The sequence below is a fragment of the Podarcis muralis genome, chromosome 6 (assembly GCF_964188315.1).
Source record: "Podarcis muralis chromosome 6, rPodMur119.hap1.1, whole genome shotgun sequence".
Classification (NCBI taxonomy): domain Eukaryota; kingdom Metazoa; phylum Chordata; class Lepidosauria; order Squamata; family Lacertidae; genus Podarcis; species Podarcis muralis.
Genome location: NC_135660.1, coordinates 64,395,183 through 64,683,540, shown reverse-complemented (window position 1 = coordinate 64,683,540; position 288,358 = coordinate 64,395,183). Strand labels below are relative to the sequence as shown.

General features: G+C 44.1%; 9 protein-coding genes and 3 pseudogenes across 12 annotated transcripts; 2 read left to right on the top strand and 10 right to left on the bottom strand.

Annotated features, from left to right (window-relative positions):
• Positions 1-33,594: 33,594 nt before the first annotated feature.
• On the bottom strand, positions 33,595-35,069 carry CH25H (cholesterol 25-hydroxylase). Its single transcript, XM_028728458.2, has one exon. It carries the CDS (start codon positions 35,052-35,054, stop codon positions 34,101-34,103), a length of 954 nt encoding a protein of 317 aa, XP_028584291.2. The 5' UTR covers positions 35,055-35,069; the 3' UTR covers positions 33,595-34,100.
• Positions 35,070-53,152: 18,083 nt separating this feature from the next.
• LOC114599960 (putative lysosomal acid lipase/cholesteryl ester hydrolase) lies at positions 53,153-66,221 on the bottom strand. Its single transcript, XM_077930476.1, has 3 exons — positions 62,908-66,221; positions 61,007-61,078; positions 53,153-57,409 (listed from the first exon to the last, which is right to left on the bottom strand). The coding sequence occupies exons 1-3, from the start codon at positions 62,923-62,925 to the stop codon at positions 57,176-57,178; spliced, it is 324 nt and encodes a 107-aa protein (XP_077786602.1). The 5' UTR covers positions 62,926-66,221; the 3' UTR covers positions 53,153-57,175.
• A 3,582-nt stretch (positions 66,222-69,803) lies between these two features.
• Positions 69,804-74,460, bottom strand: LOC144328028 (putative lysosomal acid lipase/cholesteryl ester hydrolase). Its single transcript, XM_077930475.1, has 3 exons — positions 74,359-74,460; positions 73,302-73,419; positions 69,804-70,006 (listed from the first exon to the last, which is right to left on the bottom strand). The coding sequence occupies exons 1-3, from the start codon at positions 74,458-74,460 to the stop codon at positions 69,804-69,806; spliced, it is 423 nt and encodes a 140-aa protein (XP_077786601.1).
• A 14,377-nt stretch (positions 74,461-88,837) lies between these two features.
• On the bottom strand, positions 88,838-107,101 carry LOC114596711 (putative lysosomal acid lipase/cholesteryl ester hydrolase). The gene is made up of 9 exons (XM_028728459.2): positions 106,973-107,101; positions 106,354-106,471; positions 103,842-104,040; positions 102,945-103,054; positions 100,777-100,916; positions 97,971-98,117; positions 95,448-95,519; positions 93,356-93,427; positions 88,838-89,194 (listed from the first exon to the last, which is right to left on the bottom strand). The coding sequence occupies exons 1-9, from the start codon at positions 107,099-107,101 to the stop codon at positions 88,961-88,963; spliced, it is 1,221 nt and encodes a 406-aa protein (XP_028584292.2). The 3' UTR covers positions 88,838-88,960.
• Positions 107,102-108,564: 1,463 nt separating this feature from the next.
• LOC114598240 (5S ribosomal RNA) lies at positions 108,565-108,683 on the top strand (annotated as a pseudogene).
• A 16,102-nt stretch (positions 108,684-124,785) lies between these two features.
• Positions 124,786-157,104, bottom strand: LOC114596807 (putative lysosomal acid lipase/cholesteryl ester hydrolase). Its single transcript, XM_077930474.1, has 9 exons — positions 156,976-157,104; positions 156,332-156,449; positions 141,431-141,629; positions 140,534-140,643; positions 139,717-139,856; positions 136,603-136,749; positions 133,652-133,723; positions 130,914-130,985; positions 124,786-125,903 (listed from the first exon to the last, which is right to left on the bottom strand). Exons 1-9 carry the CDS (start codon positions 157,102-157,104, stop codon positions 125,670-125,672), a joined length of 1,221 nt encoding a protein of 406 aa, XP_077786600.1. The 3' UTR covers positions 124,786-125,669.
• Positions 157,105-161,873: 4,769 nt separating this feature from the next.
• On the top strand, positions 161,874-170,164 carry LOC144328099 (uncharacterized; annotated as a pseudogene).
• Positions 170,165-176,057: 5,893 nt separating this feature from the next.
• Positions 176,058-204,450, bottom strand: LOC114597297 (putative lysosomal acid lipase/cholesteryl ester hydrolase). 2 transcript variants are annotated; one of them, XM_077930472.1, is made up of 9 exons: positions 204,322-204,450; positions 203,337-203,454; positions 197,770-197,968; positions 196,078-196,187; positions 194,812-194,951; positions 193,079-193,225; positions 191,486-191,557; positions 189,892-189,963; positions 176,058-176,364 (listed from the first exon to the last, which is right to left on the bottom strand). In XM_077930472.1, the coding sequence occupies exons 1-9, from the start codon at positions 204,448-204,450 to the stop codon at positions 176,131-176,133; spliced, it is 1,221 nt and encodes a 406-aa protein (XP_077786598.1). In that variant the 3' UTR covers positions 176,058-176,130. The 2 variants fall into 2 exon arrangements, with proteins under 2 accessions (XP_077786598.1, XP_077786599.1); XM_077930473.1 differs by having other exon boundaries at positions 203,331-203,454; positions 204,322-204,348.
• Positions 204,451-217,994: 13,544 nt separating this feature from the next.
• On the bottom strand, positions 217,995-242,243 carry LOC114597299 (putative lysosomal acid lipase/cholesteryl ester hydrolase). Its single transcript, XM_028729714.2, has 9 exons — positions 242,092-242,243; positions 241,346-241,463; positions 236,388-236,586; positions 234,877-234,986; positions 233,112-233,251; positions 230,623-230,769; positions 228,089-228,160; positions 221,871-221,942; positions 217,995-218,300 (listed from the first exon to the last, which is right to left on the bottom strand). The coding sequence occupies exons 1-9, from the start codon at positions 242,218-242,220 to the stop codon at positions 218,067-218,069; spliced, it is 1,221 nt and encodes a 406-aa protein (XP_028585547.2). The 5' UTR covers positions 242,221-242,243; the 3' UTR covers positions 217,995-218,066.
• LOC144327996 (uncharacterized) lies at positions 218,915-220,134 on the bottom strand (annotated as a pseudogene).
• Positions 242,244-249,029: 6,786 nt separating the features above from the next.
• Positions 249,030-265,006, bottom strand: LOC114597301 (putative lysosomal acid lipase/cholesteryl ester hydrolase). Of its 2 annotated transcripts, none has more exons than XM_077930471.1 (4): positions 264,678-265,006; positions 263,149-263,257; positions 251,599-251,670; positions 249,030-250,248 (listed from the first exon to the last, which is right to left on the bottom strand). In XM_077930471.1, exons 1-4 carry the CDS (start codon positions 264,698-264,700, stop codon positions 250,015-250,017), a joined length of 438 nt encoding a protein of 145 aa, XP_077786597.1. In that variant the 5' UTR covers positions 264,701-265,006; the 3' UTR covers positions 249,030-250,014. The 2 variants fall into 2 exon arrangements, with proteins under 2 accessions (XP_077786597.1, XP_077786596.1); XM_077930470.1 differs by having other exon boundaries at positions 264,660-264,995.
• A 2,387-nt stretch (positions 265,007-267,393) lies between these two features.
• LOC114597298 (putative lysosomal acid lipase/cholesteryl ester hydrolase) lies at positions 267,394-286,627 on the bottom strand. 2 transcript variants are annotated; one of them, XM_028729713.2, is made up of 10 exons: positions 286,351-286,627; positions 280,554-280,662; positions 279,489-279,606; positions 276,754-276,952; positions 275,116-275,225; positions 273,882-274,018; positions 272,875-273,021; positions 271,107-271,178; positions 270,915-270,986; positions 267,394-270,158 (listed from the first exon to the last, which is right to left on the bottom strand). In XM_028729713.2, the coding sequence occupies exons 2-10, from the start codon at positions 280,653-280,655 to the stop codon at positions 269,925-269,927; spliced, it is 1,191 nt and encodes a 396-aa protein (XP_028585546.2). In that variant the 5' UTR covers positions 280,656-280,662; positions 286,351-286,627; the 3' UTR covers positions 267,394-269,924. The 2 variants fall into 2 exon arrangements, with proteins under 2 accessions (XP_028585546.2, XP_077786595.1); XM_077930469.1 differs by lacking the exon at positions 286,351-286,627 and having other exon boundaries at positions 280,554-280,697.
• Positions 286,628-288,358: the final 1,731 nt, after the last annotated feature.

The following is a 288,358-nucleotide window of genomic DNA, read 5'->3' as shown; positions in this document are numbered from 1 at the left end:
TGGTATTGACAAGGCATCTGACCCACACCTGAATCTCATGGCTCATAGCCTGACGAGTTCTTTGGTCTGCAGCCGCAATGTGGAAATAAAGGATGAGATTGCCCACCAGATACCAGGCACTCTACTATTCAAATTAGGCCCCAGTGTTTTTGTTACAATCCCCTTCTCAATTAAGTAATCATTTTTAATCTAGAATTTAAATTCTCAAAACTTTCTTATTTGTTAATTCAAGCAAGTAAACTACTGCTCTCACTTCATTACAAACAGTATTTCTACCTGCAGATTTATTGTTTCCATTTGCAACTGCGGCTGCCTCTGATGAGTTATCATTTAACTCTTTTCGGGGGGGGGGGGAATTAGCATCAGACGCCATGTGCATGGAAGTTGCCAAATCATTTAACCAACTAGAAGAGTTACTGTTAATAGCACCAGTTTTCCTATAACCTGATATTGCTGGATAGTTCTGATGAACTGCAAAAGCATTTTTAGTTTGCTTTCTGTTGCCACCCTGGAACTTTTCTTTATTAGTGCCACTTTGTTTTGTATGATTCCTTGCAAATGAAGGAAAACAATTTTTCTGCTTGTATATGTTGATAATATAATTTTGGTTACTGAGAACAGACAAGATTGTACCAAAACAAGATTGGGTGCTGGCCTGGCCAGGACATAGGCATGACACAATGTGACAAAGGTGACCTGTGTGCTTGCTTGCTTGCTTGCTTGCTTAACAGCTGTTGGGAACTTCAAGGTCCCTGCTCTCCCTTCTTATGGTCTTTATATTGGACCTGGAGACTCCAATAGAGAGCTTTCCATGTCAAGAAGGAGGGCAAGTGGGCTCTCTGTCAAATGACAGGGCAGGAGCTACACGTAGCAGGGCCTTTTCACTGGTGGTGCCCATTGTATGGCTCGCTCTTCCCAGATCTGCTCTCTCTTGGCCTTTATTTTGGAGCATTATATTTAGGAAGAACTGGTTGACAAGTCTTTGGAAGAACTGGTGGACAAGTCTTATCAGTCGCTGACGTACGAGCGGATTTTATTTGCTGCTATTCTGGGCTCCTGGTGCACCAAGGTTTACACCAGCGTAATAGAGTTGGCCAGGATGCCAGAAGGGATACAATTTACAAGCTTTCTCCATTATCTGCAGAGCAGGGGGTGTTCAGTCAACAGTGCAAAGGAGCGTTTCCTGCTGGTTACCTGCTTTCAGCAATAGGGGTCGCTGTTTGGCAGTACCCGATTGGTTAGCTGTCAGATTCTAGAGCTCCCTATTGGTGGCTCTTAGGTAGTTCCAAAAAATACAGAGTCCATTAATAAAACACAGTGTTCATTCATAAAGCAGTAACACAAATCTCCATTGCTACATATTGGGTGTGTATTTCAGCGGTTGAACGTACAGGTTTATGGCCATGCTGTAGTGTAGTGCTTATACAACTGTGAATAAAAGGTGGCTGGGCTCATCGTCCTGTGGTTGGGTGGGGAGAGAGGTGACAAAACTGTTTTCCAATAAGTGCCCCCCTTTTATTTCCATAGCAAGTCCTCGAGTCTGTACTCTGAATGGTGACACCAGGGACCTACAAGGTGCAGGGCTTGTCAGTCCAACCCCTGCACAGTCTCATCAGGGCTGACCTTAAGGCAATTAGAGCAATTTGGCCAAATTGGGCCCCATGGGCTGCTCCCAAGGGGCCCCCCACACCAGGGAAATCTAGATGGATTTTATTTATATCCATAAGATTTTGCAGACTTTGGCTGTGAACTGGGGCCCAACCCCCCAAAAAATAATTAAAAAATCAAGTTGTGCCCCACTGCTTCAAGTTGGGCTCCACTGGCTAGCCCTGAGTCTCATAGCTGCTGGGCCTGAGTTGCCCTGCCCTTGCATGAAGTCTTGGTTTGCACTTTTGGGAGAAGGGAGACTGTGGCACTGGGGGGAGGACAGGCTGGCGAGGCCCCCTAGATTTAGAGGCCCAAGTTGCCCTGCCCTCGCATGAAGTCTTGGGTTTGCAATTTTGGGAGAGGGGAGGTTGCCTGCTGGGGAGCGGGCAGGCTGGCAAGGCCCTGTAGATTTAGAGGGCCTAGGCTTCAGCCTACTTAGCCTATACATAAATCCAGCACTGATAACAGGTCTTCTTCATCTGCAGTGACTACACTGGAATGTACTCCCCAAAGAGGGTTAGCCTCCCAGCTTGTAAACTTGAAAATAGCTAAAACTTGGCTCCTAAAAATAACATTTTTCCAGCATGATTAAATGGGCTGTTGCCAACTAGCTATTGTCCCTAACCTGGCCCTCACCGCCCATCCTTACATTTGTTTTATTTCTGTTTCAAATAGATTGCAGTGAGTTTGTAACTGAGTTCCCTTTTTAAAAAAAAAAAGCTGAAAGACTGTGTATACAATAGAACTGTAACAAATGCCTAGCCATTCACTTTTTCACCATAAAAAGGTGCCAACTTGGGGTGATGAAACAGGCGCCCAAAATGCAGAGCCATGTTTCTCTGGTACGCAAACATGCCACAGCATTTCAGTGGAACACATCACTTTACTTTCAGTGTTGTTTCCATCCCTGCTCCTGCTGCTGGATGTTCTACTTACAGAGTTTGGTGAAGTGGTTTGAATACTGGGTTAGAAGTAGTGAGATCCAAGTACCAAACTCCACTTGGCTATAGAGCTCACCGGCTGACCTTGGACCAATCTCAGCTTAACCTACCTCTCAGGGCTGTTGTGAGGGTAAAATCACATATGTTGCCTTCAGCTCCTCAGAGAAAGGGTGGGTTATAAATAATGATGAAGTTTGAGTTCATGACAATATTGACGGACTGCATGAAAGTCCTTAATTTCCAGTTGAACCTCAAGTATCTAAATGGAATGACTTTTATTTGATAATGCGGTGTATTGCTTTTTGCACAGGCTGTAACCAGCCCTATATTTTCCTGTTCACTGTGAAGAATGGAGCTAGCTTAGATGAGAAGAGGTGTCTTTAGGGGCAAGACAGCCCCGTTTTTCAGTTCCCTCTGAGTCTTCAGCTTGAGCTTGTGTTCCTCTTTAATGCTCATTCCCATAGTGAAGGTGAGAAACTAAGTGAGAAAGGGGAGCTTTCTACAGCTTTCTATACTTACCAGTTATAACATAAATCCAAATTCAGCAATAATTTTCTTGCACACGCACATGCACACACACATATGAGTGAGTGTGTGTGTGTGTGTGTGTGTGTGTGTGTGTGTGATATATTACAAAATTAAAATACATATAAAAATACATCCATATATGGGGGATGGAATCATACAATAAATCATGAAAAATAATTTGCTAAGAAGACAAATCCCCAAATAATATTTTACAGTCATCAAAATTTTTTTCCTCAAAATCTAGATTTAACCCAAATAAATCACATTGATTTGCATGCATTAAATTAAATCTATTGGGATGTTCTGTGCAGCTGAAAGGAGAGGCGTTCAAGACAGACATAATAAGAATAACATAAAAATAAAATGGTTTCTATAATCTTTCCATATGCTTGATAATCACACTAGTGGGATTTTATACTCTCAGAATCTATGTGAAGAAGAGCAGCCCTAAATTCAAAAACTGCAGGCAACATTCCCAGGAAATTGCAATATTGTGCACTTAGCACAGGGTGTTATAGAAGGGGAAGTTTGGGAAACCAGTAAGTCCTTGTGGGGGAGTTCCAGCCTTTAACCAATGGAAAAGGATTTCCTTGTGGACAAGTGGGCACCATGTTGTTGACCAGAGTGTGTAAATAGAGAAAAGCAGCCAACATATGCAAATATTGTTGCATGCCACCCCAATCTCCAAGCGGTGCAAGATTCCAGGAGTTCAGGACGCTTAGCCAGGATTCATGTTCCCTTCTGAATGAAGGATAGCAGAGACTGCAGTGTCTTTAGGGTATATGGTTTATTTACACATCTATACAACTTGAGCCTATAATGGAGGGGTTGACCGCATCAACACCGCAAGAGGGTCTTGCTTCTCCCATAGCCAAACTTCCTTTGTTTCCTTAATGGCCTATACTTCAAGAAACTTGTCTGGCTATTTCAACAATTTGAATCCTTGATTAGATTTTAACACTTGCTCTATTCAGGAATTAGAAGGGTCTCAGCATATAGCCCACCCCACTCCCCAAACTCATAACAATATACTTATACATGAACAGAAGCAGTTGTCAGGAGGGAATAGAGCAAAATTCACCCCTCTCTCCCAAAGAGCTGCTCACTGTCCCTCTAGTTAGGACATATTTGTAAACAGGATTCCTGAGTCCAGGTTTTTAGCAGAGAGGCTGTCTGCATAACAAACACTGTAAAATGGGGCACAGATTAAATCAGCCTTGGTTTAACCAGAGGAAAGAGTGAGTCTTACAACAAACCCTGGGTTTTTCTTCGCACGTAGTTTAAACCATTACATCTTAAGTCGTTGTTGCCGTGTCTATTTTGAGATATTAAAACCTCAGCAGCCGAAAAAGTTATTTCTGAGCAAACCGCCTCATTTTCAACTATAATAGCCCAGCCACTGCAGCAGTACTGCAAGTTTGTGGTTTTATACAAGGAGTGGAATTTGCTATAGGTACATATTTAATTTTGCTTGAAGGGGCAAAAGGTTTCGTATGGGGTCTGGTGGATGACTCCACCACATTTATAAATATAATAGTATTCTAAATTCCCTCACAAGTGCACATGCAGACACATATAAAAAATGAATTGGCTTTTAAAATAGACAGTGAAGCTACTTGCAGGGCTCTTTGGGCAATATTAATGTATTCACTGCAACTAAAATACTTTAAAAAGAAGCTCATTGTTTTAAGTAGTCTGTGTGACGGAGTACTAAATGTATAGTCTTTCAAGAACAGGCAGTCATATCTGACAGTATAACACAGGTATTGTTTATGGTATCCTAAGGAACTGGGCAATATTTCAGCTCAGCTAAAAGCTCAGCTAAAGGCATGTCTGTTTTCTTTCAAAATGCATTTTTTACCTTACAGGATAAAAATGAATGTGGCTAATTTGGGTCTGATGAACTAAATCCACCTGTAATATATTTGAAAGGGTGAGGGGAATGAGCAAATTTAAAGATACTTGCACACACACAAAATATGAAAGTACACAATGGCACTTAGGTTCCTGGAACTTACAGTGGGTGAGTAATTGTTAACTCAAAGGAACAGGACAACACCATCTAGCACAATTAAATTCTACCAAGCACCACCCACTCATGTTGTTGTGCCCAGTGAACTGCGCTGATGATTTAGAGGTGTGCTTCATCCTTCAAGACGTCAGTAGCTGTCTCTATCTCCATTCAAGAGTAACAAAATCAGCAACCATGAGAATCCAGAATAAAAGAGACTGGCTGCCTGAATAAAAACAGGCATTGACTAAATAGCACCAATTAGCCTTGGCTTTATGAAAAACCCTCGATGTTCTTTCCTCTTTTAAAAGGAAATGGAAGTGGGCTATGTAATTTGCTTCTAACAACATGAGGCAGTTGGGCTGGAGAAGAGGAACAATCCAATGTCATGTGTGTTATAACATGCACAAGTAATTTCCTGTTTGTTTTTTATCCAGGACATTCTGTTTATATGAACTGAAAGGCACTGGGATGCAGCTGTTCATCCAAGAGAACTGAATATATGAACCTGATCGCCCCTTCTGTGCATGCAGTTGGGTCATGTGCCCTGCTTTAGAGAGGACTGTCTCAGCAGTGAAATTATAGTAATCATTTCTAAATTTGCAACTCTACAAAAAAATCAGTATGTGGAAATGTAATGCAAACCAGTGCCCCCCCCCCCCCCGGTGTGTGATACATTTCCTCTTTCTGCCTAATGCAGAAGTGGTTGTCCTATTCCAAGTATAAGTGACCAGCAGAAGTTTGGATGGTAGTTGGAAGGTTCCTTCACAGCCACTATTGCCTGGCTGGCTGACAGAGTGCACATTTGCTGGCCAAGGGCTTGAGGGTAAGAGGTTCCAATGATCCCCTTTTACGAATGAGGAGGAGGTGCTCTGTCATACACTCGAGTAGGACCCTGGCAGAGACACATGCCCGACTGGCATGTTCTCTCCCTCCTGGTCGATTGTTCAGGAGCTTCATAAGCTTTCTTCAGCCCAAACATCACAGCGACCGATGCCAATCGACACCGGCACACTTAGGGATCTGCACAGTTTGCACATCATGCGTAACAGACCTCAGCAACTCAGCATTTTGGCTAATCTACTTTATTTACATATAAACACACATGGAGCACTGCAACATGGCTCCCTCTCTCTCTAGCATGAGACAGCAAAGAGAAAAAAGAACAAAGGACAATAGTCCCACGTCACGGAACACAGTAACACAAACAACCTGTCTCCGTCACTTCCCACTCTGTGAAGTCAAAACATACACCGTCATGTAACAGACAACAATCCCATGACTGAAATCATGGAGCAGGAATTCTAACATGCTCTGCATCTAGTTCATTCTACTCTACCGTGGGCCGTCTTTATATCATAACTTTGGACCAGTTTATGCCTGTAGTTTTTGCCTGCACAATCAAGAGGAGAGCTGTTAGATGCATTCATTTCTTGCTCTAAAAGTGAAACTTATTTGCACGAATGGTCAGTGTTATCTCCATGTTCTCTCTCAGCACTGCAGTCATGTACAGACACACTACACATGGAGGTGATTTCAGGAGGTCAGTTATGTAACTCACATGTGTAACTGACATTCAGACCCATGAAAACAAAAGTGCTCAGACTGGACTGGATCATTCCCACTGTGATATAGTAATGATGCCTACATTTTACTACTTCTTAATAACTAAATAAACAAACACGTAATTTTTCTTACTTCCAAATTTAAATATTTTTTAATTTAAAAAAATTAAAAATTGGACTTTTTATCACTACATTGTCCCTGACAAAGAGCTTTGGCTCAAAATACATTTTTGGGAAACTTCTATATGAAAACTTCGTAGCTAATATATTTCCAATCAGTTATACCACTTTAGGATATTGCCTTCTCTAGAAGGTTAAAAAAAAGATTTTCAAGCCAAATCTTACACTCTGATCTCAGAAGTGCTCCTCTCAACATCCTGTTTATTGAGCATTCATCCTGATTTGTTACACAGATTATTATGAAAAGATTAGATTGTATTTGCTCTTTACTGAGCCTTCATTCTGATTTGTTTGCAGGGGTGACTATATAACAATAAGCATATATCCTGCATTCATCCTGATTTGTTTCTGGGGTCTTTATGCACCTACCCATTAATTATTCATTCATCTCACACAGTGCATTTTCCTGTCACTTTTCTAACTGCAAGCAGTTCAAGGTTTCTTGAGTAAATTTGCTGCACCTAGGCCTTGGGAAGGGCACCTGTCACTCACCTTATGCTTGACAATTTATCGTTAAGAGTCCTACTACTTCTGAAGGGCCTCAGGTTCCCCCTCTTTGACTTGGGGTGACCTGATACAGGAAAGGATGGAACTCCTGTACCTTTCAAAAGTTGTGTTGAAGGGAGAACCTTTGCTGCAGAATGGCTGAAGAAAACATGGCAGGTGGCCCTGCTGATAAAGCTAATATATAATGGGAATGTCTTGTATCCTAATTACCAAATTATTGAATGATGGACCCTGTGTATTCACAATGTTACTATTCCTTTTTGTTCCATCCCCTCTTTTCCTTATTACTCTTAACCCCTTATTATTGTATTATAGCAATAGATGTATATTTATATTTATATATAAATATAAATATAAATTTAAAAAAGAAGGTGGCTGGGAGTACCAAACAACAACAACAAAACACACACAGACCCTCCAAGTGCCCTTATTTTCCATGGACAGTCCCGTATTTACAGAGGCCATCCTGGTTTCTTAGTTGATCCCAGAATGTCCCACTTTTCCTTAGAATGTCCCTATTTCAAATGTTGGAGGGTATGGAGTTATGCAGCCCCCAAACCAAGAAGATAAGTAACTTTACAACCTTTAGAAGACATCTGAAGGCAGCCATGTACAGGGAAGTTTCATAATGTTTTATTATATTTTTAATATAAGATGATGATGATTGAATAGAATGTCCCTATTTTCACTGGCTAAATATTGGAGGGTATGCAATCACCCACACCATAATGGGTACATAATGGGGAGATGCAACCGGGGGGGGGGGGGAGTCCAATAAGGGCTGAGCATGGAAAAAAGAATATGATAAGTGAGAGTTGTTTGTTTCTTGGTATCTGTCCATTTATGGAGAAAACAAAGTTCACTGGGAATCAGCCAGTTTTCAGCTGTTTTCCCACAGGGACTGCCAATCTGTTTCTTCCAGTAAGTCTCTGTTGAGCCTACCACTCATTTCCCGCTGGAATTCTGCTTGTACATTCTCTCTCTTTTGCCCTTTAAATTTCTTTTGGCTAATATCTCGCTGCCTCCAAAGAGTATTATTCAGGCTGCTTCACAAGAATGGAGCCAAATGGTTTTAACAAGCTGGCACAACCACAAATAGGTTTAAAGTTTGGATCTAATCAAAGAAAGACAATATAGACAGTGACCGTGTTGAGGGCTTATGATAACTGTGAGTCATTTCAGAAGCAGAAAAACTCCAGGACAAACAAAGGGACAATAGTAATCCACAATAAATCACCATAACTGTCTAAGCTGTAATAATTGACTTTTTAAATTCTGAGAGGTGCTTGAAAGCTTTTAACCAACAATAGCATGCAATTAATTAAAGCCTGTTGTTCCCAATGTGTGAGGTAGGCTGAGGATGCAGGGGAAGTTTCTAGTTGAGGAAAGAGCTGAGTTTTGCAATATAACATACTTCTGTGCATGCTCACACTAGCTGGGTGAAGAAATGGAGAAGTCATCAGCTTGCTACCACCAAACTTTGGGACAAGGCCATCAAAATCAGTTCAATAATGTCCTGCTCAGCAGTGGGGGAGATAGTACCCTCCTGACAATGCTGTTGCTCTCTCCTTTTTCTGGGGAGATATGGGGGGAATGTGACCTGTTGGCTCTTTTTGATCAGCTCAGAAGTTCTGGAACTAGAGACACCATATCACAGTGGTTCAATTCCTATTTGCAGGACAGATGCCAGACAGTTGCACTGGACACTTCTGTTCATCTGCTTAGCATTTATACTGGTTTAATGATATAAGGGCCTGGGCAGGGAACAGAAAAGTGAGTGGTGGCTTGTTTCCTCCCAATTCTTCTTCTTCTTCTTCTTCTTCTTCTTCTTCTTCTTCTTCTTCTTCTTCTTCTTCTTTTGACACCCAACTCTATATCTGCTTTCCACCAAAATCAGGAGAGGCTGCTCTGCTGTCTGGAAGCAGCAATGGGTGAGAGCCAATAACCTGAATCTTAATTAGACAGAGTCACTGATAGTGGGCCATTTCCAGGTCCAGGAGGTCAGTAGATGGCCTGCTCTGGATGGAGTTGCATTCCTCCTGAAGGAAAATGTTCATAGCTTTCTAGGGACATCATTGTCATCTGAGATTCAGGTAACCCCACTGGCAAGGAGCTTGCCAGGCGTGGCCCTCTCTAACCTAGCTACAGTAGTGCATGTCGTGGTAGCTACATCTAGACTACCGCAATGCACTCTATCTGGGGCTGACCTTGAAAACTGTTTGGAAGCTGCAGCTGGAGCAGAATGTGACTGCCAGGTTACTGATCGGTGCTGCAAGTTGGGATTGTATGTCAGCAATCCTTAAGAAGCTGCTATTGGCAATACCAGATCTGGTGTTAGGTGCTCACTTTATAAAGTACTAAACATCTTAGGGGCCAAGTATTTGAAGGGGCACCTCTCCCATTATCTGCTCATCTCAGTTTCAACTTGCAAAATCCAACAATCGAGTACCAGCAGCAGTGGTGGTACCCGGTGCAGAAAATTTATTGTAACCCCCCCCCCCCACACACACACACATTGAAATCTAGTTGGACTCCCAAGAGACTGCGAACTACTCACAGACTGGCTGTGATCCAACCATTGTCATTGCCAGGAGCTGTTCAGCTTTTTAAAGGGAACGATTGACCAAAGTTATTGAGCTTTTGGGGGGTTACAGGGTTTGGGTCCTGAGTTGAGGAAGCTTCTGTTTCTCTCCTTCACTCCACCCTCCGCTTGTTTGTTTGCTCGCCTGCCTCCTTCCCATCCTCTCCCTGCCTGCCTGCCTGCCTGCCTGCCTGCCTGCCTGCCTGCCTCCTCCAGCAGCCTGGGAATGTGGGGCTGTCAAAATGAAGGCAGAAGGGGGGAAAGCCGCCGGCAAAGCACTGCAGCTCCCACCCTTCCCAAGATGACTTGGGGTAGGTGGGAGTCACAGGCAGGCGGCGAGCCAAATGTCACCCCCCTCAGTGATGACACCCAGGGCGATCCGCCCCCACCTTGCTCCACCCCTGACCAGCAGACTGCCAGATGGCATTTCCAATGCTAGAAAAATGCAACCTGTGCTGCTGATAGAAATGGTACGACTCATGCAACACATTGGTGACTAATATACATACAATAATTACCAAAATAATTATACATTCTTTATCAATCTTTTGAGAAAAATACAAAACCTTGTGTAAAGCCACGGAGACTTAGGAACAACCCAACTTAAGATGAACTTATAATGTCTGGTTTTGATGGATTTTTCAAATGCTTAACTCAGTCTCTTGTTTTCTTTATATTTTTAGGTAAGTTCATAAAGATACTAACAAAGGGTAAGTTTGATGTTGTTCACAATACTGAGAGATGCTAGTGAAGTTGTAGATGGATGTTAATGAAGTTGTAGACAGGGTGCTGGCGTTTTGCACCTGTTTCACCCTGGCAGTCCAAGTAAGGCTGCTGTTCACCCCTGATGGGGCCCTTCTACTGGGGCTTGCAGGTAGCACACTCCCAAGGTAGTTTTCCGGGCTTCTTCAGTGGTCTAATCTCAAAGCCTTGACATGTGTATTGATATTCAATTTCATAACGAATATTCTTTCTTGGCTTAAGCTTAAGGGATTGATTTGCTTAGCCTTTCTAAAGCTGACAAGCTCCACAGAGCTCACCAGCATGGGGTTTGCCATAGCATCTTCCAGCCAAAATATCCTGCTTTCTTCATTCAACCCATGAATTACGGTAGTTCAGAAGACCAAGGATACGAAAGTCTTTTTAGTGACTTAAGGCCACTTATAGAACAGGGGTTGGAAACCTCAGGTCTGGAGGCCAAACACATCCCTCTATGCCCCTGTCTAGCCCTTGGGATTTGCCCCAGGTTACACCTCCTCTTCAGTCACCCTTCTCCTTCCTAGGCCACATCACTCACCAGCCCTCCTTTGTTCCTTCATTGAGTCTTTTTGTCCTTGAACTCTGACCATGACCCTTGCCTGGATTAAGGATAGAGGGTGGTAAAACTAGCCTACTGTAGAAAGGTCAAGTTGACATTTGTTATTCTTCCCACTTATACCCATGTGTCCCCTGGAAGCTTGCCCAGAAGGAAACATGGCCCTCTGATAAAGGTTCCCCACCCATGTTATAAAAGAAAAGGTTGCTTGGATCATGATGGTCACATGCTCCACATGAATGCTCACCTCTTTATAGTCCTCCCTTTTTTATTCAGCTACTTTGAATTATTCCACATCATAAATTCTTCCCCTTTCCGCCATTATTTCATGTATGCAACATCAGTAGGGTTTGTCCTAACATGTAAACTTCCTCAATAAACCACTTATCTGCAATAAAAGTCATCATGTCATTGGGCTGTTTGTGCATAAACCCTGTTCTTGTCTGATCTGGCCACAGCCATGAGTGGGAACCTGGACACCACCCAGCTTGCAATCAGTAAGCTGTGGCAAATTTTTTAAAAATACATTGTTCCGAATGTCCTTGAAGCACTAAAATACTGGATTTGCTGTCAGAAAAATCACTATAAAAATGACTTTGTGTTTTGGCCCTGGGACTTGTTTACTGAACAATAGAAATAAAATACACATGAGAAAAGCATTGGCTTGGAGAAGCATTGGCACTGCTCTACTTCTCACATCGGCAAAGTTATCTTCCCAGGAGACTTTAGTGCCAGTTTAGGTAGGACTTTGTGCAAATGTCCTCTCGAAATCCTGCAGCTGTGGCAGCAGCCAGTCATTCCTCCTGAAGCCACTGCCCAAAGCTCTTTTCTTCAGGTAGAGTACAACACTATGTGTGCCTTGCAGACTGCCCCGAGCCCTGTAAGCTATGCTGCTGTCCTCTGATCTGTTCAACTACCTGATCTGTCCAACCTGATCTGTTCAACCACCCGTGTTGGAGTCAAGCTCAAATATCAGTCCAGACAACCTTTGTATGTGTAATGAGGGTGGGGTGCCATTTTGTCCTGGCAAAATGTCTTGGACCAGCCCTGCTTTTAGCTTCTGGCAGAGGGTAGGATATTGGGGAGCAAAAGAATACCACACATAGCAGTTAAATATTGTATAAGCAGTACTTTATCTTTTTGGTGAAAAAATGAGGTGCCGGTACTCTTGATAAAAATGCTGTGTGTGTCAGCAAAAAAATGGGAGGTGTCAGTACTTTGTGCCATCACACAAAAAATAGCACTGTGCAGAAAGGAATGGAGGCTTTAGTTAGAAATGGGGGCAATACAAGTGTGTCCCTATTTTTATGAAACACTGGAGGATACAGTAGTGTATGGTTTCACATGAAAAACTCTGCAATTGGGGAAAAAATGGGGGGGAAATCTCCAAACTTCCAGTTTGGGGAAGTGGGATTTTAATGAGGGGCTTTAGTGACAAGACACCTGTTTTGCAAGCAGAAGGTCACAGGCTGAATGCCAGGAATCTCCAGGTAGGACAGGGAGAGACCCCATCAGAAAAACCTGGAGAGAAACTGTAAAGTTTCATCAAGTCAGGGTAGACTATGCTGAGCTAGACGTTCTGGTTTGGTCTAAAACAGCTTCTTGGGATGTGTTCTTAAAACCAGAGTTAACAGCCCAAAGGTTGTTTGTGTGACGGTCATCAACCACATAATGATATCACGTAATGACTTATTTTAGGCCTACTACACTTCACATGCAAAGAATGTGTGTAAATTTCCAAGGAAGATGGCAACAGCTTGCTTCCCGAGAAGAGCATCAATTTCTTGGTAGCAATTGCAATGCTTCCCATCTGCTGTCTACTCCTCCACAGGCTGAGTAAGCAGAGGCCAATGGCTCCAAGGGCACTCGAAAGTTGGCAGACGTCAACCCCAACCATATGGTTCAACACACCACTTTCCAATTTATTGCTATTCTTTCACATTAATGCCCTAGGTCCTTTAGAGAGTTTCTTTGCCAAGATTTAGGGGCTGCCATAAATATCCAAAGGAGTGTACACATTAAAAACTGTTCTTAAAAAAACACACACGAATAAAATGGTGACAAAATAATCCTAATGATCAAAACAAATGAGAAACAACCCAAAGGGATTACCTCCCCAAAATGCAGCAGGTTTTATCTTTCCTCCAGAATGTCACAAGGGAAGAGGATAAACAACAAAACCTCTGCCGCCATGACTAAAAGACCCAGCTTCTTCCATGCAGATTGGAAGAGGAAACCCAGCTTTCTTCATAAACCTTTATTTTGGAGGAGGTTCATATGGAAGTTATTCCTGGCTTCCACCAGGCCACTGTTTGTTTGTTTGTATGGAATATTTATACCAGGACTGCTAACCAGAAGTGGCTCCACTGCCGAGGACAGCAGCACGCAAGAGCAGCTCACTGAACAGCACATACAAGCATGTGTTTGGGTCTGTAGGGGTTAACTGATCCACAGTTATCTTCCACCCATCCCTTTCTAGGCACAGGTCACGCTTTCAACCTCTATTGTCCGAAAGCTTCTGGTTTCTTAACAAAAGTTATTTTAAGCATTCCCCCCCCCCCCAGTAGCTTCTTACTAGGAATTACAGGTACCAATATTCCAAAGGAGCACAAAAGACTCTTTATGTATGGAACAACAGCTGCTCGGATGCTATTAGCCCAGAGCTGGAAAGAAGACAAAATCCCCACCAGAGAAGAATGGCAAATCAAGCTGGTGGTCTATGCTGAGATGGCAAAGCTGACTGGAAAAGGGAAAAGAGGAGAGAAAAAATATAAAACAATGGGAAAAAAATAAAAGTTACCCAGGAGACCACTGCAAGCAGATGGAAACAAGAGCAGAATTTTGACTCACTTGTGGTGGAAAAAATACTATGGACAATATGGTTTAATATAAAAATTGGAATATGGATGAATATGCAGCTGTAGAAGCTTAAAATAAGACTCCAAGGAAGGAATGGGGGGGGGGGAGTCTCAAGATTCAGGGAAGCTTTTAATGTTTGATGTATCACAGTATTTTAATGTTCTTTTGGAAGCTGCCCAGAGTGGCTGGGGAAGCCCAGCCAGATGGGTGGGGTATAAATAATAAATTATTATTATTATTATTATTATTATTATTATTATTATTATTATTATTATTATTATCATCATCATCATCATTATAGATATGTTTTTTACTAGTTTGTGTTTATTTGTATTTTGTATTTGTAAAACCAATACAAATTATTTTTAAAATAAAATAAAACAAACCTCTATTGTCTGAGCACTTTTTAATTTTTTTGCCCTCTTACTTTCACCAGCTTCAGTGATAAACAGCAGGTTTTTGTGTTGGGGCAAGAAAAAAATCCTCACACACATATTTTTTAAAATGCTGACCTGTGCCTAGAAACATGGCACCAAAGGAAGTATGGAAGAGCCCTTAGTGAGGCCAATACAGCTTCTCATTGCAGTTATGCTCCATACCCATAGCTATGGGAGTCAATGGGACACCAGCCCCTCTCGGAATATACATCTCTCCTGCCATTATTATATTTTTAATGTTGAGATTAGCCCCTTCACTAAGGTAAATTATTCAAGCAGTATTCCGTCCATTTGTCCTGCAAAGGAAGTGGAAGGCAATTGCCAAGATGGTTCTGGTATAAATATTCCATACAAACAAACAAACAAACAAACAGTGGCCTGGTGGAAGTCAGGGTTGTGACAAGGTCATTCAATGTACTGACAGCAATTGGAATCCTGGTATGTTTTCATCTCAGCATGGAATAGCTAAGCATTTTTAAACCCATATATGTACAAAACACCGTTATCAAGTCACTCAGGGCTCATCCACAGTTATCAGGGAAAAAGGACTCAAAGACATTTGATCACAAGTGGCCACCGTAAGGCAAGATGCTGTTGCTAGGAAGGAGGGAGGAGGAGCCCAGTTTGGAGCAACGCCATGCTAAGGCTTGTTGTGTTCTTTTGTCTCTCACTATTAGAATTGAATAAAACTCATTAAAAAGGACTCTCCTTGTTTTCTCTGCTCTTGCTGCAACCAGGGAGGAGTAGCTTTCCTGAAGCCTTGGCAGAGCCTTGACACCCTGTGATTTAAGGTAAATCAATTAAAGGCAAATCCCCCTGCCAAAGAATCCTGGTGACCAAAGTTTACCCTGATGGAGCTATAAATCCCAGCATTCATATTCAGTTCAAGTGTCCTGCAGATGTTTTGGGCTACAACCCCCATAATCCCCTGGGGCTGAAGGGCACAAGATTGTTGAAGGCTGCTTCAGACACTGTTCCAATTCCCACTGTTCTGTTCCTGTTCTAGAACAGGAAATTCTGTCACCTGCTATGTCCATGCATCTAAGACATTTTGGACCAATACATTTAAAATATCTGTTTGAGCAGGTCTTTTCATTGTATGATCCCATGCGCTCAAATACAGTAGACACCAGCTCTTGCTGACGAAGGTGTTTTATTCCACAGGTATCACACGACAATGATTCATAAAGGAAGGCTCAAATGGTGAGAGTAGGAAACAAAATTCAGTGTTGTGCCATTGTCAGGACCGGAGGTGTGGGATGTTGAGAGACAAAAGTAAACCACTGGAAATGATTAACTTGATTTGGCTTAGCAGCTTAGAAGTGAAGAGCTTATTTTATGAATATAATGGAAAACATTCGTAATGAGCTGAACCGAGAAAGAGAGAGCCAACTAGATTCGTAATCTGACATCAGCTGAAATGTTGCTTGCTATACCAAGAAAATGCCGCAAAGAAATGAGTTCTGACTTCAAGGTTTTGTTTATGCAATACTTTCAGCCTAAATAATTACTTTTTATCATTATCAGAAGTAATGAGTACACAGGAAACCAAAAGATGGGGCAAATAGTCATCTGAGAGCAAAACTGACCAAACTGCATAAGCCGCCCAACCAGTTGCTTTGGGAAAACTTTTATAGGAACCAAAGATGAGGTGGGCACTCTAGGAGTAATGTCAGAGAAGATACTGGAACCAGATCCCTTGTGATGTCAGTGAGCAGGGACAGAGAACCTGTGGTTCTGCAGATGTTGTTGGACTTCAACGTCCATCATTCCTGACCACTGACCATGCTGGCTGGGAGTTCAAAATAATTTCTGGAGAGCCCCAGTTTCCCCATTCCTATCAGAGAGAATGCTGGAACAAGGCTCAGTGCGACAAATATCATGAGCCGAGGACAGGCTGAGAAACAAACAAAATATATTTCTACTCCTGTGTCATGAATTGCCAGGCATTTTGGTTCTGCCAATTGATTCACTTCAAAGCACCTTCCCTGCTGAACATCCGGCATTTGCTTCAAATGTATTCTTATTATTATTATTCCAACAGGCTTTCAGCTGAATTCTGATTTTATTGTCTTAACTCATTTCGAGTTTCATTGTGTCGAGTCTCATGTGCAACACTTAGAGATGACTGTGATTAAGAAGTATACAAATCACTAAAATAAAAACAAATGAATTTAAAAGTGAAATACACATTGACTAAGTTCAGTCATAAAGGAAACATAGGAAGCTATTTTACAGTGTGGTGTAGTGGTTAAGAGCGGTAGACTCGTAATCTGGTGAACCGGGTTTGCGTCTCTGCTCCTCCACATGCAGCTGCTGGGTGACCTTGGGCTAGTCACACTCCTCTGAAGTCTCTCAGCCCCACTCACCTCACAGAGTGTTTGTTGTGGGAGAGGAAGGGAAAGGAGAATGTTAGCCGCTTTGAAACTCCTTCGGATAGTGATAAAGCGGCATATCAAATCCAAACTCCACTTTTCTTCTTCTACACTGAATCAGATCCTTGGTCCATCTAGTTCAATATTGTCTACACTGACTCGCAAAGGCACTCCAGGGTAGAGGGAATCTTTCCTAGCCCTACCAGGAGATGCCAGGAATTGAACTTGAAACCATCTGCATGCAAAACAGGTGATCTACCACTGAGCTATGGCCCTTCCCCAAAGAACAACCAAGCTTCTCACTCGGTCACCACACTGGCTTGGGACATGTACATCAATACACACCTGCAAAGTACTTCTTCAGGTTCAGCCCTTATAGAACACAACTGGCTGGGGGCAATTTAGCTTAAATGTGCTAGGAGAATTATTTCCCACTGTAACTCTATTCCCTTCCTCCTTTGTGCATGGGGAGAGGAAATTCAGAACGAGTAGCCTCAAACCATGGTTTCATATCCTGGTTTTGGTAGCCCAACAAACCAAAGTTGTAAACAAAAACTGCTGTTTTCTCCAAGCTGGAAAAGGAAAAGGAGCATGTGAACCCTAGGCTCACCCTGGGACACTCTCATAATGGGAAGCCACATAGTCATTCAACTAAAGAAGGCTTGCCTGAAATATTAGACCCAAATAATCAAGATTTTTAAAAGCACAACATGAAAATAGAGAAAAAATGCCAAAAATTGTTTGGACAAGTGACATGGGGCCAAGAAGTGAAGGCTTTCCAGTTGGCTCCACTCACAAAACCACATCAAATTGTGCAACATACATCGCAATGCTGTCAACCCATTAAAGACCATTTTCTTGTACGGATCATGGCTAGCAATCAAAGTTTTGCAATGCTGTGGGTAAATAAGCCGTGATGACAGCCAACCACAAAGATGATAAATGGATGCAGACATTTCAGATCTAGACTTGTTGCTATATTTTAAGCTATACAGTAGAGGGAACTATTGTAAGGTTAGCAAACAGGATATATAGAAGGAAATAGTGTGATGATCACAACTCTCTGGGGGTGCGTTGAGTTGTTTTAGTTGTGGTTCAATGAAATTCCGCAGTAGATTTTATAAAAAATTGTAAGCTGTCTTGAGGGTCTTTGGTGATGGAAAAAATTAAGAAAAATGAAAGGGAGAAGTTAGACAACACTGCAGTTTTCTTTCACAATCAATGGAACATTTATGTCACCCTCTCTAGTTTTCCTAGCATTAATGTATTCTACACAGATATAAGTACATAATAATATAGGAACAGTCCTACTGCATCATGCCAATGGCCCATATAGTCCAGCATGCTATTCTCACAGTGACAAACCAGATGTGTATGGCAACCCTGCAAGCAGGTCCTAAGAACAACAGCACAATCCTCTCCTGCCATTTCCAGCAGCAACTGGTATTCAGAAGCACGTGGCTTCCTGTTCAGATATTGTCTGGTTTCCAGGGCCATATTTTAGGACAGGGATGGGGATTCTGTGGCTTTCCAGCTGTTGCTCAGCTACAGCTCCCATCATCCTTAGCAATTGTTCATACTGGCTGAAGCTGCTGGGAGCTGGAGTTCCGTAACCTCTGGAGGGCCACTCAGTCTCCATCCCCATTTTAGGATCATTAGTTGTCACCCATTTTCAGTTCTACCTGGATACACTGCACAAAGATGCAGGCTCAAGGAGAAGCAAGCAGCATGGGCAACCTTGTAAGTGCAACAACACATTCTAGCATCTCAAATACTGCTAGCATTTTTATTTTTATTTTAAAGGTAGACTATTGCAATCCTATAGTCGTCCATCTCCTAAAAACCTTGAGATGGCAGTATCGATGGTAGGATACTAAGAAATTACTGTTGTTGCTCTTTCTTGACAGTTAGGTAGCAGTCTACTGCATGTCTTTCTTCTATATATGGTTAGGTATGGAACCCAATTTCTAAAATGAACTGCAGCAACAATCCCAAAAGGTTATTTTATAACCAATAATACATAGAAAACATAACTTTTGAACACAACACAATTGCTCCTGTTCTGGATTTTATCATGCAATTTTACTGGTTTTGTGTTTGAATGCTATTTTGAGATTTTTTTAAAAATACTAAATGGTTTAGAAATGCCTTTAATTAATTAACAAACAAATAACCAGGTCTACATAATTGTGGTGCTTGCTGTACAAAGATTATTTGTTAACTGAGTGTATTCTTGGTTTACTGCTGCTGGGACCCTGATTCTGTCCCATATTTGGGAAAGAGCTGGTGGGAAGATGTCACAAAAAATCTTTATTGTTAACAAAGGCAAAATACCTGTCGAGCAAACCATTCTTCAAAATCATTCCCTTCTCTTCACTTGGCAGATGTGCTTCAAAAGAGATCTCTGAGTGAGAATCCGGTGGCATCCCATTCATAGTGTGACAAAAGACTTCAGCCCTTCTCCCAAGACAGCTTTAGAGCTGATGAATAAAGTGGAGCTAAGCATAGATCTGTTTATAATATTGCTGAAAGAAAGAAAGAAAAGGACCTGGGCTAGCGCTGTGCAAATCTGTCCATTTTGGTTTCTCTACTTTCCCCACTCTTATGTTCAGTTCTCCACTTTGACACATCTGTTTGCGATTATTTTTTACAAATAAAAAAGTCTTTAAGTAGCTTCGTTAGCATTTCAGTGTGAATTTTTCCTCATATACACATGCTTGTATGCAGTTTTCGCAAATGTGCTCATTTTTTACAAAGGAGTTTTCACTAAAATAAGCATTTTTATGCATACATTTCCCCTGACCTATGCATTTATACACACATTACTTGGCTGCATAAGTGCACTGCAAAATTCTTAGAATTTCAAATTTTGTCCATTTGTTGTTTTGCAAAGGGGCAATTTATCAGGTTCAGTTGTAAATGCAAACTGATTTTACATAATTTCTCCCAGAACCCTAGTATGGCCCCTCTTTCTTCCAGTCATCCACAACATTTTTCACCCATTAATATAAACTAACAATATAGTTTCATCCAGTATTAACTGAGCTGACCCCCCACAAAATGAATTTTCTGGGAAATATCTTAATCTACCTCACCACATACAAACACAGATTACTTGTTTGAACAAAACAATGCTGTATTGTTTTTAACACTCAATTTGGAGCCACCCAGAGTGGCTGGGGAAACTCAGCCAGATGGGCGGGGTATAAATAATAAATTAGTATTAGTATTAGTATTAGTATTAGTATTAGTATTAGTATTATACTTTAAAAAATCCTACACAGCTGAGGAATATTTAATGAAATGCCCTGCATCAATTCTGACACCTCCCCAAATAGGATGGAGAATTTGCAGAAGCCGTTTCTGCCCGGCTCAAATGTCTCCTTTTTCTATACTTTATCAAGCTGTGAACTACTTCTAGCATCTGCCTTCCAGACTAACCTTCTGCAAGTAAGGGATGCTGGAATATGATGAAGTGTTTTATCAGGGAAGAATGAATCCTGTTCAGTTTGAATTGCTGCTAAGTAATTGTGGTAGAAAATTACCCCAGTAACTTCATTGCTGTTATTTCTATGGGAAGTACTGTGACCTTTCACAATCAACCTACATACTGAAACCCACATTTCTCTGGAAACATTCAGCTGCCAGGGGTAACAGGACCGAGCAAGCAAAGTGTTAGTCAAAAGCAATGAAAAATTCATTAGTTACATCCATTGTTTCTTCCAGAATTAATGCTGGAAAAACTTTTATACATATTCCAATGGAAACACAATTCACTTATCATATATGTTCCAATGAAAACATGATTCACTTATAAGTAGAGACATTCTGAGGCACAAATATTTAAGTATACTTTGAAAGTTCCCAAGGCCATAGAACACCCCAAAATCAAATGAAGTATATTACAAGGAAACATTGCTAAAGTAAACCAGGGTCAGACAATTACATGACTCTCTGTTCAGCTGCATCATTGCCTGGAATCTTTATTTGGTTTTATAAAGTGCCCCAAAATAATGTGCTTATAATTTCCTGGGAAATTCCTGGGTTTTAAAAGAATATTGCACATAACAAGGGATAGGGGAGAAATTAAATTCTTCTCTTATTTAAAGGAAAACCTACCAAATTTGCACTTCCCAAAAATAATACACAAACCAAAGTACAGCCATCCTTCAAAATCTGCACATGGGAATTTTGCAATGCAACCAAGTAACATGTACAAAGATATAGATAGATGATATAGATAGATGATAGATAGATAGATAGATAGATAGATAGATGATAGATAGATAGATGATAGATAGATAGATAATGATGATGATAGATGATAGATAGATGATAGATAGATAGATAGATAGATGATAGATAGATAGATAGATGATAGATAGATAGATAATGATGATGATAGATAGATGATAGATAGATAGATAGATAGATAGATAGATGATAGATAGATAGATAGATGATAGATAGATAGATGATAGATAGATAGATATAGATAGATGATAGATAGATAGATATAGATATAGATAGATAGATGATAGATGATAGATGATAGATAGATAGATAGATGATAGATAGATAGATAGATAGATAGATAGATAGATAGATAGATAGATATAGATAGATAGATAGATAGATAGATAGATAGATAGATATAGACACACAAACACACACACACACACACACACACACGGGTTGTGAGTGCATGAAAGTGCACATATAAGTGAAAAACAGCATATAAACATGCATTATATTAGGGAAAATTATTATTGCTATTTTATTTTTATTAAAATTATTTTGCACAAATGTGTATATTGGGCAAAACAGCATTTAAGAAGTACGTATTAGAAATTTGAACTAAAGTGCTGATAAACCTTCAGAATGACTTTTTAAACAACAACAACAACAACGTAAATTGATGTGGAGACCTGAACTTAAGATTGGAAAACTGAGAAACAGAAAGAACAAAAATTGACAGTTTCACCCATTCCTAGACAAAACAGCAAAATTGCTTTGTTGAATATCAATGTACAGTGGTACCTCGGGTTAAGAACTTAATTCATTCTGGAAGTCCATTCTTAACCTGAAGCACCACTTTAGCTAATGGGGCCTCCCGCTTGCTGCTGCGCCACTGCCATGCGATTTCTGTTCTCATCCCGAAGCAAAGTTCTTAACCCGAGGTACTATTTCTGGGTTAGCGGAGTCTGTAACCTGAAGCGCCTGTAACCTGAAGTGTCTGTAACCTGAGGTACCACTGTAGTTTGTGTCGCAGAAATAACTTAAGATTAATGTCAGCAGTGGTCTGGTTTTAAGGTGATAAGGCACCACAGAAGCCCTGCTCAGGTATTGTCAGCTGGTGAGTTGAAAGGAGCAGAGCGGTGCTCTCCCTGACATTACGCCCTCACACACAAACTCTTTACTCACATAGTTCTATGCACTCAAAAGTTTCTCCAGAATCTGGAATACTGATTGTTCAGGCCTCTGGATTTTGGGGTTGCCTTGGTGCATTCAGCTATACTAACAAAGGCCCCCTCCTCCTTCTGAATTGTTTGCTATGGGAGCAGTGGATTCTGGAATAAGAATGTAAGATTAACCCTGCTGGATCAGGCCAGTGACCCATCTAGTCTGGCACTGGGCCGTCATAGTGGCCAACGAGATGTCTATGTGAAGCCTGCAAGCAGGACCTTAGAGCAACAGTGCTCTGTCTTCATATGGTTTTCCAGTAACTAGATTTCAGAAGCTTAGTGGCTCCAGCTAGAGAGGTAGAACATAGCCATCAAGGTGAACTGCCAAGTGGTTGTAAAAGGGCCAGACTTTCTGCAGCACTAGGCACTTAAACATTTCCCTCTGCCCTTATAGCAACTGTAACAATATGGGCAAACCAAAGGGCAGGGCTGAACCAGGTAACTTTTGGCAAGGGAGAGTTGTGGTATGGAAGAATTTGGTGAGTCAAATGGTGGATTGAAGCCAGTAGGTCAGTGTGTGTGGTTAAATGTGGAAACAGTTTACTGAACTCACCCCGATTAAAAGTATTCAGCAAAATTATTGATGCTAAAGGCAAAGCTAAGCATGAAGATTGTGCGCTGTCTCCTCACATTTTAAACTTTTGTTTCAATGCAGCTGCAGCAAGGCTTTGAATCTGATCTGAGCAGATCCAAGGGGAAGGGTTTTTAAGGCTTTCCCAAGATAGTTTTCTGATTAGAACTGCTCCCGCCCAGCTCTTTTTGTCCTCACTGGAGAAAATGTAGACGGACCCCAGTATTTTTCTCCTTATAAGCAGGAAAACAAGGACAGTGAGCAAATGTTGATCAGAAAAATGATCTACAGAGAAAGGATTAAGCACCTCTTCCACACCCATGCTTCAGTCAAATCCACACACACGCACGCACGCACACACACTGTATTAAAGTACAAAGCCAAACTGTCTAGAGATACTGCACATTTCTCCCTCACTACAAGTAGGTAAAATGAGCAGGAAATATGCCTGGTTGCTGGCTAACTAAGAAGCTAGTTATCTGTAGTTCCCAAACATTAAGCTGGTGTCAGTGTTGAACTTCTTCTCTTTGCTGTATTGTTAAGCAGAATAAACCACAAAAATCTTGCTCACCAAGTTTCCCAATGCTCACCAGCAGCTACAAATTATGAGGAGCCAAGACAGGGGAATTAGTTACGTAATAAGTTCCGTGCTCAGTGTAGCAATACTGTACTCCTATAGAATTTCTCTCAACTTTGAAGAGAATAAAGCAGCTGCCTATGGCCAGACAGAGCCCTAAGTTGAAGCCCCCTCAGAGCTTTTTATTGAGTCCAGATGCCTTGCAGAGGAAGAAGATGCCAGAAAATTTTGGGTGGGAAACCCCCAGCTCCTTGTAGCTTGGCTTTTGCCATCAGCCACACATGTGGTTCATTCATTGCATTAGTCAGTATACAAAATAAACAGCCTATTTGACACAGCCTCAGAAAGGACTGAGGTTTGGGATGTCAGCCACAAACATGGTGAATAAGTAAATATGCCATAGGCAAACTGAGGAAAGCGCAGCAGATAAAAAAATAAGCGTGCAAATTCAGTCACAGTGGTTGTCCACCTAACTAAGACTCATTCCTAAGAAATGCAAGAAACTCAGCAATGGGTAAAGAGCCATCATCATTAAAACCGTATAACAACCTGCTCTGAAGAACATATCTTATAAACGTGAATTCCTCAGCTAAAATGCCTCTACTGTTTCAACCCAAGAGGAAAGCATTTTTTCTCATGATGGCATTATGTTCAGATCTGGTCTTGTACTTTGGTCCTGCTAAATGCAAAGCTCTACAGCTCATCAAACCCTTTTCCTCTTAGGTTGTGGCTGTTTCAGCTCCATGTCCCCAGGATGCTTGCACATCCTGTTGCTTCGTGTGCTTATGCAATCGCCAAGAGTGATCCATGTCCCACTATGATATGAACAGCCTAGGGCGATGACCTGAATGCTCTCATGCCCAAGGGTCCACATAGCTTCAGAGGTGGGAGTGAGGCTGAGCCACCCAGAGTTACATCACTCCTTGTTTGGAAGGTTCAGTCAATTACTTCACAGCCACTCCTATTTCCTGCTGCATCCAAATGTCCTAAATGAAAGCAACACCCATCTCTGTCAACACCTTGGCTTCAAGTTTGAGCCCTCGGGTTTGCTGAACACATTTCTTTGAGCACATTTTATGGCACCCGGATCCGCTGCACTTCATAACTTCACTCTTTGCTCTTGTACAAACAATGAGTGACATTGTTATATCAGGACAAATTGAGGAAGAGTTAAGATACAAAGACACTTGTCTTGAGAAATGATCACAAATTGCCTATAGGCTCATCCAGACTTCCTATTGCACTGTGTCCCCCAGGCACAGGACTGAGGTTTAAAGCTCTGTGTCTTGAGTTGTGTGTGTGTGTGTGTGTGTGTGTGTGTGTTGGGCATAGCACTTTTCCAGGGGAAACCCATGTTTTACCACTGAATTGGAGCAAATGGCAATCAGCAGAAAACCCAGCTGCTGTTTGCTCTGATATAGCAATTAAATGTGGGTACTCCTGGAGAAAGTGCCAGGACAATCAATCAATCAATCAATCAATCAATCAAGGCTCAGACATGAAGCTTTAAATCCCAGCCCTGTGCCTAGAAAGGTGGCACAAAAAGAAGTCTAGATGAGCCCTGTGTGTTTCAGCAGTCATCCAGGAACAGAATGAACTGTGTGAGAATACCTCCTCAATAGACCATTTACTTTTCAGGATTTTATATATTTATGTATTTCCAGAGTGGTGCATATTCTAGTTATCTCCCACTTGGACTACTGCAATGCACTCTACGTGGGGCTGTCTTTGAAGGTGACCCGGAAACTACAATTAATCCAGATTTGTGACTGGGAGTGGCCACTGAGACCATATGACACAGGTCCTGAAAGAGCAACATTGGCTCCCAGTACGTTTTCGAGCTGAGCACAATGTTTGATCTTTTATCGTGTTTTTAATATTCTGTTGGGAGCTACCCAGAGTGGCTGGGGAAACACAGCCAGATGGGCAGTGTATAAATTCTTCTTCTTCTTCTTCTTCTTCTTCTTCTTCTTCTTCTTCTTCTTCTTCTTCTTCTTCTTCTTCATCTTCTGGTTCAATGTTCAACTAAGAAATCATCATTGGCCACTCTCTCATTTAAGATATGTCTTAAAGACTCCTTTATGTAAATTCAGGCCACATCTGCACTATACATTTAACACAGTTTCTGAGCACTTTGAACAATCATGACTTCCCCCGAAGAATCATGGGAAGTGTAGTTTGTTAAGAGTGCTAAGAGATGCTAGGAGAGCTCTATTCCCCTCACACATCTACAATTAGCAGAATGGTTTGGCAATCAGTGTCAACAAACTTCAGTTCCCAGGGTTCTTTGGGGGAAGGCATGCCTGTTTAAAGTAGTATGATTATGTTTTAAAATGTATTACCTTGATGGAGGCTCATTCCCTTTCCTCCAAGGACTTCAAGGTGCCACACTTGGTTCTCCCTGCTCTCCATTTTATCCTCACAACAACCGTCTTTGGTTGGTTAGGCTGTGAGATAGAGAGTGGCTCAAGGTCACCCAGTGAGCTTCATGGTAGAGTGGGAAATTGAACTCCCAAGTCCTAGTTTGATACAACTAGGTGTTCAGTATTTCTTCTTCTTCCTTCCTGAGTCTTTGAAAGGTCATATGAAAGGGTGCCAATTTTCTCAAAGATGAATGCTGGCACAGGAAGTTTTCTTTTGTTGCTGGTTGGTTCTGTAGAAACTCCCACATTTTTGCTTAGAGAGACTTGTCTCCCCTCCAGCCGCACCTTTCCGCCTCAGGATCACATTACAATATTCCTGCAGCCCTTATATGGCATGAGGAAGTGAACGCAAGCAGCAGGCACTATTAGAAGAAACCTTTAGGGTGCAGAGATCAAGCGATAACTGGAGTTCATAATTAAAGGCTTCAGAAAATTTTGAGAGTCGTAGATCACAAGAGCATTTCTTTTGCACTTTATTCAACCTTCCTATAAGATTTAGGGCTCATCCAGACTTCATTTTTTGCCATGTTTCTAGGCACAGGTCTGGGCTTTAAAACTCCACTTCTGGGCAGTGATTGTTGTTGTTATTGTTTGTCCCAGAGCTTTCCCCGATAAACCCTATGCTTTGCTGCTGAATTGGAGCAAATGGCAATTGGATTTTCTGTGAGTGCCAGGAAAGAAACACTCAGACAGGTGCAGCACAAAAGGAAATCTGGATGAGCCCTTAGAGGTATCCAGGGATGGGAGTTAAGGCTCATTCACAGTTCTGCTTGTGCCTTTAGACAGATGCATTTAGATATTCTGAACTAGTGGCTGATGCCCATTGTGACTGGTAGGGCAGAAAACAGGAGATAGAACCAGAGCCAATAGCAAGCAGAGACAACTAATTCTAGTTTTGCCGCCATCCTCCTCCTCACTGCTGAATTCTACATGGGCAACACTGAGACTAAGGACGAAGGGGAAGTTGACAGGTGTTGTCAAGTCCTGGGCTGTCTGTATGCAGGCAGGCAGGCAGGCAGGGCTGACTGAGGTTGGTGAGGCAGTGCCCTCATGTACCCAAATGGACCAGCCTCCACTGCTCTAAACTGAGACCCCCCTGTACACTCAGGCATGCTCCTATAATGGACCTACAAAATCAGACACTTGTGACCGATGCACACACAAAAGCTAGCATCTCATCTTCTTTGTCTTGTTGCATTTCCTCCTTTGTGGACATCCATACTATTAAAAGAATCCTACAGAGAAAAGCAGCAGCTGAAATATTTCCCCCTTCCCTGCTGAGTTCCCTCAAGTCGAATGTAATCACCATTGTTACCTGGAGGAAGTGTTGTCACTCACCATCTGTGCCTGATGTCACTGCTCACTGCGCCCCTTCCCTCATATATTTTCCCCCAACAGGATTTTAACTGCTTTTCTCTCTGTCTGCCTCTCTCTCTTTCTCTGATGTGGCTCAGATGTTGTTCAGCAGCGCATCCTGATTGCTTAGACAAACACAACACAAGCTCCAGTAGTGATGATCCATATAATCAGATTCTGACTTCCTGGTGCCCTTTACAATGGGTGGCATTTAGGCAAAAGACACCCATTGAGATCATGGGCAGATCAGGAGTGATTTGTTCTAAAATTACATAGAAAATTACTTCTTGCAATACGTTTCATGTGCAGGTTTTGTATGTGCCCATGTGGTTAGCTTTCTGCATTACTAATTTAGTGCACAACTGCTGAGTTAGCATCATGACTGCCTACTACCTGGACACAGCCTAACTTGTAGCCCTGCAGATGTTATTGGACTACAGTTTCCATGTTCTATGACTATCAGCTGTGCTAGCTGGAGACTGCAGTCTCCACAGTGTCTTCAATTCTCCAACGAAGCACAAACCCCGGGCGAGTGCCTGGGGGCTCTTGCCACCACTTGGCAGAAAGTGTGTGTAGGGGGGTGGAACTCAACTTTTGTAGCACTATGATAACGCTAGAATTATCACAAGTACAGTGTTTGAATGCACAGCAGTATTGTATTTTTCACTGTGAAAAACAACCATTTTTAAAATGTCATTGAAATCCTGGTAACGCAGGTCAGTTCTAAAAGTAAATATGAACTTTTTGGCCAGGTCAGCTGAGCCTGGGTCTCAGTCCCTAAATCTAATCCTGCTCAAAGCCCTGTGAAAAGTACTAGCTGCATGAAATATTCTAACAATTTTCCATTACCAGGCAAAGCATTTTCAAGGCTCCAGGTCTCGAAACTGTTGAAAAGAAGAAAGCAGAGCAAGATCAAACATGTTGCCTTTAACGTTATATAGGTGGTGTGAACTCTCTAGGAGTTTTTATTTCTGATACTTAACTGGATTTGTTAAAAGTAGGGATATATTGGCAACAACAGCATGAGCAATCAAAACTCAAAACCATCGGCACACCGACCAGCTTTGCGGAAAGTGTTCACATTTGGTGAATGACTAGTTACTGTACAAAGAGAAATAGAATAAACTATTACTAAATCTCTGACAGCTTCTGGTTTAAGCATGTCAAACAGGAAGTACCATGCCTATGTGGTTTGACCTATTTTCATAATGTAAATCATTTCCCCCTTGATCTGAAGCTTGGGGATAGGGGAAGACCCATTGGTCAGCTTTCCATCAAAGCTGTGCCTCCTTCACTTACTCTGTGCCAGGGCGGAGGAACCCTCCAGATGTTTTAGGACTCTAACTCCCACCAACCTCATTCAGCATGGCAAATGATCAGGGATGGTGGATGTTGTAGTCCAGCAGCATCAGGAGTGCCACAGGTTCCCCAGCTCTGCTCCATGTTGAACTAGAAGACACTGCTTTGAGGGAGACTTCAACCTTCTACATGGCAAGCTGTTCCTCCCATGGCTGTGGTATGTATGTGTGTGAAGCCCAAACCTATGATGCAGTGGAAGAAGATCTAACTTGCTTTTACAGTAGTACCTCGGGTTACATACGCTTCAGGTTACATATGCTTCAGGTTACAGACTCCGCTAACCCAGAAATATTACCTCGGGTTAAGAACTTTGTTTCAGGATGAGAACAGAAATCGCATGGTGGCAGCGCAGCAGCAGCGGGAGGCCCCATTAGCTAAAGTGGTGCTTCAGGTTAAGAACAGTTTCAGGTTAAGAACGGACCTCCGGAATGAATTAAGTACGTAACCAGAGGTACCACTGTACATAGATCCAGGAAGTCTTCCATAGATCCAGGAAGTCACCAACTGAGCAGCTATGAAGATCAGTAGATAGCTATCTTAATTACTTCCACAGTCCATTTGTACTCATAAGTGTTGGGTGTATAAGTGTATGTCCGACCTTTCAGTTGTACACCATCAATTAAAACAATATGCATTCCATAAAACAAAAAAGACCAAACCAAAAGAGATTTTAAAAACCAAAAAACAGTACCCATACATTGAAGAGGAAGAGGAATGTAAACCAAGTCAAAGTTGTGGCAGAACAAAAAGATGTTGGCAGCACACCAAAAGAGGGACCAACTGCATTTCCCGGCCTAGGCCCTGTCCTTCACTCCAACCAATCCGACCTCTGATGATGGGCCTCTGCTGATGAGTGCAAGGGAGGGGCAGACTTGTGAGACAACGCAGTCTGTGTAAGAAGCCAGTAGATCAAAACAGTGGTGTACATTGCTCTGTTCCCCCTAAGCCACACTTTATTTCTACCACAAAATTCATCTGCAACTATGAAAACTGTTTTTATTTGCCCCTCTTAGCCTTCCACCTTTACTCAAATACAAAAAAGTGCAACTAGCCGTTCAGTGCTTTGTATCCAGTCATCACTCTTCATGCCTGGGGCAAAAGGAGCTTGCAAGGCCTACTAAGTTTGTTATTGGTATGAGCTTTTGTGTGCATGCATACTTCTTCAGATACAAAGAAGTGTGCATGCACATGAAAGCTCATACCAATAACAAACTTAGTTGGTTTCTAAGGTGCTACTGGAAGGATTTTTAAAAAAAAAATTTTTTTTTTACTATGGCAGACCAACACGGCTACCTACCTGTTGCAAGGCCTGGGCAGAGAAAGCTGGGTGGGAATATGAAAGCTGTGTGTGCAGGTCTCCTGTGCCTCGTACAACTCTGAATGTGGTCTCTGATGCAGGTTTGGAAAACAGGGCTCTGGTGAGACCTTTCACATGGGTGCTGCACCCATGTTGCAAATGACTCAGGTCCCATCTATTTTATTTAAATGCTGCTTCCACCCAGGCAATTTTACAGGCCAGTTATACTTTACAGCCACCACTTAAACTTTGCAGCACCTTTTAGAGCTGTCCATGCAGAAGATATAATCACACATGGTGTGCTTTGGCTACTCACGAAGGTAACACCAACCCAGACTTAAGGAAGGCATTTGGAGTGACATGGAGAAAATTGTGCCATCCGTGTCAGGGGTGAGCCACAACACTAAAACAGTTAAAAACCACCCAATAGCTGCAATATAGCGCCAGTCCTGAAACTTGCTGTACTAAAACATGAGAGTGTGTCTAAAGGTCTCATCATCTGATTTATGGCTCGGTGGCAGGGCATATGCTTTGAGATCAAAGGTCCCAGATCCAATCCCAATAATCTCCAGTATAGATGCACTGAGTCCAGTAAGGATATGTTCAGTCCCAGGCATCTCAAGGTAAGACAGAGAAAGACCCTTGTCTGATACCCAGGAGAACAACAGCTGCACAATTTAGATACAGCATGGAGCAAGATGGGCCTGTGGTCAGACTCAGTATAAGGCAGCTTCCAATGTTCCTAGATTTGGGGATTTCAAAACATAAAGGCTTGTTTTCTTGAAGAGGAACGGATGCATTAAACACTTTCCCATGCATGAGTCAGTGTAGTAACATAACCAGCAACTGGCCTGATAAAATCGGGGCATCCGGTTTTGGGGCACTGTGGGTCTCCAAAAATGTATGATCTTGGAGCCCAAAAATGAATGTGTGGGAGAGAATATGCCTGATCATGACCTTGTGTGAGATCACAGAGCCCCAAAACATGTGTTTTTGGGATCCGTGATATGGCGTGAGGCTGTGATCCCATGCATTTTGCGTGGGTCACATGACTCACACAGGAACAGAGCCATGTCCCAGATATTGGAGGGTTAAAATGTTGGTGGGTATGTAGTAAGTGGTTTCAGTGCTGGATTCTGATCATTGCTTCCAGTGGTCAAATCCCCACAGAGCTAGCCATGAACTCATATGAAAACAGCAAACCCATGTCTCCCTGGCTAATGTTTCATAATAAAAACTGCTGGATGAAGGGTGGTATACAAATTTTAACAACAACAACAACCGCAAAGAGGGGCATACAAACATATCCACCCATAAGTATGTAGATATACTGCCCACCACCCACAAATATCTCATTAGAAATAGAAATTGAAGGGCTGGGTTAATTACAATATTTGTTAATCATTTCTATAGGATGCCTTTCCCCAAACCTTCTACTGCAGGGGCTCTCAGACTTTCTACCCCCAGAGCTCACTTGGAAAGGTTGACAAAGACTGAGAGCCCAACAGTCACAGAATTCTGGAGGCAGAGATTGCCATACTACAGCTGGCGGTTACTGACATTTTCTACTGATATCTGATTTGTCTTTGGAAATTATTAAATCCTTCCATTTCCACCCCACCCCCAAACTTCGCTGTCTCTCAGCCATCTTTACCAGCATGCAAACACTTGCTGGTCCACCCGAAAGACATGGCTAGTGGGGATGGTGCAGGTAAATGAGGAAGCAATTTGTAGGCTGTGGCACTGAGACTCAACTGAAAGCGGCCCAAGTCCCATGTGTGGGTCTCAGCCCAATGTCTGAGAAATTCTGCTGCACTGGAAGTTTCCATTAATTTTTCTTCTGTGTTCTGTTATGTTCTGCTATTGCCGGTCCTTTCCTTTTCTCCTTTTCTTTTACTGTTTTGAATTATTTCAGATAGATGATAGAGATAGATAGATGATAGATAGATGATAGATAGATAGATAGATAGATAGATAGATAGATGATAGATAGATGGTAGATGATAGAGAGAGAGAGAGAGATGATTATGATAGATAGATAGAAGATAGATAGATGATAGATGATGATAGATAGATAGATGATAGATAGATAGATAGATAGATAGATGATAGATAGATATAGATAGACAGATAGATAATATGATGATAGATAGGTAGATGATAGAGATAGATGATAGATAGATAGATGATAGATAGATAGATAGATAGATAGATAGATAGATGATAGATAGATAGATAGATAGATAGATAGATAGATGATAGATAGATAGATAGATAGATAGATATAGATAGATGATAGATGATAGATGATAGATGATAGATGATAGATAGATAGATAGATAGATAGATGATAGATGATAGATAGATGATAGATGATAGATGATAGATAGATAGATAGATAGATGATAGATAGATAGATAGATAGATGATAGATAGATGATAGATAGATAGATATAGATAGATGATAGATAGATATAGATAGATAGATGATAGATGATAGATGATAGATGATAGATGATAGATGATAGATGATAGATGATAGATGATAGATGATAGATAGATATCAGAGGGGGGATACTGGAAGTTAAAAAGGAACTGTCCCTCTAGAAAAATGCTGATTTGGCTGCACCACAATGCTTAGGACAGGTTATAAGCAGCTATATAAGCATCACTGCAACAGCGGTACACCAGCATCGTATGCAAATAGGCCAGCACAAATGTTTAGGAAGGAGGATATTTAGGAAGTAGCTTTTACTGGTTTTTCCCCCTTCCTAAAAATAATAATTTCCAGATTCTGCCACTGATGTAGACTATATCCCTATGAATGAACTTTAAATGCAGTGTGATTAGCTGGAGGGGATGGCAGAAATCACAGTTTAGGAAACTGAGGATGCTTTTCTTCATGCACTGATCCAAGAGGATCCCATTGAAAATTCATGGGAGCTTACTTCTGAGTAAACATGCATAGGATTACATTGTGAGGCTTGATCTTCACATGTAGCAGAATGACACAATAAGGTTTCAAAGGGGTAGTTGGGCTCTTCAAATTCAGACTACCGATGGAGGGTGGATATCACATGATTTAATGCCCTCCTGAAGCTGCAGGTAGAAGATCAACACGGCAAGAAGTGGGCTGGTTATAATAGGCTGTGTTTTTGTTTTAATTTTAGGAAGCTTTTTCACATGTGGAACCCATGCAGTCTAAAGTGGTGTGGTCCACCTTGCCACTTGAGAATTGTATCACCTCTTTCTGCTGTGTATGCAGACTATACATTTAATATGACGTATTTCAAAGAATTCTGGGACCTGTAGTTTGTTAAGAGTGCTAGATATGGTAATTCTGTGAGGCAGAAACTACAGTTCCCTGGATTCTTTGGAGGAAGCCATGTGCTTTAAATGTGTGTTGAATATCCTTTAAATGTATCATGTGGATCTACAACTGAAATCCTAGACACACGTATTTGGGAGTAAGTCAAATGGAAATAAATAAAGGTCACTTTTGGGTTGGCATGCATAAGACTGGGTTGTCAAATTGGTCACCTAGAAAAATCTATTCCATTGCTTTTGAAAAATAGTGTGGAAAATAAACACAAAAGGGGGAAATGGAACAATATAAATATTTATTTTTCCAGTATAAAATAATAAAACATAAATAATTCTGACTGAACAAATTATAACAAATCGCATATCCATTAGATCTATTGACAGTCATCAGAAATGTTATCAGGTTAGATGCTTCTTCTTCTTCATTTTTCTTTGTGTGTCCATATTTTATTTCCAATATGAAGCCAAGATATATTCCATAGGAATCATAATAAGCATTAATTTGACTCTCACAACTCATCTTCTCATTTCAGCAAGCAGAAACTCTCTTACATACACATTGAGCATACACATTAGCCTTATAAAAGCTTGGATAGCCAAAAGAAAATGGACTCACAGTGATAGCCTCTCTCCGATGGCTTCATTAAAATTGCTTGTTCCAAACAACCATAGGGCTATGCATACTTCACAAAAACTGTTCCATAAATACATTAATATAAATAAATGCAGTGCAATGGTGTGGGTTTGTTTCCAGATGGTTAATCTGGAGAGGATGGCTGAACTCAGCTTCTGGCCAGCTTCTCTGACATGTCATTTTCCCCGACAGCATGGCTAAGCGTTCCAAAGAGACGGTCCCAGTGGGTAAAGTATGGGGCATAGTTGAATTTGAACTTCAAGTGATGGAGATCGTGGTGCGGTGCTCCTCCATACAGACCAAATGGGACCAGTCTGTGGGTCGACCACGGCAAGTCATAGCCAGAATGATCCTCCACCGCAAACCAGATGTTGGCAATGAAGAATGTCATCTCCGTCAAAGGATGACACTTCAGCAGCATTGGGCTGATCCCCGCAAAAAAACCCAGCCAAAGCAGTTCCCACATGCTGGCGTACTGGGTGGTGAGAGCAAACGTAGAGATGTGCTTGTGGTGGACCTTGTGGAAGGTCTTGTAGAGCCATGGCACCCGGTGATGGAGCAGATGCCACAGGAAATACAGGAAGTCAAAGAGCAGCAGGCAGAGCGTTATGTCCAGCAAGAGCCTCGGCAAGGCAGGAGCTTTCACTGGCAAACTCACTGGTCTCCAGTACCAATGAGCGACAGTCACTGGGAAAATGCAGACCAGGTGGTGGTAGACGTTTTGAGTCATGCAAAGTGCCATCATACTCAGAGTGGGAGAACTCTGGGGCTGGATTTTGTACTTTCTCAAGGCTGGGACTCGAGTGCTGAAGAAGTCCAGAGTGATGAACGGCAGGCAGAAAGCTGTGTATAGCGTAAAGTTGAACAGCACTGGGAAGAAGGGTGACTTGAGCAAAGCCTCCTGCGTTACGATGACGTCCCAGACCGGCTGCAAAGTCAGCATGCCTTCCCTGTCCTCCAGCCCATCACAGCTGAGCAGCTCTCTGTTCTGAACACTGGAGTTCATGTTGCCTTGTGCTGCTGCCGCCGCTGCTTGTCTGTCTGTCTGCTGCTGCTGCAACCGGACTCCTTTTAACCAGCCTTCTTTCATCCACTCCTTCATATGACATCACAAAAGAAGGGGGAGGAAATTCCTTTAACTAACCCGTGCAGTTTCCTTTCTTTCTCAAAGTTAAAGAAAGCAAAACGTGTCAAAGGAATTTCCCCGTTGCTTATTTCACCCGTTTCCCATTGGCTGAGCTGCCCTTGGCCACGCCCCCTCTTCTGCACATTCCATTGGATTTTTCCATTGGATGCAAGCCTGTATAGCCTGTTGCTTATCCAAGCTAGTTTGTGAAAGAAATGACATTCTGCAGGATGCAAAGGCATAGGGAAATAAAAGAGGAACGCGTGCACAACCTCCAGGCAAATGAAATCAGTACAGTCTGACTAGGGTGTTTCAAAAACTGGGAAAGAAATGAATCACATTCTCAGATTTGTGAGACGTATTGAAAGCACGAGAGTCTAAAAACAAAACCTGGAAACTTAACTTCTGGCTTCTCAACTGTTGGCATGTACTAGAGCAGGGGTAGCCAATGAGGTGCCCTCCAGCTATTGCTGAACTTCAATTCCTATCAGCTAATAATAATAATAATAATAATAATAATAATAATAATTTATTTATACCCCACCCATCTGGAATAGGGATCAGCACATAACTAGAGCTGCTAGGCAATCGTGTCCATTTTTGTTTCTTTCCCCCATTTTTCCAGTCTTAAGTTTGGCACACTTCATTTCCACATCTGTTTGTGATTTTTTAACAAAATAGTCCTCATGAAAACTCACTGACATTTTAGTGTGAATTTCTCCTAATTGTATGCAACTTTGCCTAATACAGTCATACCTCATGTTGCATTAGGTTCATGCTTGCGAATGCGGCAAAAATACACATGCGCTTCACCGCGTGTGCTTGCACAGAAGCATTCTGCATGCTTCACACATGCACAGAAGTGCTCTATCGTGCTCTGCGCTTGTGCAGAAGCGCCGCTCTAGTTGCAGACTTTTCAGGGTGCGAACGGCACCCCGGAATGGATTGTGTCTGCAACTAGGGGTACCACTGTATATGCATTCTGCAAAGCCATTTCCCCTGCTACAGTGTAATTTTGCATGTTTTCATTCATGTATGCATTTGTATCAACATTTTACTTTTTGGGGGGTACGCATTAGGCGGGTAGAGAACTGCATTGCAAAATTTGGAGAAGTGTGAATTCTGAAGGATGACTGTGTTTCAGTTCATGTATTGTTTTGGAAAGTGCAAATTAGGTTGATTCACCTTTAAAGAGGAACTGAACTGGATTTCTCCCCCATTTATGCATGCAACCCATGCAAGTCATTCATATATAACACTCAAGCGGCAATCCCATACACACTTAATTGGGAGTAAATTCCAGTGAACATAATAGGAATTACTTCTTAGCTGCCATGGATTTTAAAGGGTAATTTAAAGGGTAATTTAGTCAGTGTGGTGTAGTGGTTAGACTGTTGGTTGAGGACCTGGGAGACCACAGTTCGAATCCTGACTCAGCCTGGGTAACTTTGGGTAACCTTGGGGCAGTCACAATCCCGCTGCCTAATCAACCTCATGGAGTTGTTGTGAGAATATGGTGGGGAGAACCATGAACACCACCTTGAGCCCCTTGGAGGGAAGGTGGGCTATAAATGTTAACAGCGACAAAATAAAATAAATTATAATAATAGTACTAGCAGCTGTAGTGCTCTACTGTACTAAGCACTGGTTTACAGTCAAGTTCATGCCACCCCTTTGAGAACCAATGTCCTCTGACAGTTCAAGTCTTCCAGAACTATCCCCACTTCTTATGGTTAAAGACCATAAATGAGGGGAAATTGTGAAGAGCCTTGTATCTCTCCGTCCTCTACACTTGAGGTTATTGGCACAACTGAATCTAGGGGTATATTGCGTCATCCATGACATGACTGTTGGAAGAAATTACCGGAACGAGGCACCACAAATGGTTCAAAACTTTAACTTCTGAAGGGACTGTGGAAATTAAGTGTCACTGCCATCTACTGGACACAATTAAATATGCAGGGCACTTCTTACTACTGCACGCAGTGCTAATCCTGAGGGATTAGAAACTATTAATGAATTAAAATGATTCCCCCAAAGGGAATAAACTCTACCTTGTGTGTTGTAAGTGCTGTTTCTCACTTCCCTTGGGGCTATAGGAAATTAAGGATGTGTCAAGGATTAAGCACTTCTAATCTTAAAAATCCTCCAAGACACATAACACCTCTGTCATTTCAGGGATTCATTTTATTGGCCCACATCCAACTCATCACTACCTCCAAGAACTGGTATAACACCTCAATTGCCTGTTCTTATTCAGATGAGACAGAGAGCTAGAGCTGGGTGTCATTTGTATATTGATGACACTTCATGCCAAATCACAGAGGCTTCCTAAAGTTGTTAAATAGCATGAGGGACAATATCGTACGCTGTGGTACCACAGGACAACTCCCATAGTGCTGAACTGGAACCTTCCATGAATACATTCTGGAAGCAGCCCTAGAGGTAAGAGCTAAATGACTGATTTATAGGGACTCCAGCTCCCACCTCTCTGAGATACTTGAGAAGGACACTGTGGTCCACAGTATTGAAAGCTATGGAGAGACGAAGGAGGACAAGCAGGGTCACACTATCCATAATTCTCACCTGATAGATGTCATCAACAAGGGTGCCCAAGGCAGTTTTAGTGCCATGACCTGGTCAGAAGCCAGACTGGAATGGATCCAAGATGTTTTACAAAGATTCAACAATTTAATAAAATTGCTAGTTCTATTAACTACATTCGTGTTCAGATGGTGTGTCCCTAAATCCTGGATCAGATATGGGGAACCTGTGGGCCCCCTAGATTAGGGTTACCAGACATCCCCAGATTTGCAAATTTGGCCCTGGAAAACATGGCAGTGGCAGTGGCAGCCTCAGCAGCCCGGATCCAACCTGGTAGCGCAGTTGGCTCTGGCTGGCTTCAGGAGCTGCTCACTGCTCGCTGCCGCCGCCACTGCTGAAGGGGAACCAGATCTCCTGCCCCCTTCCCCCTTTGTTTTGACAGATCAGGGGAGGCTCGGGAGTCACAGGTGGGCAGGCATTGCCCAGGAGGGGTGCAAGGCATGTGGTTTCTCTGCCAGGCAAGGTGCAAAGCCCTTCTTTTGCACCCTGTGAAACATAAATGCGCAGAGATTTTTTTAAAAAAAACTGGGCAACAGTCACCCACTGTGACTCCCAAGCCTGCCCCAATCAGTCAAAACAAAGGAGGAAGGGGGCAGGAGATCGGGGGAGGCTCAAGAGTCACGGGTGTGTGGCGTGCTGTTGCCCAGTTTTTAAAAAACCTGCGCATTTATGTTTCACAGGGTGCGAAAGAAGGGCTTTGCACCTTTATACAATATGCATGCGTGCTTGGGCCCAGGGTCTTTTGCCTCACCATCCCCACTACTGACGCCCTGTTGCTACTCAGCTTCAAAAAACAAAACAAAACAAAAAGTGTCCCAGGATTCATTGAAAAAAATCTGGTAACCATACCCCCTAGATGCTGTTGGACTCCTTGTCCCATCACCCCTCATCATTGGCCATGTTGACTGACGGGAGTTGGAGTCCAAAAACTCCTGGAAGGCCACTGGTTCCACCCTGCTGTCCAATTCGAAAGACGTGATGGGGGAAACGATTTCGGTGAGCCATTAGACAATACTTTGTGGAAGAGAACCTGGGTAAAAACTGCCTTTAAAGCTGTTTCACTAAGAATCCAGGAAAATGAACTTGGGTATATATACTGGGTATATATACTGATTGTGTATATACCTGTCAGGGGTTCAGGAGCAGAGGCAAGGGCAAGGGAGGAAACAGAGAGCGAAGGGGAGGAGGCAGAAGAAAAGATGAGCGATGACGACGACCCGAGATCTCCGAGCCTTTCCAGTGAATCGGAGGATTCACAGAAAGGAGCACCAGTGGCCAGGGCAAGGGGGGAGTTTAGGGGGGCACCCCAGGAAGATAGAGCCAGAGGGGACTCAGAGGAGAGCAGTTGGAGATCGGGACCAGCGTCACCGACAGAGAACAGGGAAGAGGAAGGGAGCCAGGGGGCAAGCGCTGGCAGCTCACAACAGGAGGGAGGGCACGAGTCAGGAGTGGCCACACCTCCATCTGGGAGCGAAGAGACGGTTAGACGGAAGGTGGAAGGTTGGGCGCGCGCGCCAAGTTCAAATGCACAGGAAGGCGGCGCAGTAGGCAGCCCGGAAAGGGAGCCGGGTCCTAAAGCCCGGCGCAAGGAGACAGGAGGGTCCGGGGGGTCAGCGTCAGAAGAATCCCGGAAGGAAGAGACCCAGGGGGGCAGAGGGACCCAGAGAAGAACAGTCAGGCGGAAAAGGTGGAGCAGGGCTAGGATATTAAGTTGGTGTACGAGGGGCGGAGATTCAGACGGAGCTTCGCCGGTCTAGCTACTAGACGTAGAGTTGCACGCAGCAGCTTGAGAATGGAAACTGTAACTCAATAAAGACTTTTACTTAATGACCGTTGGCTAGCGTGATCCTCTGTGAGCTGGGATCTGGAAGCAACCCTGACAGTAAGCTCCGTCTCCAGAATTGTGGGCATCTACAGCCTCGAGGAGAGGAGAGAAGCAGGTGCCTACTAGCGAGCTCACGAACGGCAGCCGACATGACGGCTGAACAGCAGATAGCGGAACTCAGAGAAGCAGTGTCACAGCTGAATGCCGAGGCTCTCGCATCCAGGAAGAGAGAGGAGGACGCAGCTGCCGCCTACAGGGATCTCCAGGTCAGGTTGGAAGTGCTTACGAAGCAAGGGCAACAGACACCCAAACCAGAGGGGATTGGGTTGGGGAGACGCACAGGCGGTCTGGTCTCTCACTTCGATGGGAACCTGCAACAGTATCCCAATTTTAAAGCAGACGTACTGTGTGCACTGCAACTGCTGAGTAAAGATTTTAGAGATGAGCAAGAGAAAGTGGGATTCATCATGTCTTATTTGCATGGGGATGCCAGAGCATGGCTGCGCAATTTGTGGAGGGATAACGATCCGGCGCTCCAAAATGCGAATGCCTTTATTAAAGCGATGGATGCGTGTTTTTTATCAAGCATTGACGTGGATCTTGCTAGGCAACAGATTCATGGACTGAAACAGGGAAGGGCCAGCGTACGGCAGTACCATGCCCGCTTTTTCGCCTTGGCCAGTGCCCTAGAATGGGACAGAGATTCGACTCCTGTAAGAGACCTGTTCTGGGAGGGATTACACAGCTCTGTGAAAGATGAAATTGCGAGGGGGGAGAGACCCCGAACCACCCAGGAGGTCGTGCAGAGGGCGCTGGCAGTGGGGGTGCGGCTGGAAGGACGCCCGTGGAGCAGGGACGAAGGGCGTGGAGGGCGCGAAACAGCCAGGGGCTCCTCCTTCTTTCCCAGAGAAGCAGCGCGTACGCAATCCACGCCTCCGCCAGGAGGAGGAGCTGAACCTATGGAGGTTGGAGGTGCCAGGGCTCAGTCAGCAACCAGAGCCCTAGCACCAGCAGCAGTGAAAGCGAAGCCTCCTAGAGGGAACAGGAAGTGTTACGTCTGTGAGGAGCCAGGGCATATGGCGAAAGAGTGTCCCCAGAGGCTCAACAAGCTCACTGCAGCCTCAGCAATGGTGACTGCAGCAACGCAGCAAGGAGGACCACAGCAGGGAAACGACGCAGTCTGGCTGGAGGAAGAGGCACTGGGGCCCAGCCAGACGTGTTAATGATGCAGTCCCCAGAGATTTTACAGCCCGTGAACCCCCTCCCGCCCAAACCAGTGGTGAGGCTCACCGCATCGCTCCAGCTGCCCAATGGCATCACCATGGACGTGCCAATCACCATTGACTCAGGCAGCAATGCGGACTTTATAGGGCAGGACTTTGTCAACAAGCATGCTATACAGTTGCTGCCGGCCACACTGCCCCTGCAGGTTGTCACGGTGGACGGCAGGGAGCTGCTAGGGGGGCAAGTGGTGCAGCAAACGCCACCAATGGTGATGCGACTTGGGAATCACAAAGAAGTCATAAGCTTCAACGTCACTCAATTATCGGACACGCCCATTGTGTTGGGCATGAGTTGGCTGGACAAGCACAGCCCAACGCTGGCTTGGTACCAGAGGCAGCTGACCTTCGGCTCTTCTTTTTGTGCTGAACACTGCATCGTGCCCAGGCAGGAAGGAGAGGAAGAGGAGTCACAGCTGCTGCTAGGCACGCTGCAAGCGATTCCCCACAAGTACGCAGAATTTTTGGAAGTTTTCTGCGAGAAGGAGGCAGACCGGCTACCACCTCACAGGCCATATGACTGCAAGATTGACCTGCTGCCAGGAGCGGCGCTGCCTAAGGGGAGACTGTATTCCATGTCAGAGGACGAACTGCAAGAACTCAAGGAGTTCATAGATCATAATTTGGAGCGCGGTTTCATCCGGGAGTCCAAGGCAGCGGGAGGCAGTCCGGTGTTCTTCGTTAAGAAGCGGGATACGCCCCAAAAGAGACTTGTAGTGGATTACAGGATCTTGAACAGTGTGACTAAGCCATCGGACTTCCCCATGCCCCGAATTGACGACCTCCTCGCAAAGGTGCGGAAGGGCAGAGTGTTCACCAAGTTGGACCTGCGAGGGGCGTACAACCTCATTCGCATGCGGGAGGGAGATGAGTGGAAAACAGCCATGTTCACGCCACTGGGGACCTACGAATATAGAGTTATGCCGTTTGGATTGCAAAATGGCGCCCACGTTTTTCAAGCATTCATGCATCACGTGTTGGCGGGACTTCTCTACAAGACGTGCGTCTGTTTCTTAGATGACATCCTGATCTTTTCGGAGTCGCAACAGGAGCATGACAAACACGTCAAGGAAGTGCTGAACAGGCTAAAGCAACATAGGCTCTACGCCAAGCTGGAGAAGTGCCAATTTGACGTGACGGAGGTGGATTTTCTGGGCTACAAGCTGTCTGACAAGGGGCTCGCCATGGACAGCGCCAAGGTTCGAGCGGTGTTGGATTGGAAGAGCCCACGCAACCGGAAGGAGGTCCAACGGTTTGTCGGCTTTGCGAACTTCTATCGCAAGTTTATCAAGGGCTTCGCTATGCAGACGGCGGCCATCACTGACACGCTTAGCTCCAAGAAAAAGAAGTTCATTTGGACAGAGCAGGCGGAACAGTCCTTTCAGGCACTCAAGCGTCTCTTCGCGTCGGAAGAGCAGCTGCTTCACGTCAACCCCAGCAAGCCGATGAGGGTGGAGACAGACGCCTCGGACAGAGCCGTGGGGGCGGTCCTGCTGCAGAAAGACCCGCAAGGGGTGTGGCGACCGGGAGCGTTTTACTCCAGGAAGCTCAGCAAGTCCGAGCAGAACTACACCATATGGGACAGGGAGTTGCTGGCCATTCATGCAGCGTTCAAGGCGTGGAGGCACTTTCTGATCGGCGCCAAGCACACGGTGCAGGTTTGCACGGACCACAAGAACCTAGAGCACTGGCGCACGGCACAGTTCCTGAACCAGAGGCAGATACGTTGGGCTGAGTTCTTTGCGAACTTCGACTTCCGAATAGAGTATGTCCCGGGGGACACCAACATCATGGCGGACGCTCTCTCTCGTAAGCCACAGTATCTGGAGGACGCAACGCCAGCGGCCGCCATGCACATCTTCGCACCAACAGTGTGGGCGTGCGCCGCGGCAACCGTGGACCTGGAGGCGGTGCGACGAGCGTTGCAGGGGGACTCCTTCGCACAAGCAAAGATGGCAGAGGTGCAAAGGGGCAAGGCAGCGGCCGACGGTTTCCAGCTAAGAGATGGATTGCTCATCCGTAAAGGGGCCATCTACGTGCCGGGAGACGAACTTCGCGCCAAGGTGCTGCAGCAGCTGCACGACGCGCCCACGGCTGGGCACTTCGGCAAGGAGAAGACGGTGGAATTAGTCGCCAGGGATTTCTGGTGGCCTGGAATGAGAGGGGAGGTCGCGGACTACGTGGCGAGGTGTGACACCTGCCAGAGGGCGAAGCCAGTGCATAGACCGCCGGCCGGACTGTTGGAACCGCTGCAAACTCCGGTCGAACCTTGGGAGAGAGTGGCCCTGGACTTTGTCACGGATCTGCCCAGCTCGAGGGGCAAGACGGCAGTGCTGGTGGTGGTGGACCTGTTTTCCAAGATGGCACATTTCATTCCGTGTGCGAAGGTGACCACGGCGGAGCAAACCGCCAAACTGTTCATAGACCACGTGTTCAAGGTTCACGGTCTGCCACGGTCTATTCTGTCCGACCGGGGGCGGCAGTTCATCTCGAATTTCTGGCAGAAGCTAATGGGCTTCCTGAACGTCAAGATCAACCTGGCGTCGGCGAGACACCCGCAGACCAACGGGCAAGCCGAGCGGGTCAATGCCATCATGCAGCAGTACTTGAGGTGTTATGCAAATCAACAGCCTGCGACGTGGGTGGATTACCTGCCGCTCGCCGAGTTCGCCTACAACAACACGAAGCACGTGTCCACGGGGATCACGCCGTTCTTCGCCAACAACGGGAGGCACCCCAGAACTTTTCCGGGACTGGAAAGGCTGGGGGAGGGGGAGCCGCAGACGGCAGATGCGTTCGCGTCGGAGCTGCAGGAAGTCCACGATCAGCTGAGGCGCCACCTGGAGCTGGCCAAGCACGCATACAAGGTACAAGCGGACAAAAGTAGAAGGGTTGGCGAAGAGCTCCACGTGGGAGACTGGGTCTGGTTAGCAGCCCACGCAGTGCCGGCCAGGTCGTTGGCCAAGAAGAAACTAGGGCATAAGCAACTGGGGCCCTATCAAGTCGAAGAGCAGATCAACCCGGTGGCCTTCAGGCTGGCGCTTCCGGAGGGTTCCAGAATGCATCCGGTGTTCCACAGATCGGTGCTCACTCCCTACAAGGCACCGCACAGGTTTCAGGAACCCGGAACGGCGCCGAGTCCGGTCAGAGACAGAACAGGGCGCGCAGGAGGGGCACAGAAGGAGCGCATCAACGAAGTCACAGAGATTTTGGATTCCAGATGGGGGGAAGAAGGGGTAGAATACTTTCTCGCCAAGGAGGGCACCCCGGCCAGTGCGAACAGCTGGGTGCCGGGCTACGCCTTGGACGAACCTCTGCTCAAAGACGAGTTTCATGCCCTCTTCCCACATAGACCAATGCCAGCAGACTTTTTCGACGACTGGCTTTTCACGCCCACGCTTTCGGCCAGCACGTTCCGGGGGTTCGACTCGGACGAGGACCCGACACGAGACGTCCGTTCCCCGGAGGGGTCACCCTCGGGATCTGCCTCAGAACCCTCGTATTGGTGGGACGACAGACCAGAGGAGCAGTGGCGCAGGAAGTGGCAAGAAGGTCCAGGACGAGCAACGCCGCCAGGAGGAAGTGAGGGAGAGACGGACATGGACGTTTTCGGGGACGACCCTGGTTTCGAGCACGGCGGCACAGAGATGGAAGCAGAGGTGACCGTCGTCGACGAGAGCAGGGAGGAAGAACCGGAAGACTTCGGAAGGAGGCCCGCTACGGGAAGCGAACGGTACCCGACATTCGTCCCCTTGACACAGCAGCACCCAACTCCAGCACCGGAAGGAGGGGAAGGGGGAGTGGGGGGCTTCGAGGGGGGGATGGATGTCAGGGGTTCAGGAGCAGAGGCAAGGGCAAGGGAGGAAACAGAGAGCGAAGGGGAGGAGGCAGAAGAAAAGATGAGCGATGACGACGACCCGAGATCTCCGAGCCTTTCCAGTGAATCGGAGGATTCACAGAAAGGAGCACCAGTGGCCAGGGCAAGGGGGGAGTTTAGGGGGGCACCCCAGGAAGATAGAGCCAGAGGGGACTCAGAGGAGAGCAGTTGGAGATCGGGACCAGCGTCACCGACAGAGAACAGGGAAGAGGAAGGGAGCCAGGGGGCAAGCGCTGGCAGCTCACAACAGGAGGGAGGGCACGAGTCAGGAGTGGCCACACCTCCATCTGGGAGCGAAGAGACGGTTAGACGGAAGGTGGAAGGTTGGGCGCGCGCGCCAAGTTCAAATGCACAGGAAGGCGGCGCAGTAGGCAGCCCGGAAAGGGAGCCGGGTCCTAAAGCCCGGCGCAAGGAGACAGGAGGGTCCGGGGGGTCAGCGTCAGAAGAATCCCGGAAGGAAGAGACCCAGGGGGGCAGAGGGACCCAGAGAAGAACAGTCAGGCGGAAAAGGTGGAGCAGGGCTAGGATATTAAGTTGGTGTACGAGGGGCGGAGATTCAGACGGAGCTTCGCCGGTCTAGCTACTAGACGTAGAGTTGCACGCAGCAGCTTGAGAATGGAAACTGTAACTCAATAAAGACTTTTACTTAATGACCGTTGGCTAGCGTGATCCTCTGTGAGCTGGGATCTGGAAGCAACCCTGACAATACCGATTGAATAAAATGACATATGAGCTATGTCAAAATAAATTTAATTTTTTTAAAAAAATATCTGTCCAGTAGCACCCTAGAGACCAACTAAGTTTGTTCTGGGTATAAGCTTTGGTGTGCATGCACACTTCTTCAGATACACTGAAACCGAAGTCACCAGACCCTTATATATAGTGGGAGGGTGGGGTGGGGTTTTTCTCAGAAGGGTAGTGGGAGATGGGTGATTGACTTAACATGCCTGATTGTGTCAGAATGGGAACAAATGCTGAAAATGTGGCCCTTCTGATGGGTGGAGCAACTGCCGCACCATAAACATAACTTGTGAATGAGCTATCGTGCTCAGCAGATGCGAGGAGATACATCCCAGATCTCAGTGCTTTCCTATAGACACTGTTTACACACTCAGCTGCCACCTACTGGGTGTACCTGACATGATGCACACTATACAGGCATTTGTGAACGAAGCCCCAGGCTAAAATCTTGCTTTCTAAAAGGTCTTCTGTGTAACATGATTGCGCTGGTGGATGCGGCGGCTAGAGTTGATGCTTGCATGCTTTTCCATCTTCACACAAATTATTGTCATCCTGCTTAAGCGATCACATTTGTTTTCTGCAAAAGAAGCTACATTAGGGGGTTGGCTAGATATTGGGAATTTTGCTTTCAGGCATTAGCAAAAGGTTTCTTTGTCTCTGGCTCTCTCTGTTTCTGTTTCTCTCTCTCTCTCTCTCTCTCTCTCTCTCTCTCTCTCTCTCTCTCTCTCTGATACATGTTGCAAAAGCAGCGTCCTCCATCTAAAGACGTTACAGAGCAGTTACAAAGCACCATTTGTAAGTTCCACAGCTGCATCTTTTGATGGCAAACAGCATCAACTCACTTTAAATAGTAGCTTGTTCCAGGAAGGTATCCAAATTAAAGCAAAAAGTGGCAGCACTATCAGATTCAAAAAGCAACAAGAACTCCTATGTCTAGGATCTTTAACTAATGATTTCACCATTACAATGAAAGCTACTTAGTAAAAGGTGAAAAGAATATATGATCTGAATAGAAATCAGAGTTTAAGGATTAAGTATGTTGCTCTGAAGTGTCCATATTGTGAATTGTAAAACAGGGATTTTAGAATATTTGTGAGGTTTTCTTTCTTTCTTTTCTCTCTCTTCTATGTGTCCTCCTTTCCCCCCTTATCTCTTTCTATACTTTCCCCCGTTTCTTTTTTCTTTTGCCTTTCTCTTTCCTGTTTCCCCCCTCTCTCTTAGTTTTACCATATGCATTAGATAGTAAGATGGTATAAATTTTACCTGATAAGAAATATATATATATATATATATATATATATATATATATATATATATGAAAATGTAGAAATTAAACAATGAGTGAGGGGGGGACTTGCAGAACACTTCCCCCCTTTCGTAAGTGCACTTGCTTGCTATACAGTGGTACCTCGGGTTAAGTACTTAATTCGTTCCGGGAGTCCGTTCTTAACCTGAAACAGTTCTTAACCTGAAGCACCACTTTAGCTAATGGGGCCTGCTGCTGCCGCCGCGCCACCAGAGCACGATTTCTGTTCTCATCCTGAAGCACAGTTCTTAACCTGAAGCACTATTTCCGGGTTAGCGGAGTTTGTAACCTAAAGCATATGTAACCTGAGGTACCACTGTACTGTGTTTGTTGGTACCACTTTTCCATTGGATCACTGCTGGGACAGCTAGAGGTTACATTGGCTAGAAGAAGGCTTAGGGAGGTCTTGATGAAATGGCACTATAGTATGGAGGTTATTATTATTACTACTACTATTACTACTACTACTACCACTATTATTATTATTATTATTATTATTATTATTATTATTATTATTATTTACACCCCACCCATCTGACTGGGTTTCCCCAGCCACTCTGGGCAGCTCCAAGCAGAATATTAAAAACACGATGAAAGATTAAACATTAGAAACTTCCCTAAACAGGGCTGCCTTCAGATGTCTTCTAAAAGTCAAATGATTGTTTATGTCATTGACGTCTAGTGGGAGGGCATTCCACAGGGCGGGTGCCACTATCGAGAAGGCCATCTGCCTGGTTCCCTGTAACTTTGCTTCTCGCAGTGAGGGAACTGCCAGAAGGCCCTTAGAGCTGGACCTCAGTGAGCTGAACGATGGGGGTGGAGACGCTCCTTCAGGAATACTGGGCCGAGGCCATTTCTCAACCCATTTCATGTAATACAGATACATTACATTAATTAACTATACATTCCATCCTAAGCCCACCAATTTTCTATGGCAGAGGTTGACAGCAAGAGTACTGAGTTAACACCACCGCCAACTCAGAAATGCAGAAGGGTTTTCCATCCCCACCTCTGATTTAAGAATGCACAAAAGAGTTAACAGTGTGAGCTTAGCATCAGAATTACTGGCATTTTCTAGGTACCAAAAAACGTGTTCTTTACCAAAACTTAGGTCAAGGAAACCTGATGGAGAAAATGAACAGGCAGTTATTTAAAAGGATGCGGAGGTTAGCAGGTGTAGAGTGGTTGCACAAGGAAATGGGCCGTTGTGGTCTAAACCACTGAGCCTCTTGGGCCTGCCGATCGGAAGGTCAGCGGTTCAAATTTGCGTGACGGGGTGAGCGCCCCTTGTTCTGTCCCAGCTTCTGGCAACCTAGCAGTTTGAAAGCATACCAGTGCAAGTAGATAAATAGGTACCACTGCGGTGGGAAGGTAAATGGAGTTTCCGTGCACTCTGGCTTCTATCAGGGTGTTCCGTTGCACCAGAAACAGTTAAGTCATGCTGGCCAGATGACCTGGAAAGTCGTCTGTGGACAAATGCCAGCTTCCTCGACTGGACCATCCAAGGATCATTTACCTTTACCTAATATTGATGCATAACAAGGCACAGGGATGTCTAACCACTCCCAAAAGTCTTCCTTTGTAGACAGTGGATCAATGTTTAGGAACTTCCAGGGACTGCCTGGATACTGAGGAGTGGGCACTAGGAAATGACTTGCTACTATTTTTGTGTTTTTATGCTGTGAGCTACCCTGTGATCCTCGTATGAAGGACAGTACAGAAATTTAATTAATTAATGGAAAATAAAAACTCTTGGATCCAAAATTTAAACCACTTGTTCTGAATTGCCAAGCATTTCTGACACAACTGGTTATTCTTATAGACATTCCTGTCATCGGTTTTGAAATTAAAGCTACAGAAATTCTGACATTTTGGATACCCAAGTAATTGCATTATTTCTCTCTGGTCTTGTACAGCTTCTTCCTCTGTGTGGTTTTTGTGACTAAAAGTGATTGTCTGACCATCTCTTTTTTGGAGAAATCCTTCCAGAGTATCATATCTACAGGAAAACTTCTTCTTCCTTCTTCCTTCTTCCTTCTTCCTTCTTCCTTCTTTTCCTGCTTCCTCCTTCCTTCTTCCTTCTTCTTTGGCGACCACTCATAGCAGAGTAAGATTGTCTTCCATAAACACGGTTTCAACAGTAAGTCCGTAAGTGACTGTGGGAGGCAATTCTGGATCCATCCCAGCACCCTCCCAAACCCCCCAAACCTAGAAACTTATGTGGCCTAGGACCCACATACCTACAGGACCGCCTCTCCTGGTATGCCCCGCAGAGGACCTTAAGGTCTACAAATGATAACAGGTCGCAAGGTGGTTAGATTGGTCTCAACTAGGGCCAGGGCCTTTTCAGTACTGGCCCTGACTTGGTGGAACGCTCTGTCACAAGAGACTAGGTTAACTAGTCAAGTCCCTGCGGGACTTGACATCTTTCCGAAGGGGCTGCAAGACAGAGCTGTTCCACCTGGCCTTTGGTTTGGACTCAGTCTGACCCTTAAGTTTCCCTCCCCTTACGGTTTTGACCTATGGGCTACTTTCAAAATGAGGCTGCTTTTTAAATTGCTTTATTTTTTTCCCCTATTATGTTTTTGTTGTAATTTTGTTGGTGTTAGCTGCCCTGAGCCTAGCTTTGGCCAGGGAGGGCGAGGTATAAATAAAATTTATTATTTATTTATTATTACTATGATTATTATTAATATTATTATTATGCATAGTGCACAGGTTTCTTCATTATTTCATAACTGCAAGTATGGTTCCTGGTGGGTGTGGGTGTTTATGGGTGTGTGGGTGTATTTATTGTGTTGGCCCGAATATAAGCCACACCCAAGTATAAGCCACACCTTTAAAATTCAGGGGGGGGGGAGAGAGAAAAAAGACAATACTCAAATATAAGCTGCTCCCTTACAATTCCACAGGCACTCACACTCGTTCCGTTTTACCGTATGTCTGTTTCCGCAATCATATCGTAAAAGCCAATTTTTGTAAGGTTGCGAACTTAAGCTGTATTTTAACTTTTCAAGGTTGGGATTTGGAAGAAAAGTGAGGCTTAAATTCAGGCCAATACAGTATATCAAGGTGTCATCACTCTGTTTTCATTGACTGTTTTCCAAGGTTCTAATGGTAGGGGTGGGGTGAAGTTGCTGTGAGAAAACAGTGTGACAGTGGGGGCAAGAGAGAGGCAAGTGAGAACAGGTTAATATGGCACTTTTAGTCCGCTGGTAATGGGTGGAAGGGAAAGAGAAGGAACTGGAGAAGAGAATAGTGGAAATGGGTGGGAGTCAAGGGGAAGAGAAAGCTGGAGAGGAGGCGGAATTGAGAAGGGGTCAAGTAGATCTGGAAGGTGGTGTTTCTAGCACTGAGGAGAATAAAGATGAGGCATTGGGAGGAAAGATGAGGTTGGAGGAAGGTTCTCGGGAGCAATTGCGCTTGTGGTAAATGGCTGGGGGGGTTAAAGGAGGAGCTATAGAAGAGAAGGAGGGTGGGAGTGGATGTGACTTTAGGCCCTTGCAGTGGCAATATTTACTGGACTGAATGTAGCAGCACTGCAGAAGAATTATGTGCCCCCTTTGTCTTCCTTGTTGCTTCCATGCTTCTCTTTGCATTTATGGAGAGTGGAAACTTCAACCCTGGTCCACTGAGGACAACACTCTAATACATGGTCAAATCTTGCATTCCAACAACTAGGGACTGACATCAATGCAATTTTTTTTTAAAAAAAATCCAAGTAAATGGTGTTTAGTCCCAAGGTGCCAATTTTTAAGTAAGCGTGACACATCGTGTTGCTTTCAAGACGAAGTTTTTTTGCTTTGGAGCACTCTGAATGAGAGCTGGTCTTCCTAACTCTGTTATGGGGAGTGGGGTAGTATCCAACTTGGTCATGTTCATTAATATCAATGAGTCATGTTCAATGAGTCTACTCTGAGGAAAACCTAGTTGACTACTACCCAATATCTTGTTTCTAAAAAGCTTCCTAAAAGCAGATTTCATGTTAGCACAGATGTTAGCAAGGTTTTAACAACCCCACTCTCCATGACAAAATTTGGGAAGATCAGATTTACTTTCATATATACATTATTATGCAAGTTTGAGGACAAGGCTTTTCCCTTCATCAGGAATACTGTGATGAGAATGCAACTTAAGTTGCATCTCAATACCCCCATTAAAGATGTATGGATTTAAATACTTCTGAGGAGGGCAAACATTTAATTGACATATCCCAACAGAGGCTCCTCTGTCATTAGTGCTTCTCTCCCCTTTTCTCTATCCAAAGTGAATAATTAGAGATAAGAAAGACTAACTAGAAAATTCCAGCAATACAACTGCTAACTAAGGGAGGATTCCAATCTAGAGAGAAACTTATCAAACTTAAGTCATGTCAGACTAACCTGATCTCGTTTTTTGACAGAATTACAAGCCTGGTAGATGAAGGGAACGCAGTGGATGTAGTCTACCTTGATTTCAGCAAGGCATTTGACAAGGTGCCCCATGATATTCTTGTAAAGAAGCTAGTAAAATGCGGTCTTGACTATGCTACCACTCAGTGGATTTGTAACTGGCTGACTGACCGAACCCAAAGGGTGTTCATCAATGGTTCCTCTTCATCCTGGAGAAGAGTGACTAGTGGGGTGCCACAGGGTTCTGTCTTGGGCCCGGTCTTATTCAACATCTTTATCAACGACTTGGATGATGGACTCAAGGGCATCCTGATCAAATTTGCAGATGACACCAAACTGGGAGGGGTGACTAACACCCCAGAGGACAGGATCACACTTCAAAACGACCTTGACAGATTAGAGAACTGGGCCAAAACAAACAAGATGAATTTTAACAGGGAGAAATGTAAAGTATTGCACTTGGGCAAAAAAAATGAGAGGCACAAATACAAGATGGGGGACACCTGGCTTGAGAGCAGTACATGTGAAAAGGATCTAGGAGTCTTGGTTGACCACAAACTTGACATGAGCCAACAATGTGACGCGGCAGCTAAAAAAGCCAATGCAATTCTGGGCCTCATCAATAGGAGTATAGCATCTAGATCAAGGGAAGTAATAGTGCCACTGTATTCTGCTCTGGTCAGACCTCACCTGGAGTACTGTGTCCAGTTCTGGGCACCACAGTTCAAGAAGGACACTGACAAACTCGAACGTGTCCAGAGGAGGGCAACCAAAATGGTCAAAGGCCTGGAAACGATGCCTTATGAGGAACGGCTAAGGGAGCTGGGCATGTTTAGCCTGGAGAAGAGGAGGTTACGGGGTGATATGATAGCCATGTACAAATATATAAAAGGATGTCACATAGAGGAGGGAGAAAGGCTGTTTTCTGCTGCTCCAGAGAAGCGGACACAGAGCAATGGATCCAAACTACAAGAAAGAAGATTCCACCTAAACATTAGGAAGAACTTCCTGACAGTAAGAGCTGTTCGACAGTGGAATTTGCTGCCAAGGAGTGTGGTGGAGTCTCCTTCTTTGGAGGTCTTTAAGCAGAGGCTTGACAACCATATGTCAGGAGTGCTCTGATGGTGTTTCCTGCTTGGCAGGGGGTTGGACTCGATGGCCCTTGTGGTCTCTTCCAACTCTATGATTCTATGATTCTATGATTATCAAATTAAAGTTCACAACTCAGTGGCAGAGAGGAAGAGAAAGAGAGAGAGAGATTAGACCAGAAACTGCTGAGGGAGCTATGAAAAGGCAGCACTCTATCCCAGAGCAGATAGATCCCAAGGCTGGGAAACAATTGGAATTGGACCAGTTCCTCAAAGGTAATGAAATATACTCAGATTTCATGCTCTTTATTCAGCTCATAGTGGTGAGGAGGAATGAATGAAAGTCCCCTCAAAGTATCTGCTTTATATACATTATTTACACAATGGGCTGCACATGATTGGCTAATTCCGGAATTCTACTGTAAGCCAATCAGGTTGTGGATTCACTTCTATCTGGAGCATGATTGGGTAGTTCCTGCCAACCAATCATACTGCTGCATTTTGGATCCTATTGTTCTAGGACCAATCAGACTGCTGCAGTTTGGATCCTATTCAACTCAGTACATAACAGGTAAAGACTTGGATATCACCACAAGTACTTTTTCTACCCTCAATAGTCATGCTGTGCTAGAACAAGAATCTGCTACACAGCATGAGGAAGCAAGAGCAGCAAAGAATCTTAGCCACTCCTAAAACATTGGAGGAACACCCATGGTCACTGACAGAATTAGAAAAGACAAGGTTACTAAGCAAATCTTTCTTATAACTGAGACTGTGATTGTCAGGGAACTGCCATCGGAGCCTAGAGTGGAGGTAAGGCTCCCCAACGATGCAGGAGAAGGGACCAGCAGGGGGAGAGAGAACACTTCCTTTGAGGAAGGAAATAGGAGTGACACCAGGAAGCAAGGGGAAACTGCGGAGAGAGGGCTCCAAGACTCTTCCACAGAGACCAGCGGGGAGAGCACAGGACCTCTGTTGGGCGCGCCCACTCTGCGCAGGAGACTTCCACGTAGGGAGGCGAGGAGGAGACTTGCTGTCAAAGAGTTTCTATGTTGGAAGAAGTTCAGGAAACGCCCACTGACGGATTCTGCCAGCGACTGACACAGCCATGGAGAAAGGTCTGTCCAGCCAGGGAAAGGTTTTGCCAGGCTACGTTGCCCTAGAACAGTAGCAACCTTTACGCACAAGCAACCCCAATATCCTTTACAGCAATCCGTCAGTCCTTGACGTTGTTTGTGCGCAGCGACAGGACAGGGCAGCACCATGAGTCAAACCGGAGGAGCAGGCACCGGAGAGGGAGCAGCGGCAGCGCCAAGTCTGGAGGAGAGAAACCGAGATTTGGAACAGCAGGTGGCTCTATTAGCGGCGCGGCTAGATGAAAGGAGGACTCAGGATGCCCAGGGGAAGCCCACCCCCATCGCAAGGAAGGTACCGGGACTGGTGCACAAGTTTGGGGGAAACCCCAGAGATTATAATGCATTCAGGACAGAGGTACAGTACGCGCTGGAACTGCAGTATGATGACTTTGCTGATGATGGGGAGAGAGTCCCTTTTGTTATTGGGCATCTTCAGGACGCGGCCAGGGAATGGATTCAGCCATTAATGGCAACGCAGAACGCTGCCCTGAAGGACCTTCAGAAATTTTTTGGCGCCATGGACACCATGTTCTCAAGTGGGGTGGAGCAGAGTGTGGCTCGCAGGGAACTGATGGCATGCAAGCAAGGGGGCCAGTCAGTTAGAGAGTACTGGTCGCATTTTGCGATGCTCATACACAGGCTCGGGTGGGAACTGGGCTCGGAACCAGTGCAGATGCTGTTTGAGGAAGGCTTATCCCCCTCAGTGAAGGACGAACTTTCCCGTGCGCCCCGCCCTCAATCAATGGATCAGCTGACTAAGGCTGTGCTTGCGATTGGAGTACGCCAAGAAGCGCGCGCTCTAGAGAAGCGGGAGGGGAGAGGAGAGCGTTGGCATGACAACCACATTCCTGAAATACCGGAGCAACCTTCCCAGCCAGTGGAACCAATGGAGATTGGGGGAGCGTGCGCGGGGGGGGGGGGGGTTCAAACTCCAGCGAAGTTCGAAAGAAGGAGGGAAAGGAGGAGGAAACGGCCAAGTAGTGCTTCCTCTGCCAACAGCAAGGACATTTTGCCAGGGTCTGCCCTCAAAGGAAGGCATGGCAAGGAATGGTGGGGGCTGCTGGCTGTGAGGAGGGGCAGAGGAGGAGCAGGGAAAAGCCAACGCTTGGCTGCTGATCAAAGGGCACAGCAGCCAAGCCAGCAACCAGTAAGAGTGCCCAAGCCAGACCCCCCCCCCAAGCAGCCATAGCCATAGAGGTGGTGCTAGAACTTCCCAATGGGCACCCAATCAAGGTTAAGGCACTGCTGGACTCAGGCAGTTCCTGCAATTTTTTCAGCAAGGATTTTGCTCTGGAGCACCAGCTATACCTCCTGCCTCTAGACTGTCCCTTACAAGTAACGACCATTGATGGCAGAGAACTCCTGGGAGGGGAGGTGATGCACCAGACTCCCCCCATGAGAATGAGGGTCTCCAGACACACAGAGACCATTGCCTTTCACGTAGCCACACTGGCAGGACCACCCATCATACTGGGAATGAGCTGGTTGGCACTACATGATCCAGCAGTGGCATGGCATCAGCGGACAGTTTCTTTTGGGTCAGCTCACTGCTTGGAACACTGTCACGGGGGGGGAACCCCGAGGATGGCTGTAGCCAGGGTGGCAGGGATGGAGGTGGGGGAAAAGAGGAAGGTACTGCCACAATATGCTGACCTGCAGGATGTATTCAGCGAGAAGGAAGCGGATAAACTACCCCCCCATAGACCCTTCGACTGTCAAATCAACCTACTCCCAGGGGCTCAGCTGCCAGTGGGTAAACTGTATGCCATGTCGGACAGGGAGATGCAGGAGTTGCGAGAATTTATCGACAAGAACCTGAAAAGAGGTTTCATAAGAGAGTCAAGGGCGGTGGGAGGCAGTCCGGTGTTCTTTGTGGACAAAAGAGACAGCCAATCTGTCGTAGATTGGTCGTAGATTTCAGGGCCTTGAACCTTGTATCAGAACCAGTGACCTTCCCAATGCCCAGAATTGACGATATTTTAACCAGGGTGAGGAAGGGGAAAAATTTTACCAAGCTGGACCTTCGGGGTGCCTACAATTTGATTAGGATGAGGGAGGGGGATGAATGGAAAACCACCATGTTCACCCCTCTGGGGGCCTTTGAATACCTTGTTATGCCTTTTGGATTACAATCAGGCTCCACCTGTTTTCAATCTTTCATGCACCACGTGTTGGGATCCCTGCTATACAAGAATTGCGTGGCCTTTTTAGATGACGTGTTAATCTATTCGGACAACGAGGAGCAGCATGTCAAAGACGTCCGGGAAGTGCTAAAGAGACTACAGGAACACCAGTTGTGGGTCAAACTGGAGAAGTGCCAATTCCACGCCCGAGAGGTAGAGTTCCTGGGATACAGGTTGTCGGACAAGGGCCTAGCTATGGATCCAGGCAAGGTGCAGGCGGTGCTGGAATGGAAGACCCCCAAGACCCGGAAGGACGTGCAGAGGTTCCTGGGGTTTGGGAACTTCTACAGGAAGTTCATCAAGAACTTCGCCCACTTAACCGCACCCATCACCGATTGTCTCAGTAGCAAAAAGAAGTTCGTTTGGACGGAAGATGCACAGCAGGCCTTTGAAAGGCTGAAGAAGGCCTTCGCTTCGGAAGAGCAGCTCTTGCACGTGGATCTGCAGAAGCCAATAAGGCTGGAGACAGACGCGTCAGACCGAGCCGTAGGGGCGGTGCTGCTCCAGCCGGGAGACCAGTCCAGCTGGAGGCCGTGCGCGTTCTTCTTGAGGAAGCTGAGCAAGTCGGAGCAAAACTACACCCAGTGTTCCATAGATCCCTACTCTCCCCGTACAGGGAGGGACTGGTCTCCGGGGCGAGAGACTCCGGGGCGAGAGAGAGAGGCCCCCATTCACCCACACGTAGAGGAGAGGGAACTCAGTAGTCAAGCCACGGAAATACTCGATTTAAGATGGCGAGGGGGACAAGTGGAGTATTTGGTGGCTTGGGAGGGGGAACCAGAATCGGAAAACATTAGGGATGAGTATCTCCGGGGGGAGTTTCACGGCAGGTTCCCAAGGAAGCCCAAACCAACAGCGAGGTTCTGGGAGGAGCAGTTTGGCACCACAGACAAGGAAGAAGATTTTATGGGGTTTCCGGCCTCCGAGGAGGAGGGAGGAGAGGTATCCGAGGGAGAGGAATCGGACTGGGAAGAGTACCCCGTGCGAAGAGATAGCAACAGGTGGAGAGCAATGTTTGAATCTTCGGAGGAGGGGGATAGCTCCTTCAGGGGATTTCCCGCATCACCGTCAGGGGAAAGGGAGGAATTTAGACCCAAGGAACGGGACGGAGGTGAGTGGGGTCCTGGGGGGGGAGGTGGATGTCAGGGAACTGCCATCGGAGCCTAGAGTGGAGGTAAGGCTCCCCAACGATGCAGGAGAAGGGACCAGCAGGGGGAGAGAGAACACCTCCTTTGAGGAAGGGAATAGGAGTGACACCAGGAAGCAAGGGGAAACTGCGGAGAGAGGGCTCCAAGACTCTTCCACAGAGACCAGCGGGGAGAGCACAGGACATCCGCTGGGCATGCCCACTCTGCGCAGGAGACTTCCACGCAGGGAGGCAAGGAGGAGACTTGCTGTCAAAGAGTTTCTATGTTGGAAGAAGTTCAGGAAACGCCCACTGACGGATTCTACCAGTGACTGACACAGCCATGGAGAAAGGGCTGTCCAGCCAGGGAAAGGTTTAGCCAAGCTATGTTGCCTAGAACAGTAGCACCCTTTACGCACAAGCAACCCCAATATCCTTTACAGTGATGAACCTGTATGAGAAATGGAATCTTAAGAAATCTTCTAGTGCTTTTCATCAACACACATTGACAGTAATGGGTTCTGAAGGAATATTTCACATTCACTTATAAGTCTGCATTAAATCCATTATCTCTATGTACATGTGCTGTGGGGCATCATAGCCTATGATAAAATCCAGATGTTGCCATTCAGGAATATCCTTGTGGTAAACTAAGTTTGGGATCTGAGGCAGCAAGAGGGCCATGTCCTTTGAGTCTGCAATCCAGTCGTTTCCACCACTCCAGACAGCTGTTGGAAGAGTCATCCGTTGTACACTGTAGAAAGCTGGTGTTGACTAAAAGAAAGGAGATTTAAAAAAAAGTTTAAAAACAGTCTGCAAAGACTTCCTGATCAAAACACACACACACTTGCAAAACACACACATATCTAAGTTGAGGGTTGAACCATTAATGTGCGTAACAACTGGGCATTCACCAGAAGTTGTGCAAGAAAGTGCACATAATCCATCCATGAAGAGGAAATTGTGCAGATTGTCTGGTCAATCTACATCTCAGGGTTGTGCTTCCAGCCTCATACAGGGCAAAAAAGTCCTGCATTGTAGGGGGTTTGACTAAATGACCCCTGTGATCCTTCCCAACTCTGTTATTTGGTGATTCTATGATTTTTTGAGTACCTGAACTTTGTTCTTGTCCTTACTGTTACTAAGCAACTGAGCTTGTTTGTTTGTTTGTTTGTTTTTAATGGCAAGTGGCCGAGACCCTGGGCTGCAGGCCGCTCTGCCTGGCTGTAAATCCAGCACTGATTGTCTGGATTTACTGATTGTTCCGAAAGAATGAGATGATTTTCATTAAGCCCAACTATAACTGAGCGTGAATGTGCACTCTGCCTAAGAGGATTGCACAGACACTTTGACCCTTCTCTGGTCTCACTACTGCTGCTTTAGCATTAAGGACAAAGCTAGGCTCATGGTTTGTCTCACTCCAAACAAACCACAAGATGGAACCAAAGTTTGTTCTCATATTTACAACTCATGCCGTGTCTGGAGAAAGACAAGCCACATGCCTGGGTTGAGCAACTTGCTAAACCAAACTACGGATTAGTGTGCAGAATCGCAACAGCAGGAGAGTCAAGGGAAGTGTGAAGTGGCCAGGATCTCCTCTCAGGAAGCTCTTCCACACCAGCATTCATGGCAAACTTTGATTTGGCTTAGCGTTACCTACAAACCAGCTCAGTGTCTTTGACTCATTATTCCCAACAGTCATCCTTATTCCCAACAGTGATTCTTCCTACTGCTCCAGTTTTGTTAGCACTGAAGAAACATGATTGCAGTTTCAAGAGAGACTCTTCTGGCAAATTTCAAGTATGGCTGTTGGAACCAGACTTATATCTTAGTTAGCTAATGTATAGAGGGATAAATTTGAAAGAAAGAATGGAAGCAATCCTCGTGGGTGTGATGTATTGCTTTATAAAAAAAATGATCTTCATTATATGACAGGGGAGTGAAGATAGGCACCTGGCATATGGCAGATTTGTCAACAAATTTACATCCCCATATTACATTTGAGATATATTTTTTGGGATATAGAAATTAGATATTCTCAAAGGAATCTGGAGACCATTCCCTATAGTAAATGTGCATCAAATTTAAGAGATATTTTAGCATATCCTAAAGTAAATCCAGGGACGCGGGTGGCGCTGTAGGTAAAACCTCAGCGCCTAGGACTTGCCGATCGCATGGTCGGCGGTTCGAATCCCCGTGGCAGGGTGCGCTCCCGCCGTTTGGTCCCAGCGCCTGCCAACCTAGCAGTTCGAAAGCACCTCCGGGAGCAAGTAGATAAATAGGGAACGCTTACCAGCGGGAAGGTAAACGGCGTTTCCGTGTGCTGCACTGGCTCTCCAGATGCAGCTTGTCACGCTGGCCACATGACCCGGAAGTGTCTGCGGACAGCGCTGGCTCCTGGCCTATAGAGTGAGATGAGTGCACAACCCTAGAGTCTGGCAAGACTGGCCCGTACGGGCAGGGGTACCTTTACCTTTACCTTTACCTTAAAGTAAATCCAAAACCTCTTTAACCCCCTAGATATTATCAAGCTGGACCAAATAATTCCCATGTGGGAGTTGTAATGGTGGTAAAAGGTATTCCTTGAGCAATCCTGATTTTAATCAAATTTACCACCTTAATGAAGCATATAACCACAATATTCAAGGGAGTGATTAATGAAGGTAATGCCCTGACACATTGGCATGGCCACAAGAAAGATTAAGATCTGGACAGGGGAATGCAAAAGTTGCATAAGGACCAAAAAACTCAATGTGTCATTGCTTAAACATTGTATAGAGGAGCAGCGTGATGCTAAATCTAAAGTATTGGTGCTTTGAGAACATACATGGTTCAGAGAAACAATTATAGACACAATTTAAAAGGAAGGAAATAAGAGGGATCTATATTCAGGTAGGTAGCCGTGTTGGTCTGACAGTCGAAATATATAAAAAAATAAAAAAATTGTCCAGTAGCACCTTAGAGACCAAATATATTTGTTCTTGGTATAGGCTTTCGTGTGCATGCACACTTCTTCAGATACACAGTGTGCATGCACAATAAAGCTTATACCAAGAATAAACTTAGTTTGTCTCTAAGGTGCTACTGGACAATATTTTATATATATATATAAATATAAATATATTGAGAGGAATCTATAGATTAAGAACAGTAGCACCTGGTGGACTTAAGGAGAACATAAAATGGGTGACTGTTATGCAACATGTTGAATACGTACTTTTATTGGAAATTATGCCACATTTCTTGCCATTCCGGTTATTATTATTGTCACTGTATTGACACAATGTATGGAATTTTTATGAAATGGAGCTAGATGTTAGAATTTTTCAGCTCCAGCCCATCTGGAGCTGATACGGCTCATCTTGGATCAAGCCCAGCAGAGTATACATCCAGTGTCCACAACGAAAGGATGAGGCAGGTATGGTGCTACATTGCTAAAAGCTTTATTCCTAAACTATGCAGAGAGCATACAAATATACATCTTGTCTCTGTGAGAAGCAGAGAGCAACTCCAAGAAAGAACGACAAAACAAAGGAAACAGGAAACCAGTGTACGTCACATCCCTTCTCCCTTTCCCATGGGAACCCAACAGCATCTGGACTCTAGAATGAAAACATAGTCCCATGACTTGCAGCTGCTGCTCAGTGAAGAGGGAAACAGAAACCTGATTATCCATGCAATGGCTATTGTTCGTAAAGTAATAGCAGATCCTCTTACATGAGTTCATTGAAACCACCCATGACCACTGCACTGTCAAATGTTATTTTGGCAAGTTTTTCCATTTGTGTTTTTGTTTGTTTATTTGCATATGCTCCTATTTTTGAGATATGGTTCCATGTTGTATGCATTGCTTTAACAGATGGTTGCCATTAATTTATTTATTTTGTACAAAGCTGTATCAACTGAACATATTGGCTTTTGACTTCACATAAACAAAGGTGCTATTTAGATCTGATTTGGTGAGCATACTGTGACAAAAGTCAGGTGCCTGCCTGTCCCACTGCCGAGTGGTGGCAAGAGCCCATGGGGTCCCAGGCACCCATACAGGGTTTGTGTCCCTTTGGAGAATAGAAGACATTGCAGACACTTCTGTGGCTTTAAGAAATATTCTTTGGATTTACGTAAACAAAGAAGTTGACATATTTATGGGCACAACAACCATTTAATTTTGTGTATGTAGAGCCTAATGATAAACTTCATTTAAGTCTGTTACCCTTGACTTTTTAATTTTACCTTGGAACTTCATATTATCCACCCTGTATTTTATGAACAGCAGCCTTTGGCACGAGTACCTGTGACCAAGCCTTACCAGTATCTACCCTCATATAAACACCTACAGAGAGAAATACTCAATTTGTGAGAAATTCTTACCTGGTTGTGGTGAGCCATGTTTGTTTCCTTGCTTCCCCAGTCAAAGCCTTTGAACTTCCCAGCCTTCACAATCTGAAAAAGAGGTGTGCCATACTTTGAAAAACCAAATGGGCAAAGCAGGTGATATAGAAGTGTGCTATATGAATAGACCGTGGCACCGGCATAAACAGGGATGTTGACTGTGTCAAAAAAAATGCTATGATTAAGGCTATGCAATAATGTCTAACTTCATCTTTAGTGAGGAGAACAAAAGTTAATGTAAACATACAAAAAAAACTACACAAAGCCATCTGAAAGCAGTAGACCTGTTTTTTTTTAGTACTGCTCAACCTTCTGCGTCTCCTCAGTTTATCTGATATCTCGAGAATGTTTGACACGTGTCCTACTAGAAATGAAGTGTTACTAAAGTGAATCAGGAAGAGGTTTGCATTGGAATCTGGAAGGAGCACCTTGCAAGGAGCTTTGACATCCTTGATTCATCTAACAGATTATGAACAGGTTGGATGCCCCACCCTGTTGTTGAACTTTGCATGTGAAACTGATCCTGATAAGAATCAGGCCTGTGGAGCAAAAAAAGGTTCCCCAGAATGGATCCAAAATAGAGAGCAGGTTCAAGGGAAGCAGTGGCTGGGAAGAAACAACTCGATTGTGGGATATATGAGCCTCAAATAACCAGCATGTTTAACCCTAGTTAATTCATGAAGGGTTTAAGACAGTCCAGCCAGGCTTAACTAGGTCATTCCCCCTCACTTTGGAAGGAAGGGCTACCAAAGCCATTATTCATTCTCTTTTCCACCCTGTGAATCCAATCAGAAAGGACATCTTAGCTAGATGCTCCAAGCTTCTACCGTATGGCTTTAGCAAGCCAACTTTGTGTTTCTATACAAATAATTCAGATGACACTAAGTTAAAGTGCCTGTCTTTTCTTGCAACTCTTATGGAAAAGCACATGACTCTGTACATAAACCATTTATAACTTACCAAACATATGCTCTTTTTCTATGCTAAGGGAAAGAAGGGGAGTTTTGGAAGAATCTTAAAGGGAGATATTTAAAAGTTCTAACAGCCTATATTTCCATGTTTTGTGATTTTTAATTTCTGCTGGGGCTCCCTCACCAAAGTGTATTTGCCCCAAACCTGGATCAAGGCATGTAGGGAATTCTCCTTTTATTCTTTTAAACCATTTACAAACAAGCATTAATATCCAACAGAAATGACTCTCATGAACAAGTCAGGTCTATAATGCCTCTTCTACCGCAGATAGGGGAAAAAACAAACCCATGTTATTTAGTGCTACAAGTCTGTGACTTGTACCTCTTTGTCAGATTGTTCTGTTCTACTGCATTCAAGATCATGTGCTCCCAAATCATAGTACTGCCTTGCCTGCCCAATGATATGAAGACACACCCTTTGCTAGCCAGGAACCATGCTGATGCTTTGGACTACAACTCCCATCAGCACAAGGCAGCATAGCCTGGCTGATGGGAGTTGTAGTCCAATCAGGTGGGCAAAGGTTCCAGTAGCACTGGGTTCTTCACTGAGACACAAGTCAGTAAAATATCACAGAAATGTAGTATTTTGTCCATCTACATGCAGAGGGACTATTTTGACAATAAAAACAAATCCATTGGGGATATTATTGGAGCCTTAGCTTTTGAAATACTCCTATTTGGAAACATTTAAACACAATAAAACTCTCTCAGCTTTAAATCCTTTTTCATAAAAACAAAACATATTTCTGGAGTATGTAAAAAGAGAGGCTGAGTTATAAATATTTTTTTCTTTTCATCGTATTTATTCATTTCATTCTTAAAAGTCTTTGTAAAAGCCTGTCCTGATCACCCATTCTTCAATCAATACAGAAAACTGTTTTTAAACAGAAGAGAGGGTTTTGGTGCCACCTGAGTCCAGTGAAGCATGTTCTGGATAGATGTCCCAGCTGGGAAGTGTGATAAATAAACATCGATTCGACTCTGTAAGAAAGCGCAAAGTGATTAGCTGAATTTATCACAAATTGCAACAGCCACTTCCCTTCCATTTGGTTTGTTTGAACAAAAGCAGTGCACCAGAGCTCAACATCGGGATGCAGTGGCGTAGCGTGGGGGGTGCAGGGGGGGCCGGCCGCACCGGGCGCAACATCTGGGGTTAGGGCAAATCCACAGGTTACGGGGCGCAAATCCACGGGTTAGGGGGCGCAAATCCACGGGTTAGGGGGCGCAAATTACTTGCCTTGCCCCGGGTGCTGACAACCCACGCTACGCCACTGTCGGGATATCACACAGGAATCCATGTTTACATAGTAACTCCACTCCACTTAACACTTTCCATGGGGCAAGCACAGCACACCATCCAGGGGGGCACAATACTTACCTTGTCTCAGGGACTGGCAACCCATGCTATGTTACTACTCCTAGTGCAGGAGACACCATGGCAACCACACAGGCTTTTACTAGTGCCCCAGAATCTGAGCGGTGGTGGAGAGGAGTCTCTCTGGCCACTCCACTTAACTCTTTCCATGGGGCAAGCACAGCACACAGTCCAGGCGCTAGGGTGTACAATACTTGCCTTGCCGCAGGCACTGGCAACCCATGCTATGTCACTGCTCCTTGTGCAGGAGACACCATGGCACCCACACAGGCTTTTACTAGTATCCCAGACTCTGAGCTCTCCTTTTAAAAACAAATCTCTATCCATCATAGACACAAAATGATGAGGCAAAATGTGCAGTTATCTTCTGTGTTTTGTCTAAGTGTAATTAAGTTATGGATGGCACAAGTAGCAATCACTTCAGAGAAGCCTCCATACACATACCTTTTTTTAGAGCACACTCCTATTAAGTAATCAGAAATCTTACCATATTGAAGTTTAGCACATTAAAGCCATTAAACAGGAATAAAACACTGCCACACAGATAATCCATTGGGAAACGGTTACACAAGGAAGTAGCACACCATTTCATTGTTCTGTCTTGAGCTAAAAACTGCTTAGTTCCAAACATTTTCTGCCAAAACAAAAACATTAGTACATACACCATTTTGTTAGTCAATTCTCTTTTCCCCCCTATGGATACTTCTAACGAGTAGCAACAAAATATTACAAAAAAAAACTGTTATGAGAATCTTCCGCTCAGACATTTAGGATAGAATACCCATTCAAATCTCACAAGCACTGTCAGACACCCTCCAAGTGTCCCTGTTTTCCAGAGGCTATCCCAGATTTACAGAAGCCATCCTGGTTTCTGATTTGATCTGAGAAAGTTCCACTGTTCCTTAGGATGTCCCTATTTTCCGCAGAGAAATGATGAAGGGTATGGAGTTTTGCAGCCCCCCAGACAAGGAGATAAGTCACTAGACAACCTTCAGAAGTAATCTGAAGGCAGCCCTGTATAGGGAAGTTTTTAAATGTTTAATGTTTTGTTATGTTTTCATATATGTTGGAAGCCACCCTGAGTGGCTGAGGCAACCGAGTCAGATGGGTGGGGTATAAATAAAATAAAATAAAATAAAATAAAAAGATGTCCCTATTTTTTATAGGAGAAATGTTGGAGGTTATGATCCTCTGCAATATTTAAGACACAGACATTGTAATTAGAACCATCTAAGAGACCTGATGCAGTTCAGGTGCATCTTGCCATGTACACAGCGTGCAGCTGGAGTCCTTCTAAAGTGGTTCAGGAACAAGCTAGATGGTAATGGTTCCCACAACAGGAACACTAGTTCAGTAGGAGCCCAAATATGCAAAAGACATGAGTTATGCAAACATTTTGCCAAATGTCCATTTTGCCAAATGTCCAGTAGCTAAATAGATGTGCTTGAAATCATTTAATTCTCCAGTCATTTCAGGAAAAGTGCCTTACTGCTCTATTGTATGCCTAGTGACTTAATTTAGTGTCATGTCTCCTGACTTCATCCCCAGGCTGAGAAGATGAGAAGTAGCTATTCCTCAAATCTGAAAAGGACAGAAGTGTAGCATCGCAGCCAAGCGTGACTATAACATGGCGGGAAAACTGACCATGCTCCAATGTTGTTTTATGGATTTATAGAGCTAAAAGCAGCAGGGCAGAAGACACAGACAACACAGGAGACCCAAGTAAACAGCCTCCAACATGATCAGCGAGTGTCTCTGAGCCCTAAAAATGGGCGCATGTGCCTGTAAATATGATCAGCATGGCTCTCTTCCCCTACAGCTATTCATTGTTAATAAGGAATTAAGTCCGCAACAAGGAAGGAAGGAAGGAAGGAAGGAAGGAAGGAAGGAAGGAAGGAAGGAAGGAAGGAAGGAAGGTGGAAACGGGGCAGGGTTGCAGGGGAAAGGGCTTTGGCAATCCCACCTGCCATTGAACCCAAAAGGTTTTGACTCTACTTGGTTTTGACGTTAAGCAAGATCCCTGGAGCACAGGCTTACTGTACTGTAAATAAAGCAATACTGTTATAAATACATTCCCATGTAACTGTTCAGAATTATTGCTTTAACGGCAACTGAGTTACCCACAGGTGTGATCTGCCACCATACCGAAAAGTTTCTCATGGCAATTTTATTAGGAACCGTAGAGAATTGCGCCAAATTCTTTAATATGGGCACTAGATGCAAACAGGATCCACGAGTACAAAATACCAACACCTTTCTTTTTCTGTCCAGAGCAGAAACTGGAACCCATGGCACGTAGAGCAAGGGAGAAGAACCAGCCCCTCATTCTTTTTACCCCAAAAAAGTCCTGGCACAGAACAGCCAAAGCGACACTGTGCTATCAAGTTGCAGCATTGACTAGCTTGAGCTCTTTAGTGGTCTAAGAGGATTATAAATGGCCTCAGGTCAAATGGAAAGGGCATCCCCAAGTACTGTATTTTTCCGTATATAAGATGACCTGTTTTGACCCAAAAATGAGGTTCAAAATTTAGGGTCGTCTTATACACGGGTACTGCTGAGAAGGGATGGGCGAATGGTTTTTTGGCACGAGCCCAAGACTGTAAGTGGCGATTTCAGCAACACGAATGGAAACCACCTATCAGCTGCCCGATCGCCGCCAGAGGCTGCCAATCACACTCCTGCTTGCTGTGACAAGGGCAGCTGTCTATTGGCTGCGACAGTGGAATCGGAAGGGCTAGTGGCGGCAATTGGGCAGCTGCAACATGAGCGGTTGTGTGCTGCGTTCCGGTGGGTGAGCGATTTTCAGCATCCCCCCCCCCAAATGATCCTCTCCCCAAACCCCCTATTTTCTAAATTTGGAGGCCCCCAAAATAGTCTTATACGTGTGGGCGTCCTATAGATGGAAAAGGATGGTACTTAGCTACATCCAGCAATATTTGCATTCTGTTGTTTGAACAAATATTTTGTCCGAAATACGTACTTTGAGCTTAGGTTCAGGAAACATTGCAAGTTTGGTCAAAGCCGTGTTGGTCAAATACTTTAAAGTGGCTACTGGGGCCAATGCAAAGAATATTTTGATCTTCTTGGCTAGGTGTGGCATGGTTGAAAATGCAATGAATGCTGGGGGGGGGGGGGAGGAGAGAAATGAATAGAGTTAGCAATGTAGTCTTGAAAAAACCCAGTAACAAAATCTTAAACCCGGTTTTCACATAATGCAAAAGCAATCAAGTACACGGAATTGTGTGCCCTGCTTTTAAAAAAAAAATCAAAGTGACTTACAAGATTAGTGAAATAAAACAACGACAGCAATAATAGTAGCGAAAACTGAGGACAAGCAAATCTGAAGTTTAGTTCTCCATATTTCTGGTATAAACTTTTTGTATTTGTAATTTTATGTAGAAATTGTTTGGTTTGGTTATGTAGTTTTTAATGTGTTTTATTTATTTTTATGACTACTTTGCTATATTTGTAATTATGTAAATCTTTTCCTATTGTAAGCCGCCTTGAGCATTGTTTTAACTGTGGAAAGGCGACGTACAAATAAAATGATGGTGATGATTCCCCACCCATTTTTAAGTGCTTATGAAAATCATTTTAGAGCAATTTTCTTGAAGCTTGCATGATTTGTCTGCAGCCTTATCCGGTACTCACAGTTTTGCAAAGCACTTTTTTCCAAATATAACGCTTTTTTGTATATATTTCCACTCATGCATTTTTACCCTAGTATATGACTTTTGTGCACATTTCTTGGATGCAGAATTTCTTTTCAAAGTCTAGAGAAGGGTGTATTTGGAAGGATGGTTGTGTTTCACCTCACATATCGTTTTGCAAAGTGTTAATGAAGTGGAATAGGCGCATGAAATCACAGTGAAAAATTGACAGAATAGAAAGGCCAGAAGTTTAAAAGAGAAGCAGCAAACCAGAACTCTAGGGTTGCCAGGGCTCTAGGGCTGACCTAGTCTCTAGGTTTGCCCTGTCCCCTCCTGGGGGATTGCAAGAGCTAGCTGTAAATTGTAACATTGGCTCTCTGGAGCGCGCGTGCGCGGGGGGGGGGGGGGGGTCTTCCCTCCTTCACTTCTACCCTCTCCTCATTAACCTCCATCTCCAGGGCTTTGTGGTGGGAAGGAGTGCAGAGGAAGAAAAGGAACTGGGCTGGGCTCAAGAGGAGGAGAGCCATAAGAGTGTACATATGTGGTTGACATAAGGTGTATTGCTGCAGAGCACATGAAGAGTAACAGCCATAGCTGAGACTTCCTCCCCCCCCCCTCAAAAAGAAACCCCAGAGCAATTCTTGGATGGCTCTCAAATAAGTCAGAGGAGGCAAAGACAAAAATTGACAGACTGGAGAGTCTAGACCAGGAGTTGTCAACCTGGTCCCTAGTGGGTCATTAGGTCACTAGTGGGTGTTTCATGATTCCAGGTGGGCGGTAGGGGGTTCTACCCTTTTCAAAACAGAAATCAATGACATGATGGAAGAACCCTGGAGGATTTTACCAAACCAAAATCTGGATTGAAGGCAGAATTACAGTTGCAAATGAAATTATTCAACCCCCATTGCAAATTGGGTTCATTATCAAAATCTAGAGACTTTCAGCTATTTGCAATGTGCAAATTAAAACAAAACGCAATTGAATTGTGGGCCCAGCCGCAGAGCTGAAAATGCACCAGTCTCACTCTTGTTCAACCCCTTCATAGCAAGCATCTGTAGTACTTCGTGGAGCAAGAGTAGCTGTTCATGACATCACTGGGGTCCACCTCTGGGATCATCTTGACCCAGCAACCAGAGGAAGGGGGTGAGGTAGGCATGGGCCACCCCGGGTGTCACCACTGAGGGGAGTGACAAAATGCCAGGCCGCACTCACTGCGGGGCCTGCAGCATGCCTGAGCCACGCGTCTCTCCTGGGAGAAATGCGGTGTCTTGAGCGTGCACAGGCTCCGTGCTGCCCAAACGGTCCACACGCTGCCTCCCCCCCCCCCCCCCCAGCTGTAGGGTGACTGAGTGGGAGGAGGCAGGCAGACTCCACCGCTGGTAGCAACCCTACTAGAAATGGTGTATAATAATCTACACATCACAACAGAAAAGGCCCTGCCTTGTTTCTGACCTACTTAAAACTTTATTGTGCTGCGTATATTTCCTCAGTGGTGTAATAATTGTAAATTCACTTGCTTAATACATACTGTAGCTAGTAATAACATTAAGAATAATTTCATTATTTATACCCTGCCCATCTAGCTGGGTTTCTCAAGCCACTCTAGGCTGTACTAAGAACCAATAAACCATGAAATAACAGTCAGAGGTGAGGTGAATTTCAAACCGGTTTGGTTATAGAACTATGATTTATCAGATCAAGAAGGAGTGTTCAGCCAACAAGTTCTCTTCTCCTCTTGTCTCAGGGGCCTTAAGATATTTCAACTCGGGGTTATTAAACTATAGCTTTCTGTTACATCCAGACTAGGAAACTGTTACCTAAACTCTGACTGCAAACTAGGCTTGATACTGGTTTGCAATCCAGGATTTTAACAGTTTCTCAGTCCAGACAAACCACTTTTTATAATCCCCTTAACCAATTTGAATCATCACCTATATGGGAAATATCACTAAGAAAGAAAATGCAAAAAACCCAAAGGCAGGGATTGTTATTCAAGATGCTTCTCCATAGGTATCCATAGGTTCCATGGAACATCACTGCACTATGAGCAAGATGTTTTTTGAGTTTAATATACAACAGCAACTGCACAAATAAATATGTAGCTATTAGAATTGCCAGCATGTGTTTACGAATCTTGCTAACCTACCCATTGTGCTGCCCTCGGAATGACCAACATAAAATATTTTTTCCTGACCTGCTTTGTTCAGGACAAAGTTAATTGAAGCTGGAAGGTCGTATTTAGCCATTTCATCAAAACTGCAAAGAAAAAGGAACATATTTAACAGACATGTATATGCAGTGGGATCTACATTGTGAAAGCCTAAAATGCTCTGTTCTCTGTCCAGTGCAATACAAGAACAAAAAGATTTTTAAAATATCAGTTTCAGGAAGAACAGTATTTATGCTGTGGGCAGGAGAGGACTCTGCTTTCCCTCCAACCCATGTCTGTCTGAGGAGCTTCAAATTCCAGCAAGAGATTCAGAAGGACCAATATTGAGTCTCTCCAGATCAAGTCTAATTGCACCTGAAGTTAAGCTGATCTGCTAACATCTATGGAGTTCACCAAGACCATATTCCCCCCCAAGAACAAACAAATTGCTTGTTTGTTTAAAGGAACAACTACCAATTTTACTTACTTGGAAATGTATTTCTATACCTCCATATCATATAAGAGGAGGTGGAAAAACATGGCTCCAGTAGGAAGAGCTTGACTAATTAAAATTTTCCCCAAAGGGTAAACTAGGAACCAGAAACAAGATATTAGGTTTAGAAAGCTCACTCTACCTGAATAGCCAGAATTCTTGTTGCTTCTCAGTATAGTTGATGTGTTTGTTGGACCAGGTGTTACCTCTGGTGTTTCCGAGCCAAACATCATAACCAGCATCAGCCAATATAAAGCCCAGGCTGTTGTAGTCCATATTAAGCACCCAGTTACTGCTAGAACCAAGCACGCCATGCTGCAAGAACACTGCGGGCCTGGGACCTAAAAGTGAATAGTTATAAGCATAGCTACAATAAGTCATTTCAGTGTCTCCATCCAATAAGATGCAGAAGGGAAGGGCAAGGCACAGACAGCTTGACCCAGAACAGCCTCACATGGCCAAGCTCTCCTCACATTGCACCTCTGCTCTTCTTCCCAATAATCACCAGTGATGGTGGTGTTAAGAAGCCAGGAGAACAATGGTGCCCCGCTTGTTCTGCCTCACTGACCACTAGTGTGTATCACCTACTATAAACGTGGGATGCAGAGCAGCCCAGCAATTTCACATGTCTGGAATTTCAGTCTGGAATGAGTATCTTCTGAATGCAATATGGAAAGCAAGGTAGAGGTATTTTTAAGAACCAACATAAATCATCAGTTCAGTATTTGTCACATTTGATTTAAAAGTACTGTATGAGGAATCAGAACACTAGCCTTAATATTGTGAATGAATGCTTTCATCTATCTGGTATCATGTGAATAGCTCAACTATGTAGACCAATCGTAGGTAGCAGTGCTTGTTAAAGTATTGATTAGAGTGTTGATTAAGCTGAAATAATTTACTACTTGATCTTTGAACCTGATAATGGAGATTAAGGTAGGCAGCCGTGTTGGACTGACGCAATTGAAATATAAATAAAATAAATAAAAAATTGTCCAGTAGCACCTTATAGACCAACTATGTTTGTTCTGGTATAAGCTTTCATGTGCATGTATCTGAAGAAGTGTGCATGCACATGAAAGCTTATACCAGAACAAACTTACTTGGTCTATAAGGTGCTACTGGACAATTTTTATTTTTAATTTTTTTGTTTTGATTTATAATGAAGCTTGGCACTGGAAGCAGGAGGCTCAGTCCATCTGCCCTTCCTTCATTGCACCACCTTTACTGCTCAGTTTTCAGATCATCCTTTAATCAAGCTTAGCAAAGGCAACCCCTTCAAGCTCTCCTACCACATTTTCATTGGACTGAACTCCTCGCCCAAGTAAAAGCTGCAAAGAACACACATAATTACATTGGGAAATTGAGCTGGCAGTGTCTACATTTACCCTATTAGCTCTTTAAAAAATTTTCAAAAAATCCTGCAGTGACTCACTCTAGATGGCTGAAGTACATATAGAATCATAGATTTCTAGAGTTGAAGGAACCCCAAGAATCAACTAGTCCAACCCCCTGCAACGCATGCATCCATGACAGATGCCCATCTGACCTCTGTTTAACAATCTCCAAGGAAGGATAGTCCACCACATCTCATGGGACTCTGTTCCCCTGTTCAACAGCTCTTATGGTCAGAAAGTTCTTCCTGATGTTTAGTCAAAATCTGATTTCTTATAATTTGAATCCCTTGGCTTGCTCCATCATCCATGGGACAGCCCTTTAGATATGTGAAGATGACTATCATATCTCCTCTCATTTTCCTCGTTACTAAGCTAAGCCGACCCAATTCCCTCAACTGTTCCTCATAAGGCTTGTTTCCCAGACTCTTAATCATCTTTGCCATCCTCCTCTGCACACACAGAATAATAGAGTCCAACCCTCATCTAGTCCAACCCTCTGCAATGCAAGAATCTCAAGTAAGGCATCCACGATAGATGGCCATCCAATCCTTACTTTAAAACCTCCAAGGAAGGTCCACCACCTTCCAAAGGAGTCCATTCCACTGTCAAACAGCTCCTACCATCAGAAAGTTCTTCCTGATGTTTAGATGGAATCTCCTTTCTTGTAACTTGAAGCCATTGGTTCAGGTCCTACACTCCAAAGCATTTGTTAATATCTTTCTTAAATTGTGATGCCCAGAACTGGACACACTATTTCAGGTGTACTCTGACCAAGGCATAATAGAGCTGCACTATTACTTCCTTTCACCTGGAGACTGTACTTCTGTTGATGCAGCTTAGAATAGCATTGGGGTTTTTTTGCTATTGCATCACACTGTTGACTCATGTTCAGCATGTGGTATACTGTGTCTCCTAAATCCTTTTCATACCTACCACTGGTAAGCCAGGTTTTCCCAATTTTATATTTGTGCAGGACATGACATTTGTCCCCACTGAAATTCATTTCGTTAGGCATCCACAATAGATGACCATCCAATCCTTACTTAAAGTTTTCGCCAGTTATCCAATCTGTTAATAGCAACTCAAATCCCAATTCTGTCTTTAGTGGCATTGGATACCCCTCCCAGTTCGGTATCTTCAAATTTGATGAACATCCCCTCAGTACCTTCATCCAAGTCATTTATAAAGATGTTGAATAACAATGGACCCAGACAGCACTGTACAGCACCCTACTTATCACTTTTTTCCAGGATAACAAGGAACCATTTGTCAGGAATGCATGCAGGATCCAGACCCTATGACTGGTAGGGCCTCGCAGGACTGAGGCCTTCCTGAGTTTGGCCTGGAAGGGCAAGGCGCGGCCTCACAGGTGAGCCTTGACAGAAGACTCATAGCACCTGGTGGCAAGGGCCAAGAGCAGCATTTCCCTCTGTCTCTTTCCCACAGCAACACACTACCCACCTAGCTGTGCTTTGGCTTCCTGACTCCTGGTTTCCTGACCCCCGGACTCTTGGCTTCCTGACTCCTGGTTTCCTGATTCGTGGACTCTTGACTTCCTGACCCCTGGACTGCTGACCTGGACTGCTGATTCCTGTGTCCCATCTTCTACCCCAGTCCCGACGTACCAAGCCGGGACTCCAACTGCCTATAACCTGGACCGTGACACTGTTAGTCAGTACTCTTTGGGTTTGGTCAGTCAACCAGCTACAAAATCACCCAACAGTTACCTTATCCAGTACAGTCATACCTTGGAAGTCGAGCGGAATTTGTTCTGGAAGTCCGTTCGACTTCGAAAACATTCGGAAACCAATGTGTGGCTTCTGATTGGCTGCAGGAAGCTGTGGAAGCCCTGTCAGATATTTGGCTTCCAAAAATAGTTCGTAAACCAAAACAGTCACTTCTGGGTTTACTGCGTTCGGAAGCCAAAACTTTTGAAAACTAGACTGTTCAAAAACCAAGGTACAGCTGTACTCATTTTACCAGCTTCTCTGCAAGAATATCAAGGGGGACTTTGTCAAAAACCTTACACAATGTCCATAGCATTCCTTTGTTCCACCAAACTTGTACCTCCATCAAAAACTCCGTCAGAAAAAGAAATTAGATTCATCTGGTATAAGGTTTTCTTGCAATAAGTAAAAAGTTTCCAAAGCAAGAAATTATTGTTTTTCTAACAAAAAAATTAAAAGTCTTCACAGTATTTGCATGTATACATAATATATACCTCAAAAAACACACTCACCCGATTTCTGGTTATTTCGTTTCCCATGAGGAATTCTGTTAATACTCAGGATATACCCATCATCTGTCACCACTTCATATGTCTCAGTGGGATATCCTCTGAAAGAAATAATTTCACCCTTGGTGGCAGGGGAGAAAAGAAAGGTTTGGTTGGTGTAAGGCTTGGGTCTCTCCCACACACATGAGACGACTGCGGCAGTTGATTAATTAAGATTTATTGGTTCAACAAAATCCCTGGTTGGAAGTCCACTAATTTCAGTCTTCCTCCGATACCACTGTTGTCGGGTCTGAGCTTCGTCTCCTTTTCCCCCAACAGGAAAACCCCACCTCCACTTCCTGTAATTTTCACACTTCTCGGCTAATCTTATGAGTCTACGTGATCAGGGTGAGTGCATTCTCTCTATTTCTATTTCTCTGTCTGTGTCACTATCAGAGCCTTGCAGATGAATTCCTGCTCTCTGTGTCTCTTCGTCTCAGTGTCTACAAAGGTCAAATTCCTGTGGCTAACTGCTTCTCCACCCTCTTCCTCTGTACCTTCTCTTTCGCTGCTTGTCAGAAAGTCCAGTTCTCTGACAGTTGGGACTGTAAAACTCCTGGACACTTCTTTTCCACAGAAGACTACATCTTTAGTAGCAATGGTTCCCAAACTCCACACAATCCTCTTGGACCACTTGAAAATTGCTGAAGATCTTTGTGGACCACTTAATGATTTTTCTTCATGCTGTTGAGCAATAATAATGCATAAGGCAAGGTGCTAAACTTGCTACTGCTGATACCTAAATGAAGCCCAAAGAGTGCTGGGGTTACATGAAGCAGATGTTGGGAGCTACTTTGGGAATGCTTAAAAAACAAAACAAAACAAAAAATGCTGCAAGCTGCCCTGAGCAATGATGCATTGAGAGGGCAGGGTACATACTTCAAAATCATCATCATCATCATTTTCTTGTGCCTGCTATCCCAGCATTCCATGAATGTGGAATATAGCACAATTAAGCAGCACTAATAACCATAAGTGCCTTGAGTTAAGCAAATAAAAGAATAAAAGATAGATGGCTTACAACATCCATAGTAGCTTCTGGGTGTACAGTTCTTCTTTTCATAAACATTCCTGAAGTAACAAGGGCTTGGACCAATCCTGCCCCCATTATGAAGAGCCACATCCTTGAAGTGCATGGAAGCAAATCCATTTTTCAGGGTGAAGTACAAGACTAGGCTCCACAAAGCTGGATTAAAGAATATGCGCTTTAACCTATATCACATACTGGAGAATGAATTGGCAGATAGTGTGGCTTAAATAGGTTGCCACACTTCACCAAGTACAACACGTTCCTGGAAGGAACAGAAACATCCTCTCTAATTGATATCATTGGTTCAGTCTTGCCCAACTCCCAATATCATCTTACGCAAACTTCTCTTTTTTAAAAATAATAATAATAATTTTTATTAAGTTTCATATTTCCAAATTAAACACATCAAATCAATTAGTCCAAATTATAACAATACATATCATATAATCCAATTGTTTTCCAAATTATAATTTTTTGTGGGGAGTACCCATGCTTCTTGATTGGCAGGAGTACAATCCTCGAATATTTGTTCTGCTTCCATATTAAGAATGATGTTTCCAGTCTCCTCTTCTCAATACTTGTCATTACTCATTTTCCTTTCCATTCTCCTCCGATTTGCTCCGCAAGTGGGTTGAAAAAAACAGTCTTATTTGTATTTCTGTGTGGGCTTTGTGCTGCTCTCACTCTCCTCCAACAGTCCTTTCTGCTCTAGCGAGTAATCGCCATTTTTGTCGTTCCGATGAAATACAGTCTAAAAACTCGCTCTTTAGCTTTTCTGACCTGTTGCATCGTAAATTAGTCTTTTTCGAGGAGGGCTGCCCCTTCCAGTTCACAATCTCCTCGAAAATAATATATCTTTGGCTCGCCCTCCCCAAGACCAACTCCAGCAACACAGGTCTCTTATCAAGTCTCCATTCTTACTGCATCACAAGAGAGAGCCCTTCTTCTTTCCAAATCCTTCACAGAGTAAAACCTTTAAGTTCATAATTGTTGTTGTTGTTGTTTAGTCGTTTAGTCGTGTCCGACTCTTCGTGACCCCATGGACCAGAGCACGCCAGGCACTCCTGTCTTCCACCGCCTCCCGCAGTTTGGTCAGGCTCATGTTGGTAGCTTCAAGAACACTATCCAACCATCTCCTCCTCTGTCGTCCCCTTCTCCTTGTGCCCTCCATCTTTCCCAACATCAGGGTCTTTTCCAGGGAGTCTTCTCTTCTCATGAGGTGGCCAAAGTATTGGAGCCTCAACTTCACGATCTGTCCTTCCAGTGAGCACTCAGGTCTGATTTCCTTAAGAATGGATGCGTTTGATCTTCTTGCAGTCCATGGGACTCTCAAGAGTCTCCTCCAGCACCATAATTCAAAAGCATCAATTCTTCGGTGATCAGCCTTCTTTATGGTCCAGCTCTCACTTCCATAAATCACTACTGGGAAAACCATGGCTTTAACTATACGGACCTTTGTTGGTAAGGTGATGTCTCTACTTTTTAAGATGTTGTCTAGATTTGCCATCGCCTTTCTTCCAAGGAGCAGGCGTCTTTTAATTTCGTGACTGCTGTCACCATCTGCAGTGATCATGGAGCCCAAGAAAATAAAATCTCTCACTGCCTCCATTTCTTCCCCTTCTATTTGCCAGGAGGTGATGGGACCAGTGGCCATGATCTTCGTTTTTTTGATGTTGAGCTTCAGACCATATTTTGCGCTCAAGTTCATAATTATTCCCACACAATTCATTTTTAGTCCCATTTGCAATTAATTTCTGTGACGGATCTTCAGAGGGAGGGTTATTAGTAATCACATAGAGCAAAAGAAATAAAAAGTCGTCCCCCCCCCCCTTAGTTCTGGCATTCCAATCCATATACCATATCTGTAGTGCTTTGATGTAATCTTCCATCTCAGTCCATCTCAATCTTCTTCCTTTCAGTGGTAAAATTGTTAGCAGATAAAAACTTCCTGCCTCTCTTGAAGCATGTGCGTTATCTTTCCCAATTTTTTTCCTTTTAACGCAACTAGTTTCGCACCTGGAAGCAGCTTTGGAGGAGTTCCGAGGCCCGCCGAGGGTTGTGCACCCAGTGCCTCACCCCTCCTTCTTCCGAACTCGAGGGTGATTTATGGCAACAGCGGGTGAAAACGGCATCTCTCCCCCCTGGAGAGATGAAGGGAGACTGATATACTCCCCATAATCAGATCTTACGCAAGCTTCTCAGAAGGTATTTCCACTGACTTCTGTGTGACACCTTTCAAGGCAAGTGGGCATGGGACTGCAGTCTCAGTTCAACAAAAGATTAGTCAACATGTAACAGATCATTTAGTGCAGCAGTTAAGAATACAATGATCAATTTGCAGGTAAACTAAACTGCTACTGGTGCAGGGAGGACAAGTGCCAGAGCACAAGGAATCACTGTTTACCTTCTCGTCTCAGTGGTACCTATTTATCTACTTGTGTTGGTATGCTTTCAAACTGCTAGGTTGGCAGGGGCTGGGACAGAGCAACTGAAGCTCACCCCATTGCACAGATTCGAACTGCTGACTTTCCAATCAGCAAGCCCAAGAGGCTCAGTGGTTTAGATCACAGTGCCACCCGCGTCCCAGGCATATGGAGTTAATGTTGGATAGATGAAAAAGAACACTTTGCAAATGTGGTTGACATGCACAATGGACCTTCTGAGAAAGCAACCACACAGAGAGGCAGCCACCTCCCAGTCACTCCATGGGGTGAATCTGCTTCTAGAATTTTCCAGAGTTATGGAGGTCACTGGTTCTCCACAGGACTGTAATCAATACAGCAACTACTTGGTAGCCTCGTGTATATTGTATAATGTATAACTCAAAACTACCCAAGAGAGGTGTTTTGAAACGGTTACTTACCCTTAATAAATCAGGATATGCCTAAGCGAAACTTGCCCTTGGCCTTTCCAGTTTAGCATGTAAAGGACGCCAGGATCCAGCTCTTAATGATGCCTTTCAATTACATGCACACCCAGAAAGTGCATGCAATGGCTTCATTTAATGCAAGAATTACAAGCCATGCTCCTCTATTGCCCCATATCTTCTGACTTATATTAAGTCACCATTTTGTGAGTACCAGCAGGATATGTAGTCCACATGAAGAAGAGGAGGAGGAAGAGGAGGAGGAGGAGGAGGAGGAGGAGGAGGAGTTTGGATTTGATACCCCACTTTATCACTACCCAAATAATAATAATAATAATAATTTATTATTTGTACCCCGCCCATCTGGCTGGGTTTCCCCAGCCACTCTGGGCGGCTTCCACAGAAACCAAAAACACAGTAAAATCACACATTAAAAACTTCCCTGAACAGGGCTGCCTTAAGATGTCTTCTGAATGTCAGGTAGTTGTTTATTGCTTTGACATCTAATGGGAGGGCATTCCACAGGGCGGGCGCCACTACCGAGAAGGCCCTCTGCCTGGTTCCCTGTAGCTTTGCTTCTCGCAATGAGGGAACTGCCAGAAGGCCCTCGGTGCTGGATCTCAGCGTCCAGGCAGACCGATGGGGGTGGAGATGCTCCTTCAGGTATACTGGGCCGAGGCCGTTTAGGGCTTTAAAGGTCAACACCATCACTTTGAATTGTGCTCGGAAACGTACTGGGAGCCAATGTAGGTCTTTCAGAACTGGTGTTATGTGGTCTCGGCGGCTGCCCCCAGTCACCAGTCTAGCTGCTGCATTCTGGATTAGTTGTAGTTTCCGGGTCACCTTCAAAGGTAGCCTGACGTAGAGCGCATTGCAGTAGTCCAAGCGGGAGATAACTAGAGCATGCACCACTCTGGCGAGACAGTCCGCGGGCAGGTAGGGTCTCAGCCTGTGTACCAGGTGGAGTTGGTAGACAGCTGCCCTGGATACAGAATTGACCTGCGCCTCCATGGACAGCTGTGAGTCCAAAATGACTCCCAGGCTGCGCACCTGGTCCTTCAGGGGCACAGTTACCCCATTCAGGACCAGGGAGTCCTACACACCAGCCCGCCCCCTGTCCCCCAAAAACAGTACTTCTGTCTTGTCAGGGTTCAACCTCAATCCATTAGCCGCCATCCATCCTCCAACCGCCTCCAGGCACTCACACAGGACCTTCACCGCCTTCACTGGTTCTGATTTGAAAGAGAGGTAGAGCTGGGTATCATCTGCATATTGATGGACACCCAGTCCAAACCCCCTGATGATCTCTCCCAGCGGCTTCATATAGATGTTAAAAAGCATGGGGGAGAGGACGGAACCCTGAGGCACCCCACAAGTGAGGGTCCAGGGGTCTGAACACTCATCCCCCACCACCACTTTCTGAACACGGCCCAGGAGGAAGGAGCGAAACCACTGTATAACAGTACCCCCGCTCCCAGCCCCTCTAGACACTTCAGAAGGATGTTATGGTCGATTGTGTCAAAGGCCGCTGAGAGATCCAGCGGAACTAGGAAACAGCTCTCACCTTTGTCCCTAGCTCGCTGGAGATCATCAACCAGGAGTCTCAAAGCGGCTAACGTTCTCCTTTCCCTTCCTCCCCCACAACAAACACTCTGTGAGGTGAGTGGTGCTGAGAGACTTCAATAAGTGTGACTAGCCCTAGGTCACCCAGTAGCTGCATGTGGAGGAGCGGAGACTCAAACCCGGTTCCCCAGATTACGAGTCTACGGCTCTTAACCACTACACCACATTGGCTCTCAACTGAGGGAGCAACTGGGGCAACTGAGAATAAAGAAGCATGTGGGTGGGGAAAACATGACTTCTAAAAGAACACAAAAGCTTTAGAACAGGGGAACACAAGTTGGGGAAATACGAAAAAGCAAAACATGTTCGTTGTACAGAGAAGGGTGGAAAACTGAAGAGGAGGAGTGAAAATCCCAACACCCATACTTGCTACAGAAAAAACTGCAACCCAACACACATTCAGCAGCATTTGCTATGGTGCTGATGGTCAACAGGCAGTACATATGTGTATGTTCTGATATATTTCTTTTTTGAAAAAGAAAAGTCTGCTGGTACCTGATTCTGATCTGGAAATGGTCATAACTCTGCCAATAGCAGCAAAAATCAGCAATTACAAACTCTTAGAAGAAAACCACAGCATCGTTTATATAACAATCGTTTATATAATATTTTTCTTTTTGATGTAGTTTGTTATTATTTGTTTCTTTGTCCTCCTTTTCTTCCTTTAAAATAATAAAGATACTTGGAAGAAGAAATAAAAATGAATTATTTTCTCATAATGAAATGAGAACCTGATTGTATTTGTACGGCACAGATGTCATAAGTCAAATTGCCCTCTGGGGAGGGAGTTGCTTTCTTTCTCTCAGAGTCCCAGCACACCTGTCTATGCTTTTGAGTAAATGATTCCAACTTGAACCCTGTGGAGGATCCATTGGAAATGGGGCAGAGTTTGAATTTCCGGTTTAAATTCCTATGGCTGATTGAGGTGATCCCATTCCTGTTTCATTTTTCTCTTTGGAATTTTACAGATTTGCTTCCATTGCTTATGTTCTGCTGTTCTAAGGGAGAGAAAGCGTTCTTCAAAATGTTGGTTTTTTATAAAGAGATTGGTTCAGAGAGCCAGTTTGAATATCTGAACATTTATTTATGAGGTTATAAACGTTTTTTAAAACATGCACACTAGAATTGCACACCCCTCGTGGCAAGTCATATAAAATGTTTTCCTGCAACTGTAATTATGCTCCAAGAACACCATCTGAGACAAAGGCACAAAAGGTTATTGAACCACAAATGGTTTAGGCAACACTTTTTAGCTCAGGGCCCTTTGAAAACCTGGGGTGTGGCTATCATTATAGCAGCAACAACTACCTTTCAACAGCCAGTTACGTAGTTACATGACAGGGTGACAATTAGAAGGAAATAGCAACACCCCAAAGAAACATTAGGAAGACTTTAGTTTGCATCCAACATTGCTGTTCCACTCATGCAACAGACCTGTACTTGCAAAATGGAATTCCATGTCCTCTTCTCCCCCCTGCAGCTTCTTGTGCACCCTCAAAAGCTGCTCCAGTGTGTTGGAGGACCATCTGGAACTGATTTGGTGGGAATAAGTAAGTCAAGGTGTCAGGGGCTCAGGAGCAGAGACACAGGGGAGAGAGGGGATGGAGAGCGAAGGGGAAGAATCTGAGGGCAGCATAGGGGAGTATGAAAGCGGCCCGAGAGATTCCATGAGTCTCTCCAGCGAATCAGAAGATTCCCAGAGGGGGGCGCCGATGGCCAGGGCAAGGGGGGTCCCAGGGGGGACACACCAGAAGCAAGGGGCCAGCGGGGACGCCCAAAGCAGTAGCGGGAGAGCAGGACCAGCTCCTCCACCAGAGCGTAGTGAGGGGGAAGAGTCACATGTATCAGGGCCAGCTTCTCCTCCAGCAGGGAGAGAGGATGAATCAGAGGTGGCCACGCCTCCATTGCAGAGTGAGGGAACGGAGGGAGAGTCAGGTGCAGCTAGCCTCCCCGAAGGGGGAAGCAGTGACAGGAGCAGTGTAACGGTCAGGAGGAAGGTGGCCGGCTGGGCGCGCGCGCCAAGTTCGAATGTACAGGCGCGCGGCACAGCAGGAAACCCGGATGGGGAACCAGGTCCTAAAGCCCACAGGAGGGAGGGGGAGGACTCAGGAGACTCTGCGTCAGAAGAGTCTAGGAGAGGCGAGACCCCAGCGGACAGGCGGGCCCAGAGGAGAAGAGAGCAGAGGAAGAGGTGGAGCAAGGCTAGAGTCTTAAGCTGGTGTCTGGGGGGAGGAGAATCAGACGGAGCTTCGGCGGTCTAGAGTTTGAGACGTAGAGCTGCGTGCCGCGGCTGTGAAAAAGAAACTGAGCTTCAATGAAGACTGATTTATATAACAACGAACTGGCGTTGGTCCTTTGTGAGCTGGGACCTAGGGCAGCTCTGACACAAGGGAAGACCTTTTGCATGAGTGGAGCTCCGTTTGTGCAGTGTTGGCTACAACTCTTCATGTTTCTACTTAATAATAATACTTTATTCACTCCATCTGACAGACTGAAGGAAGGATAGGAACCTCAAGATCTCTGTGCTGACCTTGAATGGTTTTTACTTGTGTTTTATGCCTTTCAGAACAAACAGAAATATCAACGTATCTGGAATCACAGACCATGCTATTTGGCCACAGATCATCAGACAACATATTCAAATCAATTAGCTACTAGTGATATAATTTAAATGATTATGTAAAACCTAAAACTGTAGTTAAAGGCAGATTCTCCCCAAGCATTTGTTCTCTCTCTCTCTCTCCCCCCCCCCCAATCTGGAAGGCCCTCCAGCCTGTTGGAGCTTCCGTACGACCGAGCTGTAATGGCTACTCCTTCAGCCGTGTTTTCGGAACCCATCCAGGCTCTCCTCCAACGGTGATTAATGACGTAAGCCTTTGAATGAGACTTCAGGCACACTCTCCATACATGCAGAGTATCAGACAGCAGCAGAACGAGCCAGAAATATGTGCTACATTGCTACTTTATTTCTAACTACATAAAACAGAAAAGAATATGCATCTGCTTTCTGTGAGAGACAGAAAACAAACTGAACACAAAGAAACAGGAAACCAGTAACATCAACATCTGTCTCCCGTGAGACTTCCAATAGTCTGGAATGTCAATAAAGTCTTGTGACTCCAAGAACTGCACAGTGGCATAACAGAAACCTAACACAGCCATCCAGAGCAGATTATGTGGTTGGTAGTGTATCCATCGGGACACGGGTGGCGCTGTGGGTAAAACCTCAGCACCTAGGACTTGCCGATCGTCAGGTGGGCGGTTCGAATCCCCGTGGCGGGGTGCGCTCCCGCTGCTCGGTCCCAGCGCCTGCCAACCTAGCAGTTCGAAAGCACCCCCAGGTGCAATTAGGTAAATAGGGACCGCTTACTAGCGGGAAGGTAAAGTGTCTGCGGACAGCGCTGGCTCCCGGCCTATAGAGTGAGATGAGCGCACAACCCTAGAGTCTGGCAAGACTGGCCCGTACGGGCAGGGGTACCTTTACCTTTACCTTTAGTGTATCCATCAGCACTACAGTTTGCATCCTGTATCTCTAACACAGAGATTATTGTGAAAATGATGTTCAACAACTTCACAGAGTTAGTAGTCATGTTAATGAAATTGGAATATTCATACTTAGAAACCATATCCTTTGAAAGCCTAGATCTTGTGGGGGGAGGGAGGGGGAGGAAGTGAGAGATCTGATTCCTTCATTTTCCAATTGTAAAGTCACCAGAAGCATCTGGCTTACCCACAGAGAAAACATAATACTAGACTAGATGGACCATCACTTTAATCCAGGAGGACTCTTAATAAAAGTAGTGAGCGGCAGAAGATATTGGACGACCCACAGGTGAGAAATCCCCCCTTCCCTGCCATGGGGGGTCACCAGGGATAATTACCCCCATATTATCCCTGATAAATTGCACGACGGGGGGGGGGGGGGAGTGTCAAAAGCCATGGCAATCGCACCAGAAGTCCTACAGCTCCATATTTTGGGACAATGTTAATTTTCATTTTTTAAAAAAACAAACAGCAAGAGGAGAAGACTGAAGAAGCAGCTACAGCTCGTTAGACAGGAGTTTGTGGTGATACTGACCCTTTAACTCTAGTTATAGCATTCCAAAACTGGCCATTTTTTAACTGACTGCAGAATGCTTATGGGAAGCAAGCAACAAGTGGCCATTTACTCATCACCAAGAGAAGATCCAAAGAGAATTCAAATTTGCAAGTACTTGCCTCTGTGTATACATGAAAATCTTGAAATAATTACTATATTTAGTGCTATCGGTGCACCTATATAATTATATTACTTATTGAGCGCTGGAGATTGCTGTTGTGCTGACATCCTTCTTTGAGGTTTCCTATCGGCATTTGGTTGCCCACTGTAAAAAGATGGTGCTTGACTTAGATGAGCCCCTGGCCTGATCCAGCAGGCTCTACCTCTGTTCTTAATCTAAATGAAATCTATGTCACCATAGTGGGGAAGACAGCTCATTCTCCTGTCCACATGCTATGCATTGATGGGGCATGATGCCAAGACTCCTGCTGTTTTTTTTTCTTAATCTTTAAACTGGACTTGGCCCAAGCAGCTTTTCAAACAGAGGAGAGCCCTCTGGAAAGTAAGGCATATGGGCACTCTAGTGCCTAGCTGTGTCAAATTGGAAGCAAATGGTGCAAATGTGGTCCTGTTGAGGGATGGGTGAAGAGACTGCCATGCCAAGCATAACATGCGAAGGAGCCGCCACATATGAAAGTTCTGCCTAGGGAGGTGGGGAACCATGCTAACTCAGTGTTTCTCAAATGAATCTTCCTAGGCTTCATATGCTCAGCTGTCACCTATCAAGTGTGCTCTAAATGATTACACTATGCCAGCAGGCCTGAATGAGTCCAAAGGCCTAAAACTTGCTTTTTAAAAGACTTCCTATGAAAAATGCTTGCAGTACTGGAGAAAGCTACTATGTCTGGTACAGTGGTACCTTGGTTCTCAAATTTAATCCATTCCAGAAGTCCGTTCCAAAACCAAAGCATTCTAAAACCAAGGCACACTTTCCCATAGAAAGCAATGCAAAATGGATTAACCGATTCCAGACTTTTAGAAACAACCCCCAAAACAGCAATTTAACATGAATTTTACTATCTAACGAGACCATTGATCCAGAAAATGAAAGCAATAAACAATGTACTGCGGTGACACAATCAATCAGTAGCTGAACTGAGTTCCACTCAGTCACAAAAACAAAACAAAAAAGAGCTGCAAAAAAAAAAAAAGAAAGAAAGCAGAATAGATAGCAAAAACAGACAGACCTTGGTGTAACACTCAAATCGGAAGTGTGACACTCAAAAAGAAGCATGTTCGGCTTCTGAAAAAAGTTCACAAACTGGAACAATTGCTTCCAGTTTGCAGTGCTTGGGTTCCAAGTTGTTTGAGTACCATGGCGTTTGAGAACCAAGGTACCACTGTAAATGTATGTGTCAGAGCTGCCCCAGGTCCCAGCTCACAGAGGACCAACGCCAGTCCGTTGTTATATTAAATAGTCTTTATTGAAGTTCAGTTTCTCATTTACAGCCACGGCGCGCAGCTCTACGTCTTAAACTCTAGACCGCCGAAGCTCCGTCTGAGTCTCCTCCCCCCAGACACCAGTTTAAGACCCTAGCCCTGCTCCACCTCTTCCTCTGCTCCCTCTTCCTCTGGGTCCGCCTGTCCGCCGGGGTTTTCCCCTTTCTAGACTCTTCTGATGCTGACTCCCCCGAGTACTTCATTTTTGTACTTTCTAGACTGGAGAATTTGAAACACATAACATCTCTGTTCTTTCAGAATTTAGTTTTAAAAACTTGATCCACATCCAGCCTGTCACTGCCTCCAAGCACTGGTCTAACACCTCAATGCCTTGTTGTCTCATTTTGGATCGTATTGGGAGCTTTATCTACAGCCCCTTTGCTACTGATCCCCAGCATGGAATCCACCTTTTTCACAGCAGCCACAACGTCTTTATCAAGCTCTCTACTCTGACCCCATGATCTCATTCCTGGTCCATCACTGCCAGTACAGACCCCATGAGCATATACAGCATGTGAAATTAAGATTTTATCTGCCCCAGTGTGTACTAGTTTATATACTTCAATTATAAAAAAAAATATCAAAGGAGGATTTCCCATGTTCCAGGTGGCTAGAGATATTGTCCTCATTAAAGTCTCTGTGTTTTTCGCTATTTTCCATTTTCATAACTCTGATTTTTAACCCTCCTCATCTTCTCAGTCCATCAGTCGCTATTTCTGTGACTCACTATCTTTTTGAACAGTTCCTTATATTATTAATACTCAGGAGGCATTTGTATTCCATATTATTCTCTGTCCAATTATTTTGAAGTGCAGTCCTCTTTCTTTGATCCCTCCTTCATTCGACGTAGTCTTGTTAAGGCTCTGGGCCTCATTTCAAAGTTGAAGTTCATGGCGGCATATCAACAAATTCTTTCTGATCTCTCTTAATATGCTGGTGTGTCTTTATGTTTCCATTACGATATGATACGATACGATAATCTTTATTGACATTGTCCCATACAGAACAATGAAATTAAGTACTGTATTGTGGGGTATGCTTTAGGATCTGTATGTTATATGAGAATTATTTCGGTTTCTTCTAAAGGTTGTCCCCTGTCTCATTCCCTTAGTTATTTTACATTTTTCAGTTATAACATTATTCACTATCAACATCGCTTGTTGTTCTGAATACATTGCGTCTATTCCATTCATATAGGTCTGTCCAAAGTCCATCATTTCAATTAATATACATCCAGGAGACGTTGTCAAATGTCATTCCTCACCTCCAAGTATTCTATTACATCCAATATATTTCTTATATTGGCTTTCATCTGTCGACCTGGTAAAAACCGAGCCTGATCTGAATGTATCAAATCTGTTGACTTGCAAGATGGTTCTTTTAAAATTAGATTCAGAAGCAATACAAATGCAAATGAGTGAGAAGATTACAGGTTTTATTCCAAACAGCAAGCAAAATATATATTATCAAGCAGCACTTCAATCTGCCACCAAGAAACCCTGAAGAAGTGGCGACATGACCTCCAGGTAGCCTTCGATGCACAGCATTGCAGCAAAGAAGGGCAAAGATTTAATTCCCCAAGGGATTACTAAACTGCACATAGACATCCTAGCAATGGTTGTTTTTTATGGAAGGGTTTTCATGGATAACAAAGGAACATTTAGCATTTCTGTTTCCCGTCTTTTCTACGGGTCAGTTACATTTGGTGTGAAACACTGCTGTCATGGGCATTGTGAGTTGAAGGGGAGAGAGAGAGGTGGAGGAGAGAAGGGGAAGGTAGGGAATGCTTTCCAGGGTGAATTTTCTTAAGAAATATGGGAGTGACATATCCCAACAGAGGCTCCTCTGTCATTAGTGCTTCTCTCCCCTTTCTCTATCCAAAGTGAATAATTAGAGATAAGAAATACTAACTAGAAAATTCCAGCAATACAACTGCTAACTAAGGGAGGATTCCAATCTAGAGAGAAACTTATCAAATTAAAGTTCACAACTCAGTGGCAGAGAGAATGAGAAAGAGAGAGATTAGACCAGAAACTGCTGAGGGAGCTAAGAAAAGGCAGCACTCTACCCCAGATCAGATAGATCCCAAGGCTGGGAAACAACTGGAATTGGACCAGTTCCTCAAAGGAAAGGAGCTGGACATCACCACAAGTACTTTTTCTACCCTCAATAGTCATGCTGTGCTAGAACAAGACTCTGCTACACAGCATGATGAAGCAAGAGCAGCAAAGAATCTTAGCCGCTCCTAAAACAACGGAGGAACACCCATGGTCACTGACAGAATTAGAAAAGGCAAGGTTACTAAGCAAATCTTAACAATCTACACAGTGAACCTAAAGGAAAGGAGACCACTAAAAATAAAATCAATAAACTCCAGGAGTGGCCAAGGGTAGAAGAAGAGGAAATTAGAGAGATAGTTAAAAATTTCAAATCGGGGAAATCTCCCGGGCCAGACGGTCTACCAATAGAATTATTCAAGACCTATATAGATTGGTGGGCAGAACCCTTAGCTCAATTGCTTACTCTCATAGATAAATATGGGATCATACCTGAGATATGGCTAAGATCAATAATTATCCCAATCTTTAAAAATGGCGACCCAAAAGAACCAAGGAATTATAGACCGATAAGCCTACTATCAGTGATAGGGAAAATCTACGCTAAGCACCTCTTATCTAAACTCCTTACCTGGATGAAAAACCTAAATTTACCAGGGAAAGAACAAATAGGTTTCTCCAAAGGTTGCTCTACATTAGACCACTGCCTTATACTTATGCATTTGGTTGAAAAATACAGATCCCAAAGGCAATCTAAGATATATGCTGCTTTTGTGGATTTTCGTGGTGCATTCGACTCAATTGACCGCCCAATGCTGTGGAGGAAACTCGCAGAATTAAAAATTGAGCAGCGCTTATTGATTCTAATACAAAATCTATACTCTTCCAATACCTGTCAAGTCAAACTTAACACCAAAGGTCACCTTTCATCAGACATCCCAAACTCGAAAGGGGTAAAACAAGGGTGTATTCTTGCCCCCTTTCTATTTAATTTATTTTTATCAGACTTGCCAGATCACCTTCAAAAAATAGAATCACATGCCCCTAAACTTAATCAGAAACCAGTCCCTCTCTTATTATACGCAGACGATGCTGTCCTACTATCATTAACGAGCTTGGGTCTGAAACGTCTTATATCTTCTCTGATCCTTTACTGTGAATGTAACAAACTCTCTATAAATTATGAGAAGACAAAAATTTTGGTCTTCTCGAATGGTTGGAAATTAGAGAAATGGAAAATAAGAGGGCAAGAAATCCAACAAGTGAAAATCTATAGGTATCTGGGAATCTTATTCCAGAGCAATTTAGGGTGGGCAAATCATCGCACAAATGCCATAAAACAGGCAAAGTGCACCTCATCAGCAGTTGCCCGTTTTTATTATCAGAAAGGTAATCAATTTATTCCTGCGGCCAATCAGATATTTCAAACAAAAGTGCAATCCCAGATATTCTATGGAATCCCGCTATGGGTCCAAGCATATAACAGTGATTTAAAAAAGATTCACTCCAGCTTTCTGAGGCGTATTCTTGGACTCCCAGCTGTGATCAAATATGAAACAATGGGTGCAGAAATAGGCATACACACAATGGAATATTGGGCCTGGTCCACCTCAATAAAGTATTGGTTACGCTGCCATTTTCGCTGCCCTCCATCAAGTCTGCTCGCTGATTTGCTCAAAGACTCCTATAAATCAAGATGGTATCAGTACCTCGAAAAAAAGATTGAATCTTTAGGCATCGAGCTGGAGCCCCTGTACAATTCTAATGAGCAATACATTTTCCATAATATCCTAATTAGATTAAAGGATGTCGAGAGACAAAATATTATGGCAGCTGTAAACAAAATTTGCTCCCCCATATTCTATGATTTAAATATCTTAGATAGCAGAGCCAATTATGTCACTAAATTAATAATCCCAGCCCAACGTAGGGCTTTTATGCTGGCCCGTTTGAATGTTTTTCCCTCAGCATTTGTCAGGGGAAGATATCAAAACATTCCCAGAAACAAGAGATTCTGCAGATGTTCTATGAATGTCCCGGACACTGTAGAGCATATTCTCTTTCATTGCCCATTGTACAGTACGCTCCGTCAACGCGTGCTGTCCCCTCTTTTGGGTGGTCTGGAACCCCAGCAAGGTGAATGTGTGGGATTCTGCCTATCCGACGTTGACCAAAGGGTAACGGTGGGGGTAGCCGAGTTTTTGGTAGCAGTCCTCCAAGGAGCAGGTTAACAAGGAAAACCACTGATTTTATATGTATATATATAAATATGTATGTAGCCAACTGCTGCCCTTCTATATATATTTCAAGGCTTTTATATCCTATTTTCTCTTTTATGGTTTTATTTGCATAATGCCTAATAAAGGTTTGATAAGTAAGTACTAAGCAAATCTTTCTTATAACTGAGACTGTGATGAACCTATATGAGAAATGGAATCTTAAGAAATCTTGTAGTGCTTTTCATCAACACACCTTGACAGTAATGGGTTCTGAAGGAATATTTCACATTCACTTATAAGTCTGCATTAAATCCATTATCTCTATGTACATGCGCTGTGGGGCATCATAGCCTATGACAAAATCCAGATGTTGCCATTCAGGAATATCCTTGTGGTAAACTAAGTTTGGGATCTGAGGCAGTAAGAGGGCCATGTCCTTTGAGTCTGCAATCCAGTCGTTACCACCACTCCAGACAGCTATTGGAAGAGTCATCTGTTGTACGTTGTAGAAAGGCGGTGTTGACTTAAAGAGAAGAGATTAAAAAAAAGTTTAAAAACAGTCTGCAAAGACTCCCTGATCAAACACACACACTTGCAAAACACAAACGTATCTAAGTTGAGGGTTGTACCATTAATGCGCATGTTGAACTATTAATGTGCATAACAACTGGGCATTCATCAGAGGTTGTGCAAGAAAGTGCACATAATCCATCCATGAAGAGGAAATTGTGCAGATTGTCTGGTGAATTTACATCTCAGGGTTGTGCTTCCAGCCTCATACAGGGCAAAAAAGTCCTGCATTGTAGGGGGTTTGACTCAATGACCCCTGTGATCCTTCCCAACTCAGTTATTTGGTGATTCTATGATTTTTTGAGTACCTGAACTTTGTTCTTGTCCTTACTGTTACTAAGCAACTGAGCTTGTTTGTTTGTTTGTTTGTTTTTAATATCAAGTGGCCAAGACCCTGGGCAGCAGGCCGCTCTGCCTGGCTGTAAATCCAGCACTGATTGTCTGGATTTACTGATTGTTCGGAAGGAATGGGAGCCAGTGGGTGTAGTGGTTAAGAGCAGTAGTCTCATAATCTGGGGAACCGGGTTCGCGCCTCCGCTCCTCCACATGCAGCTGCTGGGTGACCTTGGGCCAGTCACACTTCTTTGAAGTCTCTCAGCCCCACTCACCTCACAGAGTGTTTGTTGTGGGGGAGGAAGGGAAAGGAGAATGTTAGCCGCTTTGAGACTCCTTAAAGGGAGTGAAAGGTGGGATATTAAATCAAAACTCTTGTTTTTCTTTTCATGTAACATTAAGCCCAACTATGACTGAGCATGAATGTGCACTCTGCCTAAGAGGATTGCACAGACACTTTGACCCTTTTCTGGTCTCACTACTGCTGCTTTAGCATTAAGGACAAACCCAGGCTCATGGTTTGTCTCACTCCACACAAACCACAAGATGGAACCAAAGTTTGTTCTCATATTTACAACTCATGCAGTGTCTGGAGAAAGACAAGCCACATGCCTGCTTTGAGCAACTTGCTAAACCAAACACAGATTAGCGTGCAGAAGAGCAGCAGCAGTTTGTGGCTTACCGTCACCCACAAACCAGCTCAGTGTCTTTGACTCATTACTCCCAAGTGTCATCTCTGTGATTCTTCCTACTGCTCTAGTTTTGTTAGCACTGAAGAAACATGATTGCAGTTTCAAGACAGACTGTTCTGGCAAATTTCAAGTATGGCTTGAAATTTAGACATATCTTAGAACCAGACATATCTTAGTTAGCTAATCTGTAGAGGGATAAATTTCAAAGAACATACTGGTGTGATGATCTTCATTATATGACCGGGGAATGAAGATAGACACCTGGCATATGGCAGATTTGTCAACAAATTTACATTTGAGATACATTTTTTTGAAAAGTTGACAGCTATTGTATCAACTGAAGTTATTGGCTTTTGACTTCACATAAGCAAATGTGATATTTGGATCTGATTTGGTGCGCATACTGTGACAAAAGTCAGGTGCCCGTCCCTCCCACTGCCGAGTGGTGGCTATAGCCCATGGGGTCCCAGGCACCCATACAGGGTTTCTGTCCCTTTGGGGAATTGAAGACATGGTGGACACTTCCATGGCTTTAAGAAATATGCTTTATTCATCTATTTATGCTTTGAGTCTGCCTGGAGGGAGGCCAGATCTTATGGCATGGTCATTTCAAGAGGAAGCGGTGTGGGCAGCCTCTAGCCTGCCTGGTCAAGATGGGTCTCTGTTCTTCTACCTGCTTCTTCATCCCAGCAACCCTTGCTCAAATACACCCTTTTCCTGTCCCCTCAAATACACACTCTATCACCTTGGCAACATCTCATTCCCCAGGCTAAAAGCTTTCTGTCCCCAATGGGCCATCAACACTTTTTGTCATTTTTTTAAAAAAGATATTTATTGAAATTTTCAAAAAAATCCAGGAAAAAAAATTAAAAACACTCAACGTTTACAATCTTATTTTCAATAACATATTTCCATGACTTCCCCACGCCTCCCCTTCTTGTATTCCATTTCCAATTGTTAGTTCAACAAGTTCTTGTGCCCAATTTTTAACCTTATTATATTTAATTCATTATTATATTTAGTTCATTTTATGTATCCAATTTTAACTTATAAACATCAGTCTTTATACGTCAGTACTCATTCTTAAAACTTTTTTCTAAGGTCGACCCAAATTCCCTTCCATAAATTCCCCATTTTTATACTAATAACAAAACAGAATAAAAAGAATCAGAATATAATTGTACACCCTTTGGATTCCCAAACCCCACCCCCCCTTTCCCGGTTTCAATCCCCAACAAATGTCCATCAGTCTATCTGCTATCAGCCTGGAGACCTCACGTCCGAGGCTCTTAATTCTCTCTCAATTCCTCTCTGCCGGTTTTTTTTGATAGTCCTTTGTATTAAACACCAAATCTCGGAGAAGCTCTGTCCCAATAGTGTCCATATTTCTTCCAGCCAGACCTCCATATTTAAAAGTGGAGCTCAAATCTTGTTTCTTAATCCTTTTAAGTCCAAATGTCCCAAAAGCTCCAGCTTCCACCTTGATCAAATTTGTAATCCATAGGTCTTCAGATCTCCACATAAGGAGATCTCTCCATTCTTCATTCTCCAATTCAAACCAGATTTTCATCATCCAGTTCTTATTTTCCTTTGTATCCATCTTGACAGGCCTCTGGCTCTCCTTTGTCATCTGCAGCATTGCAGCCCCTCCTTCCTTTTCCTCCGGATCAGCATGTATCTCTTTCTCCACTTTCTCCACTTTCTCAGATTTCTTTTCTTGTTCAGCTGCATGGACTTTTTGAGTCAAGTCCTTATCAAATTCAGTAAGTTTATTTACTGTTGAATTCAGAGTTGTAACACTTGTAGCCAAAACATCACTTTGACCTTGTAACTTTCCCAAGAGAAAAAAAACCTTGTCCAGTTCAGCCTGTATTTTTCCACCTGCAGCCATTCTTGTAATGTCCCTGAACCCCCTCTAGAGGGAGTCTGGTTACTTAGTATTCCTTCCAGTTCCAACCCAAAAGTCAAGTTAACTTGTTTCAGTTCTTCTTTATTTTCAACAATTTATAACCAAATTGTAACAAATATAACCAGCAAAGACAACAGAAACAAAGTTCTCTCTTTTTTTTTCAGCTTTGACAGCTAGTTTGACAGCTGTCAAAATCTTCTATGTCTCCTCAACAGGCTCTCACGGATCACTCCCGGGTCCCGGGGGCGGGGGTGGCACTTCAGCTCTCAAAATTAACTCTTATCCTCCAGCAAGATTGCTTATACTGCCAAATCGTGTAATTAATAACTTTTATCCAATAAAAAAGAAGATATTCTCTCGACCTTAGTTATCTAGTCCTTGCTTTAAGTTGTTTACAAGGCGGGGAGACGGACTTCCTCTTTGCGCCTTCCCCGATTGTGCCGAATTCAAACAAAAATTTTCCTTTTATAAATCCGATTTCTGTATTACTCACGGGTTGTTACTTTTAGTCCAAATGTTCAAAGGAAGAAGTCAGCGCTCTCCGACCATGGCATGCGGCTTCACTCCGTAGGAGAAGCAGTTGACTCTCAGCACCGCGCCGCTCCCCGTCCCCCGTTCCGAAGCCTTTAAAAAGGCTCCTTCGCAGGTCGGGGGCGCAAATTGTGCCCGCCGAGTCACCAGGTCCACAGGCTTCAGCGCCTGTGGTTTCTGAGGGTCCCCGCGTCGTCGGCAAGACCCGTCTCCTATAGAGCCGATTCCCTCCGGAACTCGGAGGGAATCCGCCATTAGTTGCTGGCGCTAACCCAGAAGTCCTAACACTTTTTGTCATGTTAACAGGTTTGGTCTTCACTAAGCCTGCCAGTCAGGAATTTTCTGTCTGGCACAGCTCTGCAACTTGTACTTTAATCCACATCCCAGTTAATCAAAATCCTAGCATTTTTTCATTTCTAGGGTTTAGGGAGATCCCTCCCCTAAATCTATAACAAGAACTACTATAACAAGAACTACAAGAACATCTCATGTGCTATCTAAAGAGGTTCTTTTTAATCTGATTGTTCACACCTTGGAGATGGATTCTTTTGATACATGCTCAGTCTATGGATTTACGTTAAGCTACCTGGTATCTACCCTCATATAAACGCCTACAGAGAGAAATACTCAATTTGTGAGAAATTCTTACCTGGTTGTGGTGAGCCATGTTTGCTTCCTTGCTTCCCCAGTCAAACCCTTTGAACTTCCCAGCCTTCACAATCTGAAAAAGAGGTGTGCCATACTTTGAAAAACCAAATGGGCAAGGCAGATGATATAGAAGTGTGTGATATGAATAGAGTGTGGTACCGGCATAAACAAGGATGTTGAACATGTCAAAAACCATGCTATGATTAAGGCTATGCAATAATGTCTAACTTCATCTTTAGTGAGAAGAACAAAAGTTAATGTAAACATACAAAGAAAGCTACACAAAGCCATCTGAAAGCAGTAGAGCTGTTTTTTTAGTACTGCTTAACCTTCTACGTCTCCTCAGTTCATCTGATATCTTGAGAATGTTTGACATGTGTCCTACTAGATATGAGTTGTCTGTTTTACACCTACCTGGAAGCAACTCTCATCTAACTTAGGGGAACTTTAGTAAACACACATTGGTTTGGGCTGAAAATTTCTCTTCCGATCTAATATGAATTCTCCTCTCTGCCTCTGGGCAGCTGGATTACGGTAAGTTGGGTGGTTGGATAAGTAGCCCAGGTATCCCATTGCTCAGAAATCAGAATATTTGCAGGGATCAGGAATTTCCACTCTACAGTCCAACTTAGTCTGCCAGGGGATCCAATCTCACCCAAACACTTTCCCACAAAGACACCCACTGATCATCAGCTGATCTCACTCATTTAAATTCTGCAGTATTCCATGCAAACCTCGTCCTGATTAAGGAAGGAGTTTGCATTGGAAGTGTTACTAAAGTGAATAAGGAAGAGGTTTGCATTGGAATCCAGAAGGAGCAGCTTGCAAGGAGCTTTGACATCCTTGATTGTTCTAATAGGTAATTAACAGGTTGGATGCCCCACCCTATTGTTAAACTTTGCATGTGAAACTGATCCTGATAAGAATCGGGCCTGTGGAACAAAGGAAAAGGTTGCTGACTTGTGACACAGTCAAAATTGATATAGGCCACTTTAAAGTGTAAATACATCTGTCTAATCATGTCAGGGGCGACAGAGGACGAGATGGTTGGATAGTGTTTTTGAGGTTACCAGCATGAGTTTGACCAAACTGCGGGAGGTAGTGGAGGACAGAGGTGCCTGGCGTGCTCTGGTCCATGGGGTCACGAAGAGTCGGACACGACTAAACGACTAAACAACAACAACAACAATCATGTCTATTCAGAACCATTCAATAGGACTTATTCCCAGGGAAGTGTTTCTAGAAATGCAGACTAAGTCACAGAATCAGAGTTGGAAAAAACCAACTCCATCCTAAAGATTATTTCACACAATTGATCCAAAATAGAGAGCAGGTTCAAGGGAAGCAGTGGCTAGGAAAAAAATAATTCGATTGTGGGATATATGAGCCTCAAATAACCAGCATGTTTAGCTCTATAGGTTAGCATGATGGGTTTAAGACAGTCCAGCGAGGAAGGGCTACCAAAGCCATTATTCATTTTCACTTCCACCATGTATATCCAATCAGAAAGGACATCTTACCTAGATGCTCCAATCTTCTACTGTGTGGCTTTAGCAAGCCGTTTTTGTGTTTCTATACAAATAATTCAGATGACACTAAGTTAAAGTGCCGGTCTAGCCTGGAGCCATCCTGATGCTTTGGACTCCAACTCCTATCAGCAAAAGGCAGCGTGGCCTGGCTGATGGGAGTTGGAGTCCAAACAGGCAGGCAAAGCTTCCACTGAGTTCTTCACTGAGACACAAGTCAGTAAAGTACCACAGCAATGTAGTATTTGTCCATCTTCATGCAGAGGGACTATTTTGCCAATAAAAACAAATCCATTGGGGATATTATTGTATCTTTAGCTTTTGAAATACTCCTGTTTGGAAACATTTAAACACAATAAAACTCTCTCAGCTTTAAATCCTTTCTCATAAAAACAAAACATGTTTCTGGAGTCTATAAAAAGACAGGCTGAGTTATTAAGAATTTTTCTTTCAATCATATTTATTAATTTCATTCTTAAAAGTCTTTGTAAAAGCCTGTCCTGATTGCCCATTCTTCAATCGATACGAAAACGTTTTTTTAAAGAGAAAAGAGGATTTCGGTGCTACCTGAGTCCAGTGAAGCATGTTCTGGATAGATGTCCCAGCTGGACAGTGTGATAAATAAACATCGATTCGACTCTGTAAGAAAGCGCAAAGTGATTAGCTGAATTTATCACAAATTGCAACAGCCACTTCCCTTCCATTTGGTTTGTTTGCACAAAAGCAGTGCACCAGAGCTCAACATCAGGATATCACACAGGAATCCGTGTCTACATAGTAACAACACAACTTGATGCTCTAAACTGGTTACTAATCCCAATATGATGTTACAAAAACAAAAAACAAAAAAACAAAACCCCCCGGAAATTATCTTAGAGCAAGGCATTTCAGTTTTAACTGTCCCAGAACTTAAATGCATTTTTTTTTACATTTTATATATCAAATTACTTGCAGTGCTATTCTGTGCATATTTACTAAGAAGCAAATTGTACGGTGTTCAACCAGGCTTCATCCCATGTACCTTTGCACAGGAGAAGAAGAAGAAGAAGAAGAAGAAGAAGAAGAAGAAGAAGAAGAAGAGGAGGAGGAGGAGGAGGAGGAGGAGGAGGAGGAGGAGGAGGAGGAGTTTGGATTTTATATCCCGCTTTATCACTACCCAAAGGAGTCTCAAAGCGGCTAACATTCTCCTTTCCCTTCCTCCCCCACAACAAACACTCTGTGAGGTGAGTGGGGCTGAGAGACTTCAAAGAAGTGTGACTAGCCCAAGGTCACCCAGCAGCTGCATGTGGAGGAGTGGAGAGGCGAACCCGGTTCCCCAGATTACGAGTCTATCGCTCTTAACCACTACACCACACTGGCTCTCTGGTTAGATTACAGCCTAACTATAATGCTTTTCATCATACAGTACTACTAGAACCAATCCAGGTACGGTTACTAACAATGATTGATGCAATAGGCATTGCATTGTGTATGTTCCTCCTACAGGACATGAATTCACCCTATCCTGCTTGAGTACCAAACCTGGCCTTGGTGTGCACTTATGGCTTCTCACTTCATGTTCCTGGGCTTTTGACTGCTGCTTATTGTTGTAATAATAATAATAATAATAATAATAATAATAATAATAATAATAATAATTGTATTATTTATCTCCCGCTCATTCTGGGCAGCTTACAGCAGATATGAAAAAGTGTTGTTGGGTTTTTTTTAAAAAAAAAGGTATCCCACCCTGTGACCACCTGATGAAATGTAGAATGTAAATAATGAATAATTTTAGAGGAATATTGGCTGGAAAGGAAGCAAGAAAGGGAAAATACTAATAAGCAGCCTCATAAAGATCACCTGCAAAATCCACACAAATGTAGTGAGATGTTACTAGTGTGCTTAGTGAGATGCTACTAGTTTGCATGAACTGAGATCATCTGGTGAGACTCACTTGACAACAGTGAGAATCTAGGCCTTTAATGTCATCAGCCCAGTCCTGCAGAATACTCCAGCAACAGAGACTCAGCAGGCACCTTCTAAACCAACTTTGAAATGCCTGCTGAAAACTCTGTTCTGCCAGTACACCCACCACTATGGTTACTGATCTCTGCTTTTAACTTGTTTTTCACTTTTTGTGCTTTTATGAAATGGTTTTAATCTTATTTCTACTGTTGTAAACTGCTTTGATACATTTTGCTGATATAGTGATATCTAAATACTTAAATAAATAGTTAGCCATTATGCAGTGCTTACACCAGAGACAAAATCCCAGATTAGGAAGAAATATGCATGAGACTATGAGATCTACTGAAGTCTTTGTGCTTTTTTTTACAGGAAGCTTTATATGGCCAATATCTTGTAGGCAGTGGAAATGTATTCTGGAACTTTAGCTTTGTACATAAGAAGGGGATTTAGACACTCCCTTGAGTGGCATATTGTGGGGCAGTTGCCAGGGTGCAAAATTCTTAGGGGTGCAAAATTTCAACACCCAGCAATGCCTCAGTACAGCTCTGCTCTTCCGTCGCTGAGCTCAGTCGCAAACGGCTTCTCCATGCAAACCAGGAAGTGACCTCTCCAGACAATGGAATGACTCTTCCTTTCTTATCTCTGTGGCTGCAATCTCCTGGATGCCGCAGATGTCGTTATGTGGTTGAATGTGCACACATATTCTGTCCGTTTCCCTCCTTCCCATCCCACTCTGTGTGGTCCCTGTTTAAACAACGCCACAGCAAAGGCAAAAAGATGCCGGTCAATGCGCAGGGAGGCCTTGAGGGAGGATAGGCAGTGGTTGCACATGTGTGCTGCTGTACTTGAGTACAGCCATGAGGCTTATTAGGCTTATTATGTCACTGCTCCTAGTGCAAGAGACACCATGGCACCCACACAAGCTTTTACTAGTGGTCCAGAATCTGAGCTCTCCTTTAAAAAATAGATCTCTATCCATCATTGACGCAAAATGATGGGACAATGATGTGCAGGTATCTTCTGTGTTTTGTCTGAATGTAATTAAGTTATGAATGGCACAAGTAGCAATCACTTCAGAGAAGCCTCCATACACCTACCTTTTTTTAGAGCACACACCTATTAAGTAATTAGAAATCTTACCGCATTCATGTTTACCACATTAAAGCCAGTTGCCATGAAGACAACACTGCCACAAAGATAATCCATTGGGAAACGGTTACACAAGGAAGTAGCACACCATTTCATTGTTCTGTCTTGAGCTAAAAACTGCTTAGTTCCAAACATTTTCTGCCAAAACAAAAATATTAGTACATATGCTATTTTGTTAGTCAATTCTCTTTTTTCCTATGGATACTACTATCGAGTAGAAACAAAATATTACAAAAAAAACTGTTATGAGAATCTTCCGCTCAGACATTTAGGATAGAATACCCATTCAAATCCCACAAGCACAGTCAGACAGAATGACCCTCTGGACCTTCCAAGTGTCCCTATTTTCCAGAGGCTATCCCAGATTTACAGAAGCCATCCTGGTTTCTGATTTGATCCCAGAATGTTCCCTATTTTCCCCGGAGAAATGATGAAGGGTATGGAGTTTTGCAGCCCCCAAGACAAGGAGATAAGTCACTATACAACCTTTAAAAGACATCTGAATGCAGCCTTATATAGCGAAGTTTTTAAATGTTTAATGTTTTGTTATGTTTTTATATATGTTGGAAGCTGCCCAGAGTGGCTGGGGCAGCCGAGTCAGATGGTTGGGGCATAAATGGAATGGAATGGAATGAAACCTTCCAAAGTGGTTCAGAAACAAGTTACATGGTAATGGTTCCCACAACATGAACACTATTTAGGTAGGAGCCCAAATATGCAAAAGACATGAGTTATGCAAACATAGCCTCTAAGGGCATTGGTTTCTTTATTTTATTTTATATTTTATTTTATTATTTTCCATTTTTAACATTATTATAACATCTTATTTCCTTTTACTAATTCATAGCTCTACTGAAACACTCGGCTTCCCTCCATCCCGTTATCTGGTTTTTGTATAACAACATCATATTTCCACACATTTATACCATCTCAATCCTACACTTTTTTTCTTGGTTATTTTACTCTTAAAGCACAAGTAGAAGGTTCCTTCCAATGAGCATTGTGAGGTTTATCGCAGTCTTGCAAGTGTCTTTACATGTTTACAATAACTGTCTATTTATTGAATAAATTTACTCCAGTCTCTCTGGAACGCTTTGTCACTCTGGTTTCAGATTTTGCCTTTCAGCTTTGGTAATTCCGCATAGTCTATCATCTTCGTTGATTTCTAGACTTTTGGCGTCCTTCTAAAGTGGTTCAGGAACAAGCTAGATTATAATCGTTCCCACAACATGAATACTATTTCAGTAGGAGCCCAAATATACAAAGCACATGAGTTATGCAGACATTTTGCCAAATGTCCAGTAGCTAAATAGATGTGCTAGAAATCATTTAATTACCCCGTAATTTCAGCAAAAGTGTCTTACTGCTCTATTGTATGCCTAGTGACTTAATTTAATGTCATGTCTCCTGACTTGAACCTAGGCTAAGTAGCTATTCCTCCGATCTGAAAATGACAGGAGTGTAGCATAGCAACCAAGGGTGACTGTAGCATGGGGATAAAACTGACCATGCTCCAATGTTGTAAGTCCGCAACTAAGAAAGGAAGGGAGGGAGGGAGGGAGGGAGGGAGGGAGGGAGGGAGGGAGGGAGGGAGGGAGGTGGAAATGGGGCAGGGTTTCAGGAAAAAGGGTTTTGGCAATCCCACCTGCCATTGAACCCAAAAGGTTTTGACTCTACTAGGTTTTGCCATTAAGCTAGATCCCTGGAGCATAGGCTTACTGTACTATAAAGAAAGCAATACTGTAAAATAAATACATTCCCATGTACCGTATTTTTCGCACTATAGGATGCACCGATCCATAGGACGCACCTAGTTTTTTTGGGGGGGAATAAAGGGGGGAAATCTATTTCCCCCCTAGGCGGGGGGCTGGGGCGGGGGATGCCCGAGCTTCCCCCGACCCCAGCCCCCAGAACAGGCTGCTATTCGCAAGCCTAGGGAGCCCAGCGGGAAGTCCCGCCGGTCTCCCCAGGCTTGTGGATATCTGTCCCCTGAGCTTGTGGGGATGGCAGCCTCCAAACCAGGTTGGGGAACAGCAGGGTGGCGCCGCTGCGCCTCCCCGCTGTCCCCCGAGCTCAGGGCGGGAGTTCCTCCGGAGGGCACCCCATGGTTCGGACTGCAGGCTGCTGCCTGCAAGCCTTGCGAGCCTGCGGGAACTCCGTCTGGGCTTGCAAGGCTTGCGGATAGCTTCCTGATGACTGGAGAGCAAAAGGGGTCGGTGCGCACCGACCCCTCTCACTCTCCAGGCTTCAGCGAAAGCCTGCATTCAACCCATAGGACGCACACACATTTCCCCTTCATTTGGGGGGGGGGAGTGCGTCCTATAGGGCGAAAAATACGGTAACTGCTCAGCATTATTGCTTTAAAGGCAACTAAGTTACCCACAAGTGTGATCTGCCACCATACTGACAAGATTCTCATGGCAATTTTATTAGGAACCGTAGAGAATTGCGCCAAATTCTTTAATATGGGCACCAGTTGCAAACAGTATCCATGAGTATAGAATACCAACACCTTTCTTTTTCTGCCCACAGCAGAAACTGGAACCCATGACACATACAGCAAGGGAGAAGAACCAGCCCCTCATTTTTTTACCCAAAAAAGTCCTGGCACAGAACAGCCAAAGCAACACTGTGCTATCAAGTTGCAGCATTGGCTAGCTTGAGCTCTTTAGATGTCTAAGAGCATTGTGAATAGCCTCAGGTAAAATGAAACAGACATCCCCAAATACTGTACTAGCTACATTAGGCAATATTTGCATTCCGTTGTTTGAACAAGTATTTTTTCCGAAATACATACTTTGAGCTTAGGTTCAGGAACCATTGCAAGTTTGATCAAAGCCGTGTTTGTCAAATACTTAACAGTGACTACTGGTGCCAATGCAAAGAACATCTTGATCTTCTTGGCTAGGTGTGGCATGGTTGAAAATGCAATGAATGCTGTGGGGGGGGTGGAGAAAAATAAATAGAGTTAGCAATGTAGTCTTGAAAAAACCAATAACAAAATCGGGTATATTATCAAAATTTACAGACTTTCAGCAGAGCTGAAAATGCACCTTATACTGACTTCTCCAGTACCACTCTTATTCAACCTCTTCATAGCACGAATCTTTAGTACTTCGTAGAGCAGCTGTAGCTGGGAACAACCCCTTCAGTTAAGGTTTCTGTCTTGATTTCCAAACAGTAGCTTTTTATGTGAATGACATGCTCTCAGAGACCATGATTAATGTGCCATTTTCATGACATCTCTGGGGTTCACCTCTCTGACACTATATAGAGCCACCCCTATAACAACTCCACTAAGTCTCAGGTTTGGGCCCTGAAATCTCAGGATCTGGGATCATTTTGACCTAGGACCCTACTAGGGATGGAGCATTATAATCTACACATCACAACAGAAAAGGCCCTGCCTTGTTTCTGACCTACTTAAAACTTTTTAGTGCTGCATATATTTCCTTAGTGGTGTAATAATTGTAAATTCACTTACGTAATACATTCTGTGGCTAATAACAACATTAATAATAATTTTATTTTTTTATACCCAGCCCATCTGTCTGGGTTTCTCCAGCCACTCTAGGTTGCACTAAGAACCAATAAAACATGAAGTGACAGTCAGAGGTGAGGTGAATTTCAAACCGGTTTGGTTATAGAACTATGATTTATGAGACCAAGAAGGCGTGTTCAGCCAACAAGTTCTCTTCTCCTCTTGTCTCAGGGGCCTTAACACATTACATCCCGGGGTTGTTAAACTATAGCTTTCTGTTACATCCAGACTGGGAAACTGTTACCTAAACTCTGACTGCAAACTAGGCTTGATACTGGTTTGCAATCCTGGATTTTAACAGTTTCTCAGTCCAGACAAACCACTTTTTATAAGCCCCTTAACCAATTTGAATCATCACCTATATGGGAAATATCACAAAGGAGGAAAATGACCACTCCCCGCTTAAAACGGGGGGCGCCCTTTGCGTGGATGCGCACAGCCCCTAGATCTGGAGCGGCTCCATCAGCATAGGCTTGGCTTTGCCAGGTGGGATACCTGGAGGTCTCCGCCTACCTCAGTCAGTTGTCCAATCCCACCTGGGGGAAGCATTGCCAAGGAGACCAGGCCAGGTAGGGGAGGGATTACCTGCCCACAGAATAGAGGGAGGATCTTACCTGGGAATCCTCACTTGGCTCCAGAGCTTCTCCCACCCTACCCACCCTCAGTTAATGTCTTATTTTGCAGGTTAACTTTTCTTCACAGGTTTTGCAGGTTAACTTTTCTTCACAGGTATGCGGGCGCTGCTACGTTAAGGTCGCTGTTAAAGGGCCGGAAAGGAATTTCCCTGCATTGGCAGGTTTCGCCTTTCCCGTAGCAAAACGTTACAACTTTGGCGGTATCAGGCCTCGGGCAGAATCCTTTAGTCCATCTTCCTCTTTGCGGCGGCGATACCAGGGTTCCCCGTTAATGGGGTTTCTGAAGGGAGGCTTTGACCGTACGCCGAAAGGTTGTCATTGCTCTCCCCTGCGGCGGCGGCGTAACGGGGGCAGCTATCTCTGCTTGAACATATGTTCTCCAGAGCCACCCCATCCCCCCCCACACTGGACAACCCTGATGCTCCCTAGGTCCCCAGCTGGGGGCTGGGGAGGCAGAACGCCCAATGCCTGAGCCAAGGTCTACCCACATTTGAAATTTAATAAAGTTGTGGCCAATTTAATCCCATAGCACATTGTCTAGAGTTGTTATTCCACATGACGGGGGGGACCGCTTGGGATCTGGGGGCTCCGCCTGTCCACGCAATGCAGGAAACCAAAATGCAGGGATTGTTATTCTAGATGCTTCTCCATAGGTGTCCATAGGTTCCATGGAACATCACTGTACCATGAGCAAGATGTCTCTTGAATTTAATATACAACAGCAACTGCACATATAATTATGTAGCGAAAAGAATTGCCCACATGTGTTTAAGAATCTTGCTAACCTACCCATTGTGGTGCCCTCGGAATGACCAACATAAAATATTTTTTCCTGACCAGTTTTGTTCAGGACAAAGTTTATTGAAGCTGGAAGGTCGTATTTAGCCTTTTCATCAAAACTGCAAAGAAAAAGGAACAGCCTATGTTTAACAGACATGTATATGCAGTGGGATCAACATTGTGAAAGCCTAAAATGCCCTGTTCTCTGCCCAGTTCAATACAAGAAGAGGCTTGGATCTGGCAGATCAGAGATCATCTCCTCCATGGATCCATCAAGTCACCAAGTCTATGAACATTTGTGAAACAGTTATCTGAATTAAGCCATGACTCATCTTCCTTATATATTTCCTTTTTCACTGTTCACTAGCAAGCAGGGCCACACTATGAGCTGTTCACTGCAAACTGAAAATGCCCACCACACAGTTAAGAGCAACCATGTGGCTGCAATGGGGAAAGCAAAAACATTTTGAAAAAGTCAGTTTCAGGAGGAACAGTACTTATGCTGTGGGCAGGAGAGGACTCTGCTTTCCCTCCAACCCATGTCTGTCTGAGGAGCTTCAAATTCCAGCAGAGATTCAGAAGGACCAATATTGAGTCTCTCCAGATCAAGTCTAATTGCACCTGAAGTTAAGCTGATCTGCTATCATCTATTCTATGGAGTTCACCAAGGTCACATTTCACCAAGGCCATATTTTCCCCAGGAACAAACAAGTTGTTTGTTTGTTTAAAGGGACAACTACCAATTTTACTTACTTGGAAATGTATTTCTATACCTCCATATCATATATTATAAGAGGAGGTGGAAAAACATGGCTGCACTAGGAAGAGCATGACTAATTAAAGTTTTCCCCAAAGGGTAAACTAGGAACCAGAAACAAGAAATTAGGTTTAGAAAGCTCACTCTACCTGAATAGCCAGAATTCTTGATGCTTCTCAGTATAGTTGATGTGTTTGCTGGACCAAGTGTTACCTCTGGTGTTTCCAAGCCAAACATCATAACCAGCATCAGCCAATATAAAGCCCAGGCTGTTGTAGTCCATATTAAACACCCAGTTACTGCTAGAACCAAGCAAGCCATGCTGCAAGAACACTGCGGGCCTGGGACCTGAAGAGGAGGAAGAAGAAGAATTTATACCCAGCCCATCTGGCTGGTTTTCCCCAGCCCCATTGGGAGGCTCCCAACACAATTAAAGCTACAATAAAACATCAGACATTAAAAACTTCCCTAAACAGGGCTGCCTTCAGATGTCTTCTAAAAGTCATATAGTTGTTTATTTCCTTGACATCTGATGGGAGGGCATTCCACAGGGTGGGCGCCACTACCAAGAAGGCCCTCTGCCTAGTTCCTTGTTTTAAACATAGTTACAATAAGTAATTTCAGTGTCTCCATCCAATAAGATGCAGCCTCACCTGGCCAAGCTCTCCTCACCTCGCACCTCTGCTCTCCTTCCCAATCATCTCCAGTGACGGATGTGTTAAGAAGCCAGGAGAGCAACGATGCCCCACATGTGCAGCCTCACTGGCCACTGGTGTGCATCACCAACTATAAACTTGGGACGCAGAGCAGGCCAGCAATTTCACGTGTCTGGAATTTAAGTCTGGAATGAGTATCTTCTAAATGCAATATGGAAAGCAAGGTAGAGGTATTTTGGGGCACAGCTCACCAGGCCCTGCAGATATGAATTCATTTAAAGTAGCTAGGTGTTTCCTTACCACCTCTTTTCCTATCTTGGGCTGTAGCTCCCTCCTTACATCATTTAATATGTCATCACCAGGTTGGGGATCACTTTCCTTGTGAGTTAGAGACAGAGGCAAAGGGACGTCCGGTTTAATCACGGCTTAATGATTTTATGGTCTTTATTGTAGACTATTTACAAAGTTAACACAAGCTCTGATAATTCACTCTGATTCATCATGTTCAGTTGGCGTGAATGACATAGGACACCTCCCCCAGCATTTCAAGTGTGACAGCTTTACGGCTTTCCTTTTGACCTCCAACCTCTTTGGCGCATGCCTCAAAAGAGCCGACTGTACTTCCTCCCCCCCCCCTCCAAGTCTGAACTCAGCCTCAGCGGAACTGTTTGCTCTAGCTGTTTCGCTGTTTCACCTTCTTGCACTTCTATGTTCAGGAGATCCAACCCCCCCCCCCTTGCTGGTGCCTGCTGCTTCTTCGTCTCTGACCAGGGTTTTCTATCATGACCATTATTTCATCCACAATGCCTTTAATTTATATGACTTATTTCCTACAGTTATTCCTCTAATATCATCACCTGCTCTTATATCTCTCACCAGTACCTCTAAGACTAAAATAAACAATAAAGGTGATAGGGGACACCCCTGTCTTGTTCCTTTTGTAATTTTACACTCATCTGCAGTTACATTATTAATTATTAATCTTGCTTGCTATTCTGAATATATGGCTTCTTTTCCTCTTTTAAACTCCAAAGTTCATTTCTTCCAGGACATTAACATAAAGGTCCAGGAAACATTATCAAATGCTTTTTCCATATCTACAAACATCATTGCTGCTTGTTTTTCATTTCTTACTACCAGATATTCAAAAATATCTATTATAGTCTTATATATTCTTTCATATGTCTTCCTGGCAGAAATCCTGTTTGGTCTTTATGTATTATTTGTAATAATATGTTTTTGATTCTATTAGGAGATTGGCAATTTTAATTAATGGAATATGCTGAAATGGCTAAATTAACTGGAAGGAAGTTTAAGAAATCAAAATGAACACAAATAGGAAAAAAGGGGGAAATTTTTACTGCATATTTACAAAGGCATTGTAAAAGAAGTTAATACAATAGCAGGCTTTTAAAAACACTTGTAATATTAAGAATGTTTAAAATTGGAAATTTTAATAAATTTAATAAATTATAGACATGTATAATATAAGATATTATAAAAGAACCAGGAGAGTAAATGGAGAGAAGTCAAGGGGTCTGAGTAATCCCAAAATATGGATTTAATATGGTGTGAAGATGTTTTATTTTCTATTTCTATTTTTATTGAAGTTGTTTCTTATGGTTTATATGATGATAATGTTTAAATGTGAAAAATAATTTTAAAAATTTAAAAAAGAAGACAAAGCAGTTCTGCCTTTTCTCTGTCACTCAATAGCATATCTCCATATTCTCCATGCAGAGGACCTAATAGCTCAAGAAAGGACTAAAATGTGTTTAACCTAATCTATGGCCTTTTTTGGAATTTTATAGAAAAAATAGGACCAAAACATATAATTAATAAAATCATATTAATAAACATCCATAACCAAACAGATTGTTGAGGTTTTCTTGCAATAAGTAAATGAATTCCAAAGCAAAAACTTATCATTTTTTAAATAATAATTTTAAATGCCCTCATAGTATTTTCATGTATACATAATAAATACCTCAAAAAACACACTCACCAGATTTCCGGTTATTTCTTTTCCCATGAGGAATTCTGTTAATACTCAGGATATACCCATCATCTGTCACCACTTCATATGTCTCACTGGGATATCCTCTGAAGGAAATCATTTCACCCTGGGCAGAAAGGGAGAAAAGAAAAGGCAAGGTTTGGCTGGTAGTGTAAAACTCCTGGACACTTCTTTTCCACAGAAGACTACATCTTTAGTAGCAATGGTTCCCAAACTCCACCCAATCCTCTTGGACCACTTAATGATTTTTCTTCATGCTGTTGAGCAACAATAATGCATAGGGCAAGATGCTAAACTTGCTACTGCTGATACCTAAATGAAGCCCAAAGAGCACTGGGGTTCCATGAAGCAGATGTTGGGAGCTACTTTGGAAATGCTTAAAAAACTAAAACAAAAAAATGCTGCAAGCTGCCCTGAGCAATGATGCATTGAGAGGGCAGGGTACATACTTCAAAATCATCATCATCATCATTTTCTTGCGCCTGCTATCCCAGCATTCCATGAAAAACAAACTTTAGGTATGTGGAATATAGCACAATTAAGCAGCACTAATAACCATAAATGCCTTCAGTTAAGCAAATAAAAGAATAAAAGATGGATGGCTTACAACATCCATAGTAGCTTCTGGGTGTAAAGTTCTTCTTTTCATAAACATTCCTGAAGTAACAAGGGCTTGGACCAATCCTGCCCCCATTATGAAGAGCCACATCCTTGATGTGCATGGAAGCAAATCCATCTTTCAGCGTAGAGTACAAGACTGGGCTCCACAAAGCTGGATTAAAGAATATGTGCTTTAACCTATATCATATACTGAAGAATGAAAAGGCAGAGAGTGCGGCTTAAATAGCTTGCCACTCTTCACCAAGTACAGGCTACACGTTCCTGGAAGGAAAAGAAACATTGTCTCTAATTGATATCATTGGTTCAATCTTGCCCAACTCCCAATATCATCTTACGCAAACTTCTCAGAAGGTATTTCCACTGACTTCCGTGTGACACCTTTCAAGGCAAGTGGGCATAGGACTGCAGTCTCAGTTCAACAAAAGATTAGTCAACGTGTAACAGATCATTTTTTGCAGCAGTTAAAAGTACAATGATCAATTTGCAGGTAGCTGATTCAAAGCTCATCTGGGTGGCCTCAGGCGCATTATTTTTCAGACCGTAATCATATGGAGTTAATAGTTAAAGATAAAGGACCCCTGGACAGTTAAGTCCAGACAAAGATGACTATGAGGTGCAGCACTCATCTCGCTTTTCAGGCCGAGGGAGCCGTCTTTTGTCCACAGAAAGCTTTCTGAGTCCAATGGCCAGCATAACTAAACTGCTACTGGTGCAGGGAGGACAAGTGCCAGAGCAGAAGGAAACACTGTTTACTTTCCCATCTCAGCAGTACCTATTTATCTGCTTGTGCTGGTATGCTTTCAAACTGCTAGGTTGGCAGGGGCTGGGACAGAGCAACTGAAGCTCACCCCATTGCACAGATTCGAACTGCTGACTTTCCAATCAGCAAGCCCAAGAGGCTCAGTGGTTTAGACAGTGCCACCCGCGTCCCAGGCATATGGACTTAATGTTGGATAGATGAAAAAGAACACTTTGCAAATGTAGTTGACATGCACAATGGACCTTCTGAGAAAGCAACCACACAGAGAGGCAGTCACCTCCCAATCACTCCAAGGAGTGAATCTGCTTCCAGAATTTTCCAGAGAGTTATGGAGGTCACTGGTTCTCCACAGGACTTTAATCAATGCAGCAACTACTGGTAACCTCATGTATATTGTATAATGTATAACTCAAAACTACCCAAGAGAGGTGTTTTGAAACAGTTACTTACCATTAATAAATCAGGATATGCATAAGCCAAACTTACCCTTGGCCTTTCCTGTTTAGCATGTAAAATATGCCAGGATCCAGCTCTTAATGATCCCTTTCAATTACCGGTACATGCACACCCAGAAACTACATGCAATGGCTTCATTTAATGCAAGAATTAGAAGCCATGCTCCTCTATTGCCCCATAGCATGGAATGACACGTATTTGGGGAATAAGAATAGATATAATTTAGCTATATTGTTAAACAGATATGATAATTATCTATGTAATATTTTTCTTTTTTATGTAGTTTGTTATTATTTATTTCTTTGTCCTCCTTTTCTTCCTTTTTATATTGTGAGTATTTATTATCAAAGTATGGTTTAGATGTCTACGACCATACTATCCTGAACACGCCCGATCTTGTCTGATCTTGGAAGCTAAGCAGGGTAAGGCCTGGTTAGTACTTGGGTGGGAGACCGCCTGGGAATACCATGTACTGTAGGCTTTTGCCTTGGCCGCGGGTGGCGCTGTGGGTTAAACCACAGAGCCTAGGACTTGCCGATCAGAAGGTTGGCGGTTTGAATCCCCGCGACGGGATGAGCTCCCGTTTCTCGGTCCCTGCTCCTGCCAACCTAACAGTTCAAAAGCACGGCAAAGCGCAAGTAGATAAATAGGTACCACTCCGGGAGGAAGGTAAACGGCGTTTCCGTGCGCTGCTCTGGTTCGCCAGAAGTCGCTTAGTCATGCTGGCCACATGACCCGGAAGCTGTACACCGGCTCCCTCAGCCAATAAAGCAAGATGAGCGCCGCAATCCCAGAGTCGGTCACGACTGGGCCTAATGGTCAGGGGTCCCTTTACCTTTACCTATGGTTTAGATGGCTAAAATAATAAATACTTGGAAGCAGAAATAAAAATGAATTATCTTCTCATAATGAAATGAGAACCTGATTGTATTTGTACGGCACAGATGTCATAAGTCAAATTGCCCTCTGGGAAGGGAGTTGCTTTCTTTCTCTCAGAGTCCCAGCACACCTGTCTCTGCTTTTGAGTAAATGATGCCAACTTGGACCCTGTGGAGGATCCATTGGAAATGGGGCAGAGTTTGAACTTCCGGTTTAAATTCCTATGGCTGATTGAGGTGATCCCATTCCTGTTTCATTTTTCTCTTTGGAATTTTACAGATTTGCTTCCATTGCTTATGTTCTGCTGTTCTAAGGGAGAGAAAGGGTTCTTCAAAATGTTGGTTTTTTATAAAGAGATTGGTTCAGAGAGCCAGTTTGAATATCTGAACATTTATTTATGAGGTTATGGGAAGAGATAGAAATTATATGGGAGGTTATGGAAGAATCAGAAATTATATACTGATGACTGTGTCAAGGTTTGCTATTTTAATGTATGGGGACTGGGTGGTGAAGGAAAACAGACTATTAAGTGGATTTCCTTCCATCTTCCAATTCAACCTCTGTCATGACATAGACTCCTGTTATGATTTTTACTGTAGTTCTCTAAAACTGTTTTTTAAAACATGCACATTAGAATTGCACACCCCTCGTGGCAAGTCATAGAAAATGTTTTCCTGCAACTGTAATTATGCTCCAAGAACACCATCTGAGAGAAAGGCATGAAAGGTTATTGAACCACAAATGGTTTAGGCAACACTTTTTAGCTCAGGGCCCTTTGAAAACATGGGATGTGGCTATCATTATAGCAGAAACAACCACCTTTCAACAGCCAGTTATGTAACTGGCAGAGTGCTACTTATTCACCAATTAGAAGGAAATAGCAACACCCCAAAGAAACATTAGGAAGACTGAAATATACTCGGAGTCGAGTGTGGATTTCATGCTCTTTATTCAGTTCATAGTAGTGAGGCATCGAAGTTCCCCCAAAATGTCTGCTTTATTTGTCTACATTATTTACACAATGGGCCCCACGTGATTGGCTAATTCCGGGATTCTCCTGTAGGCCAATCAGGTTGTGGATTCATGTCCACTTGGAGCTGGATTGGGTGGCTCCTGTGGACCAATCAGACTGCTGCATTCTGGATCCTATTGTTCTAGAACCAATCAGACTGCTGCATTTTGGATCCTTTCAACTCAGTACATAACAAAGACTTTAGTTTGCATCCAACTTTGCTGTTCCACTCATGCAACAGGCCTCTACTTCCAAAATGGAATTCCATGTTCTCTTCTTCCCCCTGCAGCCTCCTGTGCACCCTCAAAATCTGCTCCAGAGTGTTGCAGGTCCATCTGCAAGATTTGGTGGGAATAAGTAAGTCAAGGCAAGACCTTTTGCATGAGTGGAACTCAGTTTCTGCAGTGTTGGCTACAACTCTTCATGTTTCTACTTTAATACACAGTTTAATGATAATAATAATACCTTTGAAGGTGACCCGGAAACTACAACTAATCCAGAATGTGGCAGCTAGAATGGTGACTGGGAGCGGCCGCCGAGACCACATAACACCGGTCTTGAAAGATCTACATTGGCCCCCAGTATGTTTCAGAGCACAATTCAAAGTGTTGGTGCTGACCTTTAAAGCCCTAAATGGCCTCAGTCCAGTATACCTGAAGGAGCATCTCCACACCCATCCTTCTGCCCGGACACTGAGGTCCAGCGCTGAGGGCCTCCCGGTGGTTCCCTCACTGCGAGAAGCCAAGTTACAGGGAACCAGGCAGAGGGCCTTCTCAGTAGTGGCACTCGCCCTTTGGAAAGCCCACCCACCAGATGTCAAAGAGAACAACAACTACCAGACTTTTAGAAGACATCTGAAGGCAGCCCTGTTTAGGGCAGCTACCACTGTATTTTAATATTTTGGTGGAAGCCGCCCAGAGTAGCTGGGGAAACCCAGCCAGATGGGCGGGGTAAAAATAAATTATTATTATTATTATTATTATTATTATTATTATTATTATTATTATTATTATTATTATTATTATTATTATTTCACTCCATCTGAGAGACTGAAGGTAGGATAGGGAACCTCAAGATATCTGTGTTGACCTTGAATGCTTTTTACTTGTGTTTTATGCCTTCCAGAACTCAGAACAAACAGAAATATCAACATATCTCGAATCACATACCATGCTATTTGGCCACAGATGATCAGACAACATATTCAAATCAATTAGCTACTAGTGATATAATTTAAATGATTATGTAAAACCTAAAACTGTAGTAAAAGGCAGATTCTCCCCAAGCATTTGTTCTCTCATTATCTCTCTCTCTCTCTCTCCCCCACCCACCCCAATCTGGAAGGACCTCCAGCCATCCAGAGGAGATTATGTGGTTGGTAGTGGATCCAACAGTGCTACAGTTTGCATCCTGTATCTCTAACACAAAGATGATTTTGAAAATGACGTTCAACAACTTCACAGAGTAAGTAGTCATGTTAATGAAATTGGAATATTCAGACTTAGAATCCATCTCCCTTGAAAGCCTACATCTTGCAGACAAGTGGGGGCAAGAGAGAGAGATGGATAGGGAAGGAGAGGGAAGGAGAGGGAGAGAACTGATTCCTTCATTTCCCAATTGTAAAGTCGCCAGAAGCATTTGGCTTCCCCACACTGGAATAATACTAGATGATCATCACTTAAACCAGAAGGACTCTTAATAAAAGTAAAAAGGTAAAGGGACCCCTGACCATTAGGTCCAGTCGTGGCCGACTCTGGGGTTGCGGCGCTCATCTCGTTTATTGGCCGAGGGAGCCAGTGTACAGCTTCCGGGTCGTATGGCCAGCATGCCTAAGCCGCTTCTGGTGAAGCAGAGCAGAGCACAGAAACACCGTTTACCTTCCCGTCAGAGCTGTACCTAATTATCTACTTGCGCTTTGACGTGCTTTCGAACTGTGAGGTTGGCAGGAGCAGGGACCAAGCAACAGGAGCTCACCCCATCGCGGGGATTCGAACCGCTGACCTTCTGATCGGCAAGTCCTAGGCTCTGTGGTTTAACCCACAACGCCACCCGTGTCCCCTTAATAAAAGTAGGAAAATGAAAAACATGGGTGGGAGCACATTACAAATGATGCTTATCAACCTGTGTTCACAAGGTGCACAAAGGTGTATGATGCAACAACCAGGTCAGAATCTGGATGAGAGAACTACATACGCATCTCAAATTCCAACATAGAAAAATAAATGACATATAATATGTATCATTAATGCATGTATGAAGAGAGCTGGCCTTAGGAATGCCATGTCAAGGGATGCTCTGTGCTGAGCTCAGTGACTGTGTGTGTGTGTTTTATGTACTCTCTGCAGTGGAAAAAGCAAGTGTCTGTAGTCTTTCTTCTTCTTCAAGGTTCTACACTTTGTTGAGATACTAACTGCAATAATGATCTTCCTTCCATTGGCTTTAAAATATGTTTCATTTTCCACTTTGTTGTTATTTGTAGTAGGTAAAAATCAGTGTAACAAAGCTTTGCTTTAAGGTTGTTACCAAGCACTTAACCTGTAAGAAGTCAGGTAGGTAAAAATGGTTATTCTGACATAAAGAATGCGTGCTAAAAGATAACAACTGCTATGAAACAAGAAAAAAATATTAAAAGCAAAATAAGGCACGACTTGGTCATGTGGTTACTACAGCTCTATATTTTGTTTTTCGTTTTTAATGTTTTTTTATTAATTTTCATTAATAACACTCCAATTAATAACATATCAAATCTTGCCATATCATAATCCAAATAACAAAGCCAATCATACATTCCCAATTATACAATTTACAGAGACTTCCCATGTTCTGGCTGGTCAGGAGAAAATCTTTTGTTTCTTGTTCCTGCCTTTTTTCTCCTGGTTGTTCACATCATAATTCTAATCTTAATCCTTTATCTTATCTTAATAGTTACTAGTATCGACTTTCAATCGTATTTAACAAATCCATATGTATGTTAACATGCAAGAGGAAATTTGCTTTTCTTGTTATTTGTTCACCAAATGTTTTTCGCTGCAGTCCCCCCCTGAGGTCCCCTTCTCATTCCACAGTCTTGTCTTCCAGGACTCTGGGTTGTCTTCCAGCTTTCCTTTGTTTGATGAAAGGTTAAGAACAGTTTCAGGTTAAGAACAGACCTCCGGAACAAATTAAGTATGTAACCAGAGGTACCACGGTATAGATTGTTCGGCAGACTGTTTGCAATATTGCAATGTAAATAAACTGTAATCTACAGATATAAGTCATTTGGCGATTGATCAGCCTTCTTGGAGACCACACAATCCCCCCCCCCTTCCAGGCCCTAGAAGGGGGGCTGCTAGACATCCATTCAGCCTCCTCTCTCGCTCATAATGAAAAACCTCTGCAAGCAGCTGCACTATTTGTTGTCCCAAATTGTTATCTCAAGTTATTACAAAGTCAGCCATCAAATATTTCCTGCTTCCCTTGAAAAAGGGAGGAATTCTCATTTTTCCGTGCTGTGTCTTATTAACAAACGCCATCTTGTTTCTTCTTTATCTTTATCAAGTCTTTCAAGACTGAGTAAAGCTGCACTGTTGAATACAGTATAATTTCTTGATGAGGCTTGGCATAGAAAACCAATTATAGATATTAAGAATAGAAAAAGAATGTGCCAAACACCTCCATAATCCAAATGTCATGATGAGAATCTCTTAGAAGTCCGAGCTTAATCACCAGGGACTGTACAGTTCTGCAGGTTTTTTCTTAGTCTTCTTCAGTCCAGACTATGTCTGTTTATTGTCCAAATCAAATTATTTTATCAAACAGATATTTCTGGCTATGAGAGTGACTTCAGAGAGTGCCAGCCGTGTTGTGCTCTGGGACCCAGTGTCCTTCTGCTTGTACCTTGATGCAAACTGACAATCTCGGACAATCTGTGGGTCTACTAGACAGTCCTCCTCCACCCTGGGGAGTCTGCCAGGGCAAATTACCCCCATATCAGCCCTGAATTACCAGCACGGCTGGGATCCGATCGTATGGAAGTCAGCCATTTCCCACTGCCGGAAACAGGAAGCCCACCTTCACTTTAACTTTAATCCATATACGACAAAAGTTCATGCCAGCAAATGTGATTTCTTGTGTGAAATATACCCCGGTTGTAATCCATTGGTTGTCTTCAGCTCCCCCTGAAAAGGCCCTTTCTTTTTCAAATCACCATAAATCACACCATTTTATCATCTTGAGCTGAGAATATATCTAATCATGTTTTTGTGCAAAGTCCCTTCGTATCTTGCCAGTTCCAATTAGAGACCTCCACAGAGGCCCGCACCACAAATCCTCAGATTAAGTTTTAATAAAATTCCTCTTGCATTCCATTTAGTTAATTAAATCTTTCTTCGTGAGGCTTGCCAAGTCATGAAGTAGCATGTATAGAAAAGAAACAGATGCTCACCTCACATATACCGTAGCAAAACGACCAAAGTCCTTTCTGGATCAAAACCTTAGCACCCAGTGACTGGTTTGTTTAGCAGGTCCTTTTTGTCTCCTTCTTTCCAGAACACGCCAGTTTCTGAGTCCAAATTCAAATATTTTTTAAGGAACAGGAATGCTCCGGATCATGGCGCTGGCAATGGAGAGTTTCCAATTTGTGCAATGTTAAGCACCCAGCATCCCTGCCCCCGCATTCCATTGTAGCAAGCGGCAGATATCGGATGACCTGCAGGTGAGAAGTCCCCCCCTGCCATGGGGGGTCACCAGGGATAATTACCCCCATATTATCCCTGATAAATTGCATGACTGGGGGGAAAGGTGTCAAACGCCATGGCGAATGCACTGGAAATCCTACAGCTCTATATTTTGGGACAATGTTAATTTTCATTTTTAAAAAAAAACAAACAGCAAGAGGAGAAGACTGAAGAAGCAGCTACAGCTCGTTAGACTGGAGTTTGTGGTAATACTGACCCTTTAACTCTAGTTATAGCTTTCCAAAACTGGCCATTTTTTAACTGACTGCAGAATGCTTATGGGAAGCAAGCAACAAGTGGCCATTTACTCATCACCAAGAGAAGATCCAAAGAGAATTCAAGTTTTCAAGTACTTGCCTCTGTGTATACATGAAAATCTTGAAATAATTACTATATTTAGTGCTATTGGTGCACCTATATAATTATATTACTTATTGAGCGCTGGAGATTGCTGTTGTGCTGACATCCTTCTTTGAGGTTTCCTATCGGCATTTGGTTGCCCACTGTAAAAAGACGGTGCTTGGCTTAGATCCAGCAGGCTCTACCTCTGTTCTTAATCTAAATGAAATCTATGTCACCATAGTGGGGAAGACAGCTCATTCTCCTGTCCACGTGCTATGCATTGATGGGGCATGATGCCAAGACTCCTGCTGTTTTTTTCTTAATCTTTAAACTGGACTTGGCCCAGGCAGCTTTTCAAACAGAGGAGTGTCCTCTGGAAAGTAAGGCATATGGGCACTCTAGTGCCTAGCTGAGTCACAATGGAAGTGAGTGGTGCAAATATGGTCCTGTTGGGGGGCCCACTAGGGGCGCATTGGAAGATGGCGGACAATAACATCTCTCCAACCCACACGAGGTAATTAAGAGGCTGTGCTGGGAGTATGCAGCCTCCCTGCCCCCCAAGGGAATGGGGGGGACTGCCCTTGCCTGCTGTGCCCATAAATCACCCCCAGATTCGAGGGAGTGAGGGCACTAGGCAGAACACCCTTGTGTGGACTTCGGCTCTCCTGGACGCTGTCTCCGATTCGCGCCACTAGCTGCAGCAACTTGAAAATAAACAATTAGGAAGAAGCAAATGCACATATTTCAAGTGAAGAATGGGGAGTAAAGACTGCTAATTGAAGGGACCTCTGTGAAAGAAGATGGGTCGGATAAACAGGAATATATCATGAGAAGACACACCAAGGCTCGGTATGTCGGCAGTGGGACTGGATGGGGGGGGACTTTTCTTTCTTTCTTCTATGTGATTAACCAATAATCCCCCCTCACAAGTCAGAAATGCCGCTTAAATGACCTAAGCTGGATGATTTAAGACTGTGTGGAGATAAACTCCAACCAAAAGCATGTTTTAAGGAGATCGAGGAAAGTACAAGAGTTTTGGGATGACGCAGTAAAAAACAGCGTCACCATTTTGGCAAGTTCTGTTGAAAGATTTATGTCTGGGAGAAGGAATGGTTTTGTTTTCATACTGCGGGCGAACCTCCTTAGAGGACTAAAAGAAGGCGACAGATTTGCAAAGATTAATGATGGAAAGAGTGCTTTTATTTATGGAAGTGATGATATATGGAAACCATCTCGATATGGCTATTGGGCGAACGGAAAAATTCACACAGGATTACAACTTGCTTTTACCTGCTTAAGGAGATTATTAGAAGAGGTCACAAAGAAAAAAGAAAAATATACGAAAATAACAAGATGAGATGTGGAAACAGCAAGATAGGACTGGATAGAATTATGAACATTATTTGGACAGATTTGTGGACATTAATGCAGCAGCAGGAAGATGATTGGACCCCCTTCGGAACTTGAAATATGGGTACCCCCAACAAAAATTTAAAATTCGGCTTTGTAATTTGGAATTTATGTGATGTGATTTGATTTGATTTGATTTGATTTGATTTGATTGGTCAGTTAATAAAAAATTAAAAAAATAAATAAATGGTCCTGTTGAGGGATGGGTGAAGACACTGCCATGCCAAGCATAACATGCGAAGAAGCTGCCACACATTAAAGTTCTGCCTGGGGAGGTGGGGAACCATGCTATCTCAGTGTTTCTCAAATGAATCTTCCTAGGCTTCATATGCTCAGCTGTCACCTATCAGGTGTGCCCTAAATGATTACACTATGCCAGCAGGCCTGAATGAGTCCAAAGGCCTAAAACTTGCTTTTTAAAAGGCTTCCAATAAAAAATGCTTGCAGTTCTGCAGGCAGCTGCTATGTCTGGTACAGTGGTACCTTGGTTCTCAAACTTAATCCATTCCAGAAGTCCGTTCCAAAACCAAAGCATTCTAAAACCAAGGCACACTTTCCCATAGAAAGTAATGCAAAATGGATTAACTGATTCCAGACTTTTAGAAACAACCCCCCCCAAACAGCAATTTAACAGGAATTTTACTATCTAACGAGACCATTGATCCATAAAATGAAAGCAATAAACAATGTAGTGCAGTCACACAATCAATCAATCAATCAATCAATCAGTAGCTGAACTGAGTTCCACTCAGTCACAAAAACAATACAAAAAGAGAGGACAAAAATAATGCAGAATAAATAGCAAAAACAGACAGAGCTCAGCCTAACACTCAGTGTGGCACTCACAACGGAAGTGTGACACTCAAATCAGAAGTGTAACACTCAAAACGGAGCATGTTCAGCTTCTGAAAAAAAGATCACACTTACTTCCAGGTCTGCAGTTTTGGGGTTCCAAGTTGTTTGAGTACCATGGCATTTGAGAACCAAGGTACCATTGTAAATGTCTGTTTCTGCATCTTCACACAGGAACCCACAAGGTCTTTGTGCCTCCTAGGTGGGTCATAAGGAAAGGGTTAAAATGAGTGTGATTTGATTGGCAAGTGGAAACTGATAGGAGGAGTTAGTGTTAAAGTGGATGTTTTTTGGAAGTCAGTTGAGAGCGGGGAGAAGGAAGAGAGAGGATAAGTCTGTGGGTTGGTCGAGTTATGTTGTGAGGGAATGAGAGGAACTGTTAGGTGGAGTCAGATAGATAGTTGGGATAATCAGTTTGAAGTTGTTAGGAACGTATAAGACAGTATAGAAACTAAGATTAAGAAACTGCCAAGAAAAATTAACCAAAACCTTAAACGTGTTCATGCTTATAAAAATAAACTTGATTATTTGTTAATGTTAACAACTGTCTGGACTCCGTGTGTCCCCGAGGGAAATGGGTTGGTGGCAGTGAAGAGGCAATCACAGTGGTGGCACAGGGATCAATAAACCATCAAACGTCCGGCGACCCTGTGTGATCACCACAGTCTTTTCCTTAAACAAACAAAATTATTGCTGCAAAGGAAACGAAGTTGCAAGGCAGGCTAGATATTGGGAATCTTGTTTTAAGATACAGTACTTAAAAGGAGGGATGGTTTATTTCATGTTCTCTTTATGTTGCAAGAACAGCATCTCCCAGCTTAAGATGTAATAACGAATTACAAAGTTCCAGTTACAGATAGGTAGCCGTGTTGGTCTGCCATAGTCAAAACAAAAAAAATTCCTTCCAGTAGCACCTTAAAGACCAACTAAGTTAGTTCTTGGTATGAGGTTTCGTGTGCATGCACACTTCTGAAGAAGTGTGCATGCACACGAAAGCTCATACCAAGAATTACAAAGTATCACTCATAAGGGCCACAGCTCCATCTTGTGGCATCAGACTGCATCAACTTGCTTAAAGTGGAAACTCATTCCGAAAATGCATCCAAACTAAAGCAGAAGCCAGCAGCACTCTCGAGATTCAAAAGGCAACAGGAACTTCCTTGCTTAGGATCTTCCTAATTATTGATTTTGCACATACTGTATACTTATAGTTAAAGGTGCGAGGGGCTTATCCTCACCACCTCAAAATCCACCGTGCAGGTTGCCCGCTTCACTTTTCGCCTAAATGGCAGGAATGGTACTTCATTTTTGTACTTTCTAGACTGGAGAAATTGAAACACATAACATCTCTGTTCTTTCAGAATTTAGTTTTAAAAACTTGATCCACATACAGCCTGTCACTGCCTCCAAGCACTGGTCTAACACCTCAATGGCTTCTTGGATCATTATCATATTGGGAGCTTTATCTACAGCCCCTTTGCTACTGATCCCCAGCATGGAATCCACCCTTTTCACAGCAGCCACAACATCTTTATCAAGCTCTCTACTCTTACCCCATGATCTCATTCCTGGTCCATCACTGCCAGTACAGACCCCATGAGCATATACAACATGTGAAATCAAGATTTTATATGCCCCAGTGTGTATCAGTTTACACTTGCTTGGATTGAATTGCATTTGCCATTTTACTGTCATTTTGGAGAGATCCTTTTGAATCCATTTATTCCTACTCTTTCCTTTCTGTTTCTAAATAGTTGCTATTGTTCTGTAGAGCAAATGTGCTTGTGGTAAATGGCTGAGGGGAGTTTGAAGGAAGAGATATAGAAGAGAAAGAGGGTGGACTGGTTTAATGGTAGCAAAGAAGGTGAAGTTCCTGGGGGTTAATTTGACGTCTAAGAATGTGAATTTATTTAAAGACAATTATGAGAAATGTTGGACAGAAGTTAAGAAAGATTTAGAAATATGGTCAAATTTGAGACTTTCCTTGTTAGGCCGAATGGCTGTTATTAAGATGAATGTTTTGCCGAGAATGCTGTTTTTGTTTCAAACATTGCAGATTGTGGATAAAATGGACTGTTTCAAGAGGTGGCAGAAAGACATATCTAGGTTTGTCTGGCAGGGCAAAAAGCCCAGAATAAAATTTAAGATATTAACTGATGCAAAAGAAAGAGGGGGGTTTGCCCTGCCGGACTTAAAACTGTATTATGAATCAGCGGCTTTTTGCTGGCTGAAAAATTGGCTACTTCTTGATAACACGGACATTTTAGATTTGGAAGGGTTCAACAACAGGTTTGGCTGGCATGCATATATATGGTATGACAAGGTAAAAACTCACAAAGGTTTCAAAAATCATATTGTTAGGAAAGCATTATATAATGTTTGGATTCGGTATAAAGATCTGTTGGAAAATAAAACCCCTAGGTGGCTGTCACCAATGGAAGCTAAGGAGGTGAAAAAACTTAATATGGAATCTAAATGGCCAAAATATTGGGAAATTTTAGAACAAGAGGGTGGAAAAGTGAAATTACAGAGCTATGAGAAATTGAAGTTTAAAGTAAGAGATTGGCTTCATTATCTTCAGATAAATGAGGTGTTCAAACAAGACAGGAAACTTGGTTTTCAGATGGAGAGATCAAAATTAGAAACAGAATTGCTAGAAACCAATACTAAGAATTTGTCAAGAATGTACAACTTGCTGTTGAAGTGGAACACACAAGATGAAACAGTTAAATCAGCTATGATTAAATGGGCACAAGACATTGGTCATGACATTATGTTTGCTGACTGGAAACAGTTATGGACCACTGGTATTAAATTCACGGCATGTAATGCCTTAAGAGATAATATTATGAAAATGACTTACAGGTGGTACATGACCCCGGTCAAGCTTGCAAAAATATATCATTTGCCCAATAATAAATGCTGGAAATGTAAGGAAGCTGAAGGTACTTTCTATCACCTTTGGTGGACGTGCCCAAGGATTAAGGTCTTCTGGGAAATGATCTATAATGAAATTAAGAAGGTTCTTAAGTGCACCTTTCACAAGAAACCAGAAGCCTTTCTCCTGGGCATGGTGGGCCAATTGGTGTCAAGGAAGGACAGGATGTTTTTCATGTATGCTACAACAGCAGCAAGAGTTCTTTTAGCAAAGTATTGGAAGACACAAGAACTACCCACGCTGGAAGAATGGCAGACGAAGGTGATTGACTACATGGGACTGGCTGAGATGACCAGCAGAATCCGTGACCAAGGAAAAGAGACGGTGGAAGAAGATTGGAAGAAATACAAAGTTTATCTTAAGAATTGCTATAAAATTAATGAGTGCTAAAATGTCAAGGGTAATGAAAAAAACAAAATTACAGCGGTAAATGATTGGGTAAGAGAAGAAGGATTAAAGAAAGTAAGTTATAAGTTAATGGAAGTGAGGGGTTGCTGAAGAAATTTTTTAACAGGGATGCAGGAAAGGGAGGCATGGGGAAGTCGGCGAAACAAGGCTAATGAAAAAGAGGTTATGAAATTATACGTGTTTATATGTTTGTTTGTCTATGTATTGTGAAATGTAGTGTGTTTAATTCATGTTGGAAAATCAATAAAAATTTATTTTAAAAGAAAGAGAGAAGGAGGGTGGGAGTGGGTGTCACTTTTCGGCCCCTGCAGTGGCAATCTTATCTTAAACTGACTGTGGCAGCACTGCAGAAAAATGATGTGCCCCATTTGTCCTCCTTATAGCTTCCATGCTTCTCTTTGAAGTTATGGTGAGTGGAAACTTCAGCCCTGGTCCACCGAGGACAACATTCTAATACATGGTCAAATCTTGCATTCCAACAACTAGGGACTGACATCAATGGAAATTTTTTAAAAAATCATTTCCAAGTAAATGTTGTTTAGTCCCAAGGTGCCAATTTTTAAGTAAGTTTGACACATTGTGTTCCTTTCAAGATGAAGGTTTATTGCTTATATATATCCTGCTAATGTTTCTAAGTAACTACAGTGGTTTTAAAGATATTTTACAAATTTTTCTCATTTTTTAAAAAATAAGCTTTATTCATTTTCAATAAAAATCTTCCAATTAATGACAAATCAAATCATTCCAAATTACAATAATAACAATACCACCAATTATATACTCCAATTATAAAAAAAAAAATTCAAAGGAGGACGCCCCATGTTCCAGGTGGCTAGAGATATTGTCCTCATTAAAGTCTCTGTGTTTTTTGCTATTTTCCATTTTCATAACTCTGATTTTTAACCCTCCTCATCTTCTCAGTCCATCATCCGCTATTTCTGTGACTCGCTATCTTTTTGAACAGTTCCTTATATTATTAATACTCGGGAGGCATTTTTATTCCATATTATTCTCTGTCCAATTATTTTGAAGTGCAGTCCTCTTTCTTTGATCTCTCCTTTGTTTGACGAACTCGTTAAGGCTCTGGGCTTCATTCCAAAATTGAAGTTTATGGCGGCGTATCAACAAATTCTTTCTGATCTCTCTTAATATGCTGGTGTGTCTTTATGTTTCCATTACGATACAATACAATACGATAATCTTTATTGTCATTGTCCCAAACAGAACAATGAAATTAAGTACTGTATTGTGGGGTATGTTTCAGGATCTGTATGTTATATGAGAATTATTTCAGTTTCTTCTAAAGGACCCCCCCCCCCCAGTTCTTCCAGGCCCATACAAGCAGATGTGTCTTAGAGCAAAGTATACCCCTTTTGTAGTCCAAATGAATTCCATTCTTTTTGTAACTGTGCAGTACAGCCGCCATCTCTTCCCCCACCCTGTCCTCAGCCCAAGAAGCTTTCATATCATTTCTTACTCTGTCAGTTCCAAATAGAGTTCTCTATTGAGGGCTGTGCATCGTACATTCAATTGAAATTTGACCTCTTGTGTTTCCTTTGAATAATTAATTTCTTTCTGGGTGAGCTTTGCCAAATCATGAGGCAACAGATATGACGAATTCAAAAAGACAGCAGTCGCTCACCTCATTAATCCACGCATTAAGATGAGAGTCCTTTTAGAGTCTGAAACTTAGCATCCAGTGACTGTATAATTAGGCAGATTTTTTCTGTTTATCTCCTTCCATCTGGAACATGCCGGTTTTTGGTCCGAATCTTATTACGTTTTTGAAAACAGGTATTTTTTGCTCATGGGAGTGGCTCCAGAGAGTGCCCAGCTCATTCTGTGAAAATTTTCCCATTCTTGGTTATTATTTTTGTTATCTTGATGTCTGATCTTCACGGTCATCTTTGCCATTTCAGCATAGTCCATCATTTTGTTAATCCACTCTTCTTTTGTTCAGACCTTCTCTTCCTTCCACATCTAGGCTAACAACATTCTTGCAGCTGTTGTTGCATTCATAAACAGTCTTTTCGGGTCTCTTGGTATTTCTTCTCCTGTTAAGCCTAGTAAGAAGGCTTCTGGTTTTTTATTAAATGTTGTCTTAAAAAATAATAATTCATTATATACCATTTCCCAGAAGTCCTTTACTACCTTTCATAATCACCACATATGATAGACAGTACCCTCCCTATCCTTATATTTCCAGGATAACTTAGATGTATTTTTGTACATTTTTGCCAACTTTACTGAAGTGAAATACCAATGGTCCATCATTTTCATATAGTTTTCCTTCAATGCACAACAAGCCATAAATTTTAAATTCTCTTTCCAGAACCTCTCCCATAAATTAATTGGTATGTTATAACTTACATCCTTTGCCCAGGGTAACATCACTACTTTTACTTCTTCATCTTTTGACTCCCAACAGTAGTTTATACATTTTTGATAGAAATTTACCATTATTTCCCAATAGTTCTTTTTCAAACCTTGAAAATTCCTTCCCGAAACCCACTCCTTTATTACACCTGAATATATCATTGAGTTGGTGATATTGTAACTAATCTGTTAACAAATACCTTATATCATCACATTCTTTCAATTTTAATTGGTTTTCCACCTCTTTTAACAATTCCTTATAAGTCACCCATTCTCCTTTCATACTGACTTTTTTGACCAATATTGCTTCTAATGGGGAGAAGCAGCATCACGTTCCCCCCCCCCCCAGATTTTTGTACTTTTCCTATACTTGATAACTTGATTTTCTTATAATGTGGTTCAGAAATCCCTTGTGTACTTTCATTTTCCCATACCACAAATAAGCATGCCAACCATATCTTTTATCATGTCCTTCCAAATCCAATACCCCTGAATTTTTAGTAGTACCCACTCCTGTAGCCAGCAGAGACAGGGCACTTCATAATATAATTTCAAATCTGGCAGAGAAAATCCACCTCTCTCTTTAGCATCTGTTAACAATTTGTATTCAATTCTGGGACAGACAAATTTAGAAATATCCTTTTGCCACTGTTTAAAGTTTTCTGCTCCTCTGACCACAGGTATAATAGGAATAAAAATAGCCTTCTTGACAATAAATTCATTTTGTCACTGAGATTCTTCCCCACAAAGACAAGTTCATCTTTCCCCATACCTCCGTGACCCTCTTTATTTCATTCCAAACCTTTAAATAGTTATCCTTAAAAATATTTATATTCTTAGCTGTTAGCCACATGCCTAGATATTTCACCTTCTTTTCTACCACAAGCTCTGGACTTTGTATAAATTTATTTTTCTTTTGTTCTGTCATATTCTTTGAGAAGACTTTTGTTTTGGTTTTATTAAGTTTAAAACCAGCTACTTGCCCAAACTGAGTATTTTTTTTCTAGCACCCTTGGTATTTTTGCAAGGGATCCTCAACAGTTATTACCAGGTCATCTGAAAATGATTTCAATTTATATGATTTGCACCCTACTGTGATTCCTTTTATATTTTCATCCATTCTTATATTTCTCGCTAATGTTTCCAAAGTCAAGATAAACAGTAAAGGAGACAGGGGACAACCCTGTCTCATTCCCTTAGTTATTTTACATTTTTCACTTATAACATTATTCACTAACAACATCGCTTATTGTTCTGAATATATTGCGTCTATTCCATTCATAAAGGTCTGTCCAAAGTCCATCATTTCAATTATTATTTTTTTCATATATGTCCAGGAGACGTTGTCAAATGTCATTCCTCACCTCCAAATATTCCACTACATCCAATATATTTCTTATATTGTCTTTCATCTGTCGGCCTGGTAAAAACCCAGCCTGATCTGAATGTATCAAATCTGTTGACTTGCTAAATGCAAGATGGTTCTTTTAAAATTAGATTCAGAAGCAATACAAATGCAAATGAGTGAGAAGATTACAGGTTTTATTCCAAACAGCAAGCAAATATATATTATCAAGCAGCACTTCAATCTGCCACCAAGAAACCCTGAAGAAGTGGCGAAGTGACCTCCAGGTAGCCTTCGATGCACAGCACTGCAGCAAAGAAGGGCAAAGATTTAATTCCCCAAGGGATTATTAAACTGCACATAGACATCCTAGCAATTTTTTTTTTATGGAAGGGTTTTCATGGATAACAAAGGAACATATAGCATTTCTATTTTCCGTCTTTTCTACAGGTCAGTTACATTTGGTGTGAGACACTGCTGTCATAGGCATTGTGAGTTGAAGGGGAGAGAGAGAGGTGGGGGAGAGAAGGGGAAGGTAGGGAATGCTTTCCAGGGTGAATTTTCTTAAGAAATATGGGAGTGACATATCCCAACAGAGGCTCCTCTGTCATTAGTGCTTCTCTCCCCTTTCTCTATCCAAAGTGAATAATTAGAGATAAGAAAAACTAACTAGAAAATTCCAGCAATACAACTGCTAACTAAGGGAGGATTTCAATCTAGAGAGAAACTTATCAAATTAAAGTTTAAAGTGGCAGAGAGGAAGAGAGGAAGAGAAAGAGAGAGATTAGACCAGAAGCTGCTGAGGGAGCTAAGAAAAGGCAGCACTCTAACCCAGAGCAGATACATCCCAAGGCTGGGAAACAACTGGAATTGGACCAGTTCCTCATCGGAAAGGAGTTGGACATCACCACAAGTACTTTTTCTACCCTCAATAGTCATGCTGTGCTAGAACAAGAATCTGCTACACAGCATGATGAAGCAAGTGCAGCAAAGAATCTTAGCCGCTCCTAAAACAACGGAGGAACACCCATAGTCACTGACAGAATTAGAAAAGGCAAGGTTACTAAGCAAATCTTTCTTATAACTGAGACTGTGATGAATCTGTATGAGAAATGAAATCTTAAGAAATCTTCTAGTTCTTTTCATCAACACAGATTGACAGTGATGAGTTCTGAAGGAATATTTCACATTCACTTATAAGTCTGCATTAAATCCATTATCTCTATGTACATGCGCTGTGGGGCATCATAGCCTATGACAAAATCTAGATGTTGCCATTCAGGAATATCCTTGTGGTAAACTAAGTTTGGGATCTGAGGCAGCAAGAGGGCCATGTCCTTTGAGTCTGCAATCCAGTCATTTCCACCACTCCAGACAGCTGTTGGAAGAGTCATCCGTTGTATGTTGTGGAAAGGTGGTGTTGACTAAAAGAGAGGAGATTAAAAAAAGTTTAAAAGCAGTCTTCAAAGACTTCCTGATCAAAACACACACATATAGGTACAAACATGCAAAACACAAACATATTTCTTATTTGCAGAGAATGCAGGTTGAACTCTTAATTTGTGTAACAACTGGGCATTGTGCTCATTCATCAGAAGTTGTGCAAGAAAGTGCACATAATCCATCCATGAAGAGGAAATTGTGCAGATTGTCTGGTCAATCTACATCTCAGGGTTGTGGCTTCAAGCCTCATGCTGGGCAAAGAAGTCCTGCATTGTAGGGGGTTTGACTCTATAATTTGATGATTCTATGATTTTTTGAGAACCTAAACTTTGTTCTTGTCCTTACTGTTACTAAGCAACTGAGCTTAGATAGTAACATTTGCCGATTTGTTTGTTTGTTTTTAATATCAAGTGGCCAAGACCCTGAGCTGCAGGCCACTCTGCTTGGCTGTAAATCCAGCACTGATTGTCTGGCTTTACTGATTGTTCCAAAAGAATGGAATGGTTTACATGTAGTTTTAAGCCAAACTATGACTGAGCATGAATGTGCACTCTGCCTAAGAGGAGAGCACAGACACTTTGACCCTTCTCTGGTCTCACTACTGCTGCTTTAGCATTAAGGACAAAGCCAGGCTCATGGTTTGTCTCACTCCAAACAAACCACAAATGGAACCAAAGTTTGTTCTCGTATTTACAGCTCATTAGTGTGCAGAATCACAACAGCAGGAGAGTCAAGGGAAGTGTGAAGTGACCAGGTTCTCCTCTCCGGAAGCTCTTCCACACCAGCATTCATGGCAAGCTTTGGTTTGGCTTAGAGTTACCTACAAACCAGCTCAGTGTCTTTGACTCATTATTCCCAACTATCATCACTGTGATTCTTCCTACTGCACCAGTTTTGTTAGCACTGAAGAAACATGATTGCAGTTTCAAGACATTCTGTTCTGACAAATTCCAAGTATGGCTGTTAGAACCAGAATTATATCTTAGTTAGCTAATCTATAGAGGGATAAATTTGAAAGAAAGAATGGAAGCAATCCTCATTGGTGTGGCATATGGCAGATTTGTCAACAAATTTACATTTGAGACACATTTTTTGGCTATAGAAATTAGATATTATCAAGGGAATCTGGAGACCATTCACTATAGTAAATGTGCATCTAATTTAAGATATATTTTGACATATTCTAAAGTAAAGGGACACGGGTGGTGCTGTGGGTTAAACCACAGAGCCTAGGACTTGCTCTGTTCCCTGCTTCTGCCAACCTAGCAGTTCAAAAGCACATCAAAGTGCAAGTAGATAAATAGGGACCGCTCTGGCGGGAATGTAAACGGCGTTTCCGTGTGCTGCTCTGGTTCACCAGGAGCGGCTTAGTCATGCTGGCCACATGACCTGGCAGCTGTACACCGGCTCCCTCAGCCAATAAAGCAAGATGAGCACTGCAACCCCAGAGTCGGTCACGACTGGACCTAATGGTCAGGGGTCCTTTACCTTAAAGTAAATCCAAAACCTCTTTAACCCCCTAGATATTATCAAGCTGGGCCAAATAATTCCCATGTGGGAGTTGTAATGGTGGTAAAATGAATTCCTTGTGCAATCCTTATTTTAATCAAATTTACTACCTTAATGAAGCATATAACCACAATAATCAAGGGAGTGATTAATGATAATGCCTTTATACATTGGCATTGCCACAATAAAGATTAAGATCTGGACATGGGAATGCAAAAGTTGCATAAGGACAAAAGAAACTCAATGTGTTATTGCTTAAACACTGTATAGAGGAGCAATGTGATGCTTAATCTAAAGTATTGGTGCTTTGAGAACATACATGGTCCAGAGAAACAATTGTAGACACAATTTAACAGGAAGGAAATCAGGGAGATCTATAGATTAAGGACAGTAGCATCCGGTGGACTTAAGGAGAACCTAAAATGGGTGTCTGCTATGCAACAAGTTAAAGATGTACTTTTAATGGAAATTATGCCACATTTCTTGCCATATCAGTTATTATTGTAGTCACTATATTTACATAATGCATGGAATTTCTATGAAATGGAGCTAGAAACCTGATTATCAATGCAGTTGCTATAGTTGGTAAAGTTATAGCAGATCCTCTTACATGAGTTGAACCTGTATCAACTGAAGTTAACTGGCTTTTGACTTCACATGAGCAAAGGTGATATTTGGATCTGATTTGGTGAGCATACTGTGACAAATGTCAGGTGCCCGTCCCTCCCACTGCCGAGTGGTGGCAAGAGCCCATGGGGTCCCAGACACCCATACAGGGTTTGTGTCCCTTTGGGGAGTGGAAGATGTTAAATGTTCAGAAAAAGTCAGAAGCCCAAGGCAATATAAGTTCCTCAGCTAAGTTTATTCAACATTTGTCAGTGACAACAACTCACACATGATGTTTAGTCTTTTAGTCGTGTCCGACTCTTCATGACCCCATGGACCAGAGCACGCCAGGCACTCCTGTCTTCCACTGCCTGCCGCAGTTTGGTCAGACTCATGTTTGTAGCTTCAAGAACACTGTCCAACCATCTCGTCCTCTGTCATCCCCTTCTTGTGCCCTCAATCTTTCCCAACATCAGGGTCTTTTCCAGGGAGTCTTCTCTTCTCATGAGGTGGCCAAAATATTGGAGCCTCAGCTTCACGATCTGTCCTACCAGGGAGCACTCAGGGCTGATTTCCTTCAGAATGGATAGGTTTGATCTTCTTGCAGTCCATGGGACTCTCAAGAGTCTCCTCCAGCACCATAATTCAAAAGCATCAATTCTTCGGCAATCAGCCTTCTTTATGGTCCAGCTCTCACTTCCATACATCACTACTGGGAAAACCATGGCTTTAATTATTCGGACCTTTGTTGGCAAGGTGATGTCTCTGCTTTTTAAGATGCTGTCTAGGTTTGCCATCGCCTTTCTCCCAAGGAGCAGGCGTCTTTTAATTTTGTGACTGCTGTCATCATCTGAGGTGATCATGGAGCCCAAGAAAGTAAAATCTCTCACTGCCTCCATTTCTTCCCCTTCTATTTGCCAGGAGGTGATGGGACCAGTGGCCATGATCTTCTTTTTTTCTTTTTTTTTTGATGTTGAGCTTCAGACCATATTTTGTGCTCTCCTCTTTCACCCTCATTAAAAGGTTCTTTAATTCCTCCTCACTTTCTGCCATCAAGGTTGTGTCATCTGCATATCTGAGATTGTTTATATTTCTTCCGGCAATCTTAATTCCAGCTAGGGATTCAGCCCAGCCTTTCGCATGATGAATTCTGCATATAAGTTAAATAAGCAGGGAGACAATATACAGCCTTGCCGTACTCCTTTCCCAATTTTGAACCAATCAGTTGTTCCATATCCAGTTCTAACTGTAGCTTCTTGTCCCACATAGAGATTTCTCAGGAGACAGATGAGGTGATCAGGCACTCCCATTTCTTTAAGAACTTGCCATAGTTTGCTGTGGTCAACACAGTCAAAGGCTTTTGCATAGTCAATAAAGCAGAAGTAGATGTCTTTCTGGAACTCTCTAGCTTTCTCCATAATCCAGCACATGTTTGCAATTTGGGCTCTGTTTCCTCTGCCTCTTCTAAATCCAGCTTGCACTTCTGGGAGTTCTCGGTCCACATACTGCTTGAGCCTTCCTTGTAGAATTTTAAGCGTAACCTTGCTAGCGTGTGAAATGAGTGCAATTGTGCGGTAGTTGGAGCATTCTTTGGCACTGCTCTTCTTTGGGATTGGGATGTAGACTGATCTTCTCCAATCCTCTGGCCACTGCTGAGTTTTCCAATCTTGCTGGCATATTGAGTGTAGCACCTTGACAACATCATCTTTTAAATTTTTAAATAGTTAAGCTGGAGTATCATCACTTCCACTGGCCTTGTTATTAGCAGTGCTTTCTAAGGCACATTTGACTTCACTCTCCAGGATGTCTGGCTTAAGGAACACAAGGAACTCACTCATAGGAACACAAGAACCAAACTGACTGGACAACACAATAATAAATCCGAGCATGAACACTGACAGTTGACAGTTGAAAGTGCATGTGCTTACTTGCCATTAGAATGTTCGTCTACCAACGCTTATACGATTGGTTAGAACATGCCTTGTAACATAAAATGTGATAAACCCAATACATAACACTCATCCCCCCAACTTCCTAACAAAAGGAACAAACATAGTCATCAAGGTGTGCCGGCCTTTTCCACTCCCACTTGGGCCATCGCGGTTCCTGTGCCCGAGTGGGTGACCTAGGAGTACCCGCGATCTGAGTGGGGAGCTCAGCGAGGCCGGCTCTGAAGTGGTCCCTGCTGATGGAGCCACTGAGGATTCCAGCCTGAAGTCGCCCTGCTGGGGTAACTCAGTCACCGGTAACCCGTCTGGTTCCCCCCCTGGCCTGGGCACAGAATCTCCCTAAGTACCCATTTCTCTGTCCTCTGGTTCAACTTGAAGTTCTGTGTTCAGAGGTGCCCTGGCTCTGATCTGGTTGAGGTGTCTCTTCCAAACTAGTCCCCCCTGTTCTGTCCCCCTGTTCCAAACCAGTTCCCCATGTTCTGTCCCCATGGTCTCTGTTCTTCTACCTGCTTCTTCCTCCCAGCAATCCCTGCTCAAAAACACCCTTTTCCTGTCCCCTCAAATACACACTCTATCACCTTAGCAACATCTCATTCTCCAGGCTAAACGATTTCTCTCCCCAATGGCCCATCAACACTTTTTGTCATGTTAACAGGTTTGGTCTTCACTAAGCCTGCCAGTCAGGAATTTTCTGTCTGGCACAGCTCTGCAACTTGTACTTTAATACTTTTTAAATGAAAGCTTCTGTGCATAAAGGATGCTATATAACAAAATAGTTGACTGATAAAGCTTGGAAAACTTAAAAACACCTTGTAGATGGATTCTTTTAATACATGCTCAGTCTATGGATTTATGTTAAGCTACCCACTATCTACCCTCATATAAACACCTTCAGAGAGAAATACTTAATTTGTGAGAAATTCCTACCTGGTTGTGGTGAGCCATGTTTGCTTCCTTGCTTCCCCAGTCAAAGCCTTTGAACTTCCCAGCCTTCACAATCTGAAAAAGAGGTGTGCCATACTTTGAAAAACCAAATGGGCAAAGCAGATGATATAGAATTGTGTGATATGAATAGAGTGTGGTACCGGCATAAACAGTGATGTTAAATGTGTCAAAAACCAATGCTATGATTAAGGCTATGCCATAATGTCTAACTTCATATTTAGTGAGAAGAACAAAAGTTAATGTAAACATACAAAGAAAGCTACACAAAGCCATCTGAAAGCAGTAGACCTGTTTTTTAGTACTGCTTAACCTTCTACGTCTCCTCAGTTCATCTGATATCTTGAGAATGTTTGACATGTGTCCTACTAGATATGAGTTGTTTGTTTTACACCTACCTGGAAGCAACTCTCATCTAACTTAGGGGGACTTTAGTAAACACACATAGGTTTGGGCTGAAAATTTCTCTTCCGATCTAATATGAATTCTCCTCTCTGCCTCTGGGCAGCTGGATTAAGTTGAGTGGTTGGATAAGTAGCCCAGGTATCCCATTGCTCAGAAATCAGAATATTGTGCAGGGATCAGGAATTTCCACTCCACAGTCCAACTTAGTCTGCTAGGGGATCCAGTCTCACCCAAACACTTTCCCACAAAGACACCCACTTGACCATCAGCTGATCTCACTCAAATTCTGCTCTGCTTGGCAGTATTCCATGCCTGATGAAGGAAGGAGTTTGCATTGGAAGTGTTACTAAAGTGAATCAGGAAGAGGTTTGCATTGGAATCCAGAAGGAGCACCTTGCAAGGAGCTTTGACATCCTTGATTGTTCTAATAGGTTATGAACAGGTTGGATGCCCCACCCTGTTGTTAAACTTTGCATGTGAAACTGATCCTGATAAGAATCGGGCCTGTGGAACAAAGGAAAAGGTTCCCCACTTGTGACACAGTCAAAATTGATATAGGCCACTTTAAAGTGTAAATACACCTGTCTAATCATGTCTATTCAGAACCATTCTGTAATGGTTCTAGGGGTTGCTCGTGCGTAAGCCTGTGCCAACACCTGGCTGGGAGTGAACCTTTCCTGTCCGGACAGCCGCTCACCCATGGCTGTCTCAATCGCTGGCAGAATCCGTCAGTGGGCGTTTCTTAAACTTCTTCCAGCAAAGAAGTTCTTTGACGCCCAGTCTCCTCCTACTCTCCCTGCGGGGAAGCCTTCTGCGCAAGGAGGGCGTAGGCAGCGGAGGACCCTTCCTCTCCCCGCTGGTCCCCGGCAAGGAGTCATGTGACCGCCTCTCTGATTCCCCCATCTGCCCCCCTTCTCCACTGGAGCTAAGCTGATTCCCTTCCCCAGAAGATGGGCTGCCTCTCCCAATCCCGGGACGCTCTCTGGGATCCCTCTGGAGCTTGCTCTCTCCCTCCGGCACTGATGGCAGTTCCCTGACATATTCAATAGGACTTATTCCCAGGGAAGTGTTTCTAGAAATGCAGGCTAAGTCACAGAATCAGAGACAGAAAACACCAACTCCATCCTAAAGATTATTTCACACAATTGATCCAAAATAGAGAGCAGCTTCAAGGGAAGCGGGACGCGGGTGGCGCTGTGGGTAAAAGCCTCAGTGCCTAGCGCTTGCTGATTGAAAGGTCGGCGGTTCGAATCCCCGTGGCGGGGTGCGCTCCCGTCGTTCGGTCCCAGCGCCTGCCAACCTAGCAGTTCGAAAGCACTCCCGGGTGCAAGTAGATAAATAGGTACCGCTTTATAAGCGGGAAGGTAAACAGCGTTTCCGTGTGCGGCTCTGGCTCGCCAGATTAGCTTCGTCACGCTGGCCACGTGACCCGGAAGTGTCTGCAGACAGCGCTGGCCCATATGGGCAGGGGTACCTTTACCTTTACCTTTACCTTTACCTTTACCTTTACCGAGAGCAGCTTCAAGGGAAGCAGTGGCTAGGAAGAAACAACTTGATTGTGGAATATATGAGCCTCAAATAACCAGCATGTTTAGCTCTATGGGTTAGCATGATGGGTTTAAGACAGTCCAACGAGGCTTAACTAGGTCATTCCCCCTCACTTTGGAAGGAAAGGCTACCAGAGCCATTATTCATTTTCACTTCCACCATGTATATCCAATCAGAAAGGACATCTTAGCTAGATGCTCCAAGCTTCTACTGTGTGGCTTTAGCAAGCCGTCTTTGTGTTTCTATACAAATAATTCAGATGACACTAAGTTAAAGTGCCCATCTAGCCTGAAACCATCCTGATGCTTTGGACTCCAACTCCCATCAGCAAAAGGAAGCGTGGCCTGGCTGATGGGAGTTGTAGTTCAATCAGGTGAGCAAAGGTTCCAGTAGCACTGGGTTCTTCACTGAGACACAATTCAGTAAAATATCACAGAAATGTAGTATTTTGTCCATCTACATGCAGAGGGACTATTTTGCCAATAAAAACAATTCCATTGGGGATATTATTGTATCTTTAGCTTTTGAAATACTCCTGTTTGGAAACATTTAAACACAATAAAACTCTCTCAGCTTTAAATCCTTTCTCATAAAAACAAAACATATTTCTGGAGTATGTAAAAAGAGAGGCTGAGTTATTAAGAATTTTTCTTTCAATCATATTTATTAATTTCATTCTTAAAAGTCTTTGTAAAAGCCTGTTCTGATTGCCCATTCTTCAATAAATACGAAAACCTTTTTTTAAAGAGAAAAGAGGATTTCGGTGCTACCTGAATCCAGTGAACCATGTTCTGGATAGATGTCCCAGCTGGGAAGTGTGATAAATAAACATCGATTCGACTCTGTAAGAAAGCGCAAAGTGATTAGCTGAATTTATCACAAATTGCAACAGCCACTTCCCTTCCATTTGGTTTGTTTGAACAACAGCAGTGCACCAGAGCTCAACATCGGGATATCACACAGGAATCCGTGTCTACATAGTAACAACACAACTTGACGTTCTAAACTGGTTACTAATCCCAATATGATGTTACAAAAAAACAAACGAACGGAAATTAGCTTAGAGCAAGGCATTTCACTTTTAAATGTCCCAGAACTTAAATGCATTTTTTTTAATACATCAAATTACTTGCAGTGCTATTCTATGCACATTTACTAAGAAGCAAATTGTACTGTGTTCAACCAGGCTTCCTCCCATGTACCTATGCACAGGATTAGAAGAAGAAGAGGAGGAGGAGTTTGGATTTGATATCCCACTTTATCACTACCCAAAGGAGTCTCAAAGTGGCTAACAATCTCTTTTCCCTTCCTCCCCCACAACAAACACTCTGTGAGGTGAATGGGGCTGAGAGACTTCAAAGAAGTGTGACTAGCAGCTGCATGTGGAGGAGCGGAGACGCGAACCCGGTTCCCCAGATTACGAGTCTATTGCCTTAACCACTACACCACACTGGCTCTCTGGTTAGATTACAGCCTAACTATAATGCTTTTCATCATACAGTATTACTAGAACCAATCCAGGCACGGTTACTAACAATGATTGATGCAATAGGCATTGCATTGTGTATGTTCCTTCTACAGGACATGAATTCACCCTATCCTGCTTGAGTACCAAACCTGGCCTTGGTGTGCACTTATGGCTTCTCACTTCATGTTCCTGGGCTGATGTGCACCATCTTTCAATGCACACAAATGTTCAGTTCCATTTTACAAGCATACGCACACAAACCCTTATACAAATATTGGACCTAACTGTGTGATTAAATAATTGCCTGTTTTTTGACTGCTGTTTATTCTTGTAACAATAATAATAATAATAATAATAATAATAATAATAATAATAATAATTGTATTATTTATTCCCCGCCCATTCCGGGCAGCTTACAGCACATATGAAAAAGTGTTGGGGTTTTTTTTTTAAAAAAAGGTATCCCACCCTGTGACCTCCTGGTGAAATGTAGGATGTAAATAATGAATAAATTTGGAGGAACATTGGCTGGAAAGGAAGCAAGAAAGGGAAAATACTAATAAGCAGCCTCATAAAGATCACCCACAAAATCCACACAAACTTAGTGATATGTTACTAGTGTGCTTAGTGAGATGCTACTAGTTTGCATGAACTGAGATCATCTGGTGAGACTCACTTGACAACACTGAGAATGTTGGCCTTTAATGTCATCAGCCCAGTGCTGCAGAATACTCTACCAACAGAGACTCAGCAGGCACCTTCTAAACCAACTTTCAAGTGCCTGCTGAAAACTTCTCTATTCTGCCAGTACACCCACCACTGTGGTTACTGATCTCTGCTTTTAACTTGTTTTTCAATTTTATGGTTTTAATCTTATTTATACTGTTGTAAACTGCTTTGATACAATTTGCTGATATAGCAGTATATAAATACTTAAATAAATAATTAGCCATTATGCAGTGCTAATGGACAGATTGTGAAGCTGAAGCTCCAATACTGTGGCCACCTCATGAGAAGAGAAGACTCCCTGAAAAAGACCCTGATGTTGGGAAAGATGGAGGGCACAAGGAGAAGGGGACAACAGAGGACGAGATGGTTGGACAGTGTTCTCGAAGCTACCAGCATGAGTTTGACTAAACTGCGGGAGGCAGTGGAAGACAGGAGTGCCTGGTGTGCTCTGGTCCATGGGGTCACGAAGAGTCTGACACGACTAAACGACTAAACAAAAACAAATACAGTGCTTACACAAGAGACAAAATCCCAGAATAGGAAGAAATATGCATAAGATTATGAGGTCTATGGAAGTCTTTTTTTTACTGGAAGTTTTATATGGCCAATATCTTGTAGGCAGTGGAAATGTATTCTGGAACTTTAGCTTTGTACTTAAGAAGGGGAATTAGACACTCCCTTGAGTGGCACATTGTGTGTGGGGGGACCACAGGGGCAGTTGCCCAGGGTGCAAAATTCTTAGGGGTGCAAAATTTCAACACCCTGCAATGCCTCAGTACAGCTCTGCTCTTCCCTCGCTGGGCTCAGTCGCAAACGGCTTCTCCATGCAAACCAGGAAGTGACCTCTCCAGACAATGGAATGACTCTTCCTTTCTTATCTCTGTGGCTGCAATCTGTATACTGCAGGTGTTGTTAGCCGGTTGAATGTGCACACATATTCTGTCCGTTTCCCTCCTTCCCATCCCACTCTGTGCAGTCCCTGTTTAAACAACGCCACAGCAAAGGCAAAAAGATGCCAGTCAATGCGCAGGGAGGCCTTGAGGGAGGATAGGCAGTGGTTGCACATGTGTGCTGCTGTACTTGAGCACAGCCATGAGGCCTATTAGGCAGAGCAGCCCTGCCTGTGGGGCTACTACTAGGGTGGTGGAGAGGCGTCCCTCTGGCCGCTCCACTTAACTCTTTCCATGGGGCAAGCACAGCACACAGTCCAGGCGCTAGGGTGTACAATACTTGCCTTGCCGCGGGCACTGGCAACCCATGCTATGTCACTGCTCCTTGTGCAGGAGACACCATGGCACCCACACAGGCTTTTACTAGTGTCCCAGACTCTGAGCAATCCTTTAAAAAATAAATCTCTATCCATCATAGACGCAAAATGATGAGGCAAAATGTGCAGTTATCTTCTGTGTTTTGTCTAAGTGTAATTAAGTTATGAATGGCACAAGTAGCAATCACTTCAGAGAAGCCTCCATACACCTACCTTTTTGTTAGAGCACACTCCTACTAAGTAATCAGAAATCTTACCGCATTGATGTTTAGCACATTAAAGCCAGTTCCGATGAAGACAACACTGCCACAAAGATAATCCATTGGGAAACGGTTACACAAGTAAGTAGCACACCATTTCATTGTTCTGTCTTGAGCTAAAAACTGCTTAGTTCCAAACATTTTCTGCCAAAACAAAAACATTAGTACATACACCATTTTGTTAGTCAATTCTCTTTTTTCCTATGGATACTTCTATCGAGTAGAAACAAAATATTACCAAAAAAAAACTGTTATGAGAATCTTCCGCTCAGACATATAGGATAGAATACCCATTCAAATCCCACAAGCACAGTCAGACAGAATGACCCCCTGGACCCTCCAAGTGTCCCCTATTTTCCAGAGGCTATCCCAGATTTACAGAAGCCATCCTGGTTTCTGATTTGATCCCAGAAAGTTCTCTATTTTCACCGGAGAAATGATGAAGGGTATGGAGTTTTGCAGCCCCCAAGACAAGGAGATAAGTCACTATACAACCTTTAAAAGACATCTGAATGCAGCCTTATAGAGGGAAGTTTTTAAATGTTTAATGTTTCGTTATGTTTTTATATATGTTGGAAGCTGCCCAGAGTGGCTGGGGCAGCCGAGTCAGATGGTTGGGGCATAAATGGAATGGAATGGAATGAAACCTTCCAAAGTGGTTCAGAAACAAGCTACATGGTAATGGTTCCCACAACATGAACACTATTTAGATAGGAGCCCAAATATGCAAAAGACATGAGTTATGCAAACATAGCCTCTAAGGGCATTGGTTTCTTTATTTTATTTTATATATTTTTTATTATTTTCCATTTTTAACATTATTATAACATCTTATTTCCTTTTACTAATTCATAGCTCTACTGAACCACTCAGCTTCCCTCCATCCCGTTATCTGGTTTTTGTATAACAACATCATATTTCCACACATTTATACCATCTCAATCCTACACTTTTTTTCTTGGTTATTTTACTCAAGTAGAACGTTCCGTCCAATGAGCTTTGTGAGATTTATTGCAGCCCTGCAAGTGTCTTTACATGTTTACAATAACTGTCTATTTATTGAATAAATTTACTCCAGCCTCTCTGGAACGCTTTGTCACTCTGGTTTCAGATTTTGCCTGTCAGCTTTGGTAATTCCGCATAGTCTATCATCTTGATTGATTTCTAGACTTTTGGCGTCCTTCTAAAGTGGTTCAGGAACAAGCTAGATTATAATGGTTCCCACAACATGAATACTATTTCAGTAGGAGCCCAAATATACAAAGCACATGAGTTATGCAGACATTTTGCCAAATGTCCAGTAGCTAAATAGATGTGCTACAAATCATTTAATTACCCAGTAATTTCAGCAAAAGTGTCTTACTGCTCTATTGTATGCCTAGTGACTTAATTTAATGCCATGTCTCCTGACTTGAACCTAGGCTAAGAATACGAGAAGTAGCTATTCCTCCAATCTGAAAAGGACAGGAGTGTAGCATAGCAACCAAGGGTGACTGTAGCATGGGGATAAAACTGACCATGCTCCAATGTTGTTTTATGGATTACAGAGCTAAAAGCAGCAGGGTGGAAGAGATAGACAACACAGCAGACCCAAGCAAACAGCCTCCAACATGATCAGTGAGTATCTCTGAGCCCTAAAAATGGGCGCATGTGCCTGTAATTTGATCAGCATGGCTCTCTTCCCCTACAGCCATTCCTTGTTGGTAAGGAACTAAGTCCGCAACTAAGAAAGGAAGGGAGGGAGGGAGGAAGCAAGGAAGGTGGAAATGGGGCAGGCTTTCAGGGAAAAGGGCTTTGGCAATCCCACCTGCTATTGAACCCAAAAGGTTTTGACTGTACTAGGTTTTGCCATTAAGCTAGATCCCTGGAGCTTAGGCTTACTGTACTATAAAGAAAGCAATACTGTAATAAATACATTCCCATGTACCGTATTTTTCACCCTATAGGACGCACCGACCCATAGGATGCACCTAGTTTTTTGGGGGGGGAATAAAGGGTGGAAAATTATTTTCCCCCTAGGCTCGGGGCTGGGGCGGGGGATGCCCGAGCTTCCCCCGACCCCTGCCCCCAGAACAGGCTGCTGTCCTCAAGCCTAGGAAGCCCGGCGGGAAGTCCCGCTGGTCTCCCCAGGCTTGTGGATATCTGCCCCCGAGCTTGTGTGGCTGGCAGCCTCCAAACCAGGTTGGGGAACAGCAGGGTGGTGGCTCTGCCCCTCCCCGCTGTCCCCTGAGCTTGTGGAGCTGGCGCTGGGGAGAAGCGCGCTTCTCCCCAGTGCCAGCCTCCAAACCAGGTCGGGGAACAGAGGGAAGGCACGCTGAGCCTCCCCGCTGTCCCCCGTGCTCAGGGCGGGAGTTCCTGCCGGGCTCGCAAGGCTTGCGGACACCTGCACGAAGCACGGGGCGCCCTCCGGAGGGTCCCCATGGTTCGGGCTGCAGGCTGCTGCCCGCAAGCCTTCCGAGCCTGCGGGAACTCCTTAATTCCTGAGCCTGCGGATAGCTTCCTGAAGCCTGGAGAGCAAGAGGGGTCGGTGCGAACTGACCCCTCTCACTCTCCAGGCTTCAGCGAAAGCCTGCATTCGATCCATAGGACGCACACACATTTCCCCTTCATTTTTGGAGGGGGAAAAGTGAGTCCTATAGGGCGAAAAATACGGTAACTGCTCAGCATTATTGCTTTAAAGGCAACTAAGTTACCCACAGGTGTGATCTGCCACCATACTGACAAGATTCTCATGGCAATTTTATTAGGAACCGTAGAGAATTGTGCCAAATTCTTTAATATGGGCACCAGATGCAAACAGTATCCACGAGTATAGAATACCAACACCTTTCTTTTTCTGCCCACAGCAGAAACTGGAACCCATGACACATACAGCAAGGGAGAAGAACCAGCCCCTCATTTTTTTACCCAAAAAAGTCCTGGCACAGAACAGCCAAAGCCACACTGTGCTATCAAGTAGCAGCATTGGCTAGCTTGAGCTCTTTAGATGTCTAAGAGCATTGTGAATGGCCTCAGGTGAAATGAAACAGACATCCCCAAATACTGTACTAGCTACATTAGGCAATATTTGCATTCCGTTGTTTGAACAAGTATTTTTTCTGAAATACATACTTTGAGCTTAGGTTCAGGAACCATTGCAAGTTTAGTCAAAGCCGTGTTTGTCAAATACTTAACAGTGACTACTGGTGCCAATGCAAAGAACATCTTGATCTTCTTGGCTAGGTGTGGCATGGTTGAAAATGCAATGAATGCTGTGGGGTGGGGGGAGGAGGAGAAAAATAAATCGAGTTAGCAATGCAGTCTTGAAAAAACCCAATAACAAAATCGGGTATATTATCAAAATTTACAGACTTTCAGCAGAGCTGAAAATGCACCTTATACTGACTTCTCCAGTACCACTCTTATTCAACCTCTTCCTAGCAAGAATCTTTAGTACTTCGTAGAGCAGCTGTAGCTGGGAACAACCCCTTCAGTTAAGGCCCTGCTTGAACATCTCTGCTTGAACATATGTTCTCCAGAGCCGGCCCATCCCCCCCCACACACACTGGATAACCCTGATGCTCCCTAGGTCCCCGGCTGGGGACTGGGGAGGGAGAACGCCCAATGCCTGAGCCAAGGTCTACCCACATTTGAAATTTAATAAAGTTGTGGCCAATTTAATCCCATAGCACATTGTCTAGAGTTGTTATTCCACATGACGGGGGGGACCGCTCGGGATCTGGGGGCTCCGCCTGTCCACGCAATGCAGGAAACCGAAATGCAGGGATTGTTATTCAAGGTGCTTCTCCATAGGTGTCCATAGGTTCCATGGAACATCACTGTACCATGAGCAAGATGTCTCTTGAATTTAATATACAACAGCAACTGCACATATAATTATGTAGCGAAAAGAATTGCCCACATGTGTTTAAGAATCTTGCTAACCTACCCATTGTGGTGCCCTCGGAATGACCAACATAAAATATTTTTTCCTGACCAGTTTTGTTCAGGACAAAGTTTATTGAAGCTGGAAGGTCGTATTTAGCCATTTCATCAAAACTGCAAAGAAAAAGGAACAGCCTATGTTTAACAGACATGTATATGCAGTGGGATCTACATTGTGAAAGCCTAAAATGCCCTGTTCTCCGCCCATTTCAATACAAGAACAGGCTTGGATCTGGCAGATCAGAGATCATCTCCTCCATGGATCCATCAAGTCACCAAGTCTATGAACATTTGTGAAACAGTTATCTGAATTAAGCCATGACTCATCTTCCTTATATATTTCCTTTTTCACTGTTCACTAGCAAGCAGGGCCACACTATGAGCTGTTCACTGCAAAGTGAAAATGCCCACCACACAGTTAAGAGCAACCATGTGGCTGCAATGGGGAAAGCAAAAACATTTTGAAAAAGTCAGTTTCAGGAGGAACAGTACTTATGCTGTGGGCAGGAGAGGACTCTGCTTTCCCTCCAACCCATGTCTGTCTGAGGAGCTTCAAATTCCAGCAGAGATTCAGAAGGACCAATATTGAGTCTCTCCAGATCAAGTCTAATTGCACCTGAAGTTAAGCTGATCTGCTATCATCTATTCTATGGAGTTCACCAAGGCCACATTTCACCAAGGCCATATTTTCCCCAGGAACAAACAAGTTGTTTGTTTGTTTAAAGGGACAACTACCAATTTTACTTACTTGGAAATGTATTTCTATACCTCCATATCATATATTATAAGAGGAGGTGGAAAAACATGGCTCCACTAGGAAGAGCATGACTAATTAAAGTTTTCCCCAAAGGGTAAACTAGGAACCAGAAACAAGAAATTAGGTTTAGAAAGCTCATTCTACCTGAATAGCCAGAATTCTTGATGCTTCTCAGTATAGTTGATGTGTTTGCTGGACCAAGTGTTACCTCTGGTGTTTCCAAGCCAAACATCATAACCAGCATCAGCCAATATAAAGCCCAGGCTGTTGTAGTCCATATTAAGCACCCAGTTACTGCTAGAACCAAGCAAGCCATGCTGCAAGAACACTGCGGGCCTGGGACCTGAAGAGGAAGAAGAAGAAGAATTTATACCCAGCCCATCTGGCTGGTTTTCCCCAGCCCCATTGGGAGGCTCCCAACACAATTAAAGCTACAATAAAACATCAGACATTAAAAACTTCCCTAAACAGGGCTGCCTTCAGATGTCTTCTAAAAGTCATATAGTTGTTTATTTCCTTGACATCTGATGGGAGGGCATTCCACAGGGTGGGCGCCACTACCAAGAAGGCCCTCTGCCTAGTTCCTTGTTTTAAACATAGTTACAATAAGTAATTTCAGTGTCTCCATCCAATAAGATGCAGCCTCACCTGGCCAAGCTCTCCTCACCTCGCACCTCTGCTCTCCTTCCCAATCATCTCCAGTGACGGATGTGTTAAGAAGCCAGGAGAGCAACGATGCCCCACATGTGCAGCCTCACTGGCCACTGGTGTGTATCACCAACTATAAACTTGGGACGCAGAGCAGGCCAGCAATTTCACGTGTCTGGAATTTAAGTCTGGAATGAGTATCTTCTAAATGCAATATGGAAAGCAAGGTAGAGGTATTTTGGGGCACAGCTCACCAGGCCCTGCAGATCTGAATTCATTTAAAGTAGCTAGGTGTTTCCTTACCACCTCTTTTCCTATCTTGGGCTGTAGCTCCCTCCTTACATCATTTAATATGTCACCACCAGGTCGGGGATCACTTTCCTTGTGAGTTAGAGATAGAGGCAAAGGGACTTCCGGTTCAGCATGAATGGCGAATGGATTATGGGTTTGACAGCTTCGTCAAACTTGGCTCTATGGAGGACCAAGGGGGATGTACCAAAGTGAGCCCCCCCCCCCCACAAAAAGTCTCAAAAGTAATTGGAAATATATAATTGGAAAGAAGCTAATGCACATACATCAAGTGAAGATCGGGAGTAAAGACTGCTGATTAATGGATCTCTGTGAGCGGAGCAACGGGCTGGACAATAAATCAAGTGAAGAATCATCATTAAAAGACTGGTTTGTTGGAGTGAAACAGAAAGGGGGGAGGAAAAAACTTTTCTTTTTTTGTCTTATGTGAGTACAAATAACCCTCCCCTCCAGAGAGAAGAATCATTGTGAATTATTAATCACAAGCAGGAGATCATGAACTGTGTGGAAATGAATTGTTGATCAAAGAGAGGACTGGTGGAAACATCGGGGAATGGAAGGAAAGTTTTATGACGCAGCTACAAATGGAGTTTCGTGAAGAGAGGCTTGCCGACGAGGGGGAGGAGGACCAGGGTCATCGGAATGTGAATGTATGGTTATCGGAATGTTATCTTGACCCTGCAGGGCCCTCTGAGATATAGATTGGCAAGCCTGTGGAAACCGACGGATAGACTGTGGGAATGTTCTTAACGGAGGTGTGGAAATGGCGTCTGTTCTTTATGTGAAATGACTTTTGGAGAGTGTAAAACCCACACAGGAGATGTTTGTTTTTAACCCGCTTGTGAAGATTATCAGAGATCACAAAGAAAGGAATATATGATAACAACAAGAAGATGATTGGCCTGTTAATAAAAATTATATTTTAAAAAAAGTCTCAAAAGAAAGTTAGAGGTGTCGAGAAGTCCTGCAGATTGCGAACGGTGGCTCAGGTTTTGGTCTGTGCCTCTGCACCAAAAGGTGCGGGTGGGGGAGCCGAGAGAAAAGCCAGCGATCTAGGCACCAGCGCAGCTCTGTAGAGTGAAGCCTCTGAACTAGACAGCAGTGCCTACCTTTCCAACTAACTTCAAGCCATTTTGAAAGATTAACTTGGAAATATTTAATATTGAATTCGAAGACAGATGAGACTAAGAGACTTCCTAATTAATTGAGGAAAGTATTAATATTCTCTTGAAGAAGTTGGAGACATTGGAGATATTATTCAAGAGGGAATACTGTGTCAATTTTTAGCAACAAAGATTGGATTACCTTTTAAATTGAATTGAAGGTTGATGTACAACAGTCTATGCAACCCAGCAAATGATTTGGGATGCTATGGCTGTGCCAGAGATGAAACAGAAGGAACTGGTGGTCCGTCTGAGAAATGTGCCAGAAGAAGGAAAGCAGGATCTAAAAGAATACTTAATTGAGGCCTTAGCAGAATGGCTGGAACTGGATGAAGAATTCCTGGACAGCTCTGCAGACAGGTTCTATAGAATTAAATGTCAAAGAATAAGAAGATGCCAGAAGATTGTCTGGTATTTTTGAATTCAGGAGCTATTAAAGATAGAATGTTCCAGACCAATTATAATAAGAGGTTCCAAACTGAAGGCCAAAACATTATTTTGTTTAAAGAATTTGCTGCTCGCCTTCTTAAAATATGCTTGAACCACAAAGTGTTAACTGATGCTTTAAGAAGGAATGATATAAGGTATAGATGGGAATTCCCAGAAGGACTCACATTTACATACAAGGAGGACATAAAACATAGAATTAAAGAGCCAATTGAAGCAGATGGATTTTGGAGAGAATACAGTAAGTGTCACAACTAGAGGTGTCTATCTCCTCGCTAGTAATAGTAGCAATCACAGCTTAATGGTTTTATGGTCTTTATTGTACACTATTTACAAAGTCAACACATGCTCCGGTAATTCACTCTGATTCATCATGGTCAGTTGGCGCGAATGACTTACGACACCTCCCCAAGCATTTCAAGTGTGACAGCTTTATGGCTTTCCTTTTGACCTCCAACCTCTTTGATGCATGCCTCAGAAGAGCTGACCATACTTCCTCTCCCCCCCCCCGAAGTCTGAACTCAGCCTCAGCCGAACTGTTTGCTCTAGCTGTTTCTCTGTTTCAGCTTCTTGCACTTCTATGTTCATGAGATCTGCCCCACCCCCATGCTGGTGCCTGCTTCTTCTTCGTCTCTGACCACACCTTGCTCTATTCTGTCAGTCTCTTCCCAGCTGCTACATCCTTTCTCTGGCTGCAGCATGTCAGGCAACGCAGAGCTCTGAGATAAAGCCCTGATATTAAGGAATTGGGAGGAGGGGAACCACTGCCAGAAGGAGCAGTAGGAGGACAGGAAATAGATGTAACAGATAATAGTACAGAAGAAGAGAAAGGGAGTAAAAAGAAAAAAGGTAAACAGGAAAAGACAAGACTTTAAAAGTAACAATGGCGTATTTGAGGCTATTAAGTTGGAATGTAAATGGATTGAATAACAAAACAAAAAGGATCAAAATCGAACATGTAATATTAAAAAAAAATCTAGATATAGTCTGTCTACAAGCAACACATGTGGTGAAAACAACACAGGAAAATATTGATAAATCCAAAGATGGGTGTGGAATTTATAACCTCAGACAAAATAAAAAAGAGAGGAGTAGTGTTGTACATTAGGTCAAAATTTCAGCCAGAATTTTTATTTAAAGATGAAGAAGGAAGGAATGCAAATTACGTTACAGGGTGAAAAGATAATCATAGTTGGAATTTATACGCCAAATGAAAAGTAACCAGAATTCTTTATAAATTTAGAATGGAAATTGCCATTAACCTTTTTTAACACTGTAGAAAATTTAAAACTGATTGATACTTGGAGATTTAAACATCAGCTAGATAGAGAATATATTTTCTGTTCAGATAATATATTTTCAGTCCAGTGGACAGGATCAACTCAGTAAGGGCCTCAAAATAAATAATTTTAATGATAAAAAAGGTGGAATTATAATCAAGAACTCTCTCAGAACATAATTCAATAATTTTAGAAATAAAAGGAGAAAGAATTATACCTTTTAAATGGAGATTAAATGAAGAATTGCTAGATTATCAAGAAATAATGGGGAAAGCTGAAAAAGCTTTAAAATTATTTTGAATTAAATTGTAATAAAGGTACAAATATCAGAATAGTGTGGGGTGCTAGTAAAGCAGTAATAAGAGGGGGGTTTTTTTATTAACCAAAATGCATATCAAAGAAAGATTAGGGAACAGAAGGGGTGGAATTTGGATGTATTGAAAAGGAAAAAGAGTTAATAAGCAAACCTAAAACAGAAATAATTAAACAAGCAATCAAAATGTTACAAACTCAATATTCAATGATAATCAGGAAGTAGAATGGAAAATAAAGAGAATGAGACAAAGAAATTTTGAACAGGGCAACAAGCCAGGAAAGCTATTGTTGTGGCAATTGAATAAAAGGAAAGCTGGCAATTTGATAAATAAAATAAAAGTTAAAGATAAGATAATTGATAACCTGAGAGAGATTAGAAAACAATTTACCAAATGTTTTTAGGACCTATACTGAGCTGGACAAGAAGATAAAATAGAAATAGAAAGATATGTCAGTGTTTTGAAAAAGCAAAGGTTCTGACTTCCTTTGTCTCCTTAGCCTGATCCTCGGACCCTTGTCGGCATAAAAGAGTCCACAAGAAGAGTGTCCTTGCAGAGTATTTTTTGCTTTTATTCTTAAAAGCCTTTATCTGCAAAAACAACCGACCAACTGTACACACATCAACACTATCAGCTTCCACCAACCAACCCACAACCACACCAACATTGACCACTCTATATATACAGGTACAATTAGGTGAAAGGTTGCATGAGTCATTGTAGGCCACTGACTCATGCTGACTTAGTTCTTTTAGCATTAAAGAAACAGCAGCGAATTTTTAGTCATGACAAGTGTCAGAGCTGCTCCCCGATCCCAGCTCACAGAGGATCACGCTAGCCAGCGTTCGCTTTATAAAAGTCTTTATTGAGTTACAGTTTCCATTTCCAAGCTGCTGCGTGCAACTCTACGTCTTATGACTAGACCGGCGAAGCTCCGTCTGAATCTCCGCCCCTCGTACACCAACTTAATATCCTCGCCTTACTCCACCTTTTCCGCCTGACCGTCCTTCTCTGGGTCCCTCTGCCCCCGTGGTCTCCTCCCTCCGGGACTCCTCTGACGCTGACCCCCCGGACCCTCCTGTCTCCTTGCGTCGGGCTTTAGGACCTGGCTCCCTTTCCGGGCTGCTTACTGCGCCGCCTTCCCGTGCATTTGAACTTGGCGCGCGCGCCCAGCCTTCCACTTTCCGCTTGACCGTTTCTTCGCTCCCCGATGGGGGTGTGGTCACTCCTGACTCATGCCCTCCTCCCTGCTGCGAGCTGCCAGGGCTCGATCCCTGACGTCCTTCCTCTCCACTGCGCTCTGGTGGGGACGCTGGCCCCGATTTCCAACTGCTGCCCTCTGAACCCCCGCTGGTCCCTTCCTCCTGGGGTGTCCCCCTAGGCCCCCCCTTTGCTCTGGCCACTGACGCTCCTTTCTGTGAATCTTCCGATTCACTGGAAAGACTCGGAGATCTCGGGTCGTCGTCATCACTCATCCTTTCTTCGGACTCCTCCCCCTCGCTCTCTGTTTCCTCCCTTGCCCTCGCCTCTGCTCCTGAACCCCTGACATCCATCCCCCCCTCGAAGCCCCCCTTTCCCCCCTCCCCTCCTTCCGGTGTGGGAGCTGGGTGCTGCCGAGTCATGGGGACGAATGCCGGATACAGTTCGCTTCCCTTGGCGGGCCTCCAACTGAAGACTTCCGATTCTTCCTCCCTGCGCTCGTCGACAGCGGTCACCTCCGCTTCCATCTCTGTGCCGCCGTGCTCGAAGCCCAGGTCCTCCCCGAACATGTCCACGTCCGTCTCCGCCTCAGTCGTTCCCGGGTCCGTCGCTCGACCTGGAACCTCCAGGCACTTCCTGCGCCACTGCTCCTCTGGTCTATCGTCCCACCAATACGAGGGCTCTGAGGCAGATCCCGAGGACGACCCCTCCTGGGAACGCGTGTCCATTGTCGGTTCCTCGTCCGAGTCGAACCCGTGGAAAGTGCTGGCTGAAAGCGTCGGTGTGAAAAGCCAATCGTCAAAAAAGTCTGCTGGCATGGGCCTGTGTGGGAAAAGGGCGTGAAACTCGTCCTTGAGCAGAGGTTCCTCCAAGGCGTAGCCTGGCACCCAGCTGTTGGCACTGGCCGGGAAGCCCTCCTTGGCGAGGAGGTGTTCTACTCCCTCTTCTCCCCATCTAGAGTCCAAAATCTCTGTGACCTCGTTGATGGACTCCTCTTGTGTCACTCCCCCTTGTTCGGTTCCCTCTCGTAGCGTACTCGGATCCGTTCCTGGTTCCTGAAACCTGTGAGGTGTCTTGTAGGGAGTGAGTACCGACCTGTGGAACACCGGATGCATTCTGGAACCCTCCGGAAGCATCAGCCTGAAAGCCACCGGGTTGACCTGTTCTTCGACTTGGTAGGGCCCTAGTTGTTTATGCCCTAGTTTCTTCTTCGCTAATGACCTGGCCGGCACTGCTTGGGCTGCCAACCAGACCCAGTCTCCCACCTGGATCTCTTCGCCGACTCTCCTGTGTTTGTCCGCTTGCACCTTGTATGCGTGTTTAGCCAGCTCCAGGTGCCGCCGAAGTTGGTCGTGGACCTCTTGCAACTCTGACGTGAACGCGTCTGCTGTCTGCGGCTCCCCCTCCCCCATCCTTTCCAGTCCCGGGAAGGTTCTGGGGTGCCTTCCGTTGTTGGCGAAGAACGGCGTCACCCCTGTGGACACGTGTTTCGTGTTGTTGTAGGCGAACTCGGCGAGCGGCAGGTAGTCCACCCACGTCGCAGGCTGTTGATTTGCGTAGCATCTCAGGTACTGCTGCATGATGGCATTGACCCGCTCCGCTTGCCCGTTGGTCTGCGGGTGTCTAGCCGAAGCCAGGTTGATCTTGACGTTCAGGAAGCCCATCAGTTTCTGCCAGAAGTTCGAGATGAACTGCCGCCCCCTGTCAGACAGTATAGACCGCGGCAGACCGTGAACCTTGAACACGTGATCTATGAACAGTTTGGCGGTTTGTTCCGCCGTGGCCACCTTCGCACACGGAATGAAATGTGCCATCTTGGAGAACAAGTCCACCACCACTAGCACTGCCGTTTTGCCCCTCGAGCTGGGCAGATCCGTGACAAAGTCCAGGGCCACTCTCTCCCATGGTTCGAACGGGGTTTGCAGAGGTTCCAGCAGTCCCGCCGGCGGTCTGTGTACTGGTTTGGCCCTCTGGCAGGTGTCGCACCTCGCCACGTAGTCCGCGACTTCCCCTCTCATTCTGGGCCACCAGAAGTCTCTGGCGACTAATTCTATCGTCTTCTCTGTGCCAAAGTGCCCGGCAGTGGGCGCGTCGGGCAACTGCTGCAGTACCTTGGCGCGAAGATCGTCCCCTGGCACGTAGATGGCCCCTTTACGGAGGAGTAATCCATCGCGAACCTGGAACTCGTCGGCCGCCGCTGTGCCCCTGTGCGCCTCTGCCATCTTTGCTCGCGCGAAAGAGTCGTCCCGCAATGCACGTCGTACCGCCTCCAGGTCAACAGTCGCCGAAGCGCACGCCCACGCTGTCGGTGCGAAGATATGCATGGCCGCCGCTGGCATCGCCTCTTCGAGGTACTGCGGTTTACGGGAGAGGGCGTCCGCCATGATGTTGGTGTCCCCCGGGACATACTCTATACGGAAGTCGAAGTCCGCAAAGAACTCTGCCCAACGTATTTGCCTCTGGTTCAGGAACCTCGCCGTGCGCCAGTGCTCCAGATTCTTGTGGTCCGTGCGGACCTGCACTGTGTGCTTGGCTCCGATCAGGAAGTGCCTCCACGCCTTGAAGGCTGCATGAATGGCTAACAACTCTCTGTCCCAGATGGTGTAGTTCTGTTCTGACTTGGTGAGCTTCCTGGAGTAGAACGCTCCCGGCCTCCAAGCCCCCTGCGGGTCTTGCTGCAACAGAACTGCTCCTACGGCTCTGTCTGAAGCGTCCGTCTCCACCCTCATTGGTCTGCTGGGGTTGACGTGTAGTAGCTGCTCCTCCGACGCGAAGAGACGCTTGAGTGCCTGAAAAGACTGCTCTGCTTGCGCCGTCCAGATGAATTTCTTCTTCTTGGAGCTGAGCGTGTCCGTGATGGCCGCCGTCTGCATCGCGAACCCCTTGATGAACTTGCGATAGAAGTTCGCAAAGCCCACAAACCGCTGGACCTCCTTCCGGTTGCGCGGAATTTTCCAATCCAAAACTGCGCGAACCTTGGCGCTGTCCATTGCGAGCCCTTTGTCTGACAACCTGTAGCCCAGGAAGTCCACCTCCGACACGTCGAACTGGCATTTTTCCAGCTTGGCGTAGAGCCTATGCTGCTGTAGTCTGCTCAGCACTTCTTTGACGTCTCTGTCGTGATCGTGCTGCGATTCAGAAAAGATGAGTATGTCATCCAGGAAACAGACACACTTCTTGTAGAGCAGCCCTGCCAAGACGTGATGCATAAAAGCTTGAAAGCAGTGGGAGCCATTTTGTAATCCAAAAGGCATAACTCTGTATTCATAGGTGCCCAGGGGCGTGAACATGGCCGTCTTCCACTCATCGCCCTCCCGCATACGAATGAGGTTGTACGCCCCTCGGAGGTCCAACTTGGTGAAGACGCGTCCTTTGCGCACCGTCGCGAGGAGGTCGTCGATCCTGGGCATGGGGAAGTCCGATGGCTTGGTCACAGCGTTCAAAATCCGATAGCCCACCACGAGCCTTTTTTGGGGCGTGTTTTTCTTCTTGACAAAGAATACCGGACTGCCCCCCACTGCCTTGGACTCTCGGATGAAACCGTGCTCCAGATTGTGATCTATGAACTCTTTGAGGTCCTGTAGCTCGTCCTCAGACATGGAGTACAGTTTCCCCTTTGGCAACGCCGCCCCTGGTAGGAGCTCGATCTTGCAGTTGTATGGTCTGTGGGGGGTAGCTTGTCCGCCTCCTTCTCGCAGAAAACCTCCAAAAAGTCTGCGTACTTGTGGGGAACAGCTTGCAGCGTCCCAAGCTGCAGCTGTGACTCCTCTTCCTCTCCCTCCTGCTGGGGCAGGATGCAGTGTTCAGCACAATAGGAAGAGCCGAAAGTCAGCTGCCTCTGATTCCACGCCATCGCCGGGCTGTGCTTGTCCAGCCAACTCATGCCCAGTACAATGGGCGTGTCCGATAATTGAGTGACATTGAAGCTGATGACTTCCCTGTGGTTCCCAAGTCGCATCACCATTGGTGGCGTTTGCTTCACGACTTGCCCCCCGAGCAGCTCCCTGCCATCCACCGTGACTACCTGCAGGGGCAGTGTGGCAGGCAGCAACTGTATATCGTGCTGTTCGACAAAGTCTTGCCCTATAAAGTCCGCATTGCTTCCGGAGTCAATAGTGATTGGCACGTCCATGGTGAGTCCATTGGGTAGTTGGAGCGATGCGGTGAGCCGTACTACTGGTTTGGGCGGGAGGGGGTCCGTGGGTTGCAACATCTCTGGGGACTGCTTCACTGACACGTCTGGCTGGGCCCCAGTGCCTCTGTCTCCAGCCAGACTCCTTCGTTTCCCTGCTGTGGTTCTCCTTGCTGAGTCGCTGCAGTTACCATTGCTGAGGCTGCAGTGTGCTTGTGGAGCCTCTGGGGACACTCTTTCGCCATGTGCTGGGGATTGTCGCAGATGTAGCACTTCCGGTTCCCTCTAGGAGGCTTTGCTTTCACTGCTCCCGGTGCTAGGGCTCTGGTTGCTGACTGAGCCCTTGCACCGCCAACCTCCATAGGTTCCGCTCCTCCTCCTGGCGGAGGCGTGGATTGCGCACGCGCTGCTTCTCTGGGAACGAAGGAGTAGCCTCTGGCTGGTTCACGCCCTCCGCGCCCTTCGTCCTTGCCCCAAGGACGTTCCTCCAGGCGGACCCCAACTGCGAGCGCCCTCTGAACGATCTCCTGCGTGCTCCGGGGTCTCTCCCCCCTCGCAATTTCGTCCTTAACCGGGCCGCTCAAGCCTTCCCAAAACAGGTCTCTGACAGGCGCCGAATCTCTGTCCCATTCCAGGGCACTGACCAATGCAAAAAAGCGGGCATGATACTGCCGTACACTGGCCCTCCCCTGCTTAAGTCCATGCACCTCCTTCCGGGCAAGATCCACGTCTATGCTTGATAAGAAGCACCCATCCATCGCTTTAATGAAGGCATCCGCATTTTGGAGCGCCGGATCCTTATCTCTCCACAAATTGCGCAGCCATGCTTTAGCATCTCCATGCAAATGGGACATGATAAACCCCACCTTCTCTTGCTCATCTCTAAAGTCCTTTTCCAGCAGTTGCAGTGCACACTTTACATCTGCTCTAAAGTTGGGGTACTGTTGCAAATTCCCATCGAAGTGAGAGACTAGACCGCCTGCTCGTCTCCCCAACCCAATCCCCTCCGGTCTGGGTGTCAGTTGCCCTTGCTTCGTAAGCATTTCCAATCTGACCTGGAGATCTCTGTAGGCGGCAGCTGCGTCCTCCTCTCTCTTCCTGGATGCAAGTACCTCGGCATTCAGTTGTGTCACTGCTTCTCTGAGATCCGCTATCTGTTGTTCGGCCGTCATCTTGTCTGCCGCTCGTGAGCTCTCGAGTAGGCACCAGCCTTCTCTCCTCTCCGCTAGGCTTTCGATGCCCACAGGAACGGAGACGGAGCTTACTGTCAGAGCTGCTCCCCGATCCCAGCTCACAGAGGATCACGCTAGCCAGCGTTCGCTTTATAAAAGTCTTTATTGAGTTACAGTTTCCATTTCCAAGCTGCTGCGTGCAACTCTACGTCTTATGACTAGACCGGCGAAGCTCCGTCTGAATCTCCGCCCCTCGTACACCAACTTAATATCCTCGCCTTACTCCACCTTTTCCGCCTGACCGTCCTTCTCTGGGTCCCTCTGCCCCCCGTGGTCTCCTCCCTCCGGGACTCCTCTGACGCTGACCCCCCGGACCCTCCTGTCTCCTTGCGTCGGGCTTTAGGACCTGGCTCCCTTTCCGGGCTGCTTACTGCGCCGCCTTCCCGTGCATTTGAACTTGGCGCGCGCGCCCAGCCTTCCACTTTCCGCTTGACCGTTTCTTCGCTCCCCGATGGGGGTGTGGTCACTCCTGACTCATGCCCTCCTCCCTGCTGCGAGCTGCCAGGGCTCGATCCCTGACGTCCTTCCTCTCCACTGCGCTCTGGTGGGGACGCTGGCCCCGATTTCCAACTGCTGCCCTCTGAACCCCCGCTGGTCCCTTCCTCCTGGGGTGTCCCCCTAGGCCCCCCCCCCTTTGCTCTGGCCACTGGCGCTCCTTTCTGTGAATCTTCCGATTCACTGGAAAGACTCGGAGATCTCGGGTCGTCGTCATCACTCATCCTTTCTTCGGACTCCTCCCCCTCGCTCTCTGTTTCCTCCCTTGCCCTCGCCTCTGCTCCTGAACCCCTGACAGATATATAAGACCAAGGAAAATTGCCAAAAAATCCAAATAAAAAATTGAATATTTTGTAGATATTTTTGAATATCTGGAAGTAAAAAATGAAAAACAAGCAGCAATGATTTTTCTAGATATGAAAAAAGCATTTGATAATGTTTCCTGGACCTTTATGTTAAAGGTTCTGGAAGAAATGATCTTTGGAGAAACATTTAAAAGAGGAATAGACGCTATATATTCAGAACAACAAGTGAGATTAATAATTAATAATGTAATTGCAGAAGAGTGTGAAATTACAAAAGGAACAAGACAGGGATGTCCCCTATCACCTTTATTGTTTATTTTAGTCTTAGAAGTACTGGTGAGAGATATAAGAGCAGATGATGATATTAGAGGAATAACTGTAGGAAATAAGTCATATAAATTGAAGGCATTTGTGGATGATTTAGTGATCATGGTAGAAGACCCGATTAATTCATTATTAAAAGTATTAGAAAAAATACAAAAATATGGACAGGTAACAGGCTTTAAATTAAATAAAAATAAAACAAAGATCCTAGTAAAAAATATTCCAGAACAGGATAAAAAAGAGTTACAGCAGGTGACAGAAATAATGATATATAAAAAGTGAAATACTTGGGAATATGGTTAACAGCAAAAATATTAATATATTAAAAGATAATTATGGAAAAATATGGAAAAAATAAAAATAAATAAATAAGAAATCTGGGGAAGAATGAATTTATCTTTACTAGGAAGGAAAGGGGTAGTTAAGATGAATTGTAATGGCTTGGCTCTCCCACAGAAGCTAGACACCGGTAGTAATTATCTCAGGTTTATTGCTCAAACACATAAATCACTCTGGAGCTCCTTCACTCTGTGTCTGACTCCAAGTTCTCAGTTGCCGAGTCTAAACTCCACCCCTTCCTCTTCTTCCAACAGGGGAAAAAACCCTTTCACTTCCGCTCTTTTCCCCTCCTCTCACTGACCTTTTCGCGCCTTCGAGTTTTTGGGCTGGCTATTCCTGGCCTCTCTCCATCTGTTTCTGAGCTAAGATTGGTATTTTGTTTATCCCTGCTCTGGCTCTCCCTTCCTTGGTCACTATGCTCAAGGATCAGATTACCATTGCTATCTGCTGCCTGCTCTCTGTTCTCTGAAGCCATGCCGCTAGGCTGCCCCTCCTCCCTCTCACATTCCAGCTCACATTCCCGTGTCCTTATCTCTCTTTGTCTGTTCTCATTCCCAGCCTCTGTCAGCTCCGGAACGAAGCTGACATGAATGTATTGCCAAAAATGTTATTTTTATTTCAATCAATCCTGGTGATAAGTAATGTGAATTGCTTTAAAGAGTGGCAGAGACATACTTCAAGATTCATTTGGAGAGGCAAGAAGCCAAGAATAAAATATAAATTATTAACAGACCTTAAAGAAAGAGGAGGCTTCTCACTAGCGGATATAAAATTATACTATGAAGCCTCTTGTTTGTGTTGGATACAGGATTGGATAACATTAAAGAATGTAGGCTTATTAACAGAAGGCCAAGGTACATAGAAGCTTCCAGAACCACATAATAAGAAAGGCAATTTTTCAAGTTTGGGGGAAATATAAAGATCTATTAGAACAAAAAACACCATGGTGGCTTTTGCCACTGGAAGCAATAGCATTCAAAAAAATAAACCCAACTGGGCAACATATAGAGAGCTGTTAATGGAAGTGGATAATAAATTAAAATTAAAGGAATATAATGAAATAAAAGAAGAGGTAACAGATTGGTTACAATATTTTCAATTAAATGAAACATTTAAAAGAAATAAAAAGAAAGGATTTGCATATAAAATTTCAAAATTCCAGAGAAAAATAATAGAAAGTGAATATAAATAGCAATAAAAAATGTACAATATTTTGTTGGAATGGGAAACAAAGGACGAAGAGGTCAAAAGTGTTATGATAAAAAGGGCAAAAGATGTGGAACATAATATACAGATGACAGATTGGGAAAGATTATGGAAAAATGATATAAAATTCACAGCATGTACGGCTCTTAAAGAGAATTATATGAAAACGAGGTACAGATGGTATCTAACTCTGGTTAAATTATAAAAAATGCATAAGACAAAAGATCATAAGTGCTGGAAGTATAAAGAAGTAGAAGGCACTTTTTACCATATGTGGTGGCAATGTAAGGTTATAATAAGTTTCTGGGAAAAGATTTATAACGAATTGGGGGGGAAATGTTAAAAATAACATTTGTTAAAAAGCCAGAAGCCTTTTTAATACGAATAACTGGAATAGATATACCGAAAGAATATAAAAACTTGTTTATGTATGCAACAACAGCCGCCCGGATATTGATAGCTCAACATTGGAAAGAACAAGTGCCAACCAAAGAAGATTGGCAATTTAAATTAATGGAATATGCTGAAATGGCTAAATTAACTGGAAGGAAGTCTAAGAAATCAAGAAGACCACAAATATAAAAAAGAATGGGAAATGTTTACTGCATATTTACAAAGGCATTGTAAAAGAAGTTAATACAATAGCAGGCTTTTAAAAACACTTGTAATATTAAGAATGTTTAAAATTGGAAATTTTAATAAATTTAATAAATTATAGACATGTATAATATAAGATATTATAAAAGAACTAGGAGAGGAAATGGAGGGAAGACAGGGGATCTGAGTAATCCCAAAATATGAATTTAATATGGTGTGAAGATGTTTTATTTTCTATTTTCTATTTTTTATTTTATTGAAGTTGTTTGTTATGGTTTATAGAATGATAATGTTTAAATGTGAAAATTAATTTTAAAAAATTATTAAAAGGAAAAGGAAGACAGAGGCAAAGCAGTTCTGCCTTTTCTCTGTCACCCAATAGCATATCTCCATATTCTCCATGCAGAGGACCTAATAGCTCAAGAAAGGAATAAAATGTGTTTAACCTACCGTAGATATTAGGCATATTAGGCAACTGGGCATATAAGATGACCCCCAACTTTTGTTGTTCAATTTTAGAGTTATAGAGTTATAGAGTTTGAGCACTGCCAGGGGCAGAGCGTACACCACTCCGCTGCCTCTGATGTTGCAGCAGCAGCAGCAGCCCCAGGCGAAGCGTTTGGATGGCGGGAAGGTGAGTGCCACACTCAGAAGGGCTTTCCGCATCCCCTTCTGTGGGGAGGGAGGAGGAGTGGTGGCAGAAGGGGCTCCTCTGCTCACCAGCTCCCTCTCCTCCTTTCCAACGTGTATAACCGGCGTATAAGACGACCCCCGACTTTTGGGGTGATTTTCCAGGGATAAAAGATCACCTTGTATGCCGGAACATATGGTAATCTATGGCCTTTTTTGGAATTTTTTAGAAAAAATAGGACCAAAACATATAATTAATATAATCATATTAATAATCACCCATAACCAAACAGATTGTTGAGGTTTTCTTGCAATAAGTAAATGAATTCCAAAGCAAAAACTTATCATTTTTTAAATAATAATTTTAAATGTCCTCATAGTATTTTCATGTATACATAATAAATACCTCAAAAAACACACTCACCTGATTCCCGGTTATTTCTTTTCCCATGAGGAATTCTGTTAATACTCAGGATATACCCATCATCTGTCACCACTTCATATGTCTCACTGGGATATCCTCTGAAGGAAATCATTTCACCCTTGGCGGAAAGGGAGAAAAGAAAAGGCAAGGTTTGGCTGGGAGTGTAAAACTCCTGGACACTTCTTTTCCACAGAAGACTACATCTTTAATAGCAATGGTTCCCAAATTCCACCCAATCCTCTTGGACCACTTGAAAAATGCTGAAGGTTTTTGTGGACCACTTAATGATTTTTCTTCATGCTGTTGAGCAACAATAATGCATAGGGCAAGATGCTAAACTTGCTATTGCTGATACCTAAATGAAGCCCAAAGAGCGCTGGGTTACATGAAGCAGATGTTTGGAGATACTTTGAGAATGCTTAAAAAACAAAAAACAAAAATGCTGCAAGCTGCCCTGAGCAATGATGCATTGAGAGGGCAGGGTACATACTTCAAAATCATCATCATCATCATCATTTTCTTGCCCCCTGCAATCCCAGCATTCCATGAAAAACAGACTTTAGGTATGTGGAATATAGCACAATTAAGCAGCACGAATAACCAAAAATGCCTTGAGTTAAGCAAATAAAAGATAGATGGCTTACAACATCCATAGTAGCTTCTGGGTGTACAGTTCTTCTTTTCATAAATATTCCTGAAGTAACAAGGGCTTGGACCAATCCTGCCCCCATTATGAAGAGCCACATCCTTGATGTGCATGGAAGCAAATCCATCTTTCAGCGTAGAGTACAAGACTGGGCTCCACAAAGCTGGATTAAAAATATGTGCTTTAACCTATATCATATACTGGAGAATGAATTGGCAGATAGTGTGGCTTAAATAGGTTGCCACTCTTCACCAAGTACAACACGTTCCTGGAAGGAACAGAAACATCCTCTCTGATTGATATCATTGGTTCAGTCTTGCCCAACTCCCAATATCATCTTACGCAAACTTCTCAGAAGGTATTTCCACTGACTTCCATGTGACACCTTTCAAGGCAAGTGGGCATAGGACTGCAGTCTCAGTTCAACAAAAGATTAGTCAACATGTAACAGATCATTTAGTACAGCAGATAAGAGTGCAATGCTCAATCTGCAGGTAGCTGATTCAAAGCTCATCTGGGTGACCTGAGGCACATTATTTTTCAGACCATAATCCTATGGAGTTGATAGGTAAAGATAAAGGTAAACGACCTCTGGACAGTTAAGTCCAGTCAAAGGCAACTATGGGGTGCAGCATTCATCTCGCTTTTCAGGCCGAGGGAGCCGTCTTTTGTCCACAGAAAGCTTTCTGGGTCATGTAGCCATTATAACTAAACTGCTACTGGTGCACAGAGGACAAGTGCCTGAGCACATGGAAACACTGTTTACCTTTCCGTCGCAGTGATACCTATTTATCTACTTGCGCTGGTATGCTTTCAAACTGCTAGGTTGGCAGAAGCTGGGACAGAGCAACAGGAGCTCACCCCATTGCGTGGATTCGAACTGATGACCTTCCGATCAGCAAGCCCAAGAGGCTCAGTGGTTTAGACCACAGTGCCACCCGCGTCCCAGACATATGAAGTTAATGTTGGATTGATGAAAAAGAACACTTTGCAAATGTGATTGACATGCACATACCACCTTCTGAGAAAGCTGATCACATGACAACAGCAACCACACAGAGAGGCAGTCACCTCCCAATCACTCCAAGGGGTGAATCTGCTTCCAGAATTTTCCAGAGAATTATGGAGGTCACTGGTTCTCCACAGGACTGTAATCAATACAGCAACTACTGGTAACCTCATGTATATTGTATAATGTATAACTCAAAACTACCCAAGAGAGGTGTTTTGAAACAGTTACCTACCATTAACAAATCAGGATATGCACGTTAATAAATGAGAATATGCACAAGTAGAACTTACCCATATATATTCCCTTTCCTGTTTTTGCTGCTGTGCCCTTTGGCATGCAAAAGATGCCAGGATCCAGCCCTTAATGATGCTTTTCAGTTACATGCACACCCAGAAGCTGCATGCAATCAGTGCCAGAGGGAGCCTCTCGGGTGCCTGGGGCGGCACACCCAGGGGCGGGGCACACCGTAGGGCCTCTGGTATCTACCTGCCTCCTTCCACTCAGCCGCCCTACAGCTTGGGGGGCGACGAGGCAGCGGGTGGACTGTTGGGGCAGTGTGGAGGCTGTGCACGTCCAAGCCACCACATCTCTCCCAGGAGAGATGCGTAGCTGGATGCCGGCCCCGCTGTGAGTGCCACCCAGCATTTTGTCACACATACCCTCAATGGTGACACCCGGGATGGGCTGTACCTACCGCACGCCCTTCCTCTGCCCCTGCATGCAATGGCTTCATTTAATGCAAGAGTTCGAAGCCATGCTCCTCTATTGCCCCTTATCTTCTGACTTATATTATGTCACCTTTTTAAAAGAATATAATGGCATGATACCATTTCACTATTTTAAAAGTCGTTTCCTTGATACTAGCAGATGGTGAAAAAGGGATGAATGGATTTACAAAAAGTGTTAAAGTTTATTTATTTTTATTTTAACAAAGAATCTTGTAATTATCATTCCCCCTAATAGCTGCCTCAGCTGGTGAGTGCCAGCAGGATTCAGAGTCCACATGGGGCAACTGAGAAACAAGAAGCACGTGGGTGGGTGAAACAGGGCTTCCAAAAGAACACAAAAGCTTTAGAATAGGGCAGTTGATGAGCTCTGTTGTTCTTTGGGGAGGATTCAGCAGCATTTCCCTAGGTGATGATGGCCAACAGGCAGTGCATATGTGTCTGTTCTGATATATTTCTTTAAAAAAAAAAAAAAGGTATCCTGGTACCTGATTCTGATCTGGAAATGGTCATAACTCTGTCAATTGCAGCAAAATCAGCAACTGCAAACTCTTAGAAGAAAACCACAGCATCCTTTATATAACAATGGCTTGATGAAATATGAAAAATCGTAACATTATTAGAACTACCGTATTTTTCGCTCTATAAGACGCACCAGACCACAAGACGCACCTAGTTTTTGGAGGAGGAAAACAAGAAAAAAAATATTCTGAATCTCAGAAGCCGGAACAGCAAGAGGGATTGCTGCACAGTGAAAGCAGCAATCCCTCTTGCTGTTCTGGCTTCTGGGATAGCTGTGCAGCCTGCATTCGCTCCATAAGATGCACACACATTTCCCCTTACTTTTTAGGAGGAAAAAAGTGAGTCTTATAGAGCAAAAAATACGGTAACATTTTATAAAAGAGAGGAGGCTGTGCCTGTTAGTAGCTGTATGGAAACATGGTCCTTATTTATTATGGCCTGGAATGACACATATTTGGGGAATAAGATTAGATATAATTTAGCTATATTGTTAAACAGATATGCGTGGTTAAGATAATTATCTATATAATATTTTTCTCTTTGTTGTAGTTTGTTATCAGTTGTTTCTTTATCCTCCTTTTCTTCCTTTTTATATTGTGAGTATTTATTATCAAAGTATTCTGGTGTAAATGGTTAAAATGGTTAAAATAATAAAGATACTTGGAAGCAGAAATAAATTTGAATTATTTTCTGATAATGAAATGAGAACCAGATTGTATTTGTACTGCACAGCCTCTTTCATGTCATAGACTCCTGTTATGATTTTTACCTTAGTTCCCTATAAAGCGTGTTCTCCCTAACAGAGAGCACGTGTTGCGGTTGGGGGAACAAGCCACCCTGCTGTTACTGGGCAGATTTGGGATGAACCCAAGCCATTAAGTGGTTAAAATTGGGTTTCTGGGGAGTTTTGATTGTTGCCAATTTGGAGGAGGGGTCAGAGTCTTTAAATACAGGATGCCCGATGTTGGGCGTCCTCTTGGCCGTTTTTCACCGGATCAGGAGCTGTGGAGACGGTTGTATATGAGCTTGCTTGCAATCTACTTTCCTTTTCCCTTGGCCTTAGGTTTTAAGTACTTTTCTCCCTCGCTTCTTCCCTTTAGTACTTTCCTCCCTTCCCTTTCCCCATCCCCTTTCCCATCCCATTGTATTCTTCCCTTCAACCCAGTTTTAAAATTTAAAAATATTTTAGCAGGACGAAAATGCCGGGCTCAGAGGGTGGCCCCCGGCCGTCTGAGGCTCTATTTAGGCGTTTGGAGGCTGATTCTTTCACTGGCTGATAGCTGCTTCCTGCGCCCCAGCTTTTGTGTTTCTGTGGACGCCAGGCCCGTCCCGAGGCCCGGTAGTCCAGCAGCTGCTGGAGGAACCTTACAGCGGGCCTCTCTGGTCTCACTGATACCCGCCAAGTGTTTTTTCCTTTATTAGGGGTTTTTTGTTGTTAATTTTATTTTGGGCAGTTGCAAGGGCGCTTTCCCCCCGCTTACCTTTCGCGGTTCTTCCGGCACCGCGGGGGTGGTTCACGGGGTCCCGGCCTCTTCTCAGGGCTGCGGCAGCAGCCGCTTCTTGGGGGAGCATTTCCTTGAAGGCCTTGGGGGGCAAGCGGAAGACGTTGTGGGGAGAATTGCCTTCCCCTGGCATTTTGCTGCCCAGAGCACGTGGCGCGAGAGTGCAGGCAGCCGATTTTGCAGCCGTAATCCTTGCAGGTATCGCCTAGCAAAAGAACTGGCTGGTGGTTGCTGCGCTGGGCCTCGGGCTCCCTGCACGGCCAATATCAATCGCCCGGCTCGGCTGTGTAGCTCCCCCTGGGTGCCGGGGGACTGCAAGCTGTATTGTGCTCGCCATTTTACCTGTTTTCTGTACGCAGCTCCGTTGAAGGAGACTTTTCCTGCTGCGGTGCGTTTCTCCCTGCTGGCCCCCTTGTGGTTGTGCAGAGTTATTGCAGCTTGGCTGAGCGCCTGGGCTCCTCCCAGTGGCCTAGCCTGGTACTGCGCCTCCTCCCACTGAGCCTGGGCCAGCTGGTGACCCCTGCTGGCCGGCTTGGGAAGGTGCACCTTGCTTATTCTTTAGGAATATAGGTAGGTAGGTAGGTAGATACCAGCCTGTCCTACTTACCTTTGACTCAATTTGTTGGTTATTTAATTTACCTAATTTAATTACCATGTATAGACACTTTTAATTTAATTTATTATTTTATTTTCTTTAGAGAAGGCGCTGATAGGGAAGCAGTGGTGCTTCCGTCTTGGACGGTGACTGGCCAGCAGTTGCTAATTCTCATTTGATATTTGATAGCCGTTTAATTGGTTGTGGCGCCCCCTTTTGGGAGCTGTCTTTGACTGTTGATCTTATCCTTAACTAGCAGGTATGGCTCCGAAGAAAGTCGCTGCCCGCCCCGGCTCAGCCTCTGCCTCAAAATGACCTTTAGAGGCCCATCCCAGGTGCTTCGCTCACCCACCCCAAGTCAACCAGTGGGGCGGGTGCAATCTTTGGTGGCGAGCATGGCCGGTGATCCAGCAGCCCTGTCTTGCTTTGCAGTGGAAATGGACGGTTTCCTTCAACACTGCTCCACCCAGCCTTTCGCGTCTGGAAGGCCGCTTCATTCAGCACTGGCATCATCTCCGGTTTCGCCATCATCTAGCGAAGATGGGAGAGAAGGTCATCATCGAGGGGTTCAATGGTGGATCCCCAGTTAACCCAGTCCCCCGACTTACCTGCAGTCCGGGGCAATTCACGGAGGACAGGTCATTCCACCAGGAGGGCCTCAGGGAGAAGGGGCCCTTCGGCAGCATCCACCTGCCGGGGTACGCCAGCTCAGCCTTCAGCTGAAGTGGCGTCAGGTTCTGGCCTCTCACGTGTTGTTTCTCCGCAGTCAGTCCCGGGTGCATTGCAGCTGAATCTTGATTCCGAGTCGTCAATTGAGGACAGTCTACCAGTCCCTGCCAGGAAGTCTTTGGGCGGAAAACGTCTCCGCAGGAGGTCTTCCCGGAAGCATGCCAAGCGGAGGAGGGATGACACATCTTCCTCTTATACTGGTACGTCATCTTCTAGTTCCAATGATGAGGTGGGTAATTCAATGGAACTTTACTGGGGTTTTGGAGAATCGGCTTCGGGGCTTCCATGGTGGGCCTGGGATCGAAGGGCCAACACACACCGGGCAAAGTATGGGGCTGTCCAGGAGTGTAGGGACGGTGTGTTGGTACCTGATGTTAAAGTCTCTACCAATTCTGCCAGGGATATCATATCATGTTCCCATTTGTCAGCAAAGCCACGCTCCAGGATATTGAATGGCCGCTATGTAGACATTTTCAAATTGGCTCCACCTTTGGAGGATCAGGAGAAGGGAAACTCTTCCTCCAAAAAACGCCCTGGCGCCACCACTGTGGACAGGACATTTGAACAGTGGCTCGATTGTTTCCAGGTCTTCGCTGGTGTGGTTATGGCAGCGTACCCACGGAGATCTCTTCATTTGATAGTTTATCTATCCATTGTTCGCTCTGCCTTCACCAAAGCTGGTGAAAAAGTTGCGATCAAATATGATGAAAACTTCAGGCGCCGCGCTGCCAGGATCCCTTCAGCCTGCTGGGATCGTAAGGATCTCGATGTATGGACCACCCACGTGGCCCCACTCATCGATAAAAAAGTGCCAGAACAACAGAAGTCGAGGACTTTGGCTTTTAGAACTAGCAGCCGTCTGCTATGCTGGGATTTTAATAAGGGCTCTTGTCAGCGCCAGGCGTGCAAGTATGCTCACATGTGTGAAAAATGCAATGGATTGCATTCTGCTTCCTCTTGTTTTGGTGGTCGGCGGCCCTTTCATGGGGGAAGAGGGGGTTCTCAGCAACCCCCCAAACCAGCCCCCCTCCCTTCAACCTCAGGAACAGGAAAATAGCGTATTGACCTCCTTGGCTCATACTCCTGTTCGTTTGCCGGCCCTTCAAATTTGGTTGCAGTCTTACCCCAATAGGGATGCTGCACGTTATTTGAGTAATGGTTTTTCTGTTGGTTTTCGGATTCCGGTAGCCATGCCTCCTGTGGCACGGAATCCTTCTAACCAAAAATCAGTTCGCGAGCTACCTGAGGTCGCCCGGAAAAAGATTGCAAAGGAGGTAGCTTTGCATTGTATGGCTGGTCCTTTTGGCGCGCCCCCCCCCTTCATAATTTGCATGTATCCCCATTGGGTATCGTGCCGAAGAAAGCTCCAGGTGAATTTCGTTTAATTCATAATTTATCACATCCCAGGGGTACCTCAGTCAACGATGTTATTCCTCCGGAGCTTTGCTCCATAAAGTATGACTCTCTTGATCATGCGATCAAGATGATTCGGAAGTTCGGCCACGCTGCTTTATTGGCAAAATGCGATATTGAATCGGCATTTCGCTTACTGCCAATTCATCCGGAGGATTTTTGGCTGCTAGGTTTCCAGTTTTGTGGGAGTCATAAAGCCATGGCAGAGGTTTGTAAATACTGCAGGGTACCTCCGGACCTCGTGACCAGCACTCTGAGCTTTACAAGGTATTGGAATGCATTGACCTTATAAGGAGTTATGTTCCCTCCCCCTCTGGGCAGTGTAACCCTATATCGTTTGTGGGTGGGTTAAAGCTTGACCGGATGAGGTAACGTGAGACATTGGAATGCAGCCATGCGGCTGGACAGAACAAAGGACAATAAAAAGTGATCGGAGGAGAGGAGAAGTCTCAATGAGCTCTCTCTCTTATTATGGAATATTACTCGCTCTCTATGTCTTTATTTTATATTAAAGAAGTGCCACTTGTAACGGCTGGCCCGACAAGTGGTGCCCCGTGTGAGGCTGAATAATAATAAATATGACTGAGGTTTTTAAAAGAGAAAAAAAGAAGCAACTTAAGCAAACAGTCTGAGGCAGACTAAGAGGATTCTAACAGAAACTGTGAGAGGATTTTCGATCCAAGCAGTGGATATCATCGGCCCCCTACGTCCGGCAAGGATTGCAAAGCGCTGAAGCATCTTAAAAAAGATCCCAGGGTGAGTCCGATCCCTTTTCTTCTTTTTTTTATCAAGATTTTAGAGACATGGGTAGCTCCCTATCTTCTCCACAACAGAAATTTTTAAAAGACTTAAAATTTCTCCTCTCCTCCAACAAATTGGAAGTTCCTGATGGTGATGTGATACAGCTCATTCTGGCTATTGATGAACATTGTCCCTGTTTCCCTTTGAATGGAACATGGGAAATAAAACATTGGGACAAGATTGGTGAACATTTTCATGGGCTCCCCAGCAGTAGTGCTCGGATTTTAAATGCTTGGTGCAAGGTTCGATATGCTATGGGTTCTTTATCACCAAAAAATACCTCCCTGGCTGCATTGCCAACACAACCTCCAGCTTCCTTAATCCAGCCTGCTGTGTTAGAGTCTGCTGTGTTAGAGTCTGTTCCAATACTTGCTTTGTTGCCAGCACCCCCAGACCCCAAACCTCCAGACTACAGTTCCTCACCAGAGGACCCAATCCTGCAAAAATACCGTGGTCTGGCTGGGAATGACCCTGCTCTTTCAGCAGCACAACCAGCTACCCCTTTTCAACGTGCAGTCCTTGCCTGTTCCTTATCTCAGGATATCATGGCATTCCCTGGTGCTCCAGCAGGAACTCAAGCCCAGCACCAACCTTTTGACTTTAAAATCTTGAAAGAGCTGCAATTGTCAGTAAGGACAAATGGACTGCAAGCTCCATTTAAACAAGCAAGAGGGAATAATCCTAATCTTACCCTCGCAGATGTGATGGATGCTATGATGGGGCATGGCCCCCTTGCTCAGGCTTCAGTACAAGCCACACTGCTGCAGATCTTATTGAGGGATACTGCGTTTGCTGCTCAACAAGCAATGAGAAAAATCCCGGAACCCACCAGTATCCAGTCTAGGTGGGGTTCAATCAGACAAGAACGGTGGCCTCCACCAAAAGAAAAATCCGCAGCACCAGCTTGTTTCTGAACAGCTTATTTCTGAACAATTGACTTTTGGCCACATTGAACCATCTTCATCCCACTGGCTCCAGCAGACAGGAACGGTTTGCTTTTATATTGCCAGTATATAACAATTTGCAGCCCAACCAGCGATGTCAGTGGATTGTCCTGCCTCACAGCATGTGGAACTCCCCTACACTTTGTCAGCATTTTATGGATGAAGCATCGAAACCTTTCCACATGCGCCACCTAGAGGTGCTGAACACCAGCTGCATCTGACAGTATTTGCTACACCATTGTTGCCAACAGGAAATTTATATGCTCAGACGGACAAAGACTATCTGCATTATAGAATGGTTACATTTACTTCATACCCCTCCAAAAAACATTTATTCCGTAATTGAATCCACATCAGACATTGTGATCAAAGGACGTTCACGTGCTATAGCTTTGAGCGGTTTTGATGTTGCATCAATTTATTTGCCTTTTTCACAGACTGAACAGCAGCATTTATTGATCACAAATGCTGCCGTGCTAATTGCTTTAGCTGATTTTATAGGTGTCATCATTTTTAACCCTCCAAAGGATGACCGTTTGACATTTCTGACACAGGTCACCTATGTTTTGGCTATCCCCTTGTCTCTCACACCTCTCCCCTCTGCACTAACCCTCTTCACGGATGGAACGAAAAGTAGGGGGGTGGTGACGTGGGAGGAGGGAGGAAAATGGAAATGTTATTTACCCCTCCACAGTCTTCTGCCCAGCTTGCCTTTCAATCCTTTCCTACTCAACCTTTCAATCTTATTGTGGATACTCAGTATGTATATCGCCTTTTTGCTATTTTACCAGTATCTTATATATCTCCTTCCTTGGATTCTGACTTGTTTTCCTTGTTTCTTGCCCTGCAAGCTTTACTTCAGCACAGACAGTTCCCTTATTATGTTGCACATCTTCGCTCCCACACATCGCACCCAGGGTATTTAGCAGAAGGCAATGCACGAGCAGATGCAGCATTGAGGGACATTTCTGCCTTTTCTCTCTTTTCTGATCCTGTACTATGTCATAACACCTTTCATCTCCCTGCGAAAGCATTGGCTAAGCAGTTTTCTATTCCTTTGGCCCAAGCTAGGGATATTGTGTCCCAAGGTGCTTCCTGTTCCCAAGGATGGCGTGCGGCCATGGCGAGCATCTTCAACCGCGGAAGCGGCCTTCCTAACCATTTGCCTTGCCATCCTTTGCTGCACCGTTATACAAGGAAGAGAAGCAGACGATCTAGTCCAGTTGAAACCACCATATTTCACCTTATCAGCTGGCAAGCCGCTGTCATCAGAATCCTACTCTGGCTGGCAGCATCCACGGCTCAGCCACTCTCGAACTAGAAGAACAGTGTTGTTGAATAAGACTTTTAGGGGTGAAAATTATCATAAGATATGGAGGGATAATATTTTTGTACAAGATATGATTAAGTTTACCAGTTTATTGCATGCTTCTAAATGTTGGGTGTGTATGCCTGCCCCCATTTGTTTTCAAATTAAAGAGGGGAAAGAATCATGGGGCATATATCCAAACTGTCAATATACCTTGAAATTCGTGTTTAATAGCTCTTGTTCTCTTACAGGAACATACAGTGACCAATCTCAGTGCTATAGGAGTGACAGCAGTGCATGGTTATAAACTAGAAAGGAAGCCTACCATGCAGCTTGGAATCAGAATTCTTATATTCTTGGCTTCCGGATGGAAGTTGGCTTCGACATTTATTGATTATAGTGATTATTATAGTAGTTATTTGCATTATTTTGTGTTGCTATATACCAGTGTTTCCCAACCTTGTGCCTCCAGCTGTTTTTGGACTGCAATTCCCATCATCCCTTGCCACTGGTCTTGCTAGTCAGGGATGATGGGAGTTGTGGTTCGGGAACAGCTGGAGGCACAAGGTTGGGAAACACTGCTATATACAATGTATTCCTTCTTTAATTTCTGTATGAACTGCATGGTTCTCCAGTCTCACAAGAGTCGCCTATCGCTCTCGACATAACCATTGGTACTGATATATATGGCTCTTATTAAAATATAAAGAAAGAGGGCATGTGGGAGTCATAAAGCCATGGCAGAGGTTTGTAAATACTGCAGGGTACCTCCGGACCTCGTGACCAGCACTCTGAGCTTTACAAGGTATTGGAATGCATTGACCTTATAAGGAGTTATGTTCCCTCCCCCTCTGGGCAGTGTAACCCTATATCGTTTGTGGGTGGGTTAAAGCTTGACCGGATGAGGTAACGTGAGACATTGGAATGCAGCCATGCGGCTGGACAGAACAAAGGACAATAAAAAGTGATCGGAGGAGAGGAGAAGTCTCAATGAGCTCTCTCTCTTATTATGGAATATTACTCGCTCTCTATGTCTTTATTTTATATTAAAGAAGTGCCACTTGTAACGGCTGGCCCGACACAGTTTGAGGGCAAATATTACTTTGACAAAGCCATGCCTATGGGCTGTTCAATAGTGTGTGCCGCTTTTGAATCTTTCAGCACATTTTTGGAGTGGGCCCTCAAATTTAAAACCGGACTGGGCGGAGTCACACATTATTTGAATGATTTTTTATTGGCCTCGGCTCGCGATACCGGCAATTGCTTGGTGTTGCTGCGAGCCTTTGCTGACCTTACGCAGGAACTGGAGGTTCCGCTCGCTGCGGAAAAGACCGAGTGTCCTTTGACCCAGCTTACTTACCTGGGTATCTTCCAGCTTGCCAAAAGACAAGCTGGTAGCCTTGAAGAAAGTCATACAGGAATTGCTCCCTCTGAAGAAGGTGTCCCTAAGGCAAATCCAGTCACTATTAGGACACCTGAATTTCGCGTGCAGGGTGGTGGCTCCTGGGCGCCCTTTCTGTTCACGCCTGGCTCGACTCACGGCGGGGTTGAGGGCCCCACATCATTGAGTGCGCCTCTCCAGTGAGGTGAAGGCTGATCTTTGCATTTGGCTTGAATTCCTGGAGGAATTCAATGGGGTGTCGTTATGGCAAGACACGTTGAACTTACATAATGACTTCCAGGTACAATCAGATGCTGCAGGTTCCCTGGGCTTTGGTCTTTACTGGAAAGGCCAATGGTGCGCCATGCGTTGGCCGCCTGCGTGGCAGGGAGGAGCCATTACGCGGGACCTAACTTTTCTCGAGTTTTTTCCCATTGTAGTGGCAGTGCACTTGTGGGTCGATGAGTTCAGGGACCGTCGTGTCTGCTTCTGGACCGATAACCAGGCGGTGGTGACCGTGCTGGCCAAGCTGTCGTCATGCTCCCCCAGGGTGTCGCCCCTTTTGTTGGCCTTTGTGTTGCATTGTTTACGTTATAATATAGTGTTTTCTGCATGTTTCATTCCTGGGGTATCTAACAAAATTGCTGATACTCTGTCCCGTTTTCAGATGGAGCGGTTCAGACTCCTGGTTCCAGAGGCTCGGATTTGTCCGGAATATTTCCCGGATCATCTCTGGAACCTTGGCAGCAATTAGTTTTGCAGGGAGTAGCGGCATCTATTTCCCCTTCTACCCTCAGATCGTACACTAAAGCTTGGACTGGTTTTTTGGCATTTACGTGTCAGTCGGCCAGTGGGGAAAGGGGGGTCCCGCCCTCCTCTTCGCAGGTGTTAAGATATTTGGCGCACCTATTTCAGTTGGGACGTGCAGCTAAGACAATCAGGATTCAAGCAGATGCTATAGCATTTTTCTGTAAATCATTTTTTGATAAAGATCCGTGCGCGAAGTTTATCGTACGCAAGGCCCTTGAAGGTTGGAGTAGACTTTGTCCTTCCTGGCCAGCAACCCGGCACCCCATCTCATTCGACTTGTTGAGTAGGATGCGCAAAAAGTTGTGGGATGTGTGCTGGTCGGGGTATGAGGCTCGCCTTTTTTCGGCAGCCTTTTCTATTGCCTTCTTCGGAGCATTGAGAGTGGGTGAGCTCATGTTGGAGGCTCACAGGGACGGTCGTTCTAGGGGCCTATTGCTCCAGGACGTACAGTTATCCCCCACGGAGCTGAGAATCACAATTAGGAACTCAAAAATGGATCAGGGGGTAAGGGAGCCCTCATTCGTCTCCCTGCTACGGGGGAAGCAGGCCCTTGCCCTGTAAAAGATGTCAGGAAGTACCTGGCGGTTCGCCCCCCAGGGGATGGTCCTCTGTTGAGGCATGAGAATGGGTTGCCCCTGTCAAGACACCAGTTTGTAAAAGTGATGCGTAAGGCGATCCTGGCTTGTGGCGACACGGCCTATGGTTTTGCCCCCCATTCCTTTAGGATCGGGGCTGCCACGATGGCAGCTCACGGGGGCTTGTCAGCCGCCAGGATAAAGGATTTGGGTCGCTGGAAATCAAATGCGTTCAGAGGTTATGTTCGCTAACAATTTTTGGTAACTTACATTCTTTTTGCTTGTTTATCTCAGGTTTAGCAGCTGTCCGCATCTGGATGGTGGGGCACAGCATCATCCATTGGGCTGGCATCAGAGCATGGCAGTCCGGATTGGGACCAGGTCTCGGCCTTCCTCCACATGTGCAGTTGTCTTGGCTGTCCAGACGGGGAATGCGCTGGTCAGAGTTCCTGCCGCTGATTCGGAGGCAGATGCTGTTGGAAGGGCCGCCTACGGCTATCGTGGTGCAGCTGGGTGAGAACGACCTGGTTTCCATGGACTGTTTTTCACTACGTGCTGCAATTTTGGGTGACCTGGAGAAGCTGCGGGCAGTGGTGCCGACAGCAAAAATATTTTGGTCAAAGCTTTTGCAACGACGCGTTTGGATGGGTAGTCGTTGCCCAGCTGCCACCGAAAGGGCCAGGAAACACATCAATTCTGCTGTGTCTAAAAAGATTTTTGAGCTGGGTGGAGATGTGATTTCCCATCCTGAGATTCTTTTTCAGGCTGAATCCTTTTTCAGAGCTGATGGCGTGCACCTTTCTGCCTAAGGGAATGAGGCTTGGCTGGGTGTGGTGGTGGCTAAGCTGAAGGCTTGGTTGGGTGTGTGAGTGGTTTGGCGGTGAGCTGAGGGCTCCATGGCAGTTAGGCATTGGTTAAAATTGGTTGTTGGAGGGGTAAGTGCCTACCCCTCCAATGGTGGTGCGGAAAGGGAATTCCGTTAAAGGAATCCAGGGGCTTGCCATTCTTTTCCTTGTCCCTGGCATCGGACTTGGGCCGTGCAAGCCCCACAGGAACATGAGGGTGAGAAGTGAGGGGCTGGTGCCCAGCTTCATTTTCTCACCCAATACTTGTTTCCCACGCTGGCTTCCGTTGGAATCTGGAAGGCCAGCTCTGTCCCTGGGGGCAAGGACAGATAGTCATAACCAATGGCTAAGCAACCACTCACATTTTTTTTGTATTTTGAATAAAGTTGTGGCCAAAATTATGCCAAAAACCTTAAACAAAAATTGATGTGTGATGTGTGAATTTTTTGGGGGTGGCATTGTGGGACTCAACACGCAACAGTTTTTTAAAACATGCACATTAGAATTGCAGTCATAGAGATGGCTTTCAAATGGGCCATTCATCACTTCATGAGCTCTGCCTTTAAGCTTCCACAGGACCACCTTTCTGGAAATTCTTCAACTTTGAATGTGAATACACAGGTAAGGTAATTGATTTCGGAATATCTGCTGGTGGCTGATGTGTGCATGTGTATTGTTTGTTATGAGATTTAATTCTTTTTAAGTATCTCCATATCAATAAACAATATAGAAGAAAGACTTGTGTAAAATAAACGAATTGCAGCAGAATGGAAAATACCAAATGATAATTTGAGTGGAAGTTGGAGCAGATTGAGTCACACTTGCAGCACCCCTTGTGGCAAGTCATATAAAATGTTTTCCTGCAGCTGCAATTATGCTCCAAGAACACCATCTGAGAGATAGGCACGAAAGGTTAGTGAAGCACAAATGGTTTAGGCAACACTTTTTAACCCAGGGCCGTTTTGGCTACAACTCTTTGTGTTTCTACTTTATTACAGTTTTGTAAATAGATAGATGATGATAGATAGATGATAGATTAGATATAGATAGATAGATAGATAGATAGATAGATAGACAGACAGATGATAGATAGATGATAGATAGATAGATGATAGATGATAGATAGATATAGATAGATAGATAGATAGATAGATAGATAGATAGATAGATAGATGATAGATAGATAGATAGATAGATGATAGATAGATAGAGGATAGATAGATAGATAGATGATAGATAGATAGATGATAGATAGATGATTGATAGATACCAGAGATTCTTATACATCCCTTTACTTGGAACATGATCCCCTTCACTGTGCTGCAGAGAGGGTGTGGTCAGGGGAACTTCTATAAAGAAGTCCCCAAGCTTTGAAAACCCCTTAAGAGTCAGACTGAAAAACTTGTCTCTGAGATTAATTCTCTGGGATTCTTAAACAGTTTAGGTCTCAAAAAGTTTTTTGAAACAACTCAAGACTCAAAGAAAAGCATTAACTGCATTGTGGAAGGAAATATCAAAGGCATCATGAATACAGTAAAATAATATGTCATGATTATTGCTCAATAGAAATAGTTGAGGCAAAAAACTTTATTCACTCCATCTGACTGAAGTAACGATCGGGAACCTCAAGATATCTGTGCCCACCTTGAATGGTTTTTATTTGTGTTTTTTACCTCCCAGAACTCAGAAGAAACAGAAATATCAACATATCTGGAATCACACACCATGCTATTTGGCCACAGATGATCAGGCAATATATTCAAATCAAATAGCTACTAGTGATATAATTTAAATGATTATGTAAAACCTAAAACTGTAGTTAAAGGCAGATTCTCCCCAAGCATTTGTTTTCTCTCTCTCTCTCTCTCTCTCTCTCTCTCTCTCTCTCCTGGAACGCCCTCCAGCCCTCCAGACCAGATTATGTGGTTGGTAGTGGGTGGGTGGGTGGATCCATCCGTGCAACAGTTTGCATCCTGTATCTCTAAAACTTCTGGGTAGACCAGGAGAGCAAGGAAGCTTACAGAGATGATTTTGAAAATATTGTTCAACAACTTCACAGAGTTAGTAGTCATGTTAATGAAATTTGAATATTCATACTTAGAATGCATATCCCTTGAAAGCCTAGACCAGGGGTTGTCTACCTGGTCCCTACCGCCCACTAATGGGCATTTCAGGATTCTAGGTGGGCAGTAGGGGGTTCTATGGCACAAGCTGAATCCTCCTTCCATCAAGCACTGGTGGGCAGTAAGGAAATTTTACCATCAAGAAAGATACATCAGTGGGTGGTAGGTATAAAAAGGTTGACTACCCCTGCCCTAGACCTTGCAGATAAGTGGGAGACAGAGAGAAGGAGGGAGAGTGTTATGGCTTGGTCTCTCCCACAAACATGAGACGACTCTGGCTGTTAATTATTTCAGATTTATTGCTAAAACAACAAACAAGGACGGAGCTCCTCTACTCATCATCCTCCACAGAAGATGGAGCTGCCCGGACTTAGCTCCTCCCCTTTCCCCAGCACGGAAGCCCCCACCTTTTCCCCCAGTATCTTTCGCACGTCTCGCCCACTTTTGAGATCCTACGAGATTTGGGAGCGAATGCTTCCTGCATTCCAAAGTCTGACTCACTATTGAAGCTCTCACACAGCCGCCTGTCACTCTGGCCCTGTCTTTCATCTCCCCTTTGTTCAGAGCTCAGGTTACAGCTGCTCTCCCTCTCCTATCTGCCTTCTACTGTTAACTGTTCTCTCTCTATGCCTGCTTCTTCTTCTCCTGTCAGCATCGGAGTTTCGCTGATAGAGAGAGGGAGAGAGGGAGAGAACTGATTCCATCATTTCCCAATTGTAAAGTCACCAGAAGCATCTGGCTTACCCACAGAGGAAACATAATACTAGACTAGATGAACCATCACTTTAAACCAGAACGACTCTTAATAGAAGTAGGAAAATGAAAAAGATGGGTGGGAGCACATTACAAATGATGCTTGTCAACTTGTGCACAAAGGTGTATGATGCAACAACCAAGTCAGAATCAGGTCCGGCTCTACTTCTGTTCTTAATCTAAACAGAAATCTAAACAGAAATCTATGTCACCATAGTAGGGATGGGTCTGCTCATTCTCCTGTCCACGTGCTATGCATTGATGGGGCATGATGCCAAGACTCCTGCTGTCTTTTCTTAATCTTTAAACGGGACTTGGACCATACAGGTACTCAAACAGAGTGTCCTCTGGAAAGTAAGGCATATGGGCACTCTAGTGCCTAGCTGTGTCAAATTGGAAGCAAATGGTGCAAATGTGGTCCTGTTGAGGGATGGGTGAAGAGACTGCCATGCCAAGCATAACATGAGAATGAGCCACCACATATGAAAGTTCTGCCTGGGGAGGTGGGGAACCATGCTATCTCAGTGTTTTTCAAATGACTCTTCATAGGCTTCCTATGCCTCAGCAGTCACTCAGCGGGGCAAGCTGGGGCAGGATGCTCCATGGGGCCCTCTGAGGAGTCTGCCTGCCTCCTCCCACTCAGGTACCACTGTACTGTGATGAGAAGTCACTTGAGTTATGTCTCAACACCTCCATTAAAAATGCATGGATATAAATAATGATAAGCAGTTCAAAAATATTATTTTCAAAGGAATTACCGTATTTTTCGCACCATAGGACGCACTTTTTCCCTCCCAAAAAGCAAGGGAAAATGTGTGTGCGTCCTATGGAGCGAATGCAGGCTTTCGCTGAAGCCTGGAGAGTGAGAGGGGTCGGTGCGCACCGACCCCTCTCGCTCTCCAGGCTTCAGGAAGCTATCCGCTAGCCGTGGGAGACCCAGCTCTCCCACGGCTAGCGGACCGCTGCGCTAATCCAGAAGCTTGGGGCGTGCGGAGCACAGCGCGCCCCAAGCTTCTGGGTGCCGTCAAGGTCTCGCTAGCCCTGGGAGAGCCCTGCGACGTTGCGTGGCTCTCCCAGGGCTAGCGAAGCGCCGCGCTAATCCCGAAGCTTGGGGCGCGTGGAGCTCAGCGCGCCCCAAGCTTCTGGGTGCCGGCAAGGTCTCGCTAGCCCTGGGAGAGCCCCGCGACGTTGCGTGGCTCTCCCAGGGCTAGCGAAGCGCCGCGCTAATCCCGAAGCTTGGGGCGCGTGGAGCTCAGCGCGCCCAAAGCTTCTGGGTGCCGGCAAGGTCTCGCTAGCCCTGGGAGAGCCCCGCGACGTTGCGTGGCTCTCCCAGGGCTAGCGAAGCGCCGCGCTAATCCCGAAGCTTGGGGCGCGTGGAGCTCAGCGTGCCCCAAGCTTCTGGGTGCCGGCAAGGTCTCGCTAGCCCTGGGAGAGCCCCGCGACGTTGCGTGGCTCTCCCAGGGCTAGCGAAGCGCCGCGCTAATCCCGAAGCTTGGGGCGCGTGGAGCTCAGCGCGCCCCAAGCTTCTGGGTGCCGGCAAGGTCTCGCTAGCCCTGGGAGAGCCCCGCGACGTTGCGTGGCTCTCCCAGGGCTAGCGAAGCGCCGCGCTAATCCCGAAGCTTGGGGCTTCGGGATTAGCGCTCCGCTCAGCCTGCTTCCCGGAGCGCCAGGCGCCCTGAAAGCAGAGCTCCAGGCGCTTCGGGAACACATCCGCAGCATGGGGAGCCTTGCAGGAATTCCCCACAGGGCTCCCCACGCTGCGGATAGCAGCCTGCTGCCTGGCGGTTGGGGCGCCCTGAAGCAGAGCGCCCCTTGCGCCAGGCATACATCCGCAGAGTGGGGAGCCTTGCAGGAGTTCCGGACAAGGCTCCCCACGCTGCGGATAGCAGCCTGCTGCCTGGCGGGTGGGGCGCCCTGAAGCAGAGCGCCCCTCGCGCCAGGCAGACATCCGCAGAGTGGGGAGGCTTGCAGGAGTTCCCGACAAGGCTCCCCACGCTGCGGATAGCAGCCTGCTGCCTGGCGGGTGGGGCGCCCTGAAGCAGAGCGCCCCTCGCGCCAGGCAGACATCCGCAGAGTGGGGAGGCTTGCAGGAGTTCCCGACAAGGCTCCCCACGCTGCGGATAGCAGCCTGCTGCCTGGCGGGTGGGGCGCCCTGAAGCAGAGCGCCCCTCGCGCCAGGCAGACATCCGCAGAGTGGGGAGGCTTGCAGGAGTTCCCGACAAGGCTCCCCACGCTGCGGATAGCAGCCTGCTGCCTGGCGGGTGGGGCGCCCTGAAGCAGAGCGCCCCTCGCGCCAGGCAGACATCCGCAGAGTGGGGAGGCTTGCAGGAGTTCCCGACAAGGCTCCCCACGCTGCGGATAGCAGCCTGCTGCCTGGCGGGTGGGGCGCCCTGAAGCAGAGCGCCCCTCGCGCCAGGCATACATCCGCAGAGTGGGGAGCCTTGCAGGAGTTCCCGACAAGGCTCCCCACGCTGCGGATAGCAGCCTGCTGCCTGGCGGGTGGGGCGCCCTGAAGCAGAGCGCCCCTCGCGCCAGGCAGACATCCGCAGAGTGGGGAGGCTTGCAGGAGTTCCCGACAAGGCTCCCCACGCTGCGGATAGCAGCCTGCTGCCTGGCGGGTGGGGCGCCCTGAAGCAGAGCGCCCCTCGCGCCAGGCATACATCCGCAGAGTGGGGAACCTTGCAGGAGTTCCCCACAGGGCTCCCCACGCTGCGGATAGCAGCCTGCTGCCTGGCGGGTGGGGCGCCCTGAAGCAGAGCTCCCCGCCCGCCAGACAGACATCGGCCAGCCCCACAAGCTTGGGAGACAGCAGGGAGGCGCAGCGCCACTATCCCGCTGTTCCTCGACCTGGTTCGGTTTCCCTGACCTGCTTTTGGGGGGGAAATAAAGGGGAATTTTTTTTCCTTTATTTCCCCCCCAAAAAAAACTAGGTGCGTCCTATGGTCCGGTGCGTCCAATCGTGCGAAAAATACGGTATTTTGTGTGAACAAACAGGGATTTCTTTCCAAGGTGATTTTTTTTTTTTTGTAGTTTTTGTAGTTGTCGTCGTCATCATCATCATAGCCATAGACTGATGGTGCTGATTTCTTGAACGACTATTTCAGGATCACAAACTCACTGATAATTCTGCATAAACTCAACTATCTCTTTATACATGCGCTGTGGGGCATCAAAGCCCAAGATGAAATCCAGGTGTGCCCAGTCAGGAATAAACTTGTGGTAAACTAGATTTGAGACCTGAGGCAGCAGCAGGGCAAAATCCTTTGGAGTTGAAGCCCAGTCGTTTCCACCATTCCAGAGAGCTGTTGGAATAGTCATTTGTTTAATATCATAGAAAGGTGCTGTTTCCTAAAAGAGAGGGGGAAATAACAATTTAAAAAATACTTTATAAGTTAGGACTCTGCAAAAAATTTCCTGATCAAAACAAATGTGCACATGCTCACGCGCACACACACACAAACACATATATATTGTCTCCCTGCTTATTTAACTTATATGCAGAATTCATCATGCGAAAGGCTGGGCTGGATGAATCCCAAACTGGAATTAAGATTGCCAGAAGAAATATCAACAGCCTCAGATATGCTGATGACACAACCTTGATGGCAGAAAGTGAGGAGGAATTAAAAAACCTTTTAATGAGGGTGAAAGAGAAGAGCACAAAATATGGTCTGAAGCTCAACATCAAAAAAACAATGACCATGGCCACTGGTCCCATCACCTCCTGGCAAATAGAAGGGGAAGAAATGGAGGCAGTGAGAGATTTTACTTTCTTGGGCTTCATGATCACTGCAGATGGTGACAGCAGTCATGATATTAAAAGACGCTTGCTTCTTGGGAGAAAAGCAATGACAAACCTAGACAGCATCTTAAAAAGCAGAGACATCACCTTGCCAACAAAGGTCTGTATAGTTAAAGCTATGGTTTTCCCAGTAGTGATGTATGGAAGTGAGAGCTGTCCTTCAAAACATCTGGAAGGAACTAGGTCGAAGAAGGTTGTTGCATACAAAATTTGTCTATTTATTTCCTTTATCATATCATTCTCTGATAACGAAGTGTTCATGGAGCTTCATTATATACTAACATTCCATAGGAGGAAGTCATATTGATGATAGAGGATCCTTTAAGCAAAATGGAAGTAATACACATATAGGCAGATAGGGAGAGACAGAGAGAAGGAGGGAGAACCCATTTCATTTTTGCATTAGTGACATGAGCACCAAATCAACATTATTTCACTTTTAAGAGATCCTTCTTGCACATTTCAGATATCATCATGCAAAGCAGACATCTGAGTTAGCAAATCTACATATGGATAAATTTGAAGGAACATACATACTGGACATAAGCAGTCTGTATAATGGTGACATATTGCTATATAAAAATATAATAATAATATTTATTATTATTATTATTATTATTATTATTATTATTATTATTATTACCCTGCCTATCTGGCTGGGTTTCGCCAGCCACTCTGGGTAGCTCCCAAGGGAATAGCAAAAGCATGATAAAACATCAAACTTCTAAAAGTCAAATAGTTGTTTATTTCCTTGACATATGAAGGGGGGGGTCTGCAGGGCGGGTGCCACTACCGAGAAGGCCCTCTGCTTGGTTCCCCTGTAACCTCACTTCTCGCAGTGAAGTAACCAGCAGAAGACCCTCGGAGGAAAGTGTAGACAATATCTTCATTTTATGACAAGGGACTGAAGATAGACACCTGGCATCTTGCAGATTTGTCAACAAACCTACATTCCCATATTAAATCTGAGAGATACATATACATTTAATACAGAAATAAGCTATTTTCAAGGGAATCTGGAGAGCACTCCCTATAGTAAATATGTACAGTGGTACCTCAGGTTACATACGCTTCAGGTTACAGACTCCACTAACCCAGAAATAGTGTTTCAGTTTAAGAACTTTGCTTCAGGATGAGAACAGAAATTGTGCTCCGGCGGCGCAGTGGCAGCAGGAGGCCCCATTAGCTAAAGTGGTGCTTCAGGTTAAGAACAGTTTCAGGTTAAGAACACAATTCAGGTTAAGAACACAAGTGTATTTACACAATGCAGCAATGCAGCTTCATTTTCTGGTGAATGGAGTCCACCGTGCGAGGCCAGCCCTTGTCCCCAGAGCCAAGTGGGGCCACGCTGTGCCTCCTGCTGCCTGTCTGCACAGTGGGGAGCATGGCCGGCCAACATGGCTGTTAACAGATTGAGGTTGAATCCTGACAAGACAGAAGTACTGTTTTGGGGGGAGAGGAGCCGGGCGGGTGTGGAGGACTCCCTGGTCCTGAATGGGGTAACTGTTCCCCTGAAGGACCAGGTGCGCAGCCTGGGAGTCATTCTGAACTCACAGCTGTCCATGGAGGCGTAGGTCAATTCTGTGTCCCAGGCAGCTTTTTATCAGCTCCATCTGGTACGCAGGCTGAGACCCTACCTGCCCGCAGACTTTCTCGCCAGAGTGGTGCATGCTCTAGTTATCTCTCGCTTGGACTACTGCAATGTGCTCTATGTGGGGCTACCTTTGAAGGTGACCCAGAAACTACAACTAATCCAGAATGCAGCAGGTAGACTGGTGACTTGGAGCGGCCGCCAAGACCATATAACACTGGTCTTGAAAGACCTACATTGGCTCTCAGTACGTTTCTGAGCACAATTCAAAGTGTTGGTGCTGACCTTTAAAGCCCTAAACAGCCTCGGTCCAATATATCCAAAGGAGCGTCTCCACCTCCATCATTCTGCCCGGACACTGAGGTCCAGCGCCGAGGGCCTTCTGGTGGTTCCCTCCTGCGAGAAGCCATGTTACAGGGAACCAGACAGAGGGCCTTCTCAGTAGTGGCACCCACCCTGTGGAATGCCCTCCTGCCAGATGTCAAAGAGAAAAATAACCACCAAACATTTAGAAGACATCTGAAGGCAGCCCTGTTTAGGGAAGCTTTTAATATCTGAAGGACTATTGTATTTTAATATTTTGTTGAAAGTGTTTTGTTGGAAGCAGCCCAGATGGGCGGGGTATAAATAATAAGTTGTTGTTGTTGTTACCTGTTCACCATCTGACTGAGGAGCAAGCATGTGCTGTCTGGGCGATGTCAGGGAACTGCCATCAGAGCCAGAGGGAGAGGGAGCGCTCCAGAGGGATTCCGAAGAGCGTCCCGGGAGGGAGAGAAGCAGCACATCTTCTGGGGAAGGAAATCAGCGTAACGCCAGTGGAGAAGGGGGGCAGATGGGGGAATCGGCAAGGTGGCTCCAAGACTCCTCACCGGGAACCAGTGGGGAGAGCACAGGTCCTCCGATGGCCACACCCACCCTGCGCAGAAGGCTTCTGCGCAGAGAAGCTAGGTGGAGACTAGGCGTCAAAGAGCTTCTTTGCTGGAAGAAGTTCAAGAAACGCCCACTAACGGACGCACGGCTGTCCAGACAGAAAGGGTTCATTCAGGCAACCAGCCAAGGGTGGCATTGATTTACACACAAGCAACCCCTAGAACCATTACAGCAATCCGTTAGTCCCTGACGTTGCTTGTGCGTAGCCCTGGAGAGGCAGCAAGATGAGCCAAACAGGAACATCTGGAGAGACAGAGCAGCCAGCTGCGGTGCGGAGTCTGGTCGAGAGGAACCGAGACTTGGAGACGCACGTAGCTATCCTGACGGCGCGGCTGGAGGAAAGACGGGCGTAGGATGCACAGGTCAGAGCCGCCCCCATTGCAAGGAAGGTACCGGGGCTGGTACACAAATTTGGGGGGAAGCCCCAAGACTACAATGCTTTCCGAACGGAAATACAGTACGCTTTGGAGCTGCAGAAAAATGACTTTGCTGACGACGGGGAGAGGGTGGCTTACATTGTGGGGCATCTGCAGGATGGGGCGAGAGAATGGATCAGGCCCCTAATGGCGACGCAAAATGATGCCTTGAAGGACCTTAAGAAATTCCTTCAGGGGATGGACATGATGTTTTCCAGCCAGGTGGAGCAAAGCGTGACACGTCGGGAACTGATGGGTTGCAAGCAGGGGAGCCAGTCCATCAGAAGCTACTGGTCGCGTTTTGCAATGTTAGTACACCGGCTCGGGTGGGATCTGGACTCTGAACTGATACAAATGTTGTTTGAGGCGGGTCTTTCCCCCGAAGTGAAAGACGAGTTGTCCTGAGCCCACGGTCAATGGATGAACTCACAAAGGCGGTGCTCGCGATAGGCGTATGCCAAGAAGCGCAGGCTCAGGAGAAGCGGGAAATGAGAGGGGAACATTTCCATGACTACCGCATTCCTGAGATACCGAGGGAGCCTCCCCAGGTGTCAGAGCCAATGGAAATTGATGGCGCGCGCGCGCGTGAGGTTTCAAACTCCCGTGAGGGTCATAAAAGGGAGGGAAAGGACTGGAAAACTACCAAGAAGTGTTTCCTCTGTGAACGACCAGGACATTTTGCTAAGGTCTGCCCTCAACGGAAAGCCTGGCAAGGCCTGGTGGGGGCTGCAGGCCACAACGAGAAGGGGGAGGAAGAGCAGGCGCAGGGAAACGACAACGCCTGGCTGCCAACCAGCAGGGGCAGCAGCCAGGCCAGCAACCAATAGAAGTGCCCCAGCCTGACCCCCCCAAGGCAGCTATAGCCATAGAGGTGGTGCTAGAACTCCCGAATGCGCACCCTGTCAAGGTTAAGGGACTACTGGATTTGGGCAGCTCGTGTAATTTCTTCAGCAGAGACTTTGATCTGGAGCACCAACTCCACCTGTTGCCGCTGGATTTTCCCTATCAGGTGACAACCATCATGGCAGGGAACTTCTGGGAGGGGAAGTGACACACCAGACCCCGCCAATGCGAATGAGGGTTTCCAGGCACACGGAGACCATTGCCTTTCACGTGGCCACACTGGCAGGACCCCCAATAATGTGGAGAGAATCAGAACTTACAGGGTTAAGATGTTCTGAGTGACGTCTCACATTCTGAGGCGTGGTTTAGTACACAGAGGGGAGTGTTCTCTGTGCTTTTTGTTGTTTCGCTTTTGTGGAGAGAGACAGCAAGATGAGTGCGCTGTCGCCAGGAAAGATTTAAGAGCTGTTTTTCTACACGAATAAAGACCAGAAACAGATAAGAAGGAACGCTTGCGTGAAGCCTGATTTATCATACACACACACACAGCAACAGTTTCACGCTGCGTGCACTCTGCTACAGTAGCTGACCGGAGAGCTGAGGGAAGCGCGTGGGCTCCAGATATTCAGCTACGAAAATATCCGAATAGGTTATGGGAGGTCAGAAAATGCTTTGAAGCTGTTGCCAAAGACGTGCCGGTGTGTGTTGCAGCCAGCTGAGAAGACGCTGGATAGACGCTGGAGCCAGCTGGAGTCCTGCCAAAGTGCTTGAGGGCAGAGGAACTCGCTGGGAGAAGCTGGAGAGAAGCTGATCTGCTGAACCGGGAGCTGGAGAGCTACTACTGTTTACGTGAGTACGCTGGGCCCCAGGGGAAGATGGCAGATGGCCAAGAGGTGTTTGATGTTCCTCTTGAAAAGCTTGAAGAGCTCACTACCCAGTCGTGGGAAACCTGGGTCAGGAAAGTGAGAGCGTGGTTTTGGGCCACAGGGCTGTGGAAAGTCGCCCAGAAGGAGCCGGCCCCACCCATACCAGCTGCTGCTGGAGATGCAGCACTGGTGGACAGAGATGCAGAAAAGCTGCAGTCTGCTTTTCTGGAGGAGAAAATGCAGAGAGAGAAAGCTGTGAGAGCTGAAATCTGCATGTTGAAAGCAAGCGTGCACCCTACGCTGCAGCCTCATTTGGAAGGCATTGAATCGGCGTGTGATGCCTGGAAAGTGCTGAGGGGTTTGTGTCAAAGCTCAGCAGGAGGCCAGGAGCAGAAGGAAGCCGAGAGCGCAGCCAGAAGCCCTGATTTTACAGCCTCACGGAGTGCTGTTGGAAGTGTCGGGGGGGCAGAGCAGCCCAAAAGCAAGTTTGGAAAAGTTTCCACTGTGTGTGACGAGCAGGAATGCTGTTTTAGAGTGGGAGGGGCTGGCACAGAGAGCCCGGAAGCCAAGCCAGCTGTGAGCTCACCCCAGTGTTTTTCCACTCGTCGCTGCTACATTTGCAATTCTCCTGACCATCTGCGTCGCTCCTGCTCCCAGAGAGCAAGGGAGACAGGGCAGGATGTTTCCAAGGCCGTTTCCCATGGGAATCAGCCGGGTTTCCATGGCAACCAGTCCAGCAGAGGAGGCAGGCGTGGGAAGACGCAGAGAGTACGTGGTTCAGAGGAGGAAGACGGCGCTTATCAGCTAACTGCACCCATGGCGATTTTAAAGGACACCTGCAGAGGACCCAAGGACGGGGGCAGCGGGACGTTTGTTGCTATGGCAACAGTTAAGGACAACTCCAGTGAGGACAAAGTGATACGTTGGATTGTGGACAGTGCTGCCAACAGGCATCTCATAACTGAGACACCTGGTGTCAAGATGTGGAACTTCAAACCTGTTTTGGTTGGGAAAACAGTGTGTTTTGCAAATGGGTCACAAAAGCCATTGTCTAAAGTTGGAAATGTTTATGTTTCTGTTTTGCAGGCGCAGCTGGAAGTCTTCGTGTCGCCAGGGATAAAACATTGTCTTTTATCTGTACCTTGTCTCTTACAGGAGGGGTATAAGGTTTGCTTTGAGAAGAATGTCTGTACAATTTCCAGAGGGGGGAAGCACCTGATCAGTGTTCCAAAAGGGCACAACGGCCTTTTTGTTCTTGAAACACCTCTAGAGGGTGAAGGGAGTGATGAGAAAGCACAGGCACAGTGTGCAACTGATCATACTCATGTTTCATGTGCTTGCGTGTGGCACAAGAGAATGTCACATGGTTCTTGTGAGGATATCCAGATGCTACCGGAGTGCACTAAAGGGTGCAAAATAAGAGAATGTGGTAGACCCTTAAAGTGCAGGGCTTGCAGAAAAGCGAATGTAAAAGGGTGTGGTTTTCCCAGGGTGGAGAGGGTAACCACAAAGCCTTTTGAGCTTGTGCATGCAGACCTTTTTGGTCCCATGCCAAAGCCAAGTCTAGGCGGGGCCAGGTTTGTGCTGACACTTTCAGATGATTTTACCCAGAATTCATGGGTGCACACGCTGAAAACTAAGGAAGAGGCAACGCAACTGATCAAAGATTGGATTGCGGAGGTGGAACTAAGGTTCTCCACCAAGGTGCAGGGGTTCCAGAGTGACCGATGTGCAGAGTTTACTGGGTCTGCTCTGCAGAAATTCTTTCACCAGAAAGGGATACGTCACAAGGTGACTTCTCCTCAGGAGAGGGGAGTGGCAGAGCGTAGGTGCAAAGCTCTGGTTCAAGCAACGGAGATTTTACTGGATGACTCTGGTTTGCCTCAAAGCTTTTGGGTGGAATCGATTAAATCTGTAAATTTAACGAAGAATAGGTCCTACAATTCAGTGGTAGGTGAAACCCCGCATTTTATGCTTCACGGAGAGAAGCCGAACCTGCATTTCCTCCGTGTGTTCGGTACGAGAGCCTTGGTGCCGGTACCAAAGTTTCTGCAAGAGCAGGGTGGTCCAAAGGTCCAGGAAATGATCTTCTGTGGGTATGAACCTGCGACAAAGGGGTGGAGGTTTGCATATCCAGAAGGTGATCAGACCAAGCTTCTGATCAGTAAACATGCTGAGTTCTGTGAGCAGGATGGTTGGGCAAGGCGCAAAGCGAGCCCTGACGTTTACTCAGATTGTCTGTCTGATTCTGAGGAGGAAGGAGAGCCAGAGGCTGAACCTGATGATGAGGACCAGGTCCATGACCAGGGTTCAGAACAGGATTGGGCGTCTCCACAGGTTGTTAAAGGAGTGTCCAAGAGTGAGCCTTCATCTCCTGTTAGCATAATGCAGAAAGCTCACAGACGGGTCAAGTCAGAGGGGGAGTCTTCTGATGGAGAAGACACACTTGCTGACTCCAGTGGGTCAGAAGGAGCACCCCAGTTTGTGCCCAGGCGATCATCTCAGGCAACGAAGGGAATTCCACCTGAGAGGTTTCAGGTCACCAATGCGTGGGTTGGTTTCGCTCAGTGCGAATCTGAGATTTGTGAGGAGGTTCAACAGGTGCCTGACAAAGACGCCAGGAAGGGGTGAAAGGCAATGGGGAAGGTGTTGAAGTCTCAGAGGTCTGTGAATGTGTGTTCACAGTTCCCTCAGAATGCAATACAAGAGGGGGTGTGGAGAGAATCAGAACTTACAGGGTTAAGATGTTCTGAGTGACATCTCACATTCTGAGGCGTGGTTTAGTACACAGAGGGGAGTGTTCTCTGTGCTTTTTGTTGTTTCGCTTTTGCGGAGAGAGACAGCAAGATGAGTGCACTGTCGCCAGGAAAGATTTAAGAGCTGTTTTTCTACACGAATAAAGACCAGAAACAGATAAGAAGGAACGCTTGCGTGAAGCCTGATTTATCATACACACACACACAGCAACAGTTTCACGCTGCGTGCACTCTGCTACAGTAGCTGACCGGAGAGCTAAGGGAAGAGCGTGGGCTCCAGATATTCAGCTATGAAAATATCCGAATAAATAATACTGGGAATGAGCTGGCTGGCACTGCATGATCCAGTAGTGTCATGGCATCAGCGGTCAGTCACCTTTGGGTCAGCTTACTGCTTAGGACATGGGACGCGGGTGGCGCTGTGGGTTAAAGCCTCAGCGCCTAGGGCTTGCCGATCAAAAGGTCGGCAGTTCGAATCCCCGCGGCGGGGTGCGCTCCCGTTGCTTGGTCCCAGCGCCTGCCAACCTAGCAGTTCGAAAGCACCCCTGGGTGCAAGTAGATAAATAGGGACCGCTTACTGGCGGGAAGGTAAACGGCGTTTCCGTGTGCTGCACTGGCTCACCAGATGCAGCTTTGTCACGCTGGCCACGTGACCCGGAAGTGTCTCTGGACAGCGCTGGCCCCCGGCCTCTTAAGTGAGATGGGCGCACAACCCTAGAGTCTGTCAAGACTGGCCCGTATGGGCAGGGGTACCTTTACTTTTACTGCTTAGGACACTGTCTGGGAGGGGAGAACCCTAGAATGACAGTAGCCAGGGTTGCTGGGCTGGCCGTGGAACAACAAGGGGAGGTGCCACCACAATATGCTGATCTGAAGTAGGTCTTCAGTGAGAGGGAGGCAGATAGACTACCCCCCCACAGGCCCTTTGACTGCCAAATCAACCTACTCCCAGGGGCTCAGTTGCCGGTGGGTAAGCTGTACGCCATGTCAGACCGGGAGATGCAGGTGTTGCGGCAGTTTATTGATAAGAACCTGAAGAGAGGGTTCATAAGGGAATCAAAGGTGGTGGGGGGCAGTCCGGTGTTTTTCGTAGACAAAAAGGGGACCAATCAGCCCAGGTTGGTCGTAGATTATAGGGCCTTGAACCTGGTGTCAGAATCCGCGACCTTCCCAATGCCAAGGATTGATGACATTTTAACCCGGGTGAGGCAGGGGAAGATTTTTACCAAGCTGGACCTCAGGGGGGCATACAATTTAATTAGGGTAAGGGAGGGGGACGAATGGAAAACGACCATGTTTACCCCCCTGGGGGCCTTTGAGTACTTAGTCATGCCATTTGGATTACAATCAGGCTCTGCCTATTTTCAAGGATTCATGCACCACGTGTTGGGGCCCCTGCTGTACAAGAATTGCGTAGCCTTTTTGGATGACGTCTTAATCTATTCGGACAATGAGAAGCAACACGTCACAGATGTCAGGGAAGTGCTACAGAGACTGCAGAAGCATCAGTTGTGGGTCAAGCTGGAAAAATGCCAATTTCACGCCAGGGAGGTCGAGTTTCTGGGGTACAAGTTGTCAGACAAGGGCCTAGCTATGGACCCAGGCAAGGTGAAGGCAGTGCTGGAATGGAAAGCCCCCGAAACCCGGAAAGATGTGCAAAGGTTCTTAGGCTTCAGCAACTTCTACAGGAAGTTTATAAAGAACTTTGCTCACTTGACAGCACCCATAACAGATTGTCTCAGTAGCAAAAAGAAGTTCGCGTGGACAGAAAGTGCACAGCAATCCTTTGAAAGGCTGAAGAAGGCGTTCGCTTCGGAAGAGCAGCTCCTGCACGTTGATCTGGAGAAGCCCGCGAGACTGGAGACGGACGCGTCCGACCGAGCTGTGGGAGTGGTCCTTTTGCAGCCCGGGGCTAAGCAGGACTGGAGGCCGTGTGCCTTTTTCTCAAGGAAGCTGAGCAAGTCAGAGCAAAACTACACAGTGCATGACCGCGAACTGCTTGCGATCTACGTGGCGTTTCGGCAATGGAGACATCTGTTGATAGGGGCGCGGCACAAGATCCAGATTTGTACTGACCACAAGAACCTGGAGTACTGGCGGACCGCGCGAGTGCTCAACCAGGGACAGGTTCGATGGGCCCAGGAGTTCGCCAAGTTTTCCTTCAAGATCAGATACGTACCGGGAGAGGAAAACGTTAGAGCAGATGCTCTCTCTCAGAAACCGGGATACCTGGAGGGAGAGGGACCACCAGAAACCCGACACGTGTTTCCCGAGGACCGATGGGTGTGTGGGGGAATGTTGGTTGGGAAACGAGAACTGGCAGGGCTTACTAGAGATGACGCGTTCGCTCAAGCAAAAATCAGGGAACTCCGGGACGGAAGGGAAGACCATGGAGGGTTTGAGGAAAAGGAAGGGGTACTGTACTATAAGGGGGCACTGTATGTACCAGGGGAGACCTTGAGGGGGAAGGTACTTAAACAGCTCCATGACAACCCAACAGCTGGGCACTTTGGGCAGCACAAGACCATGCTGCTCGTCACCAGGCAATTCTGGTGGCCAAAGGTGAGGGAAGACGTACGGGAGTATGTACGGGGGTGCGACCAATGTCAGAGGGCAAAGGGAGAGAGGGCTGCCCCCGCAGGGTTACTGGAACCCTTACCTACGCCGGGGAGGCCCTGGGAGGTGGTGTCCATTGATTTTATGACAGATTTGCCCAAGTCAAGGGGGAAGACAGCAGTCATGGTAGTAGTCGATCTACTGACAAAAATGTGCCATTTCATAGCTTGCTCACACGCGGTGACAGCAGAGGAGACAGCCAGGTTGTTTGTGGATCACATTTTCAGACTGCACCGGGCTCCTTCGAGGGTAATCTCGGACCGCGGGAAACAATTTACTTCCAGGTTCTGGAGGAAGCTCATGAGCTTGCTACAGGTCGAGGTGAGCTTCTCGACGGCCAGACACCCCAAAACCAATGGGCAAGCAGAGAGAGCGAACAGTATACTCCAGCAATACCTATGCTGCTACGTCAGCGAGAGACAGAACGATTGGGTAGAGAAATTAGCTTTGGCTGAATTTGCGTACAATAACGCGGAACACGTGTCCACGGGAATGAGCCCGTTCATGGCCAATTATGGGTGTCACCCCAGGGCCTTCCCAGGGAGGGGGGAAGGAAGCATGGAGTGTACCCACGGCCGAGCAGTTTGTAGAAGAAATGGAGGCCTTGCACCAACAACTCAAGATGAACTTGGAGCAAGCCAAGGAAGTTTACAAAAGGCAGGCGGACAAGCACCGTAGGGAGGGGGAGGCCATACGGGTAGGAGACTGGGTGTGGTTGTCAACCCAAGGGTTACCCCTAAAGGGAGGGTGCAAGAAGTTGCAGCCGAGGCGGCTGGGGCCCTTTGAGGTAGCACAGCAGGTGAACCCAGCGGCGTTCAAACTCAAGTTGCCAGACAGCATGAAGATACATCCGGTGTTCCATAGGTCACTACTCACACCGTACAGGGAAGGGCGAGAGTTTCCAGGGCGGGAGGGAGGAGTCACCACCCACCTGCGGGTAGAGGAGAGGGAACACCGCAACCAAGCCACGGAAATCCTCGATTCAAGGTGGCGAGGTCGACAGGTGGAGTACTTGGTAGCTTGGGAGGGAGAACCCAGGTCAGAAAACACGTGGGTCCCCGCTGAGTCAATCAATGACGGGTATCTGGTGGAAGAATTCCACAGTTTGTTCCCGGAGAAGCCAAAACCACTAGCGAGATTCTGGGAGGAAGAATTTGGAACCACAGACGACGAAAGGGAATTTGTGGGTTTTCCTGCATCCGAAGAGGAGGGAGGTGAGGTGTCAGAGGGAGAAGAATCAGACTGGGAGGCCCACTCTGCGGGGAGAGATTGGAGCGGGTGGGAGGCTGGTTTTGAATCCTCAGAGGATGGTGACAGCACCTTCAGGGGATTCCCCGCGTCGTCGGGCGAGGAAAGAGACAAGGTTGTATCAAAAAATTGCGCCAGGCGTGGAGGGGGTCCTGGGGAGGAGGTGGATGTCAGGGAACTGCCATCGGAGCCAGAGGGAGAGGGAGGGCTCCAGAGGGATTCCGAAGAGCGTCCCGGGAGGGAGAGAAGCAGCACATCTTCTGGGGAAGGAAATCAGCGTAACGCCAGTGGAGAAGGGGGGCAGATGGGGGAATCGGCGAGGTGGCTCCAAGACTCCTCGCCGGGAACCAGTGGAGAGAGCACAGGTCCTCCGATGCCCACACCCTCCCTGCACAGAAGGCTTCCGCGCAGAGAAGCTAGGTGGAGACTAGGCGTCAAAGAGCTTCTTTGCTGGAAGAAGTTCAAGAAACGCCCACTAACAGATTCTGCCAGCGATTGAGACAGCCACGGGCGTGCGGCTGTCCAGACAGAAAGGGCTCATTCAGGCAACCAGCCAAGGGTGGCATTGATTTACACACAAGCAACCCCTAGAACCATTACAGGTGAGGTGGCCAGGGACACAGCAGTGAGGCTGGGCCAGATTCCAGGGCCCAGAAACCCCCAGAAACAGGGCAGGAATCCCTGCAAAGGGGTGCCTGATTTGTGCCACTTCAAAATTGTGTGCCCGGAGCCATGGTCCCACTGCCCCCATGCTGCGCCCCTGACACAGTGTGGGGAATTTCTATGAAATGGAGCTAGAAACTATTGTCATCAGATCAACAGTGCAATATTGCGGGTAAAATAATAGCTTCTTTCACTTAAGTTCACTCATGATCCCCGCGGTGTAGAAATTTAAATTGGTACGTTTCTCATTATATTTATTTACTTACTTACTTTCTAATGGTATATGCATTGCTTTAACAGATGATTGCATTTTTTGCAAACCTGTACCGACTGAAGATATTGAATTTTGACCACGACACAAGTAAAGGTAATATTTGGATCTAGTTTGGTGAGATTTTTAGTTAAAGTGATTGGTTTATTTGGATATTAGTTACAATTTTTAACAAAACTGAGAGACTGAACTGATGCATGCAGAATACTGCATAGCAAAATAGTCCACTGAAGAAGCATAAAATGCCAAAATGTGTTTGGTATTTCAGTTATCCAGAAAGTTTGATTAAAAAACATTAAAAATATCTTATATAGCCATATCAACTATCTAATTAATATAATTAAAGAAGTATAAGACCATCTCATGCATTGTACATAAATTTTATTTTTATTAGGGTTTATTGTATAATTGTGGATATATTATTTTGATAAATAGTCAGTTTATAGATTTACATATTAGAATTTGTTAACGTATTCATGTGCATCACAGCCATTAGAAGACATCAGAAGGCAACCCTGTATTGGGAAATTTTTAATGCTTGATGTTTTGTTATGTTTTTATATATGATGTAAGCCAGCCAGAGTGGCTGGGGAAACTGCCAGATGGGTGGGGTATAAATCATTATCATCATCATTATCATTATCATTACATTTTGTGTATATAAAGTCTGGTTATAAACGTCAAAGATAAACCTTTAACTATTTTGTTTCATATTGCAGCTACATTTTATCCACCATGTATTATATGAACAGCAGCCTTTGCCATCAGTAGCTATTGCCACACCTTACCAACGTCTACCATCATATAAAGAGAGAAGGGAGGGAGGGGAGGAGAAAGAGGGGAAAAGAGATGCAATTAGTGAAAAATTCTTACCTGGTTGTGGTGAGCCATGTTCTCTTCCTTGCTACCCCAGTCAAAACCTTTGAACTCCTTACTCCTCCTATTCTGAAAAAAGAAGTGTACCATATTTTGAAAAAACTAAATGGGGAAATTATTATTATTGCTGTTAATTATTAATCAATAAATACCTGAGGATCATTGTGCAGTTTACTATATAAAAACACAAAAGCACATAACATAATAACAAAACAATACGCACAGACACAACAGGCACGGCAGGTTGTGAGGAACGTAGAAGAGAAGAAAAAGTTTTTGCCATCTGCTTTTTATTCAATATTTACAGAGAGAGGCTTGGAACACAGCCTCTTGGGATAATGGCATTGTCCGGAGTGACTCTCCACTCCCCCTTTTCTCATTTGTCATTGTCATCATCTCCCTACGGGTGCCATGGAGGGCCCTCTGTTTCTGAGCGTTTTGCTCTACTACCTTCAAGGCTCGCTGGGTTCTGGGAGAGAGGGGGTCTGGAATACTTTCTAAACACATTGTGTCCGTCAGCTGTCCTCCCTCTGGTGCTACCTCTTCCCCCTCCACGTCTCCCTTCATTTCCCAGCTTTCCCCCTCATCTGCCTCTGAGCTGTGACCTTCCTCAAACCCTGTTGTAATTCTGAACTGTCTTCTTCTTCTCTGGAAGGGTCAGGCTGGGGAGGAGGTCACTGGGGAGGAGGCCATAGGTTGTCTAATTAGCCAAAGGCCGGGGAGAAGAGGAATGTTTTTGCTCAGTGCCTAAAAAAATATAATGAAGGGGCTAGGTGAGCCTCCCTGGGGAAAGCATTCCCAAATGGGAAGCTATTGGGAAAATGGCCAGTTCCTATGTGGCCATCCTCCAAATCTTTCATGGAAGATTAAACTTATGGGGACTTAAGTAAGTCAAAATATATACCAGGGACCAGGAACTTCCACGCCACAAGACAATCTTATTCTGCCAGGGGATCCAGTTTGGCCCAAACACTTCTCCCAAAGTCTCCCACCTACTATCCAGCTGAGATTGCCGCTGAAGCCAGGTGTGTGTGTGTGGGTGGGTGGGTGGGTGGGTGGGTGTGTAAATCCTACTCAGTTTGCCAGAATTCCATGCAAATCCCTTCCCAATTCAGAAAGGAGATTCTCTTAAAAGACTTGTTAAAACAGAACAGCAAGAGGTCTGCATCAGAATCTCCAGGGAAAATAAAGAGGAGGGATCAGTTTCATCTGCACCTTGCAACACACTTTGAAATCCTCCATTGCTACAACAGGTAATTGACAGGTAGGCGGCCCCACCCTGCTTTTAAATGTGACCTATGAAACTAATCCTGATAAAAAACTCCTGTGGTATCAAAAAGATTCCCCAACCCTGATTAGTTTTTGCAAGGCCATGAAGAAATTACCAGCAACTACATTCAACACCAGGTGCTCCCAGATCATGGCACTTCTCGGCCAGCCTTCTGCTACTGACACACAGCCTTCACTGGCCTAGAACCCTCCAGATGTTCTGGACTACAATTCTCATCAACCCCAGCCAGTGTGGCTTGGCTGATGGGAGTTGTCATCTAAGCAAGTTGGCACTACCAACACCTGAGGATTTAGGTGCTACCTGACTCCAGTGAAGCACGTTCTGCACAGATGTCCCAGCTGGGCAGTGTGATAAATATACATTGATTCGAGTCTGAAAGAAAGAACAAAGTGATTAGCTGAATTTATCTCAAAGTGTAACAGCCATTTCAATTTCATTTGGTTTGTTTGAACAAAACAAGTGCACTCTAGTGCTCAACATCTGGATATCATGCAGGAATCAGTGTTTAAGTAGCAATTACATGCCAGTTTTGGAGATCAACTTGACACTTCAAACTAGCTGCAAATGCCAATATTGTGTTACCAAACAAGAGGGAAATTCGCTTACAGCAAAGCATTGCCCCACAACATAAATACATTTCTACTAATACTGCAATCCTATGCACATTTACTAAGAAGTAAATTGTACTGTGTTCAACCAGGTTACACCCAGGTAACTATGCACAGGATTACAGCCCCAGTTATAATATTTTTCTTTATATAGTACACCCAGAGCAATTACAGACATATCAAATAACATCCATTTGTGCAGTGGGCCATACCATTGTGTACATTCCTCCTGTAGGACATGAACTCACTCCACCCTGCTTTGTTGCCATGTCCGGTTGTGTTACCAACCATAATTAAGGGCCACTCCTAGACTCTTATCAGGAACTATGAACTGAAACTCAGTATTGCTCTTAACTATGGTCCTATTGCATCATGGTGGCAAGGAAGACACAGCCTTCTTGTGACCCATAAGGCATTACCTGCATTCTGTTTTGGGGAAGTGGACCCCTGTAGGGGGAATTGCACAAGGGCCCCCAAGCACCTTAACTAGGCGTTGGTGCACACCATGACTTCTCACCTCTTCACATGTTTCTTGGGCTGATGTGCAGCATCTTTCAATGCACACAAATATTAAGTTCCAATTTACAAGTATCTGTACACAAAGCCGTATTGGTTCATTTTGTTCTTATTTTTGCTCTTATTTCTATTGTGTATTTAATATTTGTTATATTGTATTGTCTCAAGGAATGTGGCAGCTGTGCCCTCTTAAGGTTTCTGCCTTAATGCGACCAGACAATAATTTTCCAACAACAACAACAACAATAATAATAATAATAATAGCTCTGTCCATTTGGACACCTCTGAAGATATTTCACCCCATTCTGCAAGTCTTTTTTAAATTTGAGGTGACAATTTCAACCTTCACCAACTTGGACATCTCTGAAGATATCATTGCCCAAACTATGGGACAGCTCCAACCAATCAGGTTGCCTCTCAATATATCATCGCCAAACTTGGTACGAGGACTCCTGAGGTGGATATATTAGTCTTCAACTATGTTTGCATGCAGGGCACCATTTTGAATCAATATGGTAGACCAATTTAACTCAAATTAAACACTTAAATTTAAGTGGCAGTCCTGGGTTGGTTTTTGTGTGCGCGCGCAGCCCAAAATATCACAAATTACACTATCCACTAGTGCTCAATGAAGTAGTCATCTGGGATCCACTTCTCCAGGGGTAATTAAGATATGGATGTTATAAGCAGCAACCATTTCAAAGAAGCCTCCACATACTTTTCTTTAGATCACACTCTTTACCTCCTATTATGTAGTTAGAAATCTTACCAGATTCATGTTTTTCACATTAAAGCCCATCCCTAGGAAGAAAAAACTGGCACAAACATGATCAAGTAAGAAACGATTACACAGGTTAGTAGCAAACCATTTAAAAGTTTTGCTTTGAGCAGCACACTGCTTGGTTCCAAATATTACCTGTCAAAACAAAACATTAGTACACAGGTCATTTTGTTAGTCAAGACTGCTTCCCTAGAGATACTTCCAGCAATATCGGGTAGCAAGAAAATATCACAAACAGTATTATGAGAATCTTCTACTCAGATTGTTAGGCTAGAATGCCCATTCAACAATCCATGGCCATAATAATAATAACAGCAATAATTCAAATCCCACATACATAGTCAAACAAAAGGACCTTCTGCTGTATTCAAGACATGGACATTGTAATTTCAGCCATCGAAGAGACAGGATGACACAGTTAAAGTGCATCTTGAGATGCATGCAATGTGCAACTGGCACCCTTGCAATGTGGTTCAGGAACAAACATCATTTCAGTAGGAGCCCAAATATGCAAAAGACTTGCTGTTATGCAAACATAGCCACAAATAGACAATAGCCAAATCGTTGTGCTGTGCTTGAAATCACTTAATTTAGGGTTGCCATACGTCCAGACATATCCAAAATACCACATTCAGAAGTAGTGCCCAGATGTTGGGCAAAAAAGCTCAACAATTTAAAATATGGCAATCCTACTTAATTCCCTAGTAATTTCAGCAAATGATGCCTTCTCTATTGTCTACATGGTAACATAAGGGAGAATGATTTTACTGCCTTGTCTTCTGACTTCTCCAGGTTGAGAATACAAGGAGTGGCTGTTCCTACAATCTGAAAAGGGCACTTCAATCTGCTTTTGTCTAGGGTAGAAGTAGTGTAGCTGTGAATCATAAAGCTCCCAAGGTAATCAAATATCCCCCTTGCCACAGTCAGTATGGGGCTTTAGACAATCCACAATCTCTCGTTCCCAATCCTCCCTCCAACCAGACTCTAATCTGGAAACAAAACTGATCATGTTACAATGTTGTTGTATGAATTACTGAGCTAAAAGTGGGTGAGGGGGACATTTGGCCAACAAAGAAGCCCCCAAAAGCCTCCAACATGATCAGCAAATGTTTCTGAGCCCAGAAAATGAGCTCATGTGCCTGTAACTGCCCACCACACTGTGATCATCCCAAGTTATTTCTCAGTAGATTGGTTTGGCTCTCTTGTCCTATAGTCATACATTGTTTAATACTTAAAATAAACCAATAATGTAATAAATACACGCTCCTATAACTGTTCAGCATTATTGCTTTAAAGGCAGCTGAGTTACGCACAGGTGTAATCTGCCATCATACTATCAAATCTTCATGGAACTTCTATATATACAGTTTTCCCCATCAGTGGGAGCTGCAAGTTTGTACCAAGTCCTTTCATTTGGGCTCTTGAGGATTGTTCGCACACCAGCACCTCTTTCTTTCCTGCCCGCAGCAGGTGTTTTGTGCTGGCACCCATGCTACTTACAGCAAGATAGAAAAATGGGCATTCCAATTTTTACAGATCTGCTTAGACTGAGCAACACCCTGATACCAAATTTCAGCATTCACCAGCTTGAACAGTTTAGGTGTCTATGAGAATGACAAATGGCCTCAGGTCAAATGATGGATACATTCCCAAGTTCTTAGCTGCAGCCAAAGATATTTGCACCCTCTATTTTCAACAAATATTTGGTCCAAAATGCATACTTTGACCAAGGATTCAGGCATGTGAGTGATCACAGCTGATATTGGGCTGATAGAATAAACCGTGTTGACCGATGGTGCCAATCCAAAGAACATTTTTATCTTCTGGGCGAGCTGTGGCATGGTTGAAAATGCAATGAATGCTAAGAAACAAGATGGGAAATAGAAATAGAAGATAAATGAATATAGCAAGCACTACTGACTTGATCACAATACAAGAAAAAAATCTTAGCCTTTTCTCATAACACAAAAGCAATAAATACAGTCAATCCTCAGTTCCTGAATGGCTCTGTTATGGAACATTTCAGCTCCCAAACACCGAAAATCCAGAAATAAATGCTCCAGTTTTTGTACATTTTTCGGAAGCCAAATGTCAGACGCGGCTTCCGCTTGAGTGCAGGAAGCTCCTGCAACCAATCAGAAGTCACTCCCCAGTGTCAAACTTTTCGGAAGCTGAATGGATTACATTTGACAACCGAGGTTTGACTGTATACATTATTGTAAGACCTGTGAGGAATGGCTTATGGTCACATGCTTCTAGTCAAACAAAATATTGGAAAGAACACGCTCATATCCCCTCCTCTTGGGAGCCTTAATAAAGTACTTCCAGGATTGTTAAGCTACAGTTTCCTGTTACATCCCGACTCAGAAACTTCTGTTTAAATTCCAACTACAAACCAGGTTTGATCCTGGCTTGAAATCCAGGATTTTATTCAAATTAAACTAGACTTTGTCAGCTGAGATGAACTGAAGCAACACAAAGCACATAAAACAAGGTTTGTGAGGGGAGTACAGTGGTACCTCGTGTTACAGACACTTCAAGTTACAGACTCCATTAACCCAGAAATAGTACCTCGGGTTAAGAACTTTGCTTCAGGATGAGAACACAAATCACACAGCAGCAGTGGGAGGCCCCATTAGCTAAAGTGGTACCTCAGGTTAAGAACAGTTTCAGGTTAAGAAGAGACCTCCAGAATGAATTAAGTTCTTAAGCTGAGGTACCACTGTATTTTATTCCATACACTTCTTTCTCTAAGTCCATAGCAGCTTTGAAACATTTCTTTTATGGGAAATGTTACTAAGGGGAAAATGCAGGAAACCTACACAGGGATTGTTATCCAAGATGGCTCTCCATGTCCAGTGGCTCTATGTGTAACCACTGTACTATGACCCAAATCTCTCTTGAAATTAATATACAACACCAACTGTACAAATAAACATGTTGCTATTAGAATTGTCAACATGTGTTTCAGAAGCTTCCTAACCTACCCATTGTGGTGCCCTGGGAATGACCAACATAAAATATTTTCTCTTGTCCAGTTTTTCTCAGGATAAAATTTATTGAAGCTGGAAGGTCATATTTAGCCATTTCATCAAAACTGCAAAGAAAAGGAATAACAGACTGTGTTTTACAGACTTGCATACAGACTTCTCCAGCCAATGCAATACAATATCTGGCAAACCAGAGATCACCTCCTCCATGGACTACCAATTCTCTGAACATTTGTGAAACAATCTGATTGAAATTAAGCCATGATTCATCTTCTTTAGATAGTTCCACTGGCACTGTTCACTAGCAGTCAATGCAACACTATGAGCTGTTCACTGAAAACTTTTCAGGCGGGTAGTAGGAGATGGATGATTGACTAAATGGGTATAGTAAACCTGTTGACGACTGCAATTAGTCCTACAGGAAAAGGCAATGACCCAATGCAAAGATCCTGAGGATCCATGTGGATCCATGCTTTTTAACCATGTTTTTGCACCATTGCAGCCCCAGGCAACAGTGGGTGCGTGATTTTTTTGGTGCAGGCTGTAGCCATGGACATGCTATGTGATCTGATGGTGAATTTGGGGTGACCCAATGCAAAGATCCTGAGGATCCATGTTGATCTATGCTTTGTAACCACATTTTAAGTGGGGAGCGAAGGAAAAACAAAGAAGGGACATGAGAGGGGTGTGCAGAGAAGCAGCTGGCTAAGAATGCTGGAGAGGGATTTAACGGGTGGGAGGAAAGAAAGGCAAAAGTTCCCCCCCCAAGCCAGCCATCTCTCTCTCTCTCTCTCTCTCTCTCTCTCTCTCTCCCTCCCTCCCTCCCCCCCCTCTCTCTCCCTCTCCCTCCCCCACTCTCTCTCCCTCTCCCCCAGCAGCACCGGAGCACAGAGAGGAATTAGAAAGAACGACACTCTGCTTGCCTGGAGGGGAGGGGCTTTCCCTGCTCTTTGTTCCGTTTCAGCAATCACAGCAACGAAACAGAGAAGGGTGGGCAGTAAGACCCTGAGGCAGAATGCAGGAAAGCAGCCACTTCCTCTTTTCAGGTTTCCCTTCTCCGTGACTCACGATTTGACTTTTGCCTGATTTTTTGGCTCCAGGGACCACACATTCGCTCTATAACACGCACAGACATTTCCCCTTCCTTTTTAGGAGAAAAAATCTGCGTGTTATAGAGGGAAAAATACGGTACCACCTAACTATCTGTCTCCAGGCACTGCTGTTGTCTGCAAGAGATTCCCACAAGGTGGGGCTGATGTTGCTAGCCTTCACATCATGTTTGGAAACATCCTTGTAATACACAGTTGGTCGGCCAGTGGGACTGCTGCCTGAAGTCAGTGCCCATAGAGAACATCTTTGGGGGATCTTATCATCTTCCAGTCTTCATCAGAGCATCTAATTCCCCACATGAACAATATGTGCTGTTTGTTTGTTTGTTTGTTTGTTTGTTTGTTTGTTTGTTTGCTTGCTTGCTTGCTTGTTTGTTTGCTTGTTTGCTTGTTTGCTTGTTTGCTTGTTTAAAGAAACAACTACCAATTATATTTACTTGGAAATATATTTCTATACCTTCAGATTATCAGGGTGCTGTTCAATGTTGAAACAGAAGAGGAAGAGCATGGCAGATTAAAAACCCCAAAAAGAAAACTAGAAACCAGAAACACATAATGAAGTTTAGAAAGATCACTCTACCTGAATTGCCAGAATTCTTCTTGCTCCACAGTATAGTTAATGTGTTTCATGGACCAAGTGTTCCCTCTACTGTTTCCTAGCCAAACATCATAGCCAGCATCAGCCAGTATGAAGCCCAGGCTGTTGTTGTCCAGATTTGACACCCAGTTATTGCTACTGCCAAACAAGCCATGTTGCAGAAACACTGCGGGCTTCGGATCTGCAATGGAAGTCTTTTAAGTATAGTTATAAGAGGTAACTTCAGTGTTTCTTTCCAACAAGACAGTGATCCATCAGAACCTTGAATGGCAGTTGTTGTCATTCCATATTGCAAGTAGCAGCCAGTGAAGTGGTGCAGGTGGGGCAATGTTACTCTCATGGCTTCCCGGCAAACTGGGTTGCTGGTGCTTACGGAGAGCAAGAAGGGAATGGGAGAAGTGCATGTTGGCGGAGCCAATCCAATTCCCTCACCTCTACGTGCAACACCAGGTCAAGCTCCCCCAACCTTGCCTCTCCCCTCTTCCTCTCAATAAGCTCCAGTGAACCAATGTGTGGGGAAATCAGGAGAGCATTGGTACTCCACAAACGCCACTTCACTGGAAGCTACTGCATAGTACCTACTATAAACTTGGGGCACAAAGAGTGCATGGGCAGCAATTTTATATGCCCATGCATATAAATAACTCCTGAATGCAATATGTAAAGCAAGTCTCCTCTCCCCCCCCAAAAAGGTCCCCTCTCCCCAGTTATTTGTAACAGGCAATATTGAACCATTCCACTCACCTGCCACAGAAGCACCACATATCTTTTTAATTATATTTAACTTCAATTTAAATTTTTAAATATTTAAACAAATGTGTCATTCCACAAACAGCCCTGTGTTCTCTGATGCCTATAACCATGTTCCATCAATGTTGTGTATGTAATAAAACTACGTTGATTTATTGAAACAGATTGATTGAAAAGTAGTGATTTTTTTTCTTGTCTGTTTTGCTCTCTTCAGCCATGGGTTGTCAGGTTGTCCATGAATGTTAAATCACAGAGTGGTGAGATCCAGATCTCAAACAAGTCTGCCTTTAGAAACCTCTTACCCCTTGCAATACTACACTGCAGTCATTAAATGACTAATGATACATTTTGGGGAAAGCTGTTAAAATATTTCTGACTATTATGATAGAAGTGTTGTTTCAGAATCCAAAGGGATATGTTGTTTTGTCATAAGGCCTGCTTCATGAAAAAGCTTTTTTCCAAAACAAAAAAACTTAGGGGCATTGCCACCACATGTGCATAAATGAGCCAGTGACATTACAAATTCTTGAACTGATATATTTTTAGTCATCTTATTCAATAAGTCATCTTATTCTTACATTTTAAGCCATTTTACTCAAATATTATCTTATATTGGGAGCTTGGCACTGGAAGCAGGTGGCTAAGTCCTCCTGCCCTTCCTTCATCACACCACCTTTGCTTCTCAGGTATTAGGTAGCCCTAATATCTTTCAGAAAAGCAACACCCTTAGACTGTCCTTTGCATTTCTTTTATTATTATTACTTAAGAATTTTCTCAAATTTTAATACATACATATTTTAATTGCCTTTAAACACCCTCATTCACTCTACATAATACCCTAATTGTTATTTTCTGCTGCTCACAGTTCAGGTCCTATCTGACTGTTATACCTCTTCAAGTACTCTACAAAGGGTTTCCACTCCTTCCTTAGCAGTGTCCCCTCTTGATCCCAAATTTTTGCTTTCATACTTGCCAGCTCCACATAATCTATTAGTTAATAATAATAATTTATTATTTCTATCCCACTCTTCTGGCTGGGTTTCCCCAGCCACTCTGGGTGGCTTTCAATAGAACATTGAAAACAGAATAAAATTTCAAACATTAAAAATTTCCCTAAACAGTGCTGCTTTCAGATGTCTTCTAAAAGTCGGATTGTTAGGAAAAGGAGGGGACATTTTATCATATGTGGTGGGATTGTAAGGTAATTTTAAAAAATTGAGAAATGATATACAACGAATTGAAGAAAATGTTCCATTTAACATTTGTTAAAAAACCTGAAGCATTTTTGTTAGGGATTGTAGGAAAAGATCTGCCAAAAAAGCTGAAAAACATCTTCGTGTATACGACAACGGCCGCGGGAGTTTTAATAGCACAAGGATGGAAGACTGAAGAAACCCCAACTAAAGAATCATGGCAAGAAAAATAGATGGACTATGCAGAACTGGCAAAACTGACATACAAGCTACTGGACAAGGATAACTGTGACTTTAAATGGGAATGGGAATGAATGGGACTTTAAATGGGAATGAAGGGGAATCCTTTACAAAGTATTTGAAAATGCAACAAAGCAAACTGGACTCCTTGGCTGACTTTGAATAAACATTCACAGCTAATAATCAGCTAAATAGTTTGAGGATCTATACAACTGTGTAACATGCAGAAAATAGCATATTTAGATAAATCAAAGACTGGAACTGAGGGAAGTCAGGGGGTCAGGAAAAATGGGGAAATAAGGATGATATGTTTTTGGATAATATGTTATAATTTTGAATAAAAATGTTATTTAAAAAATAAAATAAAAGTCGGATTGTTGTTTATTTCCTTGACATCTGATGGGAGGGCATTCCACAGGGCGGGCGCCAATACCGAGATGGCCCTCAGCCTGGTTCCCTGTAACCTCACTTCTCACAGTGAGGAAACTGCCAGAAGGCCCTTGGAGCTGGACCTCAGTGTCAAAGCTGAACGATGGGGGTGGAGACATTCCTTCAGGTATACTGGATCAAGGCTGTTTAGGGCTTTAAATTGTGCTCAGAAATGTACTGGAAGCCAATGTAGTTCTTTCAGGACCAGTGTTATATGGTCTCAGCGGCCACTCCCAGTTACCAGTCTAGCTGCCACATTCTGGATTAGTTGCAGTTTCTGGTCACCTTCAAATGTAGCCCCACGCAGTAGTCCAAGTGGGAGATAACTAGAGCATGCACCACTCTGGTGAAACAGTCTGCAGGCAGGTAGGGTCTCAGCTGGCGTACCAGATGGAGCTGGTAGATGGCTGCCATGAACACAGAAGTGACCTGTGCCTCCATGGACAGCTGTGAGTCCAAAATGACTCCCAGGCTGCACACCTGGTCCTTCAGGGGCACTGTAGCCCCATTCAGGACCAGGGAGTCCCCCCCCACTCGCCCACACCCTGTCCCCCCAAGACAGTACTTCTGTCTTGTCAGAATTCAACCTCAATCTGTTAGCTGCCATCCATCCTCCAACCGCCTCCAGGCACTCACACAGGACCTTCACCACTTTCACTGGTTCTGATTTAAAAGAGAGGTAGAGCTGGGTATCATCTGCATACTGATGAACACCCAGCCCAAACCACCTGATGATCTCTTCCAGGGGCTTCATATAGATATTAAAAAACATGGGGGAGAGGACGGAACCCTGAGGCACCCCACAAGTGAGAGCCCAGGGGTCTGAACAATCATCCCCCAACACCACTTTCTGGACACGGCCCAGGAGAAAGGAGTGGAACCACTGTATAACAGTGCCCCTAGCTCTCAGCTCCTCTAGACGATCCAGAAGGCTGTCATGATCGATGGTATCAAAAGATTGGAATACTGAGAGATCCAGAAGAACTAGGAAACAACTTTCACCTTTGTCCCTAGCCTGCCACAGATCATCAACCAATGTAACCAAGGTGGTTTCAGTCCCATGATGAGGCCTGAATCCCGATTGGAACGGATCAAAATGGTCCGCATCCTCCAGGCGTGCCTGGAGTTGTTCTGCAACCATCCACTCAGTCACCTTTCCCAAGAATAGAAGATTTGAGACTTGGCGATAGTTGACCATATCGGGTGGGTCCAAAGGTGTTTTTTTAAGAAGCAGTTTAATGACCGCCTCTTTCAGCGGGGCTGGGAAGTATTCACCATCCTGCAGTGCCCATCACCCAGCCCTTCCTGGCTCGCTTTTATTAGCCAAGATGGGCAAAGATCAAGGAGACAGATAGTTGATTTCACTCGTCCAAGCAGCCTGTCCACATCCTTGGAGGTAACAGATTGGAATTGATCCCATGCAACTTGACTAGACAGGACTCTAGCACTTTCCCACCCCAGCCCTGCTCCCACGATGGAGTCTACCTCATTCCGAATCTGAGCAACTTTAACTGCAATTATTTTTTTTTTGCAAAATCATTGCAGGAGATCTTGGGGGCCTTATCAGGCCCCGATGGCACAGGTGGTTCCGTTAAATTACGAACCACCTGAAAGAGTCACCTGCTGCTGTTTTCTGCAGATGCAATAGAGGCAGTGAAAAAGGTCCTCTTCAACATCACTATTGCCACTTGGTAGGCTCAACGTTGAACTCTAACCGGTGTCCGGTCTGATTCAGAATTAATTCTCTGCCACTGGTGCTCTAGCCATCTCAATGATTGTTTCATTGCCCTCAGCTCTGGGAAAAACCATGGGGCTGTCCAGGCTCCATGCAGTTGGAGAGGGCACTTTGGAGCCAGGCAGTTGATAGCCCTACTTAACTCTGCATTCCAGCGGGCCACCAGGGAATCAGCTGAAAGGCCATCAACATGGGATAAAATATCTCCTACCAGTCTCTGGAAACCATTTGGATCCATTAGGTTGCAGGGGCAGACCATACAAATCGGTCCCACCTCCCTGCAGAGGGTCTTTTCACCTTTGTGCATAGATTACTCAATCTGCTGTTGTCGCATACAAGAAGAGATTAACTGCCTTCTTGGGGATATCAGAGTTTGTTACTCCTAAGAGGAAGGCCTCTGGTTTGGGGGGGGGTGTCATCTTTAATATTTTTTTCAGTTCCCCATAAATAATTTCCCAGTATATTTGGCTTGCTTACATGCCTACCACATGTGGAAGGAGATGCCCTCCATTTTTTGGCATTTCCAGCATGACTTGGTCCCCCCCCCCCCCTGCATTTCACTTCTCACTCAAGAAAAAGCTGCATACAACACACAAAGCCATTGGCCAATGGAACTGGCAGTGTCACCAACTCTTCACAGCCCTGGCTTTTTTCTCCTTTTTTTTTTTTTTTTATTCAGGCTGTGACCCCTATAAATGGCAGAAGAACATATATCTTAAATAACTGCAAAAACACTCTTTTGCAACTAAAGAGATTTTCCCCCACAAAAAAAGATTGCATGCAGTTCCCTATGACTTGGGTCAAGAAGGTATGGAGAGCACAGCTACGTCAGCACAGAAAATGGCTGCTGGCAACATGGACTATGAACTATTTATTCCAGCTTCCTCATCTCCTTGTCACCATATTTCCTTACTTCTTTAATAGTTCAGGAAAGGAGTAAGAAGCACTTGACCTCAACTACCTATATGGCCTATCTTTTGCAACATTATAGAAAAAATAGAAGAAGGACACACTCAACAATCATAATAATAGTGCACATTACCAAACAAACTGCCTATGTTCTTTTGCACTAAATCAGATTTTAGCAAAGCAAGAATTCATCATTTAATAATAATAATAATAATAATAATAATAAATCCCCAAAATATCGAACATTTGTATATATGCGTACACACAATATATACCTCAAAGCACACACTCACCCTTGTTTGACTGATTTCTTTTGCCATGAGGGATTCTGTTAATACTCAGAATATAACCATCGTCTGTCACCACTTCATATTCCTCACTGGGGTATCCTCTGAAAGAAATAATTTCGCTCTGCAGGGTAGAGATGGTGTGGTTGGACAGGTTAACAAGCAACTGTAAGATGTCTATAGACCACTGCTTTTTTCTAGAAAAATAGGTGCTGGTACTCAGTATGAAGTTGTTATAGTAAGTCCCATACTTTTAAAGAAACAAATAAACAGAGGTGCCGGTACTGTGTATCCTTGAGTACCCCCTGGAAAAAAACACTGCTAAACACTGTATTTTCCACATGATAGAATTGATAACTATAGTGTGCAGATGGGTGATGATAAGATAAGGTAGTAAAACCATCTCACGCCATCACTTATTTGTCAGTTCCAAAGAAATCCAGGAACTGATTACCTGCCTCCCTCTGCTGAAATTAGAAACGAAGGGAGCCTTTTGTTGCAGAATGTCTTCCCAGGATACCTTCCCAGCCAATTGCTGCTGTTCTACATTTTTATGGCTGTTGTGCCCAAACTCCTCCCCTCTCCCCCTCCCTTGGACCACTTGAAAATTGCTGAGGGACTTGGTGGTCCACTGAATGATTTTTGTTCTTGCTGCTGAACAATCATAATGCACTATGCAGGATGCTAGAGTTGCTACTGCAGAGCACCTAATTGATGTTCACAGAGCACTGGTGTTCCATGAAGCAAATGTTGGGAATTTTATTGAGATTTAAAAATAAAATAAAATTCCAAGCTGCCCTGAGCAATGATGCATTGGGAGGGCAGGGTACTATTTCAAAATATTATAATAAATATTTTCTTGTCCCCTAAAACCCCAGCAGTCCATGGAAAATGAACTTCACGGATGTGGCGTACAGCACCATTAAGCAACACTAATTGTCAAAGATGCCTTGAGGTAAGAAGATGATAAAGGAAAAGGAAAATGGCTTACAATATTCATAGTCGCTTCTGGGTCTACGCTTCTTCTTTTCCACAATATTCCTGAACTAATAAGCACTTGGACCAAGCCTGCCCCCATTATGATGAGCCATATCATTGATTGGCGTGGAAGCAAATCCATCTTTCAGCCCAGATATACAAGACTGCTTCTCAGTCACCAAGAAAATGTATTTAGGTTCCGCGGAATGAAATGACAAACAACATGACTTTAAATAGGTTGACACTATTTGTCAAGAGCAAACAACACCTACTTGGAATAACAAGTCATATCTAATTGATATGATTGGTTTGGTCTTGCTTAACTTCCAGGATATTGCTCTGATGTAATTTTCACTGAGTTCCAATTGGTGTTCTTCCAGGCAAGTAGGCAATCTCAGTTTAACAAAAGGTTTGTCAAAGTGTCAAACGCTAGTTTAGTGTTCTAATTAAGAGTAAAAACCATCAATCAGCAGGTAGATGGTTCAAATCCAGTGCTATTTTTCTAGAAAAATAGGTGCTGGAGCTTCCCATGAACATCTCCATTTGTTCTTTAATAATGGCAGTGACACCCACCTGAGGGGTGCTGGAGCTCAGTTCCTGTGAGTTCCTGCTGGGGGGGGGGAGCCCTGTTCAAATCTCATTTCTTTGGGTGGTTTCAGACACATTATTGTTCTTCTCACTGCAGTCATATGGTGTTCATACTGCCCAAACATACTGGCATGATGAAAAAATACACTTTGAATATTCCTGTTTGGTTAACATCCACAATGGACTTTCTACATGACAAACACAAACATGTGAGGGCAGCCAAGTGGGAGGAGCTGGGATGGCAGACCAGAGCGGCAAAGTTCTCACTTTTCTTCACTGACCAGGGTTAAAAGCCAGCTGCGTCTGACACTGGCAGTACCATTGACCAAAGAGCAAACCCTCCCTCCCTCATGCTTCTGTTTTTAAACTTGTCTTAACCTTGCTTTGCTTCCTGTCCCCACTGCAGTTGACTTTGCTATGGTTCTCAAATAGTGTCCATATTCCACTGGGTGGAATCCTAGTCATCGAGGTTATGGGTGAATTAGAAAATGTAATGCTGGTGGGCAACAAAAGAGGTTTAAAGACTGTCTCAAAAAAAATTACACATCACTTGGGAAGACAGGAAAATTAATACCAGTGTACTGGAAGAAGCAAAGATCACCAGTGTTGAAGCAATGATTCTTCAACATCAACTTTGTTGGACTGGTCATGTTGTGCAGATGCTTGATTATCGTCTTCCAAAGCAACTACTCTATTCCAAACTTAAAAATGGAAAACGTAATGCTGGTGGTCAACAAAAGAGGTTAAAGACTGTCTCAAGGCAAATTTTTAAAAAGGTAGTATAAATACCAACAATTGGGAAAGACTTGCCTGCGAGCGCTCCAAGTGGAGAACAGCCTTTACCAAAGGTGTCATGGGCTTTGAAGACACTTGAACTCAGGATGCCAGGGAGAAATGGGCTAAGAGGAAGGCACACTTGGCAAATCCACACCATGATCAACTCCCATCCGGAAACCAATGTCCCCACTGTGGAAGGACATGTGGATCCAGAATTGGCCTCCACAGTCATTTACTGACTCATTGTTAAAACCGTTTTCATAGAAGACAATCTTACTCGGCTACGAGTGATCGCCAAATAGTAAGAAAGGTGAATTAGTGCATTGCCCTGACCTAAAACCAGGTGAACTTGGGGGCAAACCATAAGAGGGGTCCAGGTGGAAGTCGCTGTCCAGAAGGCAACTGCGGGGAGATGGGCCATAGAGCTTCCAATGGCAGCCTGGTGATGACTACCTCAGTAGATCTTAGGGAGGCCATAATCCTTGGCAGGGCCCTTGTAGTAAAGTTAGTACATTTCAAGAAGCTGTTCTTTGGTCAAGCAGAGAACAAGGCCTTGTGGGAAATCAGCAAGCCACAAGAATTATGGGAACTAGGTCATGTTGCTTTCACCCGCAGACCAGCAGGCTCCAAGGGTGTAAATTGTTTATTACGGGAGAGGAATTCTCTGGTTAATTTGAAGGTTTGACACCTGGGGTTAAAGTTATGCACATTCACCCAGTGTTGTTATCTGTCCTTTAATTGCCTGAGAATGTGCATCTGCATAAGCTCCTGAAACACCTTTGATCTAGGTTCTGGAGCCTTAATTAGCCCAGCTGTCACAAGTTAAAATTATTACCGTAATTTTCGCTCCATAACACGCACTTTTTTGCTCCTAGAAAGTAAGGGAAAATGCCTGTGCGTGTTAAGGAGTGAATGCACTGGATCGGAGCCGTGGCTGCCATCAGCCAAGCAAAGCGGGAGCCGCTTGCAGGGCTTTGCACGGCTCTAGCTTTGCTTGCTTTGCAGCCAGGAGGAGGGGGAGGAGCCGAGGAGGAGGGAGGGAAGGAGAGGCATGGCAGCAAAGCAGGCAGCAGCCGCTTACAGGGGAGGAGGGACAGACGGGAGCCATAGCGAGCCGGGAGAAGGCAGGCGGTTCAAAGCCAGCAAGTGCTTTTAAAGTAGCCAGCAACAGCTGCTGCAGCCTCAGCTAGCAAAGGTCCGCCCGCTCTCTAAACAGAGCAATGAGGCTGCAGAGGGACAGGAGGGCTTGGATCAGGAAGGATAAAATTTAAGCAACCAGCAGCAAAAAACAACAAAAAAAAAACCAACCTGGAGCTCTGAGCCACGAGCGCAGTGAAAACCAGGAAGTAAAAAAAAAGGCTATCCCCCGCTTCTCAGCTGTTTTCAGGCAGGATAGATTTGAGCATTGTCTGGGTCCTAGTGCCCCTACCGCTTTTTTGTGCTCCATTCTATTGCTGCTGGTGGCTGCTTATCACTCAGGCTGCAAGGAGGAGCGCTTTTACACAGCTAATGGCGAATCCCCTGCAATCCAAGTCCTCTTCACTTGCTCAAATCTATTCTGCCTCAAAACAAGGAGCAAAATTAAAAGGCTGCAAACTGTTAAATGGAAAAAACCCCAGCCACAGGGCAAATACCTTAAGTATACCTTTAAAGCAACAGTGTTCTTTCCCTCCCCGCTCAGCTCACAGAAAAGCTCCTTCTCCACACACCCCACGCGTGCTCCTTGTCCATTGAGTGCTTTTCCTTCCCTCCCCACTTAAAACGTGGTTACAAAGCACGGATCCACATGGATCCTCAGGATTTTTGCGCTGGGTCACCCCAAACTCACCATCAGATCACATGTCTGTGGCCACAGCATGAACCACAAAAATCATACATCTACTGTTTCGTTTAGAATATTTTTTTTCTTGTTTTCCTCCTCTAAAAACTACGTGCGTGTTATGGTCAGGTGCGTGTTATCGAGCGAAAAATACGGTAGCTCACAAGCTGGTCATTGGAGAATTTTAATGTAACCAAGGATTGTGATTGGACCTGGGGGTTCTGGTTCCACATGCAAATTGGGGATAAAAGATCTTGAGAATGGCTGGAAAAGCGCACTCTGCAACTTGCAACATCTCTGGGCTGTTAGCAGCCCACCTGGCTACAGTCGTCGTCCTCCTCTTTGTGATGGAGATTCCTGTTTGTCTTTGAACATGGATCATCTGAAGGACTTTGAATTACCTTATCTCTATCTAGGTGTTAGAAGTGAGTATTAGTCAGTTATATTCTACCATGTTGTTTTTTCTTAGCTTGTAATCCACAAAAGAAGTGCCTGCTTTTTAAGCATGTTATCCTTATGTTTTTAAAATAAATTTTAAGAAAGAAACTTTTCTTGTTCTGTGTGCCTATCCGGAGGAGATGCCTAACTTCTTGGTTGCGCTCTACCTGAGAATTTCTGTCTGCAAGTATGTGGAAACAACTTGTAGAGTGGGGTAACCAGCAATAACGGGGCACGGCCTTCTCCCTGGGTCTGTGACTCTGGGTTCCCTGAGACAAAGGGAGTGGTGGTGGCATTACCAGTTCTGTTATGTTCTGATTCTGAAAAATAAAGTGTCTGCCAGCCCTGCTCCAGAAACCTGGCCCAGCCGGAGAGCAAAGGCAGGTGAGGGAGGGGCGAGCGGCTGGGGACCTTTACCACAGCCCTGTTCAAAATTTCAGCCCTCCGTCATTCCTCTGACAGGAGGTTAAAATAGATGTACAGTCGTACCTCAGCTCCCAAACACCTTGGGAGTCAAACTTTTCAGCTCCTGAATGATTGAAAACCGGAAGTGAGTGTTCCAGTTTTCGAACGTTATTTCGAAAGTTGAATGCCTGGCGGGGTTTCTGTGGCTTCCAATTCTGCAGCCAATCAGAAGCAGTGCTTTGGAAGTCAAGTCAAATGTTTCAGAAGTCAAACAGACTTCCGGAATGGATTCTGTTCAACTTCTGAGGCACAACTCTACACAAAATGGCTGAGCCAAAGTCCACCTATAGTTGTAATCAATAAAATTGTGTCCATTTTTAATATGTGTGTATAATATTTTTTATTAATTTTTAATTACAATAATCCAATAAGAGCCACATTATCACAATTCCAAATTACAATACAATTTAAAAAGTCAATTATTCAAATACAGAATTAAAAAAATTTGGGTGACGTCCCGTGTGCTGGACTTCAGAGTAAAAAGTTCTTCTTTCTATCTGCTTCCATAATCTTGATTAGTCCAATTACAACAGTTCTGGTCTCAATCCTTTAACAGCCACTGATTTCATAACTTTCATTCGTAATTGCATATTTAATAAATTTTATTTCCGCAAGAGAAGTTTATGTCCTGTAAATTTCTGTGTGAGATGTTAAGCTCCCATTTGTTTCTTCATTCTTCTTGTTGTAATCCAGTAATACAGCATCTCTGCTTCCACTTTTCATTGCGTCACACGCTATTTTGTTTGTCAAAGTCTAACAAAAGGTCTGGTATCGAGCCATAGCCCTGGGCAGGTCTCCAACTTATCTTTCCCATCCAACACTCAGCCACTAACGATCTGGTCCATAGCAAGGCCAAAAGAAAACTGAGACCCTGAGCTCCAAGAGAGTGGAGGGTGGGTAACTCGTGACGGGACGATGAAGAGTGAGGCCGGAAGACTGGTGCCGCAGCAATTTACGCTGCCGTACACGCCCCCTTGAAGGCACCTGGTTGGGTGCCTGTCAGTGGGCGTTGGCACCAGCCAGGTGAGTGGGAGGCAGGGGGCTAACGCCCCCGCTTGAGGTGGAGACTGGCTCCCGCCCACAAACACTCCCCTCTCTTGCAGGAGGAGAGTCTTTTTTGACTTCTGACCTTTGTATCCTTATAATCAACTCTGTCTCTTTGGTCTAAAAAATTTTTTAAAAATTCATTGCAGGGTTTTTCAATCCTGCTAGTGTCTTCACATTTTTATAGTAATTATTCATATACCAAATAAATTTATTCCAGTCTCTTTGAATTTTTTGGTCATCTTGGTTCTGGATTCTACTGGTCAGCTTGGCTAATTTCACATAGTCCATCATATTCATCTGTCACTCCTCAATCGTTAGTAATTCCTGCAATTTCCGCTTTTGGGCTAATAAGGTTCACTGCTGTTGTGGCGTATATAAATAATCTTTTATCTACCTTTGCAATTTCCTCTCCCATCAAACCCAGCAAAAATGCTTCTGGTTTTTTGGGGAAGGTATATCTAAACATCTTTTTTAACTCATTGTAGATCAGTTCCCCAAATGCTTTTGTTGTTGTTGTTGTTTAGTCGTTTAGTCGTGTCCGACTCTTCGTGACCACATGGACCAGAGCACGCCAGGCACCTCTGTCCTCCACTACCTCCCGCAGTTCGGTCAAACTCATGCTGGTAACCTCGAAAACACTATCCAACCATCTCGTCCTCTGTCGCCCCCTTCTCCTTGTGCCCTCCATCTTTCCCAGCATCAGTGTCTTCTCCAGGGAGTCTTCTCTTCTCATGAGGTGGCCAAAGTACTGGAGCCTCAGCTTCACGATCTGTCCTTCCAGTGAGCACTCAGGGCTGATTTCCTTAAGAATGGATGCGTTTCATCTTCTTGCAGTCCATGGGACTCTCAAGAGTCTTCTCCAGCACCATAATTCAAAAGCATCAATTCTTCGGCGATCAGCCTTCTTGATGGTCCAGCTCTCACTTCCATACATCACTACTGGGAAAACCATGGCTTTAACTATACGAACCTTTGTTGGCAAGGTGATGTCTCTACTTCTCAAGATGCTGTCTAGGCCTGTCATTGCCCTTCTCCCAAGAAGCAGGCGTCTTTTAATTTCGTGGCTGCTGTCACCATCTGCAGTGATCATGGAGCCCAAGAAAGTAAAATCTCTCACTGCCTCCATTTCTTCCCCTTCTATTTGCCAGGAGGTGATGGGACCAGTGGCCATGATCTTCGTTTTTTTGATGTTGAGCTTCAGACCATATTTTGTGCTCTCCTCTTTCACCCTCATTAAAAGGTTCTTTAATTCCTCCTCACTTTCTGCCATCAAGGTTGTGTCATCTGCATATCTGAGGTTGTTGATATTTCTTCCGGCAATCTTAATTCCAGCTTGGGATTCATCCAGCCCAGCCTTTCGCATGATGTATTCTGCATATAAATTAAATAAGCAGGGAGACAAAATACAGCCTTGTCGTACTCCTTTCCCAATTTTGAACCAATCAGTTGTTCCATATCCAGTTCTAACTGTAGCTTCTTGTCCCACATAGAGATTTCTCAGGAGACAGATGAGGTGATCAGGCACTCCCATTTCTTTAAGAACTTGCCATAGTTTGCTGTGGTCGACACAGTCAAAGGCTTTTGCATAGTCAATGAAGCAGAAGTAGATGTCTTTCTGGAACTCTCTAGCTTTCTCCATAATCCAGCGCATGTTTGCAATTTGGTCTCTGGTTCCTCTGCCTCTTCTAAATCCAGCTTGCACCTCTGGGAGTTCTCGATCCACATACTGCTTGAGCCTTCCTTGTAGAATTTTAAGCATAACCTTGCTAGCGTGTGAAATGAGTGCAATTGTGCGGTAGTTGGAGCATTCTTTGGCACTGCCCTTCTTTGGGACTGGGATGTAGACTGATCTTCTCCAATCTTCTGGCCACTGCTGAGTTTTCCAAATTTGCTGGCATATTGAGTGTAGCACCTTAACAGCATCATCTTTTAAAGTTTTAAATAGTTCAGCTGGAATACCATCACTTCCACTGGCCTTGTTATTTGCAGTGCTTTCTAAGGCCCATTTGACTTCACTCTCCAGGATGTCTGGCTCAAGGTCAGCAACCACACTACCTGGGGTGTACGAGACATCCATATCTTTCTGGTATAATTCCTCTGTGTATTCTTGCCACCTCTTCTTGATGTCTTCTGCTTCTGTTAGGTCCTTACCACTTTTGTCCTTTATTATGGTAATCTTTGTACGAAATGTTCCTTTCATATCTCCAATTTTCTTGAACAGATCTCTGGTTCTTCCCATTCTGTTGTTTTCCTCTATTTGTTTGCATTGCTCGTTTAAGAAGGCCTTCTTGTCTCTCCTTGCTATTCTTTGGAAATCTGCATTCAATTTCCTGTATCTTTCACTATCTCCCTCGCATTTTGCTTGCCTTCTCTCCTCCGCTATTTGTAAGGCCTCGTTGGACAGCCACTTTGCTTTCTTGCATTTCCTTTTCATTGGGATGGTTTTCGTTGCTGCCTCCTGTACAATGTTACGAGCCTCCATCCATAGTTCTTCAGGCACTCTGTCCACCAAATCTAAATCCTTAAACCTGTTCCTCACTTCCACTGTGATTTCATAAGGGATTTGACTTAGATTGTATCTTACCGGCCCAGTGGTTTTTCCTACTTTCTTCAGTTTAAGCTTGAATTTTGCTATAAGAAGCTGATGATCTGAGCCACAGTCAGCTCCAGGTCTTGTTTTTGCTGACTGTATAGAGCTTCTCCATCTTTGGCTGCAGAGAATATAATCAATCTGATTTCGATGCTGCCCATCTGGTGATGTCCATGTGTAGAGTCGTCTCTTGTGTTGTTGGAAAAGCATGTTTGTGATGACCAGCTTGTTCTCTTGACAGAACTCTATTAGCCTTTGCCCTGCTTCGTTTTGATCTCCAAGGCCAAACTTGCCAGTTGTTCCTTTTATTTCTTGATTCCCTACTTTAGCATTCCAATCCCCTATAATGAGAAGAACATCCTTCTTTGGTGTCACTTCTATAAGGTGTTGTAAGTCTTCATAGAATTGGTCAATTTCAGTTTCTTCAGCGCCAGTAGTTGGTGCATAAACTTGGATTACTGTGATGTTAAAAGGTCTGCCTTGGATTCGTATTGAGATCATTCTATCATTTTTGAGATTGTATCCCAGTACAGCTTTCGCCACTCTTTTGTTGACTATGAGGGCCACTCCATTTCTTTTACGGGTTTCTTGCCCACAGTAGTAGATCTGATGGTCATCCGAACTGAATTTGCCCATTCCCATCCATTTTAGTTCACTGATGCCCAGGATGTCAATATTTATTCTTGCCATCTCATTTTTGACCACCTCCAACTTACCCAGGTTCATGGTTCTTACATTCCAGGTTCCTATGCAATATTTTTCTTTACAGCATTGGACTTTCCTTTCGCTTCCAGGCATATCCGCAACTGAGCGTCCTTTCGGCTTTGGCCCAGCCGCTTCATCAGCTCTGGATCTACTTGTACTTGCCCTCCGCTCTTCCCCAGTAGCATGTTGGACGCCTTCCGACCTGAGGGGCTCATCTTCCAGCGTCATAACTTTTATATGCCTGTTGTCTTTGTCCATGGAGTTTTCTTGGCAAGGATACTGGAGTGGCTTGCCGGTTCCTCCTCCAGGTGGATCACGTTTGGTCGAAACTCTCCACTATGACCTGTTCATCTTGTGTGCCCTGCTCGGTGTAGTTCATAGCTTCTCTGAGTTCTTCAAGCCCCTTCGCCACGGCAAGGCAGTGATCCATGAAGGGGCCAAATGCTTTTACTTTATCACAAGTCCACCACATATAATAAAATCTCCATCTTTCTCTTTACATTTCTTTGCCTTAGCCTTTACCGATTTAACATTTATCCTAAAACAGGGTTACCAGATGTCCCCAGTTCCTGGGGACAGTCCCCAGATTCACCAATCTGTCCCCGGGCAAAATCTGTCACCGGAATGTCCCCAGATTTATGCCTGGGGACTTCCGGTGAGGCAACATGGTGAGCGCCATGGCAACAAGCAGCACCGGAGGACCCGGCCACGTCAAAGTTCCAGCCAGCCAATCCGCTGGCTGGGGGAGGGGGCTATTTAAACAGAGGTGCGAGCCAGAGAGCTTCCTTCTGGCTCGCTTCCTCGATCAACACTTGCCCCAAACTTGTGCAGAGCTGCCCGTAGCAGAAGAGCCCACAGTGCTCTTCTGCCATGGGCTCTGTGTGCCCAAGTTGGGGGGGGTGAGCGAAGCACTGAGGTGGTGAAGAAGAGGAGGAGAAGCATAGAAAAGAGCTGTGCCGGAGAGAGAGAGAGAGAGAGAGAGAGAGAGAGAGAGAGTGCGGCTGTGGCTTCTCACAGGAACAAAGAGGTGTGAAAGTGAAGGCTGGGGGGGGGACAGGGGGAGGAAGGAAAGCAGGTGGGTAGGCTCCTTTGCTTTCTCTCCCTCCTCTCCCTCCAACGGCCACTGCGGAGATGGTCAGTTTAACAGGGGGTGAGGAAGGTGCCTTGTCCCTGCAGCAAGTGACAAAAATGGTTTTAAATGTTTTAAGTGCTTTTAATTTGCTGCACCTTAAATGGTGGTTTTTTATAATATTATATTATTTTATTATTTTATTTCTGCTTAGGGTGGGATAAGTATTTACTCAGGGTGGGGAGTAGTTTAATTTAACATAATTGTTTCTTGCTTTGTTTTTATTTTTTATTCTGTTAAATTACTATATAGTTTGTATTTTGCTTTTTAAGGGGAAGGGTCAGGACTGCCTGGGAGTGGGCCTCAGCCAAAAGAATGGCTGGGGCAGGTTCCACAGGGGGGGATGTATTGGGATACCCGATCTCAGTGATCACGGGCAGGAGGAGGAGTTATGCTAAGACCAGATCATGTCATTACTGAGGAGGCAGGTTTAGTCGTTGTTTGAGGACTATCTCTGCCTCCAGGTCTTGTCCTGACCTGAAGGATACTGGAATCAGCAAGGGAAACCCACATGACCTGAAAGTGTTGCTGTGCAATGCCAGTTCAATGATGAATAAAACCACTGCCATCCACGACCTGATTGTGGATGGAGGATTTGACCTGGCATGTGTGACAGAGACCTGGTTGGATGAGGCAGATGGGCCTGTCCTTGCCGCTGCTTGCCCACCAGGTTTCTCTTACGCACACCAACCCAGGTCAGGTGGGCGGGGAGGGGGGGTCGCAGTGATTTTAGGAAGTCATTAGTCTGCACCAGGCGTCCTATTGGGAAGACCCAGTTTTCTGAGTGCATGTTCTGGAAGCTGGGCAATAGGGGCAGTACAGGATTCCTCTTGGTGTACCGACCTCCCCACTGCACCAAGGATTCCATGCCCTAGCTGCTTCAGGTCATGGCAGATATGCTCCTGGAGACACCTAGTTTGGTTGTCCAGGGGGATTTTAATATCCATGCTGACACAACCTTAGAAGGGGCTGCTCAGGACTTCATGGAAAGCATGGCCTCCATAGGGATGTCCCTGAATAAGTTTGGTCCAACTCATAGCCGCGGACATGCCTTAGACTTGGTGTTTACCTCTACGGATGTTGGTGATCTGACACTAACTAAAAGTGAAACAAAAGAAGTCAGCTATGGTCAGATCACTTCCTGGTGCAACTGGCCTTCTCCGTGACCCCCCCCCCCCTGCAGGGAGGTGGGACCGATTTGGATGGTCCGCCCCTGCTACTTAATGGATCCAATTGGCTTCCAGACAGTGGTAGGGGATGTTTTATCCCAAGTTGATGGCCTTTCAGCTGATTCCCTCATGGCCCGCTGGAATGCGGAGTTAACCAGGGCTATTGACTGTCTGGCTCCGAAGCGCCTTCTCCGATTGCATGGAGCCCAGACAGCCCCGTGGTTTTCCCTGGAGCTGAGGATGATGAAACAATCATTGAGACGGCTAGAGCGCTGGTGGCGGAAAACTCATTCTGAATCAGACCGGACACTGGCTAGAGCTCAACATCGAGCCTACCAAGTGGCAATGGTGACGGCAAAGAGGGCCTTCTTCACCGCCTCTATTGCATCTGCAGAAAACAGCAGCAGGAGACGTTTTCAGGTGGTTTGCAATCTATCGGAACCACCTGCACCACCGGGGCCTGGTAGGGACCCCAAGATCTCCTGCAATGCTTTTGCAAAGTTTTTTGCAGGTAAAGTCGCTCAGATTCAGAAGGAGGTAGACTCCACCATGGGAGAAGGGCCAGGGTGGGAGAGTGCTAGAGTTCTGTCTAGTCCTGTTACATGGGATCAATTCCAGTATGTTACCTCCAAGGATGTGGATAGGCTGCTTGGGAAAGTGAAACTGACCACCTGTCTCCTTGATCCTTGCCCATCCTGGCTGATAAAAGCAAGCCGGGAAGGGCTGGGCGGTGGGCTCTGCAGGGTGGTGAATGCTTCCCTCTGTGAGGGAACATTCCCAGATCCGCTGAAAGAGGTGGTCGTTAAACCGCTTCTTAAAAAAACATCTTTAGACCCGGCCAGTATGGCCAACTATCGCCCAGTCTCAAATCTACCATTCTTGGGCAAGGTGATTGAGCGGGTCGTTGCCGAACAACTCCAAGCATGCCTGGAGGGTGCGGACCATTTGGATCCCTTCCAATCGGGATTCAGGCCTCATCATGGGACTGAAACTGCCTTGGTTGCACTGGTTGATGATCTCCAGTGGGCTAGGGACAAAGGTGAGAGCTGTTTCCTAGTTCTGCTGGCTCACTCAGGAGTTGACATTTTTTGTAATTTGGACGTATTTAGGTCATATTGACCTAAATACGTCCAAATTACAGGCACAGAGGTGCCTGGCGTGCTCTGGTCCATGGGGTCACGAAGAGTCGGACACGACTAAACGACTAAACAACAACAACAGGTCATATTGAACGAACTAAAAAAATCCTCATGCAGAAATAAACTAGGTTCATTTTCTTATTGAATTCTTTGCATCCCTCAGGTCTGAATACTGAAATGGATTATAGTTGCTTTTTGTGAATGTGTACTAATGTTTATATGTAGAACACCTGAGCATGGGCTAAGTTTGTTTTATCTCTGTAGGACGAGTGGATTACTTTGGGGGGGGGGGATTGTATCTGTGGACTGCTATTACTTTAGATCTGAAAATTGATTACATTTATGTATGAGTTTACATGTATAACATCTGAGCATGGATTGCTTTACTTCCGTTGTGCCATATGGGTCACTTTAAGAAAGAAATTTTGTATCTGTGGATTGCCAACACCTGTTACTCAAACTGATATTGTGCTTGTCCATATAATCCTGCTTTGTAACAGTCACTGCTTACTGCACCACTACTATGCCATAAGATCCACTATCCTGTAATATTACATATGGTATATACAATTGTTTATGGTTTTCTATATTTTTGCTGTAAAAATATGTGATATTACAATGTTGTATTTATTTGCATTACCTAGAGCCTGATCTACCGATGAAGCCTAGGATGGTGAAACAAGGCTAATATTCCAGAAATCCTTGTCTTAGACTCTGTGAAAGGATTCTGTGGAACTGTAACAACCCTTCATGTGTATTATTGGACTCAATGAACAAACAGGTGGAATAGATACTTATACATGTATGAGCCTTATGCATGAACTGACTAGAGAATGAACTGATCCACTGGGTCTTCTGCTTTTTTCCGTTGAACTTTATGAGACATCTGTTGAAATCTACAATTTGATACAATGAATATTATATCTTATTTATTCAAAAGTACAGCCGGTTACGTCTTGTGTGTTTATTTATTACTGTTACACATGGAGCTTTGCAAGTCATCACAAGCACCTGATTGTGCATAAAGTAAAATAAATAAAATGGATCACCTCATATCATTGTGACATCAGGTGACTGAAAGTTGGAGGAGATAACATTCCAGCCTGCTGATGAGATCCACCCCCCGCCCACTGCTCTACACTGACTGGCAGAAGTTCTCCAGGGTTTCCAAAGTGTCTCTTTCCTGCCCCTCCCTGGAGATACTACAGGTAGAACATGGAACCTCCCTCGGGTGAAGCAAGTGCTCTACTACTGAGCTAAGGTCCACCAAGGACAGTAGTCTAATACATCCTGAGAATCAGCATTCCAGCAACTAGGGGTTGACATCAGTGCAGGTATTGAAAGTCACTTCCAATTGTGCTTGGTCTCAAGGTGCCAGTCTTCCAGTAAGTGTGACATACCAAGTTGCTTTCATTTACTGTTTTGGAACATCTGAATGTCTTCCTAATTCTGTGGTGGGCAGTAGGGCTGGCATTCAACTTAGTCATTTTCATTAATTTCAACAGATCTACTCTGCATAAAACTTAGTTCAATACAACCCAAAAACATGTTTTCATATTGCCAATTCCACAGATGTTAGCAAAGAACTTGTCTCCACCCCACACTGCAAAACAAAGTTTGAGAAGATCAGAGTTCCTTTCTTCATGACTACTGTTTTTAGAAGTCACTTGAGTTATGTCTCAACACCTCTATTAAAAATGCATGGATTTAAATAATGATAATCAGTTCAAAAATGTTATTTCCAAAGGGATTATTTTGTGTGAACAAACATAGGGAATTTTCCCCAAGGTGAATTAAAAAAAAAAATGTAGTAGTTGTTGTTGTTGTTGTTGTCATTATCATCATAGACTGATGGTGATGGTTTCTTGGAGGACTATTTTAGGATCCCAAACTCACTCATAATTCTGCATAAACTCAATTATCTCTTCATACAAGTGCTGTGGAGCATCAAGGCCCAAGAAGAAATCTGTGTGTTGCCAGTCAGGAATCATCTTGTGGTAAACTAAGTTTGAGACCTGAGGCAACCACCGGGCAATATTCTTTGGGGTTGAAACCCAGTCGTTCCCACCATTCCAGAGAGCTGTTGGAGCAGTCATTTTTTTAATATCATAGGAAGGTGCTGTTTCCTAAAAGAGAGGGGGAAATAACAGGTTAAAAATAGTTTGTAAGTTAGGACTTTGCAGAAACTTCATGATCAAAGCAAACACACACAAACACACACACACACACACACACGTTATGGGGAATATAAGTTGAGCTGTTAATGTGCATAACAACTGGACGTTGTGCAGATTTGCAAGGCATCATAGAGAATGTGCACAGCATCCATGAAGAGGAAATTGTGCACTTTCCTGGTTAATATACATAGTCTCCAACCGGCTTTGGACAATTCCTTGAAATCACTTGAAATTGTGAACACATTCCTTCCACAGGTTGCACCAGCATCCATTTACAGTTTCAGGCTTGACAGCATCCACTGCCTGCTCAATGTAAAATGATGCAAAATAAAAAAAAATCCTTCCAGTAGGACCTTAGAGACCAACTAAGTTAGTTATTGGTATGAACTTTCGTGTGCATGCACACTTCTTCAGATACACTGAAACAGAAGTCACCAGACTCTTATATATAGTGAGAAGGTGGGGAGGGGTATTACTCAGAAGGGTGGTGGGGATGGGTGATTGGCTGATAGGTGTGGTAAACCAGTTGATGACTGTTAATGACTGCAATTAGTCTTACAGGAAAAAGCAAGGGATGAGATGGCCAAAAATAGCTTTATCATGTATAATGAGATAAGAGTCCAATGTCTCTATTCAGACCAGGTCTCTCCATGGTTTTAAGTTTGGTAGTAAGTTATAATTCAGCAACTTCTCTTTCCAGTCTATTTCTGAAAATCTTTTGTAATATGACAGCTACTTTGAGATCTTGTATAGAATGTCCTGGGAGATTGAAGTGTTCTCCTATTGGTTTCTCTGCCTTGTGATTCCTGATGTCAGATTTATGTCCATTTATCCTTTGGTGTAGCGTTTGGTCTGTTTGTCCAATATAGAGAGCTGAAGGGCACTGTTGGCATTTGATGGCATACACAATGTTAGAAGATGAGCAATTACATAGTCCTGAGATGGTATGTTTGATGTTGTTGGGGCCAGTAATGGTGTTGTCCGGGTGTATGTGGCAGCAAAGTTGGCATCTGGGTTTATTGCAGGCTCTGGTACCAGTGTCCATGTTAAGTCTTGTTGCTGTATTATTATGAGTGAGAAGTTGTTTAAGATTGGGTGGCTGTCTGTAAGCTATGAAAGGTCTTCTTCCCAGAGCTTGAGAAAGAGAACTATCATTATCTAGGAGAGGTTGTAGAGCTCTGAGGATGCATTGAACTGTTTTAACTTGGGAGCTGTATGTGATTACTAGTAGGGTTCTGTTATTTTCTTTTTTGAGTCTGTCTTGCATCAATTTTTCTATGGGTATCAGTCTGCCTCTGTTGATCTGTTATTTAACTTCATCAGGCAGATATTCTAGTTCTAAAAAGGTTTGCTGTAGATCTCTTGGGTGAGAATCTCTGTTTGTAGAGTTAGAGCAGATGTGACTGTGATGTAGGGCCTGGCTATATACAATGGATTGTTTGGTATGTTTGGGATGGTAGCTAGAAGTATGTAGATATGTTTGTTGGTCAGTTGATTTATAGTATAAGGTGGTGTCTATAGACCAATCCTGTATTTTTATAGTAGTGTCCAAAAAATGTATTTATTGCATAGATTGGTTCATAGTTATGTTGATGGTGCGGTGAAAGCCATTGAACGTCTGGTGGAAGGTGTCCAGGGTCTGTTGACCGTGTGTCCAGATAATAAAAACATCGTCAATGTATTGCAGGTACAAGAGAGGTTTGAGTGGGTAGGAGGTTAGGAAACGTTGTTCCAAATCTGCTATGAAGATGTTGACATACCGTGGGGCCATGCGGGTGCCCATTGCTGTGCCACTGATCTGGAGGAACAGGTCATCACCAAATTTGAAGTGGTTGTGGGTAAGAACAAAATGGCAGAGTTTGGTAGCAAAGTCCACTGTGAAATGGTGTTCCTTATGGCTTGCAAACCATCATTGTGTGGGATGTTGGTATACAGAGATTCCACATCCATAGTGGCTAGTATAGTATTGTTAGGAAGATTATTCAAAAATTGTATTTTCCTCAGAAAATCTGTGGTGTCATGTGCGTAGCTGGGAGCACTGATGGCATACGGTTTCAGAACAGAGTCCATATAACCAGAAACACCCACTGTAATAGTGCCAATACCTGAGATTATGGGGTGTCCTGGATATCCTGGTTTGTGTATTTGAGGTAGAAGATAGAAAGTTCCTGGTCGAGGTTCTACTGGTGTGTTAGTAAGGATCTGTTCTTGGATGTGTGGGGGTAGCTCCTTAACAATCTTGTTCAGTTCTTTTTCGTATTCCTGTGTGGGGTCTGAGTCCAATTTTATGTAAAAGGCGGTACTGGAAAGTTGTCTGTGAGCCTCCTGGATATAATCAGTTTTGTTCATGGTGACGACAGCTCCACCCTTCTCTGCCTCTTTAATTATAATGTCTGGGTTGTTCCTGAGATTATCTATGGCTCTCCTTTCAGCATGATTAAGATTTTGTTGTAAGCAACAGTGTTTTCTGGTCCCATCCGTTTGGATTCTGTAGCGGAAGCAATTGATGTACAGCTCTAGTGTGGTATTGCGTCCATCAGGAGGGGTCCATGTGGAGTCCCTTTCTTGTGTAGCATTTATTCGGTGGTAGTTGGTGGTCAATGTTCTGTTCATTAATGTGTTGGGAGGGTGGTGGTTGTTCCCCAGTAGGTTGAGAGATGTTGTGTTGTGGAGATGTTGTTTGTTCTACTTTGTTTTGTCCTTGTGTGTGTTGAAAGTACTCCTTCAGGCGTAAACAGCGGAAAAATGCTTCTAAGTCCCCGCAGAACTGAATCATGTGTGGGGATTTGGCAGGGCAGAATGATAGTCCGTGTGAAAGGACTGATTCCTCAGCTGGGCTGAGTGTTTGCTGAGAGAGATTGACAATATTGTTGATCTTGTTATTTTGATTAGTAGCCTGTAGGTTGGGAAGGTTAGAGAGTTTTTTGTTTTTCTGTTTTTTTCAGTAATTCTAGTTGAGAGTGGTAAATGGTTTGTTTTTTTCATTGTGGAACTCTTGCCAAGCTGGGTGATTCCTGATAGAGTTGTCCAGTGCAGAGAGTTCCTCCTTTATAAGCTTCTGTTTAGAGTACAGAACACCAATCAGATGTTTGAGCAGCTTCTTGGAGAAAGCAGATCAGTATCCATCGTGTTGATCCTTCACAGCTTTAAATCAAGGGGTTAACTGCTCTGCTTTGGCAATGTATGTCTGCTCAGGCATCTTCTTCCAGAACAGGGCCATCTTGTGTGTTGAAAACCTGCTCTTGAAGATACTCCTTCTGCTGCAACAGCCTCTTCAGCAACCTCCATGTCTGCAAATGCAGCTTCACCAGTGCTGGGGATGTTCTTCAAATTGAAGCAACCTTTGAAGCAGTTCAGCCAACCACAGCTGGCACTGAACTCCTTCTCAGGCTGCTCGCCCTGTACCAGTATCTACCCTCATATAAACACACACACACACACACACACACACACAGAGAGAGAGAGAGAGAGAGAGAGAGAGAGAGAGAGAGAGAGATGCAATTAGTGGGAAATTATTACCTGATTGTGGTGAGCCATGTTTTCTTCCTTGCTACCCCAGTCAAAGGCTTTGAACTTCCCACTCTTCACACCCTGAAAAAGAGATGTACCATATTTTGAAAAATAAAATGGGGAAATTATCGTTATCATTATTCATTAATTATATTTCTATACTGCCCTACATCCAAGGATCACAGTTCAGTTTACAATATACATAACATAAAAAAGCAACAATTCCCCTCCTTCCCCACTCAGTTTAAAAGAGGTGTAATTAGCCAAGGGACGCGGGTGGCGCTGTGGGTAAAAGCCTCAGCGCGTAGGGCTTGCCGATCGAAAGGTCGGCGGTTCGAATCCCCGTGGCGGGGTGCGCTCCCGTTGCTCGGTCCCAGCGCCTGCCAACCTAGCAGTTCGAAAGCACCCCTGGGTGCCGCTTACTAGCAGGAAGGTAAACGGCGTTTCCGTGTGCGGCTCTGGCTCGCCAGATGCAGCTTTGTCATGCTGGCCCCGTGACCCGGAAGTGTCTCCGGACAGCGCTGGCCCCCGGCCTCTTGAGTGAGATGGGCGCACAATCCCAGAGTCTGTCAAGACTGGCCTGTACGGGCAGGGGTACCTTTACCTTTTTAATTAGCCAAAAGCCTAGAAGAAGAGGAAAGTTTTTGTCTGGTGTCTAAAGATACCTAATAAAGCCATCAGATGAGCCACCCTGGGGAGAGCATTCCACAATTGGGGATTTGCCACAGAAAAGGCTCATTCTCATGTTTCCATCTTCCAGACCTCTTGTGAAAGAGGGCACATGTAGAAGGGCCTCAGATGATGACTGTGCCATCTGGGTCAGCTCATATGGAGAGAAGCAATCCTTGGGTACAGCAGCACTGAGCCACTTAAGGCCTTAGAGGTCAAAACCAGTACTTTAAATTAGACCCAGAAACTGATTGGCCACCAGTGCAATTGGGCCAGGATTGGTGTTATCTGCTCAAACTTGCCTCTCTGTGCAAACAGGCTGCTGAATTCTGTATCCTCTGAACTTTCTGAACCACCCAAAGAAAGGTATGCAAAGCCATTGAAAAGCCACTGGTATCATTTCAGCTTCTGCAGTTTTTCACTGAGATGTCTAATGAGAATTAATAGGGACACATTTCCCCTGTCTAGCTCTGACAGAGGTCATCATATCAGGCAACCAAAGCAGCTTCTCTGTCAAAACTGGACCTAAACCTCAACTGAAGTGGATCTAGAAAATCCACTTCTTTCAAGACTGCCTGGATCTGGGCATGATCTTCTTCTTTGGCGATCACTCGTAGCCCAGTAAGATTGTCTTCCATGAAAACGGTTTTAGCAATGTGCACAGTGCAATAGCTTCTTTAAATTTTAGGAGTGTGGTACCGTCTGCTGAGCATAGGAGGAATATGCCATGATTTATTGACCCATAGATGGTCTTTGTGGCTTTAAAGAAACTATGCATCATGAGTGTCGATTAAGTAATGGATCTCTTGAGCTTTTTTTTATCCACCAGGTGTATTTTAGTTCTCTGGTTTTTCTTAGTGTTGCCATAGGTTTTTTCCTTAGGGGCACAGTTTCTACCTCTTTGCCAGATCTGAAAGGCCTTCCTTTTCTTGTCAATCATGTGTTCAATCTCACTGTCATTCTTATCAAACCAGTCCTGGTGTTTCTTGATTTAGTATCCAATAATTTGTTCACAGGCTACAATAATGGATGTTTTTAGCTTGGTTCAGTGTTCCTCGATGTTATCAGGGAATTCTGAAAGCAGATGATCCTTAAGAGTCGTTTGGAAGCAATCCCACTTAATGGGATCTTGAAGGGCTTGAGTATTCATTTTGAGCCTTGGTTTCCTTCCTTGAAGCCTGCATTGAGGTGTAATCTTGACAGCCATTGTGGAGCGTATTAGTGATCTGTCCAGCAGTCGTCGGCACTCGTCATAGCTCTGGTAAGGATCACATCACGGCGATCCTTAGACTATAACATAGTCTAAGAGGTGCCAGTGGTTTGACCGAGGATGCCTCCATTAAGTTTTAAATTTATTTTTCTGTTGAAAGAGTGTGTTGGTAATAACAAAGTTGTGCGCTGCACATATTGTCAAAAGTAAGATTCCATTCTGGTTGCTGTTGCCAATTCTTTCTTTCCCAATAGACCCAGGCCACACATCAATATCCTACCCAACTCTTGCATCACCCAGGAGGATAATTCAATAGTCATGCTGTAACTCAGGCTATGCAATAATGTTTAACCTCCTCCCTTTAGGGAGCAGAACAATGTTGTAAACGTCCAAAGAAAGATATGCAAAGCCATCGAAAAGACACTGGTATCATTTCAGCTTTTGCAGTTTTTCTAGACTATTCATTCTTAACTGACTTGCTATAGTGAGAATGATGGAGAGATATACTGCCACTTGGGAGTTGTCTAATTTACACTTACTTGGAAGTAATTCCCATTTAACTTATGGGCTGCAAATTTCTTTTGTCATGTAATCTGAATTTTCCTTTCTGCTCCCGGCAGCTAGATTACGTGGATAAGTAGCTCATGTAACCCCTTGTGCAGAAGTGAAATATATTGCAGGGATCAGGAACTTTCACTTCACAAGACAATCTTATTCTGCCAGGGAACCCAGGTTGGCCCACACATTTTCTCCAAAGACTCCCACCTACTATCCAGCTGAGATTGCAGCTCAGAGAGGCGTTTTCATTGAAAGACTCAGGAAAACAAATCAGCAAGACGTTTGCATCAGAATCCCTAAGTAACACAAACACTACTTGCAACATGCTTTGGAATCCTCCATTGTTACATCAGGTAATTGACAGGTAGGCGGCCCCACCCTGCTGTTAAATGTGGCCTATGATAATAATAATATTTTATTTATATCCCGCCCTCCCCAGCTGAAGCTCGGCTCAGAGTGGCTAACAACAGTAAAGTAATACAGCATTCTAAAATCAATTCATTATAAAATCAGTTCAAATCAAATTGATGGCAACCATTGGGCTAGAGTTCTGTGAAGAATTACCAAAGGAGGGGATCAGGCTGTGCCTTGGCTAAAGGCCTGGTGGAACAGCTCTGTCTTGCAGGCCCTGTGGAAAGATGTCAAGTGCCACAGGGCCCTAGTCTCTTTTGTGACAGAGCGTTCCACCAGATCGGAGCCACAGCCTAAGAAGCCCTTGCCCTGGTTGAGGCCAGCCTAGCCTCTCTGTGGCCTGGGACCTCCAGGATGTTTTTGTTTGAAGACCGTAAGGTCCTCTGTGGGACATACCAGGAGAGGTGGTCCCATAGGTATGAGGGTCCTAGGCTGTATAGGGCTTTAAAGGTTAAAACCAGCACCTTAAACCTGATCCTGTACTCCACCGGGAGCCAGCGCAGCTGGTATAGCACTGGGTGAATGTGATCCCGCAGCAAGGACCCCATAAGGAGTCTCGCCGCGACATTCTGCACCTGCTGGAGTTTCTGGGTTAGTCTCAAGGGCAGCCCCACGTAGAGCGAGTTACAATAATGCAGTCTCGAGGTGACCATCGCGTGGATCACAGTTTGCGAGGTCAGGGCGGGAGAGGTAAGGGGCCAACTGCTTAGCTTGGCGGAGATGAAAAAATGCCACCTTTGTTATGGCTGCAATCTGCGCCTCTATGGAAAGGGAGGTGTCGAAGATTACACCCAAACTCTTAACAGACAGTGCTGGCACTAATTGCGCCTCCGCAAGAGATGGGAGTTGCCACACCCAATCACATATCATCCCAACCCAGCCAAAGGACCTCTGTCTTCGAAGGATTTAACTTCAACAGGCTCCCACGTAACCATCCAGCCACAGCTTCCAAACATCTGATCAGTGTGTCTGGGGCCGAGTCAGGATGGCCATCCATCAACAGATAGAGTTGGGTGTCATCAGCATACTGATGGCAGCCCAACCCAAAACTCTGGACAAGCTGAGCGAGGGGGCGCATAAAGATGTTAAAAAGCATCGGAGAGAGTATCGCATCCTGTGGCACTCCACACAACAAGGAGTGGCACGCCGACAGTTCACCCCCCCAAGCGCCACCCTCTGTCCCCAACCAGAGAGAAACAAGCGCAGCCATTGAAGGACTGTGCCCTGGATCCCCACATTTGTGAGGCGGTGGTCCAGGAGTTCGTTATCGACCATGTCGAAGGCTGCTGACAGGTCTAAAAGTATCAGCAGCCCCAACCCAATGGATCCAGAGCTGATGTTTCATCCAGAAACCCACCAAGCAGTTCTCTCAATCACCTTACCCAGGAACGGAAGATTCAAAACCGGGCAGTAATTGGATAGATCTAAAGGATCTAATGATGTTTTCTTTAAGAGCGGGCGCGCCACTGCCTCCTTCAATTCCCTTGGGAATGTCCCAGTGCCAAGGGACAAATTGATGATATCCCCTAGGGGGGCCCGCACCTCGTCTGGACACGCTCTAATCAGCCAGGACGGGCACAGGTCAAGAGGACAGGTGGTAGGCTTTCCAGCTCGGAGGAGTCTGTCCACTTTGGCTGGGGATGTCCGGTCAATGTGGTCCAATTCTAGACCCGAGGACAGTTGAGGGGCCTCCAGTTCCGTTATTGTATCCAAATTGGCAGGAAGGTCACGGCGGAGCAACAGGACCTTCTCCGCCAAAAAGCTCGCAAATGCCTCACAGCTGTATGTCAAATTGTTATTTAAATTTGGTTGTCCCTTCAGGGACGTTAAAGACCTAATTATACTAAATAGCGCCGGGCGAGAGCTAGCGGATGCAATGGAGGCCAAGAAGTAAGACTTCTTAGCAGCCTTCACTGCCATCTCGTAGGTTTTCATAAAAACCCTTTAAGATGTTCTTGAAGCTCCATCGTAGGCACCCTGCCATACTCGCTCTAGCCGTCTGAGGTCCTGCTTCATTTTCCGGAGCTCCTCGGTAAACCAGGGAGCCTGGTTTCTGCGGGTTTGCAGAGGGCGCTTAGGTGCGATCTCATAAATGGCCGCCAGGAGCCGGATATTCCAGCCCTCAACAAGCTCAGTCAATGAGTCGCTAGGGGGAGCAAGGCTTGACAGAATCTATCAGGGTCCATCAGCCTCTGCGGGTGGGCCCAAATCGGCTCGCCACCTAATCAGGGTGGGGGTAGAAAGTCATTCCTGGCTTTCAGAGCGTAGTGATCAGACCATTGCACCTTCATCGAAGGAGACATGATCACACCTATACCTGTGCCAAAGATCAAATCCAGCGTGTGGCCTGCTTGATGTGTGGGGCCGAAACAAACACCATAGTGTTGCCATGGAGGACACCAGGTCCAGAGCCTGGAACTAATCCTGATAAAAAAACTGTCCTGTGGTGTCAAAAGGATTCCCCAACCCTGTTCTTTTCACAGGGCCATGCAGATGTTACCAGTGACTACATTCAAGACCATATACTCCCAAATCATAGCCCTTCTTGGGCTATGCTACAACACATAGCCTGGAGTCCTCCAGATGTTCTGGACTACAATTCTCATCAACCCCAGCCAGCGTGGCCTGGCGGATGGGAGTTGTAGTCCAAGCAGGTTGGCAAAGGTTGCAGTTGCACTAACAACACCTGGGTTATTTATTAAAACACATGTCAACAAAATACCACGGAAAATTAATATATGTTCATCTACATACAGGGGAAATATATTTTCAATTAAAAAAACAAATCCACTGGGGGGATGATTATATCTGTTGCTGATGAAATACTGCTGTTTGGTAAAATAATAATAATAATAATAATAATAATAATAATAATAATAATAATAATAATATATTTTTTTATTTCTAGCCTGCCCATCTGGCTGGGTTTCTCCAGACACTCTGAGTGGCTCTCAACAGAATATTAAACAGAATAAAATTTCAAACATTAAAAACTTCCCTAAACAGGGAAGTCAAAAACACAAAAGCACCCTTGGCTTTAAATCCTTTAGCATAAAAGCAAAATATATTTGTTAAATATGTACAAAGAGAGGCTGAATTATATAGTTGAATGCTTCCTTCTGTTATATTTCTAGATTTCTTTCTAATAGTCTGTTCTTTTGAATACAATCAGCAGTGCTATTTTTATAGAAAAAGAGGTGCCAGAACTCATCACAAACACCTCACTTGTTCTCTTATAATGGCAATGGTGCCCACCTGAGAGGTTGCAGAACTGCGTTCTGGTGAGTTCCGGCTAAAAAAAAGACCTGACAATCATCCATTCAAAGCTTCAATCAACACATTAAGCTTCTTTTAACATAATTTAGGGTTTAGGTTCTACCTGAGCCCAGTGAAGCAGGTTCTGAACCGATATCCCAGCTGGCCAGTGTGATAGATACACATCACTACGACTCTGTAAGAAAGAAGAGCAAAGTGGTTAGCTGAATTTATCACAAAGTACAACAACCACTTCACTTCCATTTGGTTTGTTTGAACAAAACAAGTACCCCAGAGCTCAACATCTGGATATTATGAAGGAATCATTGTTTAGTTAGTAAGTCCACTCACTACCTAAGGCTCTTCCAAAGGCCCTGATGAGGCCCTGATCCTGTCCAGATGGGACCATAACCAAGCCTGCACCCAGGATTGGCAAATGGAGGTGCAGGCTTGTATGTGGGCGAAGCCAGGTGGCAGAGCTGACAGAAGAAGAAAGCCTCCCTCAGGTCCGTGTCCAGGACATCTAAACAGCTTGCACCTGGAGCCCTTACCTGAGTTTTTTCATCGGGGTTCCCACCCACCCTTGGTTCAAGTTGCTGCTCAATGACCTTGCTGTGGTTATGATGGTCGCCACTTTCTGGGCCAGTTAGGAATTTGTCCACCAGGCAAACTGGCTCTGGCCTGGTGGTTTTGCCTACCTCATGGCAATCATCACAACCAGGCCTTCTTGGCAGTGGTGCCCTCCCTATGGAACACCCTCCCATTAGATGTCAATGAAATAAACAACTATCTGACTTTTAGAAGACATCTGAAGGCAGCCCTGTTTAGGGAAGTTTTTAACGTTTGATGTTTTATTGTGTTTTTATTATTCAGTTGGAAGCTGCCCAGAGTGGTTGGGGAGGCCTGGCCAGATGAGAGGGTATAAGTAATTATTATTATATTTATTTATTTATTTATTTATTTATTTATTTATTTATTTATTTATTTATTACTGGGTTGGTCACTGGGGTAATCTTAGTCTTGGATGGAGGGTAGGTTGTAGTCTCTGCCTGCTCCTCCAAACCCTGGGGTATTCAGTTAAAGGGATCCGAGGGAAGGTGCCATGCCCTTCTGCCCAGTCAGGGGCCAGGGCTCTCTCCCAGATGGCGGTCCCTGTGGGCGTCACCCTATTTGATGCAAGTTTTAGGAACCCTAGCACGGATTGACCTACGGCGTCACTTCCAACAGGTAGGACGGAAGTATTTTGATTGCCCTATGCCCAAGCCAAACCTTTCATCTGTATTCAATAAAATTGTGGCCTGTTTCAATCCAAAGCAGTCTCGGTTGTCCATTAATTCTCCAGGGGGTTGGGGACTGAGGTGCCCGATGCCTGGCCTGCAATTACATGCACCTCTTTATGGAGATCAGTTTAACACTCTAAACTAGCTGCCATTCCCAATATTATGTTACCAAACAAAATGGAAATTTGGCATTTCACTTTTAGCTGTTCCACAACGTAAATGCATTTCTTTCTTTTTTTCTTTTTTTAAAAATAGTTTTATTCAGCAAATTTAACAAATTATAAATCAAATATAACCAATTACATTTCCCCCCCCTCCCTCCCTCTCCCACCCTCCAGAGACTTCCTTCAGCTCCCCTCTGATTTGTTCATACATATTATTCTCTGCATGTTGTAAAGTTGTGTCATATGTTCTACTAATAAATTTGTGGGTGTTTATTCAAAACCAAATCCTTTTGTTATCTTTTTAAATAGTTTGTAAATAGTTCCCATTCTTCCTTAAAGTCATGGTTGTCCTTCTCGGGCAGTTTATGTGTTAACTTTGCCAACTTCTCATAGCTCATCAGTTTTTCTTGCCATTGTTCTTTTGTTGGGGTTTCCTCATTCTTCCATCCTTGTGCTAACAAGACTTTTGCCACTGTTGTAGCATACATAAATTTATTTTTCTTGGCAGGTCTTGTCCTAAAATCTCTAACAAAAATGCTTCTGATTTTTTTGCAAATGTTATTTTGAACATTTTTTTCAATTCATTGTATATCATCTCCCAATTTTTTTAACTTCTCTACATTCCCACCACATATGATACAAAGTACCTTCTTTGTCTTTACATTTCCAACATGTACTTAACCCAGTTTAATACCTTTCTACCATTTTTACTGGTGTAATATACCATCTATACATCATTTTCACATAATTTTTTTTCAAAAGAGGACAATCTGTAAATTTCAAATCTACCTTCCACAGCTTTTCCCAATCCTCAAATTGTATAAAAGGTAAAGTGGTCCTGACCATTAGGTCCAGTCGTGACCGACTCTGGGGTTGCGGCGCTCATCTCGCTTTATTGGCCGGGGGAGCCAGTGTTTGTCCGCAGACAGCTTCTGGGTCATGTGGCCAGCATGACTAAGCCGCTTCTGGTGAACCAGAGCAGCACATGGAAATGCCGTTTACCTTCCCGTTGGAGTGGTACCTATTTATCTACTTGCACTTTGTGCTTTCAAACTGCTAGGTTGTCCTATATCTTGTGCCTATTTAATCATAACTGATTTAACCTCCTTATTTTTCATTTCCCATTCTAGCAGAATACTATATGCTTTCTTCAACAACTTCACTTGTTCTTCTATATGCCTCCACACACGCTTGTAAATAATCAGAAATCTTACCATATTTAGATTTTTCATATTAAAGCCAGTTCCTAGGTGGATAATAAAGCTACAGAGATATTCAATTACGAAACGGTTACACACATGAGTAGCCATCCATTTTACAAATTTGCTTTGAGGAAACATCTGTTTAGTTCCAAATATTCCCTGCCAAAAGAAAAACATGAGTACATAGGTCATTTTGTTATTCAAGCCTGTTTTCCTAGAGATACGTCTAATAATATCAAGTAGCAACAAAATACCACAAAAAATATTGCCCACTCATGGTGACTCCCCCCCCCCCCCACAAGCAAGGCCTCAGCTCCAAAAGGGAACAAACTGGACAAGACAATGTTATGGGATTTTAGAAACTGGCCACAACTTTGTTGGTTCCAGATGTAGGTTGGATTTGGCTTAGGTGTTGTGTGTATATCCCTCATAGCCCCCTGGTAGAGAGCTGTGCCATGACAGGCAGTGGCGGAGGTTCATGCTCCAGCACCAGGGGGTGGAGAGCAGGCAGGGGCAGGGCTGGCGCATGTCCCAGGGGCATGGCGTGTGTCCTGGGTGCGTGGCGTGCTGCCCGCAGGGGCATGACGCGTGTCCTGGGGGCATGATATGATGCCTGTGGGGGCGTGGCGCCCAGCAAGGGCGGGGAGCAGCTGCGATGGCACCCCACCAGGATCGCACTGCAGGGGGCAGTGTGCTTCCCCCACACTCCTCTTCCTCCGCCAATGATGACAGGGTCAAGCCCAGGATTAAAGGGTTATCCACAAACTGCAGGTCTGCACATATAAACCCCCCAAGCTGCTGAAGGAAGCTCTATGGCCCATCTGCTGCACCCCTTAGCTTCTGGACAGAGACTTCCTACTAGACCCCTCTAGTTCCCTGTTATTGCACTAGTCTGGGTTAGGGGTGATACGTCACATCACCTCCAGGCCTTACCCATCACCCCAGACAGTGAAATTGCCAACTCGCCACCAAACCAACCTACAATTGCAACCAATCAAAGATCCTTCAACTAACATTTATTTCCTGCAGGGGGCAGATGTGTGCCATCAGGCCTGGATAAGTCCATTCTGTCAGGTTTGATGTCCAGGTTTTGGATAACACAGCCACCAAGACCCATCATTGCTTGACACAGTGTCCGATTAATCTTCACAAGGGCACCATTTTGTGGGCTGGCTTGTTGGCACCAGAATACCTATTAAACAATCTATGGCCTTTTAAACTGTGTGTTGTTTCTGCTTGTCATTATGGTATGTCTTTTTGTGTTTTTAATATTGTAAACCACCCTGTGATGTTGGCGTGAATGGTAGTATAGAAATCTAATTAATTCATTAATTGATAATTCAAATACTACATGCACAGTCAGGCAGAAAAAAACCCTTCTATATTCAAGACACAGACATCGTAATTGTAGCTAAGAGACAAGATGACAGCGGTCAAGTGTATTTTGACATGTGTGCAATGAGCAACTGGCACCCTTCTGAAGTGGTCCCCATAACATTAACATCATTTCAGTAGGAGCTTGAATATGCAAACGACTTGTAGTTATGCAAACATAGCCTCAAAGGGCACTGCTTGCTAAACTGCTTGCCATTTTGCCAAACAGTTGTGCTATAAATTGCATAATTCCTCACTAATTTCAACAAAAGTGCTTTACTTCTCTATAGTCAGCATGGTGACGTTAGGGAGAATGAATTTAGTGTCATGCCTCTCGTCTTCATTCCCAGGTTGAGAATGTGAGGAATGGCTCTTCCAACAATCTGAAAGGGGCATTCAGTCTGCTTTTACCAAGGGTAGAAATAGGTGTGTTTGCATTAGTGAAATCACATAAAAAGGGGAGTCATCTGTCTCAGTTCAGCTGAGTGCAGGGAAGACCTCCTCGCCCTGTCAATGATGCAAGCTCTGCTGTTCCTCCAGCTCACAGTTGAAACATTACTTGTATGGGAAACATTACTAAGTAGGAAAATGGGTGGGGAAGTGGCTGCTGCTGAGCCACCCCACATTTCAGCTGTTAGGTGGGGAGGCCTCCTGCTTGTGAGGAGACCCTTCCTAAAGCCAGGAGAACTCTCCAGGGTGTTTCCCATTTCCAGGATTAATTTTCTGGCCCTGCTTGTACGCACGGTTGGGCGCAAATAGAACACACATAATGGGGAGTTACCTGTACCAAACCCTTTAGTATGGGCACTTGATACAAAGGTATGAGGATTGTCCTCACACTGGCACCACTTTTAACTGCCCATGTCAGACATTTTGTGCTGGCACCCATGACACAGCAAGATAAAAAGACAGGCACACCCCCCATTTTTATTTTTTTTTACTCAAAAATAGTCCTAGGTATAGAGTAGCTAAAGCAACACTCTGCAGCATTGGCCAGATTGAGCAGATGTCTAAGAGAATGACAAATGGCCTTAGGGCAAATGATGGGTACATTCCCAAGTTCTTAGCTACAGCCAAAGATATTTGCACACTGTAGTTTAAAGAAGTATTTTGACCAAAATGCATACTTTGAGCTTGTGTTCAGATAACCCAAGGAACATCGTCAGTGCTGGGTTGGGGAAATCTTTCAAGGTGACTTGTGGTGCCAATCCAAAGACCATTTTTATCTTCTGGGCGAGCTGCGGCATGATTGAAAATGCAATGAATGCTAAGAAACAGAATGGGAAATAGAAATAGAAGAGAAATGAATATGGCAACCAATGCAGTCTTGATCAAAATCCAAGAACAAATGATTATCCCACTTTTCTCACAACATTATTGCTTTTACACAGTGGTACCTCTGGTTACGTACTTAATTTGTACCGGAGGTGCATTCTTAACCTGAAACTGTTCTTAACCTGAAGCGACTGTTCTTAACACTGAAGCACCAGCTAATGGGGCCTTCTGCTGCTGCCACACGATTTCTGTTCTCATCCTGAAGCAAAGTTCTTAACCTGAGGTAATATTTCTGGGTTAGCGGAGTCTGTAACCTGAAGCATATGTAACCTGAAGCATCTGTAACCCGAGGTACCACTGTATTGTGTATTGTAAGGCTTGTGAAGAAGTGTTTGCCATCGTAGACACATGATGGCCATGACAAGTGCAGGGGCAGCCTAAAGAATGGACACTGAGGCTGGTATTGGGTTGAATTAAACCACAACATTATTGATTACAGGAAAAAGTAGGTATGACCAAAGCACTGGGCATGTATCCAGCATAAAGGCAGCCCACCTCCTATCTGACAGGAACCTGGTCGGGTAGACTTTGGCCTGGGGAGTCAGCCCTGACATGGATTGGGTTCCACAACTTGGGAGAAGTGTATTGGCCCATCAGTCCCCCTGTGAACTCCCAGACAGAGACACCCCCCTAACAGGGTGCCCCTGAAACTAAGAATCTAGCCCAATGGGTGGGTGGGAAATCACAACGGTCAGTCAAGCAGGCAGCCTGCATCTGGCTGCCCCCTTAAATAGGCCAGGGGTGGGCTGAGCACAGCCTCCAAGCCCCTGCCCCTGATAGGCCTTGGCTGTTGCCCACCCACACCTGGTTGTCTAATAATGCCACAGGGAGTGGCACCAGGCCATCCTGGACCCTCCCTGGACCCACCACAGCTGTGCCATGTGGCAAAAGCTACCCACCTAGAGCCCCAGGTGAACAGATATTATGGTCACATACTTTAGGCCAAAATAAACTATGGCAAGAGTATTGAGCCCACACTCATATCCCCTTCTCTTGTGGGCCTTAATGCAATACTTCCTGGGGTTGCTAGACTACAGCTTCTTGTTATATCCAAACTGGGAAACTTTTATTTAAATTGCAACTGCAAACCTGTTTGATCCTCACTTGAAATCCAGGATTTCAATGACATTGAACAACAGTTTGTCAGCTCAAGGAAACCAAAGCAAACAAATACACAGTTAGCAAGGTGTGTAGGGATGATAATAATAATAATAATAATAATAAAAATAATAATAATAAAAATAATAAAAATAAAAATAATAACAACATCCTTTATTAGGCATAGCTGGGATTATTATACTCCACACACCACTTTTTGTCAATCCATAGCAGCTATGAAACATTACTTTTATGGGAAACATTACTAAGTAGGAAAATGTAGGAAACCTACGCAGAGATTGTTATTTACAATGCTTCTCCATAGGTCTCCGTGGTCTCCAAGTGAAATCTCTACCATAAACAAGATCTGTATTGAAATTAATATACAACACCAACCATACAAATAAACATGTTGCTATTAGAATGGCCTATGTATGTTTAAGAAGCCTTCTAACCTACCCATTGTGGTGCCCTGGGAATGACCAATATAAAATAATTTCTCCTGCCCAGTTTTGTTCAGGATAAAATTTATGAAAGCTGGAAGGTCATATTTAGCCATTTCATCTTGACTGCAAAGGAAAAGAAATAACAGACTATGTTTTACAGACTTGAATATGCAGTGAGATCTACATTGTGGAAGCCAATTTTCTCCAGACTTCTTCTATAAACATTATGAAATATAGTAATTATGATTAAGCAATAACTCATCCTCCTTAGAAATTTCCACTGGCACTGCTCACTTTTAGTCTGTGCCACATTATGAGTTGTTCACTGCAAACTAAAAAAGCTCACTACATAGTTAAGAGCAAATATCAGCACCTAGAGAGCCAAATAAGGCAAACCTGCAGAACACCCCTGCACAGAATAGGGGCTGCCATCAGAGTCCCAGCTAGGCAGCTAGGCAGTATAAAAATGCAACACAAACAGATTAGAAGAAGGAAATGAGTCCATCTTTTGTTGACACTTTTCTTCATGAAAAAACATATAGCACAACTCTAATACAGGAAGAAAAAAGAGGGGGAAAACCATCTTTTTTAAAAAAAAAATGGGAGTTTCAGGAGGAAAAATGTTTTTCCTGTGGGCAGCCAATGGCTCTGCTTCCCCTCCCCCCAGGTCTGAGGAGCTTCAAATTCTGGCCCAGTAACTGTACTGGGAATTCGCAGGACCCACAGTGGGTTCGTCGACACCCAATCTAATTACACCTAAAGTGCAGCTAATCTACTAATATCTGTGGAGTTCACCCAAGACCATATTTCATCCTTTGGTGCTTGAGTTACCCCAACGGTGTGGGTCATATTGTTGTTGGCAACCCCCTGTGTCAGGAGATAATGGAAGGGTGTGAGTTGTGGGGTGAAGTCTAGCCATTAAAGAGTTGGGATGCCTGCTGTGGCTGTAGAATCCGATACAGATATATTGTGGCAGCTGAGGCAAATGAAGGCATCTGGATGTGTTGTTGCAAGTGCACCATGGTGCTCCTTCTTTCTGCTCCCCTCCTCTGCTGTGGATGTATGACCTGAATGACTGTCTCCAGGCACTACAGCCATCTGCAAGGGATTCCCACACAGCAGTGTTACCATCGCCAGCCTTCATGCCAGATTTGCAGACAACTTTGTAACACAGAGTTGGTCTTCCAATGGGCCTGGTGCCTGAAGCCAGCTCTTCATACAGCACATCTTTTGGGAATCCTGCCAACTTCCATTCTTGATCAAAGCATGTAATTCCCCAAATGAATAATATATGCAATTTGTTTAAAGAAACAACTACCAATTGTATAGTATATTTGGAAATGTGTGTGTGTATATATATATATAGACACACACACACACACACATTTCTGCTCCTTCATATTTTGCATTATCAGGGCACTGTTCAATGGTGAAACAGAGGAGAAAGAGCATGGCAGATTAATCATCCAAAACCGAAGACTAGGAACCAGAAACACATAATGAAGTTTAGAAAGCTCCCTCTACCTGAATTGCCAGAATTCTTCTTGCTCCACAGTATAGTTGATGTGTTTCATGGACCAGGTGGTCCCTCTACTGTTTCCTAGCCAAACATCATAGCCAGCATCAGCCAGTACAAAGCCCAGGCTGTTGTTGTCCAGATTTGCCACCCAGATACTGCCAGAGCAAAACATGCCATGTTGCAGAAACACTACGTGCTTTGGATCTGAAACAGAAGTGTTTTAAGTATAGTCATAAGAAGTAACTTCTGTGTCTTTTTCCAAACAAGACAGTGACCCATCAGAACCTTGAATGGCATTGTTGTCATTCAATATTGCAAGTAGCAGCCAGTGAGGTGGTGCAGGTAGGGCACTGTTGCTCTCATGGCTTCCCAACAAACTGGGTTTCTGGTGCTTACAGAGAGGGAAAGGGAAGGAAGCAGTGCATATTGGCACAGCCAATCCAATTCTCCCATCTCTGCATGCCATACCAAGACAAGCTCCCCCAATTTTGCACCTCCCCTCTTCCTCTCAATGAGCTCCAGTGAAGTGTTGGGAAATCAGGAGAGCAATGGTACCCCACACATGCCATTTCACTGGAAGCTACTGCATATCACCCACTATAAACTTGGGGCACAGAGCATGCATGGCCAGCAATTTCACATGTCTGGAATAAATCACTCCTGAATGCTATATGAAAAATTAGAGGTCCCTCCCTCCAAAGAAATGTTTTATTGCTTTTACTTATTTGTAAAAGACGTAACAGTCAATACTGAACCATTCCAGCAACCTGCCATAGAAGCACCAAATGTCTATTTAATTGCATTTAACTTTTAAGTCGTTTCAGTTTTTATTTTTTTTATTTTAAAAAATATACATTTATACAACATTTATACAACACTCTCTGTTTTTGTTTGTAACAAAAAAGAAAATGATAGCAACTGAAGCAAAGAAACATTGTATACCTCACAATACACATGACACTACAATTTATGAAAAAAGAAGAAAAGAAAGAAATTGGAAAAAAAAATAAAAAAAATAAAGAAGAAAAGGTAGTTGAGGTTTTACAAAGACTTCCAAACATTCTCATTGTACATTATCTGTTAAATACACTTTTACCGCACAGTTACTTATTTCTTTTATTTTTTTATCATATTTCTATTTAAATTGTCAATTAGCTTTATATACTACAAGGCTCAGTCTAAGTCTGCCATGAGATTACCCTTTATACAAGATCCTACAAACAAGAAGGAAAAAGAAATTCAGAACTGAAGGAGAAGAGATCATAATAATGAAAGAAGTCCCACTATGTTTACTAAGAAAAAGAGACAAATACCACTCTCTGACTAGAGCCCTAAAAGTGAAGTCAATATTTTATAAATGGGAATTTCCTGAAGGACTGTCCTTTAATTTTAAAGGGAAAAGAAGGAAATTCGAAACAGTAGAAGAGTCAGAAATTTTCACTAGAAAACTTCTGCTTTTACCACAGCTGCAACAATGTGAGCTCCGATTGCAGTAAGCAAGTCGAGGCGTACACCAGTACTGTGAGGGGCAACATTTGGCTAAACAACCCCTGAAAAGGCTTGGAAGGAAGCTCAAGCCAAAGGAACTTCAGCAGTGTCTCTTTGGAGTCCCGGCACCCCCTCACCAAAAGAAAAACGGCTGAGGGGGGAATCCAGGCACAGAGAAGAACATCAAACAGACCGGTGAAAAGCCTCACATCACTAAAGCAACGACAAGATGGTAAAATCTCTATTTCTATATTAAAATAAATGTAAAGTGGTAGCAGCAGCAATAAAACCTAAAAGGAAATAAGACAAGAAGAAGAAGAAAGGAACTCAGGGGGGGAAACCCTTCGCGGAGTGAGTAAACCCAAAACAAAATAAAGAGTAAAAATAGCAGAGGGGAAATAATGCTACCATGAAAGTAAAGGGAAGACAGAAGAACAGAAAAAATATAAAGAGAGTGTAAAGAAATCACTCAGATTGCAATTAAACTATTTGAAAAGCACACTATCTGAAACGGACTTACTAGAAAGTGCAAAGCGGTGCAGGCTGCCTGTTATTGGAGCTGGGTAGAGTAAAGCAGCCGCTTTGAAACTGAAGGTCCTTGAAGGAACAACAAAGACAAAGGAATAAGGAACACTGTGGGGGAAAGGAGGGGAATTTAACAGATAAGATGGCGTCGAGGGTCTGAAGACACTGAGTAATCACCAAGAAGGAGGAAGGAGGAAGAAGGAGGAAGTGACGAAGACAAAATAGTGAAAGAGTGGTTAGTGAATAATGAAAGAAGCATGAAATTAGGTTAAAGGTGTGTGAAAGAAAGTAATTAAAGTGGAAAGAAATTGCAATTGAATAGATTGGAAGTCTAACACAAAAGTGGGGTGAAGGGTGGTGGATGGTGATAGGAAAAGGAATTATCTGTGGGACTGAATGTAGGTATGTTTGTATATATTTAAGGATTGTATGAAATGTATGTTTGTATGCTTGTATATTCACAATATGTGTGTATTTTATAATAAAAAATAATTAAAATTTTTAAAAAAGAATATTACAAAAAGCTAGAAGAAATATTACTAGCCCCAATACAGGAAATAATGAACCGAACCTTTGAAAAAGGGAAAATACCAGACTCCTGGACTGAAGCATATGTTACATTAATACCCAAAGCAGATGGGGATCTTGAACTAATGCCCAACTACAGACCAATATCTTTACTAAATTGTGATTATAAACTTTTTGCTGGAATAATTGCAAATAGATTAAAAGAGATATTAAAAGAAATAATAGACCCCAAACAAGCAGATTTCTTACCAGGGAGACAAATATTGAGTAACACCAGGAATATTGTAGATATTTTGGAATATTTAGAATTTAAAACTGATAAAAAAACAGCACTTTCCTGCTGGATGCGGAAAAAGCATTTGATAATGTCTCCTGGCATTTTATGAAAAAGCAACTAGAAATATTGGGAGTAGAAGGGCAAATGGGAAAGGCAATAGAAGCGATATACCAACAACAAAAAGCAAGGTTAATTATAAATGGAAACCTGACTGAAGAATTTCCAATTACAAAGGGGACAAGACAGGGTTGCCCCCTTTCACCCCTGTTATTTATATTAGCTTTGGAAGTTTTGTTGCAAAATCTTAGAAAAGGTAAAAGGAATTACAATTGGGGGAAAACCATATAAAGTTAGAGCATTCGTGGATGACTTGATAATAACAACACAAGACCCAAAAGAAAGTATCCCAGAAGCGCTAGAAGTAATTAAAGCATACGGAAAAGTGGCAGGTCTGAAGGTAAACTACCAGAAAACTAAGATATTAACTAAAAATCTAAATATGGAGGGGGGGAGAAATACAACAGCTGACAGGATTAACGATTAAAGGCAAGGTAAAATACCTAGGGATCTGGATATCAACAAAGGGTATTAAACTTTATGAAGATAACTACACCAAAGTATGGAAAGAGGTTAAGGAAAATATGGAAAACTGGACAAGATTACAACTCTCTCTATGGGGCAGAATCTCACTGGTTAAGATGAATATACTTCCCAAAATGATCTTTTTATTTCAAACAATTCCGATACTGGTAGGGATGAAGTGTTTTCAGGAATGGAAAAGAGATAAGGCGAGATTCATATGGAACGGGGGGAAACCAAGAATAAAATACCAACTATTAACAGATAAAAAACCACTATTTGAGGTTGAATCCTGACAAGACAGAAGTACTGTTTTTGGGGGACAGGAGGCGGGCAGGTGTGGAGGATTCCCTGGTCCTGAATGGGGTAACTGTGCCCTGAAGGACCAGGTGCACAGCCTGGGAGTCATTTTGGACTCACAGCTGTCCATGGAGGCACAGGTCAAATCTGTGTCCAGGGCAGCTGTTTACCAGCTCCATCTGGTACATAGGCTGAGACCCTATCTGCTCACGGACTGTCTTGCCAGAGTGGTGCATGCTCTGGTTATCTCCCGCTTGGACTACTGCAATGCGCTCTACGTGGAGCTACCTTTGAAGGTGACCCAGAAACTACAACTAATCCAGAATGCGGCAGCTAGACTGGTGACTGGGAGCGGCTGCCGAGACCACATAACACCGGTCTTGAAAGACCTACATTGGCTCCCAGTACGTTTCCGAGCACAATTCAAAGTGTTGGTGCTGACCTTTAAAGCCCTAAACGGCCTCGGTTCAGTATACCTGAAGGAGCGTCTCCACCCCCATCGTTCTACCCGGACACTGAGGTCCAGCACCGAGGGCCTTCTGGCGGTTCCCTCACTGCAAGAAGCCAAGTTATAGGGAACCAGGCAGAGGGTCTTCTCGCTAGTGGCGCCCTCCCTGTGGAAGACCCTCCCACCAGATGTCAAAGATAAGAACAACTATCTGACTTTTAGAAGATATCTGAAGGCAGCCCTGTTTAGGGAAGCTTTTAATGTTTCATATATTACTGTATTTTTATATTCTGTTGCAAGCCGCCCAGAGTGGCTGGGGAAGCCCAGCCAGATGGGCGGGGTATAAATAATAAATTATTATTATTATTATTATTATTATTATTATTATTATTATTATTATTATTATTGCTATTTTGAAACTAAATCAACTCCCACAAAAAACTAAATTAAATAAAAAATATCACAACCAGTTCATATGACTTGCAGTCAACATGGACTGTGAACCACTTACTCTAGCTTCCCCTGCTCCCTGCCACCATACTTTTCCATAGCTCAGGAAAAGAGTAAAATATGTTTGACCACATCAATTTATACGGCCTATCTCTTTTAAACTTATAGGAAAAATAGAAGAAGGACACACTCAGAAATCATAAGAATAGTCACACATTACCAAACAAATTCACTATGTGTTCTTGCAATAAGTCAAACTTTTGCAAAGCAAGAAATTGTCATATTATAATTAGAATGAAAAATCCCCACACTATTGAACATTTGTATATATGCATACACACAAATTATAACTCAAAACACAAACTCACCCTTGTTTGACTGATTTCTTTTCCCATGAGGAATTCTGTTAATACTCAGGATATATCCATCATCTGTCACCACTTCATATTCCTCACTGGGATAGCCTCTGAAAGAAATAATTTCGCTCTGCGAGGCCAAGAGAGTTTGGTTGAGAAGGTTATAAAGTGGCTAAAAAATGCCTAAACACTTATTTTCACAGAAAACAATTGGTAACTAGAGTACGCAGATAGGTGAAAAGCCAGTTAAAGTAGTAAGATTGTGAATGTGTCAAACACAATCAGTTGTTTGCCAGTTCAAAAGAAATCTAAGAATTGATTTCCTGCCTCCCTCTGGCATAATTAGAAATGAAGGGAGCCTTCTGTTGCTGAGGGTCTTGGTGTACCACTTAAATATTTTTCTTCTTGCAGTTCAGCAATTATAATGAACTCTGCAAGATGCTAAAGTTGCCACTGTTGGAGCAACTAAATGAAGCTCACAGAACATTGGCATTCAGTGAAGCATAAGCTGGGAACGACTTTAGGCTGCTTATTCTTTTAAAGAAAATGTTGTAAGCTATGCTGAGCAATCATGCATTGGCAAGACAAAGTATGTATTCAAAATAAAATAATAATAAATACTTTCTTGCCCTCTAAAATCCCAGCAGCCCATTAAAAAAATGAACTTCAGTTATATGGAGTATAGCACCATTAAGCATCACTTATTGCCAAAGATTCCTTGAGGTAAGAAGACAGGAAAGAAAAGGTTAATGGCTTACAATATTCATAGTAGCTTCTGGATTTACTTTTCTTCTTTTAAAAAATATTTCTGAAGTAAGGAGGACTAGGACAAGGCCTGCCCCCAATATGAAGAGCCACATCCTTGACTTGCATAGAAACAAATCCATATTCCAGCACAGATATATGACTGCTGCTCCACAGAGCTAGATTGAAGCAACTGTCAATGAGATGCACTTCATTATATTCCACAGGAACAAATTACAGGTGGCTTAAATAGCTTGCAATTGTTTGTCAATTACAAGCAATACCCACTTGGTGAGAAGAAAAATGTTTATGTAATGATGTGATGGAACTGTCCCTTGCTCAACTTCCAACCTACTCAGAAGTCATTTCCACTGAGTTCACGCAAGTGAGCCTTGATAAACCTGCTTAATCTCAGGATCATGCTTTTGAGCCCTATATTAAGCAAAAAGATTCCTGGGTTTTACGAGAAGAACTCCATGGTCCCTTCCAACTCAACAGTTGTACGAATCTTACGAAACTCTTTCCTTGGATGTATGCTCTCTTTTCATTTGCCATCGCAATTCATCTGCTGACCTGATGAGTAAAAAGCAAACAGAAAAACCACACCAAAGTCTCCCAAGTAAGCAGAGCACTCAGGGAGTAGGAGAAGAGTTTCTCTTGTGGATTGGAAACTGCTAAGAAACAGGAAATCTTAATTTCATATACTGTATAAGCTCCTGGGGTCTGTCCTGACAGTGATTGAGATCATGGGGTCATAGTAGATCGCTTGCTAAAGATGTTGACCCAGTGTGTGGCTGCTTTGAAGGGGGAAAAGGTGAATTTCATGCTGGGGATCATTAGGAAAGGGGCTGTAGATAAAGCTCCCAATATCATAATGGCATGAGGACCCAAGAACCCGTTGAGGTGCTAGACCAGTATTTGGAGACAGTGACAGGCCGGATGTGGATCAATTTTTTAAAAACTGAATTCTGAAAGAACATAAGTGCTAAGTGTTTCAAGTTCTCCAGTCTGGAAAGTGTGAAGATGGACTGTTCAAGATGGAGTTGCAGTCTCCTGAAAGGAATAGACTTATTGTTTAGGGATTATCCTGGATTATTTCAATCTGTGCTACATAGGCTGCCCCTGAAGATGATTCAGAAACCTCAACTTTACAAAAGGAAGCAGTCAGGATATTGGCTAAGATTGCGTATACAACCTGTTTTAAAACACATGGGTACAGACATCTGGACCCAATTCAAGGTGCCCACATTAGTGTTTAAAGCACAGAATGAATTAGGCCCCAGAATATCTGAAATATCACAGATCCTTGCAAATGTTAATCTCAGCAGATGGGGCCTGCTTGGTAGCAGAGGTTCGGGGTGGTGAGTGCCTAGCAGAGGACAATCTCCCTGGCAGCTTCTATTCCTCACAAAGTGCATCTGCCATCTTACTTGTAGAGTTTCCATCATATGGTGAAGACATGTCTTTTTGCCCTGGCCTTTGACATCTGAGATATACATTTTCTTTTAAAGTGCTCAGGTTAAAGGTTTGGTGTGCATAAAATGTGATGTTTGTATGTATGGAAGTTAACTTATGTACCAGTGTGTATTTGGAAAGCAGAGAAGTTTGCGATTCAGGAGATGGTCCATTCTAGGTGAAAGTGAAAGCCTAGTGGGGTGGTTTTTCCCCCCATTCCAGAGGGTTTAGGCTACCTAATGGCTCATTACAAGCAGGTCCCTCATCAGCAGAAAATTTAAACCTGAAAAGTCAACATTCTTGTATTGTGGGAAACTGGCAGAAAAATTGCCAGCTCAGCATGTTGGGAGAAGGGTTTGTGAGCATCCATCTGTCTTGAGGGACAATGTAACAGGATATGCAAAACCCGTAGTTAGAAAGATCCTAGATTGGGAAGTTCCTATTGCCTTTTGAATCTAACAATGTTGCCAGTTTCTGCTTAACTCCAAATACCTCTCTGAAACAAGCTATTATATTAAGCAAGTTGATGCTATCCGCTGTCACCAGATAGAGCTGGCCTTCCCATCCTTCCCCTCCTCTTGTCTTGGTGGCCTTCTTCCCCCTGGTGTAACTACACCTTTACCCCCTGGTGTAACTACACCCTGCCATTATAAGCACTAAACACAAATTTAAACAATAATTTCTTTTTCTGTCGACCAGGGGTCGCAATTTCAGAAATTAAATTTGCAAGCTGTAATTTAACTATATTCCATCAGATGGCATGCAAGATCACTTCTTTGACTCCAGATCCCTTCAGCATATATATGTAAACTTAAGATTTTGTTTTATTTGCTCCAGTGTGTATCAGTTTACACTTGCTTGGATTGAAATGCCTTTACCATTTCACTGCCTCTTTGAAGAGATCATTTTGAATCCATTTATTCCTACTCTTTTCTTCCTGTTTCTTAACAGTTACTAACCCACAAGATAGGGACGCGGGTGGCGCTGTGGGTAAAACCACAGTGCCTAGGACTTGCCAATCGTATGGTCGGTGGTTCGAATCCCCGCGGCGGGGTGAGCTCCCGTCGTTCGGTCCCAGCTCCTGCCCACCTAGCAGTTCGAAAGCACCCTTAAGTGCAAGTAGATAAATAGGTACTGCGTTATAGCGGGAAGGTAAACAGCGTTCCGTGTGCTGTGCTGGTGCAGGCTCGCCAGAGCAGCGATGTCACACTGGCCACGTGACCTGGAAGTGTCTGCTGACGGCGCTGGCTCCCGGCCTCTAGAGTGAGATGAGCGCACAACCCTAGAGTCTGTCAAGACTGGCCCGTATGGGCAGGGGTACCTTTACCTTTACCTTTTTAACCCACAAGATCACCTCTCCTCCTACTCTAATACGCTTACCGGGAAGCCTTTGACATGGTGTGATTTACTCACTAGGTCAGAAGATGAATTGCAATGGAGATTTAAAAATGTGCATAGATTTAAGGGAAGAGTTTCATAAGCTAAGTAGTTAGAATGATTTAAAAATCAAACCACAGACCAAACCATTTTTAAATGCTATTTTATTCATGGATTATGAAGAATTCTCACTTTTATGGTCCCCATTTTCAGCTGTGAATTTCATCTCTGTGCAGCAGTTGGAAAAATGCACTTCAGTTCATCAATGCAAGAAAAAAACAACCCAGGTACAATCATTTGAACAGAGTTCATGATGCAAATATATAGATTTGTGAAGTTACAAAAAGTGGCTTCCCATAAGTTAGTTCTGCAATATAAGTAAAAAAACAAACAAACCCTATTCACACCATTTCAGTCTTGTGACCATTACTCTAATATAGTTAATACCTTAAGATGTGCAGATGTGCAGAAAAAGGATCACCTCACATCATTGTGACATCAGGTGATTGAAAGATGGAGGAGATAAGATTCCAGCCTGTGGATCAGATCCACTTCCCACCACTGCTCTAATTTCTTCTTCTTCTTCTTCTTCTTCTTCTTCTTCTTCATAATAATAATAATAATAATAATAATAATAATAATAATAATAATACCCGGTCCATCTGGCTGAGTTTCCCAGCCCCTCTGGGCGGCTTCCAACAGAATATTAAAAATACAATAAAACATCAAACATTACAAACTTCCCTGAACACGGCTGCCTTCAGATGTCTTCTAAAAGTCAGATAGTTGTTTATTTCCTTGACATCTGATGGGAGGGCAATCCAAAGGGCTGGTGCCACTGTCAAGAAGGCCCTCTGTCTGGTTCCCTGTAACCTCACTTTTCGCAGTGAGGGAACTGCCAAAAGGCCCTCGGCGCTGGACCTCAGTGTCCGGGCTGAACGATGAAGGTGGAGACGCTCCTTCAGGTATACTGGGCCAAGGCCATTTAGGGCTTTAAAGGTCAACACCAACACAACACCAACACTTTGACTTGTGCTCAGAAACTTACTGGTAGCCAATGTAGGTCTTTCAGGACCTGTTATATGGTCTCGGCGGCCACTCCCACTCACCAGTCTAGCTGCCGCATTCTGGATTGCTTATAGTTTCTGGGTCACCTTCAAAGGTAGCCCCACATAGAGTGCATTGCATTAGTCCAAGCGGGAGATAACTAGAGCATGCACCACTCTGGTGAGACAGTCTGTGGGCAGATAGGGTCTCATCCTGCATACTGGATGGAGCTAGTAGACAGCTGCCTTGGACACAGAATTGACCTGTGCCTCCATGGACAGCTGTGAGTCCAAAATGACTCCCAGGCTTCACTGAAGCAGGACCTGGAGGAATTTTACCCTTATGCTTTTCATATAATCAGTTATCCATATAATCAGTTATCAGTTATCCATATATACATATATAACCAGATATTTCTATGATGATTTTATATATACCATGTTTGAATCGTGAAAGCTTCTGCTTAGCTTATAGCAAACTGCTTAGAGCTGAAAGGTCCTAAATGAACTCTGCCCTAGTACCCTCCCTTGTTCTCTTTGATGTCTCACTGAACAAAAAGGGGGGGCAATAAATCTGATGTGCTGGCACTTCCCCCCCTGTACCAGACAGGGTCCTGAGCAGCTAAACAGGATGATGCTAACCGATGCTAACCCCAGTATGTCCCAGTATAGCAGATGGTCGTGTAGGAGCACAACAGCTGAAGTTCCCTTTTTGCCTTAAGTTTCTGTTTCTTGCCATAAATCTGGGGGAAAGGTTAAAACTGCATGTTCATACTGTAAAAGCAGAAGTTGGGAGGGAACTCTTTACATGATCAGGGAGCAAAGCTTGAATGCGCTCATTCGTTTATTTTTGCTGCCGTTTGCGATTGTATCCGATTATGTCATGATCTATGATGTATGCACTCAGGTATAAAGCCTCTGGGCGCTAGAGCCCAGTCTTTTGGAAAGGATTCCACTGGGTCAATTATTGCTCAGCAATAAACATCGCTTTCTTTTTCTCCACTGCTGCGTCTGTCAATTCTTGGACACTATTTGAGTTGGTCACTGGTACCTTAAAATCCTTGATACACACACCTGGTCCTTCAGGGGCACAGTTACCCCATTCAGGACCAGGGAGTCCTCCACACCAGCCTGCCCCATGTCCCCTGAAAACAGTACATCTGTCTTGTCAGGATTCAACCTCAATCTGTTAGCCGCCATCCATCCTCCAACCACCTCCAGGCACTCACACAGGACCTTCACAGCCTCCTACGCTGACTGGCAGCAGTTCTCCAGGGTTTCCAAAGTGTCTCTTTCCTGCGCCTCCCTGGAGATACTACAGGCAGAACATGGAACCTCCTTGGGGTGAAGCAAGTGCTCTACTACTGAGCTAAGGTCCACTGAGGACAGTAGTCTAATACATGCTCAGAACTTGCAGTCCAACAAGTAGGAACGGATATCATTGCAGGTATTGAAACTCATTTCCAATTGTGTTTCATCTGAAGGTGCAAGCTTTTAAGTCAGTGTGACACATCAGGTTGCTTTCAGATTTCAGCTTTATTGTTCTGGGATACTCTGAATCTAGAGTGGGTAGCATTCAATTTAGTCATGGTAATTAATTTCAATACTTCTACTCTTTGTAAAACTTAGTTCAATACCATCCAAATCATGTTTTTGAGAAGCTTCATTAAAATAGTTCATCAAGTGCGGGTATGCCTTTAAAGAACAAAGTACAAGTTGCAAACATGTAGAGCTGTGAAGTTACAAAAAGTGGCTTCCCATAAGTTAGTTCTGCAGAACAAGTAAAGGAAAACTATTCACAACATTTCAGTCTTGAAAATATTACTCTAATAAAGTTAACGCCCGAAGATGTACACAGGTTCAGACATTGCTAGAACAAAGATATTAGCAGAGATTGGCACTCTTTGGAAAGCCTCGCTATCAGCCGATTGCTGGAATTGGTACACACATATTGCTACACACAGAGCTTTGCAAGCCATGACAATCAGCTGGATCACCTCACAGGATTGTGATGTCAGGTGATTGACAGTTGGGGAAGATAAGGACCGAGCCTCCTGATCACATCCACTTCCCCACCACTGCTCTGCACAGACTGGCAGATGTTCTCCAGGGTTTCACAATGGGCTCTTTCCTGATCCCACCTGGAGATACTACAGGCAGAACATGGAGCCTCCTAGGTGTGAAGCAGGTGTTCTACCATGGAAGGCAGCATTCTAATACATGCACAAAACCTGCATTCCAACAAGTAGGGACTGATATCAGTGCATATTTCAAAAATTATTTCCAATTGTGCTTAGTCTCAAGGTGCCAGTCTTTCAGTAACTGTGACATGTCAGGTTGCTTTCAGGATGCAGATTTAGTGTTTTGGAACACTTGAATGTAGAGCTGGTCTTCCAAACTGTTTTATGGGAAGTGGGGTGGCATTCAATTTAGTCATGGTAATTAATTTCAATACTTCTCTGAGCAAAATTTAGTTCAATTAAAGATCATGTTTCAGAAAAAATTCATTAAAATAGTTTGCACATCATCAATACAATACCACAGGTGAAGCAAGGAACTTATCTCCACTCTTTGTTGTTGTTGTTTAGTCATTTAGTCGTGTCCAACTCTTCGTGACCCCATGGACCAGAGCACGCCAGGCACTCCTGTCTTCCACTGCCTCCTGCAGTTTGGTCAGGCATGATATTTGGGAAGATCAGATATACCTTCCAATATACATTACTGTGCAAAATTAGGGGCAAGTCATTTCCCTTCTCCATGACTACTATTTGTGATGAGAAGTCCACTTATCTTTCGACGCCTCCATTAAAGGCACTTCCGGGTCTGCAGGCAGACTGCTCGCTCTGAGCATCCTGATTGCTGTGAGGAAGCGGGAAGGGTGCTCAGGCAAAGCACCTCCTCAAAAAAGTCCGAAGGAAAAGTTTGGGTTCCAAAGGATCCAGCAGTGTCAAAGGACGCTCTCTAGGAGCTCCCAAAACTTCCAAGGGAGCCAGGGGAGATCCAAGATTGAGCACAGACACGCAGCGCGATCGAGACCCACAGCAAACTGCCTTAAGGGCCTCCAAAACCTCTCCCCCCCCCTCCAGCCGTGGGTATTTATCTGCATGGAAAAAATCTGCAGGGACTAAATTAAGTATGAGAAAAATACTGGCTAATGGTTATTTTTAACAAGCATTCCAGGCGATGAGCTGAGTTTAATCTGTGATTTGCCTAAAGCACTGGATGCAGAATTTTTAGACTTTATAAATATTTTCTAACAAGAGAGCCAAACTGGAAAGAATTCTAAATATTGTGGAGGGAAAGAGAAGAAAGCGGGATGTTGACATTGTGTGTGTTTTTAATATATATTCTAAGGACTATTTTTTATTTCCTTTTCTCGTTTTTTACAATTTAAAAGACACTGACACTGTGGGATTGAATTGAATTTTGTCTGTTTTCTGCTTTTTTGCCATCAAGATAGATGGTTACTTTCTCTTTTTTCTTATTTATTTGGATCTGACGGGGACTAGATATAAACTGGAGCAGGTGTAATTTACTTTTATTTATATATGGATTAAGAGGTGGGCTTTTGGAAGAAACTGAAGAAAAGGGAAAAGGAGATTTAGTTTGAAAGACCCCAGAATTAACATAAATAAATGGATAATTTCAGGGGCCTTTGAAGCGGCTGAAGAAAGAGTCACACAGATGAGAGACATGGTTTTTTGTGACTTGTAAAACCTCTGTTTGAGTTTAGAAGGGGCAAAATTGGGTCTAAAGGCTTCCTTTTTTATTTTATCCACTTTTTTGTAGCTTGGGAAGCTTTGTGAATAAGTTGTAGTGAAAGAGGGAAAACAGGAAATACCTCCACTAAAGATGCATGGGTTTAGATAATTATGTGGTGCATAAATGTTCTTTCCTGAGGGATTTCCGTACTTTGCATAGACAGCTTAGTAATAGTGTTTGCATTTATAAACATAGGGATTTCTTTCCATGGTGAATTTTTCAAAGTAGTAGCAGTTTCACTCATCATCACAGACTCATAGTGCTGGTTTCTTGGAGGACTATTTCAGGATCCCAAACTCACTCATAATTCTGCATAAACTCAATTATCTCTTCATACAAGCGCTGTGGGGCATCAAGGCCCAAGAAGAAATCCATGTGTTCCCAGTCAGGAATAAACTTGTGGTAAAATAAGTTTGGGACCTGAGGCAGCAACCAGGCAACATCCTTTGGGGTTGAAAGCAAGTCGTTTCCACTGCTCCAGAGAGCTGTTGGAATAGTCATTTGTTTAATTTCATAGGAAGGTGCTGTTTCCTAAAAGAGAGGGGGAAATAACCGTTTAAAAAATAGTTTGTAGCTTAGGACTCTGCAAAAACTTCCTGATCAAAACAAACACACATATAAGGGGAATATAAATTGAGCAGTTAATGTGCATAACAACTGGACAATTGTGCAGATTTACAAGGCATCATAGAGAATGTGACATAATCCATGAAGAGGAAATTGTGCACATTTCCTGGTTAATATATATAAAGGCTCCAGCAGGCCTAGTGGAATGCGCATAGATTGAGTGACCTTTGTACATTGTCTGGCCATTATGCATAATCTCCAAACACTGCCAAATTCCACCATAATTGCTCCCTCTAAACCTCCTTGCTCAAACTTCAACTCTCCACATGCCTTGACGGTCAGTGCAAGGGCTCCTAGGATTGCTTGGCATTGTTTTGTGCCTCTTTTTTTTACTTTCTGGGCTCTTTTATGGCCATTTTTGCATTTTTCTAGTGATGTCCAGGTTTGGCGCAATGTGCGTGTGCACAGTCACGAGTCAATGAAAAGTGCTTAAATTGGTCATTGCCTGTATTTGGAATTTAATCACAGTGGTACCTTGGTTTACGAACTTAATCCATTCCAGAAGTCCATTCTTAAACCAAGGCGTGCTTTCCCATAGTGTGTTACAAATGGAACACACTCAACAGGAAGCGGAACATGTTCTTATTCCAAGGCAAAGTTCACAAACCAAAACACCTACTTCCGGGTTTGCAGCGTTCTTAATCCAAGTTGTTCACAAACTAAGCTGTTCTTAAACACTGTACATTCTTTTTATAAAAATAAATTAAAGTGAGAGACTGAACTTATACATAAATGATGCTGCATAACAAAATAGTCCACTGGAGAAGCATAGAACACCAAAATGCATTTTGCATTTCACTTATCCAGAAAGTCTGATTGAAGGACATTAAGAACATCTTATGCAGGCATTTAAATTATCTAAAGAATATGATGGAAGAAGTATAAAAACACCTCATGCACTGTACAAAAAGCTTCATTTTATTCAGATTACTACATAGTTTTTCACATGGTGTGGTTATATTATTTTGATATATGTTCAGTTTATGGAATTAAATATAGATTTTGCTAACATATTTATGGGCATCACAACCATTATGTTTTCTGTATGTACATATATACAGCCTGGTTATAAACTTCATTTAAGTTTATAACTCTTGACGTTCTTGTTTTACATTGGAACTTCATATTATCCACCATGTGTTATACGAATAGCAGCTTTTCCCACCAGTAGCTATGGCTAAGCCTTACCAGTATCTACCCTCATATAAGCAGAGAGAGAGAGAGAAAGAAATGCAAATAATGAGAAATTCTTACCTGATTGTGGTGAGCCATGTTTTCTTCCTTGCTTCCCCAGTCAAAGCCTTTGAACTTCCCACTCTTCTTACACTGAAAAAGAGGTGTACCATATTTTGAAAAATCAAATGGGAATATGATGGTGGTGATGATGACGATGATGATGATGATGATAATAATAATAATAATAATAATAATAATAATAATAATTCTATACCACCCTTCATTCAAGGAACACAGTTCAGTTTACAATACAAAAGCACAAAAACACATAACATAAAAACAAAGGAAGAAACACTCTCTCTCACACACACACGGTTTAAAAGGCCATCGGTGATGTAATTAGCCAAAAGCCTGGGAGAAGAGGGAAGTTTTTGCCTGGTGCCTAAAGGTAAGTAATGAGCCACCTAGGAGAAGCATTCAACAAGTGTGGATTCATCACAAAAAAGGCCTGTTCTCATGTTGCCATCCTCCAGACTTTTTGAGGACGGGGCACATGAAGAAGGGTCTCAGATGATGGTTTCAGGGTCTGGGTCCGTTCCTATGGGGAGAGGCAATCCTTGAGTATAGTGGTGCTGAGTCACTTCAAGGCCTTATAGGTCAAAACCAGTAGCATGAATTAGATCCAGAAACCGACTGGCAGCCATTGCAGTTGGGCCAGGATTGGTGTTATCTGCCCAAACTGTCTTGCCCCAGTGTGCAAACTGGCTGCTGAATTCTGCACCCACTGAAGTTTCTGAACTGTCTTCAAAGGCATCCCCAGGTGTAACATGTTGCAGGATTGTAACCTATAGGTTACCATCATCATCATCTTTTAATTTGTATGCCGTCTTTCTATCTTACAATACTCAAGGCAGTTTACAAGCTGAAGAAACAAAGAATGTATACATTCTAATGCAATCTAATAATGCAGTCTAATACATTCTAATTATACAATCTAATGCAATACAAAAATGTGATAATAAAACATAAGTTTAAAATACGCAACCTAAGTCAAATAAAGTAATATTCAATATTCATTAGAATAGTATAGAATAATATTAAATATCAGCATATAAAAATTAAACAGAAATCCACCCTTAACAATTACAATAAATAATTTCTAAACTATAATCAATAAAACAACAGCAAGCCATAGTGCATAAAATAATACAATACAAGTTGAGAAGCAGAGACTGGAGGGTGGGGCAAGGCAGGTGGAAGAAGGCCTTGCCTGATGAAGTCTCTCCCGTCACAGTTCTTCCTCCAAGCACTGCTTCCTTATGAGGACTTCCAGGGCTGGGGGGTGGGGCAAGGCAGATGGAAGAAGACCAGAGCACAGACAACTGAAGTTAGTCTATCCCTGCCCAGATAGGGGCACAGCTGGGCCATCAGTTGAAGCTAATGGAAGACACTCCTCACCACCAAAACTACCGGAGCCTCATGTGACAGCAAAGGATCCAGAAGTACCCCTAAGTGATGTACTTGCTCCTTCAGTGGGAATGTATCCCATGCGGGATAAAATCAAACCTTAAGGAACCCTACATTGAAGGATCCACAGGACCAAATAGCACTTCCCAAGCATCACCATGCAAGTAGGACCAGAAGCACTGCAAAGCAGTGCTGCTTAGCCCCAACTCACAGAGCCGCTCCAAAAAGACACCATGGTCAATGGTATCAAAAGTCATTGAGAGGTCCAGGAGAATTAATAGGGACACATTTCCCCTGTCTAGCTCCAACAGAAGTCATCATATCAGGCAACCAAAGCAGCTTCTGTGCCAAAACTGGGCCTAAACCCCAACTGAAGTGGATCTAGAATATCCCAGGGCATAAACAGGAATTAGTGAATGAATCAATAGTCATGCTGTAACTCAGGCTATGCAATAATGTTTAATCTCCTCCCTTTAGGGAGCAGAACAATGTTGTAAACGTCCAAAGAAAGATATGCAAAGCCATCGAAAAGCCACTGGTATCATTTCAGCTTTTGCAGTTTTTCTAGACTATTCATTCTTAACTGACTTGCTATAGTGAGAATGATGAAGAGATATACTGCCACTTAGGAGTTGTCTAATTTACACTTACTTGGAAGTAATTCCCATTTAACTTATGGGCTGCAAATTTCTTTTGTCATGTAATCTGAATTTTCCTTTCTGCTCCTGGCAGCTAGATTACATGGATAAGTAGCTCAGGTAACCCCTTGTGCAGAAGTGAAATATATTGCAGGGATCAGGAACTTTCACTCCACAAGACAATCTTATTCTGCCAGGGGAACCAGGTTGGCCCACACACTTTCTCCAAAGACTCCACCTACTATCCAGCTGAGACTGCAGTTCAGAGAGGTGTTTTCATTGAAAGACTCGGGAAAACAAATCAGCAAGAGGTTTGCATCAGAATCCCAAACTAACACTAAAGGGAGGGACTTGCTGCAACTGGCAACATGCTTTGAAATCCTCCATTGTTACATCAGGTAATTGACAGGTAGGCGGCCCCACCCTGCTGTTAAATGTGGCCTATGATAATAATAATAATATTTTATTTATATCCCGCCCTCCCCAGCTGAAGCTAACAACAGTAAAGTAATACAGCATTTTAAAATCAATTCATTATAAAATCAGTTCAAATCAAATTGATGGCAACCATTGGGCTAGAGCAGTGGCATAGCGTGGGTTGTCAGCACCCAGGGCAAGGCAAGTAATTTGCCCCCCCTAACCCAGGTAGGGGCAGAGAGATGCGAGTGCGAGCGCCGCCGCCCCCCCCCCCGATGTTGCGCCCGGTGCGGCTGGCCCCCCCTGCACCCCCCACGCTACGCCACTGGGCTAGAGTTCTGTGGAGAATTACCAAAGGAGGGGGTCAGGCTGTGCCTTGGCCAAAGGCCTGGTGGAACAGCTCTGTCTTGCAGGCCCTGTGGAAAGATGTCAAGTCCCGCAGTGCCTTAGTCACTTGTGACAGAACGTTCCACCAGATCGGAGCCACAGCCGAAAAAGCCCTTGCCGTGGTTGAGGCCAGCCTAGCCTCTCTGTGGCCTCGGACCTCCAGGATATTTTTGTTTGAAGACCGTAAGGTCCTCTGTGGGACATACCAGGAGAGGTGGTTCCGTAGGTACGAGGGTCCTAGGCCGTATAGGGCTTTAAAGGTTAAAATTAGCACCTTAAACCTGATCCTGTACTCCACCGGGATGAAACTAATCCTGATAAAAAAAACTGTCCTGTGGTGTCAAAAGGATTCCCCAACCCTGTTCTTTTCACAGGGCCATGCAAATGTTACCAGTGACTACATTCAAGACCATGTACTCCCAAATCATAGCCCTTCTTGGCCTGCCTTATGCTACAACACATAGCCTTCACTAGCCTGGAGTTCTCCAGATGTTCTGGACTACAATTCTCATCAACCCCAGCCAGTGTGGCCTGGCTGATGGGAGTTGTAGTCCAAGCAGGTTGGCAAAGGTTGCAGTTGCACTAACAACACCTGGGTTATTTATTAAAAGACATGTCAACAAAATACCACAGAAAATTAATATATGTTCATCTACATACAGAGGAAATATACTTTCAATTAAAAAAAATATCCACTGGGGGAATGATTATATCTGTTGCTGGTGAAATACTGCTGTTTGGTAACTTTAAAAACCCAAAAATCTTATTTGGCTTTAAATCCTTTAGCATAAAAGCAAAATATATTTGTTAAATACATTTGTTAAATATTCTACCTGACTCCAGTGAAGTATGTTTTGAACCAATGACCCAGCTGGCCAGTGAGATATGTATACTTCGATTTGACTCTGTATGAAAGAGCAAAACGCTTAGCCAAATTTATCACAAAGTGCAACAGCCACTTCACTTCCATTTGGTTTGTTTGAACAAAAGCAGTGCACCAGAGCTCATAATCTGGATATCATGCAAGAATCCTTGTTTAAGTAGTAGTTACATGAACCTCTTTATGGAGATCAGCTTAACACTCTAAACTAGTTGCCAGTCCCAATATTGTGTTACCAAACAAGAGGGAAATTCGCTTAGAGCAAAGCATGTAACTGCTCCACAAAATAAATTCATTTTTACTTTGTACATTCCAAAATACTTACAGTGCAATCCTATGCACATTTACTACCACTACTACTACTACTAATAATAATAATAATAATTTTTTATTTATACCCCGCCCTCCCCAGCCAAGGCCGGGCTCAGAGCGGCTTACAAGCAATAATAAAAACAAGATGAATGATTACAACTTAAAAACAAAAATAAAATACAACATTGAAATAATGGAACATTAAAATATTAAAATGTAGCCTCATCGCTACATTTTTTTACTAAAAAGTAAATTGTACTGCGTTCAGCCAGGCTTACTCCCAGGTAACTATGCACAGGATTATAGCCCTGACTATAATACTTTTCATTATACAGTACAATTAGGACCAATTCAGACATGACAAATAAGATCCATTGCTGCATTGGGCTACTGCATTGTGTATATTCCTCCTGTGTGACATGAATTCACCCCACCCTGCTCCAATGTCATGTCCAATTGTGTTAGCAAGCATAGTTAAGGGGCACTCCAGGACTATGATTCCCAGCACGCAGACCTAGTGGTGGGAGGAAAAAATCCTTAAATAAGAGACACGGGGGAATGATTAATGGACTTCAATGTCTGTACACTAATGCGCAAAGCATGGGAAATAAGCAAGATGAGCTTGAGCTCTTGGTACAGCAAACTAAATATGACATAATAGGCATCACTAAAACCTGGTGGGATAAGTCCCACGATTGGAATGTAATAATGGAAGGATACAATCTATTTCAGAGAAACAGACCAGACAAGAAAGGAGGAGGAGTGGCGTTATATGTCAGGGATGTGTATACCTGTGAAGAGATCCAAGATTTAGAACCTCAAAGCCAAAGTGAGAGCATTTGGGTCAAAATTAAGGGAGAGAAGAATAACAGAGACCTCATTGTGGGAGTTTACTATAGATCCCCAAGCCAAACGGAGGACATAGATGATGCCTTCCTGGAACAGATGGCCAAGCATGCAAAAGGAAGGGAGATAGTAGTAATGGGGGACTTCAATTACCCGGATATTTGTTGGATGTCAAACTCAGCCAAGAGCATAAGGTCAAACAGATTCCTCACTGGCCTTGCAGACAACTTCATTGTCCAGAAAGTGGGAGAAGCAACAAGAGGAACAGCCATTTTAGATCTGGTCCTAACCAATGTTGAGGACCTGGTTAGTGGGGTAGAAGTGGAAGGATCATTAGGCGCGAGTGATCATGCTCTTCTGAAGTTTACTATACAGCAGAAAGGAGCAGCCAAGCATACTAGGACTCAATTTCTTGACTTTAAGAAAGCCGACTTCATAAAACTTAGGGAAGTGCTGGGTGAGATCCCATGGACAGTAATACTAAAAGGAAAGGGAGTTCATGATAGCTGGGAGTTTGTTAAGAGGGAGATAGTAAAAGCACAACTTCAGGCAATACCAATGAGACGGAAACATGGAAGGTGCCTAAAGAAGCCAGGGTGGCTATCTAAAGAACTTTTAACTGAGTTAAGATTAAAAAAGGATGTGTACAAAAAATGGAAAAGGGGGGAAACCACCAAAGAGGAACTCAAACAAATAGCCAGCACATGTAGACACAAAGTCAGAAAAGCTAAAGCACAGAATGAACTCAGGCTAGCTAGAGAGGTTAAAAGCAACAAAAAAGGCTTTTATGGGTATGTCCGTAGCAAAAGGAAGAACAAAGAAACAGTGGGGTCACTCAGAGGAGAAGATGGTGAAATGCAAACAGGGGACACAGAAAGGGCTGAACTCCTCAATGCCTTCTTTGCCTCAGTCTTCTCCAATAAAGAAAACAATGCCCAACCTGAAGAATTTGGAGCAAATGATTCAGCAGAGGAAACACAGCCCAGAATAACTAAGGAGATAGTACAAGAATATTTGGCTAGTTTAGATGTATTCAAGTCTCCAGGGCCAGATGAACTGCATCCAAGAGTATTTAAAAAACTGGCAGATGTGATCTCAGAACCACTGGCAGTCATCTTTGAAAATTCCTGGTGAACAGGTGAAGTCCCGGCAGACTGGAGGCGGGCAAATGTTGTCCCTATTTTCAAAAGGGGGGAAAGAGAGGACCCAAATAATTATCGCCCAGTCAGTCTGACATCAATACCAGGGAAGATTCTGGAGCAGATCATTAAGCAAACAGTCTGTGAGCACCTAGAAAGGAATGCTGTGATCACCAATAGTCAGCATGGATTTCTGAAAAATAAGTCATGTCAGACTAACCTGATCTCGTTTTTTGACAGAATTACAAGCCTGGTAGATGAAGGGAATGCAGTGGATGTAGCCTACCTTGATTTCAGCAAGGCATTTGACAAGGTGCCCCATGATATTCTTGTAAAGAAGCTGGTAAAATGCGGTCTTGACTATGCTACCACTCAGTGGATTTGTAACTGGCTGACTGACCGAACCCAAAGGGTGCTCATCAATGGTTGCTCTTCATCCTGGAGAAGAGGGACTAGTGGGGTGCCACAGGGTTCTGTCTTGGGCCCGGTCTTATTCAACATCTTTATCAACGACTTGGATGATGGACTCAAGGGCATCCTGATCAAATTTGCAGATGACACCAAACTGGGAGGGGCCAAAACAAACAAGATGAACTTTAACAGGGAGAAATATAAAGTATTGCACTTGGGCAAAAAAAATGAGAGGCACAAATACAAGATGGGGGACACCTGGCTTGAGAGCAGTACATGTGAAAAGGATCTAGGAGTCTTGGTTGACCACAAACTTGACATGAGCCAACAGTGTGACGCGGCAGCTAAAAAAGCCAATGCAATTCTGGGCTGCATCAATAGGAGTATAGCATCTAGATCAAGGGAAGTAATAGTGCCACTGTATTCTGCTCTGGTCAGACCTCACCTGGAGTACTGTGTCCAGTTCTGGGCACCACAGTTCAAGAAGGACACTGACAAACTGGAACATGTCCAGAGGAGGGCAACCAAAATGGTCAAAGGCCTGGAAACGATGCCTTATGAGGAACGGCTAAGGGAGCTGGGCATGTTTAGCCTGGAGAAGAGGAGGTTAAGGGGTGATATGATAGCCATGTTCAAATATATAAAAGGATGTCATATGGAGGAGGGAGAAAGGTTGTTTTCTGCTGCTCCAGAGAAGCGGACACTGAGCAATGGATCCAAACTACAAGAAAGAAGATTCCACCTAAACATTAGGAAGAACTTCCTGACAGTAAGAGCTGTTCGACAGTGGAATTTGATGCCAAGGAGTGTGGTGGAGTCTCCGTCTTTGGAGGTCTTTAAGCAGAGGCTTGACAACCATATGTCAGGAGTGCTCTGATGGTGTTTCCTGCTTGGCAGGGGGTTGGACTCGATGGCCCTTGTGGTCTATTCCAACTCTATGATTCTATCTCTCCTTAGCAACTGCTGCATTCTAATTAACCAACTCAGCTAGTTGGTCTCTGAGAGAAGTTCAAATGGGATGCCTCCCCCAATATTTATAACTAAGGAAGACTAGAAATCTGCCATCTCTGCTGGTGCTTGCTGAGCCCCTTCTGTGGGGCCTCCAGCAATCTCTCCTGACTCTCTCTTTAGAGTCCTACTGGATGATCCTGGCTGGCGCTCACTGGCTTCTAGCTGCTGCCTCTGTTGACCCTCAGGTCCCGCCTGGCTCTGCAACTGGTGTAGCCGCTCTGTGAGTCGCCTACTGTGGTCCTTTAGCAATTCAAACTGTTCCAGTAGCCGATGCTGAGTGCTTTCCTGATCCTCAGATCCTAGCCGCTCCAGCATTGCTGCAGACAGTTACAGCTTGTCACCAACTGCTCCAACACACAGCCACTGGCTCCATACACCACCAGGACTCACCAGCTCCCTGCTGAGATGCTGTCAGTTGTTTTGCACTCTGCATACGCTCAGAAACAATGGGCCCATAACCTGTCAGTGTTTGTAAAAAAAAAAAAAAGGTTCTGACCTCCCTTTGTTGCCTCAGCCTGGTCCTTGGACCCTTGTCGGCATAAAAGAGTCCACGAGAAGAGTATCTTTGCAGAGTACTTTCTGCTTTTATTCTTAAAATCTTTCTGCAAAAGCAACTGACTAACTGTACACACCTCAACACTACCAGCTTTCACTAACCAACCCAACCAACCGAACACCAAACTAACATTTCTCACTCTATATATACAACCCGGTGCAGGCCGCTGACTCATGCTGACCCAGCTTTTTTAAGCACTAAAGAAACAGCGGCCAATTTTTAGCCGTGACATCTATGTTGTATACATTGTTTCTGACAGGTGAGTACAAATTGCTGCAAACCTGTATGAACTGGAGATACTGGCTTTTGACCTGGACTCAAAGCAGCTAGTTGGATCTGATTAAGGTCTTTTTTAGTTTAAGCATTGGTTTATTTGGATATTAATTACACAAATTTGTGATAGACTTAGCTCATGCATAAAGGATGCTACATAAAAGAATAGTCCACCGAAAAAGGCTTGTGAGCTAAAATACATTTTGCATTTCAGTTATCCAGTAAATCGAACTGAAGAACATTGAGAGAATCCCATCTGCTGTTTCTTTTTATTCTGATTATTGCATGGTTCCTCACACATTGTGGCTCTATTGTGTGTGTTCAGTTCATGGTTTCATCTATTGCCATTACTGTATTATAGAGGTTTCTATAGTCAACTAAATATTTAGTATTTAGCCTGATTATAAAATTCATTTAAGTTTGGACAGCAGTCTTTGTCACCAGTAGCTATTGTGATACATTTCCATTTTTTACTATTATGTAAACAGAGGGAGGGACATGAGCAATTACTGATAAATTTTTCCCTGGTTGTAGTGAGCCAGATTTTCTTCCTTGCTACCCCAAGTCAAAGGCTTTGAACTTCCCAGTCTTCACACCCTGAAAAAGAGATGTGTTGAATTTTAAAAACAAACAAACAGGAACAAGGACAGTGGATGCTTCCATGTTCAAGCTATAATTAAGGCTATGCAATAATGTATGAGCTTCTTCCCTTTGGGAAAACAACGGTTGGTGTTTTAACCACCCGAAGATACAAAAAACCATCTGAAAGCAGCAGGTCTTATTAAAGCTTTTGGTGTTCTTCTATATTGCTCATTCACCTATGTCTCCTATTTTACTTAGGGACTCCCACATTACTTAGGGATACTTAAGGATAAGCCAGCTGGTGAGTGGGATCCCATGTAAATCAGATCCTGAATGAGTAAGGAGTTTTCATTCAGATGAATCAGGAAGAGGTTTGCATTGGAGTCTTCAACTAAAACAGAGAGAGAATTATTTCAAGAGCATTGTGCAAAGTGTTTTGAAGTCATTCGTTGTTACATCAGGTTACTGACAAATGTGTGGCCCTACCCCGCTCTTAATTTTGGCCTATAAAACTTATCTTAATAAGAATCTGGCCTGTGGAGCTAAATAGGTTACCCAATCCTGACATACAGGAATAAAAATCTTAAACAGAGCCATTTCAAAGTGTATTTAGGACTGTAGTGCATGTCAACACTTCCTCTTGTCCCGTACACAGAAAAGAAGTTTTCTGTTTATCCTGCACTTTCTAGGTACAGGTCTGAATGGTTTTGCCTTTGCCTTACTGCCCCCCCCCCCCGGAAAACCTGCTCTTTAGCTATAAACGTGGGGCTACCTTTTGAAGGTGACCCAGAAACTACAACTAATCCAGAACGTGGCAGCTAGACTGGTGACTGGGAGCGGCCACAGAGACCACATAACATTGGCTCCCAGTACGTTTCCGAGCACAATTCAAAGTGTTGGTGCTGACCTTTAAAGCCCTAAACTGCCTTGGTCCAGTATATCTGAAGGAGAGTCTCCACCCCCATCGTTCTACCCAGACACTGAGGTCCAGCACCGAGGGCCTTTTGGCAGTTCCCTCACTGCGAGAAGCCAAGTTACAGGGAACCAGGCAGAGGGCCTTCTCAGTAGTGGCACCTTCCCTGTGGAACGCCCTCCCACCAGATGTCAAAGAGAACAACAACTACCAGACTTTTAGAAGACATCTGAAGGCAGCCCTGTTTAGGGAAGCTTTTAATGTTTGATGTATTATAGTCTTTTAATATTGTTTTGGAAGCCGCCCAGAGTGGCTGGGGAAGCCCAGCCAGATGGGCGGGGTATAAATAATAAATTATTATTATTATTATTATTATTAATCACAACAAATGACAATCTGCAGAACAGCTGATTGCCATTTGTTCCGATTCAGCTCTAAAGATCAGGTTTCCCTAGGGGAAAGTGGTGGAGCAAACAGAGCCCCACCAGCACAAATCTCTCTGTGCCTATTCCAAACAGTTCAATGGGACTTACTCCCAGAGAAGCATGTCTAGGATTGCAGCCCAAGTCACAAAATCAGAGTCAGAAAAGACCAACTCTTTCAAACCCTACTGCAGCCACCAGAGCCGTAAGGATTATCCTACAGTACCACAATTGATCCTAAACAGAGAAGAGGTTCATGGCAAGCCGCATTTAGGAAGAGACAACTCCAGATGGCTCAAAGAAACAAACCAATTTCCAATACCTCTCTACAAAAACACTCAAATTCTCACAGGCAGAGGAAATACAGATCCATATCCTTCACTGTCAGAAGTCCACGACATGTGCCATATGTGGTCAAAGAAGTCCTGCACCTCTTTATCAGCCTGTTCTCATGAATATGATCATCCATTTAAAGCTGAAATCTATACACAAAACTTATTTTAACATAACTGAGGATTTAGGTGCTACCTGAGCCCAGTGAAGCCCAGTGTATCTGGACTGATGTCCCAGCTGGACTGTGAGAAAAATATACCGCATTTTTTGCTCCATAAGACGCATTTTTTTCCTCCTAAAAAGTAAGGGGAAATGTGTGTGCATCTTATGGAGTGAATGCAGGCTGCGCAGCTATTGCTGAAGCCAGCAGAGCAAGAGCTGTGCAGCACCTCTTGTTCTGCTGGCTTCCCAGTGAAGCAGGAGGAGGAATGGAAGGGAGCCCTTATGGAGCCCCTTCCGTTCCTCCTCCCGCTTCGCTGAAGAGGCGCTGTGCAGCTATCACTGAAGCCAGAACAGCAAGAGTAAGAGCTGCGCAGCTTGCTCTGGCTTTTCAGGGAAGTGTGATATTCAAGGGCAGAGAACTTTCCTGGCACCTGTCTCCCCCTGCTGGAACTATGAGCCTTCTGTTGTAGCCCAGCCTATTTCTGCTGTTGTGTTGTTGTGCTGGCAGTGGTTCCCAACCCCTGACCACCTGAATATCGCTCAGGGTCTCGCTGGGCTACAAAATTACTTTTCTGCCTTTTGTTGAATAATTGCAATATACCGTACTAGAGCACAGATTGGTAACCCTTTCCGACTTGCTTAGGGGGGAAAAGAAGAAAACATGTTGTAAGCTGTCTTGAGCATTTGTATTTGGATGGCAGGAATAGTATTTTGAAATTAGATAGATAGACGGGTGATAGATAGAGAGATAGATAGAGAGATAGACAGATAGATAGATAGATGATAGCATAGGTAGAGTGAATAGTTGTAGAATCCAGCACTTGTTGCCAAATATGCCTTAACTAAAGCAAATACAACACAAAAAGATAAATAGCTTACAGTATTCTTAGCAGCTTCTGGATCCAGGTATTTTCTTCTTGGAAGTGTTTTTGAAGTAACAAGGGCTTGGACCAAACCTGCCCCTCTTATGAGGAACCACATCCTTGATCTGTGTGGAAACAAATCCATCTTTCAGCACAAATATACAAGACTGGTCCTCCACACAGCTAGATTAAACCAACTGTCAAAAAGATGCACTGAAAGCTATATTATATTTCACAGAAAGAAATGGCAGATAACATGGCTTACATAGCTTGCAATTAACTGTTCGTCAAGAACAGACAGTGCTTTCCTGGATGGGGTGGGGGAACCCCAGCCAGTTCTCTCCAGTTAATACGATTAGTTTGGCCTTACCCAATTTCCAGCAGCATCTGAAGGACCAAAGACTTGACACCCCCCCCCCCCCGTGTTGTTAAGCATTCAATAGTGGCTGAAATTGCATAGGTTTAGTAGCAAATGTGGTAGCTTCAGCTTTTGGAAACTGGAGCTCACTTTGCTCGGATATGTGACTTAATTTGGAATGTGGTGGAGAGGGGCACGTATGATGCCTTGAGCTCTTTCTAGGAAAGGTGTGATAAAAAGGAAAGATTAAAAAAAAGAAGGCTACAATCCTACGCACATTTACTTGAGAGCAAGCTCTGCTGAATGATGAAAGTTATTTTTGAGCAAACCTGTTGAGACATATCTCAACTTCAAGCAGTAACTATTGTCCAACAAAGCCCAAAGCTTCCAATATTTTTTTTTTTTATGGCTGCCATGCACTGTGTTGCCTAACCATCAAGTTCTTACAGTTGTGACAACAGCTATTATCCATATCACATGGGTTTAGAACCTGTTTTAAGCAGCATTTATGTAATCTGTTGGTAACGCGATTCTGGAAAGTAGCAGAAGAGTCCCATGATGACACACTGAAGTTTTAACAGACCTATTTTAAATGCTATATTGTTTATTGATGCATCAATAAAAGGGAGGGGGAGAATGAATTCAGTTGTTCAAGGCTGTGATTCTATGCTCAGTTATTCAGGAATAAGCCCCATTAAGACACAGAGGGACTCACTTCGGAGTAGATGTGTGAAGGATTGTGCCATTTACATTAAAAAGTCAAACTGTCCTCCAGTCAAATAATTTTATTGTCTAGTAACTGTCCTCCAATGAAATAATTTTATTATTTATACCCCCACCCATCTGGCTGGGTTGCCCCAGCAACTCCGGGTGGCTTCCAACACATAAAAGCATAATGAAACGTCAAACACTTAAAAAAAAAAATTGGTTGCTATAAAATAAAGTTTCCCCTTAAAGTGGTGAGATTATCATTTCTACAAGGCTGCAATTGCAGGTCACATTACAAACTGAATGGGGGTGGCTTCTGACTGAGGATGGTCACAACTGCAAGGTGACTTCACCCCACCTGCCCGGCAGTCATCGGAGTAGACATGGTTAGGATTGTAGTGGGAGATTTGGGAAACCCCACGCCCCCCTTCCTCCCCACCCACCCCGACCCCGTTATTTGCCTCCGGCCTTGACAGTACTCTGGCAGCAAATCCAAGCCCATGAAACCGAAATTGCCGCAGGAGCCCTCAGAAGCTCGCTCGCTCTCTCCCCTCGGTTTCTCGCCTCCTCAGCAAGCAGCGCTCCCTCCCAGCCCTCCTGCCCGAGAAGCTCCCGCTCGGCTCCTCCGCCCCTCCGCTCCGGAGCAGAGAGAGAGAGAAGCCACTTCATTCCCGCTGCTCGCGTCGGCAGCACCAGACTGAAACGCCCCGTCGGAGCGCATTTCCGCTTGGCGGCTGCAGTTCCACGAAGACCCAAGCTGCCCCAGGGAAAAGGGAAGCTGCTCGCGACGCAGGCAGGGAGAGGCGGCGCTCCCACTCGGGCTCCTTCAGGGGGCGGGTGGCTTTTCCATGCGCCCCGGGGAGACGGCATCTCACGAGCACCTCCGCGCAGCGGCGTAGCTGCTCGGGTGCCCGGGGCGGCGCGAAGCCAGGGGCGAGCTGTCATGGGGGCGAGCCAAGGCAGGGCGCGCTGCGTGGAGCCTCGCTGCAGCCTCCCCCTCGGCTGAGGCGGTGGGCAGAGGCCAGCGCGGAACTTGCGGGCAGTTCGCCCGCAGACGCATGGCTCAGGCACGCTGCAGGCACCGAGGTGTGGCGCCCAGTGCCCCCCGCCTCGCCTAGCTACCAGTGGCATAGGAAGGGGTGCGCGGTGGGTGCGGGGGTGAAAGGACAGACGAGGCTCCAGCAACCACCCCCACCGCCAAGTCCGCCGGTCCTGCAAGTACAGTGGTACCTCGGGTTACATACGCTTCAGGTTACAGACTCCGCTAACCCAGAAATAGTACCTCGGGTTAAGAACTTTGCTTCAGGATGAGAACAGAAATCGTGCTCCGGCGGCGCGGCAGCAGCAGGAGGCCCCATTAGCTAAAGTGGTGCTTCAGGTTAAGAACAGTTTCAGGTTAAGAACGGACCTCCGGAACGAATTAAGTACGTAACCAGAGGTACCACTGTAAGTCCCGTGGCTTTCGATGACCCTTAAAGGTAAAGGTAAAGGTACCCCTGCCCGTACGGGCCAGTCTTGACAGACTCTAGGGTTGTGCGCCCATCTCACTCAAGAGGCCGGGGGCCAGCGCTGTCCGCAGACACTTCCGGGTCACGTGGCCAGCGTGACATCGCTGCTCTGGCGAGCCAGAGCCGCACACGGAAACGCCGTTTACCTTCCCGCTAGTAAGCGGTCCCTATTTATCTACTTGCACTCGGAGGTGCTTTCGAACTGCTAGGTTGGCAGGCGCTGGGACTGAGCAATGGGAGCGCACCCCGCCGCGGGGATTCGAACCACCGACCTTTCGATCGGCAAGCCCTAGGCGCTGAGGCTTTTACCCACAGCGCCACCCGCGTCCCATTCGATGACCCTTATTCCCCGCTAAATTTGCATTGGATTGTGTATTACAACGTGCTGCTTTCATGAATGAGATCCTGTCAGCTGAGAACACCTGCGGCGGAAGATCAGCGCTACTTCCCCATTTGCTACGAGGCCAAGCTCAAGGTATCACTATTAGTACTGTATACTGTATAAAGCCCGTCACAGCTAGGGAGCAGTTTACTTCCAGGATTGCCTTTCCCCATACTGTATATGCCCACTCTAGCAGTTTGACCAGCCCTGTTGCATTTTACAGGTACCCCATAATACCAGTTCTGCACGTATGGAACCATAGAATTTTACAGTGGAACCCACACAGGAACCCACAACGCATTGGTCTTCTCCCTAAACATACAGATTTATTCCCCCCCCCCCCCCCAACAAGCAATGTTGCGAGACTGGCTAGATATTTGTATTCTTGCTTTCAAACATTAGGGAAAGGTTGGGGCAGCGTCTCTCTTTTTTGATACATGTTACAAAAGCAGTGTCTCCCAGCTAAAAATGTTACGGACCAGTTACAAAGTATCACTGGTAAGTGACAATGCACCATCTTGTGGCAGAAAGCAGCATCAACTTGCTTTAAATTGTAGCTTGCTCCAGAAATGCTTCCAAATTAAAGCAGAAAGGACAGCATTAAGAATTCCCATCTAGGATTTTCTGAACTTCAGACTTTGCATATTCAATCACAATGAAAGCTACTTCTGGGGTACTTCCTCCCTGCCTGCCACCCTATGTCTGCTGGTACCACTCCTTCTATTGGATCACTGCTGGGGTGGCTAAGGGAAGGCCTGTGAGTATAACAGGTTTGTGGCCTCAGATAGGAACACCTGTTAACGCCATATAGCATTATTTTAAGTGTTGTGTGTACACTTGTGTGTCTATTGTGGCAGAGCAGTGCCTCTACAATGCGAAGCAGCAATACCACTGAACGGTCACTGATAAACTAGAATTATGAGGTAAATACTGGTTTGTGGGGATGGGAGAGAGTAGGGGTCTATTGTTTCAGACAGACAACAGGAAGCAGACTATGGAGGCACAGTACTACCTATAAGGGTATTCTGTTATCCAAAATCCTTGTTCTGAATTTTCAGGCATTTCTGCCATGATTGAGCATTCTTACGGACTTTCCAGTCAACTATTTTAAATTAAGCTCATTGAAATTCCACCAGGGATCTCTGCTTTCTATAACACAAGTAATTTCCTTCTACTATCCAATCTTGTTTGGATAAGACAGGGGTCCTTCATATGTACAATTTTTGTGATTAAAAGCCTTCATTAGAAAGATCTTTCCAGAGTAGAATACTTGCATCTGTGGGAACAACACACAGAGACGACCACTTTTAGTTTCAGTTATATTTTTATTCAATGCTGTCATTTCCTCCCAAAAAAGCTTAGACAAACATAAGACACAGTGCATGGGTTTCCCAGAGTGATTTCTTCAACAAAGTTTAATATTTGCAACTATGCTTCCTTGTTTTTGTTATTAAAATATTAATTTGCACCCAAAGCAGAAAATGGCATAGGATAGTAAGGTAAAAAAGTGGGCATAACTACAAGTATCAGTTTTCATATTTAGGGGAAGTGGTTAGAATGTCTTAATATTGCACATAAAATGTAGAACTGATATTTGCTGATTTTACAAAACAACCCAAAGTAAAAAGTATTTTTATTTTTTTTAAAAAACTTTATTAAAGCATTATGAATAATGTTAACTTGTCAGATCCCCATTTCCATCTGTTAATTACAGTTCAGTGCAAAAGTTAGAAAAATTAAGAGAATCAGAGCATAAAGAATCAGAGCATAGACACAATATAATTGAGCATCTTTGGTAGTCAGTCTATGCACTGCCGTTCATTTCATCTCTGCAGAAAAAAAACACGTCTCCAAGTTGCAAACTGAACTTTGCTTTATAAAATCCAAACCATTGCTTTTAATCATTCTTTATGGATCTGTGAAGTTGCAAAAAGAGTCATTTTCCATATAAGCTAGTTCTGAATTTAGTTAATAAAAATATTTCATGCCATCTCAATTCTGAATTCATCTCACAGTTTGAACATATATTTTCACAACACTTCTTTGATATAGAAAAAAGCTCCATAGGGTCTGAAATATCAAGGAGGTAGGTAGTATTGGACGTTTCACTGAGGCTTGGCCTGTGAAACATCAGCCATAGGAAGCTACCTTGCTCTGAGGATGCATTCAGACATGGGGTTTATTGTATTAGTTTTACTGGTTATAATGCTAAGTGCTTCTGTCCCGATCACTAACATTCCTTTTATACTGCAGCACCTGTTGCATTTTAGAACTTGGGCTTTTTGATCAATATGCTGCCATGTTGTGCTAATTTAAATGGTGGTTAAAGAACTATATGCTGGGATAGCGCCCCAAATTTTGTCAATGCAAAACTCCAGCGATTTTCCAAATTAAGACAATTGCAAATTATTATTATTATTTCCTGGAGAGAATTAGCATTGGGCATGAGTGCTAAACATCCACTAGATTTCCAGAGGTGGCTGTTGCATTGCGTGAAAGACAAAAATGCACAGGTAGGCAAATGCTAGGAAGACATAACTAAGTGACATCTGGATGCAGCCTTAGTCTGAACATTTAGCCCATCTAACTCCATATTACCTACACCAGTTGGCAGCAGCTCTCCAGGGTTTCAGAAAGGGGTCTTTCCAAGGTCTATCCAGAAATGACGGGTTAAACATGGGGTGTAAAGGATGTGCTCCACCACTGAGCAATGTTCCACTGGGGACAGCATTATAATACATGCTCAGAGCTTGTATTCCAATAAAAAAGGACTTGTTGGAGAAAGTTTCTTTTTCTTTCAAAACCCTAATAAAATGCATTTAGGCTCAACCTGGCAGCCTTTAAATAAGTGCTACGTACCTTGCTGCTTTCAAAACACAGGGTCGCTGCCTTGGAACAGCACCCACATATTTTAAACATGAACACTGGAAGGCTAATACTTTCGTATATTTCCACAGCTACAGAAGCAAGCCCTAGATGCAGCTCCTCTTTGAAAGAGTCACATGCATTGTTCTCCCAATTCGACACAGTGTCACACATTTTAAGGCATGCATTTTAATTCCTGAATACATGCCAGTTTATCTTCAAAGAAGTACCAGCTTTAGAACACAGTTTGTGCTTTGATCACAAGGGCACAGCTATAAAGCATTTGTCCCTGAGTAGTTCCAGAGCAATCCAGGGAATGCACTTCAGAATAAGGTGGACTATAAGGTCCAACACTCAAAAAAAGAGCCCTAGAGGAATCCCATGCTGGGAACACTTAACCACTGCAGTGTGTTGTTTTCTTCTTGTAATGTGCAGAGTCAGCCAAGATCAGCAAATGATGGAAGCTTCCCACAGGCATTATCAGACACACTTGGAAATAGGCCTACAACACGCACCCATGCTCTCTGATCAAAAGTACAGCTCATCTTCCTAACTCTGCTATGAGAAGTGGGATGAGCAAAGATCTCATTTTATAAAGCTTCCTGATGTTAGCAAGGCTTTAGCCAGAACATTTCTCCAGCCTGCTCTCCATAACAAGTTTGGGGAGATCAGATTTACTTTCAGATACTTATCACAGCAAGGATTTTCCTTTCCTCAAGATTACCGCGACGAGAAGAACACTTAAGTTGTGTCTCAACATGTCCATTCAAGATGCATAAGAACACTTATGAGCAGTGCAAAAATGTAAATTTCCTGAGGTATTACTAAACTGCATGTAGACAGGTTAATAAGAGAATACGTATTTAAAGAAGGAAGGATTTCTTTCCATGATTAAACAGAAAAAAGCAGCGTGATCATGCTAGTTTCTTGAAGAAATGTTTCAGAATCACAGCTCCTAGGATGATGTGGCCTTATTGATATTTCTGCATCAGTTGAATTATATCTTTGTACATGCGCTGTGGGGCATCGAGGCCCCAGATGAAATCCAGATGTTCCCATTCAGGGATATTCTTGTGGTAAACTAAGTTCGGGACCTGAGTCATCAATAGAGCAATGTCCTTTGGGTCAGCAAGCCAGTCATGACCTCCAGTCCAGAGAGCTGTTGGAACAGTCATCTCCTTTACTTTGTAGAAAGGTGGTGTTGACTAAAAGGGATGGGGAAGGAAAACAGTTAGTTAGTTAGCTTGTTTGTTTGTTTTAAAAAACAGCAAGTTTGTAGTTCAGAATACAACAAAGATTTATGGATTAAAAAACAGCATATGTATACACAGTCTACATTAGGAATAGGGAATGTGTGGCCTTCTAGATATTGCTGGACCACATCTCCTATCACAGGGTGTCCAACTTCCAAGAGACTCTGATCTACTCCCACTATAAATAAACTGGCAGTGATCTACCCATTGGAGAGGATGAGCAAAGTTGTTGAGACTTTTTTAGAGAGAGGGATCAGAGTTGTTGAGCTTTTTTGGGGGGGCTATCGCTGGAGATCGCAGGATCGACTAGAATCGACCAGGGACAGCCCACGATCGACTGGTAGATAGACCTGTTGGACAGCCCTGTCCTATCAATATCACTGGTCGTATGTTGGAAGTTGAATGAAATCCATTCCGGAAGTCCATTCAACTTCCAAAACATTGGAAAACCAAACTGCGGCTTCTGCAGACAATCAGAAGCCACAGAAGCCCCGTCGGACGTTCAGGTTCCAAAAGAACGTTCACAAACCAGAACAATCACTTCCGGATTTGCGGCAATCAGGAGCCAAAATGTCCGAGTTCCAGAGTGTTCGGGATCCAAAGTACGACTGTACTGGCTAGGGCTGATGGGAGTTAGGATTCCATTGCATTGCAGGTTTCTATTATGTAAGCAACATGTGCACGCGCAAATGAGTGAGAAATTCTTACCTGGTTGTAGTGAGCCATGTTTGCTTTCTTGCTACCCCAGTCAAAGGCTTTGAGCTGCCCGGACTTCACAGCCTAAAAAAAGAGGCATGCTGCATTTGTAATGTTTGCATATACCTTCACATATTATTTATTTATTTATTATTTTTATATGCAGGAAGCTTCTTTAAACAGAATTAAGGGTATAGGTTCTACCTGAGCCCAGTGCAGCATGTTCTGAACAGATGTCCCAGCTGGACAGTGCGTTGAATATACATCTACTCGAGTCTGTAACAAACAGCAACATTATCGAGTGAAACCATCACAAAATGCCACAGCGACTTAATTTCTTTTGTTCCATTTGGTTTATTTGAACAAAAGTACTGCATCAGAGATCGTGCAGTTCTGTGTTTATTTGCAGCAAAATAGTAACTACCTACAGCTCTTTACAGAGATCAACTTGGCACTCTAAACAAGCTGCAAATCTCAATACAGTGGTACCTCGGGTTAAGTACTTAATTCGTTCCGGAGGTCCGTTCTTAACCTGAAGCACCACTTTAGCTAATGGGGCCTCCTGCTGCCACCGTGCCGCCGGAGCCCGATTTTTGTTCTTATCCTGAAGCAAAGTTCTTAACCTGAAGCACTATTTCTGGGTTAGCGGAGTCTGTAACCTGAAGCGTATGCAACCCGAGGTACCACTGTAGTTCAATAACTAAGCTGTTCGAAAACTGAGGTACAACCCAAGGTACCACTATATTATGTTACCAGTGACATTACCTTAGGGCGAGGTATTTCAGTTTTAACTGAATATCCCACTACATTAGTTTTAACCAATGTCCCACAACATGAATGCATTTTACATATTACGTAGCAAAATTATTTCAGTGCAATCCTATGAATGTGTTGTGAGAATTAAGTTTTACTGTGTTCAGCAAGGCTTTGCTTCCCAGGTATGTTAAAGCCCTGATAATTCATCCAATGATCCAGCACAACTTCCCTAGGGCCAATGCAGATCTGACAATAAACAACTGTGGGTGTGTCATGGGATTGCATACTCTCACCTCTCTAGCACATGAACTAATCCTACCCTTGTTTCACATTGTATCCAATAGCTACCAATCATGGTTAAGGGGCATTCTAGGATTCTAATTGGGAAAAGCTAAAATAGAATTCAGGAGCACTCTTGACCATGTTCATACTGAGTCAAGGTGGCAAGGAAAGAGTGCCTAATGCCACAGCCTGCTTGCGGTCTACAATACATTCTTAAATAGTTCCCTGTGTACCAGCCCTGATTGGTATTCAGGGTGTGGCATAACAACTACAAACATTCACTTCACATCATGATTCACGTTGTAATTCTAATGCTGTAGTGTGCCACAGATCAATGCATATTTTTATGTGCATTTGTACAAGCTGGAACATAACAATTGTGTTATGTTCCAGCTTGTACAAATGCATAAAAAAAATCAACATAATCGTATGACTACATGAGTGTATTTTGTTCACATTGTTTATCATTGTAACCCTAGGAAAAGAAGAAATCTGGTAGAAAAGAAAGGAAATAATAAAAACTACATCCAGAAGATCACCTAATAATCCACACCAACATTTTCCCCCCCTTTCCATTTTTACAAAGTGGGCAGTCACAACTTAGTTCTATGCCAGGGTCACTGTTTTTTATTTTTTTTATTTGTATACCGCCCTTCATCTGCAGATCTCAAAGCAGTTCACAACATAAAATTACAATATACAATCCCATGACAGGAAAAGAAACATATGGAACTTTGAGTTATACCCAAGCAATCATGTGTTTTCCAATATGCCAAAGCAACATGTGCAGAAACTTGTAAGATTCAAGCAAATTTTACCCAAGATAAAGTAAGATATAGATGGCATAAGCTGTAATAATTTTAGAAAAGTTCACACACATCCAAATTATTTAGATCATTGTCTGTACCTTTTATTAGGTAGTCAGAAAACTTACCATATTTAAGTTTTTCTCATTAAACCCACATAGTAGGAAGAAAACATTGCCACAAAGATAATCAAATACGAAATGGTCGCATAAGTGAGTAGCAAGCCAGCTCATAACTTTGTTCTGAGGGAGAAACTGCTTATTCCCAAACATTGCCTGCCAAAACAAAAAAGATTAGTATATAGGTCACTAGGTTAAGTCTGTTTTCCTGCGGATACTTCCAATCATATCAAGTAACAGCATAGCATGACAAAAACTATTATGAGAATCTTCTACTCAGTCACTTAGGATAGAAAACCCATTCAAATCCCACACGCATAGGCAAAATGATTCTGCACTATATTCTCAACACAGACATTGTCATTACCGCCCACTGAAGGAAACAGTATAAAGTAGCTACAGCAACACCCTGATGCCAAGTGGCAGCATCAACTAGCTTGAGCAGCTTAGGTTCTGAAGAGCGTTACAAGCAGTCTCGGGTCAACTGATGTGTTTACTTTTGAAACGAGCCACTCATTCAGGCTTTTGTTAAAGGTATGTTCCTTCTTTTCTTCAAGTATGTACAGAGCCAACGAAAAAGCACACTCCCAAGTACTTAGTTACATCCAGCAACAATTGCGGCCTGTGGTTCAAGCAACTATTTGGTCCAAAATACTTTGGATGTGGGTGGCGCTGTGGTCGAAACCACTGAGCCTAGGGCTTGCCGATCAGAAGGTCGGCGGTTCAAATCCCCGCGACGGAGTGAGCTTCTGTTGCTCAGTCCCAGCTCCTGCCAGCCTAGCAGTTCGCAAGCACGTCAAAGTGCAAGTAGATAAATAGGTACCGCTCCAGCGGGAAGGTAAATGGTGTTTCTGTGCGCTGCTCTGGTTCGCCAGAAGTGGCTTAGTCATGCTGGCCACATGACCCAGAAGCTGTACGCCAGCTCCCTTGGCCAGTAAAGCGAGATGAGCGCCGCAACCCCAGAGTCGTCCGTGACTGGACCTAATGGTCAGGGGTCCCTTTACCTTTTTACATACCTTGAACATCAGTTCAGGAAACACTCCAATCTTGGCTAATGGGCTGGTTGAAAACTTTATGGTGGCTACCGGTGCCAGTCCAAAGAACATCTTTACCTTCTTTGCTAGCTGTGGCATGGTTGAAAATGCAATGAATGCTGGGTAGTGAGATGGAAAAGGAGAGAAGAGAAATGAATATAGCTAGCTGGGCATTCTCAAACAAAACCCAAGATCAAAATTTTAAGCTCAGGTTTCTCATAACACAAAAGCAATGAAGTATTTTATGGCCTGTGTGGAACCATTTACAATCAGAACCTTCAAGTAAAAAGGAAGTTGTTTGCATTAAGAAATCTGAACCCGTCTTTTATTTATAAATAAACTCAAAGTGGCTTATGAAATTACTATCGTGGCAAACAATTCTAATACAACCAGCATTGGCAAAATTTAAAAGTGGGGGGAAAGATATATGAAATCAGAGTGAAAACCTGGCATAATAGAAAGGCCTTAGCAGCACACATGAAGTTTAAAACAGATGGACTCAAGCACACCCCTCTATGGCTCTATGGATGGAGTTCTTTAACCTGGGCATTGAAACAGAAAATACCCTTTCTTGCTTTTGACCAACTTAAAATGTTTACGGTTGCATATATATCCTCAACAGTGTAGTAACTGTAAATTCACTTGATCAATATACTTAAGAATCAACAAAACATGAAGTGACAGTCAGTGGTGAGGTTAAGATATGACTGTGTTGGTTATTCAATTGCAGGTTCTATTCAACATAGCACCAAGGCAAATATTCCATTACAGCAAGGACTTTTCCTTGTGCAACAGAATGTTCTCTCCTTGTGTGCCCCCTGAAACTGTCATTGGGTTCACCCAACTCTCCAGATCAAATTTAAAGCAGATGGTACAGGGGAGGAAGGAGTAAATCTCCTTTTACTACTACAAAAAGTTAGTTGACTATTGCCCTGTGACTTTTCTGACTGAGAATGAGTGTTCGGCCCACACACTCCCTTCTTGCCTTCTCTCATGGCCCTTAATGCAATACTTCCTGGGTTTGTTAGACTGCAGCTTCCTGTTACAATTGAGTAATGGTTGTTTTTATTTCCAATGTGTGTCCAATGACACCATGTGTAGTCGCGGTACTATGAACAAGCTTCCTCCTAAAAGTAATTTGGAATAGCAGCTGTACAAAGAAATAGCTGTAGCTATTAGAATTGTCAATGTCCATTTAAGAAACCTGAAAACCTACCCATTGTGGTGCCCTGGGAATGGCCAACATAAAATATTTGCTCCTGTCCGGTTTTGTTCAGGATAAAATCTATTGAAGCGGGAATGTCATATCTAGCCATTTCATCAAAACTGCAAAGGAAAGGAAACAAACAGCCTATGTTTAACAGACTTGCATATGCAGTGGGACCCACATTTTGTTAGTCTCAAACGCAATGTTCTCAGCACAATGCAGTCGAAGAAACAGGCTTGGATTTGGTAGATCAAAGTTCACCACAGACCCATCAAGTCCCCAATTCTCTGAACGTTTGTAAAGCAGAGTCTTTTTTTTAATCAAGCCATTACCCGTCCTCCTTAGATATCTCCACCGGCGCTGTTCAGAAATGGTCAATGCCACATTATGAGCAATTCACTGCACATGAAGAAAGGCCACTACCTAGTTCACAGCAACCACGTGGCTACCAAAATGTGACAGTTTTGACAGGCAAGCTGTCTCTAGATGTCAGATAGCAGCACCTGGAAAACCAAACAAGGCAAACCAAACTTCCACCATAGTTCTTATAAATCATCAGGGTGGTTTACAAACACAACACTGACAGACTGGAAGAGGAAGACAAATCCTGCTGGAAAAGGGAGATGAAAAAGCCATGTTTCTCCCAGTGTGATAAATACTGGAAACAATGGAAGAAACAACTATTTAAAATGTCAATTTGGAAGGAACAGAATTTATGCAGTGGGCAGCGGAGGGCTCTGCTTCCTCTCATGCCCATGTCTGAGGATGTTCTCCCACATCAAATCTAATTCCACCCAAAGTCTATTAACACCACTAAAGACGCTTTTCACCACCATCATTATATATTGAATGTCTTACCTGCGCTTCACCCTGAGGTATCAGGGTGGGCTGCAACAATTTTAAAATGCAGTATTAAGAACAGTTAAAAGACTTTACAATAAAAGAAAAGAGGGTGGGTCCTAAATTATACACCTCTGGTGTCAAGGGCCAGAGGAAAGAGATGACTCTTCAGCACATAACAAAAGATACATTAAGTGCACCTCTATGAGGAGGGAACTCCAAAACTTAGGGGCTGCCACACAGAATGCCCTCTCCCAGGTGGTCACTTTATGAAGCTCTGAGGGTGGCAGGACTACCAAGAGGTTCCATTCTCCCATAGAGGGTTTGTAAATTCCTACAAGCACCAGGATAAATTTTCAGCGGAGTTCAAAACACTGAAATGGGAGCAGGCTAGTTTCTCATTTTTTTAAAAAAGAATAATTGCACCTGTACAATTTGCCACGTTCTACAGATTTTACAAATGCTAGAAAGAGTTAACTCTTTTTTTAAAAAAATTAAGAAAAGGTAGGAATCAGGAAGTTGTAGTTCATCTGCCATTGCTGCAGATGCTAGTGTCCATAGATATTTTGGTCCTAAGTCGTTTAAAACTTTAAACACTAATGTGAGCCCAAAATGAATTGCCAACCGTTTTCATCCTTTGACACTGGGGTTATCCCAATTGTGGGCTTCAACCAAGCACACAATTCCCCATATGTGCAATATGTGCAAGTTTGATTGTTTATTTAACTACCAATATGAAGAGCATGAGTCTAAAGGGCAAAACCAGGAACCAGCAACATGCAAGTAAGTTTAGATATTTCACTCTACCTGAACATCCAGAATTCTTCTTGGTCTGCTGTATAGTGTTTGTGTTTTCTGGACCAAGTGTTACCTCTGCTGTTTCCCAGCCAAACATCATAGCCAGCATCAGCCAGCATAAAGCCAAGGCTGTTGTAGTCCAGATTTGTCACCCAGTTACTGCCATCAGCAAGCAAGCCGTGCTGTAGAAACACTGAAGGCTTGGGACCTGAAAGTGAAATGTTTTAAGCAAAGTTACTGCTTCGGTGTCTGCTTCCAACAAGACTTAGATCCATCAAAATTTTTAACGCCAGTCATGCAATCATTCCATGCCTGCTATAAACATGGGGCAAAGAGAATGCATAGCCAGCAACTCCACAAGTGGCGTCTTTTAGTCTGGAATGAATAGGGGGGACAGTCAACCAAGTTTTGCTCACCGAAATTAATGAGCATGAGTAAGTCAACAACAGGTCTACTCTGAGTAAAACTTGGTGGAATACCACCCAATCACTTCTGAATGCAATGTGGAAAGCAGAGCAAACACATTTTTTTAATAGCCAACCTTTGCTCAATTCAATACAGCTCTTATTTTATCTGAAGGTATGAGAAATCAAAACACCAGACTTAAATGTCCTTTGGGGAAACTTCCTTTTCATCCATCACTTTGATACTTTGTACTAAAATTCTCTACCTGCGCCTTTATTACAAACAGATCCACAGCCCCACTTAACAGTTTTAACACTGCAAGAACCATCACTGAACGTATCAAAGACAGCGTATTTGACACAAACAGCCACAAGATAAACTGAAACCGAGGGAAATGAGCTACTTTCCCCTAGATACTTGCTGCCTCTTGATTAGAACAGACCAACTGGGTAGGACAAAGTTTTTGTGGTTGTTGAACATCGCTAGGGTATCCATTAAGCTAAACAAATTATTTGTTCAGCTCCCCCCCCCCCCTCAAACCTTATAATGGAAGAGGGGCGGAAAATGAGACATTGAAGCTACAGCTTGGTACTGGAAGCTCAGACAAACTGCCCTTTCTTCATGATGCCACCTGTGCCTCGACTACCAAAAATAATCACTTGTTAGACTATCCTTTACTCAGGCTTCACAAATGCAACAGCCTCAGATTGTCCTAGCCCCTTCCCTGGAGCAAAGTCCTTTTTACTCAAGGAAAAAGCTGCAGACAAGAGAGGCAAAGGCGTTGGGACACTGAGCTGGATGTGCTACCATCTCCACCCTTTTTGAAAGAAGAGGTAGTAGTGAATCTCTGTGAATGGCTGAAGCGAGTGCATTTGTGACAACTGCAAAAAGAATCTTTTGCAACTAAAGAGATCCGCCCCCCACCACCCCCAAAAAGATCACATGCACTTCCCTGTCACTTGTGTCAAGATGGTGCGCAGCTCACAGCTACGTCAGGACTGAAAACAGCTGATGTCAACATGGACTATGAACTAGTTATTCTAGCTTCCGTTTCTGCCTGCCACCACACTTCTTTTAATAGCTCAGAAAAGGATTAAAATATCCTTGACTTCATCTATTAGTATGGCCTATTTTATTGAAATCTTAAAAGAAAAAAAGAACAAGAACATGTTGGGCAATTGTGTGCACTTCCTCCCACTTTGCTGAGCAACTGGTGAGACCACAAAATACAAAAGCGGAAGAGGACACCTTGGCTGGCAACCATCACTTTTATAGGAAAAAGGAGACCACCATGTTATTTTGCTACATTGGATAGCAAGAGACACCCAAGAAAGCAAAATGGATAATAATAAAAAGAATAGCAGGCTGCCCAGTCATTATCAACATAAAGTATCTATCCTACATCTCCAAGAATGGAGAAGAGAGCCAACAAACTTGCACTGCTTGGGAAGAGACCTGCCAGCACCCTATGGGCAAATCAAGGAATGAGAACTGGGGGTGGGAGACGGGCAAGAGCTTGTGCCTGGCCTATGTCCTCACTCACTTAGCAAGGCTTCCTGTGCTCCTTTGAACCAAAACCCTCTCATATCCAACTTCTGAGGGTGGGTGGGTGGGTGGGTGGAGTAGCTTTAGCTCAGTCCTGCTCAGTCGAGTACAATGTTTCCGCATCTAATGCCTTCGGGAAAAGAAGCAGGGAATTTTCACTTCCCCACATGAAGAGAGAAAGTGCTGTGCTCTCCCATGCCCTTCCGGCATATGTAATGAAGCCATACAAGCAAAACTTGTCCCAGTGGAGGCAGAATGGTACCATGTTTTGGATGAACTCCAAGTGTGGTAATATTCATCTGAATGTCTTGCAAATTCTCTGTGGCCCAGATTATGCTACTGTGGGAGGGGAGAACCCTGAAGATGAAAAAGACTCTGAAAATACACTGTTATTTTTTTTATTAAAAAAACAGTAAAAAGCTAAATAATAATACTTAACAGCCTTCCCTTCTATCCTCATGCCCCAATTCTTAGATGGTAAAAGGGTTGCGGGCGAGGGGGGACAGATTCATTTTGTAGGAGTGAGCTCAATAGCAAGGTGTGTATGTATATATAACTGCTTTTTAACTGTTAGTTTTGCTGAACAAAGAATCTGTTATTGATAGATCTATAAGAACCATACATTATCAAACAAATTATCTATTTTCGCACTGGTGAAACCTGATGTTAGCCAAATTTCTCCAAAGCAAGAAGCCTTCATTTCTTTCTCTGTATCTACATTTATATCTCTGCATAGTGTGGGACATTTACATTTACGTGTACACACAATATATTACCTCAAAACACACACTCACCCTTCTTCCATTGATTTATTTTCCCATGGGGGATTCTGTTAATACTCAGGATATACCCATCATCTGTCAGCACTTCATATTCCTCGCTGGGATATCCTCTGAAGGAAATAATTTCGCTCTGGAAGGGAAAGGAAAGAATGGGCAGCATTCAGTTGGGAACATTAGCAAATGGCTGTAAAAAGGCCTAGACAATTGTCTTCCACAGAAGACAGTCAGTACCTGGAGTGTGCAAAAAGGTGCAAAGTTAGAAAAGGGAGGAGGACTGTCCTACACGATCAGTTTATTTGTCAGTTCCAAAGAAGTCTAATAAGTTATTGCTGTGGCCAAATCAGCAGTCTGTTTGGTGACCTCCTTTAATGCAAAAGCGAACAGTATCCCTGAGGCAATTCGGCTTTCTAGAGCTATCCGATTAGGTACTTGAGCAACAGACTCATTGAGCCAGCCTCCAGTTTTCCCAAGAATAATTATCAAGGGAAAGTTTGACACCTAACAAATAGTTTAGCACAAGGTTTTTCAGTGTCGTGCCCTCATATGCACACTCAGAGACCTTCCCTTAAATTTGCAGGATTCCACTCTCTCTCCGCACAAGAGAGAGAGAGAGAGAGAGAGAGAGAAGGGGGAGGGAGAGAAAATTGAAAGAAGCTTGCTGCTGTAGCAAATAGAAGGCATGTTTCAACAGTAAGTCCAACCATCCCTGTGTTAGTGGGTCACGAGAGTGTTGAGCAAGACTTGCCGGACAGAAACATTTTGGAATGTGGGCATATAGTTCTGCTATCCGCCAAGTCTGTCGCTGCCACTTTATATCTTTTATGGGATTATTGTATTTGTTTGTTTGTTTTTTGTTTGTTTTGCTTTGATGGCTGTAAGTCACCCTGAGCAATGTAATTGTATCAGAAGGGAAGGTTATGTTCCTAAAAAATAATAATAGTAAGTGAATATTTTCATGCTTCATGTAATCCCAACTTTCAGTGAAAATGCAACTTCAGGAAAATCAAGTGTAGCACCAATTGCCACTGATGCCTTTAACTATAATAGATACAACACAGAAGGATAAAAAAGGCTTACAATATTCATAGTAGCTTCAGGGTCAACATTTCGTCTTCTCACAAAGTTTTCTGAAGTTGCAAGTCCTTGGATCAAACTCGCCGCGACTATGAGGAGCCACATCCTTGATCTGCATGAAAACAAATTCATCTTTCAGTACACATATGTAAGACTACTTTTCCACAAACCTAAATTAATACTTTTACAGTGAAATCCACAAAGAGAACAGTCAAGGATGTGCGCACACGTTTCACAGAAAGAAACAGTACATAAAGCAGCTTTTGAAGAGTAAGACCAACAGTTTTTACAAATGAACAGTGCTTTCCTAGAGGGAAAACACCTCTGTAATAGAGATAATTGGTTTTGGCCTTGCTCAAGATCCAGCATAATTCCATGCACATATACCCAGAAGGCAGTTCCATGTGATTTACTTTACAAGAAGCGGGTCCAGGTTTGCAGCCTTGGCTTAACAAAACTTTACATGTGGTGTGCTGTCTCAGTGTAATGGTTAAGGGACAAGTCATGAATTAACAAATATCTTGTCCAAATCTCATCTTATCGGGTGGTTTCACACGGATTGTTATTCTTTTAAGATAATACTGGTCAACTGTATTTGGGTTTTGAAAAAGGACACTTTGAATATTCCTGTTTGGTTGGCATGCCAAATGGATCATTTGAATTGCAACAGCTATTGAAAAGGCTGAATCAACTTGACATGTGCAACCAGAAAAAGGAGCAGTCACCATTCAATCATTTGGTGTGGTGGATCTGCTTCTGAAAATTTCCAGTGACCTGTGGAGGCCACCACATGATAGTAATCTTGTGTCAGCTTAACACACTTTGTCTTAAATCAAAAGATCATCCCTTGCTCCCTTTCATATCAGCCATGCCCACACATAATGCTGTGCCAGAAACCCTGACGTAATAAACCAGTGTGTGTGCACCCACATGCACGACCATCTCCCTGTTGTTTTGCTGTGCCCTCTAAACAAGCAACAAAGCATGCCAAGACCCAGCATTTAACAAGAGATTTCCATTATGTGAAAGCCTGGAAACTATAGATAATGACTTCAAAACAAGCCAGAATATGAAGCCATTATCACCTATAGCCAAACCTCTTCTGGCATATATCAGAATATGTATATGTATATGGCATTTCTACAAGAGCATTATATAAACTCATTATTTTAAAAGTTATTTCCTTGATAATTTGAATCATCAACAAGAGAGGGATGAATTTCAAAAGTTGCAAATACTGAATTTAAAAATAATAGTAATATTGTTGCATTTCTCATTCTCTGTCCAAGGGGATAGTCTTATCTTTCAGATAAAAGACAGGGAGACATGCCCCACCCCCATATGACATGCAAAACATGATTGAGTTTGGCCTTTGATCTGTGACTATGGCTGTCCTTGTTCTGCAGTTTCCCCACATGCTTTTTAACAGCACATGACTGAGAGAAGATAAAGTTCATTGCAATCACACTTTCCTGAAACTGCTCTATGATTAGCTAAACAAAGCCTGTTTTAGCTAAAAGGCCAAGGGGAAAGAACATAAAAGTCAAGGCACCCAGAGAGTCAATGGTATATTAACATTAATCACATTAAACTGCAAACTTTTCTTTCCTTTTTTTTTTCTAACCCTGCCTTCAGCAGCAGCACAGAGAGTGTAAAGCATATGAGAACTTCCCCCTTCACTTTACATCCATGCCAAGAAATCTTCACCTTCTGATCAAAGATGCACATGCAAGGCCAGTAGATCAGGTAACCTTCTTTATCACAGATTTTAAAAAAAAAAGTTTTAGTCAGCTTTTGAGCCGAATTGTCTCTTGTGAAAGGCTTTCAGCTTTCAAGGCCTTGAAGAAGCAAATGAGGAGTTACCTGCAGACGTCCCAAACCCAAGGGCCACCCAACACAGAGGTTTCAGTAATCCAGCCTCAAGCTTACAAATGTTGCCAATGCTTGGATTACACTGGTCAAGCTATCCCCATCCTACAGCCAGTCCAGGGAGTTACACTGGCTGTCAGCCTCCTATTCTTCAGTCTCAGTCTTATAGAACTCAGCACAGAGGAGTAGGGGGGGGTGTAAGAGTTGTCTCTGCCTGTCATTGGCCACCTGCTGTTCACCTCCCTGCCTTCCACCCTACTGGTTCCAAGGGGCATTAGCCACCACTGATAATTGATTCATTTTATCTCTTGCATAAAATGTATACACCGCTTGATTGTGTAAAAAAACAACAAAAATCCTCAAAGCCGTTTACAAAAAGATCAACCAACACTGGTTTAAATGTATCAGAGAAAAAGGAAAACTTCCCCTATTTCTGTCTCTTCCTTCCCATTTTCTTTTCCCATCAGTGGGTGGATCTTTATTTAACCCAATGGCACAAAAGACATGGCAATATTCCAGGTCTGTAGAAGTACAAAAAAAAATTGGGGGGGGGGGGGAGATCCTACAGAGAAAAATGGAACAATTTGTTGAGTGCGCAGGGGGTGGGGAGGGAGGCTGGAATGGCTATCTAGAACACTGGACAGGAGCACTCCTTGCAACAACATGTTGTTGCTCATCTCTCTTTCAGAGAACAGAAACATGGAAGCAGCAGGTATTAAGAAACACACAACTGTTCTAAAAGAAGAAGTTAAAGAAGAATTGTTACTTGCTAGTGGTGCTAACATTGCCACGAAAGATTTATTTCTCCTTTCACAGACAGCATCTAACAAGCAGAAGTTTCCTGAGAAGTAGGAAAATACGTATTTTCCCACAACCCTAACTACCTTAGCAATGCTCACAGAGGAAACCACTTTGAAAGAGAAATCCCAAAAGAACCTGGAGAGGTTTAAAAACCAGTAACAAAAACATGACAAATCGACACAGGAAACAATCACAAGGTTGGGGAGTACACTTGCCTGTACATGCTAAAGTTATCAGCTAACCAGAGAATAACCAGTCTGGCCTGCCCTGGTGCCTTTTAACTGTGAAAGTTTAACAACTGCTGTGATCTGTAGAAACCAGCAGGCGAAGTATTTCTGTGCATGAAGGTGAGAATCAGCACTGGCTAATGTTTGCAGATGAAGCTGCTCTTATACACGAAGGACCTGGTTAACAAGTTGTCAATTCCAGCATAGCACTTTCTCTCTCTCTCTAATTGCCCTGGAATAACCGTCATATTCACAGTCACTAAAATGGGTTAGGATCTCCACTACATTCTGCACAGCTGCAGGGATTACACTGGGAAGTCAGAGGAGCAGTGTTTGAAACTCCCATTGCTCTAGGCGAATTTTGCAACAGGGAATTTCATTAAGGTGAGCAGTTTCTGAGCTCTGGGCACTGCTGGAAGGAAAATAAGCTCTTTCTGCCACTGCTGGAAGGAAAGAAGGACCTTTTTCTGCCTCCCCATTCCATTCACTCTCTTTAGCCAGGAGAAGGGGCCTTCTTAAGAATATAAGGGGGGTGGGCAGGGGAAGAACTAGACCATGTGAAAAATGAACGTAAGATTTTAGCTGCAGTTCATTCATTTTCAGGTTTGTATTCTTGTTGTAAAAAAGTGTGCCTAGACACTCCATTGTGGCGTCCATAACCTACGTTTAAGGTGCCATTTAGCTCATAGCTTTCATATTTCAGTTTCTAACACTGCAGAGAAGAGAGGTACTGTGTGTTGCTCTACCCAGTTTTCTACAGCACCCAGAGTTGGGACCATGAAGTATTCTCTGATTACAAAATTAGAGCTTCTTTCCTTTCTCCCAAGTTATATATCCCATATATAATTGAAACCTGTCACGCTACCTTTTATGAAACCAGATCATTGATCAATCCAGCTTATTACTGCACACACCAGGGGTAGCCAATTTGGTGACCTCCAGATGTTGTTGGACAACAACTCCCATCATTCCTGACCATTGGTCATGTTGGCTGGGACAAATGGGAATTGTAGTCCTACATTATCTGGAGGACACTACATTGGCTAACCCTAGTCTATACTGACTAGTGGCTCTCCAGCATTTCAGGCAGGGCTTTCCCCACGCTGGTCCTACCTGCGGATGCCCAGGACTGAATATAGGATTTTTACATGCAAAGCTTGTGCTCTACCACTGAACTACAGTCTTCAGCTGATGGATCAGGGCTCTTAGGAGTGCACCATTTTCTTATGTGTTTGTTTAGACCTTTAAAAAAAGGAATTATCAGTATAGCAAAACTTTTCAGAGTTGTTCAGAAGAGGCAATTTCATCAGACGCAGGTGTCTCTTATCATGCAAACCGGAGAAAACCCCCACTTCTGCACAAGTCTCAAAACTTGAAAAAGATCTGCTGCATCTGATGAAGTGGCTTCTAGTCCACAGAATGGGGGTGGCCAACATGGTGTCCCCCAGAAGTTGCTGAACTACAACTCCCATCATGCTGGGCCACTGGCCATGCTGGCTGGGGCTGATGGAAGTGGTAGTCGTTACGACGTCTGGAGAGCATCGTATGTGCTACCCTTGCCGCAGAAGCTTCTGCCACAATAAATCTGTGGAAGCTTTCTGAAGTGCCACAAGACTCTTGAATTCTACTGCTGTCCCTTTTTAGCTGGCCATCTAGACAGAAAGAAGAGAAAACTGGGCATTAAACGGATTTCAGGTTGCAGATTAGAATGAACAAGTGGCCTGTGCTGTATATCAGTACCCCTATTTCACACCCAAAATATGCAGCTAGAAGATTGGGGGAAAGCTAATCTTTTTCAAGCACCATCTCACCACTTAAAACTGCAAGAGCTAAAGGGTCCTAACCTAAAGTGCAACCCATTCTTTGTTCCAAGGAACTCAAATAACAGACTGAAAGGTTTCATAGGAGGGAGAAGCCAAATGGGAGCAGCAAAATTAAGTTCCTACCACCCCAAGTAAAACAACCACTATGTTACATCCATCTCCATGCCAGTAATTCATTTGTGATTCATTTCAGCCCGTTATGCAGCATACAAAGAACAAAAAGACACACACTTGAGGGCAGGGCAGGGAGGGGAGAAGAGGAAGACCTGTAGTGTTAAAGAAGCTAGTTCACTCCACCAGCGTGGGAGAATTGTAGAGTTGGAAGGGACCCTGAGGATCATCTAGTCCAACCCCCTGCAAGGCAGAAGCACCAATGGGGGGCGGGGATGCTGTGAAGGGACAGCCTGCCATTGCCACTTTCCCTCTTTCTAGGTGTTGCCTTATTTGCTGTTGCCAATTCCCTTCTGGTCCATATCGCCATTCCCCACCCCGTACCCTCCAGCATTTCTCCGATGAAAAGAGAGACGTCCCCTCCAACATTTTCATCAGGATGTCCTCCTATTGCATCCCCTTCGACCTTTCTCCGGTGAAAACAGGGGCTTCCTAGGGGAAAGCCGGACATTCTGGGGTCCAATCAGAAACGGGGAGGGCTTCTGCCAACCCGGGACTGTCCCTGGGCAAGAGGGACACTTGGAGGGCCTGCCAACCCCCCGTCCCGAAAGCTTTAGCTGGCCACTATCCCCCCAACCCGAGCAAGGGTCCAGCAACAGGCGTCCCTTCGTGCAGGACACGGGCGCCCTTCAGAACCGCACAGGAAGCTCCTCTCGCCTCCACGACGAGCCGGGGCGTCCCTGCGCGAGTCGCTAGGCTCCAGGCCACTTTCCGTTCCCCTCCAGGTCTTGGCGCACCACCTCTGCTTATAGCCCCAGGGAAGGGATTCCTCAGTTCCTGCGGACTTCAATGGCCGCGGAGCACCATGCACAAGAGGCGCCCTGTCGACTCCCCCACCCGGCCTCCCTTCAGGCGATGCGCCAGCATCTCTCCTCGCCCCTCGCGCGCTTGGGAAGCGAAGCCACTCACCGGAAAGCCGAGGGACGAAGGAGTTGCAATCCAGGCGTCTTCCCCTCAGCGGCAAAAGGGGGCGCGCGGCACAGCCAACCCCAAGCCTCGCTTGTCCCTCTCAGGCCACGCGCGCCGTCCAATCAGAGCGCGCGAAGAGGGAGAGAATGCCCACCCGCGTCTCTTCCTCCTCCCACCCAGCCGAGGCCTGGGCGCCGGTGGTCGGGGGCTGGCAGAGGCAGCGGGCGAGGCTGAGGGAGCGCGGGCTGGAGTCGGTAATGGCGTCAAGGGCAACCCGCCTCTGCGCCTTCCTCTTCCTCTGGCTTCCTCTTCCTCTGGCGTCCGCGCGGAGGAGCTGGTGCTCCTCCCGTGGTGGTGACTCATGCGGGCATGAGCACATTTACGAGGTGGCGAGTCCCTTTGAACTCCCCGGGAGCTCCCCGGGAGACCATCCAGGCTAATATTGCCAGCTCTGGCCGGCAGCGGCTCATCCGGGCATCAGAGAAGGGAAGCTTCCCAGCCAGCCCTGCCTAGAGATGCCAAGGACCGAAGCCGGGACCTTCTGCAGGTAGAGCAGAGATGTTCTGCCACTGAGCTACTTCTCAAGTGTCCAGGAGTGGCTGTAGTATGCGGGATAACCAGTGCTTTTTTTCTTAAAAAAGGAAATGTTTAGGGGTACAGTGGTACCTCTGGTTACATACTTAATTCATTCCGGAGGTCCGTACTTAACCTGAAACTGTTCTTAACCTGAAGCACCACTTTAGCGAATGGGACCTCCTGCTGCAGTCGCCCAATTTCTGTTCTCATCCTGAAGCAAAGTTCTTAACCCGAGGTACTATTTCTGGGTTAGCGGAGTCTGTAACCTGAAGCGTATGTAACCTGAGGTACCACTGTACTCTCATTTTGACTCAAGAAAATCACCACTTTATAGTTCAAATCGGGGGAAATAAATACAGTAAACGAACAAAAGTACAAAGAACACGCATTACCTCATATTACACAGCTGACCGCTCACGGTATTGGCACGAGGTTGTGTGCACTAACATCTTCCCGATTCCTCTGCTTGCTGTCGGTGTCGGTCGCCAGATGTTGTCCTTTCAAAAACCATGAATTTACACACACTGAAGGCTTAAACAAACTCAATGGAGGGGCAACCAATTTTATAAATATTAAGTTGGCTACAGTGTTTAAATGCAATGAAGCTCTTGTTGGAGTCAGTATTAAATTCGCCTGTCAGATTCACAAAATGTTGAGGGGTATGCATACCCCGGCGTACCCCCGGGGGGGGGGGAGCACTGGGGATAACCTAGATTGAAATTCTCAGGTGCCAGAAAAGGCTATTTATGTATGCAACAACTGTGGCCCTTGTTTTGTTAGCCCCAAAATGAAAAGTGAGCAAGGTCCCAACTAAAGACGGTTGGCAACTTATGTTGACAGAATAAGCACAACTTGCAGATTTAACATATAGAATAAGAGAGCAAGAAGAACATGCATTTAAAGAAGATTGGAAAACATTGGATATATGGAAAATAACTGTATGCAGCTGGGAATTCTGGCAGCATTAAGACAAATTTAACAGAGTAAATAATTTTTGATGGATGTGAAAGTGGGAAATTGCTTTGAATGGTTATAGTAAAATATGCAGGGATGTATGATATGTAAAATGAACAATGGAAAGAGAAGAAGGGAAGTACCCGAGGTACAGTGGTACCTCGGGTTACATACGCTTCGGGTTACATACGCTTCAGGTTACAGATTCTGCTAACCCAGAAATATTACCTCAGGTTAAGAACTCAAGAACAGTTTCAGGTTAAGTATGGACCTCCGGAACAAATTAAGTACTTAACCTGAGGTACCACTGTATTTTAAGTTTGTAAAATGCTTATTTGAAATTGTAAAACAGAAAATTTAATAAAAATGATTATATAAAAAAGGAGTGGCTGTAGTATGTGATCCATTCAATACCACGAGACTGGGAATTGTAGCTCTGAGAAATCGACACCCTTAACAGACTACAGTTCCCAGGATT

Coding starts and splice junctions, on each gene's coding strand:
- CH25H (XM_028728458.2), bottom strand. CDS start 35,054: ATGAAGGAGTGGATGAAAGAAGGCTGGTTAAAAGGAGTCCGGTTGCAG.
- LOC114599960 (XM_077930476.1), bottom strand. Junction 57,410..61,006: donor ACATGGCTCACCACAACCAG/GTAAGAATTTCT, acceptor CCTTTCTTTTAG/TCAACACCAGCTTTCTACAG.
- LOC144328028 (XM_077930475.1), bottom strand. CDS start 74,460: ATGTGGCTCTTCATAATGGGGGCAGGATTGGTCCAAGCCCTTGTTACT. Junction 73,420..74,358: donor CAGAAGCTACTATGGATGTT/GTAAGCCATCTA, acceptor CCTGCCACCAAG/GGTGAAATTATTTCTTTCAG. Junction 70,007..73,301: donor ACGAAATAACCAGAAATCGG/GTGAGTGTGTTT, acceptor ATTCACTTTTAG/GTCCCAGGCCCGCAGTGTTC.
- LOC114596711 (XM_028728459.2), bottom strand. CDS start 107,101: ATGGATTTGCTTCCATGCACATCAAGGATGTGGCTCTTCATAATGGGG. Junction 104,041..106,353: donor AAGAAATAACCGGAAATCTG/GTGAGTGTGTTT, acceptor CCTCCTCTTCAG/GTCCCAGGCCCGCAGTGTTC. Junction 98,118..100,776: donor TTCCTGAACCTAAGCTCAAA/GTATGTATTTCG, acceptor TTGTTTTGGCAG/AAAATGTTTGGAACTAAGCA.
- LOC114596807 (XM_077930474.1), bottom strand. CDS start 157,104: ATGGATTTGCTTCCATGCACATCAAGGATGTGGCTCTTCATAATGGGG. Junction 141,630..156,331: donor AAGAAATAACCGGGAATCAG/GTGAGTGTGTTT, acceptor CTTCCTCTTCAG/GTCCCAGGCCCGCAGTGTTC. Junction 133,724..136,602: donor ATGTGCTAAACATCAATGCG/GTAAGATTTCTG, acceptor GCTTTCTTACAG/AGTCGAATCGATGTTTATTT.
- LOC114597297 (XM_077930472.1), bottom strand. CDS start 204,450: ATGGATTTGCTTCCACGCCAATCAATGATATGGCTCATCATAATGGGG. Junction 194,952..196,077: donor TTCCCAGGGCACCACAATGG/GTAGGTTAGGAA, acceptor CTTGTTTCTTAG/CATTCATTGCATTTTCAACC. Junction 176,365..189,891: donor ACATGGCTCACCACAACCAG/GTAAGAATTTTT, acceptor CCTCTCTTTTAG/GAAACAGCACCTTTCTATGA.
- LOC114597299 (XM_028729714.2), bottom strand. CDS start 242,220: ATGGATTTGTTTCTATGCAAGTCAAGGATGTGGCTCTTCATATTGGGG. Junction 228,161..230,622: donor ATATGAAAAATCTAAATATG/GTAAGATTTCTG, acceptor TCTTTCTTACAG/AGTCGTAGTGATGTGTATCT. Junction 218,301..221,870: donor ACATGGCTCACCACAATCAG/GTAATAATTTCC, acceptor CCTCTCTTTTAG/GAAACAGCACCTTCCTATGA.
- LOC114597301 (XM_077930470.1), bottom strand. CDS start 264,700: ATGGGCTTGGATTTGCTGCCAGAGTACTGTCAAGGCCGGAG. Junction 251,671..263,148: donor CAGAAGCTGCTAAGAATACT/GTAAGCTATTTA, acceptor CCTCTTTTTCAG/TGTAAGAAGAGTGGGAAGTT. Junction 250,249..251,598: donor ACATGGCTCACCACAATCAG/GTAAGAATTTCT, acceptor CCTCTCTTTTAG/GAAACAGCACCTTCCTATGA.
- LOC114597298 (XM_077930469.1), bottom strand. CDS start 280,682: ATGAATTTGTTTTCATGCAGATCAAGGATGTGGCTCCTCATAGTCGCG. Junction 279,607..280,553: donor CTGAAGCTACTATGAATATT/GTAAGCCTTTTT, acceptor TTTCCCTTCCAG/AGCGAAATTATTTCCTTCAG. Junction 274,019..275,115: donor TTCCCAGGGCACCACAATGG/GTAGGTTTTCAG, acceptor CTCACTACCCAG/CATTCATTGCATTTTCAACC.